This window comes from Lissotriton vulgaris, chromosome 5 (genome assembly GCF_964263255.1).
Source record: "Lissotriton vulgaris chromosome 5, aLisVul1.2, whole genome shotgun sequence".
NCBI classification, from domain to species: Eukaryota; Metazoa; Chordata; class Amphibia; order Caudata; family Salamandridae; genus Lissotriton; species Lissotriton vulgaris.
In genome coordinates, this window is record NC_141693.1 from 1412130478 (window position 1) to 1412418835 (window position 288358).

Below are 288358 nucleotides of genomic sequence, written 5' to 3' on the forward strand. Positions count from 1 at the left end.
TGTGACAAAGAATGTGAGAGAAGTGTGCCATTTACAATCTCGATACGTCAAAACAAAAGTAGGACTATGTACAAATAAACATTGCGTGTCAGACATATTGGAATGGTTAACTGTAGCATGTACGCAATCAAATTGCTAGCATTTGAGAATCTTATAGCTTATATTCAGTTAATAAATACACATATGCGGCAATAATTCATAACACCACACAATCCCACGTATCCTGGGAATTCATAGTGAAAAAACTCCTGCACACTGTGCTAGCCCAAAATAAGACTATGCACAGACAAACACTTCGTGTCGGCCATAATGAAGTAATCAAGTTCCCCATGGCAGCATACAATATTACTGGCATAGATCATATTGTTTCTCGTATTGCTAAAGCACTGCATATACGCGGCAATAATATCATCCCACACAATCCAGCACATCCTGGGTGATAATAGTATGAACCCGTGTTATTTGTGTTCCCCACATATTAATGGAGCGGTGATGCTGGTATTGACAAGTGTCCATATATCAAGGAAACAAACATTAGTAATAAGGACTACGTGCAGAAGTATATACAACGTTGGTCCTATTCGAGTAATGATATGTAGGTTAGGTCAACACACTGTAAAACAATACATTTACGCGTGATAAGAGATATGTGATTCAAAAACCTCACAAAGGCACATTTGATCTAGGTACTTTGGAGGTTGCAGCAGTAAAAGCGGGATGGAAAGATCAATATACACTTCACCCACCAGGTTATTGCCTGCTCCTGTAAAGTGCTCAGGTGCATCATGCATCTCAATAGTAGTCTGCAAGGTAGTATTACCCTGCATATGTCCTGTATACTAAATCAAGGGGGATTCAAAGCAGAAGTTCTTAATGACCAGTGTCTATATGAGTAGTGTATTCCAGCATAAACACCAGTATCATAGTCTGGTGCTCATAATCAAACTCAGCATAGTCCTACTGCTGACAGTAACAAAGTGCAGAACAGGTGCGAAAACAATAACTGACCGTGAGAAAGTGCCTAACAGAAGAAGTGCAAACCGGAACAAGTGCCAGTGACAGTGGTGCCCAATTCAGGAATCCATTCATACTGGGAAGCCCTGCCTGTACACCTGTAGATCAAATACACAAAAGGTAAAACATACAATTAAAATACTGCATTAGAAATTTTCTAGCACACAATCGAACATGTTGGAGAGAAGCAAGCAGTTAAGCAACATCAATTACAGTCCTGCGAGTTGGGCATAAATACAATAAGGGAGAGGTAGAGTACAATCATAGTCACGAACTATCATGTATCACTACGAGTCTACTCTAAGATGTATTTCTAGCTCCTCATCCCAGTTAAGGCCACCCGGGTACTTACTTTGGAAGTTAATGATATGTCTTGACTCATGTTGTCTCAAGGACAACAATCTGTCACCTCCTCTGGGTTTGACCTGAACCTGTTCAATGAGCATGTAGCTCAACAAGTTGGCATCTGAGTAATGTTTCTCCCTGAAGTGTCGTGCCACCGGATATTTAGGATCATGGTTGGTTATGGCCCTCCGATGTTCCAATATTCTTTTTTTGGCACTGCACTTGGTACTTCCTATGTACCATAGGTGACATGGACATTCGATAGCGTACACAACATAGCTGGAGCTACAGGTCCGAAATTGGGTTATTTTTCTTTTGACTCCATTGTAGACAAGTTCATTTTTGTATACACTATTACTACAAGCTTTGCAGTGACTGCAGGGATAAAAACCTTGCAGGCCATGTTCAGTGGAGTCCTTATATTGGGTGACGTCATTCCTAGATACCAGATCCCTGATATTAAGATTACGTTTGTACGTTATGCTAGGACGTTCGTTGACAACATTCCCTATGATGTTGTCATGTCTCAGAATATCCCAATGTTTGGCTATGACTTTTTTGACGGTGGCCGACTGAGAATTGAAAGTGAGTATCAACCTCGTCGTCTCGTCAGTTTCTTCATGCACAGGTTCAGCCTTTTCTAGTGTTTCCTTTCTGTCTACTTTGTCTGCTCTTGTGGTAGCTTGCTTGATGACCCAGTTGGGGTAGCCTCTTTCCTTAAACCTCTCTGTTATGATATCCCGTTCTCTCTCAAATGCTTCCAAAGAGTTGCAGTTTCTTTTGGCCCTCAACAGTTCTCCATAAGGTATGCTCCATTTGAGCACCTCAGGATGACTGCTGAGGGCGTGCAGTACGCTGTTGCCTGCGGTGTCTTTGCGAAACAATGAGGTACAAATGATGTTATTTTTAATCTCAAGTCTCGCGTAAGTATTCCACCATAGTGTTACTGATGGTTCCTGATAACTTGATGTTGTATCTATTCACATTGAGTTTAGTCAGAAAGGTCTCAGCTTGTACTTTACTTCCCCTATAGACAATAAATAAATCGTCTATATAGCGGAGCCATACCACTACTCTGCAGAAGTCTTCGTTAAGGGTGGCACTGCCATGGATCTCCTGCTCCCAGTGTCCCATAAAAAGATTAGCGAAACTGGGAGCAAAGCAAGAACCCATGGCAGTACCATTGATCTGCCTGTAGAGGGCGCCATCAAATGAAAAAATGTTGTTTTTGAGGCAAAAATCGATCATGTTCATAACCATAACATTATGATCAAAAAACCTGATAGATCTATTGCGCAGGTAGAATTCGCAAGCCTCAAGCCCTTGTTGGTGTTCTATTATGGTGTAGAGTGAGTGTACATCAAGCACCATAAATGTCCAGTCTGTCTCCCACTTCAGAGTATCAATTTTACTGAGAAAGTCTTTGGTGTCCCTCAAGTAGCTAGGTAATGTGACCACATAGTCTCTCAGAAAGTGATCCACGTACTTTGAAATATGTTCGCAGACACTGCCTATAGAAGAGACTATGGGTCGGCCAGGTGGCTGAGTCTTATGCTTATGAAGCTTCGGCAACAAATACAAAATGGGGAGAATGGGATGATCTTTTTTTAGGTAACAGTACTCCTCCCACGTGAGTAACCCTTGATCTTTCCACATCACAAGTTTGTCCCAAATCTCAGTGATGCTTTTACCATATTCAGATCTTTGAATTTGCACATAGAATTTGTCATCGTCGCTTCTATTTAACACCACAATATTACCCCCCTTGTCAGCGGGACGTATGACAATGGAAGAATCTTCTTGTAATGATTTAAGGGCAATACGCTGCTTAAGAGTCAGATTGTTGGATAACTTTTGTTTGTCTCTATTACATGCCCCATGTTTGGATCTTAATTTGACTAAATCTTTCACAACACAGTCGTGAAAGGTGTCAATATTATCATGGGGGAGAGTGGGCATAAACGTAGAACGTGTTTTGAAGTTGGTGTTAGCAGCTGCTCCAACTTGAAAGCCTGCCCTCGAGAGAGTGTCTGCCAGTGTTTCGGAAGAATCAGTCACTGTGTCATCTGGCATGTCTAATTGGGCAATGGCTAGGAGGCTATCAACATCTCCCACATTAAAATTGCACTGATTATCACTTTCAGGAATGTCAGTATTGGGTCCATGACCAAGTCTTTTAAGTTTGTACCACTTTTTTAGTTTGATTTTACGTACAAACTTAAATAAGTCTATTCGAGTTTCAGTGAAATTAAAATAAGCCGTAGGGCAGAAAGACAGACCTAAACATAAAGTGCGTTTTTCTAGATCACTGAGAGGTCTTTTTGAGAGGTTAACAACAGTTCGATTTACCATTTGTAGATCCATTATTTGTCCTTGTTGGAGCGAGTGATACGTTTTCCCATGGCTCCCTTTCCTTTGTCTGGATTCCCAGCGTTGTTGTAATCTTTTTTTCCGGTTTCTTCGTTTTTTCGTTCCTGTTGTTGGTGCATTGTTTGACCTCTGCCACGGCCTCGTCCTCTCCCTCTGGTCTTCTGTGGGGTGGCCTCCCTTGTTTTTTGTCTGTCTTTTTGCATCACTCGGAATTCGTTTAAAAAATTCACTTGCTTAGGTATTCGTTCAGCTGCCGATGCTTGTTCCAGTGAGGCCTCTGAGTCCGTGTCACTGATCACTGGAATTTCCATAGAGATATTAGAAGCCGCTGCTCCAGCTTGTTCATTCAGCTCCTCTCTATAAAGATGATCATACTTCTTACTAAAGGTCAAAATCCGTCCACTCTCATAGTCAGCATAATCCCTATTCATTTTGTGCTGTTTCCTTAGTTTAATATCTTCCTCATGTTTAGTAAGTCTTTCTTTCATTAGTTCCATTAGTTTTTTCATAGTGGACTCATCTACAGACGATGTTAGCTCTTCTGTTAGACTTTTGATTTGTTTCAGTAGTTCTTCCCGGTCTTCCCAGGCGTATTTAATCAAGATCTCCATCATTGTTTTCGAGCTCTTCGCCGAATTTTCAGACCAATCTTGGAGCATATTGGGATTTGGTGACTCATATGTTGGGGTGATAAAAATCCTCAAACCTCTTGGTACCATGGATTGGTCAACATAATTTTGAAGGGAGATTGCCTCCCACCATTTCGATATCTCAGTGCGGCGCAGTTTCTCAAGTTTTTTAACTTTAGCTTCCACAGTGTTACAGCCGGCCGCTGCGCCGATGTTTCTTTTATCCCCAGTATATCCACCTGGTTTCCTGCTAAACAGGGCTTGTGCTGCTGCTCTTCTACTAGCTTCGTCCTCCATGTTCAAGTGCTACCAAGGATCAGAGTGATCACTGGACTGTGTTTGTTCCCCTCAGGAAAATCCCGAGTTCTTGTTGCCGGCAAAGAACGCTACAATATTCTGGTAACTGAAAAAAGATCTATTAGAAGACTTAGGACACACGCCCATGTGTGTCCGGCGGAAAGGTGTCCTGCGAGTCTCTTCAATAAGACTAGCCGCCTAAATCCTGCAGTTGAGTAATCCAGCGCGTTATTACACCCCGCGTCCCACACTCAAAGGCAGTTACCACTTACTCCCGCTGCCCCTGCGTTCAGACAATCCCAGCCCGGAGTCACCCGCGCTAGTGCTGTCTATCCGCTAGGGACGGAAAGCAACAAGTGGGCTTACCTGAGAAGTGGACGCTCGAAGAAATCGGGGTCACGATTCACCACTATTTCTCCACTCCGACGTGAAATACTGTGGACCGGCCGGTCCGGATGCGTTGCTCAATTAGTATCCAAACAGACAGCTGCTTCTGCTGCAACGCTGGGACCCATAGACAAGTGGCGTACACTCTGGCGAAGCAACCGGAAAATCAATATCAATCAAAGAAATTCCAATATCGTACGCTCTCAGGAATCAAAGACACAGTCCAAGGGTGAAATAGAAACTTGGTTTATTCACACAACGCGTTTCGGCGGCTTGCCTTGATCACGTGTGACAAAGAATGTGAGAGAAGTGTGCCATTTACAATCTCGATACGTCAAAACAAAAGTAGGACTGTGTACAAATAAACATTGTGTGTCAGACATATTGGAATGGTTAACTGTAGCATGTACGCAATCAAATTGCTAGCATTTGAGAATCTTATAACTTATATTCAGTTAATAAATACACATATGCGGCAATAATTCATAACACCACACAATCCCACGTATCCTGGGAATTCATAGTGAAAAAACTCCTGCACACTGTGCTAGCCCAAAATAAGACTATGCACAGACAAACACTTCGTGTCGGCCATATTGAAGTAATCAAGTTCCCCATGGCAGCATACAATATTACTGGCATAGATCATATTGTTTCTCGTATTGCTAAAGCACTGCATATGTGCGGCAATAATATCATCCCACACAATCCAGCACATCCTGGGTGATAATAGTATGAACCCGTGTTATTTGTGCTCCCCACATATTAATGGAGCGGTGATGCTGGGATTGTGTGGTGTTATGAATTATTGCCGCATATGTGTATTTATTAACTGAATATAAGTTATAAGATTCTCAAATGCTAGCAATTTGATTGCGTACATGCTACAGTTAACCATTCCAATATGTCTGACACGCAATGTTTATTTGTACATAGTCCTACTTTTGTTTTGACGTATCGAGATTGTAAATGGCACACTTCTCTCACATTCTTTGTCACACGTGATCAAGGCAAGCCGCCGAAACGCATTGTGTGAATAAACCAAGTTTCTATTTCACCCTTGGACTATGTCTTTGATTCCTGAGAGCGTACGATATTGGAATTTCTTTGATTGATATATATATATATATATATATATATATATATATTACGCTCCAAAACTCCCAGGAAAATGACTCCAAAGGAAAGTAGCACACGCAGGGGAGGTTTCCACAGGTATTTAATGGAGAAACCAACAGCAACGACGCGTTTCGCCTTGGGGCTTCGTCAAGTTGTGCAGAGAGCCGAGGCGTGCGTCGGATATAAAAGGACACCATGTAAATTCATGAAACAAAGGTAGGACTATACAGTACTTTCATGGTCGCCATGTTGGAATGGTGAAATTAATGTAAACAATTACACGCAATTCAAAATGATATCATCATGAATACAGTTATTCCGCAATACCAAAGAAATGTACAAATAAAGGATGCCTTTACAAGACCCAATAATTTCAAATATCGAAATGCAAGTCACAACCTATTGATATGAATTAAGCCCGTGATGGGCAGCGGGACACCTCCACAGACTTTGTGATATTAGAAAAATACGCTATGTACACAATAAATAAGCAAAGTCAACAAGATGACGCATGTGGCAAAAATCCACCAGAATTCATGCGCCTCAACCCTCATTAATATAAAAGATAGAGCTGCATATACAATATGTCTGTAGATGTGGAGTAATGTCTCGTTTCTATAACGCCCTGGATGGGCAACAATCAATGTATCAAGTATGAAACATGGAGTCAATGTCACAATATATCAATATAAAACCATAAATAATAATAATATGTAAAATCATTAAGAAACACATATTATAATAAGGAAAGGCACAGTTAAGGAAAAATGAGGAAGAGCTGCAATATATACTCAAATATATGCTGAAAATCACAGGAGATCATATCCATCCAGTTAACCTAAATGGACTGATAATTCCTCATGCATGTTGAGGCCATACGGGTATTTACTCTGTAAATCTATAATGTACCTAGATTCAAGTCGTCTAAGTTTAAGCAGACGATCCCCACCTCTAATGTTAAATGGCACACTGTCAATGCATATATAAGCTAACAGGTCCCTGTTGCTTTTATGCATTTTGGCAAAATGCCTAGCCACCGGGTAGGCGTCATCCTTCTTAGCAATTGCACGCATGTGTTCTAATACACGCAATTTTACTGCATTAGTAGTGCTGCCAATATACTTTAGGCCGCAAGGGCATGTTAAACAGTAAATAGCATAAGGCGTGGAACAAGTTAGAAATTTGCTAATTCTTTTCGGAATGGTTACACCCGGTATCTTGTAAGTAAGCGTCCGCTTACTATATTTACAAGCCTTGCAACGGCCACAAGGGTAGAAGCCATTGAGGACAGGTAACTTGGGTGTTATTTCAGGTACAGAATAGTGACTGGAGACCAGGTGATCCCGTAGGGATCTAGCTTTTCTGAATGTTATGAGGAGATTCGTAGGTAAGTCTGGTTTGATAATGCTGTCTGACAATAAGATATTCCAATTTTTTCTTAAGATTTGCTTAATCTGCCCAGCATTATTAGAGAAAGTGGTAATGAGTCGGAAGCTCCCATTACTAGATCTATTTTTCTTTTTGGTCTTCAGAAGCTCTTTACGTTTCATTTTCTTTACTCTCTCATAAGCTTTGTGGAGCACCTTGTCACCATTGCTCCACAAAGCTTATGAGAGAGTAAAGAAAATGAAACGTAAAGAGCTTCTTTTCTAATATCACAAAGTCTGTGGAGGTGTCCCGCTGCCCATCACGGGCTTAATTCATATCAATAGGTTGTGACTTGCATTTCGATATTTGAAATTATTGGGTCTTGTAAAGGCATCCTTTATTTGTACATTTCTTTGGTATTGCGGAATAACTGTATTCATGATGATATCATTTTGAATTGCGTGTAATTGTTTACATTAATTTCACCATTCCAACATGGCGACCATGAAAGTACTGTATAGTCCTACCTTTGTTTCATGAATTTACATGGTGTCCTTTTATATCCGACGCACGCCTCGGCTCTCTGCACAACTTGACGAAGCCCCAAGGCGAAACGCGTCGTTGCTGTTGGTTTCTCCATTAAATACCTGTGGAAACCTCCCCTGCGTGTGCTACTTTCCTTTGGAGTCATTTTCCTGGGAGTTTTGGAGCGTAATTTAAAAAAACGGGTACACCCCCGTTTTCGTGTGCACCCACTCGTGTGTGCAATTGGTTGGTGTTTGGGAGCTATTATATATATATATATATATATATATATATATATATATATATATATACATATATATATATATATATATATATATATATATATATATATATATATATATATATATATATATATATATATATATATAACCTACTGGCGGTCGCCAGTAGGTAGTTATAGTTAGGATTTTTTTCAATGTTAAATCTCAAAATTCTATTTGGAATAACTTTGGCGCCGGTTGACCAATCTGCCTGAAAATTGCCTCAAAATGGCCTCGCAGCGCCCCGGTCCTTCCCTGAAAGTTTGAGGGGGATTTGTCAAGCGAGGGCTGAGATAAAAGGGGGGTCCCAAAACGTGTTTTCCCCATGTTAACTTCCATAGGGCGGTCAACCTCACTTTTAGCCCGAACGGCTGAATGGATTTCCACCAAACTTGGCAAAATTGTAGGGACTGGTAGCCCGATGTGCCTTTGCTATGTCTCAAGATATGTGCTCCAGTGGATTTTGAGTAATTTAGGTTAAAAAAAATATTTATATCTATGGCAGTGCCCTGGTACGCGCACCGGGGAGCGCACCGGGCGCGCCACCCGACTTGCGCACGGAAAGCTGATTGGCTCTCGGGTGTTGGTAAACATTCCAAACAGTCCGGAGCGGCCGCCATCTTGTGTCTCGGTAGGATCGAGACTCAAGAGGTGGCCAAAACAAAGGGGGAAAAGACCATTAGGGGGCAGAGTAGACCCCCCTGACCCCCTACGTTTCCTGTGGGGGCTATAAAAGGGCCCCGCGGGGCAAAAAAAAACAATGTTTTTTTTCGATTTGCGCGGGGGGAGCGCCCGGTACGCGTACCGGGGAGCGTACCGGGGAGCGTACCATGGGGAAAAAAGAATCGGAGTTTTTTAAAAATGAAGCCTTTATTTATAAACTGGAGGTAGTTCTAAAAAGAACTGTTTTTTTCTTCTTTTTGTTGTTTTATATTTTTTTATTGTTTTTTTTAACATTTTTTACTTTTATGGCTTTTCTGAACAGTTTTATTTTTTTTGTATTTTCTTGGGGGAGAAACAAAAAACAGGGAATTGTAAATGGCTCACTTGGAGCAAAAAAAATTCTGCAAAAAATTAGGGTTTTTTCGAGCACTTATGGTTATCCCCAGCACAGATGATAAGTTTAACACTTTGCTCACCATAGCAAATTAACTTACCACAATATTTGCACATGATTTTAAAATCGTTAAATTTGGGTTGTATGATAGGCATTTTCTCTGTTGCCTCCGAACCCGATGGAGTTGGTTCTTTTGATGTTGAGGGTCTAGATGATGATGGGGGTAGCTTACTGCAGAGGTCCCTTACCTCTGCAGGAGAATAGTTGATTGGGTGCCAACGGATCTTGTGCCGAATCATGGTATGTTTCCCGAAGGAATATTTTTTGTTAGGGTTCCCCCTGGACAGCTCAGCATTACAAATCAAACAAGTCACCTTCGCAGCGTTGACTTTTTTGAAACCCCTTGGGATTTTGTAGAACTGCCATACGAAGTGCTCTTTTGGTTTGTAGGGCTGATGAACTTCTTGCAGGAACTGCCTTGAGCGTTCCTCCTCTTCCTCCTCCTCCTCCTTTTCTTCTTGACCACCAATGTGATCTTCTGGTGGTCTTTTTGATGGTGGTGGTGGTGGGGCAGATGCTCCAGCTGCTGCTGCTACTGTAGCCATATTTAAGTAGAATATATTGGAGACAGATCTCCAAACAGGTCTTCCTCAGTCAAAGGACAAAGTCAGAATAAAGAAAAAAGGAGGGGGCTTTCATCATTTGGAAAAAAAAACTGTTCTGGACCAATGAGAAGTGTTATTTTCAAGTCACATGACCAGGGCTTTCATCATTTGGAAACCAAAAGTGTTGTGAACCAATGAAAAGTGTTATTTTCAAGTCACATGAGCAGGGCTTTCATCATTTTGAAACCAAAAGTGTTGTGAACCAATGAAAAGTGTTATTTTCAGGTCACATGACCCGATGCGCTTACACTACGCAATCCGGGGCGCGCCCCGGGGCGCGTAGCGTAAGCGCGTCAGAACGTTTTGCGATCGTATGCGCGCTTCCGGGTGCGCTTACGCTGTGCGTCATATGACGCATCACGTGGCTACGCGATACGTCACAATGTTGTTTTCGTTCGCGGCAATAGCGCTAACGGGACGCTCACTGGTACGCGCCCCGGGGCGCGCCATAGCACTGCGCTTACCGGTGAGCGCATCGGTACGCGCCCCGGGGCAAACAAATAAAAAAAAAATATATATATTACATAATTATAAAATATAAAGTTCGTTATAAAAAATATTACATTTCATACCTATAGAGATTTGAAATTTGAAATTCACTGAAAAAAAAATAGGTTTGAGGCCCTATATATAGTTAGGAATTAGCATTTAAAAAACCTTTGAAATTCACTGAAAAAACCATAGGTTTCACACCAGTTATAGTTAGGAATCAGCATTTAAAAAACCTAGTAAATTCACTGAAAAAACCATAGGTTTCACACCAGTTATAGTTAGCTGGAAATTTTACTGACATAAAACCATTGAAATTCCACGTTATAGTCAGTTGGACTCACTATAACGTGCGCGCCTGCAATGCACTGCTGATGACGTCACAGATTACATCACTCATGACATGGTCAGTGACATCACTCATGACATCACTGATGACACCATCCTTGTGACAGAGTGACAGACCTCCTTTCACTGTAAAGTAACCCTTGAAACACATATTCAAAAATACACACACATGAGGGCAATTCAAAATAAGGATCCACTGTCGCCAATTGCCAGGCATTTTGATGAACAACATAAAAGCAATCGTAATTTGTTGAAGTTTTTCGTCATGATCGAGTCTCCCCAATGAAAAGTGGAGGTGACAGAATACGGAAACTTCGACAGTTGTAGAGTCATTACATTGTAGATTTAGATACCTTGATTCCAGGTGGACTGAACTCTGAGGAGGAGCTGTCTTGGCATTTGGGGGAATAACTTGAGCTGAGATTATGTTTGGTTTGCTCTATCCGTTTTCTGAATCTACATCTTGAGTGTTCTGATATATTTTGTTTTTAATGTGACCTTGAATTAGCCTCCTGCATTTAGGCTTTATGATTGTTTTTAATCTTCACGTAACTTTATTGATCACTGTTTGTTTATCTGTAACTGTTGCAAGCTAGGGCTGGAATATAGGATATTTATATCCTTATGTAAAAGTTTTTACTGAGGTGGTTTTCTTTTGTTTTGTTCAGGCACAAGAGCCATCAAGATAGGATATTGTGAAGATCAACCAACATTTGGACAATTTGTATCATTGTGTTGAATTGACAATTTCCCCCACTTGGGATTATTAGGATTTATTCTTCTATGTGGTTTCGCCATGACATAATGTAAAACTGCAACAGTTGATTTAATAATTCTAGCGGTTGTCGCTGTGCTCTTATGACAGGGGGTGTTTCACCTATTATTTTCCCACTTGGGATAGAACATTTACTATTACTCTTTACCCACTGGGGTATTGAGCATTACACGTATGCAACAAGCTTTGATTATTCAACCACTAATTTTGCTAAATATAGCATGTATTTTCTTTTTGTTTATCATTAACATAGATAAGGTCATATGTTATTACCAGCTCCTTTAAATTTTCAATGCGTCAAATCACGTAGCAATATCATTTGGCAATGTCCATTGGTACATAATCACTTAAACTGTATTTGTGATTCACAAGATCTTAATGTTATTTTGATGCCTGACATGGTATTTCTGCATCTGTTTTTCACAAAATGAGGATAGCATTTATGTGATGTTATCATTAGCAAACCCCTCTCTAAGATGGCCGCTGCTTGCAACAGCAATCACTGTAAAGTCCTTCACCTATGTTGATCATTCACTGTCTGTGTGTTTTTCATTATGTTTGAACTTTATTTAAATAACTGCATGAGACATGGGTGTTACCCGTGAGCAAGACGAGTTCCTCGTCGAAACGCGTTGGGTTCTTTCCATCTAAGCTCGATACACCATGCTTAACATTATGAAATAAATAAACCCGATTTTTCTGCAAACCGAATAATGATGTGGTAATACGTCTTTTGGAGTGGAGTGCACCAGCAATTGCTTTTGCTTTGGGAACCTGTGAGTACGTGACAGGGCAACCTCCAACTGTCCTGGAGTACCGGCTACCTCGAAGGAGGTGTGGAACTATATATATATATATATATATATATATATATATATATATATATATATATATATATATATATATATATATATATATATATTACCTACTGGCGGTCGCCAGTAGGTAGTTATAGTTAGGATTATTTTCAATAGAAAATCTCAACATTCTATTGTGAATAACTTTGGCTCAGGTTGAGGAATCTGCCTGAAGATTTCCTCAAGTTTGCCTCGCGGCGCCCCGGACCTTCCCAGAAAGTTTGGGGGGGATTTGTCAAGCGGGGGCGGAGAAAAAAGGGGGGTCCCAAAACGTGTTTTCCCCATGTTAATTTCCATAGGGCGGTCGACCTCACTTTTAGCCCGAACGGCTGAATGGATTTCCACCAAACTTGGCAAAATTGTAGGGACTGGTTGCCCGATGTCCCTTTGCTATGTCTCAAGATATGTGCTCCAGTAGATTTTGAGTAATTTATGTTAAATAAACATATATATATCTATAAGCTCTCCCCGGTACGCGCACCGGGGCGCTAACCAGCGCGCTACGCGAGTTCGCGCGCGGAAAGCTGATTGGCTCTCGGGTGTCTGTCAACATTCCAAACAGTCCGGAGCGGCCGCCATCTTGTGTCTCGGTAGGATCGAGACACAAGAGGTGGCAAAATTAAAGGGGGAAATGACCATAAGGGGGCAGAGTAGACCACCCTTGACCCCCTAGGTTTGATGTGGGGGCTTTTTTTTCGATTTGGCTTTTATGAACTATTTTATATTTTTTTTGTTATTTTTATGGGGAGAAACAAAAAACAGGGAATTGAAAACGGCTCAACTGGAGCAAAAAAAAAAATAAGACAAAATTAGGGTTTTTCGGGGCATTTGTGGTTGTCCCCAGCAAGGACGATGAGCTGTATGCTCAGTTCACCATAGGAGATGGTCTTACCACAATTAAATACATGTTATACGGAAATCCCCAAACCGTGGCTGAATGCAAGGGATCGTCTCCCTTGCCTCTGGTCCCGATGGAGTGGGTTGCTTTCTTTTGGAGGTGGTGCTTGAAGATTGGGGAGGGCTACTGGCCAGTTCCCTCATCTCTGCAGCAGAATAGTTCATCGGATGCCTGCGCTGCATGTGGCGAATCATGGTGTTGTTTCCAAAAGAGTATTTTTTGATGAGCGTTATGCTTTGCTCACCATAGGTGATGGTCTTACCACAAAAAATACAAGAGATCTTGTATTGCCCAAACTTTTGTTGAATGTATGGGACCATCTCCCTTGTTTCTGGTCCCGATGGAGTGGGTTGCTTTCGTTTGGAGGTGCTGGGTGAAGATTGAGGAGGGTTGCTGGCCAGTTCTCTCACCTCTGCCGCAGCATAGTTGTTGGGATGCTTGCGCTGCATGTGTCGAATCATGGTGTTATTACCAAATGAATATTTTTTATTAGGGTTCCCCCTTGAAAGTTCAATGCCACAGATTTGGCAAGTCACCTTTGGCGCATTCACTTTCTTCTTTCCCTCTGGAATAGAAAAAAACTCCCATACAATGTGCTGCTTTGGCCTGTATGGGGTATTGTCTTCTGGCAGCCACCTACTCCCCTCCTCCTCCTCCTCCTCCTCCTCCTCCTCTTCTTCTTCTTGACCACCATTGTGATGTTGTGGTGGTCCTCTTGGTGGTGGTGGTGGTGGTGGTGGTGCAGATGCTCCCGCTGCTGCTGCTATTGTAGCCAGTTTAAAGTACAACATTTTACTCAAAGATCTCCAAACAGGTCTTCCATAGTCAAAGGACAAAGTCAGAATAAGGAAAAAAGGTGGGGGCTTTCATCATTTGGAAAAAAAACTGTCCTGAACCAATGAAAAGTGTTATTTTCAGGTCACATGACCTGGGTTTCATCATTTGGAAACCAAAACTGTTCTGCACCAATAAAAAGTGTTATTTTCAGGTCACATGACCCAAAGCGCTTACGCGACGCGCCCCCGGATGCGCCCGAGGGCGCGTCGCGTAAGCGCGTCGGATGCCTTTGTTGCACGATCGTATTCGCTCGAGTGCTTCCGGGTGCGCTTACGCCGTGCGTATCACGCGGACGCGGCTACGCGATACGTCACAATGATGTATTCGTTCGCGGCAATAGCGCTAACGGGACGCTCACCGGTGCGCGCCCTGGGGCGTGCCGTAAAACTGCGCTTTCCGGTGCGCACACCGGGAGGCGCTCCGGGATCGCTCCAGGGCAAAAAAAAAAAAATTATAAATTTAAAAAATATAAAAAAAATAAAATAGTATTATATAAATATACAATATAGGATTCATTATAAAAAATATTACATTTCATAGGCCCTATATATAGTTAAGAATTTGCATTGAAAAAAACTATGAAATTCACTGAAAAAACCATGGGTTTCACACCAGTTATAGTTAGCTGGAAATTTTACTGACATAAAACCATAGAAATTCCAACGTTATAGTTAGTTGGACTCACTATAACAAGCGCGCCTGCAATGCACTGCTGATGACGTCACATATTACATCACTCATGACATCGTCTGTGACATCACTCATGACATCACTTATGACACCATCTTTGTGACAGAGTGACAGACCTCCTTTTAGTGTAATATAACCCTTGAAACACATATTCAAAAATAGAAACTAACATTTTCAAAAAAAATGGAGATACACATACCAGTTACAACAACCAATTCAGTAATTCCACCATCTGTATACACATCCACTCATTTACTAACAGTTCTATATAGTCACTTATACATATACTCACTCATCATATGTAGTGATACATCTATACATCCTGTTATACACCGACAGTCATCCAAAGGTTACTCACACATGCAAATAAATTATTGAACATCCATTTATTTGCATATAAAACTATACACACACTACCTCCTTACTTCTAAGGAAACTTACACATACTTAGTCTCTTAAACAATCACTTGTATAAACACATACTTATTTAAACAGGAACTCTTACAATCTCTTACTCTCACATATACTCACTTATATACATCAAAACTCACATACACTAGATAAAAATATATGTCGTTACTAAAAAAGACAATAGTGAGACAGTCATTCACTCACTAACACACACATATACACACTCATCCACCCATACAGTCCTGCACATATACATATACTGTTTTCAAAACACATACAAGCAGTGAGTCATTCACCAACCCATGCAGCTACTTATACACAAAGTGAAACACTGATACATTTATTTACATACATACATTTCAATATTTAAAAGTTACTCGCTAATATATGTATTCAATAAAATACACTTAATAAGGCAGTTAACCAATCATTTTTTTAAAAAAAACATCCATTTACACACTTATTTAACCATTTATTCTTCCATCAACCTTTACAAATACAAATATTAAACATATTAATTTTTCAGAAAGACATACATTCACTGGCTGGTGTCATCAGTGATATCATGAGTGATGTCACTGACGATGTCATGAGTGATGTAATATGTGACGTCATCAGCAGTGCATTGCAGGCGCGCTTGTTATAGTGAGTCCAACTAACTATAACGTTAGAATTTCAATGGTTTTATGTCAGTAAAATTTCCAGCTAACTATAACTGGTGTGAAACCTATGTTTTTTTCTGTGAATTTAATAGGTTTTTTAAATACTAATTCCTAACTTTAACTAGTGTGAAACCTATGGTTTTTTCAGTGAATATATATATATATATATATATATATATTACCTACTGGCAATAGCCAGTAGGTAGTTATAGTTAGGATCTACTTTCCATAGGAAATCCGCAACATTCTATTGGGAATAACTTTGGCGCCGGTGGACGAATCTTCGCGAATTTCTCAAAGAAGATGGCCCGCTCCTTCCCTGAAAATGTGGGGGGGATTCGTCAAGCGGGGGCCGAGATAAAAGGGGGGTCCCAAAACGTGTTTTCTCCATGTTAATTTCCATAGGGCGGTCAAGCACACTTTTAGCCCGAACGGCTGAATGGATTTCCACGAAACTTAGCAAAATTGTAGGGACTGGTAGCCCGATGTGCCTTTGCTATGTCTCAAGATATGTGCTCCAGTGGATTTTGAGTAATTTAGGTTCAAAAAAAGATATATATCTACGGCCGCGCCCCGATACGCGCACCGGGGTGCGCAGCGGGCGCGACACGCGAGGTGCGCAAGTAAAGCTGATTGGCTCTCGGGTGTCTGTAAACATTCGAAACAGTCCGGACCGGCCGCCATCTTGTGTCTCGGTAGGATAGAGACACAAGAGGTGGAAAAAAAAAGGGGAAATGACCGTAAGGAGACAGGGTAGATGCCCCCTGAACCCCTAGGCTTGATGTGGGGGCTATAAAAGGGCCCCGCAGTGCAAAATAATTATTTTTTTTATTTGCGCGGGGGGAGCGCCCGGTACGCGCACCGGGGAGCAGACCGGGGAGCGGCCCATGGGGATTGAAGAATGACAGAGTTTTTAAAAAATGTAGCCTTTTTTTATAAATTGGAGGTAGTTCTAAAAAGAACTGTTTTTTTTCTTCTTTTTGTTGTTTTATATTTTTTTTAAATGTTTTTTTGAACATTTTGTACTTTTTTTGGCTTTTATGAACTATTTTTTATTTTTTTTGTTATTTTTATGGGGAGAAAGAAAAAAGCAGGGAATTGAAAATGGCTCAACTGGAGCAAAAAAAAAAATAAGACAAAATTAGGGTTTTTCGGGGCATTTGTGGTTGTCCCCAGCAAGGACGATGAGCTTTATGCTCAGTTCACCATAGGAGATGGTCTTACCACAATTAAATACATGTTATACAGAAATCCCCAAACCGTGGCTGAATGCAAGGGATCGTCTCCCTTGCCTCTGGTCCCGATGGAGTGGGTTGCTTTCTTTTGGAGGTGGTGCTTGAAGATTGGGGAGGGTTACTGGCCAGTTCCCTCATCTCTGCAGCAGAATAGTTCATCGGATGCCTGCGCTGCATGTGGCGAATCATGGTGTTGTTTCCAAAAGAGTATTTTTTATTAGGGTTCCCCCTTGAAAGTTCCATGCCACAGATTAGGCAAGTCACCTTGGCCGCATTGACTTTTTTCTTGCCCTCTGGGATCGAAAAAAACTCCCATACAATGTGTGGTTTTGGCTGGTATGGGGCATTGTGTTCTTGCAGCCACCTTCTCCTCCCCTCCTCCTCCTCCTCCTCCTTCTCCTCTTGTTGACCACCAATGTAATCTTGTGGTGGTCCTCTTGGTGGTTGTGGTGGTGGTTGTGGTGCAGATGCTCCAGCTGCTGCTTCTACTGAAGCCATTTCAAAGTACAAAATATACCTCAAAGATTGCAAAACAGGTCTTCCTAAGTCAAAGGACAAAGTCAGAATAAGGAAAAAAGGTGGGGTCTTTCATCATTTGGTAAAAAAAAAGGCCTGAAACAATGAGAAGTGTTATTTTCAGGTCACAAGACCAGGGATTTCATCATTATGAAACCAAAACTGTTCTGCACCAATTAAAAGTGTTATTTTCAAGTCACATGACCCGACGCGCTTACGCGGCGCGCCCCGGGTCACGGCACGTAAGCACGTCGGATGTTTACGTTGCGCGATCGTATTCGCTCGAGTGCTTCCGGGTGCGCTTACGCCGTGCGTATCACGTGGACGCGGCTACGCGATACGTCACAATGATGTTTTCGTTCGCGGCAATAGCGCTAACGGGACGCTCTCTGGAGCGGGCCCTAGGGCGCTTCAAAAGACTACGCTTTCCGGGGCGCTCACCGGGGCGCGCCCCGGGAGCGCGCCTGGGGTAAAAAAAAATATATATATATACATTAAAAAAATTCTTTTAAATACAAATAAAATATAGGATTCATTCATTTTCAAAAATATTACATTTCATAGCTATAGAAATTTGCTATTAACAACATTTTGAAATTCAAAGAAAAAAACATAGGTTTGGCGCCTTATATATAGTTAGGAATAAGCATTTAAAAAACCTATGAAATTCACTGAAAAAACCATAGGTTTCACACCAGTTATATTTAGGAATTAGCATTTTAAAAACCTATTAAATTCACTGAAAAAACCATAGGTTTCACACCAGTTATAGTTAGCTGGCAATTTTACTGACATAAAACCATTGAAATTCCCACGTTATAGTTAGTTGGACTCACTATAACGTGCGCGCCTGCAATGCACTGCTGATGACGTCACATATTACATCACTCATGATATGGTCAGTGACATCACTCATGACATCACTGATGACACCATCCAGTGAATGTGTGTATTTATATATATATATCTCCAAGGTAATCCTTACTCCACAAGAAGAAGGCACACAAAGACTGCAGGCTTCTTTATTTAGGGTTTCCTTCGACCCAGCAACTAACAATATTCTTTCATCAATTTCACTTGTCAGCGCGCTCTCAGTCAAGGAACACTGTGTGTCAATCAAAGTAACTGCTGTTAAATCGCAACGCGTTTCGCCTTGCCGAAAGGCTTGATCACGTGAAAAGTGAAACCAATGTCAGCAACATAAATAGTTAATGTGGTAATGCAGAACAAAAAGGGGACTTCCGCACAAAATAATGGCAAACATGTTGGAACGATACAAAACAATGTACAATACTGTTAAATACATAATAATGTACAAATCACTTGAGTTGTAAGGTGAAAAGATGCATATGAGCAAACCATTGAGAGAAAGTAATCAAGGAATGGCTCAAGCTCTGTATTGACCTATAGTCAATATGCGACGGTGCGCAAAAACGTGCCGAGTGCGGGTCACCCCTTCCGATAACCAAAAACCGCAAATGCACACTGTTCACAAAAAAATGGCAGACATGTTGGAACGATACATAGCACTGTACAATGCTGTTAAATACATAATGATGTACACATTGTTTGAGTTGTAAAGTAAAAAGATGCATACATGCCAGCCATTGGGAGAAAGAAATCAAAGAATGGCTCAAGCTCTGTATTGACCTAGTGTCAATATGCGACAGTATGTAAAAACATGCTGAGTGTGGGTCACCCCTTACGGGAACCAAAAACCGCCAGTGCACACTATTGCATCTAGTGCTGCAGATAGGATCTTCCCCTTAATGATGGATCATCCGCTACGTGTCATGTCAGTAAAAGTGGTAAATGTCCCATGCTACACACTACAGGATTTTTCTGGTGATGGGGGGCTTTCAGACTTCTGTTTTCATCCCCGCCACCTCTTCACATTGCTGATACTTGGCAACCTCTGGGGAGAAATGTGGCTATGGGGTCCACTTGGGGTCACAGCCAGGCAAAAACATTCCATGGGACTTTACCACTTTTACTGGCATGACACATACACAACACAGGGTGCTTTGTAAGAGTGGTGCAGGGAGGGGGCGGGGCCTGGTGTGACAACTGTGCCAACATGCATGTGGCGCATTTTAAGGTTGGGGGATTAAGTCCCATTGAATCCTGAGGGTCCCTGGGGGCCAACTAGCCCACCAGGGACCTCCAGTAAGCACCACAGGGCTGTGTTGCAGAGAGGTGGTCCGAGGCCACGTCCCTTTTTACACCTCTCTGCAACGCAGCTCTGTGGCGCTTACTGGAGGTACTTGGTGGGCTAGTTCGTTCCCAGGGACCCTCAGGATTCAAGAGGACTTAATACCCCAACCTACAATGGGCCAGGGGGCGCATTTGCACAGTGGTGCAGGGAGAGGGCGGAGCATGATGTGACAAGTGTGCAATGCTGGCTTGCTTCACCTACAATAGGTACAGTTTTAGCAGTAGCAGTGCATGCTTCCTGCATCTAGAACAAGTACACCCTGGCAGGAGCAGTGCAAGATTCCTTCACCAAGAACAGGTACAGCCTGGCAGTAGCAGTGCAAGCTTACTTCACCTAGAAAAGGTGCAGTGTGGCAACAGTGCAAGCTTCCTTCATGTAGGAGAGGTACAGCCTGGCAGCAGTGCAAACTTCCTTCACCTAGAACAGGTACAGTCCGGCAACCGCAGTGCATGCTTCCTTTACCTAGAATAGGTACAGCCCGGCAGAGGTTCCTTCACCTAGAGTAGGTACAGCTTGGCTGCAACAGTGCAAGCTTCCTTCTCCTAGAAAAGATAGAGCCTGGCAGCAGATGAGCAAGCTTCCTCCACCTAGAACAGGTAGAGCCTGGCAGCAGTGCAAGCTTCCTTCACGTAGAACAGGTACAGCCTAGCAGCAGCAGTGCAAGCTTCCTTCTCCTAGAAAAGATAGAGCCTGGCAGCAGATGAGCAAGCTTCCTCCACCTAGAACAGGAACAACCTGGTAGCAGTGCAAGCTTCATTCACCTAGAACAGGTGCAGTGTGGCTGCATTGCAAGCTTCCTTCACCTAGAACAGTTACAGCCTTGTAGCAGTACAAGCTTCCTTCACCCAAAACAGTTACAGCCCGGCAGCAGCAGTGCAAGCTTCCTTCACCTAGAATAGGTACAATATGGCAGCAGTGCAAGCTTCCTTCACCTAGAACAGGTACAGCCCGGCAGCAGCAGTGCAAGCTTCCTTCACATAGAACAGGTACAGCCTGGCAGCAGTGCAATCTTCCTTCACCTAGAACAGGTAGAGCCTGGCAGCAGTGCAAGCTTCCTTCACCTAGAACAGGTTCAGCCCAGCAGCAGCAGTGCAAGCTTCCTTCACCTAGAACAGGTACAGCCGGCAGAAGTGCAAGCTTCCTTCACCTATAACAGGTACAGCCTGGCAGCAGATGAGCAAGCTTCTTTCATCTAGAAGAGGTACAGCCCGGCAGAAGCGCAAGCTTCCTTCACCTAGAACAGGTACAGCCTGGCTGCAACAGGGCAACTTTCCTTTACCTAGAACAGGTACAGCCTGGCTGCAACAGTGCAAGCTTCCTTCATCTAGAACAGGTATCGCCTGGCAGCAGTACAAGCTTCCTTCACCGAGAACAGGAACAGAGGTGTTTAGAAGCCACACTTACCTTTCTCCACCTCTCTGCAAATGCGACTGCTACGTTATAGTTATAAATTAGCATAAAAAAAACCTTTGAAATTCACTGAAGAAAATCATAGGTTTCAGGCACGGAATAGTTAGAAATTAGCAATTAAAAAACTAAGAAATTCACTTAAAAAACCATAGGTTTCAGGGACGTTATAGTTAGTTGGACATTTCACTCATACAAAACGAGAGAAATTCCACCGTTATAGTTAGTTCAGCTAACTAAATCTCGCACCCCTGCAATGCACTGCTGATGATGTCACATATTACATCATTCATGACATGGTCAGTGACATCACTGATGACATCTCAAATGACGTCACTGATGACATCACAGATGACATCTTCCACGCGAAAAATGTGACGCACCTCCTCAATCCTAATATAACCTTTGATACACCCACTGTAAAATACAGACTACCATTTTCGAAACCATCGACACACCAATACCAGTTACTACATATGCACTTACTGATTCCTAGGTCTACACACATATCCACTCATTCACCCATACAATCACTCATACATGCAGTCACTCATCAATACAACACTATCATATGCACTCATACACCTATACAGACACTCACACACCACCACTTATCCAGAGTTACTCACACACCTAGTCAGTCATGAAAAATAATCAATCACACATCCATTTACTCACGTATACAGTGATATACACACACCACATCACTTATTCATACATAAACAAAAGCATACTTACTCTCTATACAATCTCTGATACAAGTACACACTCCTCCATACAGCCACTCTCACAATCACTGACTCTCACGTATAGTCATTTATATACTCCAACACTCACAAACACTGCCTTTTATACATATGTTGTTACTTGGAAATGTACCACTGAGACATCCATTCACTCACCAAAATACCCATACACACACTCACCCACCCATACAGCTGTTTCCACATGTACTCTCGAACCCCCACACCCAGTGAGTCAACCACTCAAACATCTATGCGCAGTCACACACCTCCCACCCAACCACACACACTCTCAGGCACCCATACAAATACTGAGGCAACCAATCGATAACCCATATAAACACTCATCTAGCTACAGACCAACCCATGCAGCAGCTTATACAACAACAGACAGACTGACACAGACATTCACATAGTTTAGTCACTAACCCATACATTCAGTAAGACACATTTAATCACTCACTTAAACAGTAATTCACGTACCTACTAAATCCAACATCCAGACACTTATACACCCACTTATTTTTCAATACACTTTGGCTTATATATATAAAACATATTTAAATTTTAAACAAACACAGTCACTGGGTGATGTCATCAGTGATGTCATTTGAGATGTCATCAGTGATGTCACTGACCATGTCATGAATGATGAATAATGCAATATGTCACGTCATCAGCAGTGCATTGCGGGGGCATGAGTTGTGGTTAGCTGAACTAACTATAAAGGCAGAATTTCTCTAGTTTTGTACTAGTGAAATGTTCAACTAACTATAACGTCCCTGAAACCTTTGCTTAAATGCAAATTTCTAACTATAATGTACCTAAAACATATTGTTTTGTAAGTGAATGTTGGACCCGGGCCTTTATGGCTGGTTCACCCCTGAACTTTTTGCTTTTGATGGCGACCTGGTGTTCATGATTTCTGGCTTGGCGCACTTTTTCCCTGGGTCCCAGAGTGAAAGTGCGTGCGTGTAGTATGGCTGGCCTGCCCTCCCATAGGAATGCATGGGGAATGTGTGTGTCCCTAGTAGTTCCTGATGCGTGGGGAGTACAGGCTCGAGTTTGGTATGTGTAAACTCGTGAGAGTGAATGCTGCAAGATGGTGTCTGCGGCATGTTTGTGTCTAGTTGGGAAGTGCTACTTCTGGACATTGAGATATGTGTGCATGTGCTGTGAGGGTGCTGGAGCGTGATTGGCTGGAGCTGGCTGGCATGCCAGGCTCCAGGAAGTCTGGATGGGTCTGCCCGGTGGTGAGTGGGAGATTAGCATGAGTGATGTGTGGGAGGAGTGTACCTGTGTCCTGGATGGGCTGGGTTTTCCCCACACAATGCTGGCTCCGCCCCCCTGTGGTGTGTCTAACGACCCTAGCCTCCCCAGTGAATGAAATGGGTGGTTGGGTCATCAAGAGTGCTCCAGAACCAGCTGCGACTGGTTTTCCCCCCACCCTGCACATTGTGACAAAGGATTTCAGTGTATAAAAATGGGGCTGTGTCCCCACTGAAATTGTTCTCTTCTAGGATCTTGAGGGGGCTGCTGCTGCTGCTGGGGCCAGGAGGAACCGCCACTTGGACTGCCTCCCTGCCTGGAGGGCCAGTGAGCTGGCCCCTGGCCCAGCCTTGCCCCCCTGCCTACCTAAGGACTTTGCTGGGACTCTGCCCTGCTGAGGGCAGCTGGGAGCGCTGTGCTTGTGTTCTCAGCGCCTGGGAGCGCTTTGGGACTTTCCCTAGTGCCTGGGAGCGTCTCGCCTTGCCTTTGGCGCTTGAGAGCGCTTTCTTGTTGGTCCTAGCGCTGGGGAGCGCTTCTGTGCACAGCCGGTGCCCACCCGGCATTTGGCCGCCTGATTCTGCCGATCCGCGGCGCATAGCGAGTGCCACCTCGCTTTATTTTTAATTCGAAGGCCGGTGCCACCCGGCATTGCCCCGTGGAGTCCTTCATTGATTGAAGCCGGTGCCCACCCGGCATTGCCCGTGATCACCGCCGCAGCCGAGGAGAAGTGAAAGCTGTTGCCGGGCCGCTGCCTAGAGCGACCCGGAAGTCCCGCCTCCTGACCCCCAGGGCCGCGCTGCCATTGGCGGCCCCGGCGGAAGTCAGGCGGAGGGGAGAGCGAGACAAGGCCAGGCGGGAGGAGAGAGGAGCAGCCGGCTCCGTCCTCGAGGCTCCCGAGTGGAAGGGAGCCCGCCCGCGGTCTCAGCCGAGCCGCTGAAGAGCCGTCCTGCCGCCTACAGACCCGGTGAGTGCCTGCAAGGGGAGAGGGGCGTCGGGACACATTGCCGGTGTCCGCCCCTCCCCCGTAGCGCGACCTCGCGCTTGTGTAGATTGGGAGCCCCGAGGCTCCGGGGGCATTGATTCATTCCCGAGTCCCCCGTGAGGGACTCCAACGACCCTGAGCATAGGGTAGAGAGCCTGCGAGGCTCTGGTGGCATTTTAAGTCTTGTTGAGCCCTGCGAGGCTCCCCGCATCAGTAGCTCGAGCCCAGAGAGAGGCTCGAGGGGGGCATTAGTTATTAGCGAGCCTGAGAGGCTCATTGCCCACCTTTTGCTTGTGAGCCCCTGAGAGGCTCCTTGCCCATTGTTGATCCTGAGCCCACGAGGCTCCAACGTTGGCATCCGTGTTACCTACAACTGTCCAGCACTTAGTGGACAGTTGCTACGTTTAGGCTGGGTGTACTTTTTGGCTTATTACAGCCTGCCCTGACTTTGGGACACAGGGACTGCCACAGGTTGTGGCTCATGTGAAGTTTTGCGCAATTGCTTGTGCTCGCACCGCTGAATGTGTTCTGAAGCATCATGTGTCTTTCCTTGCATACACCGCTGAATGTAGGTACTGCATCATGTGTTGTCTTGTGCTCGCACCTCTGAATGTGTTTGGATCCATCATGTGACTTCCTTCCCTACACCGCTGAATGTTAATGCATCATGTGTAATGTTCCTATGCTTATACCCCTAGATGTTGGTGATTCCTAGGTGGTTGCTTTTCTCCTAGTACAGGTGTTGCTAGTTGAGGTCTTTTGTTCCCTGCGCAATAGTTTCCTAAGGTGGTTAGGGTTGCGTAGGAGGTTCTGATGCTTTACCAGTAATTACTGGTTGTGTGCTAATTTGTGATACACGTTCTATTGTGGTTCTAAAAGTATTCTATGTGCTAATTACTATTCCTAAAAAGTGATGATTCCTGACAGTGGTCCAGGTGGCCCTGTCTTGTAAATATTCCCCCTGTAAATTCTGCCCGTGCCTGTTGGCACAGTGTAACCAGATGTATGTTTTATCTAATGTGTTTTTGATATAATACAAAGGCTATTTTTATATAACCTTGTGTGGAGTTTCCTTTGTGGTGGGCCTTGGGTGTTGTTGCTGGGTGCGCGCGCAAACACTTAACCTACATAGCCTCCAAGTTTAGCCTTGACTGCTCGCGCCACGTTACCTAGAGGGCGAGAGAGGGGTTATCTTGGTGTGTGACTCCCTTGCCCTGACACTTAGAAATGGCGATCCCTGACTGACCTCGACGCGAGTCTTGGCCGGCCAGGGTCCCGTTTCTAACATTGGTGGCAGGCGGTGAGGATCCGGATTTGTGTTTGCGTTGTACTGCAGTGGCAACAGGCCACACTACAAAGCTCTGCATTTTAGATAACTACATGTTGGGGATTATTGTCCTTTGAAGTTCTAGTATTGCTTTTTCCAAAGAGTGTCCAGTACATTTTTCCCCTGCCCTGCTCCCAGAGTTTGGTACCTTTGTCACGTGTGGTCAGGTTGAGAAATCAGGGGTGGTAAAAACTGTCTTACCGGTCCGAGGGGAGGGTGTGCGTGGATGAATGGTGTGTTGCCTGGACAGATTAGTGTGATTTCTTTTTAGTAGGGAGCTTGCTGAAATACTTTTGAACCGTGTGCTCTTACTTCAGCTCTGACAGTTAAGTCCCCTGTGTTGCACGTGTCTGTGAGCATCCTGTCAAGATGGAATCTCCTTTTAACCTCTGTGGTCTGTTTAAGTACAGTATGCATGAGTTGGTGCATTTTTGTAAGGAGAGAGACATCCCAGTGAGTGAGTCAGACACCCAGTCCAAGCTTAGGGATAACATGATCCTGTGGCAGAAGAGTGACTGGGAGCGTGAGCACAGTGAGAGGGAGAGGGCCTGGACCGCACACCATGAGGGTGGTGGGTCTGAGGGGAGCCCTGAAGAGTCTGATGTGGAGAGTGAGTTTGACAGTGGATGGGCGCCAGCAGAGAGTGAGTACCCCCTAGATAGGGAATCCCTTGCTGGGTCCAGTGTCAGATGTAGCACCCCATCCCTTTCCCTGTCCCCAGAGGAGTGGGTGGATAGGAGAGAAGAGAGGGAGCACCAGTTGGCCATGGAGAAGCTCCGGTTAGAGCATGCCAGAGAGATGGCGCAGCTGGGTGTGAATGAGCGGACTGCAGAGGCTGAGAGGGCCTTGGCCAGGGAGAAGATAGCCCTAGAGGGTAGGTTATCCCCTGACCGCAGTCATAGTTTTCTGGATTCCCCAGGGAGGGTTGGATCCAGTGGTGGCAGCAAGAGAGAGTTTGGTGCGGGAAGTGCCATGCCCCGTTTCCAAAGAGTGGTACCTTGTTCCCGAGAGGACACATACAGGTTGAAGTTCAGAGGCAGTAGGAGACTACCTCACCAGGATTGGGGAGATTATGTGGATGATTGCCATGATGCACTGATTGATTGGTTAGAGGTTCATGGGGAACCTGATTTTGATGGACTACTCAACCTTGTTATCAGAGAGCAGTTGCTCAATTGTTTTGTGCCAGAGTTGCGCAAACACCTATCAAGAGGTGACTACGTGAGTCCTTGGGACATTGCAAAAGAAGCAGACCGCTGGGAAGGTGCCAGTGGTTCTGACACGTCATGGGTGAGTGAACCCGAGAGTAGTGGGTTAGGTATCTTCCAGACCAGTGTGGTGGACGAGGCTCAGAGTAGCCCAGCTAGGTCCCAGTGTAGCGAGAGGGGTGAAGGGGCTCACGTCTTGTCTCCGTGGAGTAAGAGTGAGTGGGGGACTGAGTGTTCCCAGGTGCCCGAAACCCAGCCTCAGAACCTGGATGGTTTCTTGAGGGAACACCAGGTTAGGGATCTAGGCTGTCCTGTTAGACCCCTTGAGGGGGATCCCCTAGTGTCTAGAGAACCTGGAGTATCTTTAAATAGTGTTCCAGTGGTTCTAGTGTCCGGCAGTGCCACTCCAGTTGGGGGGGCACGGAAGTCCGAAGTGAGGAGTGATTGGGGGAGTTCCCCAGTGGGAGAACCAGTGGGTCAGGGACTACCCAGTTGGGCGAAGTTCCCGGTAAGTGACCATGGTGACACCACTTCTGTTCTGGGGGATCTTCCCGCACTGTCAGGTGGACAGGAGGCGGGAGATCTGCGCCAGACAGACAGTCACGCAGCACATGAGCCATGTGTTAGCCTCAGGGGGATGGTGAGTGAGTCCCCAGAAGTCCTGGAGTGCCAGGCAATTATCCCGCCTAGAGGTTTAGACCGAAGGTTGGGAGGGCAGGTTCAGGATCGGCCTGACCTGAAGGGTGGGACTTCTGTAACCAGAGTCCTAGCCAGTGCTTCTTCCAGGGGTACCTCTCCAGTTGGGAGGGTGCAGAACTCTGGAAGGGGGTGCAGAGGGTGGGAGAGCCCGCCTCTGACCCCGGCGCAACCTGAGGGGTTAAACCCTGGGTTGGAATGGCGTTCTAGGTGTACCCCTCGCAGGAGGTGGAGGAACCCTAGACGAAGAGGTAGGGGGAGGAGAGTCTTCCCTGAGACTCCTGGTCCACCTAAGGTTGTAGACCCTAGGCTGGAGAACCAGTGGCAGTCTAGCCCTGTCTTGCAGACAGGAAGAGTGGAGAGTGGCTACTATGTGCCAGGGGTTACTACCCCCCACTCGGTGAGTAGGCAGGAACCAGTGGTACCTGGGTGGCCTAGGGCCTGGTCCTGGCCGCGGACAGCTGAGGAGTACCAGTGGGGTAGCCCAGTTGTTCCAGATGGTGGTTTGAGAAGGAATCCCAGGGGTTCACAGTGGCGTGGAACAGGACGGTGTCCCGGCAGTGGCGGGCCCGTGTCCTTGTTCTTTCGCCCAAAGCAGGGAAGCCCATCACGGTGGTGATCGGTCTACCCTGCGTTTTGGCTGGAAGGGGGTTGTGTTGGACCCGGGCCTTTATGGCTGGTTCACCCCTGAACTTTTTGCTTTTGATGGCGACCTGGTGTTCATGATTTCTGGCTTGGCGCACTTTTTCCCTGGGTCCCAGAGTGAAAGTGCGTGCGTGTAGTATGGCTGGCCTGCCCTCCCATAGGAATGCATGGGGAATGTGTGTGTCCCTAGTAGTTCCTGATGCGTGGGGAGTACAGGCTCGAGTTTGGTATGTGTAAACTCGTGAGAGTGAATGCTGCAAGATGGTGTCTGCGGCATGTTTGTGTCTAGTTGGGAAGTGCTACTTCTGGACATTGAGATATGTGTGCATGTGCTGTGAGGGTGCTGGAGCGTGATTGGCTGGAGCTGGCTGGCATGCCAGGCTCCAGGAAGTCTGGATGGGTCTGCCCGGTGGTGAGTGGGAGATTAGCATGAGTGATGTGTGGGAGGAGTGTACCTGTGTCCTGGATGGGCTGGGTTTTCCCCACACAATGCTGGCTCCGCCCCCCTGTGGTGTGTCTAACGACCCTAGCCTCCCCAGTGAATGAAATGGGTGGTTGGGCCATCAAGAGTGCTCCAGAACCAGCTGCGACTGGTTTTCCCCCCACCCTGCACATTGTGACAAAGGATTTCAGTGTATAAAAATGGGGCTGTGTCCCCACTGAAATTGTTCTCTTCTAGGATCTTGAGGGGGCTGCTGCTGCTGCTGGGGCCAGGAGGAACCGCCACTTGGACTGCCTCCCTGCCTGGAGGGCCAGTGAGCTGGCCCCTGGCCCAGCCTTGCCCCCCTGCCTACCTAAGGACTTTGCTGGGACTCTGCCCTGCTGAGGGCAGCTGGGAGCGCTGTGCTTGTGTTCTCAGCGCCTGGGAGCGCTTTGGGACTTTCCCTAGTGCCTGGGAGCGTCTCGCCTTGCCTTTGGCGCTTGAGAGCGCTTTCTTGTTGGTCCTAGCGCTGGGGAGCGCTTCTGTGCACAGCCGGTGCCCACCCGGCATTTGGCCGCCTGATTCTGCCGATCCGCGGCGCATAGCGAGTGCCACCTCGCTTTATTTTTAATTCGAAGGCCGGTGCCACCCGGCATTGCCCCGTGGAGTCCTTCATTGATTGAAGCCGGTGCCCACCCGGCATTGCCCGTGATCACCGCCGCAGCCGAGGAGGAGTGAAAGCTGTTGCCGGGCCGCTGCCTAGAGCGACCCGGAAGTCCCGCCTCCTGACCCCCAGGGCCGCGCTGCCATTGGCGGCCCCGGCGGAAGTCAGGCGGAGGGGAGAGCGAGACAAGGCCAGGCGGGAGGAGAGAGGAGCAGCCGGCTCCGTCCTCGAGGCTCCCGAGTGGCAGGGAGCCCGCCCGCGGTCTCAGCCGAGCCGCTGAAGAGCCGTCCTGCCGCCTACAGACCCGGTGAGTGCCTGCAAGGGGAGAGGGGCGTCGGGACACATTGCCGGTGTCCGCCCCTCCCCCGTAGCGCGACCTCGCGCTTGTGTAGATTGGGAGCCCCGAGGCTCCGGGGGCATTGATTCATTCCCGAGTCCCCCGTGAGGGACTCCAACGACCCTGAGCATAGGGTAGAGAGCCTGCGAGGCTCTGGTGGCATTTTAAGTCTTGTTGAGCCCTGCGAGGCTCCCCGCATCAGTAGCTCGAGCCCAGAGAGAGGCTCGAGGGGGGCATTAGTTATTAGCGAGCCTGAGAGGCTCATTGCCCACCTTTTGCTTGTGAGCCCCTGAGAGGCTCCTTGCCCATTGTTGATCCTGAGCCCACGAGGCTCCAACGTTGGCATCCGTGTTACCTACAACTGTCCAGCACTTAGTGGACAGTTGCTACGTTTAGGCTGGGTGTACTTTTTGGCTTATTACAGCCTGCCCTGACTTTGGGACACAGGGACTGCCACAGGTTGTGGCTCATGTGAAGTTTTGCGCAATTGCTTGTGCTCGCACCGCTGAATGTGTTCTGAAGCATCATGTGTCTTTCCTTGCATACACCGCTGAATGTAGGTACTGCATCATGTGTTGTCTTGTGCTCGCACCTCTGAATGTGTTTGGATCCATCATGTGACTTCCTTCCCTACACCGCTGAATGTTAATGCATCATGTGTAATGTTCCTATGCTTATACCCCTAGATGTTGGTGATTCCTAGGTGGTTGCTTTTCTCCTAGTACAGGTGTTGCTAGTTGAGGTCTTTTGTTCCCTGCGCAATAGTTTCCTAAGGTGGTTAGGGTTGCGTAGGAGGTTCTGATGCTTTACCAGTAATTACTGGTTGTGTGCTAATTTGTGATACACGTTCTATTGTGGTTCTAAAAGTATTCTATGTGCTAATTACTATTCCTAAAAAGTGATGATTCCTGACAGTGGTCCAGGTGGCCCTGTCTTGTAAATATTCCCCCTGTAAATTCTGCCCGTGCCTGTTGGCACAGTGTAACCAGATGTATGTTTTATCTAATGTGTTTTTGATATAATACAAAGGCTATTTTTATATAACCTTGTGTGGAGTTTCCTTTGTGGTGGGCCTTGGGTGTTGTTGCTGGGTGCGCGCGCAAACACTTAACCTACATAGCCTCCAAGTTTAGCCTTGACTGCTCGCGCCACGTTACCTAGAGGGCGAGAGAGGGGTTATCTTGGTGTGTGACTCCCTTGCCCTGACACTTAGAAATGGCGATCCCTGACTGACCTCGACGCGAGTCTTGGCCGGCCAGGGTCCCGTTTCTAACAGTGAATATATATCAACAGCACTTTCGTAAGCACTTTGAGTGGAGTTCTATATTCAGTTGATAGAGGAACTTATAGCTAACAAAGGAAATGTGGTTACTATTATACTAGTGAATAAAAAACCAAGTAAAATGCCTTGAATTGTCGCAATTCAGTTTCTTGTTTGAGACAACAAACTCTTTGACTGTCTTGGTATTTGTACCAATATATATATATATATATATATATATCTGCAATACCTCGCAGCAGCAGCACTCCACCCATCAAGTGGAAAACACGAGGCATGGACCAACTTGTTGCAGCATTCAAATGATTTATTTTCCCATAACAGCTTTGCCACGACGCGTTTCGGCCGTCCCTGCGGCCTCGATCACATTTATATATATGTGTGTGTTTTTCATTCGTTTTTAACCATGTATTGGCAAACTGCACTTTGTTAGATAAATATTTAAATATTTATATATTTATTTTTTATTTATTCAGGGACTTATCCGAGTAAATGCAAGTATACTGATGTTTTATATGAACTTTAAACTGATTTTAGGGGGCGTGGCCAAGATGGCGGCGGAGTAGGACGTGTCCCTGAGTCCCTCCGGCGCCACGAGTTCTACAGCTTTGCTTAGCACCCTCTTGGGAACCTCCTTTGCCGGTGATTTTTAGCTGCCTGACACCCCGTTGCTGCGGCGGACCGGCTGGGGGCCTTATCTCGCTCACTGGAGCGATATCTTGCCACGGATGTGGGAGCGGCCTAGAGCGCGATGGAAACCAGGCGCCGGAGTGAACCCTGGCGGCAGGAGCGCCCGAGGCAGTTGAAACGGCAAAACAGAAGAGCTGCTCGGGCGAGAGCCAGCGGAGTCGGAGCCTTGGTCTGACTCGGGCTGCGAGAGGAGGTGCCAGGCGGTGAGGGGACGGCGATCCCCGGCGCCCGCTGACGTGAGGAGCAGTGAGCGGGAGTAGGGCCCGAAGATTGAAGATACGGCAGAGCTGCCCATTCGAGGCCGGGGCTTTGGGGGCCTAGGTGGGCCTGGTCTCCCGGTGAAGCGGGTGGAGCCCCCGCAGCACCGACACTGGACTGCAACTGTATGCTGTGGTAAGGAGAGAGAGTGCCTGTGGCTCGTGCTGCGTGTGGGCGAGGGCAGTGAAGGGATAGCTCGACGGGAGCCCCGAACCGACTGGCACAGCCCTTGGAGTGAGCTGAGATCTCCGTCGACCGTAGCGGGGCGGTAGGCCCCCGCTGGAGCAGATTGCGGCCTGGTGCAGCCTGGTCCTGGGGAATAGAGACCCAACTCGTCGCAGACAGTGTGAAATGGCAGAGGTGAGAGGCGCCGAGGGGGGATGCACTCTGCAGCCAGCAGGGCAGAGATCAGCACATGGTGGACATTCTGGGGGCACCCCAAGGAGGAGAGGGCCAGCGGTGCGGCTATTTCGATCATCCTGGGGGATCAAGTTCTCTGGATAGCCCGCGTACTGCCTCCCTTGGATGCTTGCTGCTTGGGGTGGTGCATTTGGCAAGGTGTGTGGATTTACGGAGTAGCGAACCCGTTGACCAGTGGCGGTTAGCGCGGGAATTGGCGCGAGGGCCCTAGGTGGATCGGCGGTGGGGTTCTCCCATAGGTGTGTCGACAGAGAAGCTCCCCTAGACGGCTGTGGTGACACCCCCTTGCCTCCTGCGTGCCTTGGAGGCGTGGTTTGAAGGAGGGCACCATGGCGACAGCTAGATTGAAGAAGGACAAGACGGGGAAGGATGGCCTACCGAAAGGAGCAGCGCAGTCAGTATCACCAGTGGCTGATAAGTCACCGCGCCAGGGCGAGAGTGAGGAACCCGCAACCAAAGCCTTTATGATCGAACTCTTCGCCGCCATTAAGGAAGATATATCGGAACTGCGTACCCAGCTGGCATCTGAATTGCGGGAAATACGGAGGGATGAGGATGGAGTGGGGGAACGTGTTGCGACGCTGGAGGAGCACGATTTGGGGACAGCGGAGGACATACACCAGCTCCAGCAGGATGTCATTCGGCTGACGGAACAGAATCTAGATCTTCAAGCCCATGCCGAGGACTTAGAGAATAGGTCCCGCCGCAATATTATAAGAATTCGTGCAGTTCTTTGGAAAGGGGAGGGGTCGAACTTAAGAGAGTACGTGGAGGCCCTTTTTAAGCAAGTCCTGAATGAGGAGGACTTGCAAGAGATACGCATGGATCGGGTGCACTGAGTTGGGCTGCCGCGGGGCCCGAAGGCCCCTCCCCTGATATACTAGTCTGCGTTCATGACTTTCAGCTGAAGGTGCGAATTCTCAGGAAGGCACACGACTTTAACCCTCTACAATTTCGGGATCATCGTCCCTTGCATTTCCAAGACTTGGCAGCATCTACCCTGCTGAAAAGGTAAGAATTCAGACCCGTTACAGCTCACTTGAGGGAGCACAATGTTGCTTACTCCCGGGACACCCGTTCCGACTCATCTTCAGGTGGCAGAATAAACTGGTTCAGGTGCGTTCCCTAGCAACAGCCATGGAAATCCTGGGCTTGGATCGTCCTGAGTCCGAGCCCGACGGAGGCGGCACATCTACTGGGCGACAGCGACTCCCCTCGGACTGGCAGAGAGTGGGCAAGCCTGTGGCGGCAAGGCGGCCTGACCAGTCAGCGAGCCTTCAGGAGAGAGGGGCTGCGGTGGCTTCCGTGGCCCTAGTGACAGAAGCAGCAACGGAGGATGGTGCAAAGGTCCCGTGACGTCCTGAGAGGGAAGATCGTTGGTGTCGGAGGGGACCTCCCCACACAGGTACAACGTGAACCTTATGTCCTTAACCGTGAGAGAGTCCTGTATCGGGAACTGGAGGAATGACGACTGGGGCCACATTCCCGTGCCTTTGGGACCTACTTTACGAACTGACGTTTGTTGCTTTCTCATTATCCTATCTTGTTCTTTGCTGTTGGAGTTTGTTTTTCTTGGGGGTGGGGGGGACTGGGGATGGGAGGTTCAGGGGGGGGCTCTGCATCAGCTAGAGGGGGCGTCTGGAAGAGTGCGAGGTACGGGTGTCTCCTGTTCGCTATGAGAGGATGCCTGGGAGGGTGCCTGGGAGGTTGCTCCAGGGATGGTGCTGTCAATGGGATGTTCGGAGCTGTACCAGGGTACTTGATTGGCAGGTTACACTCTGCTTGTGGCTGGCAGAGGCTAGCGCAATAGCGTCCGCCTCCTTCTTGTGGTGTGATGTCTAGGGAGCTGAAAGTGGTGAGCGTTAAAGTTTGTGGGCTCAACAATCCTGTGAAGCTTTCTGCGGATCTGTCCCTGCTTGAGAATGCAGATGGTGATGTGTGCCTCCTGCAAGAAACTCACCTCCTACCTAAAGATGTTCGACGCATGCGAGACAGGCGTTACCCCCTGCAGCTGTGGTCCTCGAGCTCCGCTAAGAAGAATGGAGTAGCGCTGCTGGTTAGGTCTCGTGTGTGATGCAAAGTCCTGGCCCAGCTTGTAGATACCAAAGGGAGGTTTCTGGCGGTGCGGGTTCAGTGGGGGGACGCGATTTTCACCATTGGGTCCCTTTACGCCCCAAATACCCAACAGGAGCCTTTCCTGTGCGCGGCCTTGCCGCAGGTTCTTGCTTTCCCCGATGCGCTCATTTTTATTGGTGGGGACCTTAATCTCGTGATGTATGGGGGGGTTGGACAGGTCAGAAAATAGGGTGTCTCACACCAGTGCCTGGTCCCAGGAAGGGAAGCAATGGCTTGCAGAGAGTGGGTTTCATATGTGGCGCTTGCAGCACCCCCAAGAGCGAGACTATACATATTATTCAGCAGCGCACAAGACTTATGCGCCTTTAGACCACTTCCTGGCCACATCCACCCTTTTACCACACCTTTCTGAAGCTGACATTGCCCCGCGCTCTCTTTCTGACCATGAGCTCTTCTCGGTGAAGGTCTCCCTGAATAACCCACAACCCCCTTCTGCTGGCTGGCGGCTTCGAGACTCCATGTTGCATGCTGACTCAGTTGTTACGAAAATCATAGACACAATCACTCACTGCTTATTTGAAAATACAGAGGGGGACACTGCAATAGCGTCAATTTAGGAGGCGTTGAAGCTAGTGGTCAGAGGGGACTTCATTGCGCTAGCGGCCACGTATGCTAGGTTGCGTAGAGAGAAAAGGGGGGAGTTGGAAGGAGAAGTGCGGGGACTGGAAGAAGCGATTCACAAGAGGACAGGGGCTCCTAAGGTGTGAAGAGAACTAGAAACAAAGAGGCGCATGCTTAAGCATTTGGACCTTGACAGGGCAGAGTATGCCTTGCTGCGCCTGCGCCACAAATTTCATCTTGGTGGGGATAGAGGAGGCAGGATGCTGGCACACCGCTTACGGGCGAGGGCCCAGGCCTCCGCCATCACGGAAATCAGGGATCATCAGGCAACGTCCCGTACTACCGATGCAGAAATTGTTGACTCCTTCGCCACTTTTACCAATCGCTGTACATAAGTGAGGGCGCGGCGCCAGCAGATGTACAGTAATACCTCGCGAATGCTGGTGTCACACCCCTTAGCCCTGACTGTGTGGACTCACTGGAAGCAGAGACACGCGTGGAGGAGGTCATCTCGGCCATCTCTCGGCTTAAACTGGCCAAGTCTCCGGGGCCCGATGGGTTCTCTGCCATTTTTTACCAAAGTTTTTGCAGGGAACTGGCCCCATTTTTAACTTGGCTCTTCAATTTCTTCCTAGATACCGGGGCCGTCACTCCTTCTATGTCTGACGCGGCCATCACAGTTATCCTTAAGCCCGGGAAGGACCCCACCGCATGCAGCTCTTACAGGCCGATCTCGCTCCTGAATATAGACGCCAAGCTGTTCGCGGGAATATTAGCCGCGCGCCTTAGCCCTCTAATGGACGGTTTGATCGAACCTGACCAGGCAGGCTTTCGTACCCATCCGACAAGGTGGCGATAACTCTAAGAGACTGCTCCATCTGCTGAACATGGTGCATCGGTCGAAGACGCAGGCTTTTCTGCTTTCCATCGACGCAGAGAAAGCCTTCGACCAGGTAGACTGGGGGTTCCTTTTTGAAGTGCTGAGAGCTTTCGGCTTTGGTGGCAACTTCTTGTGCTGGGTCCAATGTCTCTATGCTGCCCCCAAGGCTGTGGTCCGAGTGATTGGTTGCAGGTCGGCGCCCTTCCCCATTACCCGTGGGACGTGGCAGGGGTACCCCCTCTCGCCGCTCCTCTTCGCGTTTTATATGGAGCCATTTGCCCAGCGAGTTAGGTCCCACCCTGATATCACTGGCCTATGCTTCGGGGCAGATGAGCATAAAATAAGTTTATATGCAGACGATGTCATCTTGGCGCTACAGGATCCCTACCCCTTCCTACGACACTTGTCAGCAGAGATCCAGGCGTTCCACAAAGCAGCGGCGTTTAAGGTCAACTTCTCCAAATCTCAAATTTTGAATGTATCGGTCCCGCTTGTTGATGTGGCAGATCTGCAGAGGGACTTTGATTTTCAATGGACACAGTCCGACATTACATATCTCGTATCCGCCTGGCCCCGACCCTGCCTAGAACGCTCTCCCTGAACTACGCTGGGTTGGCTGAGCATGTCATAAGTCCTTATCGGATTGGTCCCACCTGAATATAGCTTGGTTTGGTAGACTGGCGGCCGTTAAGATGACGATCCTCCCTAGAATACTTTATATGTTTCAGATGCTGCTGCTGATGCCATGGAAGGGCATGTTGCAGAAACTTGCTCAATAAGTTCTTATGGAACAATAAACGCCCACGTGCTATGTTCACAGTGGCCACGTCCCCGAAGGCGGCTGGAGGTCTGGGCTTTCCGAATCTTGCAGCATATTTTCAGGCATCCTGTCTGCGATATGAATAGACCAATGTCTAGCAAACATTGGCTCTTAATGGATCAAACGGTGGCAGGTTGCATTATTTGGAGGGAGCTCTGGTTGCCGCGCAGACATAGAGCGTGGGGGCTGTACTTCTCCCCGGTGACGTCCCCGACACTACGGGCTTGGGATCAGCTGGCGCTTCGTAGAGGGTAGACTTCCTTCCCCTCACATATGAGTGCGTGGCCAGTCTTCCACCGCTGGCGGGAGAAGGGCTGCAAGAGGGTGAGAATGCTCTTTGATTTGGATGGACCGATCCCGTTCACTGTGTTGCGGGCGGAATATTTTCCGCTGGATCCGGAAGATGCTTTCTTTCATGCTCAGGTCGCGCACTGGGTGACCAGCCCACCTACTGTGTCCCATATGTTGCGACCTCTCACGGTCTTTGAACTCTGGCTTGTTCATAAAACTGATGACCGGAGCCTCATCTCGGAGCTGTATGCTATGATTCTACGTTGCTCTGCGAAACAGCGCACGAAGGCGCAGGTGCGGAGGGAGGTAGAGCTAGGAAGGCCCCTCTCGACCAAGGAATGGGAGCAGGTGTTCTATCGAGCGCATCACACAACATCCAACACGACAGGGACCGAATCAGCATATAAAACAGTGACATACTGGTACTATACACCAGCGCGCGTGACTCAGTGGGATAAAGCCAAATCAGGCCTCTGTTGGAGGGGGTGCGGGATGTCTGGGACTTTGACACACTTGTTGTGGCGCTGCCCGAAAATAGAACTCTACTGGAAGATGGTGCTTGATGAGTTAGACAGTGCGTGCAAGATAACATTGCCCCGACTCCCGGAACACACACTACTTGGGCTGCCTCATCCTAAATATTTCCCGCTACGCTCAATTGTTGGCCGGCAACTGGCGCTGGCGCTTCTAGCTGCGAGGCAGGTGCTGTTGGCTAGGTGGGGTTCGCAGGTGGTCCCTGACATAAGAGACTGGCTTTAGCGTTTATGACACACCCTCGCTATGGAGTGTCTTTCCCTAGGCAGGGATGGAAGGGCGTCGGAATATGCTACTCTATGGGCGCCATTTTTACAGCTTCTGTCCAAAGACCTCCGGGAAGTTACTTGCCCGAAATATTTGCATATACCTCTAGAGCCGGTTGGAGCCACGACGTGTAGTTGAGCCTTTGGGAGCCACGCCCCAAGGAGGGGGACCCTATGAGATGGTTCCTCCTGGATTTGCCGGATGCGGAGTGGGGTGGGTTGGGTTGGGAAGGGGTGGACGGGCGGGGGGGGGATAGGGAGGAGAGGGTAGGGGAGGGGTAGCTGGTTACGTACTTTTTGTTTTCTTTGGACTTTCATCTTTTAAAATCTGCGGAGATGCTGCATCCGGTAGGGTGATTATGCCACCCCAGATACGCGGGGCCGAACTCCGTGTTGTAGGCCCAGACGCTGTGTACGATTCATGTGAGAGTACGCCCTGCCGGCGAATTGATGTAGGAAGCTGAGCTGTGTACTGTGATGCTTGCCCTCTTAATAAAATGTTTGATTCTAAACTGATTTAACATTTGAAGTATTTCTTTCATGTTCACTTAATCACGTGACGCAATGAGTGGTGGAAAGAATGTGTTGAAATACTGTGGGAGACATGAGTCTCATCATGTGAAGGAGCCCACCTGTTTGGTAAAATGCATCATGCCACCATGCCGAAGAGTCTGCTTCACTGAAAAATAAAGAAAATGCGCCCCTAACTGGAGTCCGTGTCCCTGTTTTGATTGCGAATGCGGAGCAATTTTGGGGAACTTCAGTATCTATATATATATATATATATATATATATATATATATATATATATATATATATATATATATATATATATATATATATATATATATATATATATATATATATATATATATATATATATATATATATATAGATATAGATATATATATATATATATATATATATATATATAAATCACCTACTGGCGGTCGCCAGTAGGTAGTTATAGTTAGGATTTTTTTCAATGTTAAATCTCAAAATTCTATTTGGAATAACTTTGGCGCCGGTTGACGAATCTGCCTGAAAATGGCCTCGCGGCGCCCCGGTCCTTCCCTGAAAGTTTGGGGGGGATTCGTCAAGCGGGGGCCGAGATAAAAGGGGGATCCCAAAACGTGTTTTCTCCATGTTAATTTCCATAGGGCGGTCGACCTCACTTTTAGCCCGAACGGCTGAATGGTTTTCCACCAAACTTGGCAAAATTGTAGGGACTGGTAGCCCGATGTGCTTTGCTATGTCTCAAGATATGTGCTTCAGTGGATTTTGAGTAATTTAGGTTAAAAAAAATATATATATCTATAGGCGCGCCCCGGTAAGCGCACCGGGGAGCGCACCACGCGCGACACGTGTCTTGCGCGCGGAAAGCTGATTGGCTCTCTGGTGTCTGTAAACATTCTAAACAGTCCGGAGCGGCCGCCATCTTGTCTCTCGGTAAAATCGAGACACAAGAGGTGGCAAAAATAAAGGGGGGAATTGACCATAAGGGGGCAGGGTAGACCCCCCCTGACCCCCTAGGTTTGATGTGGGGGCCATAAAAGGGCCCCCCGGGGCAATATATATATATTTGTTTTCGATTTGCGCGGGGGGAGCGCCCGGTACGCGCACCGGGGAGCGGACCGGGGAGCGTACCATGGGAAAAAAAGAATGACAGAGTTTTCAAAAAATGTAGCATTTTTTTATAAATTGGAGGTAGTGCTAAAAAGAACTGTTTTTGTGCTTCTTTTTTAGTTTTTAATTTTTTTTTTACTTTTTCCGAACGTTTTTAAATTTTTTTGGTATTTTTTTAAGAACAAAAACAAAACTAGGGAATGCAAAACTGCTCAACAGGAGCAAAAAAAAAGGGGAAAAATTAGGGCTGAGGGGCGCAGCGGTGTTCCTCCCTCTTTCGAACAATCAGGTCAACGCTCTGCTCTCCATAACATAGCAGTTGGTCACACTGCTTACAACGAAATGTAATATCAGCAAAAACAGGCTGAATATTTTGGGTCATCACTGCTGGTCTTCCTCTCACCGATGATGTTGATGCTCCGGTCTAAGTGGAGGGGCAATCGGGTGGTGGATTGCGAGCCAGGGCCCTGGTGCTCTCCCGTGCAAAATTAATCGGGTGCTTCCTCTCAACATGCCTGAGTAATGTTGCATTGCCAAAACTATATTTCCGGGTGGGATTTCCACGTGAGAGAACAGTGTCACAAATTTTACACGTGACTTTTGCTGCATTGCATTTTTTCTCCCCCTCTGGAAAAGAGAAAAACTTCCAAATGAAGTGGTCCTTCACTTTTCTCTGTGGGGGGACCTCAGGCAGGAATCCATCTGAAGAGTCTGAGGACTGGTCCTGGGAAGGGTTCTGGGAACCAGGCATGGTTAAATTTGTTTTTTTTGCAGGAAAAGCAAAGAGGTTGTGAGGGAAATGGGTGGGGTGTTTCCCCACTTGTGAAAAAAAACTGTTATTAACCAATGAAAAGTGTTATTTTCAGGTCACATGACCAGACGCGCTTACGCTACGAGCCCCGGGGCACGCCCAGGGGCGCGTCGCGTAAGCGCATTGCGCGATCATATTCGCTCGAGTGCTTCCGGGTGCGCTTTTGCCATGCGTATCACACGGACACGGCTACGCGATACGTCACGATCATGAGATTGGCGCTTACGGGACGCTCCCCGGTGCGCGCCCTGGGGCACTTCATAGAACTACGCTTTCCGGGGCGCTCACCGGGGCGCGCACCGGGATCGCTCCAAGGCAAAAGAAAAAATGAAAAAAAAAATATACAAAAAAAAATTTGGGCAAAATTGTAGGGACTGGTAGCTTGATCTGCCTTTGCTATGTCTCAAGATATATGCACAAGTGGTTTTATGAAAATTAACCTTGAAAAAAATATATATTGGCCTACATTGGGCTATATATATGTTAGAGCCCAAATGTAGCCCAATGTAGCCCAATGTAGCCCAAAGATGGCCTCCAGAGACAAAAAAAAACAAATGTAGCCCAAATATCAGCCAGATGTAGCCCAAATATAGCCCAATGACAGAATGTCCCAGAGTGTTCTAAAGAACAACTAGAGCGCTAACAGTCTTACATATAAACTGAGACTTATAGTTAGGAATTAGCATTTAAAAAACCTTTGAAATTCACTGAAAAAACCATAGGTTTCACACCAGTTATAGTTAGGAATTAGCATTTAAAAAACCTATTAAATTCACAGAAAAAAACAGAGGTTTCACACCAGTTATAGTTAGCTGGAAATTTTACTGACATAAAACCATTGAAATTCCCACGTTATAGTTAGTTGGACTCACTATAACTTGCGCGTGTAATGCACTGCTGATGACATCACATATTACATCACTCATGACATGGTCAGTGACATCACTCATGACATCACTGATGACACCATCCAGTGAATGTGTGTCTTTCTGAAAAATAAACATGTTTTATATATGTATATGTAAAGGTCGAGGGAAGAATAAATGTTTTAATAAGTGTCTTAATGGATGTTTTAAAAAAAAATGGATTGGTTAACTGGCTTATTAAGTGTATCATAGTGAATACATATATTAGCGAGTATTGTTTAAATATTTAAATGTTTGTATCAGTGTTTCACTTTGTGTATAAGTGGCTGCATGGGTTGGTGAGTAGCTACATGTGTGTGTATATGGGTTATAGATGTTTTTTTAGTATCAGTATAAGTGTCTGTATGATTTGGTGGGGGTGTTACTTAGCACATAGATGCATCAATGACTGACTCACTGTTTGTATGTGTTTTGAAGACAGCATATGTGCCGGACTGTATGGGTGGATGAGTGTGTATATGTGTGTGTTAGTGAGTGAATGACTGTCTCACTAGTGTCTTTATCACTAACGACATATTTTTTAATCTAGTATATGTGAGTATTGATGTTTATAAGTGAGTATATGTGAGATTGTAAGAGTTCCTGTTTAAATAAGTATGTGTTTCTATAAGTGATTGTTTAAGAGAGTAAGTATGTGTAAGTTTCCTTAAAAGTAAGGTAGTAGTGTGTGTATAGCTGTATATGCAAAAAAATGGATGTTCAATAGTTTATTTGCATGTGTGAGTATGTGTGTGAGCAACTCTTGGAAGACTGTCGATGTGTAACAGGATATATAGGTGTATCACTACATATGATGAGTGAGTATATGTATGAATGACTATATAGAACTGTTGGTGAATGTGTATATAAATGGTGGAATTACTGAATTGGTTGTTGTAACTGGTATAGGTATCTCCACTTTTTTGAACATGTTAGTTTCTATTTTCGAATATGTGTTTTAAGGGTTACTTTACAGTGAAAGGAGGTCAGTCACTCTGTCACAAGGACGGTGTCATTAATGATGTCATGAGTGATGTCACTGATCATGTCATGAGTGATGTAATATGTGATGTCATCAGCAGTGCATTACACGCGCAAGTTATAGTGAGTCCAACTAACTATAATGTGGGAATTTCAATGCTTTTATGTCAGTAAAATTTCCAGCTAACTATAACTGGTGTGAAACCTCTGTTTTTTTCTGTGAATTTAATAGGTTTTTTAAATGCTAATTCCTAACTATTACTGGTGTGAAACCTATGGTTTTTTCAGTGAATATATATATATATATGAGTATATATATATATATATATATATATATTCACTGAAAAAACCATAGGTTATAGACCATATATAGTTAGGAATTCGCATTTACAAAACCTGATTTTACTCACACAAAACCATTGAAATTCCATATATAGTTAGTTGCACTAACTATATATCGCGCACCCGCAATCCACTGCTGATGATGTCACATATTACATCATTCATGACATGGTCAGTGACATCACTGATGACATCACTGATGACATCTCAAATGACATCACTGATTACATCATTCATGTGATAATACGATGAACCTCTTCAGACTCTAATATAACCTTAGATACACTCAGTGTAAACAGACACTCACAGACTGTCACTCATCCATGGAGTTACTCATACACCTAGTCAGTCATGCAAAGAATCAATCACACCTCCATTTCCTCAACTATACAGTTACATACACCTTATTTATTCAAACATATTGTAACACATATTTACTCTCGTATACAATCACTGATACAAGTTTACAATGATCAACACAGCGACTCACACATTCACTGGCTCTTATGCACAGTTATTTATATATGTCAACTCTCACATGTACATATGTACTTACTTTGACATGTAGCACTGAGATATCCATTCACTCACCAATACACTCATGCACACAGTCAACCGCCCATACAGCTGTTTCCACATGCACTTTTGAACCCATACATCTAGTGAATCAACTGCTCACACATCTATGCACAGAGTCATACACCTCCCAGCCACCCACACACACACTCAGTCTCCCATACAAATACTTGGGCAACCAATCAATAACCCATATAGTTACTCATATAGCTACTGATCAACACATGCAGCAGTTTACAGAACAACAGACATAATGATGCACAAATTAAGACAGTTTAGTCACTAACCCATGCACTCAGTGAGACACATTTAATCACTCACTTATACAGTCAGTCATGCACCTACTAAATCCTTCATCCAGACACTTATACATTCACTCATTCTTCAATATGTAAGACAAATTTTAATTTTACAGAAACATACAGGCACTGGATGTTGTCATCAGTGATGTCATCAGTGATGTCATTTGAGATGTCATCAGTGATGTCATCAGTGATGTCACTGACCATGTCATGAATGATGTAATATGTGACATCATCAGCAGTGGATTGCGGGTGCGCGATATATAGTTAGTGCAACTAACTATATATGGAATTTCAATGGTTTTGTGTGAGTAAAATCAGGTTTTGTAAATGCGAATTCCTAACTATATATGGTCTATAACCTATGGTTTTTTCAGTGAATTTTCAAGGTTTTGTAAATGCTAATTCCTAACTATATATGGTCTATAACCTATGGTTTTTTCAGTGAATTTTCAAGGTTTTGTAAATGCTAATTCCTAACTATATATGGTCTATAGCCTATGGTTTTTTCAGTGAATATATATATATACATACATATATAAACATATATCATCTGTATATCTATATAAATACAAACATAAATGCATGCATACATATACTTATATGCATTTTAGGGTTGTTAGGGCGTTTTTGTGTGTATTATGTTGCTTTTTTAGGGCTTTTGGGTCAATTAAGTAGGGTTCCCGGAGCCTAGGGCTGAGGGGCCCGTTCAGTTTCGTGCGTATTGGTGTTGGCAAGGTTTTGAGGGATTTTGGCGGTTTTTGGTCGAGATTTGGCCGTTTTATGGCTTTTTTTGTGTTTGCGGGGGGCGCGTATTCGGGTTCAAATTCGTCCCCGTTCCAGTGGATGGATTGGGCTGATTTTTGGAGAGATGTTAGGGAATCGCTGGAACTAGTGTCCAGCCAAGTTTGAAGCGGATCGGAGTAGTGGAAGTGCTTTAAAGAGCAATTTTTGTGCGGAGTAGCGAATTGCCATGTTATTCAACGGGAGTTTTTGGTGCGCATGGAGAAGGTGAATTTGGGGTGTTCCAGTTGCGCTAGAGGGACGGGGCTTGGGTGAGCTGTAGGGAGAGTGGATCGGCAGGTGTGCCAAATTTTTGGGATTTGTTGGCCGAAGGGAAGGGTGTGCTTGGGCAAAGTCGATTTGGTGAAAACGGTGCGTTATTTACATGAAAGTTGGAAAAACACTAATAAAAGCAAAGCTAAAAAGCCACCTCATTACAAACAGAATGGCTTTAACTTAAACGAGGGCGAGATCTATTGCATTTTCAATGCTTGTTTACTTTGGTTCCATCAAGAAGGCATTCAGATGTGTCACACATTTGCCATAAATTCAGAATGTTAGCACTCTAGTTGCACATTAGATCACTGTAGTAAAGCTACTGCTCACCAGGGACGTCTGCTGCTGGTATTCAAAGTGCATGTTTCAGTCTGCATGTCAGAATTTTTTTAATGAAATAGAAGAGGATTTGAGAAGTCACTCAAAATGATCCCTAATTTTTCTTTCTGAAGCACTAATCATACTTTCTATGGCAAAATTAACCCCCTCATGTTGTTCCTTTTTAAATTGAGTGTTTTCAGACTTACCACTTCATTCCAATCAAGATGGCTTCTGGTGTGCCATACTTTTGTCATAAGTAAGACTGTTAGCGCTCTAGTTGTTCTTTAGAACACTCTGGGACATTCTGTCATTGGGCTATACTTGGGCTCCATCTGGGTGATATTTGGGCTACATTTGGGCTCTTTTGTCTCTGGTGGCCATTTTGGGAGACTGCATGTCAGAATGTTTTAATGAAATAGAAAAGGATTTGAGAAGTCACTCAAAATGTGCCCTAATTTTTCATTCTGCAGCACTAATCATACTTTCTATGGCAAAATATAACCCCTCATGTTGTTTCTTTTTAAATTAAATGTTTTAAGAGTTACCACTTTATTCCAATCAAGATGGCTTCAGGTGTGCCATACCTTTGTAATAAGTAGGACTGTTAGCGCTCTAGTTGTTCTTTAGAACACTCTAGGAGGCTGCAGTAGAACACAAAGGAATCAACTGACAGTCTCTGTCCTTGTTGGATGTACATGTTTTACTGAGAATGTCAGACTTCATTTTCACATGACTGAGAAAGATAATGTGAATTTACAGAAAATATGCTTTCAGTTTAGCTTATAGATCCCCTTCCAAACCACTGTGGGAAAATCATGAGATATTAGTTTTCTTTCAAACAATATTCATGATATCACAGCAGAAGGTTTTTTCACATGGTAAAATCACCTTAGAACCCACCACAATTCCTAAAACGAGTATGGTACCATCAACAAATGATTTATAATGTAACTAAAGTCCTAAAACCCTCTATTAACTACAATGCTTTTTAATGAGGTGCTATCATGTATATTGGTCCCAAGATGGCTGCTAACACTTCTTGGATGAAGTGCTGACAGCCAATCAGATCAGATGTGTGGTTAGGCTCCGCCCAGATATATATCTTGTTTTGAACCTAAATTACTCAAAATCCACTGGAGCACATATATTGAGACCTAGCAAAGGCACATCGGGCTAACAGTCCCTACAATTTTGCCAAGTTTCGTGCAAATCCATTCAGCCGTTCGAGCTAAAAGTGAGGCCAACCGCCCTATGGAAATTAACATGGGAAAAAAGCGTTTTGGGACCCCCCTTTTTTCTCGGCCCCCCCTTGATGAAACCCCCCAGATTTTCAGGGGCTGCTCAGAAACAAAATGTTCCATTTTCCTGAAAATTTCAGCCAATTCCGTCCACAAACGCCAAAGTTATTAGACATAGAATTTTCAAAAATCCCATAGAGAAAAAATCCTAACTATATATACCTACTGGCGACCGCCAGTAGGTAATATATGTATATATATATATATATATTCAGTTAAAAAAACATAGGTTTCACATACGTTATAGTTAGGAATTAGCATTTTAAAAACCTTTAAAATTCACTGAAGAAAACATAGGTTTCACACCAGTTATAGTTAGCTGGTCATTTTCCTCATACAAAACCTATGAAATTCCCCTGTTATAGGTAGTTCAGCTAACTATAACTTGCGCACCAGCAATTAACTGCTGATGATATTACATTGTTCATGACATGGTCAGTGACATCACTCATGACATCACTGATGACATCTCAAATGACATCCCAGTGTTGGGGGGATTGGGGACCCCCCACACTTCTTTATCTCTATTCCCTTGTGATTTGATCCCCCCGGGGGGTTATTTTTAAAAAAACAGACCGGGTTTTTAAAAACAAAAAATTTGAGCCTTTGTTGTCCTGTGGGACCCCCTGACCAGGCCTTTTTGACTTCTACACGTTTGTTTTTCTGCTTTCTTGTGCCTCAGTCTACCGAGGCACAGGATGGCTACCAACAATTTCTCGTTTGGAGTGTTGACAGACATTGGCAGCCAATCAGCATGCAACTCGCGCACGCGAAGGTCCGCGCACGTACGTGTACCGTGCGCGCACGGTACGCGTACTGTACGCGCTTATAGATATATATGTGTTTTCAAATTCGATTTTCTCAACAACTACTGGAGGGATTTACACCATTTAAACAAAAGGGCGATCTGCAAATCAAACTCTAACATTTTGCCAAAGTTCTTGTAATTCCGTTCAGCCTTTCGGGCTGTAGTCGTGTCTGATCGTCCTATGGAAAACAACATGGGGGAAACACGTTTTGGGAACCCTCTTTTTTCTCAGCCCCCGCTTGATGAATCCCCACAAACCTTTCAGGGAGGAGCGGAGCGGGCCATCTTCTTTGAGAAATTCACGAAGATTAATCCACCAGCGCCAAAGTTATTCCCAATAGAATGTTGTGGATTTCCTATGGAAACTAGGTCCTAACTATAACTACCTACTGGCGACCGTTAGTAGGTAACATATATATCTATATATTCCCTACTGGGGGTCGCCAGTAGGTAGTTATAGTTGGGACCTAGTTTCCATAGGAAATCCACAACATTCTATTTGGAATAACTTTGGCGTCCATTGAGGAATTTGCGTGCAATTTTCCAAAATTCTGGCCAGTTCAGTTCTGCTCCTTCCCTGAACGTTTCGGGGGGATTCGTCAAGCGGGGGCCGAGTAAAAAGGGGGTTCCAAAACGTGTTTTCCCCATGTTAATTTCCATAGGACGTTTAGACACGGCTACAGCCCGAACCGCTGAACGGAATTACAGCAAACTTGGCAAAATTGTAGGGACTGGTACGCAGAAGTGCCTTTTCTATATTTGGTGAAAATCACTCCAGTGGTTTTTATGAATAGTTACTTCTAAAAAATTTATATAACTATATGCGCGCTGCGAGCGCTTTGGGTATACGTACCCGTAAGCGCACCCGGTGCACCACGGAAGTGCGCGAGCGGAAAGCTGATTGGCTCCCAGGTGTCTGTCAACATTCCAAACAGTCTGGAGAGTCCGCCATCTTGTGTCTCTGTAGAATCGAGACACAAGAGGTGAAAAAACAAAAAGGGAATAATATAAAAGGGGGCAGGGTAGAGACCCCCTGACCCCCTAGGTATTCGTAGGGGGGGCTAGGAGGACCCTGAAGGGCAAAAACACTATTATTTTTTTTGTGAAAATTTTGCAGAGTGCGCTCCGGGTGCCTGTACAGGTACGCGTACCATGGGGAAAAACAGAGAAAAAAATTTGAGTAACAAAGGAATTTAGAGTGTTTAGAGGCAGGGTAGCTCTGAAAAGAGCTGTTGTGTTATCTGGGTGAATTAAGTACCTACAAGTAGTATTTTAAAAAAAATAAACATTATTTTTAACCTTTGGAGTCCTTCAGGGACCCCCTGAGAAGGCCTACGGGGTCAAGAACACTCAACCCTGCCCCCTTTCCACGTTTTCAACTTTTATTGTTTACTCTCTTCTGAAACCACAAAATGGCGGCGATAGGGTTCGCTCCCCGAGCACTCACTGCACACTCTCCGAGCACTCCCCGTGCGCGGACCTATCAAATGTAATTTTTTTTTTTTAAATAAACATTTTTTTTAACCTTCGAAGTCCTTCAGAGAAGAGCAGTGAGGGGATGGAGAGAGTTACAAAACTAGATTGAAAAAAGGGAACTCAGGATTTTAATGGGAAAAAGACAGTAAGTGAGGTACAGTGATGGAAAAAATACATAAAAGAGAAGAGATGTCAGATACACCCAGGAGAAAGTATAGTGTGAGAAGGGGAGTGACTATGAGTAAATTTACTATGTAACTCAAAAATGTTGCACTCTATACTACAAGTCTCACTTCATACCACAATCACTTGGCCACTACCTCATAAATTACATTTTAAAAAGTATAATTTCTCAAACAATTTTTAATTACTAAATATAAATTTATTGTTATGAATTTTCATAATTTGAATGAACATCTAACATTAAATCGTCAGTAATTTCATCATCGGTAGTCTCCCAAGAAGAATCCTGGAACTCAATGAACTCCAAATATTCAATTAAGTCAGAATCCAAAGATTCATCATAAAAATCCCCCATGCCATCTCCTTCTTCAATAAGGTCTTCATTATGTGTATTCACATCAACTGGATCATTCAAATTGTCTATAATAGTTGCAGAAAATTCAAAAACAATGTCAACTGACTCCTCATTAAGATCCATCATTGCTGTTAGGGTAGTATAAAATGAGAGACAGAGAGAAAGACTGTGAGAATAAGAAACTTCAACATTAAAAAAACATTATTCTTATAAACTTAACGTGTACAACATAGTTCCCCTTACAAATTAACAACTATCCTTTTAGAATGCTGTTAAAAATTCTCACACCAGAAACTGAAAACGAAAAACTCCTCACAAATCTACCTCACACACTGCAATCACAAAATGGCTGTCATTCCCTCTCATTCTTCACACTTATACCCGTCCCTAACCAATCAAATTTCTTCACACACAAATACTAAACCAAACTAACATTTTAATTGGTTATACAGATCAACACTTTCAAAGTCACATAATCTTCAACCTACCCAAAAGGGGCAGGGTAGAGACCCCCTGACCCCCTAGGTATTCTTAGGGGGGCCTAGGAGGACCCTGAAGGCAAAAACACTATTATTTATTTTTTTGAAAATTTCGCAGAGTAAGCTCAGGGTGCCCTTACACGGGCGTTTACAGGTACGCGTACCCAGAGTGCACCACAGGGAAAAACAGTGAAAAAAATTAGAGTAAAATAATACTTTAGAGTGCTTAGAGGTAGGGTAGCTCTGAAAAGAGCTGTTGTGTTATGTGGGTGATTTAAGTACCTACAAGTAGGTACCGATGCAGAGTCTAAAATTCAAGAGGAAAACTCTGTTCCCCTCATCTGAGAAATGTACACCATCTCTCCTATAGATGCCTTGCATGTTGTAACACAAGTTATTGTGGTATATGGAACCCATACCGTAGTCTCTCAGGAAAGCAGAAACAGATTTATTTACATGTTTCCTTGCTTTCTCAATCTGTGGACAAAATTGGTTGGACCAGTTCCATTTTTGCCTTTGGCATATATTAGAATATACCAAGGCAGTTTGTGGAAAAAGTGACGTCAATTGCCCAAAGGTGTCCTTTAAAAGCCTTTCCAGACCTACCCCAGTCAAGGTGCCCAGGTCATTGCCACCACAGTGCACAATTATGAGGTCAGGGTGTGGTAGATGCATAAAGGATTTTACCAATGGTATCAATTGGTGACATCTCAATCCTCTCTGGCCAATCCACATAATATCCACATTTGGTAAATCAAGGTTGGGAATACCTCTGTTTGATGCATACTTTTCGCTCCAGTGAACATATCTATGTCCCACAATCCAGACTTTAGGCATCTTGAAGGTAGATGTGGTTGTACTCAGATGAGTTGTGGAAATTAAATGACAGTTTGAAAGTAGGAGTTCTGAAAAAAAGTGGTTGAGATTCAGTGCACTTGAAAAAGAAGGATTGATTGGTGGTTTCTCAAAAATTCAACACTGAAAATTAGGGTGCATGCTTCTGTTTTTTGAAAGAAGTAATTCTAATGGTTGAGAAAAAGTCATTTAAAGAAACATTGCACAGGATAAGCTGGTGTATTGAGAGGTCAAACACCCTCACTGCCCTTCTCTCACCCTCCCTTACCCCTGTTCCCCTACTCCACTTCCCTCACTTATCCTCATTCCCCATCCTTAACTCCCCTTCCCCTCACTCTCCTCCCGCACTCACCTTTTCCCAGTCCCTCTGCTTCACTCCCCTTCCCATTCTTTCCTTCCTTTGCTCCATCAGTAATTCCCCTTCCCTCACTCACCTTACTCCACTTTACTCACTCCTTCTCTCACTCCCTCTGTCCTCTCACTTCCTCACTCCTCTTCTCTCACTCCCTCTCTGTTACCCTCACTCCCTCTGTCCCCTCACTCTCTCATGCCCCTTAACTCACCCTCACTCACCTTCCATCCCTCATTGTCGTGAATGCACCCTCACTCACTCCCCCTTCCCTCTCACTCACTCCCCTTTCCTTACTCCCCTTTCCTCATTTAGTTTTGCTAACTCACATTCCTTTAGTATCTTACTCACCTTCAGTTCATTTCTCTCTCCCTCTCTTCCTCTCTGTTACTGAATCTATCCGCCTCATTATCCTCTTAGTAATTTGCTCTCCCTCTATTTCTTTTTCCCTCTCTCTGTTCTTCACCGTTACTTTATTTCCCTTTCTGTGTCCTCCACTCCTACTTTATCTCTTAGTACCCTTTTATGACTTTTAATCTCCTACCTTGTCTTATTTTTTTTTTCTTCTTCCACAGATATTAAATTTAGTAAAAATATGTAATTAAGTTTACATTACTTATAGGGTAAGTTTGACAAACAAAATTTTGTTTCTCATCAGTCTTTTACTTAACCTCACTACTGTTCTCTCACCCTCCCTCACCCTCGTTCCCTTACTCCGCTTCCCTCACTTATTCTCATTCCCCATGTTTACTCCCCTTTCCCTCACTCCCCTCCCACACTCAACTTCTTTCAGTCCCCCTGCTTTACTTCCCTTCCCCTCTCTTCCCTTCCTTCGCTCCATCACTCATTCCCCTTCCCTCACTCACCTTACTCTACTTCACTCACTCCTTCTCTCACTCCCTCTGTCCTCTCACTTCCTCATTCCCCTTCCCTCACTCCCTCTCTCTTAGCATCACTCTCTCCGTCCCATCATTCTCTCACTCCTCTTCCGTCACGCTCACTCCCTATAACTCACCCACACTCCCTCACTTACCTTTCTTTGGTCCCTCACTGAGTCCCCTTCTGTCACTCCTTCTTTCACTCCCTCTGTCCCCTCACTCCCTGACTCCCCTTGCCTTACCTTTACTTGCTTTTATCCACCCTCTTTCACTCCTCTTTACTCACGCTCACTGCCCTTCTGTCACCGTCCCTTACTCCACTTCCCTCACTTATCCTCACTCCCCTTATTCACTCCCCTTATTCACTCCCCTTCCTCTCACTCCACTCCCACACTCAGCTTCTTTCAGTCCCCCTGCTTTACTTCCCTTCCCCTATCTTCCCTTCATTCCCTCCCTCAGTAATTCACCTTCTCTCACTCACCTTACTCCACTTCACTCATTCCTTCTCTCATTTCCTCTGTCCTCTCACTTCCTCACTCCTCTTCCCTCATTCCTTCTGTCTCACCCTCACTCCCTCCATCCTCTCACTCTGTCACTCTCCCTTCACTCACCCTCACTCACCTTGCATTCCTCACTGTCATCAACTCACCTTTACTCACTCCCCTTCTGTCATTTGTTCCATCAGTCACTTTCTCCCCTTCATTCAGTCATTTCATCCAAACAGTTATGCACTACACATTCATTGAACAAAAAAACAACACAATATGTAAGGAATATAGCTCTTTTTGGAGAATTGGAGGTAGTTCTAAAAAGAACTCTTTTTTTTCTTTTTTTTAGTTTTTAAATTATTTTTTTACTTTTTCGGAACGTTTTAAATTTATTTTTTATTTTTTTCAGAACAAAAACAAAACTAGGGAATGCAAAACTGCTCAACAGGAGCAAAAAAAAGGGGTTAATTAAGGCTGAGGGGCGCAGCGGTGTTCCTCCCTCTTTCTAACAATTAGTTCAATGCTCTGATCCCCATAACAGAGCAGTTGGTCACACTGCTTACAATGAATTGTAATATCTCCAAAAACAGGCTGAATATTTGGGATCATCACTGCTGGTGTTCCTCTCACCGATGATGTTGAAGCTCCAGTGGAAGTGGAGGGGCCATCTTGCGGTGGATTGCGAGCCAGGGCCCTGGTGCTCTCCCGTGCATAATTATTCGGGGCATCCTCTCAACATGCCTGATTAAAGTAGCATTCCCGAAACTATACTTCCGGGTGGGATCCCCACGTGATAGGACAGTGTCACAAATCTTACAGGTGACTTTGGCAGCATTGCCTTTTTTCTCCCCCTCTGGAAAAGAGAAAAACTTCCATATGAAGTGGTCCTTCACTTTTCTCTGTGGGGGGGCCTCTGGCAGAAATCCATCCTAAGTGTCTGAGGACTGGTCCTGGGAAGGGTTCTGAGAACCAGACATGGTTGAATAAGATTTTTTTTTGCAGGAACAGACAAGAGGTGTTGTTTCAGCAAAAGCAAAGAGGTTGCGAGGAAAATGGGTGGGGTGTTTCCCTACTTGTGAAAAAAAACTGTTATTAACCAATCAAAAGTGTTGTTTTAAGGTCACATGGCTTGACGCACGCTTATGCTATGCGCTCCGGGGCGCTTACGCGGCACGTACGTAGGCGCTCCCGGGAACGCCTACGGGGGCGCTTACGCGGCGCGTCAGAATGACATTTTGCTAGATTTTCTTAAATGCTTTTAAAGGTGAAATACGGTTATTACAAATGAAAATTATCACTTTTATGAGTATGCCACCGAATGTCTTGCATTATTATTTACTTACATAATTATATATTTTTTCGCACGCGGGAATACCGCACTCGAGATGACATCACTGATGACATCTCAGTTGACATCACTGATCACATCACTGGTGACATCATTCATATAATAATACGATGCACCTCCTCACACGCACGCACCTACTAAATCCTTCATCCAGACACTTATACATCCACTCATTCTTCAATATGTAAAATATATTTAAACTTTACAGAAACACACAGTCATTTGAGATGTCATTAGTGATGTCACTGACCATGTCATGAATGTTGTAATTTGTGACATCATCAGCAGTGGATTGCGGGCGTGCGAGTTATAGTGAGTTCAACTAACTATAAAGTGGGAATTTCAATGGTTTTGTCTGAGTAAAATGTTCAGTTAACTATAACTGGTGTGAAACCTATGTTTTTTTCAGTGAATATATATATATATATATATATATATATATATATATATATATATATATATATTACCTACTGGCGGTCGCCAGTAGGTATATATAGTTAGGATTTTTTCCCTATGGGATTTCTGAAAATTCTATGCCTAATAACTTTGGCGTTTGTGGACGGAATTGGCTGAAATTTTCAGGAAAATGGCACATTTTGTTTCTGAGCAGCCCTTGAAAATTTGGGGGGGTTTTGTGAAGGGGGGGCCGAGAAAAAAGGGGGGTCCCAAAACGCGTTTTTCCCATGTTAATTTCCATAGGGCGGTTGGACTCACTTTTAGCCCGAACGGCTGAATGGATTTTCACGAAACTTGGCAAAATTGTAGGGACTGTTAGCCCGATGTGCCTTTGCTAGGTCTCAATATATGTGCTTCAGTGGATTTTGAGAAATTAACGTTTAAATCAAGATATATATCTGTAACAGCGCTCCGGGCAGCTATCCGGTTAGCAAACCTTTCGCGTAACGGAACTTTGCGATGAGAAGCTGATTGGCCCTCCGGTGTCTGTCAACATTCTAAACAGTCCGGAGCGGCCGCCATCTTGTCTCTCGGTAGGATCGAGAGACAAGAGGAGGGCAAAACAAAGGGGGAAATTACCATAAGGGGGCATAGTAGATCCTCGTTGACCCCCTAGGTTTTATGTGGAGGTTTTAAAAGGGCCTAGGAGGGTCCAAAAAAAAAAAAAAAAATGTTTTTTTGCGTGATAAGCGCCAAGTTCGCGAACCGGAAAGCGTTCTGGGCAGCGAACTTTATGGATAAAAGAACGAAAGACTTTTCTAATGCTGTATGTTAATTGTTTGTTGTTTTTCTTGTTTTTTTTGTTTTCTTTTTTTTAAAGTGTTTTTTTTATTTTGATTCTTTTTCATAATTTATTAAACTTTCTAACATTTCAGTGTCTGAAATGTCATTATTTTCTTGATATATTGTTTGCAATCTGTGAGGTTGCAAAATGTCCTCATTTGCAAGGAGGACATCTACTGCTTGGACACATTGCAGCAGTTCATTATCCAAGCTTTCATCCATAAATTCCATGTCAATTTGTTCAATTAATTCCTGGCTGCTCTCTTGCAGGTCCATCTCAAAAGAAACTTGCTGCTCGCCTTCCATTTTGCCTGAAATTTGGATTAAAAAAATATATATTAGTAGAGATAGGGCACTGTTGGGATTAATTTTAGATAGGCAGTTTTTATCAGTGAATTTATCTTTTGGCAGTGTATAGTATGAGAGTGGAAATAGGAGTATAATTTTGCCTGAAATTTGGATTAAAAAAATATATATTAGTAGAGATAGGGCACTGTTGGGATTAATTTTAGATAGGCAGTTTTTATCAGTTAATTTATCTTTTGGCAGTGTATAGTATGAGAGTGGAAATAGGACTATAAAAAAGTGTATGTGATTTAACCAAGACAAGCCTTACTCCATTGATAACTATAACAGAGAAGTCTATCTAAATACATTACTACTACAGAGGGATAGTGTATATCTAGCAAAAAAAGTCTACTATATTAAGTCATAGTGCACAATATATTAAATTATAACTTACCTTCACAAAGAAGTTGAAGTTTTTTGAAGCTATTGAAATAGGAGGTACAACAAGAAGTAGTAGTCAAAATGGCTGTGTTTCCTTCTCTCCCTTTATATATATACAGGTATATAACCAATCAAATGTCAGGTAATAAAAGTAGAAAATGAAAGTAACATTTTCATTGGTTGTCAATGCCAACAATTCAGATGTGTTTTGTGAAGTAATTTACCTCACGGTACTTGGAGAGGTCTACAGGCTAAATGGCTAAATGGAATTTCAATGAAATTTGTGAGAATGGAAGGGATTGTTATGTAGTATGAGCTAATCTATATTTGGTGAGAGTGTCTCTAGTCGTTTTTCTGTAAATTACTTTCCCGCCTTTTTTTAGGACCGCTTTCCGGAAAGCGGCCCGGTTAGCGAACCTTAAGCGTCACGGGAGTCCACCATTTTGTGTTTCGGTCGCATTAAGATACAAGATGGAGGGCAAATAATGTTTAGAATGGGTAGAAGGGGTCATGGTAGACTTATCTTGACCCCCTAGGTTTTCTGAGCGTGGCTGAGGAGGCTTATATGTGCGGAAAAAAAACTTTTTTTTTAAAAATCCGCAAGGTTAGCTTTCGGTTAGCGAACCGGGTAGCGCTCCGGGGAGCGAATTTTGTGGAAAATTAGTGAAAAAAGTTAGAGGAAAATAATAATTGTGAGTGATCAGATGTAGGGTAGCTCTGAGAAGAGCTTTTGGGTTTATGGTACATTTAGGTACTTATAAGTAGGTACCAATGCACAGTCTTAAATTCAGAATGAAAATTCTGTTGCCCTCATCTGAGAAGTGAACTCCATCTCCTCTGTAGATATCTTGCATGTAGTAACGCAAGTTATTGTTGTACAGAGAGCCCATTCCATGGTCTCTCATGTAAGCTGAAACAGATTTGTTTACATGCTTCCTCGCTTTCTCAATTTGTGGACAAAATTGGTTGGACCACCTCCATTTCTGTCTTTGGCATATATTGGAATATACCAAGGCAGTTTGAGGAAAAAGTGCCATTAATTGCTCAAAGGTGTCCTTTAAAAGCATTTCCAGACCTACCCCTGTCAAAGTGCCCAAATCATTACCTCCACAGTGCACTATTAACAGGTCAGGTTTTGGCAAATGCATAAAGGTTTTCACCAATGGTATCAATTGGTGACATTTTAATCCTCTTTGGCCCAACCACTTAATTTCCACATCTTGTAAATTGAGGTTAGGTAAATTTCTGCTCTCAGCATACCTTTGAGCCCAGTGGATGTAACTATGTCCAACAATCCAGACCTTAAACATGGTGGGAGAAGGTTGTTCTGCAGTCAGATGAAGTGTGGTAATGAAAGGGCAGTTGAAACAGTAGGAGTTTCTAAAGAAAAAAAACTGTGGATTTACAATGCTAATGATTCATTAGCAGTGATTGGTGCATTTCCATTTCTGAAAACAGAAAGTTAGGGTGCATGGATGTGTTCTTTGAAAGATGTAATTTGAATGGTCAAGGAAGAAACATTTATTGAAAGATTGCTCTGGATACGCAGGTGCACTGAGAGTTCAGAGTTCAATTGAAACATTGTTGTGTGAATTTGCAAACATGAGAGGTCTTCCAGGAGGTGGTTGCTATGGAAACAAGGGAGAGAGGGCAGAGGGGGGAAGGGTTTTGATTTGAAAAAAGTGAGGGAAGAGGTATGATTGGCTAATATGAGAGATATGTGAAATGAATATCTGTATTTCTGTGCTTTCAATAGCTGCAGCCTTTGGAGTGCATCCTTTTTCTTCTGCTGAAGACAATTTGGTGTATTTCTGAGACTGTTTTCAAAACTCAAACAATATTTGCTAAGGTGAGAAAAGATTTATTTAATTTAGATAGAGAATAGTATGATTTAAGGAGAAAATGATGAAGAAAGCTGTGTTTTTAAAATGTGGTTTTGTCTCTAGTGATATAGTAATAGAATTAGTTTTATAGAGAAATTGTAATTGCATATTTGGTGTAACATTCTGGCATGCAGTAACACAAGTTATTGTGGTACATGGAGCCCATTCCATGGTTTGTTATGTAAGCTGAAACAGATATGTTGTTTTTAAAAACGATTTAAGAAATCAATTTATGTGCGATAAAATTCGCCGAACTTCGGCGATAATTATTGTCTCTAAACAAGTTAGAGACAAAAATTACCGCTAGTTGTTGGAAATATGCCCCCGGGTTTTTCCTTGCAGGAATCGGGAAGCGAAAGACTAGCACTGAAATCAGTAGTCTCACACCTGAATCGGGAGAGTTGGCATGTCTGGATACTCTACAGCTGGAGCCATAAACTACATCCGCAGGGCTAGGTGATAGCCTAGGTCCGGCCTGGACAATCGGACACAGAGGAAGAGAAGTGTCAGAGGGTGCGGTAGTGAATAGGGTGAAAGGGAGGTGTCGAGCGGGCACAGGGTGTGATTCTCAGAGAAGAGCAGCGCAGATGGGGGAAGTATATGGCCCATGCATGAGAGAGAGAGCGGGGGTGACCATTGCGTGGGGGAGATGCGTGCGAGGGTGGGGAGCCATGCTGAGAATCGGCGGCGTGCAGAGAGTGGCCCTGGTCAAGGCATCTAAAATGGCTGCCGTGCACGACAAAATTGTGGCATTGGACAAAAACGCAAGATGGCGCAGACAATGTTTATCAATAAGGATTCATTTATAATAAAATATTTACTCGCAGTGACAAAATGGTGTTCAACACTTCCTGATTTCCATCGAATCGAACGTTAACAAACGTCACGCAGCAAAAAAAAAAAAAAAAAAAAGCTCACGCACAGAGCGGTTTTTAGCCATGTTATCCAATGGAAGGTGGATAACATGGCTAAGAGCATTTGCTGGATAATGCATGAATATCGCTGACTTTTCAGCGATATTCATGCATTGTGGCCGATGTGCGGCGATAATTTTTGTCTCTAAACAATTAAAACGAAGCACAAAATGGCGAATTCCCGTTTCGCTACCAGTTTGCGGCCCAGTTTGCGGCCCGTGAAGCGCTTCTACCGTGAAAAATCATTTTTTTTTTATTTTCCCCACGGGACCCTTTAATAACCCCAACAACATTCCTAGGGGGTCAAGAGGGGTATACCTTGCCCCCTTTCAATAAATTCCCCCTTCGTTTTTCACCTCTTCTTCTCTCTCGATCCTACCGAGAGATAAGATGGCGGCCGCTCCGGACTATTTAGAATGTTGACAGACACCGGAGAGCCAATCAGCTTTCTGTTATCCAATGGAAGGTGGATAACATGGCTAAGAGCATTTGCTGGATAATGCATGAATATTGCTGACTTTTCTGCGATGTTATGTTTACCTTTTTAAATGGAAAGTGTTCCTCTTGGGGCAAGTGTCTTGTAAATACGCTCCCATTTGCGCTTGGCAAATTTAGATTTTGATTATGGGAGTTACCTAGCCATGTTAATAGTGTCCCAAAAATGGTGCTAGGGCATTCCAGAAAACACTTTCATGTGTCTCAAGAACATTTTTAGTCATTTCTTCATGAATGCAGGTATACAATTGATTTATATGCTGTGTTTAAAAACGAATTTTGAAATCAATTAAATTTCAGGATATGTACTGTTAGAGCTTCATAGGTTGTTTGGGGTCATATTTAGAAGGCATTTTAGTGTCTTTGATGTTATTTTTCCCTTTTTAAATGGAAAGCGTTCCTCATGGGGCCCTGAGCAGTTCTTAGCCATGTTATTTAATAGGAAGTGGATAACATGGCTAAGAGCATTTGCTGGAAAATGTATGAATATCGCTGATTTTTCTGCGATATTCATGCATTGCGGCCGTTTTTTTTCACATTTGCAAGCACTTCTTAGCCATGTTATCCAATGGGAGGTGGATAACATGGCTAAGAGCATTTGCTTCAAAGGTTGTTTGGGGTTATACACCATTTTTGGGAAATTATTAACATGCCTATCTAACTCCCATAATCAAAATCTAAATTTGCCAACCGCAGGTGGGAGCGTATTTACAATAAATTTGCACCATGAACAACGTAAAATAGCATACTAGACACTCAAATGCCTTATAAATATGACCCAAAACATCTTATGAAGCACTAGTAGTGCATATTTCCAGAAATGTATTGGTTTTCATTTAATGATTTACTTCATTGGTAGGCCTTCACATGTTTTTTTACCTTGTTTTTTTTCAGTGATAATCTTATCTGCAACCATGTGTTGGCCTCACCTCAAATAAACAAAACAGGTGATGGACTGAATGTGGATCAATGACACACATTCACCCCAGTCTAAAGATCTGGGCCTAAACAAATCTTTAGATAGGCTACATCTTATCGTCATCCTGAATTAATGATTTAAAATATTAGGGAGTGATTTATGAGTGTTGTATGCCTGTTTTGTACCATTGAGTGTCATTTTTGTGATGCAGTGCTGGTGGAAAATATTTGCTATGTTAAATAATTAGTACGGCATTAAGTTTTAGATGACTGTTATTTATTTACTGTTTGGTAATAGTGGTTAATAACATTTTATATTATATTTTTCCACAGATTCAACTGCAGATTCTTTCATAGTTTGTAAAATGCCTTCCAAAAGTAGAATAAGAAAGGCTAGAAAACGTCAAAGACAGCAGGATGATGTTTTATTGCAGCAGTCCTCTTCCCCAAATACTTGTCAAAACACCAAGAAAGGTCCGGGTAAGAGCACGAAATCATTCTTAAGAAATATTTGTAGTAAAAAAAGTTTTGCTCAAAAAAATGTTTCAGTTCACAAAAAGAAAAGTAATTTAAATGGAAAGGAGAGACCCATCACAAATGTTACTGGTAGAGGAAGAGATAACTCTGTGCATGATAGTAGAAGGAAACAACAGTTTAGGGACATTCGAAATCGAATGTTCCGTAATAGGATATTAGTTAATTTATTGAAAAATATTAAAAAGAAAGGCCAACAGAAAGCGGCATTTTATAAGAAGAAGAAAAATGTAGAGAAAATTATTGATCATGCTTTTGAAATTAAGCGAAAGTTGTTTATTTTGGTAATCAATAGAATTAGGAAACTAAGCAAGGTAATTTCTGATTTCAAAACAAAAAGTAGATGGAAGAGAGTAGTAAATCGTACTAACTTTTGTGAAGTTTTTTCCGGAGAATGGATGCATAGTTCAAGTTCTGAGGCATTTTTTAATGAGGAGACTTATTTTCAGGATAATGATTTGGTGCATGCAGTTGACATCAGTGGTCGAGCTTATGAAGTGAAGGATGGTTGTCCAGTTGAAAAAGAACAACTTGTGACAACAGAGACAGAAGAGGCGCTAAGTGATGAGGTTTTAGGAAGACGTCCTAAGGGTCCTGTGTACATTTGGAAGTGTAGTTCTATTTGCAGTGTGCGACAGGTTTCCATCAATTTGCTTTGTGATTTTATACGGACATTTAATAAGAAAAGTTTGAAGCAGAAAATGAAGTTGTTGCAAGATTTAGATCCTTGCAGAGTGAGACAAATGACAGGTTTGCGTGGTCATTCACTGGCTTGTCTTTCCAGGAGAGTATGCCAGAGTGTTTTTCATCATTTCAGGATGCTAGCAGTGCATCATAATAAAGTGAGAAAATTAGTGAGAATGTTGTATTATGCTAAGAGTCCAGCAATTATGCTTAAACAATTATGTGCTGCTCTTTTGCATGGTTCTGAAATAGATGTGAAGAATATTTGTGAAGAAATTGAGTTTTGTTACTTTGGTAGTAAAGATGAGAATGTTCAAATTGACCCAGAAGTAGAGGGTAATGTGGAAGATAATGTACAGGTTTCCAGTACAGATAATTTTCAGAAGGAAATTGCCACGTTTCAGATGAAATCAAGTGAGAGGCCTAATTTCACTTGTGTATGTTGTCGACGCACTTATTATAAGAATCAGACTAAGGTAGTGGATTTATATGCAAAAAGTGAAAGGGAAAATAATAGTGAATGGAAGGATTTTGCCACATACTTGATGGTAGAAAATTATTTTGATTTGGGATCGGATCAACGTGTGTGTACTTATTGTTGTAATAAATTAAACCAAAACCAGATGCCTGCTAGGGCAGTTCATAATAATCTGGAATTGGTTGAGATTCCTTCTGAATTGAAGGATTTAAATACTTATGAATCTATTTTGATTCAAAGTATCCATCCCTTTCAGGCTATTGTAAGAATGGAGCCAAAGACAGGGAAGTTGCCTCCAGCAGATTTACAGAGAGGATTAAAGGGAAGAGTTGTTTATTTGCCTCTAGATTTGAACAAAAACATTAATACAATTGGAATAGAAGAAGTGGAAGAGGAACCTCTGGTTATCTTGGTTAATGGGGTTCCGACAAAGAATAAGAAAATATGGCAAGATTTAGTGGATGTTAGGAAAGTCAAAAAGGCAACAGTGTATTTGAAGAAAAATAATAAGTACTATAAGAATGTATATGTTGCAGAAGAGGAAGTAAGTGATGAAGAGGATAGCGATTTGTGTGCTGGCCAAATTGAGAAAGTAGAGGCCTCTAAAAGTGAAGAAATATATGAACATTATAGTGTTCATCCTTTGCATTCCAAGGAAGTCATGGGGAATGCTATTGAGTTGTTTCAAATGAAACAAGCCAAAGGGAGTCCCATTAGTGTTTGGGAGGAAAGTTTGGAAGCTCGGTGTTTCCCACAGCTATTTCCCACAGGTCAAGGAGGAAGATATGATGAGCGACCTCATCAAATTCCTGCGTCTGAATACCGGACTTTACGATTGTATGCAGCAGATCCTAGGTTTCGGCAATGCATTCCCTATTTGTTTCATCTCCTGTTTGAAAGCGATCTGTCTGGACTGTCATATGCAGTGAACCACATCTTAAAAAGTGGTATACAGATGCGAAACATCTCGGCAAGTGACTTTATGCATAAAGTCAATGTCCAAGACAGTATTTTGGATTCTCACTTAATTAATCTCATGGCGTGTCAGCGTGGTACTAATGAGTACTGGTACCGTCGTCATGGTGATTTAAAATGTATGCTGAGGAACTTAGGAACTCCAACATGGTTCCTCACTCTGAGCTGTGCCGAGTATGGCTGGGAAGACTTACTTGAATTTCTACGAGAGGCAAATGGAAATATTGAAAACATTGAATTCAAGACACCTGGAGAACTGTGTTCTTTGGATCCAGTGAATGTATGCAGGTACTTCAATCATAGATTTGAAGCTATGATGTCTTTCATCACAAATAAAAAGAATCCACCTCTTGGAGAGGTGTTGGATTTCTTCTGGAGAAAGGAGTACCAAGCAAGAGGTGCCCCTCATATACATATGTTGTTGTGGATCAAGGATGCACCTAAATTTGGAACAGATCCGGATGACTTAGTGATGAATTTCATCGAACAGTATTCTACGTGTGCTGTTCCAAACGCAACGGAGAAGAAAAGTCTAAGAGAACAAGTTCTACGTTTCCAAAGCCATCGTTGTGGAAAGTACTGTCGTCGTAAATTCAGAAACAAGGACAAGTTCTACACCAAATGTCGTTTCAACTTTCCACGACCGGTGATTTCTAAAGGAAGAGTGAACAGTTTGATGTCTTCGCTGCGACATAATGTGACGAGGAAATCACCCAAGAATACATACAATTTGAAAAGGAACGAAGAGTCCAAGTACATCAATGACTACAACCCAGTGATTTTGTCCATGTGGAATGCTAACATGGATATACAGTTTGTGGCTGACAACTGTATGGCTGTGGCTCGGTATGTGACATCTTACATCACCAAAAAAGAAAAGACCGAACTGAAGGATATGTGGGAGGATATTTCTCATGAAAAGAGCCTCAGCAAGAAGTTGTACAGTTTCAGTCTGAAGATGTTGTCGCATCGAGAAATCGGAGCTTACGAATGTTCTGACCGGTTGTCTTCAGCAAGTCTCTATGCCAAATCCAGGAGTCTCGTTTGGGCGAGTCTTGGTCTTGCTGCAACGCGAAATCGAGTTCTAAAACCTGTCCGGGAAATTGAGTATTTGGCAGAAAAGGAACCAAACAGTACCGACATTTTGAAGACCAACATGTTGGATACATATTATCCAAATCGAAGCAGTCACCTTGAGAATGTTTGTCTATATGAGGTTCTCCAAAATTATATATTCAAGAGGAACATCAAAGAAGATATTGAGAAAGGAGTGTATGCTGTAATTGGAAGTGAGGGATGCCTGGTCAAGCAAAGAAAATGCCAATTAGTAAACCATCGAAAATTGAGTGGTGAATCTCCAGCAAAAAAGGAGTTTTTTTATTTAGCACTTTTGCAACTTTTCAAGCCTTGGCGTGCAGAAGAGGAACTGCTTGGAGATTTCCTCTGCTACGAAGATTCTTTCAATGCAGCCAAGGAGTCCATAGAATGTCCTGCTTTTTCTAAATATCAAGAAATGCTAACTTTGGAAATTGAGCAGGAAGCAACGATTGCAGCCGAGATTGCCAGAGACAGTTCTCAGGACAGTCAGAGTTCTGTTTCATTGAGTCAAGATCCACTTGGAGGACCTATTATCGAAAATGAAGCTGCCACTGCTATGAATGAAGTGGAAAGAGCCATGGCACATGCTCAGGAGGATTCAGTTAACTTAGAAGACTTGGAAAAACAACTCAACGTTGAGCAGAGGAAAATATATGATGAAGTTACCACGGAAATTGAGCACGGATTAAGTCATGAGAAGAACAAGTGCTCATGTACATCGTTGAAGCCTGTCCGACTGTACGTGAGTGGAGAAGCGGGAACTGGAAAAAGTTTCCTCATTAAAGCAATCTCTTGTTATTTGCAGGAAAGGACTGAGTCATCGCTGTCTTGTGTTGTCACCGCTCCTACTGGACTGGCAGCACATAACATTAAAGGTATTACTTTGCATCGTCTACTGATGCTGCCGGTGGAGCATGACAACAAATTACAATACATCAAGTTATCTGGAGATGCTTGCTGTGAAGTTTCAAGAGTCTTGAGGAAAATGAAACTACTTATCATTGACGAAGTAAGCATGGTTTCCAATGTCATGCTTGCCTTTGTGCATTTGAGAATGCAAGAAGTACTTAAAACTGAATATGATGTGTTATTTGGTGGGAAACACATCATTGTTTTCGGAGATCTTCTGCAGCTGACACCAGTAAAAGGTCAACCTGTGTTCAAAATACTCACGCATGAAGATACCAGGAAGTGCCTAGGGAGCATTGGCAACGTCAATATATGGTTAAACTTCAATTATGCAGAACTGCATCAAAATATGCGTCAGGCAAAGGATGAAGATTACAAGAATATTCTACAAGATATTAGAATTGGAAAAGTGACTGAGCATGGGAAAGAAGCTTTAAATGCACGATTACTGTCAAATTTATATCCCAAACAAGAGATTGTGCCTGAGAATATTTTTCAGAAAATTACTGAGAAGAAATCAGGGATATGTCTCATGCCAACTCTTGCAGAATGTGCCATCTTCAACAACAAAATGTTGAATTTAGAAAAGCAAGAGATTGTGAAACTTGAAGCTATCGACAAATTAGAGCATATGGGATCAACAATTATTTTGTCAGACAATTTGAAATCAAAATTGGATTCATTAGAGAAGACTATATCTAAAACAGCGGGTTTTGAAAAGACTTTGAATGTGTGTTTAAATTGCCGAATTATTTTGAGAAGGAATTTACATGTAGAAAGAGGTCTGGTAAATGGATCAATGGGTAATGTTGTTGATTTTGAGAAATACAGAAATAGAGATGGAATAGAATTTTTAAGAATTAAATTTGATGGCATTGAGGAAGTACAGCAAATTGGTCGTTGTTCTGCTAGGTTTTTGCTTGTTAAAGATTTATATGTTCGCCGTAAACAGTTTCCTGTTTGCTTGGCATATGCGGTGACAATCCATAAATCGCAAGGTTTAAGTGTAGACTGTGCATTGGTGAATATTGGCAGTTCTGTGTTCAAGGAGGGTATGGCATATGTGGCATTGTCACGAGTTAGAACTTTATCGGGATTGTACTTGATTGACTGTGATGTCACAAACATTTGTGCGGATCTAGATTGTGTTAAGGAATACAATAGGTTAAGAAGAGAGTATGCGCCACATTTGCCTCAATATCCTTTGTTTGAGAAACGTGTGGTAGGCCGCAAACGTAGAAATAGCAGTAATAGTAGGGAGGTTGTTGCAAAAAGACTAAAAGTCAATGAACCGAAAATTGTTAGCAGAAAGAAAGTGGATTCTGTTGAAGATGTTGTCGGTTTTCAATTTGAAAACAGTTCTGGTGTCAACTGCTATGCAAATGTAGTGGTTAATGTTCTCTTTTCACTAGAGAGTTTAAAAGAACAGATTCTGTTGAATTCTGAACAAATTTTATGCTGTTTGTTGAATTCTGTTTTCGAGAAATGTAGCACTGATCGAACAAAAGTAGAAAGTGTGTCTGAAGTTCGTTATCTGTTAGATGAATGTTCAGGTCAAACAGACTTCTCTGAAAATAATCAGCAAGATTGTCAGGAGTTTTTAATGTATATGCTTGATATATTGCAACCTGTTTGGGCTTTCTTATCAATGGCAGCATGACTGCGAGAATTGTAGGGTATCAAGTACTACTAGTGTAGACTCAGAAAGATTTATATATTTAACTTTGCCAGACAGTAAATCAGTCTCCTTTAATAAGCTAGTAAATGCAGCGGATCACAACATGGAGTGTAGCCAATGTAAATCTGAAATGATGTCAACATTACTTATACGTAGATATGGACAGTATGTCATTTTAATGATCCAACGATGTAGGCCTGATGGATCAAAATTGTCAACTTTAATAAAAAAATTTGTGGCTTCTCAGCTTTCAATATCAGGAAGGACTTTTGTAACTGTAGCAATTATCTATCACGATGGTCCTTCAACAACTTCAGGACATTATACAGCTTATTTAAAGTCTCGAAACGGCTGGTCATTCTGCAATGATTCCGTTGTAAGTTTCAAAAAAAAATTGCGGTTTGACCTTAAAAATTCTTACCTGGTGTTTTTAAAACCAAAATTTTAAAGAAAGAATCTCGAGATTTCCTGTGAAGAATTGGAAAAGGTTCATCAAGTTGAGGGAATGTAAGTCTGCAATGCTGTCTAGATTATTGGTCCAAAACTTTTAATTATAATGTTATTTTGTAAAATCCGACTATATAAACCTGATGCAAGTAAGTCTGCTTCATAGTAAGCAGTATCAGTGTCATAGGAAAAGGAGAACATGAGTGACAAAGAAGAGTAAGATATTAGTAGTCCAGGATTGTGAAAATAATCTCAAATGTTTTCTTTTTGCAAGTTGCGAAAATAGAAAATGTCGGGATTTGATTGGAAGAATTACAAGACTTGCGAATCGCGGCAACATGATTTGGCCTAGTGGAAACATGTGATAGAATGAGAGAAGTCTTTTTTTCTATGTAACATATTTTTCGTATCGATGGAGGTTTTCTTTCAGAAAGTGGCGGGCTGAAAATATTTATAGCACAACAGGGTGGATGCTGTTCATAGGAGATCCTTCGACGTCATTGAAAGTAAGTTAATTTTAAGGAGTTTTGAAATCAGATTTCTTAGGTTGTATGGGTTTTTTAAACACAGTCATTTTGATTGTGTTTTTTTTTCCCCGCTGTTACATGATGAATATCTTCAAGTCACTGATTTAAGTGAAATTTGATACATTCTGAGAACAGCAAAAATAAACCATTTAACATGTATAATTAATGTTCTTCTGTTTGTACTTATGATATACATTTAGAAATGTGAGGTAGATATGGAAAAACTGAGTCTTTTGTAAGTGTCAATTTTAATGCTTATAGTGCTGTATTTCCGGGTACTGTTTTTTTTAAAAGGAATAGGCCTCACCTCAAAGAAAGCTCTTCAAAGCAGTCATCTTATTTGCATCCTGAAACTATCATTTAAAATATTAGAGACAATTTTATGATGGCTTTACATCTTCAACATCAAGATACAGTTTTTTGTAAAATATATATATTTAGGATTGTGTAGGGGACGTAGAGAAGCAGAGACTTCTGTAAATGTCAAAGTTGTTGAAAAACTGTTTGTTCTTGAACCTTTTCCCTTGTCTTTTCTAATTTTTAAGTACATGTTTTAATATTTTTGGAAATGTTTGTTCTCTGTTTTACAGATTGAAAGTATGAAAAAATATTTTAAAAAGGTAACAAGAATTATAAGGTAAATGTTTTCTACTCTTTTTACCCGCAATGCACTGCTGATGATGTCACTGACACTATCTCTCATTTACTCTCTATAGCTGTCTTTCTTTTTACATTATTCTCTGTTTACTTCCCTTATACTAACTCTTCTTTTTTTTAAAAAAATATTTTTTTAGTTCGCTTAAAGTTCGGGAACCGGTCAGCGAACTTGAAGCGAACCAAAAGAAATAGAGCTTGCCAGAGTGATAAACATTCTAGCAATTTTATTTGAAAGGGGAGGTAGTTCTGAAAAGAACTTTTTTTTTTTGTTTTTGTTGTTTTATATATATTTTTTTTTTTTCTGAACATTTTTTGATTTTTTTGTATTTTTAGAACAGTTTTATGTTTTTTTTGTGTTTTTTATGGAGGGGAAACAACAAAAAAACAGGCATTGAAAACGGCTCAACAGGAGCAAAAAAAAAATTACTTCTTGGGTGCATTAGGGCACTTATGGTTTTCGAACACCATATTAATCAAATTGATGCTCATGTTCCCATACGACAACATTGCACCGCAATATATACAAGTAAACCTCATATGTTGGAAATTTGGTTGAATATTTGGCACAGTTTCCTGTGCCTCTCTTCCTGACAAAGACATTGATGAGGTAGATCTGGCCACAGGAGTTGTCGGGGGATTGTCTTGTAGGTCCCTTAACTCAGCCCGGCTGTAGTTCAAGGGATGCCACCTGGTCATATGTCGATGCATAGTATAGTTGCCCATACTATATTTCTTCTCTGTGCCTCTTGACAATCTGTAATCACAGATGAGGCAGGTGACATATTTCGCATTCACCTTCTTCTCCCCTGGAGGGATGGAAAAAAACTGCCAGATGAAACTAGTTTTTCTCTTTGAAACACGGGGCAACTCTGGGATAAATTGTTGTTGATCTGGATCCTCTTCTTCTTCTTCCTCCTCTTCCTGCTCTCTGTTGGAGGTAAATTGACTTGGTGGTCCTCTTTTCTTATGAGGAGGTGGAGGTGGTGGTGGGGGTGCACCAGCTGCAGCAAGAATGGAAGCCATTGTTGAACTTCAGGTAAATGGTCTTTCTCTCACCAAGATGAAAGTCAGAGTGAGGAAAGAAGGAGGGGTTTACATGATTTGGGAAAAGCAAAAGTTCTGAACCAATGAAAAGTGTTATTTTTAGGTCACATGACCTAGTATTACATCATTAGGAAACCAAAAGTGAAATGAACTAATGAAAAGTGTTATTATCGAGTCACATGACCTGCTGTCTTTACGTTTCGCGCTTTGCGCCACTATCCAATCCGCTTCCGGGTCCGCTAACTTGGCGCGTCGGATAACGTATTACGCGACAACGCAAAACGTCATGATAACGTAACAGTTACGCTTAAGGAACGATTACCGGCTCGCGCACCAAGTCGCGGCTTTGAATTCAGCTAACGGGAAGCTGACCAGTTCGCGGACTAGGAGCGGAACAAATTTTTTTTTTTTTTAAATGTATAATACATTTTACAGATACAAATATTAGCTTTCAAAAAACCATTGAAATTCAATGAAAAAACCATAGGTTATAGTCCATATATAGTTAGGAATTAGCATTTACAAAACCTTATTTTACTCGCATAAAACCATTGAAATTCCATATATAGTTAGATGCGCTAACTATATATCGCGCACCCGCAATCCACTGCTGATGATGTCACATATTACATCATTCATGACATGGTCAGTGACATCACTGATGACATCACTGATCACAACATCCAGTGACTGTATGTTTCTGTAAAGTTAAAATATGTCTTACATATTGAAGAATGAGTGGATGTATAAATGTCTGGATGAAGGATTTAGTAGGTGCATGACTGATTGTATGAGGGAGTGATTAAATGTGTCTCACTGAGTGCATGGGTTAGTGAATAAACTATATTACTTTGTGCATCATTATATCTGTTGTTCTGTAAACTGCTGCATGTGTTGATCAGTAGCTATATGAATAACTATATGGGTTATTGATTGGTTGCTCAAGTATTTGTATGGGAGACTGAGTATATGTGTGAGTGGCTGGGAGGTGTGTGACTCTGTGCATAGATGTGTGAGCAGTTGATTCACTAGATGTATGGTTTCAAAAGTGCATGTGGAAACAGCTGTATGGGCGGTTGACTGTGTGCATGAGTGTATTGGTGAGTGAATGGATATCTCAGTGCTACATGTCAAAGTAAGTACATATGTAAAACACAGTACATGTGAGAGTTAACATATATAAATAACTGTGCATTAGAGCCAGTGAATGTGTGAATGGCTGTATGGATCATTGTGAACTTTTATTAGGGATTATATAAGAGAGTAAATATGTGTTAGAATATGATTCAATAAGTAAGGTGTGTATAACTGTATAGTTGAGGAATTGGAGGTGTGATTGATTCTTTGCATGACTGTCTAGGTGTATGAGTAACTCCATGGATGAGTGACAATCTGTGAGTGTCTGTTTTCACTGAGTGTATCTAAGGATATATCAGAGTCTGTAGAGGTTCATCGTATTAACACATGAATGATGTCATCTGTGATGTTGTCAGTGATGTCATTTGAGTTGTCATCAGTGATGTCATCAGTGATGTCATTTGAGATGTCATCAGTGATGTCATTTGAGTTGTTATCAGTGATGTCATCAGTGATGTCACTGACCATGTCATGAATGATGTAATATGTGACATCATCAGCAGTGGATTGCGGGTGCGCGATATATAGTTAGCGCATCTAACTATATATGGAATTTCAATGGTTTTATGCGAGTAAAATAAGGTTTTGTAAATGCTAATTCCTAACTATATATGGACTATAACCTATGGTTTTTTCATTGAATATATATATATATATATATATATATATATATATGTAGTTATAGTTAGGACCTATTTTCCATAAGACATCCGCAGCATTCTAGTTGGAATAACTTTGGCGCCCGTTGACAAATCTTCGCGAAATTTTTAGAACTGGTGAGGCGCTCCGGTCCGCTCCTATCCTGGAAGTCTTGGGGTGATTCATGAAGTGGGTGCTAAGAAAAAAGGGGGTCCCAAAACGTGTTTTCCCCATGCAGTTTTCCTTAGGTGCCGTTCATCGCGGCTACAGCCCGAACGGCTGAACGGAATTACACGAACTTTGGCAAAGTTGTACTCCTTAGTTCAGACTCACGTCTTTTGCTTACATGGTGTAAATCTGTTCAGTAGTTCCTGAGAAAAGTACAATTAAAAGTACATGTATATCTATATCCTCGTTGGATGCGCGAATTATAAGCGCACCGTCCTTATCACACGCAGAATGCTGATTGGCTGTCAAGTGGTTGTCAACATGCGAAACCAGGAAGTGTTGGCAGCCATTTTGGGCCTCGGTAGAAGCGAGGATCTAAAAGTTAGTGGAACAAGTGTTTAAAACGTATAAAAGGGGCAGGTAATAAAATATTTTGACACTATAGACCTGTTTAGGGGGTCCCACAAGAACCCCTAGGGCCCAAAAAAGATTATTTTTTTTTGGGGGGGGGGGACAGAGAAATGTATTCTGGGTGCATGGACCTTCCGTGAAAAAAATAAAAACGAAGCTCGGGCTCCTGTGCTTGTTTAAAAATGAGCTACCTGGGAAGGACCCATCCCGTGGTCTAAAATATTGCATTTGAAGCGGGGGCAGAGAAAAAAAGGGGGTTCCAACACTTGTTTTCTCCATGCAATTTTCCATAGGAACTTTTCATTGCGGCTACAGCCCGAACGGTTGAACCGAATTATACCAAATTTGGCAAAGAGCTAGTCCTCAGTTCAGACTCGTGCCTTTTGCTTAAATGGTGTAAATACGTTCAGTAGTTTCTGAGAAAATTAAAAGTAAAAGTACATATATATTTATGGCCTCGTGGATGCACGTAACTTGCGTACACACTAAGCACACCGTCCCGATCAAGCGCTGAATGCCGATTGGCTGTCAAGTGGTTGTCAACATTCGAAACCAGAAAGTGTTGGCAGCCATTTTGTAAAAAAATGCAAAAACAACAGTTGATGGACAGAATGCAGAACAATGTCATACATTCACCCCAGTACAGAGATCTGTGCCCAAATCCATTGTTTTTGTGCTCACCATGCCATTCCAGTTTGAACCCAGCCATACCCAAATCAGTCTTGACCCTGTGCCCCATTGGAACAGTCCAGCCCGAACTGCCAAGCCTGGTCCTCCCTGGACTGGAAACATGCATCCTAGGACAGGTTTTGGGCTTTCAGCCCTCATTAGCCAGGATAGCTTGATTCCAGTAGCACGGAGAGCACGGGACTCACGTCTGAGCATACCCGTCTCACCCGAGGTGATGAGCTTGGTAGTTCAGGCTGTACTGTTCCCATGAGGCAGAGGGTCAAGACTGATTTGCATATGGCCATGTCTGCACTGGGGTGGCTTGGTGAGCAAAATAAACCCAGATCTGTGGCTGGGGGTGAATGTTTTGCCATTGTGCAACATTCCATCCATCATCTTGTGTGTTTTGCTGTTCACCCTACGTGGGAAGGGTATGCCCAGACGTGGGTCCCTTGCTCACTACGCCACTGGAGTCAAGCTATCCTGGCTGAAGAAGGCTGGTAGCCAGAAAGCGGTCATAGGATGGTTGATCCCGGTCCAGGGAAGACATGGCTTGGCAGTTCGGGCTGGACTGTTCCTACGAGGCACAAGGGTCAAGACTGATTTGCATATGGCCATGTCTGAACTGGGGTGGCTTGGTGAGCAAAATAACGATGGATTAAACCCAGATCTGTGACTGGGGGTGAATGTTTTGCCATTGTGCAACATTCCGTCCATCATCTTGTGAGTTTTGCTGTTCACCCTATGTGGGAAGGGTATACCCAAATGTGGGTCCCTTGCTCACTATGCCACTGGAGTCCAGCTATCCTGGCTGAAGACCGCTGATAGCCAGAAACTGGTCCTAGGATGCTTGATTCCGGTCCAGGGAAGACATGGCTTGGCAGTTCGTGCTGGACTATTTCCATGAGGCACAGGGTCAAGACTGATTTGCATATGGCCATGTCTGAACTGGGGGGGCTTGGTGAGCAAAACAATGATGGATTAAACCCAGATCTGTGACTGGGGGTGAATGTTTTGCCATTGTGCAACATTTCGTAAATCATCTTGTGTGTTTAGCCATTTTGTGCCTCGGTAGAAGCGAGGGTCTAAAAATTAGTGGAACAAGTGTTCAAAATGTATTAAGGTGGCAGGTAAGAAATATTTTGACCCTCTAGACCTGTTCAGGGGTCCACAAGGATCCCTAGGGCCCACCCAAAAAAGTTTTTTTGTTTTTTTTTAAACTGAGAAATGTGCGCTGGGTGCATGGATCCGCCATAAAAAATTAAAACGAAGCGCAGGTTCCTGTGCATGTTTGAAAATTAGCTACCTGAGATGGTCAAATCTAGGGGTCTAAAATATTACATTTGATGGTGGTCCAGAGGGGCTGTAGTATGCTGCTCAGCCAGGATGTGTGTAGTTTAGAAAGTTTAATGCTACAGGGGCCCTGTAGCCCGGGGACCGCCATTCCTCAGTGCTACAAAATAACTGGGTGAGGGAGGAGAAAGGTCCGTCTAAGCCCCGGGGGTTACCACCCTCCGGGGCTTTTTATATTTTGGGAGGGGGGCCGCGTGGTCTCCATTCTGGAGCAGTGGAAAGCCTTGGGGAACACCACCCCACAGGAGCGGGACAATGCTGTTTGCTATGGCAGGGCGGGAGTTGAGGTTCTCGCTGTGTCATTGCAAACTTGAGGGCATATTAACAAGTGCCATTTCGCCACAATTTTTTTAAAAAGCCAAAAATGCGGTAAAAATTATATTGCCCTATTTACCAGGTGACGCAAAGATGCATTAGTGCATGATAGCAGCCGGTTTGCTAAGGGGTCGCCTCGTATCTCCAATGAGTTGCAATGTAGGTGTTCCCAGTGGAAAGGTAGGTGTTTCAATGAGAATATAAAAAGGAAGAGGGAGGTAGGACCACAGCGTTGAATTTACAAGGCGGCCCTGGATTTGAGGACCAATAGGAAAACTCTTGCTAATTGCGGTTTATGTTGGATCCTAACATGTGTTCTGAAGTAGCCTTAAACATGTTTAATATGCGAGGTGGATTGATATGTTTAGTGCACAGTCTTATATTAACAAGGTTTTCACTTGCGAACATGAATTTTCGCTGTCTTTCTCTCGATATTGGCATAGTTACAAGGACAGTGTTAAAATTATCGTCACTTTAGCGTTAGGAAAGTGTTATTATTAAATTTGTTGGGGTTTCCTGGAAGCGTAAGCGGAGTGGGCTGGACTAACATATGCCAGTGCTGCGTGGAGCTGTGAACCATGATTCTGGAGCTATGGGCGTGGTTCTGTCATGAGCTATATAAGAAAACAACTGATTTGGGTGTCCGTGTTGTAGTGCTGAGGTCACCCGGGTCTTAAACGCAAATGTGTCATTATATCTGTAAAGTACCACAGCATGGCCAACAGGGAAGGTACGGGGTATCACTGACTCTATATTCATCCATATTTGCACACATAAAAGATGGTAGACATGACGTATTTCTGCGAATATGAATGTCTGTTGTACATTCAGTAGAATGTTGTAGCTGTAGCAATACAGGGCTATGAAAGCTTTAGGATGCATTTTTTGGCACATGAAGGGCAGCTAATATATACGTATGTGGTCATTCAGGTACATTGTCGAACTTGGTGCTGGAAATCAGTGTTCGAGCCTCTGAGTCGCGTCCATATCCAGTTATTGAAGAGAAATTACATACTCTACGCGTGCCTGGAAATGTACTGTAAATACGGTGCTCATTTAAATTGCTGATATAGTTTTGGGTCGCGTTCATGCTATATAAATATGCACACACTCCCTTTTTTCTCAGCAAAGACTATTTTCTATACAAATCTTTTTTAAAGTGTTGCCCCAAATTCTTATTAGTATAAGAGGGCATGATTTACATTCAGATAAAGTAGAATAGAGGTGCTACTACAAACACTCTCTCACTACTTCATCTTTCTTTTTTGTGTTTTGTACATTTCTTTTCAATTACTGTTTATGAAAACATTGACATTAACATTTTTTTACATGTTTACTGCTTGCAACAATAAAGGTCCAGTTTTTCATGAGTGAAAATAGGTCACAATACTACACAATATACACACAATATACATACTGATGAACCCATTTTGACTCTAGAAGAAAAAGAACTTTTTTGATTTGTACATATTTCAAACTTTCTATTTTCTGCGTCTTTGTAGTATTTGCAATTTGCGATGATATTACATGAACTGTTCTTAGGTCATTTTGTTTCTAAAGTACAATTATACTTTTACACACTGCATTTAGAAATTATAATATTATACTTGCATTAGAAAAATATATAAAGTATAAACTTAATACTGTGGGAGACACCAGTCCCTAGCCGCGCGGATCGCCCCGGGGTGAAGCAGATGCAGTGTGCCCGAAGAACAGACTGTGCGTCTGGCCAACGGAGACTGTATCTGATGTGGAGGCAGCGCATTCGACTTCACCGCGATTGTTCTCCAACGATTGTGCTTAATTGTTTACTGTTCATTTCACTGTGCTACTTATTTCATCACTGAAAACATGCATACCAAACATGATACACATTACCCGGAGCCATTACCTTGCACTGGGAGGGGCGCATTGGCACGCTACCAGGGGCACCACATGCACCGAAATTAATGATCATCGGGGACAGATATAATTTCACGTCTCTCTGTCTCATCTGAAATGCATTACATGGAACGTACGTGGTCTTAATGACAAAAGAAAGGCGTGCCTAATACACTCCCATCTCTCGAAACACTCAGCTGCCATATGCCTCCTTCAGGAAACCCACATTAGGAACACAGCATGCGACAGGCTGAAATCGAACAGATGGAGCGAGGTATTTATATCATGCTACTCCAACTACTACCGTGGGGTCGCCATGTTAATTTAAGAAGGTACCCCCTGGAAAACCCTGAAAGCCATCAGCGATACCAAAGGACGCTTTGTGTTAATTCTAGGAGTGTTGTTTCACGGAAGGTCCTGGTAGCTAATGTCTACAGACCGAATGTAGACGATCCTTCTTTCTTGCAGCAAGTGTGGCACGTGCTGCAGTCTATGGGAGATGCGGCTTTAAATTATTATGGGGGGGGGGGTGATTTTAATACAGTAATATCCCTAATGGATGACATGGCGGGAACCTCACGCACACCATCCACAGGCGGCTACCGTCTTAAAACATCGCTTGTAGAAGACTATGGTCTTTTGGACACCTGGCGAAGCCTTCACCCTGATACCCGCGCCTGGACTTTTGGCTCACCTCCCCCTGATTTCCATTCCTGGGTAACGGAAGAGTCCCTTCACACAGACATTCTTTCTGATCACTCTCCAGTGAAATTGACTCTGCAGATAATTCTGCCCTATCGACAGCCCTTCACATGGCGTCTGCCACCCAATGTGCTGCTCGACTCTGCGTTCAAAGAGGAATTGCACCCACATATTACTGAACACTTAGATAAGAACACATGGTCTCTAGACTTGCCTGGACTTTGTGGGAGGCTTTCAAAGTGGTCATTTGTGGACATTTTATAGCGGGACAAAAAAGGGGGCTCAGTGATATTCGCGGTTGTCTGGACCGCTTTGAATTGGAGCTCCATACACTCTAGAGACATTTACTTTACTCCGTCAGCGGGGACACTGGGGCAAATACGTAGCAAACTGACTGCATACCAGGAGGAGGCTGATAGGGAGGTAAAGTTTCTCCACAAGTATGTGACAGCGAGGAAATATAGCAAGGGCGATTGGGCAGGGAAGAAGCTTGCAAAAATACTGAGGCAACCCAGGAGAGCCACATTCATCACAGCACTTACCACCACCACTAATGAACTAGTACACTCCCCTCCTGACATCCTAAATACTATTTGAAACTTCTACTCACAGTTCTACACATCCCATGGGACACCCACGGACTCGGAACTAAAGGAGTACTTTGACTCCATAGCGCTTGTGTGGTTCAACAATGTGCATCGCGAGTATCTCGATGTACCATTCACGGTGGAGGATGTGCATCTGGTCATTGGCAGTATGAGGGCAGACAAGGCACTGGGGGCGGACGGCCTCATTGCAAAATTTTATAAAGAATATTCGGAGGAGTTAGCACTTCGCCTCCTTGCGATGTACTAGAAGGCATTACAAGATGGAATCCTCCCAACATCAATGAGAGATGCGATTATCATCGCTCTCCTCAAACCAGACAAGGACCCCCAACAATGCGAGACTACAACCGCTGCTCCCATTGATTGTCCTGCCAAACCAATCGGGTTTCGTGCCAGGTAGGGCAACCTTGCACAATCTTAGAACTCTGTTTGGACTCTTACACGATCTAGCGCCACACCTACCTGCAGCAGTGGCGCATTTGGATGCCTCAAAGGCTTTCGATTAGCTGGAGTGGGGATTTCTCTTCGCTCTGCTTGCTAGGATCGACCTAAGTCCGCTCTTCATAAAGCAAATTCAGCTTCTTCACACACAAACAATGGCATGCCTCAGGATGAACGGGTTGCTATCGGACCCGATAACCATAACACGAGGCACCAGACAGGGGTGCCCCCTATCATATTACTATTTGCGATTGCGATGGAACCACTGGCTGCCCGCCTGCACCAACACCACACACACAGAGGAATATGTTTTGCGGACAGGGTGCTTACCGTGTCCATGTATGCGGATGACATCACGCATTAAATGGTACAAACTAAGGATAATTTGGCCCCCATGATGAGAGAGGTGGTACGCTTGGGTAGACTCTCCGGAGTAAACATTAACTGGGGCAAATCAGTGATTCTCCTACTCACGACTGGCACACAGGAATTTGCCACTGAATACCCGGTAGTATGGGCTTGGGAACCCATCCGTTATCTTGATGTCTGGTTCACCAACGACTTGCAGGAAGTATGGACCGCTAACTATGGGAGAGTGGTGGCATGGATTGAGGACAGGGTAAAAAGATGGAAGACGCTTCCTCATTCACTGGCAGGATGGGTAGCAATTGCAACAAGCATTGGCTTAGCCAATAGGTCTCGCCTTTGGGACCTTATAAGTGTTTAGTTATCCAGTACAATATCCTTGGTGCAACAACATCAAGTGTTGCATGGCTAAACACTTATACAGCCCCAAAGGCGAGACCTATTTGCTATGCAAATGCTTGTTTATTTAGGTACAATATCATCCTACTCATTAGGTCAGCTATGTGTGATGTTTTAAGCTTGCTGAGGAGAACTTGGAGTTTAAGGAACCTCTGAAAGTCAAGGTTAAGTAACTTTAACTTGTGCTCTATTATCGCGAAAATAGTGGATCTTTGATCAATGGTAGACATGCACTATATGAAGACAAGCCCTTTGACACAGCAAAACATTCTATTGCTCCCTACCTTTTTCTTGTCCCTGTTTCTTTTTCCTTTATGTAACCCTTTCTTCCTCTCCATCTTTCCTTCCGTTTTTTTCACTTTTGCTCTCTCTAGGTAACTTGACTTTCTACCAAATTCTCTTCATCCATGTCAGAATGAAATTAAACGTGGAAAGAGTTAAAACTTCATCTAAAAAGTCGGATGAGGTTGAGGAATGTTTACCTTTTGCAAAAGAGCGCCTAGTCTCTGCTGGCATTTAGTCGACTGCTGAGCATGAGGTTTTTTTGCTGCCACAGTTTGGAAACAACAGCCATGGAGGTCAGCACAAACATCCAGCATTTCTTCTCAACATGAGCAAATCTACTGTGACACACCCTAAGAGCTGGCACACTTGGCTTCCGCTCGACAATCTGCGTGCTGTTGTCCATGAGTTATGCATGTGCCATATGTTAATGTGATAAATATGTCGGATATTTAAAAACTGTTCCCAGCTCCACATCGGCACATGCGCTGACATTAGGCTCCGTGGTGCTCATCCGGGCAAATCTCACAACAAGCACCCGAGTGGTGCGCGCGACACAAAGAGACATCTACTTTGAATTATCGCGCGCGATAATTCAAACCAGATGGTGCCTGTGACCCCACACAATAGGCCGTGGGCTAGGGAAAGGCGGGAAATGTGCCCTCCTTTGCCCAATTGCGTGCTGTCTCATGCAAAAGCCAAAACCCTGTGACGAAAAGCTCACCACACGCACAAGCGTGTGGTGAGATTTCAAAAGCCCTTACATAAAGTCATCGCCAGAACAGGGCATGCGCTGTTACTGGCTGGACCATAATGATCATATTGCCAAAACTGCTTTATCTCTTCGTAAACTTGCCACTTCCACTCCCAATGCACTTTTTTAAATGATTAAAATCACTAATAATAGAACTAGTCTGGGCAGGAGGTCCACCACAGATAGTCTGGGGAATTTTGACACTACCACAGGACCAGGGGGGCTGGCAGCCCCAGATTTTGTTCTGTACGCTTACAGTGCACAGGTGCAATTTTTACACTTCTGGGCGCACCCCACAACCATACCAACCACACGCCGTTATAGAAATAGACCGTGTTGCACCCCTCTCAATATTGACAGCCCTGCTTCATCCATATAAACTCACCAGCGCAGGAATAGATACCGTACAGGTCCTGCGATGGGCATGGGAAGGCATTCGTAAAAGAGCACGCCTAGAGACAGTATATGAACCGTCTGTGCCACTGTTTAATAACACCATGCAGGGCCGGCCTTAGGCATGTGCAAGGTGTGCACCTGCACAGGGCCGCCAAACCCCAGGGGCCGCCACGAGGAATCGGATACATAGATATTCGTGGCGGCCCCTGACAGGGATTTGGCGGCCTCCTCGGCTTCCACTATTACTAACTTTCAAAGCCCTGAGTCACCCCTCCCTCCTCCCTTTCACTGCCTGGCCTCTGGCTCCGCACCGACCTGTGTTCCTCGTTCCTGATTGGCAGTCAGCGGCGCCGGGGTGTTTCAATCAATCAATGCCACCAAGGGCGGCGGTTGCCGCTGGCAGACGCCGGAAGCCAAGGATAGAGTAATCTGCGCACTGCAGACTCAACCTCCTCATACTGCTTCCCGCGTGTGTCGTGGTGGCGTATGTCAGTCTGCATTTCTGGTGGTGGTCGGACTAAGCTGAGCTGTCCTGCTTCAGAAACAAGGTAAAGTCTGAACGCACCTGGCGTCAGTTGTAGAGGCAGATCTGAATGTAGATTCTGCTGTAGTCACACAATGTGTCACTCTGACCCTGGGTGGGAGTAGTACTGTCCTTTCCAGCGTGTGCCTGCCCTGGGTCTGATGGAAGGCCGAGGGAAGGCAACCAGCATAATAGATCATGTCCAATGCCTATGCCTTCCAGTGTTCATAGCGGCGCAATAGTATAGGGTGGTGTGTCTTTAGTTTCAAATATTATACTGCAGCAGGTTACTGTCGAAGGCCTCAAACTGTCGACGCTGTTTGAGAGCAGGAGACCGAAGGTCGGAGGGCTGTGACGTCGAGCGAGAGCAGGATGCACTGCTGGTTCATCTGGATGAAAAGATGGCACGCTATTTTTATTTTACTGATTGTGTTTTAGCCCTGCTCTATCTCCATAAGACATGTATAACCAGGGGGTGCTATTTTTTTTTATAATGATAGTTGTTCGATGACAGGTTCATTTCAATACGGCACACCCTTAAAACAACTCTATTAGAAAGTATACATTTATAAAGGTTATTAAATCTCCTAAAAATACACTTACTCTCAGTTATCTGAAATAAAATAATAAAATAACATCACATGCCAGTAACATTATAGGAATCAATCACTCTGCAATAGGCTAACACCAGTAACGTAGTCCAGTTACAAAATGTATTTGTATAGCGCTTCATATCTCTCGCGAGGAGCCAGGGCGAATTGCTTCTCGAGCACCACGCTAAACCGTGAGAGAGTGCTTGGTTGGAAGGGTGATGTTTTTGCAGTGGCTTTTCTGATCTCAGAAAGCCCTGGCATTCTTGTTTCTGCTGGTCCAATCTGGGTAGGGGATGTTGTTGGTTTGTTCAGGTTACAGGCTGTCTCAGTATAAGTATCTGGCACCTATTCTCGTATCATTAATAATAGGGGCTTCAGGGTCTGGCCGCATGTTGTATGTGCGTGCAAGAGCTCATTTGTGTTCCTTTCCTTTGAATGCTTATTGTTGTATGTGTGTATGCGTGAACTGGGTGCTTGCTTGGTGTGTGCGTTCGTGTATGTTCAGTGCGTTTTTTGATTACATCTGTGCGTGTTGCGTGTTTGCTTTGAGCGTGTGCCCCTGTTTGTCCCATGCATGTTTGTGGCTATATATCTATAGGTGTCTGTGATATGCCCATGTTTTCTTGATGCGTTTGTGTAGGAGGGCGTGTGCGACAGAGAGAGCGTGTCTAGGTGAAAATGCAGCCGCATTGCCCCATGTGCAGGTCTGGAAGAACGTTTGTCTGACATTAAAATGTCCACGGACAAGCGGCTAACATCAATGTAGGAATTGCCCATCGGCATCTTCCTGTTTAGTGTATATTTATGTTTCGATAGGACGAATAAAGCATTTCACCAGGTGCCTAATATGCAGAAAATCTATAAAGGACATCTTCCAAGTGAGTTCTCAAAGGCACTGCTGGACAGAGGGCTGCTGACCAATGAACTCGAAGTTAAATGTCGGGCAGACTGTGTCGACTTTTCCCTATGAAGAGATGAAAACACATTACCGGCGTGTCACCCCAGTGCCTCGGTGCTTGCCCTCTTCCGTGCACTCCCACTCCATCTGACAGCTGGGCGCCCTGGAGCCCCCACTAGGACCTCTCAGAGAAGTATTATTCCAAGACCGCTTAGAGTTGGCCAATGTGGTACATAATGGTGGTAATTTCTGAAGCTTTTCCTGGAACTGGCCTCATTCTTGTTTTTTACGTGGATCGTTTTTAACCAGTGTGTTTTGTTCTGACTTCACATTTGTTTGGGTTTGCAGAGATAAGATGCAAGGCTAGTTCTGTATCCTTATTTTGGAAATAATTTCAGATGGTCATTCATGATTTGTATCTCACTTGGCAAGGTGTTCCAGAGCTTTTCCACCTACACTAAGAATGTTTTTATCTCAAAAGATGTTTTCTTGTTGGATGGAATGATTACACAAGATGATAGTCTTGAGAGGAGTGTTCTACTCTTTTATCTGTGGAATTTAGCCAGCACATACAACAGATGTTTCACTTAGATGGCTTTGTGGGAGATACCAATGCTTTCAAGGCACAATATCTTGCTACAAGTAGCTAGTGCATAATAGATCATGTCCAATGCCTTCCAGTGTTCATAGCGGCCGGCGCAATAGTATAGGGTGGTGTGTCTTTCAAATATTATACAGCAGCAGCTTAAAATGCGGGAGAGAAATCAATTATCGTATATGTGCAGTGTCTCTTCCAACAAAGTCATCAAAGTTAAACTATGCCCAGAACGTTATAAAGGTACTAATTTTAAGATTGCTACATACTTCGCCCCGCCCGGACCCCTTCTTCCGGGGCCCCCAACCTAGGCTCCCTGCACAGGGCCACCATGAGCCTAGAGCCTCCCCTGCACCATGTTTCCCCCTTTGCTGGGCCGGAAAGCACAGGTACACGTGAGCGCACACAACATAGCAGTGGGTGGCGACCTTTATCCTAACGATACTTTCCTTGCACTGCAACACGTGTTCTCCAGCAGAGCCATCCGCTCTAGACATGCTGCTGTACTACCAGCTCCACTCGTCCTGCGAGAGCACATTTCCAGTGCCCCCACCTACCTTACCGGCGCTTGAGAACCTGCTGGCGGTGAAATCGGGTTGGAAATGTATATCATGCATTTATAGGCACACTCAAAAGGCCTCTACGATAATAACTCCCCCTTCACGTGTAGCCTGGGGAGAGGAGTTGGGTACACCTCTCACAGGTGAGCAATGGAAACTGAGCTGTCAACAGCTGGAGCTGAGAGAATTTTAGTGTTGTGAAAAGAGCAGCTTAAAACAAAAAAATGGACAATGACAATGTCTTCCTAGTGCATTCCTTGCATCACGTCACAGAAATAACTTTGTCTGCACTGTTTTATGAATATTTGTACTTCGCATTTTGTGTCAGCTTCATGTTGCTCATGAAAGTAAAATGAATACTATATTTTTGTTCTTAACCAGAAGCTATTATCAAATGCTTAACATTATAGAGTTCTTATGCCAGTTCTAATAGTTATTTTTTAAATGTGGTATGTCATTACGTAAGAGATAATTATATTATTCTCAAGATAGACATTATTATTGGTTTCTTCTAAAAACATTAACGAAGCGGTGCCTACACACATTTTTAATCTAGGGTTACAAGCTGAATGGATACTGGGCAGAGAGAGACATTAGTCTATTCTTACAAGTAGTCACTGCCACTCATATGTCACCCTAATCACCTTTCTAAAAACAAGTTACGATCAGCACATTTTTCAACTATACTTTTTGGTTTATTTAAAAGGGTGTGTTAATACATTAAAAGGGATATCAAAGTCCTTTTTATAATTTTATGTTATATTATTTTCACATATAATTATCTGTTGCCGAGGTTGAAGGCATAATCCGAAACACATTGGTGTCCTGTTGTTTAATGCATGGCTGTATTTTGGAAAAAGAAAGCATTGAAGAGAATTGTATATCCCCTTTGCCTGTGTTGTTCGTGTGTACTCCATCATGAAGGTGTGGCTGGCTTGATAATCTGGGAGAGCAGTTAAAGGGACATCATTTTTGTTTTGCACATTACGGCAATGTTTCAAGTACTTCCCACTCATGGTCAAATCCTGGGGACATTAGAGACAGCCATGCTCTCCTTAGATGAAAGGACTCTTTGTAATTTCAAAGATGATTTGGACACCACTTCACCAATCCAAGCAAGAGAAGACAATGTGAGAGTACCTTCTACTCAACAACATGCCTCTACTTCATCACAAAAAGGAGAACAAGATGCTCCTTTGGATAAGGATGATCCAAACATGACTTTAGTGCATGCTTCTTTAGACTACCTACTGTCCTAAAAGGCATCATCTTACACCATCAACTTTTGTGCATCCTCAATACAAACACCTAATCCTGTGTCTGTTCCATCAAAACACATCAAGCAGCATGAGTAAGCATCGGAGGATGACAAACTTGCTATTGATATTGCACATTGCAAAATTTTCAAAATGGAATAAATATGGAACTAGAGTGCTGGGTGAGCTCCTGTAGAAGAGGTACCAAGCTTCAGAATCTAGCTGGCACCCTCTTTATCAATATCTCAAAACAAGGCAGTGTAGTTGTTTTGTTCAGTTGTCTCCTTACTCTTGTGTTTGCAATCATGTCATCCTTTGCTTCTCCCAAAGCAGCCCTGTCAAATTTAATATTCCTTGAAATTGTCAATTTATCACATACATGAACCAGCCTTCTCCTCTGCTGGGTCTTTTTTTGTTTTTTATTTTACTTTTATTACGTTTTTGCATTATTGATATTTAATGTTTAAGGTGGTAAAATGTAAGCTTTCTTTTAAATACTTAGACTGCAACCTTCAAAATGTATAAAGATTATAAATATTTTTGTTAGCATAGTTTAAAATAGTCATTTAACAATCCAATCAAAATATGATTAAATAAAACGTAATGCGTAAAGCTAACATGTAGGAATTGTGTTAGTTCTTCAAAGTACATATATTCAGGATAAATACATAAACACTGGAATAGTTTAATAGCACATGTACCTTATTACCATGAGATACATTTTGCTGGGAATGTACTTTGTAACGTGTAGACACTGTACAACTTGTTGATTGCTTTATTATTCAGAGTAGAATGAATCATTATTTTGATGACAAGTCATCATATAATAAATCGTGTGTTTTTGTTTCATTGAAACAACATTTTCACTTTTAGGTGCGCCACTGCTGGAAGGGGCACACTCACTCTTTTCAAGCGGGAAATCACAGGTCTGTACTTGCCCAGAGGGTAGGTCCAAAAGGAATGTCCACTGGATGGTCTTGTCTACCGTCATGTTTCATGTTCTTAGTACCCATCAGAGTATCCTTGATTTTAGAATTTAGGACCAAGACTCATTATTATCCAGGACTGTCCTTTGATGTGAGTACAGAAATTACCATGTCCTATGTTAGAAATGGGATCTCTGGTTGGCTAAGGCTTGCGCCAAAGCCAAGCAGAGACCACCACTCTAGTCAGGGCAAGGGAGTTACACACCGACGATAACCCCTGCTCACCCCCATTGGTAGCTTGGCAAGAGCAGTCAGGCTTATCTCGGAGGCAATGTGAAAAGCTTTTGCACAACACACACACACACACACACAAAAGCATCACACTAGGCACACCACAAAAGCAACTCTACACAAGGTTATATCAAAAATAGCCTTTGTATTGTCATAACACATTAGATCATAATCACACAAGGTACACTGTGCCAAGTGGCACTAGGCAGGATTTACAGGGGACTATTTACACATGACAGGGCCAGTTGGGCCACTGTCAGAATCATCACAATGTGGAAAGAGTAAATGTAGAACTTATAATAAAAGTAGATCACACCCAGTAATTACTGGCAAACACTGTACTCCGCCCGTAGAGGCGTAAATCACGGTGCATAAATACAGTATATGACTCATACGTCCTGTGCACCCACCTAAATCACATTAGGGACTGGTGATCTAAAAACCTATACCTCCCCCTGCCCAACTGGCCTTCTCTAGGGCTCCAAAGGCTATTTGTCCAGAATGTCAGGGAGCTAAGCTGCCACTTGCAGCTAAAGCAAAAAGTGTGCAATTGCGCTGACACCACTTACAGGGAACCTAGACGCTGACCTGATTTTGGTTCAGAATTGGCTGCAAACAAGATTTGAGGAGCTAGCCCCAGTGAAGTCAGCTAGAACAGCCCTCTGCCACGACTCCGCTCCTTGGTTTACCTCCACTCTACGAAAAATGCGCCAAGACTGTAAAAAGGCGGAAAGACTATGGCGTCGCAAATACGACCCAGTGGAGAAAATAAAGTACCACGATGCCATAAAACAGTATCACAAACATATTTCTGAAGCCAAAAAGGAATATCTTGAGCACAGAATAGATCAGGTGGATAACATGAGTAGGGAACTTTTTAGAATTGTTAAAGAGTTTGTTGATCCTGCCGCAGGTGCCCTCTCACTCTCACACTGAAGGGTGGATTAGGCAGCTTGCTGACTTCTTTGTCACGAAAATTAATACTATTCAAGACTCCTTCCCCCCCCCGTGGATCCTTCCATGGACACCGACGCCTCAGGTTGCAAATGGAGGCCGGTACCATCCTTAGAGGCAGAGCCTGGGCCCACACTATCGGTCTTTCCACAGATGTCCAGTGCAACATCGCTTGAGCTACTGTCCCGGCTTCAATCTGGCTCACCCCTGGATGTATGTCCAGCAAAGTGCTTGGGCAGAGTGGCATCGGCAGTAAACAGCTTGCTGAATCCCCTGCTCAATCTGTCTTTGAGCTCCGGAGTGGTGCCTCGGGAATGGAAACACGCATTGATTCTGCCGCTGATCAAAAAACCTCTGTTAGATCCCTTGCTGCAGGCTAACTATAGACCGATCTCCCTCCTCCCTGCTCTGGCGAAGGTGGTTGAGAAACATGTTCAGCATACACTTACCAACTTTATTGAGAGTAACAACATTCTCCATGATTCTCAATCTGGTTTCCGTGCTAATTATAGCACGGAGACAGCCCTCGTGGAGGTGACCGAAGCCATCAGGGAGACGCTCGATCTTGGGGGAAAGGCTATGTTAGTCATGCTGGACCTGTCGGCGGCTTTCGACACCGTCCCACATGCAGGTCTCCTTTCAAGACTCTGGGAGATCGGACTGCGTGGGACGGTGTTGGATTGGTTTCAATCCTTCCTATCAGGCCGTCGACAGGTGATCTGGGCTCCACCGTTCTCCGCTGAAATGCCATCGCTAGAGGTAGGGGTTCCTCAAGGGTCCATTCTGAGCCCCACCCTCTTTAACATCTATATGGCCCCTCTGGCGATGGTAGCGGAGGCTTATGGGGCCCAGGTCATCTCATACGCTGATGACACCCAGCTCCTGTTTACTTGCAGGAAAGGAGAGGTTTTTGACGGCGACAGGATCAAAGACTGTCTGAGTGCGGTCTTTGCGTGGTTTCAGCGGCACAGCCTGAAATGCAACTCAGATAAGTCTGAGTTGCTTTTCTTTGGCTGTGCCCCTGATCCCGGCTGGAAGTCGTGGTGGCCCCAGGACATGTTCCCTCCGGAGAAGTCGTCCTCCCAAGTGAAAAATCTTGGAGTTGTGTTTGACGACGACCTTTCTTTTCGACCCCATATTATGGTGCTATCAGGGAAATGTTTCGGCATCCTCAAGATGCTCAGAAAATTTCTTCCACTGCTTTCCCTGCAGTATCGAAAGACTGTTGTCCAGGCGCTAGTAGGGTCTCGGTTAGACTACGCAAATGCGCTATTTGCAGGTCTGCCCAAGTACCTTCTGGCTAGACTGCAAATTGTTCAAAACTCGGCGGCCAGAGCCATATTTGGCCTGCCAAGGAGAGCCAGTGCCTCATTGCTTCTAAATAGGTTGCATTGGCTACCTATTTCTAGTAGAATAATGTTTAAAATCCTCACGCTGGCGTTCAAAGCCCTTCACTCTGTTGGTCCTAATTACATCAGAAAGCGTACGGCTTTCTATGTGCCGCGGAGGATGTTGCGGTCAGCCGATTTGGCTAAAATGGAGGTGCCGGCTGTCAAACGCGTTCGGATGGGAGGACGGTCCTTCCAATATGTGGCGGCTCGCCATTGGAATGAGCTCCCTCTCTCCCTTCGCAAAGCCAATAGCCTCCTAGCTTTCAGGAAGGAGCTGAAGACCACGCTCTTCTCCGTGTAATCCCTGTGACTGTAGCGTTTCGAAGCCTTTGTGTTTCTGGGTTTTCAGGCCTCTTTGTCAAAGCGCCGGGACACCCCCTGGGGTAGCCATGCGCTCTAAAAGAATGGTTGTAACATAACATAACATAACATAACTGTGCCTCCTGGTTCCCCACTGGGACTCCTCCAAAGGTATCTGGCCTAAACGATGCAGCTGCCTCTAATGGTGGTGCAGCTGCGCAGGCAAAAATGTGGGCACTGGCACTTCAGTGCCCTCAGGAGTCCACTATGGGACTCTCTAAACAATTATGTGCAACGTTGTAGCTGCCTGTTCTCTCGCAGGGCAGCTGGAATCAGCACAAACAAGCACTGGCACTCTATGTGCCTTTAAAGGCCCCTCCTCCGGGACTTATTTGACTTGCCCAACGTTGCAGCTTCCCACTGCCAGGCGGGGCAGCTGTAAAAGAATATGAGCCCCTACCCTGGGACTCAAAGAGAAAGTAGACTCTGCCTCTCCATGGAGCGGCCCACTGTTCCTACTGGCCCCTCAGGTCATTAGCCTCGCTCTTGCTCCCCAGGTCAGCCCGACTGACCGGCAGTCCTGGGTTGCCTCTCATTTCTGGGGCCTTCCTGCAGCAGGCTCAGCATGCGGTATCCTCTCAGCTCCCAGGAGCTCCGCCAACAGCAGCACCCCTCCTGACTTTCCCGCTGACCAGGCAACAGCGTTGCACTGCCTCTCTCTCCTCACCGGCAGCTTTTGGGGGCGTCTGCTAGAGCGGGGTAGGCTCCTGACTGGCTTCTCTGTGGCTGCGGGGCTCTCCCTCCAATTCACGGGATCCCTGCTCAGGCAGGCAGGCATTACTTCCGGGTGTTCTGAGGCCCCGCCAACAACCAGGCCTGTGCTACTCGACTTCCAGGTCGCCGCGAGCAGTGCTGCGGGCCTGTGTTTTCGGTGGCGCCTTCTCCTGGCTGCAGTATGTGGTAGGCTCCCGCTAAAGAACACAAATACACAGGGTGGGTTACCGCTGTAGATAACAGGCTCCCGCGCAGGATCGCTCAAAACAGTGGGGTGGGCTCCCGCTTCCTTAAATAAAGATGATTGGGGGAATCTCCACGCAGGGGATTCCCTTCTAAAATAAAGTAAAGCGTGGTAACATTGCATGCGGAGTACCAATCTCGTTATAAAAGCTGGTTGTTGTAAAGACTATGTGGTAAATGATGTTTCCCCTCACCATGGATGTGCTTCCAGAGTATAGCTCCCCAATCCTCCTCAGGGATCCTAGGCATCTGAAAAGCTACCTCACATGCTTCAAACCACTTTTTAATGTCATCCCCATAAAAAAGTCAAGCACAAGACATGTGGACCATCTTGTCTCCAGAGGACTCTCAAAGTGTTCTGCCACCAATATGGCCAGACTCAGCTTGCCTGGCTTTGAGGACCAGTTTTTTAGGCTCCTTTCATGAGCCAATCACTCTAAAGCCAGAGTCTCCTCCAAGGCCAGGTTCCTTTCCTCCATGGACTGTTTTTTCTCTTCCATTCTCAACTGGGCTATCTGCAGCATATACTCCCTCTCTCCCTTCCTGTGTGCCACCTCCTCTGGACACAGGCTGCGGGAAGATACACTGCTCTATGCCCTGGCAGGAAGTTCCACTTTGAGGGTCAAGTCATCCCCCTCAACTGCAGACCGTATTGCAGGAAGGTCCCCTACATGCCTTTCCACCTCATCATCCCCTTCTGTGGCTGCAATCAATGACTGGTTCTCAACTGCCCCGGCCTTCAGTGCCTACTGGAGCTCCACCTTCCTGGTGGTGCTCTTTGCTGGTAGTCCATCTCCAAGCAGAACTCCTTGAACTGGGCCACAGTGTAGGTATATCACTACCAATATATTGGAGGGTCTAGCGCACAATGTCTTCTCACAGTGTACCCAAAAGAAACAGCTTCAAACCAAATGTATCAGAGACAAAAGAGTCATCCCTACAGTGATCAAGAAGGGATGCCCATCAGCCACCACACAGAACCGCCCTTCATCATTTGGGATTCCACCAAGGCCATTGCTGGGATAGCCCATCAACTGGCACGGTCGGGGGTCCTGATGTTAGGAGGAGCTCCACCGCCGGGCAGTAGGGTCTAGCTGGGGTCTTGCTTCTCAAATTATGAGGATGAAAATATCAAACCTTGGGGACTGATGTTGCAGTGCTCAAAAGGTGTAAAAGAATGAAAAAAACGAGTGAGTGTAAAATAGGATAGGGGGGTACTTATAACTTTATTCTGGTGTTACCCTACCTTCCAATGTTAAAAAGTAGTAGTTAAGTGACAGTCAGAAAAGATATAAAGACCATCTAGATGTAAGGCGTGGTCGACATGTTTCAGCAAATAATAGAAGTGTTTGTCATTGCTTTCTTCAGGACCAAAATAATAATAGCTACTGCAAGCAAATTGATAGTGAATATATGATAAGTGCTCAAAATCAAAATAAGACACAGAGATCACCTGATATCACTAGGTGTTCTGCTCCCTCTTAACATGATTTCTAGAGAAAAGAGAGAACAGAGAAGGTTCACAGTGTAGGTATCCATGTTGGTCAGCTCAAACTCTATTCTTGCAGACAGGGAGAAAATTTGGGAAACAGACGGGCCACTGAAGGGGAAATTATTCTCCACTTGGTCTTAGTTTTGAGATTGTAGTGTACACAATATCACTGTATGGCACTCAACAAACCTAATCCTCACTGCTGATCACCAATGTAACGAATTCAAGTGTTGGTTGTCTGGGGGTGAGCCCTGGTCAACCAGCAACCACAATCCTTCTAAGGGTGAGGCACAAGCCTACTCTAGTTAACCTGATCTCAATTTCTGGGAGAATGGCACAGAGCAGCCAGGCTTAAGTTAGAGGCAATGTGTAAAGTGTTTGTCTAACACTTCAAACAAGCAAACACCACGCAAAAAGGAGCCCACACCAAATTGAGAAAATAGAGGTACTTTTAAAGAATAAAAAGAGACCAAAATGACTTAAAAATCAATTTGCGGAACCGGCAATATGCAATTTTAAAGATTTTAGTGAAAATGGCGTCAAAAAGAACAAACTCTAACTGTGGTTATCTGGTTGTGCCAGACCAAGATAAAGTCACAAGTTCAGGACGACCGTGATGGAGCACCAGCTAGCTATAGGGACCGAGTTAGGCCCATTGAACAAAGTACCTTACATATTGATTTGTGAAGCATTGCGAGGTGTCAAGAGATTGCAATCTGAGGTCCTGCATCATCGTTGATGATCCCGTCCATGGGGGCTTGCGATGGGAAGTCCAGAGTTGAGCATGCCTAGCACAGTTGGGGTGAAGCGTTGGTTTCAAGGATCTGCGTGGCTGCGATGTGGAGTATGGCATTGGCGTTGAGACTGACGTTGACACAGGATGTGAGGGCCTGCTGCCACGAGGATGTGTCACACAGTGGCAGTTGCAAGGAAGCTGCAGAGGTGCAGCAGAGGAAATGTGTTTATTCTGCTGGATCCACAGAGGCTGGCAGAACACTTCAGGTCCACCTCCAAGGATCCAGGTCTGCGGTGTCACCACTTGGTAGAGTATGATGTAAAGCTCCTATCATCTGACTTTATCTTATGTGGGCCGCAACTCCATCTCAGCTAATAGAGTTCACCATTTTCCCACTTTTAAACAATCGAAGTCACCATCTTCCCTGATTTATGCAGAATCTTTGTCATGTCTGCACTTAGACGTAGATGTTGTTTGACTATATCTTTCTAAGAACTGTGAAAGCGTCAATTCATTCAATTGATGACATAGATGCAACACTTAATGCAACATTCACCTGGTTCAGATGTCTATGCCTCACCATGTCAAGGTTTAATAAGAACACATACATGCATATAACCAAAATAATGCAGTCTGAGTTGACATCCTTTTATCTTATATATTAATAAGGAAGCGTTGCCAATGCACACCTTGATTCACATAATCTATGTTATACACTCCTAAATGTATGTTACAAATTCCAATTTCTATTAACATTTACTACATAAGGACTGCTCCTTGATCACTTGTCAGGAGAGGTCCTTTGCCTAGACTATCACCCTAGATTCTGCCAGAGACGGTCTCATCTACTGTGAGCCCATTTCGCTGACACTATATCTTGCCTGAAGACTGAAGCTGATAAAGCCAATTCACAGAGGAAGACTAACTTACTGCTACTTCAGTGTATGCTTTCCCCTTCTCAGGGAACACTGTCTTCATGCCTCCGCTGTTAAAAACAGCCGTTGCTGTCAAAAAGGTAAGCAGTGCATCTCTTGTAGTGGTTTTAGACATACTGAGAAACAGAATATTCCTGTAGTAATAAATACTTTTTACTTAAAAGTGTTAATTCTTCTATGTTAATTACATATTAAAAAGTGTTTTGCTGGTGCATTGAACCAAGTTGACCTGCGCCACTCATGGGACGGTAAGCAGACCTTGCAGAATCACGTAAGTCCTAGCTTGCGCAACAAGTAGACTCACTGAGGACAGAGTACAGTGCTGAGTTCAAGGATGTTAAAGACTTCTGTCCCTGAGGCTCAAGTTAAGGGGCCAACCAGCTAGCCCTTGAAGTCACTTATGAGTTCTGGATTTAACAGATGCAGGTCCAGTCCTTCTCACACAGACAAGAGGTCAGCAGGTCAGCGCAGCAGGGCAGCAGTTCCTTCAGAGCAACATTCAAGCAAAATGGCAGTCCTTTCATCAGCTCAGCACTCCTTCTTCCTGGCAGAACATCCACAGGTCCAAAAGTGAACTGAAGAGTTGGTGTCTGAGGTCAGGTATTTATACCCAGTTTTGCCTTTGAAGTGAGGGGGAAGCTTCTAGAGTCATTCCTTTGAAGTGAACGGGTGCCAGGCCCTGGCGCCAGACTGACTATAGAGGATATGCAGTCCTTTGTGTGAAGGCAGGACACAGCCTATTTAGGTGTAAGTGGGACTGGGCCCAGCCCCTCCCTCCGTTTCTGTCAGTGAGGGCCCATCTAGCCACACCTATGTTCTCTATTTTGTGTGGCTGTATAGAAGGAACACACTAAACCCAACTGTCAACTACACCCACTCGTGTGACCCAGAGACAGGCTGAAGGCACCAACTGTGGAAGGTAGGAAAATGCCCACTTTCTAAAAGTGGATTTGTTTTACATTTTGATTTAAAATCTGACTTCACCATAAATTTGGGTTACCTGTTCCAATTTGGAATTTACAGCTTATTAAATGTTAAAGTTTGCTCCAGTGTTATCCTATAGTAGAGGTAGGCCTTGCAAGACTGTAAAGCAAATGTAAGAGTTTTTTTATTACCAGGACATGTAAAACGTAAAAGCACATGTCCTACTTTTTAAATGCATTGCTCCGTGCCCTTCTGGGCTGTCCAGGCCATACTCAAAAGGTGACTTATATGAATCAAAAAGAAAGGTTTGAGCCTTGCAAAAGGTTTATTTTGCCAGGTTGAACTAGCAATTAAAAACTGCACACACAGGCTGCAATGGCATGCTTAAGGCATGTTAAAAGGGCTTTTTGAGTGTGTGGCAAAATCAGTGCTGGAGGCCACTAGTAAAAACAACACAAGGTTTGGCTTAAGCGCTGCAAGGCCACGCCTCATTATCAATAAACAAAACAAAATGCCAGTACTGCACTATTCTTTGGTCCTTAATTTGATAAGCAATAAATCAAACTACTGTCTTCAAAAAACCACTTTTTCTGTTTCAGTTTAATCCAAAAACTTTATTCATGTCTATTTTATAACACCTTTTAATATCTTCACAGGAATTTTCTTGGAACTGTTCTAAATTAGGAAAAGTAACTATTAGGGTTGCTCTAAATTCTCTTTTTTATGAGCCCCTTTTGGAATTGAACTTCACATTCACTCTCTAAAATACATACTCTGTACACAACATACACACTGTGTCGGAATCATACATCTGTTAGATTAGTCCTCACATCCATCCATCAATTCTCGCATCATCCATACACATGCCCACCCTGGGGTAGCTTCACAATACCCTTTTTCTGGTAAGGCACTCTTAATTAAATATTTCATAGATACAAAAATAATACTTAGAATATAAGGCCATCAACCCAATTCAACACAATTCAAAATGTAACAACAGAATGAATCAAATCTGATTGGCCTAAGCAAAACTAGATGGATGTGAGGAATAGTCTAACAGATGTATGATTCCGACACAGTGTGTATGTTGTGTACAGAGTATGTATTTTAGAGAGTGAATGTGAAGTTCAATTCCAAAAGGGGCTCATAAAAAAGAGAATTTAGAGCGACCCTAATAGTTAGTGTTCCTAATTTAGAGCAGTTCCAAGAAAAGTCCTGTGAATATATTAAAAAGTGTTATAAAATAGACATAACTAAAGTTTTTTGATTAAACTGAAATGGAAAAGTGTTTTTTGAAGGCAGGAGGCCACTAGTAGCAATTCATTTACAGGCCCTGGGCACACATAGTGCCACCTTACTTGGGACTTTCAAGTCAAATATGCCAATTCGGTATAAGCCAAACATATCATGTTTTAAGGAAAGAGCACAGGCACTTTAACTCTGGTAAGCAGTGGTTAAGTGTGCACAGTCCTAAAACCAGCAAACATGAAGTCAGCAAAACCTAAATTCTGAAGGCAAAACAATTAGGGGATAACCATCCCAAAGATGCCAGGATTAACACCGACAATTTGTGTTACAGCATCGACTACTTGAGGGCAACACCACCGCAAAGCACCGGCCCGACTGTTTGCGATGACAACAGGATTTTTGCACAACCGTGATGCTCATCTGTGACACTAATCCTGCTCTTCATGTTACATCTTTGACCATCCGTGATGCTTTTCAGCTCCTCGGAGCCCCCTCCACTTAAACAGAATTGTCTGTGCTGGACTGAGAAGGTAACATATCCATAGGACTAACCTTGCCAGAGGTACTAGCAGAAATAATGGAAATAGCGAAAGGGAGATCTGCGGCACCAACGCCAAGCAATAAAGAAGAGCGGCCAAAGCACAACAGCAACACCCCAAAGGTGACACAGTCACCACGGGCCCCATTGTGGAAGAGAGACACAGCTAACAAAGGCAAAAGCATAGAGCACATGACCATCCAGTCTGTTAGCAGCTCACCAGAACCCACAACAGTCGAAAGCTCAAACCACAGGGACACCGATGACATCGGAATTGCTAGGCCAGAAGACTCGTCCGGCACAACAGACACGCAGAATCCCCCACTGACAAGCAGAGCAAATAAGAAGCTAAAAAAGCAACAGAAAAAGTTAAAGCTAAAAGTGAGACAACCACAGCTATTGAAGCTCAACCACCTACCATCAAACGAGGGGACAAAAGCACAAGCAACCCAGTTCTATCCAATATTCACAGATAAAAACTGGGGCAAAAGGACTCCCCCGGACCTCCCACCAAAGGGAGAGCAACATAAACAAATCACATCGTTAAGCTCCCCTAGTTCAAAGGGTGAAAAGCCACCAGTTACGCAAACCACTCCAACAGGAAAGCAGCCAATGGCAGGATCTCGCCCATTAGCGCTAAGTCAGCCCCCACAGCCAACTCCGTCGACATTCGTGTCCCAAGCAGCCAATCTGCCCCAACTTCAAACAAGCCCCAAGCATCGAACCACGATTAACGCCGCCCAAATCAAGAGGCCGCAAGGAGGTGCGCCCCTAAATTCGTCAGGCAGTTACAAGACAGTGCCCATTCCAGCAGATGCAGCGACAAAAAAGGGAGCCGGGGTGCAATATTTGAGTGCACCTGCAGCCATCTATGAGGTGGTTCTCACTCCAAGATTTTTCAGCGCAGGACAGCATGATATCCTGAATCGGAGCAACCTCCTACGTCTCTTCAAACATCTGGATAACATGGACAAGACACAATCAGGGGACATTGAATGGGTGAAATTCGAGACCCTGAAAGGGGACACACATGGAGACTCCACCGTGGTGGGACTGAAGTAAAAAGAAACACAGCAAACCATCGTGCAAAACTCCAAGCTACTCGCGGGATGGGGCATTGAAGTACAGATATCATCGCCCCCAAAATATCCACTTGTCCTGGTCCCAGACAGCGGTAGAACGGCCACCCGATCTGTCCTAAAAGGGACAACCAGCATGAGTCCCTCAAACAGAAGCCAGACGGGCCAAAGGGCACCCACAGGAATCAGAATCCTATGCGAAAATAATCAACGAGTAATACAAAATATCTCCCCCACCCCTGAGCAAATGGGTCTCGGAAGCAGGAGGACACAGCACTCCTAGCCACCACAAACGTTTGCCCCCAAGCGGGGATGCTAGGTTTGGTACCACTGCGAAATCACACCTGACTGTAATCTCCTGGAATATAGCAGGGATTAGTAAAATCTGCAATAATGAAAATCTAAAGCAGTTCCTAGAAGGTGGAGACCTAATTTGTCTCCAAGAAACTTGGGCCCTGACCCCTACCCCCCTGGCCAGGTATTGCGAATTCCAAACACCAGCAATGAAAAAGAACATCTTCGGTCGCCCAGCAGGCGGACTATCAATTTTCATAAAACATGAGTGTGCCTTCGTTACTACTTCCATCAACGTAAACTTACCCGGTCTACAAGCTCTACAGATAAGGGGTCCGAGTCTCACCAAACAACCAATTCATCTGTTAGTATTAAACTGCTACATTAATCCCGTACAGACCCTAACGAAAGACCATCTGGCGGCATTGGCATCAAAACTGGAGGACTTGCTAAATAAATACAAAACACACCAGGTCATTTTAGCAGGGGACTTCAACCTAAAAGATCTAGACAACTCGGAACCCCTCCCACAAGGATCAGGTAGGGCAGCTCCCCTGCGCGACCTTTTCCTCAGCTACAAACTAACGTCAACTCACGCACAGAAAAAATCTAGTTCGAGTGTCTGGCAACCACACCATACTTTTTAGAATGTGTCCAGAATCGACTACATCTTGATAAGAGGAGTACTGGCGGACAGAATGTCTGACTTTGAAGTAGTGAACCGGCAGAACAGTGACCACAGGCCACAAAGAGCTTCATTCCAGGTGGTCATACCAGCCGCCACCCTCTACCAACCCATTGGGGAGTCAAGTGGGGAGGAGACACACACTGTCCTGCGGAGAATCAAGTGGACAGATAAGACAGAGGGGAAACTTCAATCATGGCTGGGCCGGAAACAGCAAGGGAGTCAGGTTGCATCTGATTCCCCTATAACAGGATGGGAGTTAATCATTCTGGATATACAAAACAATCTTGGTAATTCTAACCCACAAAATTCAATGATAAAAGTGCCCCCGAAGAATCAGAATGCCTGCCCCAAGGAGATTCGGGAACACAAACGACTCCTGCGCAAGGCTTGCGCAACAAAGAAAAGAGGGGGCATCCAAATAGTAGGTCCATCAATATCGGAACTGAGGGCCACCCTTAGGAAGAAGCTATGGGAACTTAAAAAAATAGATATGGAAAGCAAATGGCTAAAAGTTTTCTCCCTCCTCAAACAAAAGAACTATGCACGACTCTGGAGATTTATCAATCAGCTGAGTAATCGAGGGCCAATGAGAGAAAATGGGGTAGCTGAAAAAGACTGGATCCAACATGTGAAACGGCTATACGAAACAGTCCCCAGTAATAAATTCTCGTCAACGGACAAGGCGGAGCCAACTGAGTCCCCCCAGGCCGGCCTCCAGTCAGAAGCAACCATCTCAAGCTCAGGCAACACCCCAAGGGGCAGCAGCTCCCCGGCCGACGTCGATGAAATCACATCAACCTGGACAAACATCAGACATTTCACCAACACCATCAAGCGAATTTGGAATGTCGGCGCGCCGGGGCCCAACGGGGTACCAGCGCCAGTCTTTAAACAGGCATCAGAGTACTGGGCGACAATGTTAACCCCGCTCTTCAATTTCACCTACCTAACGGCTACAATCCCTGACTCTTGGAGGGGCTCCATACTATTCCCAATCTTTAAAAAAGGTGACCGCACAGAGCCCTCGAGCTACAGACTCATTGCTCTCCTCGACCTGGAGGCCAAGGCATATGCACATCTACTACTCAGTGACCTAAAAAAATGGGCAGAAGAAGAAAACATAGTACCTATGCATCAGACCGGTTTCAGGTCCAAGGCATCTACAATGGACAACGTCCTGGCGTTAGCACATCTATCTGCCAAGGCAACCTCGAAGAACCACCCTCCACTATTCTGCTGCTTTGTGGATTACAGTACAGCATTTGACAAAGTGGACAGAAAATGCCTATGGTGGAAATTAGAAAAATGGGGAATACCATCGAGACTTTTGAAGGCAATGTGGAGAGGTGTGGCTCAGTGGGTGGAGAGGTGTGGCTCAGTGGTTAGAGGCGGCAGACCCGAGTGCAGAGAACGGCCCGGGACCAGGGTTCGATTCCCGACGCGGCAGGGTCTTGGACCAGGATCAGCGGACTGATAATTCTCGCATCGGTGCCCACTCCGACCAGGGAGCACACTCGGCAACTCTGGGCATTAGCTTGCCTCATCTCCACAACGGCCCCACACAAACGCCGGGGATGCCTGGTTTCACCTTGGAGACCCCCAGGAGGGACTATCTCACAGGGAAAGCCAGGACGGGTTCCCCAGCGGTCTATAGCGCTACGAGGCCTCCGGGTAGCAGTGCGCTTTACAAGACACAACAATAACAATAACAATCATGTCATTATATGAGGCCACCTGGGTGCGGGTGAAAACAAGCACTCGCACTGTCATTCGCAAAATTGCCACAGCAAACGGGCTGAAACAAGGGTGCGTGCCGGCCCCAATCCTATTCAATCTATATACAGCGGATCTGGGTGAGGCCCTAAAAGGTGCCAGTCTAGTAGCCCCCGGATTAGGAGGACTGAGGCTACCTGTCTTACAGTACACCAATGATACAGCCATAATGGATCACACGAAGATAGGCCTACAAAGAGCATTAACTGCCCTAAACAGCTTTAACATCGCCAACAGCCTGACAATCAACAAAGGGAAAACTAAGGTCATAATCTTCGGATCCTATCCCCAGAAACGCCAAGTACTGTGGCATTTGGGAAATGCTAAAATATAGTCTGTGGCCTCCTACAACTACCTGGGGGTTTGGTTCTTGGAACGAGCCAAAGCAACCGTCCATCTCAATCAGCTGGGTTCCAAAGCCAACAGGGTAATACACTTGCTAAGAAAACTAAGCAAGAACCTTATCAGCCCATCTGCAAGTCCAATACTGATAGCCTTAAGAGCAAAGCTTCTTCCAGCAATCTCCTACGGACACCTAGCCTTTCCTGGGAAGCTGGATGCCTTTCTCAATTCCGCCCAAGTTAAGGCCTACAAGTTGGTGCTACAAATACCAAGGTCTGCAAGAAGAACTAGGCTGAGACTAGAGCTTGGCCTAGCTAGGCCCGATGTGATCAGCCAGGGGGAGCTTATCAAGCTGTACTTAAGGATACTAAAGGCCCCAGCTAACTCCTTGAAACAGCACTTGATCTGCATCTTTGAAGACCCAGTATCAACCTGGCACACCTGCTGGGGATTGCAACGAAATCTCTTAAATTAGTGGAAGAAAATCTGGCGCGGCAAGACATCCCGCTGAATGTCTGGAAGCGGGCCATTAATAAACAAGTCCATGAAATCTCCTTTGAACTTGATTACAAATCCCTTCAACAAAGCTCCAATTTGGAACCCCTAAATAACTATATACACAGTGGGTAAAGCACAACCTTATCTAAGCGAGGCCATTACAACGCAGGCGTGAAGCAAAATTCTATCCATGAGGCTGATCACGCTCGGGATAGTAGAATTCAACCCTGCTTGGACCCAAAGAGGGGAAGCCGTATCCTATAGGTTATGTGCGTGCAAAAGGGAATCCTGGCTGCACCTTCTCTGTTGCTGCCCCCATTTCATGAACGAACGCCGGCGACTGCTGCGCCCGATCTGCCTTATTCGGAGTATAACAACCTGCTCGGAAGCATCAGCCCTGTGCTTGTCAACCACTACTACTATGACACTAGCAAGATTGGCCAAATTTGTTCACCAAATCAGACTAGCACTAAAAACCTACAATGATAAAATGTATCATCTAGGAAGGCCACCCCCAATGTAAAGGATCAGAGTTGAAGTGTACCTGTCATGTAGCATCACTGATAGTGCCACCCGCACGTCCCCCTATGAAAAAAAGCAAAGACTCATTCCTACGCTTTCAATGCTGGTAAAGGCCAATCAAATGGGACTAAGACTCTCTCTCTACTTGTTAGTTTCTATACCATTCTTTTAACCAGTACAGGTGTACATTGTTTGTTTTAAATAATGCAAAGAAGTTTTAGAATCATTGTTCTCTGTACTTTTATTTTTTTTTTTTTACTGTAAGGATTTTAATTAATCGCACAGTTAATAAAAAACAGGAGATAGGACTAACCTGATGCCTGTATCTGACCCTGCTCCTTTGCAGTCAGCCTGAACCTGTGACTTTCTCCAGGTCTCGTACAACCAGATAGCCACGAATGGCTCTTTGGACTTTTTGGTGCTATTTTCACTTAAATCTTTAAAATCACAAATCTCCAGTTCTACTGATTGGATTCTTATCATTTTGCTCTGGTTTTATGTATTATAATCTACTATATTTTTGGTGTGCGTCATTTTTGCGTAGTCTTTTCATTTTATTATTGTTTGAAGTGCTGCATGAATACTTTGCACATTGCCTCTGAGTTAAACCTGACTGCTCTGTGCCTGCTACCAGAGGGTTGAGCACAGTTTAATTTGAGGTTCGCTTGTGACGTCACCCTGACAAGGATTTCGGTTGCTGCTTGAGTAGTGTTTCACCCCCCTCAACCAGTAATTCAGTTTCTTACAGTGTGTCATCAGCGTACAGGGATATTTATGCTAGGTATCAATGACATCTATTCCTCATTCCTGACCTTCGGTCCTCAGCAAGCATGCCAATGGTTCTATTGCAAATACAAAAATAATGGTTGATTATTGGCGCCCTTGTCTTGTGCCTCTTTCTATATCTAGAGTCTCCACTGTCACCCTTTCTGTGCAAATTCTTGGTGCCAAACCTGAGTATATTAGGTGTGTTGACTTTAAGTACTCCGGTTCTAAACCAATTTTGCAAAGAATTTCCAACAAATATCACCAACTAAGATGGTCAAAGGCCTTCTCTATGTCTAATGAAGCTACTCATCACATGGCTTCATTTCTGTTATTCCAATCCATCACTCTGAACAAACAATACAAGTTCAATTAAACATTTCTCCCCAGAATAAAACTATTTTGAACCTGATAGACTACAGCTTCGGCTATGGATTTTAGTTAGATAGTCAGCACCTTTACTAGACCCTGATAGGCAAGGATTTAGAAGGAGAGAGGGTCATACACCCCTATTCAGTGGGAGTCGCTTCTTTGTTTGGGCAGAACAAGTATCTGTGCTTTTCTCATGGAGGCGGATAAGATCCCATTTTGCCTCACCTTCTCTTATACACCTGTACCAAATGAAGATCCAACAGTGACCAAAATACCAAACAAATCCCAATGGGCAAGCCATCTGAACCTGGTGTCACCAGTAATCAGCAGTTGTACTTCCTACACTGTTATAGGTTCATCTAACCATAGACATGGCACTGCAGTAATAGTAGGAACTTGTTTTTAATTTAAATAGTTATGTGATACCCTCCACCACAAATGGAGTTTTATATTCCATTTTTTAGTGTTCCTTAAAAACATCATTAATCTGAGTCTGAGTACTTGCAATAACTCCATGTAGGTTACCAACAGTTCCAATCGGTGTTCTAGAACTCTCAGGCGTTAACAGCCATGCAAGCATTCTGATTGCTTTTTCTGTTTCTGTATGTTGACAGGCCACATATTCCTTATAATCAACCTTACTCAGTCAGTCCAGCAAATGACTATGTTCCGATTTTACATCTGAGTTGCTGCGGCAACTGTGGGAGATCGGACCTCCATGTCCTGAATGCAGACTTCCAGGGCTGTTAAGTCTGCCCTCAAGATATATATAGTGCCAAATGCATTCATTTTTTAAATGCCCTTATTACTATGTTGAAGGCATCCCATTCAACCAAATTGACTGCTGCTGAGCCCTCATTTTCCTTACAAATACTGTGTTATATTTTCACTAAGTTAGTCTTGAAGGTTGGATCAAAAGATACCTTCATCTGAATTCTCCATATGGATATTCCTGTCCAGCCCCTCCCACACAGAGATCATTTAAAAATATCATGATCAAACAGTGAGTGAGTGACCCAAACATTCAAATCAACCACTTTAGTTCCAGATTCAGCAATATAGAAGAAGAGATCTATTCTTATTTATAAAGCATGCAATTCAGTGAAGAACTAATATTCTCTGATACCAGGGTGCTTTAATCTCCATATATCAGTAAGCTGAGTGTTCTCCCGCCACTTTCTAAAGTGTTGGGTGGCTTTGGTAACCTGCGCCCCAGATACTAAGGCTATGTCTAGGACACAATTAAAATATCTCCCTCAGATACACGGTACCTGTTGTGAACTAGAACCGGGATAAGAGTTCTAAAAAATTGGAGCGTAAGCTAAATTTGTGGTGTAGACGGAAGCCATTGCTAAAGTCTCCCTACCCAGCATTCGCTCTGCATTCTCATAGCTTCACTCCATATCCAGCCTAGTGTGATGCAATGTAAAGGGGATATGAGGGACAATCTATATGAGTACTCCTCTAGAATACGCCAAGTATATCATGTCTTGATCCAATTAATATTCCCTGCCATCTCTTGGCCAACCTAGTCAACTACTGAGTGGGGAGATGTGTCTCTTGTAGCTATGCAAGTGTATGACACTGTGTTTTCAATCCATATGTACTCTTTTTACCTGTTACTAATTTCCCACACATTCCAAGTTAGAAAAGTAAAATTTTTAAGGACCATTTGACGTACCAAAACTTACCCTCATTTATACCCTACACATCTTGCTGGCCTGCCTACTACATTGGATTAGACAGTTTTGCTAGTACCTGTTGGCACTACATGAACAGTCAAACTCCCATTTCCCACTCCATGGCAGAAACAATAACATTTGCACAGCCACCTTAACAATGTGTTAAAGTCATGCAAACAAAATGGCTATTTCGGAAAGAGAAGGAGCCAATTGTGATTTTTATAAAGATCACACTCTTTTGTGACTTGCCTCTGAAATAACCATATCCCAAAGTCATGTACTGATCTCTCCAATGTGGGGTTGCCTCTCTCCCCAGCTCAGTATGACTTGTGGTCCTTGGTTGCACTGCTATTTATTTTGCTATCTGTAGCTGAATAGGGAGTCAGCAATCATTGGGATTTTTGTCATCACCTTCCCCAATCAACGCATTAATGTACTATCATCCAGATTCCCTATTATCTCATGATCCACTGTCATCTGATCTGTAATGCTATGACACTACTGCCACCATTAGTACTCCATCAATGGCAGCTGGCTCCTTAGTGTGTCTGCTCCTTCCCCTTTAAGGTGCAGAAACACCTTCAGGGCATGAGCTATAACCATCCATCATCCACAAGGGACCTATTTTTTTCTGTCACATCCCTTCTTGACTTTAGGCAAGCCCAGGCCTTTGTGGGAGTCATAAGGAAACAAGTATGTTCCCCATCAATCACCCTAAGCTTAGCAGGAAACATATGTGCGTACCTCAGATTCATTTGATGTAATTGTCTGTTAATATCAAGAAAAAATCCCTTTCCATCTCTGTACCTCAACTGTAGTCTGTGAAAATTCTAACCTTATTATTCTCCACTGTCCAGGCCATCATATATTTTAAGACCTAGAGGATATTTATTTATTTATTTATTTATTTATTTATTTATTTATTTATTTAACACTTGTATGGTGCAACGGATCATCCCCAAAGGGATCTCTTGGCACCTTGGCATGACACTAGCAGGGACCATAATCAATGCAAACCTCTAAAACATCCAGGTTTTTAGGCTTTTCTTGAATTGTCCAAGAAAAGGTACAGTGACGTATCTCTTCTGGTAACCTGTTCCAGTGATAGGAAAATGCATGCCCTCCCATTCTAGATTTATTGATCTTGCATTGCACTCAAAGGTTTTGATTGCTTGACCTAAGGAGGCGACCGGGGACATAAGGTCTCTACTGTGATACTTAAATAGACTAGCTACAAAGTTCCTAGGATTGGCCCAGGGAAATGGCATGGGCCAGTACTCTAGCCTCTGGAAATGGCACTGGTCAGTACTCTATGTCTCCACTCCACTGAAAAGAAATTAAAATATTTACCATCCAGCAACGTGCGAGTCAACCATTCTTCCAGGAATAAATCCATGTTTTGTACTTCACCTCTTTCTGACAAGCCTACAATCTGTATATTGTTGCAATGCGAGTAAACTCCCAAATCATCTGCCTTCATCCTGAGAAATCATACTTCTTCTCCCAGGTCATTGCTTTGACTCTGCATTTTCTCTTCTGACATGCTCATTGCTGCCATACCAGACTCGTCACTCTCGACTCGTCCTTTAATTTTCTTTGGATGTGCTCTCATCAAGCCCCCGACAATTGACATTCTGTTATGCTTAGATTCAGTGGTGGTTTTGATATCTTTTATCACCTGCAAATTCTTATCAAGTTTATCTGTCTGATTTCTCTTCATTTGGGTCAGAAACGCATCTGTCTCCCTCCCCCCTGAGCATGTTGACATCAACTCTCTTGTGGTGCAGCCCACTTTTAGGCTCTTCAGTTTTAACATATTGAGCAAGTCCTGTACCTTTGGATGCCACAACTCTTGATGAAGCCTCCATGTTTACTCCCCAACATGGACCTGTTTGTTATCCACCTGGCTCTAAGTACTTGAGGAAGAACACTCATCAGAGCCCTGCTGCCCCAATGTCTATGGATCACAGTAAAATCTAAGATTGTATTGTGGTTGGCTCCACATTCACTGTAGTGTGTGAACATCAGACGCTCCCTGACACTGCACACGTTCAGGAAGGAACTCAAGCCCTGGCTCTTCAACTGACCCGGAACTGCTAAACCCCTCCCCCACCACCTTGAGACCTTCGCGGGTGAGTAGTGCTCTTTAAACCCCCTTATTGATTGATTGATTGCTAGATTATGCCTACTGCAATTCGTCTTGTATAATGTGGTTACAATTGTTTCATTCTGCATCAAATTACCAGGAAGCACCAAGTTGCGATTATTGTGACCTTCACCACTAATTAACATCAGCACAAAACGATGGTGACTACCTCACATGATGATAGCCACTCTATTAAAATGCGAATGGGCATGAATGCAGGCCACGTGGGCCATCTGATCATTGTGTCTGTTTGAAAGTGGGTTGTTAGTAGTGGCAAATGTTTTACTGCCACTGGAAATAAGGCCACTAACACAATATAGCATTCAGTACATGTATTCGAAAATTATTCCCATGCTCAACTCATGGTAGCTTGGCTGCGAGCAGACAGGCTTAATTTTAAAGACAGAAAAGCAAAGCATTCAAAAACACCTATTCAGTAAATAATTAATACACAGCTCAGAATTAAAATCCAACACCAATTTATAGAAATAGGAAATATGTGTAACTTTAAAATCATACCAAAATGAAAAATGTGCAATATAGGGAACCGGAGATATGAATTTATAAAGATTTAGCATGATACAGCACATAGAAACCTGTTTCGCCTTATCAGGACATCTGGTTTCAATAGACCGGGTCAAAGTCAACGTTTTAGGCTAACCACGATGGAGCACTGCATGGTAGGTCTCTGTCAAAGTTTTTTACCTTCTGACTTAGAAACTTTACTGGAGCTTTTCTTCTTAGGTTCCCTTGAAGCTCTCAGCCAGTCTGGATTTGGTGAGGGTTCACCGGCTTGCCTTGCGAGGATCTCCTGGTCATTCTTATGGAAGTCCGACCTCTGGAGCTTTCCAGCAGGGCAAACATGGTATCCAGCCCGGCTTAAGTTTGAAGGTGGGCGGCTGGGCTCTTACTTTTTGTCCTGGTCACCAGTCCTACGTTCGGACTTAGAAACCTTTACGGAGCTTTTTCTTCAGGGGTCCCTCGGGCACAGGTTCACACTCATGGTAGGTGTCAACTCTCTCATTCTCATGCCTGACACAGAAAAGTTTTCTGCAATCATATGCGAAGGATCGAAACAAACAACTGAGCGCTCTCAATAACCTAGTCTTCCCCACCACCTTCACGAGCACCTAAAAAGAGCCACTTAGACAATCATTTAAGGTCCGACCAGCATAGCTCACAATAATTCACTTCACGAGGCTTCATGAGACTAAAACACCATTTTTCGCCAGCATGCTACCACTATCACCAGGCATGAGAATGAGAGAGTTGACACCTACCATGAGTGTGAACCTGTGCTAAAGTATTGCCATTTTAAAGCTGTTTAAAATCCATCAGATTTTAACTTTGTTGACTATTTGTACATATATGTTGTGTCTTCTATCTCTCCCTCTTGTACCCTATTTTGTTGTGTATGTAAAACTCTCTCCTACAGGTACAATGCTACCGTGGACTGACTGAAAACAGGTCATATCTTTCACTTACTTTCACTTTACCTTCCCCATTCTGCACTGGTCCTGAAGAAAGCCCACCGACCTACATAGGCAACGAGGCTGAAACATGTCGACCGTTTTTTAATACTCACTCTACAGTGTGCTTGAATTCCTAATTATTCCAGAGCGGCACATCTAACCGCCTCCTTGAACTACCCGAATCCAGACCTAATAAAGTCATGTATCTGGCTGTCCGGGTATTTTACCTCACTCCCCTATCACCCCACTATCCACGATCACTATGTTATGTTATGGTATGTTATGTTATGTTATGTTATGTTATGTTATGTTATGTTATGTTATGTTATGTTATGTTATGTTATGTTATGTTATGGGGACTTATATCGCGCACAGCTGCTCCAGCGAAGGAGAGTACTGGCGCTTGACAAGGTAAACAACACAACACTACTAAGAAGGCAGCAGACTAAAAAAAAGAGCCAACAGGCTTAAGGAAATAGAAAGGTCTTAATGGCCCTAGGAAATGAGAGAAGATCATCCAGCGCACGGATCTTTAAAGGAAGGGAGTTCCACAAGACCGCAGCCCTCACTCGAAATGAGCGACCTCCAGCTCGGCTAAGCTTAAACCGAGGAACCACTGCGAGTTTATGGCCCAAAGATCTTAAAGAACGGGCAGGAACGTACGGGGACAAAAGGTTAGTAAGAATCTGGGCAGAGGAGCCCTTGAGGATTTTGTAAGTCAGGCAAAGCACTTTAAATTGAATCCTCTGCTTAACCGGCAGCCAATGAAGGGAACGCAAGGTGTTGGCAACGGAACAGAACCTGGGCAGACCCACAACTGCACTGGCTGCCGCGTTCTGAACACGTTGCAGACGTATGATTTCAGCCTGGTTAACCCCTACCAGGAGGGCGCTGGTGTAGTAATGCCGAGAAACCACCATCGCCTGCTCCACAAGCTGCCTGGTCGAGGCATCAAAAAATTTCAAGACTGGTCTTAGACCTCGCAAAATGCCAAAACAGAATGCAGCAGTTCTCTTGGAGTGACAAACGAAGCTAAGGGCAGGATCTAACCACACCCCGAGATTTTTTATCTCCGTTACCGGAGTCGGGGTGGTCCCAAGTTCAGGAGGCCACCATATGTCGCCCCAGAGTTCCGCCTGCTTGCCAATGATCATGATCTCTGTTTTTTTTGCGTTCAGCTGGAGACAGTTGGAATTCATCCAGCTGGCAACCGCCCGCAGTCCATTCTGGAACCTTGGGGCATCCAAGCAAGAGTTCCCGCTGAGCGTGACCGCCAACTGAGTGTCGTCAGCATATGAGACCATAGTCATGCCCCACTGCTTGACGACATCAGCCAACGGCCTCACGCATAGATTGAACAACGTGGGGCTCAGCGAGGATCCCTGGGGAACCCCAAGGCCCAGAGGGTGGAATTTGGACTGGTGGGGGAAATAGCCAAGCAGAAAGATCGATCGGCAAGAAAAGAGCGGAATCACTGGAGGGCAGTCCCTATGATGCCAACTTCCTCCAGGCGCTGAAGAAGAATCCTGTGAGAGACGGTGTCAAAGGCGGCGCTAAGATCTAATAAAACAAGCGCCGCCGTTTGACCCGAATCTAGCACTGTGCGCAGGTGTTCCACCATGGAGAGTAGGGCTGTCTCCGTGCTGTGACCAGCACGGAAACCGTTCTGCGTAGGGTCAAAGATATTGGCCCGCGGGAGATGGTCTGAAAGGGCCATATTCACATGTGCCTCCGCTACTTTCACAGGCCATGGAAGAAGCGATATCGGACGGTAGTTCTCGGGTTTGAGAGGATCTAGAGAAGGCTTCTTCAGGATGGGCGTGACCACCGCCTGCTTCCACTTGGCGGGGACCATACCTGAAGCAAGCGAAAGATTGATCAGAGAACACACCGGTAAAAGACCAAAAGATGACGGGTCCCTGAACAAAGCCGGTCTTAGCGGATCAGCCGGAGAACCAGACTTGATTTGCTGAGCCAGTCTATTAAAACTCTCAGGCAACAGGCAGGGAAGAGTATGCAGAACACTGTGCTCTTGGGGACTAGGAGAAAGTCCAGCATACAGTGTAGCAGTAGGGAAGGCTCGATAGATGGCTTGGACCTTCTCAAGAAAGAAGGTCGCCAGGGCCTCACAATGTGTGATAGAGCAAGTTTCACTAATAGAGGCCTTTTTTGCCATCAGATCTTTAGGAGCCTTAAAAATGGATTTAGACTACTGTTTTAACCAAGGGTAAATCCTCCGCTGTGGACCTTCCCCGCAGCATTAAAAGTTATGCATAATAACAAAATGTATAATATTAGGACAGTAATTGCAGCGGATGAGCTTTTGTTGGAGCTGGGTAATAAGAGTTCTGCTATATAGGGGAGAGCGGGTCTTAAAGACCATGAGTTATCCGATCTGTGGGTTTCCCCTTTTTTTTCTTTGTTTTTGAAGGAAACTCTTAAAGATTAGATATCTGATATTGGGAAAGGGAAGGAATATAAGGAAGAAAGAAATAAGGGAAAAAAAAAAAAAAAAAAAAAAGCTGGTAGTAGCTACACATATAAAGCACATATAAAGCACATAATGGGAAATATATATATATATTAGCGAGGTTATTTGGTTATTTTTTCCGCCACTGCCTCTGCCCTTTTATATTGTTTCTCTAACACATAAGATAGTCCTTTACACAAGGGGTTGGGTTCTAGCTCAGGTTGGGACCGGGTGGGTGAGTTGGGGTTCGTAGTGGGGGTGCCATCTACTGGATTTGATCCGGTTAGATACATCCGGGGTTCTCCACGGGAGGAGGGGATGGAGGGGGCAGGGAGGTTGGGAGGAGGGGGGGTAAAAATTAAAAAAATCTCATTTGTCACCTTAATATATTGCCTTATGGAGTTCAGGAGATATTGTATAGTTTGGAGAGGAGTTTGGAGTTTGTTCTGGTTAGAGCCCCGTTTTAAATGGTATAGCGGTGCACCCATGCATTTCTATATGGCAAGAGATCGGCTGATCTTTCTCCCTCTACTTTTTCGTTGGGGATGGCTAATCTAAAGATATGTTCTTGGAACATAAATGGCCTGCGGACTAAACCCAGAGCTAGAAAACTGTTTCAATACCTCCGTGACATGGATGTGCAGGTTATCCTGCTCCAGGAAACCCATCTGACCCAAGCTGAGTTAGATGTTTGTTTGAAGAAAAACAGGTGGATTGACTTTGCGGTCTCCACCTCCCAAAATACAAACATAAGGGGAGTATCTTTGATGTTTAAAAAACAACTAAAGGCAAGATTGTTAAATTCCATGGTAGACCCAGGGGGTAGATGGGTCATCGCACTATTAAATATCTTGGGGGCCCAATTTACCTTGGTGGGGTATTATGGCCCGAATCAAGATGACCCCTCAGTATTAGAGACCATTTTTTCTCATCTCTTATCCTTCCCTGAGCCAGTAATATTTGCCGGCGATTTTAATATAGTACTTGATCCAATTTTGGACAAGTCTCCAAACAACCGGTCCCGTATCCCTTCAAAGTCTAGGTCTCTTTTGCTTAGTTCTATGAAGCAGTATGGTAACGTGGATGTTTGGAGGGAAAGATCTGGGACTCAGCAAGGGGTCTCTTTTAGAAATTATAAATATCATCATCAATCTCGGATTGATTTTGTATTGGTCAGTAAGAGTTTAGTGTCTGCTGTCAAAGACATACAATATTTACCTATACATCTATCTGATCATTCAGCCGTGGTATTGGATTTATCAATAACTCTTAATGCCTCACGTAAAAGATGGACATTTGATCGTTCACTGCTATCCCACCCTGATGACATCTTATTTTTTAAAACGGAGGTCCGGCATTTTCTTAATGAGAATGTTGGGTCAGTTGACAATGGTATCGTCTGGGACTCCCTAAAGGCGTTTTTACGAGGCCTCATCACCGCTAAGGTGTCCTATAGAAGGAGGGAGTATAGGGAGGCTGTTGCATCGCTTGAAGCAAATATAGCCAATGCCCAATATGATATCTATAACAACGGGGCCTCCTCGGTAACCCTTTTATCAAAGTTACAAAGTAATCTTCTCTCCCTAAAAGGGCAATTATCCTCAATCTTGAACCAGCGTGTTCAAGAAAGATGGGATGCTAGTAAGATCGCCCATTTTGAGTATGGTGAAGGTGCAGGGAAACTATTAGCCTGGAAATCCAAAACCGATCAAATTCGTAACAATATAGATCTGATCACGGTTAATAACATCTCAAAAACATCGGATACGGATATAAGACAGGCTTTTAGAGAATTCTTTCAGGAAATCTATTATGAGGGTAAAATAACTGAACATGTCCAAATTAGGAAATGGTTAAATCAAACTGCTTTGCCGACTTTATCGAGCGAATAGAGTGATCATATGGATAGCATAATCACAGAGGGAGAAGTTGTAAAAGCTATTCAATGTGCAAAGAAAGGGAAAGCTGCAGGACCGGATGGTCTACTAGCAGAAATCTATAGAGCATTGGTGCAAGAACTAGCCCCCTTTTTGACAACTTTGTTTAACCAAATCCTACAAGACGGTATGTGTCCTCCATCATCCTGGGATAATGCCTCTATAACCTTAATACTAAAACCTGGGAAAGCACCTTCCGCATGTGGGTCGTATAGACCCATATCAATTCTGAATGTGGATTATAAGATTTTTACCACAATACTTGCTAATAGATTGGCAACGGTGGCACCTAAAATCCTTCATTCAGAACCGAAAGGGTTTGTGAAGGGACGGCAATTATACGGACTAATGCATGATTTAATAGGGGCAATAGATATGGCCTCTTTGGAGTCCCTCCCCTTAGCGATCCTCACGCTTGACGCAACCAAGGCCTTCGACAGAGTAAACTGGGCTTACCTGTCAGAGGTCTTGGCGAAATTCAACGTGGGTGTAAAGATGCGGAGAGTAATTAGCCTCCTATACCAGAATCCGAGTGCATGCATCTTGGTAAATGGTATACTATCTGAGCCTTTGAACATCTCAAGAGGTACTAGGCAGGGCTGCCCTCTCTCCCCACTCCTGTTCGACTTATACATGGAACCATTTGCACAGAGTCTAAGGGAGAGTTGTAATATCAGACCGTTCATGTATAAAGGTTGGGAGAGAAAGGTGGCCCTATACGCCGATGATATTCTAGTGTACACCTCAGAGGTACATACCGCGCTACCAGCAGCATTAAGGCTGGCCTCGGAGTTTGGAGAAATATCTGGATATCAGATTAATCCCGATAAAACAGAGATGTTGATTTGGAACGAAGATCAGATACCAGCAGATATCACAATACGCCCAGGGAATAAGTTGAGATACTTGGGTATTAACATCATCAAGGATATTAACCAGATAGCTAAGATAAACTTTGTTGCTGTTGCTAAAGAATGTCGTAAATTGTTAACTTCATGGGCACAACTTCCTTTATCATTTTTAGGTAGGGTTAATTTGATTAAAATGTCTATCTTACCTAAGGTTTCTTTTCTTTTTAACACTATTCCATTATATTTTGATCCCGTATTAATAAATAAATTACAATCAGATATTAACTCCTTCATCTGGAGTAACCGTCTCTCGAGGATTTCCTGGAAAAAGCTTAGGAGGCGTAGAGAAAAAGGTGGAATCGCGGCCCCAGATTTTCAACTGTATGCATGGGAATTTCAATTATCACACGCCAGAATACTTCTTAAAAATCCATCGGGGTATGGGGTCGAATCTTTGTATTCCACTCTTCTCACAGGTGAAGGGGTTAGCCATTCAGGGTTTTTGTTTAAATTTGGAGATCCTAAGTTCTTTAAAAAAATCAAGTTGAAGATTCTGCAAGGATTTGCCAAGTTATGGGCACAGATAACAAAATCTATTAAGGCAGGGTACTACAATAGTAGGACTCCACTGTGGGATCTCCCAGAGACCCCCACCTGATCGACACCAATTAAGGAAGCTGGATTGACTGTCTGGGAGGATTTGTTTATAGAAGGAGAGCTACTTCCATGGGAGTATCTCAGAAACACCATTGGTATAAATTTTGCTAGGTTTAAATACCTACAAATAGACAGCTGGTCCCAAGCGTACAAGTCCCGCACAACGCGTGGAAATAAATTCCCTATAGGAGGTCACAGTCATTTAATAGCATCCTTGGTTGACAAACCTCCCGCTAAAAGGGAAATTTCAATTTGGTATAATTTGATTATGGAGGAAAGAGACGGAGATTTCTCACTACCAGAGGACCTTTGGTCATCAACTATAATGGGACGGAATCTACAAACCCTCTGGGGCCTATCTTGTGGAATGTTGTGGGACGTAGTGAAACCATCTTGGCTCCGTAGGAATCATATCTTTACTATTCATAGGGCCTACTACTCCCCATTAAGGCTTTCGAAATTTACACAGGGGAGCCAGGTAGCATGTCCTAAATGTGGGGAGGTAGCTGCTTCGGACTGTCATATGTTTTTTGAGTGTCCCGCTCTGTCAACTTTTTGGGAGGGCATAAAAAGAACTTTGTCTCTATCTTTGAACTCGAGCATAGTCCTCGATCTCCCTCTGATTATCTTTGGCATTATGGAAAATCTTCAAAGCTATCTTGCTTGCTAGGAGGGAGATATGCAAAAGATGGAAAGACCCTTTGCCCCCTACAATAGAAAACTGGTATTCCTCGACTCTATCTGTTTCCAGATTAGACCTGGGTAGGTCTAGTAACTCAAAGAAAAAAGCGTTTTGGCATCTACTAAACTGGGCACATTGATTTCCCGGGTTTTTTTTTTTTTTTTCCGGGTCCAATGATTAAGCCACATGGATACATCCCAGGGCCTGGTACTATTGTGGAATCTTCCACTCTTATTTTTAATGATTGGTTTCCATCTGGTGAAATGGAGTTGGTCGAGAATGAGGAGCTGAGGGTTCAGTTTGGATAGTCGATTTTGAACCCTACCAGCTAAGATATCGGCTGAGACAGTATCCCGCTTGTACACCACTGAACTTCATCATCGAAACAGATCATAGTGGCAAATGAGGACAAAAAAAAAAAAGGGTAAATCCTTCAAGTAGAGGTTGCATAAATACTGACCCAAGGATTATGCACACACGTGTAAAAAAGCAGGGAGACAACATATACCGCAACGAACACTCAGAATACACGTGCATGAGGGTCTTTTAATTTGTGAGACACAACGCACCTACCTGCATACCCTGGTTATGCAGGACAAGTGATCCTTCCCTTATGAGTTTTTGAGTACCTAAAGGAGACTGAACGGATCAGTACTCTACCCCCCCCCCCCATTGATTTTTTGTTCAACAGCAGCGTGCAGCTGTGGGAGAATTTCAGAAGAAATTCACAAGTGAGCTAGCTCACCAGAACAACTTCGCCGCGGTAGACCACCATGGCAGAAAATTTAGGACTCAGCTATGCAACTGAAGAGATTGATGCAATACTTGCCAGGCCACCACTGCTCTTGGAGGGTGACCTCACTCAGACTCTGTCTGCAACAACAGAATGGGACGAACTCACCGAAGCAAAAAGAGAACAAGTCAGGACGGCTGTGCACGGCAATATAATGACGGAATATCTCAGAGTAAACGCTGCTCCTAGAGGACTTTGGGTCATCAATGCCCCACGAATCTTCCTCAAAGACTTAGCATTCAGGAAGGATTGGTCAGCAATCAGCTGGAAGTGTACTAGAGACTATTTAGTCCTAATCATAAAAACTGCAAACAGACTCACGGACGAATTAACAATCAAAATTGAAATCCTGGAGACAAAACTCAATAATACTGTTAATATCACCATTTACAAGACCAGGTTAGATGAAATAAATCAACAAAGAGATGAAAGAGAGTCAAGAATACCTAACACAAACCAAGCTACAGAAATTGGCCAAAGAACTAAAAAGGTTTTCCCTGGAACGCATACACCCCTATAGTAGTAAAGATTTTAAACCCAATGACAACGCGTCGAATTACGACTCAAACAGCGTCTCATGCAACGACAGCTCTGACCAGAGCGGAGATGAGTTCCCTAATAAGCATGAGCGGATTTTGCGGATTGGCAATCCGCGAATTTGCGGATTTGCAAACTCGCAATCCGCAAAATCCGCGAATTCCCGCGAATTTGCGGATTTTTTTTTTTTTTTGTGTTCGCCCGTGTTTCTGCCAGTTCGCGAGGGTTTTTACAATTTCGCAATTTGCGAACTTACCTGTCGGGTCGCAAGTTTTGCGAACTTGTTTCTACGTGTCCAACCTGTTTGGGACACTCTTCTTCATCACTGCCACTCTCTGTCACCACTGCCACTCTCTGACTACTCATGCCACCCTCTGGCCCACCCATGCCACCCTCTGTTTCATCACCACACCCTCTGGTTGTCCAGTGTACATTATTTTTGGCAAAGCAAAGCACACCTTCCCTGCCTCAAGTGACCTGAATTAATTTGGGGCTGATTAATGTGTCACAGAATATTTTTTTAGCTGGCACCTGCTTCCTTAGTGCGCCCTGATTAGTGATCTTTTGCACTTGCTAAGTGCTTTCATTGTTGCAAAATTAGTTACAACACCTGCCCTGCCCCAACTGACAATAATGAATTAGGGGCTGATTAATGGATTTTAACTTCCAGCCTGGCTCCTGCTTGTCTCCCTTAGCTGTAATTCAGGACCTTTGTGGCATATGTGTAACTATTCTGAGGTTCAGAGCAGGGTCACATAATAGTTGCAACTGGCAACTGAACTCTGGAGGGGCCCCTCAGGAAGCACTACAGGAAATGGCTACTAATGATGAGCCTGAACTTTTGAACCTGGTAAGTAGTTACTTTCAGTTTTGCTAAAATCGTATTTCTGCAATTTCGCACTTATTCGCGGGGCGCGAACTCACGCGAACAGTGCGAGCAGTGCGAGCAAAATCCGCTGCTCGCGGATTTGCGGATTTTTCAGGAAATTCGCAAATCTCGCGGATTGCGGATTTCCCGAAAATCCGCAAAATCCGCGAGCGGAACGGATTTTCCGCCCATGCCTATTCCCTAACCGAGTTAGAGGGAAGTTCCAGAACAGGAGAGGCAACTGAAGAGGCCGCAATTTCTGGCACCCCTCATATTTTCAATCGAACATCCAAGGGATGCAGTTTCCACCCTTCAACCCACACTTCCAAGGCTGGCCCAATCCTTACTTCCAGATGCCCCCACAGATGATCCATCAGATGCAACAACAAGCAGGCCAAAATTACCAACAAGTGATTCCTTTTTTAGGGAATGGCCAATCAAGACAACGTACGGGGAAAAGAGGAGTAACTTGGTCCGACCAAACCAGACAGGTCCAGAAAAGAAGCATAACCAGAGCCAAAACAGGATCGGGGCCAACAACCTCATCGTAAACCTCACCAATAAAACCCTGACGGATGAACAAGAAAAAGTGCTTACTTAACAAAGGCCTTGGTTACGTACCGACTCCAAAGTTGGATATTTTCAAAACTAAGTGCAAACTCGCCGAATTATGCCGGACACTGAAACTAAAGGCATTCTTTAAAAATCAGCCGACATCCACTCAAGAGGGCGATACATCATTGAGGAACAAATCTTCCTTTTGTCCACTGAATTCCCAGGTCCCTATTGAAATTGCCACATTTGAGCAGGCCATAATGAAAGAAGTTGATGCACTAAGCCAACAGCCACAAAAGATGTTCCACAATATAACCAAAGCTGAGCAACAAGCACTAACAGATTTGAAGAATGACGGGGAAATCGTCATTAAACCGGCCGATAAAGGCGGAGGAATTGTCATACTAACATCAACTGGTTATGACAAACAATGCTTGAATCTCTTAGCAGAAACCAAGTTTTATCAAATCCTCTCTACAGACCCCACTGCACGGCTACAAAGAACCATCTCAATGATGATTGAAGAAGCAGAGACAAATAGGTGGGTGTCCAAAAAAGAGGCTGAATATTTGGAAATTAAGTCACCCAGAATTCCATATTTTTACTCACTCCCCAAAACTCACAAAGAGAGAACACCACCTCCGGGGAGACCTATAGTCTCAGGGATAGATTCGGTCCTTGAACCTCTCTCCCAATTCGCAGACCAGTACCTAAGACCTCTAGTCCAACAGACACGTACTTACCTGAAAGACACCTGTGACCTCCTGAACAAATTACAACACTTTGAATACTCACATGAAACCATGCTACTAGTGGGCCTTGACGTCGAAAGTCTATACACAAGCCTGCCACAGCAGAAGACTTTAGACACTCTCGAGACCATACTTTTCAATGCAGATTGGCCCCATAAAACACCTAGACACTTTGTATTAGAGTGCTGTAGACTCGCCCTGACTGAAAATTACTTTCAATACAAAGACACGCTCCACCTCCAATGCCACGGTACTTCGATGGGGAGTACATTTGCCCCCAGCGTGGCAGGGCTCTATGTCAGTACCTTTGAGAGAAACTACATCCAAAACGAAAACAATCCCTACCAAAGTCGAATCCTTTTTTGGAAAAGGTATATCGACAACATTCTGTTGATATGGGAAGGAGATGTCGCAAGTCTGCAGGCTTTCCACACATGGATAAACTCACTGGATGATTGCCTCAAATTTACCTATACGGCTAACAATCATAGCCTTGATTTCCTGGATATCAACCTGTTTGCTGAAAATAACACCCTACAGACACGTACTTTCTTTAAACCTACAGCAAAAAACAGCCTACTCTCCTTCAATAGTTTCCACCCGCGCCCACTTCGTGAAAACCTCCCGTACAGCCAATTCCTCAGACTGAGGAGGAATTGTAGCAAAACCTCAGATTACAAGAGACAAGCCAACGACCTTTGTGAAAAATTAAAGGTACGCGATTATCCACAATCTGTGATAAACAAATGCAAAAAGAGAGCGCGTAACCAACCTAGGGAGACCCTATTGGAATCAACACAGAAACAACCACAAGAGGACACCATCACTTGCGTCACAACCTACAGCCCTGTGACGAACAAGATCAAGAAAATCATCCTAAAAAACTGGAAGATCCTAACATCTAACACTTTAACCTGGCAAAAACCTAGGTTTGCAAACAGAAGGAGTCGCAACCTATAAGATCTCCTGGTCCATACAAGACCCCCTCCTAAGAGACCTAGAGAAAGAACTGGTCTGTGGGACAACCCACCAACAACAGGACACTTCCCGTGCGGCACGTGCTCGGTTTGCAATCTTACCAAGCCAACTAAAGAAATACAACTACTGCCCGACTTAAAGTGGACAATAAGGAGACATACCAATTGCCAAATGAGCCTTGTGATCTACATGATTACATGCCCGTGTCAAATGCGATACATTGGCATGACCTGTAGGAAAGCAAAGCAAAGACCTCGTGAGCACCGGAGCAAAATCCACTGTAAGAAAAGCACTACCAAAATGTCTGCTCACTACCTCGAAGCAGGGCAAACTGTTACTGACCTTCAGTGGGTCATTTTGGAAACTCTTGACATCAAAGACAGGAATGCCGCGAAAATTCTTTTTGAAAAAGAACAACGCTGGATACACAGATTGAAAACTGACACTATGGGCCTGAACGACAATATTCCATGGTTGAGCCTCAACAGGTGACTACACAATTAGTACTGTTTCGAATGTACGCAGTTCAGCATGCAATTGGCTTGATAAGTCCTCACCTCCCGTGAATTATCAAAATAACTCTGAGCTGGTACCAGTGGAACTACAATTTGTAGTAACCTCTAATAATTCCCCCCTATATGACTATGCAATTAAGTCCCCAAGTTTTTTATATCCATATTACTCTCCAAATTCAAATTCCTTTTTTGAACCAAGTTTGAATTACACTCCCGCAGTATTTCTACCATTTTTAATGACAGACATATCTAGCACGGGAAGTTAACACTAGCATTTCCGGGTGAGAAGAGGCAGCGATAGCACAAGCTACGCAGGAGGAGTCACGCCACAGGTACTGTCTGTAACGTCCCTTACCGAGAAAATAGTAACCCATTCTACCCTTATACTAAAGATTCCCTATCTTTCGGCAGAAAGGCACTCCCTGCCCCTGACCCGAGGAAGTGCACAAACGCATTTCACCAGGTACGTGCACGCAATCCAGATCTCCAGTACCCAGTGCTGCCCGCTCTTCAAACTTAACGCTCAATCGAAATTTAACGCTCTATCATAGCACACCGATAGCCACGATATACATCACGGCACACTTCCCCAGGCGTGACACAGTACGCATTTAGCCTCTTAAAATTCGTGGCACCTTTTTCTAAGCAACCACCGTGACTCACGCCAAACAAATGTTTCTCTTAACACAGAAAAGTTGTCTGCAATCATACGCGAAGGATCGAAACAAACAACTGAGCGCTCTCAATAACCTAGTCTTCCCCACCACCTTCACGAGCACCTAAAAAGAGCCACTTAGACAATCATTTGAGGTCCGACCAGCATAGCTCACAATAATTCACTTCAAGAGGCTTCATGAGACTAAAACACCATTTTTCGCCAGCATGCTACCACTATCACCAGGCATGAGAAAGAGAGAGTTGACACCTACCATGAGTTTGAACCTGTGCTAAAGTATTGCCATTTTAAAGCGGTTTAAAATCCATCAGATTTTAACTTTGTTGACTATTTGTACATATATGTTGTGTCTTCTATCTCTCCCTCTTTTACCCTATTTTGTTGTGTATGTAAAATTCTCTCCTACAGGTACAATGGTACCATGGACTGACTGAAAACAGGTCATATCTTTCACTTACTTTCACTTTACCTTCCCCATTCTCATCTGGTCCTGAAGAAAGCCCACCGACCTACATAGGCAACGAGGCTGAAACATGTCGGCCGTTTTTTAATACTCACTCTACAGTACGCTTGAATTCCTAATTATTCCAGAGCGACACATCTAACCGCCTCCTTGAACTACCCGAATCCAGACCTAATAAAGTCATGTATCTGGCTGTCCGGGTATTTTTACTCACTTCCCCTATCACCCCACTATCCACGATCACCACTGTTTTAACCAAGGGTAAATCCTCCAGGTGGAGGTTGCATAAATACTGACCCAAGGATTATGCACACACGTGTAAAAAAGTGGGGAGACAACATATACCGCTACGAACACTCAGAATACACGTGCATGAGGGTCTTTTAATTTGTGAGACACAACGCACCTACCTGCACACCCTGGTTATGCAGGACAAGTGATCCTTCCCTTATGATTTTTTGAGTACCTAAAGGAGACTGAACGGATTAGTACTCTACCTCCCCCTCATTGATTTTTTGTTGCTATATCCTGATATGTCATGTTTAACTTTTCTTCCTCTATCCACTCTTACCCATTTCCCATAATTATTGTCCTTTAAAAAGTTTGTTCCATAAAGTTTGATTACGGTTGAGCGTTTTTCATTCTAAAAGTGTACTGGATATGCATTCGCTACCTAGAGATGTACATTTGAAATAAATACTTTCACTGCTCACGTCTCTGCCGTCCTGATCTTGAATGCCACAGCATAACAATGGATGTAATTTTCAAATAGAAAAGTTCATAATCTTCGAGTAGGTTTGTTCAAATATGTTGGCCCAGGACTATCTGAAAAATGATTTCCATAGCCAGGAGACTAATTTATTTGATGGTTATTCGCCCAAATCATGATTCACAGCATCATGAATTGAGCAGGCTTACAGTTGGTGAAAGTTTACATATTATTTTTATAGGATTGTGCAGTTCCAGACTGACCTATAGGGCAATTGCATAGTGCCTGATTGGCAGGTCTGACTGGTCAGTGTTTGGCATTAAAAGTTTTAAGGCCTGGCCAAAGTGGGCTTTGGCCCAAGGTCTCCCTAATAGAGCCAGCTCTGTAGAGATTCTTGCCCCGATGACCTTGAATAATTCTTAGATTGTTTTAAATACAATTTTACTTTCATTTATTTTTAATATGGGTAATGCATGAGTCTATTACAGACATTTTTCAGAGAAATGTTGTTTGTTTCACACAACATCCATGAAAAGGTTTTTTTTAGATCAAAGAGGAAATTATAAATGAGAAATAGGAGGGGGTCACAGAGATTATTCGCACTAATATTAATGAAGTGCTGCTGTGTTACAATATGAAAACACCGGTCACTATCCTGAATATTAGATGTAAACATATGTAGACTTTGGATGAGTGTGTCTATGCACTGTCAGTGACTAGGCCAAAGAGGGCATGAAAGAGTTAAAAGTGGATCATAAATTCAAAGCTGTTCCAAAAAGGGACCCACAAAATGTCTTTTGCTCAGGGCCCACAAACTCCTTAAGATGTCCCTGTGTGTGGCTCCTTTTTTGCACTTTGTGGGCCTGTTTTATGGTTTGGTGGTTTATACTGTTGATTTCCGTAATATTACCACAAACATTGCATGCAGCAAACCCAAATGCATGCAGTCTCCCATACCCAGGGCAACATGAATTATGTGGCAGGGCAGAACCAAATTATGTGACACAGTTGACTAAATTATGCTTAAATAAAGGCAAATTATACAGCATAATGCAGCACATTATGTGGTAGTATTATTTCATTATTTTGTCATTTTTACACTTGTTAACACTGTCAGGACATAGGTTGCAACTCATTAGTACCAGTTTAAAACCTAATTATAACAATAAGCAACAGAAAGGTGACCAGTCAACTTTTGCAAAATGCCTTTGACTACGGTGTAACACGTACTGCTGTGTTTTAGTATATTTTTAACCTTTTGAGCAAGATTTTTTTTTTGTTGCTAAAATCTTCAGAATATGTATCAGATGATGGTTTATGTTACAAATGCAGCACAATCCATAATTATGCAAAAAACGCTGTGGCTGCACAATTGCTTAATTCCAGTGGTCCTGCCTATACCTTGCAAAACACCTATGCAGCTTGTCTTTGCAAATGCCAAACTTCTCAGATTTGCGAATGTGGTCCACTTATTTTACCAATTTGGTTCACAAATGGTTCACTAGTATTTTGGTGACCAGACCATTTTTCTGTCCCTGTACGACTCTGTAAAAATGATAGCAAAATAGATGTTTCAAGGGCAGCGTTTATTGGCAAAGTTGGGAAGCGAAACATTAATTCAGATGCTCCGTCCATCACCACCCCCTTTTGTACCGCTTTTTGCCACCATAAGTGTGGCAGGGTATGCTCAGACGTGAGTCCCTTGCTCACTTTGCCACTGGAATCAAGCAAGCCGGGCTGAAGACGGCTGGAATGCCAGAAACCAGTCCTCGAAAGCTTGTTTCCGGTCCAGGGAAGACATGGCTTGGCAGTTCGGGCTGGACTGTTCCCATGAGGCACAGGGTCAGACTGATTTGCATATAGCCATGTCTGAACTGGGGTGGCAGAGTGGGCTAAAGAACGGTGATGGATTAAACCCAGATCCTTTGACTGGGTGTGAGTGTTTGATTAATTCAGATGCTCCGTCCAGCACCACTCCCTTTTGTACCCCTTTTGTACCAAAGTTGGGAAACCCCATAATGTGCTAACTGTAGTGAGCCATCTGTCCACTATCCCTAAATTTTGCAGTATGCACCCTAGGGGTAGTGGCTTTTGACACTGGTAATGAGGGGGTCTGGCCCAGCTGCTGGTAGGTGCTCTGCTCAGTACATGCATTTAATGCTCATTGCGGCCTGGTGTGCTCATCAGCACCTGCTGCTGTGGTTGGCTTTCACGGCCTGAGTGAACACCGGAGGGGCGGCAGTCATGGAAAAGCTTCTGACAAGAGGTCCAGTGGAGTCCTGGGCTGAAAGGAAGACCATGTGGAAACGCTGGAGTGTTTCACCAGAGGAGGAGGTGCCGTGAGGCTTGGCATGATGCTGCCGGGCACCGGTGCAGTTGCCAGAGGCAGATCTGCAGTTTGTGGTCATGGCCTTGGTAAGGGTCGTGAAACGTGCATCTGGGATTCCTGCATGCCTGGCGACCGATGACATGGCGGTCATCCACTTGAGGAGGTGAGTTGCTGCTGGCAACATGGGAAGGAAGAAGATTTCCCCCTTGTGGCGTTTCGAGAAAGTGTACTCTCCAGTCGGCTTGGGAGAGTGTAAAAGGGCAGAGGAGCAAGTAGGTGAGCTGACAACCAAGGAAGTCTGCAAGGGCCATTGCATTTACCAACTCTACTTCTCACCATTCCCTACCTGTGCTAAAGTGGTGGGAGAGAGTGCAGGACATTGTGGCAAGTGGTGTTGTCGTAGATAATGTCTGGCACCAATGGGAGACGGTGTGTCCGATCCCCATATCAGCCTACAGAAATGTTGATTCAAACACCTGATGAGGCGAAGCCAATAACTGAACGCTGCTCACACCCTGCCATCTCAGTGCTACTGCTGTTCAGCCAACTGGCTGAACCTGCAACAGCGGTGCCAAGATGGAGAAAGTGGATTGGGCGGTTACTAGATTATTTTAGTGCCATGCACGAAACGAACAACGCAATCACCGATGTTGCACATGGGAGGGGATGAATTCTATGAGCTGTTTGAGGTCCTACTAGATACTGGGGCAGATTAAGGCATTTGAAGTAGATGTGAGGGGATTGAGTATACATTTCGACCCTCAATCACATCTGAATTGTGAACATTTCAATTTGCGGCAGGCACACCAACAGGTAGCCAAATCCGTTGACATGTTTTTCGCACAACTGTGCAATTTGCCCAGCGCATGCACTGGTAAGACAAACAAGTGGAGATCAGAGCCCAACTCATACAGGTTGGCCACTCCTCCAACCTCAGAAAGGTGATTCTGAGACAAACTGGAATTCCGCTGGATGACATACTCATCGTAGGATGATTTAATCAGTTGGCTAACGCCATGGTTGATGAAATGGAGTCCTCATTGGCCAGGGTCACTGCGGCCCCCGTGAGTGCAAGTCAACTGCTTGGTGAATGTGCAAAAAGCAAGAAATTCGGCAGGATATAGCATATGTCAGAAGAAGAGGAGGAAAGTGACACGACACAGATGGTGCGACAGCAGATGAAGATGCTGGAAGAGGACAAAGAGGACAACAAGGAGGTGTTTACAATCTCATTTACAGTCCACAATAATCAGAAGAGAAGGTCACCACCCAAGTGCCAAGTGGGAATTGGAGTGGTGCCGATAACAGCCCTCAGTGATGCCGGTGTGTCTGTAAATGTCCTCAATTCTGAACAGCTCCATCAGCAGGAACCCCTACCAGAACTCATGCCTACCAAGGTAAGGATATACACTTACAGGGGCACCACCCCCATTTCCCTGCAAGGAGTAATAGAAGTAGAGATCAAGCATGGAAAGACAACATTGCAGGCAAGATTCCACGTTACGAGAGATAGTTTGGCCACCCTGTTTGCTGCCATACAGCAGAGAACTTAGGTCTGGTACTGTTTGTCAAACAAGTCAACAAGTCGCACACTGATGAGATCATGGCAGAATTTCCAGAGTTCTACGAGGGATTAGGGTGCCTGAAAAATGTGCAAGGGAAGCTACATATTGACTGGACTGTCAATCTAGTAGCTATACACCACCGACATGTCCATTTTCATCTTCTTCAACTGGTAGAGGCCAAACTGGATAAGTTGGAGCAAGAAGACATTATAGAGAAAGTGTCCTGGCCCACGCTGTGGGTATCACCATTGGTAATTGCCTCAAAACCAATACAGCCGGGGGCACTGTGTGGACATGAGACTGTCCAATTAGGCAATATGACAAGAAAGGAACACCACTCCAATAATTAATTGTAGCTGATATAAATGAAGCTAAGTGGTTCTCCAAAGTGGATCTTAACTCAGGGTACCACCAGTTAATGATTCAAGAATCCAGTCAATATATAACAACTTTTTCAACACATGTAGGTCTGAGAGTGTTGGACCTGGCCCTTTTGGCAGGTTCACTCCGAACCTTTTTGCTTTTTCTTAGCCAGTTTCTGTGACCTGGTGTTGGTGATTTTAGGCCTCTGCGCACTTCTTCACTGTGGTACAGTGTAAAGTGCGTGAGCTCTCTGTGTGTGTGGTGAGAGTGACCTGCCCTCCGATAGGAATGAATGGGGCATATGTATACCCATGGTAGTTAATGATGTGTGGGAAGTGCAGGGTCGAGTTTGGTATGTGCGAACTCATGAGATTGAATACTGCGCAAGGGTATATGCGGCATGATTGTATCTAGTGTAGAAGTTGGCATATTTGTGTAATTTTGTCTGGCGTGTGATTGGCTGAGGCTGGCTGGTGAGCCTGACTCCAAGAGTCTGGGAGGGTCTGCCCCGGTGGTGAATGGAGTGTTTAGCATGCTGATGTGAGGGGAGGAGTGAGCCTGGGCCTGCTTGTGGATTGACCGTCTGGTTTGAGGGTCCTGAATGAGGCTGGGTTTTCCCCACACAATACTGGCTCCACCCCCTGGGGTGAGTCTGATGTCCCTAGCCTGGCCAGTGAAAGGAATTCCCTATAGCCAGTTCTAGCTGGTTCTCACACTGCCTGCACCCTTCTAGACAAAGGGTTTCTCTGAATAAAAAGGGGCTGTGTCCCCTTCCAAAATGTTCTTGTTTCTGACTTGAATCCTGCCAGGGGCATGCTGCTGCTTGGGCCCAGGGGAAGGCTTGCCTCCCTGGGCCCTGCCCAGCCCCTGGATACCTGATGGACCAGGAAGCCTTGTCCTGCGATGTCCTGCATTCCTTGGAGGACCTTGTGGCTGGACTTTTTGCTTCTCTTGCGCCTGGGAGCACTAATTTTTGCCCTAGCGCCTGGGAGCGCTTTTATCTTTCCACTGTAGCGCTTGGGAGCGCTGTGATCGCCCCTCTAGAGCTGGGAGCGCTTTGGCTGCTGGGGCCGGTGCCCACCCGGCCTCTTTGGTGTGCTGTGGCTGCGTGGTTGCCGCTATTTTATTATTACATTCGAGGGAGCCCACCCCTCATCATTTACCGAGTAAAAAGCACCGCCGCCGGCCCGGAGATCTTGAAAGAGGCGATGCGCCCGCCTCCCTAGAGTCCCTACCAAGGGCCACGCTGCCATTGGCGGCCCTCGAAACCGGAAGTCAGGCAGGCCCGGCCGTGATGAAGGCGGGGCCTGCCATCAGGCGGAAGTGCTGCGGGGAGACAGAGAAGAAGCATGGCGGCAGGTCGATAGGGCTCCCGTGAGCTGAGGGTGCCCTGCAGCAAGAGGAGGAGAAGCTGACCGGAAGGCCCGCCAGCCGGAGGAAGAAGCAACTGGTCTCTCGCGGCCCGGGGCTCCGGTGAGTCGTGGAGAGCCCCGGGCCGCCAACAAGGGGAGAGGACGCAGCGCGAGTGGTCCGGGGCTCCCATGCGATGGAGGGAGCCCTGGAAGTGGAGTGAAGGGCGACGCGTTTGCCAGGGCAAGACTCCCGTGTGCTGGAGGGAGCCCCGCCTGCAGTTGCCGTAAAGCCCCGGGTCCCAGGAGGGGGCCCGGGTGACGAGGGGACCGTCGCGAGAGGTGCTGCCATCCCCGTGAAGAGGAGCCCCCAGCGATCAGCCCGGTGAGTGAGGAAGGGCTGGGGGGGGCTCTGTGGGTAATGTAGATGGCGCTTGATCAGGGTCCAGGGCGACGTGTGCTCCTGAGCGGCCCTGTCCTGCAGTGGGCCGCTCCAACGTAACCAGCATTGATAAAAGGGGCCAGAGGGCTCCAGAGCTGGGGCATGTTTATTTTCAGAGCACCGTGGCTCCCACGATGGCCATTAGTTGTTGAGTCCCCAGTGAGGGGCTCCATTGTCGTGAGGGGTATTTGTTGAGCCCTGAGAGGCTCCATGCCCACATGGTTGCTTTAGAGCCCAGAGAGGCTCTTAGGGGGCAAAGTTATTTTCAGAGCCTGTGTGGCTCCAACGTTCTGCGCAATGTGGCACAGTTTCAGAGCCTGTGTGGCTCCAACATTCTGCGCAATGTGGCACAGTTTCAGAGCCTGTGTGGCTCCAACGTTTGGGGCATGTGTTATGTGAGAGCATGTGTGGCTCCAACGTGGACACGAGTGTTTTTAGAGCCTGTGTGGCTCCAACAGTTGGCGCAGTTCTGTTCTAGGGTCAGGGAGGACCCTGTCTCAGTTTTGATTCCCAGCTGCCCAGCAATTAGTGGGCAGCTGCACTGTTTAGGTATTGTGATTGTTCCCAGGTGCCCAGCAAGTAGTGGGCACCTGCAATGTTTAGGTTTTGCGCCGGTGGTGCACCTCTGACTGGCGCTGCATTGGCAGCGCGCCCTGACATTCTGGACACAGGGCTCTTTAGTCCCTTTATTAGATGAGGGCTGGTATGTGATTTTATTTAGGCGCAATGTGATTATCTATGTGATGGTAATTGACTAATGTGAGTTTTTGTGCAATGTGATGTGGTGCTAGGAAATGTAATGCATTTAATATGATTACGCACCTTGATCTTACACCTCTGAATGTTTTTAGGCATCATGTGTTTTTGCGCTATTGAGTTTTGTCCTGTGACACCGCTGAATGTATGTTTCATGCATCATGTGTTTTCCTTCCCTACACCTCTGAATGTTGTGATGCATCATGTGTAATGTGTTCTTGCTTATGCGCCATGAAACCTCTGGGTGACTGTGCGCTTGACAAATTCTGAATAACATAACATAACATAACATACCCCTAATTGTATTGTGATACTTAGGTGGTTGTTCTTTCTAGTACAGGTGGTCCTAGTGAGGTCCTGGTTCCCTGCCTGACATTCTCCTAAGGTGGTTAGGGTTGCGTAGGTGGTACTTACTTGTTACCAGTAGTTACTGGTTGTGATTTATAATTGTTATTTTGTGCTATACTTATTCTAAGTTCTAGAAGTGCTATTTCTACTAAGTGCTGATTCTGAAAGTGACCCATGTGGCCCTGTCCTGTAAATAATCCATTGTGAATATTGCCCGTGCACAATGTACATGTGTGATTACTATCTGATGTGTTTTGACGATACAAAAGTTATTTTTATATAACCTTGTGTGGAGTTCCTTTTGTGGTGTGCCTAGGATGTTGTTGCTGTTATGTGCTGGCGCAAATGCTTTACACATTGCCTCCGGGATAAGCCTGCTCGTGCCAAGCTACCAAGGGGGTGAGCAGGGGTTATCTTGGCGTGTGACTCCCTTGCCCTGACTAGAATGGTGGTTTCTGCCTATCTTTGGCGTCAGCCTTAGCCACCCAGAAATTGCCAGTTCTAAGAGAGATGATACAAGAGTCTTAGCTTCGGGGTGTCCTTGTCAATGGAGACATTCCAGGACGAGATACGGGAAAAACTCTCTGGTCAAGTGGGAGTCATAAATGTCAGTGATGACGTGTTTGATTTTCTTGCACACAGTGGAAGAACATCATGTGCATCTGATTGCAAACATGAAGCGCTTAGTGGAGCAAGGACTGACACTGCACAAAAACAAATGTTCTTTTTATGCAATGACGTGGAATTCTTTGGGTACTGGTTCTCCTAGGTTGGCCTACAGGTAGATCCACAGAAGATTGAGGCCATCGGAGCAGCCGCATTACCACAGAATCCGATGGCAGTGCGCATCTTTCCAGGGATGGTCAACTATTGTGGAAGGTTAATTTCCCAGCTAGCGACCATCTCAGAATTGTTGAGGGCATTCACCAAGAAAGACACTCTTTGGGAGTGGTCATGTGAAATACTGCAATCATTTAATGAAGTCAATAAAGCACTTTTGCAAGGGACCACAATGGCCTATTTTAGCACTGGGCGCAAAACAGAGCTCATTTTGGACGCCAGTCCGGTGGAGCTGGAGGCAGTCTTTTGCATATGCCAGCCGGACGCTATCGGCCTTGGCGATTAGTTACACGCAAATTGAGAGAGACGCCCTAGCTGTCCACTGGGGGTGCCAGCATTATCACATTTATTTGTGTGGTCACAGGTTCCTTGTCATCACCATTCACAAGTCGCTGGTGCAATTGTTTGGTGGCACGGAGTGAAATGGGGCCCCCCGGATAGAACATTGTGGGCTGTCCAGCTACAGCAATAAAGCTTTGAAGTGGCGTACCCCCCTGGTGAAGAACCCTGCAGACTATCTGGGCCATCACCTCATCGCAGACGATCCCAGGACAGAGCAGAGGATGGGTAACCATGGTGAAAGGTTTCATTGGAATGATCACCGACCTAGCGTGTCCTAGAGCATTTTCAGAGAAGCAACCAAGGGTGACAGCTGTATCCAAAAAGCTAAGGAAGTGTTGAATGAGCATTGAAGAAAATATTTTCTAGAAGGAGTCGAAGGTCTCACAGATGAGGAGAGAGAGGCAAGAATGAAAATGTGGCGATGCAGAGATGGGTTAAGCGAAAGCACCGACTGACTTTTGTTAAGAAGTCTACAGATCGTAATCCCTCAGAGCCTCTTGAGCTGCATGATGGTGTTAGCTCATCAAGGCCAACAGGGGGTAGCGAAGACAAAGGACAGCCTCTGAAATGAGGTGTTATTTCCAGGATTGGATCACTAGGTGTCCGAAATCGTAAAACGCGACCATTCATGTCTAATCACAAGCAATGATCCCCTGACGATGCCTGTCATCATCGAAAGTCCTTGCACCAAACTGTGGTCCCTGGTAAGCATGGATTTCCTGGGCTTTCCTTACAATTGCATCACACTGGTTGTTATGGATTGTATTACTAAGTTTCCTGTGGTTGAACTGATCCGCTCAACAGTGTTTGAGTGTGTAAAACCAGTATTAGAAAGAATCTTTGCAATGTTATGGCTGTTCAATGAAATAAAGATGGATATGGTGCGCCTTCTCAAGGCCAAGTATTTCAAAAGTATCTCCTCCATCTCAAAATTAAATACTGGTGGATAACCTGCCTTTGGCCCCAAGCTAATGGGGAGGTCGAGAGATTTATGAGGATGCTCAATAAGGCTCTTCAGATGGGGGCAGATCAGGAAGTTGAGCTTGAATGGTGTCTACATCAATTCCTGATGGCCTATCTGCAAACTCCTCATTGCAACACAGGGTGTGCTCCGTGTGACCTCCTCATGAGAAGGATTGTGCGAGATATGGTTCAGGTGAATTCTAAATGGGAACAAGGAGCGTTGGATGACACTACGGCCCAAGAAAAAAGAAGGATGGTCAATGACTGAGCCAGCGGGAAAAGGAGAGCCAAGGAGCCGGAGATCCTAGTGGAGACCAGATCATTATTAAAGATCGCCAACTTGGATGGAGGTTTTCAGCACCATTTGAGTGGGTAGCATGGGATTGCCAAGGTGTGCTGTACCAAGGTCACAGCAAGTAGCGTAGGAGTGGTAGTTTCAAGAAATGTCTCAAGGGTCAAGAAAATTCCAGGGGTACAGCATCAAGAAGTTGAAGAGCGGAACAATGTGTCAGTGTGGAAGCAGAGTGCCCTGGAATGGGATAACATGTCCTGACAGTCCGTAAAGAGACAACCAAGAGATTCCACAGCAGAACCTGTCCGGGGGGTTGAATACACCCCCAGCAGCTAACACTCTGGTGAGGCGCAACGTGCCGGTCACACGAGGACATCCCTGTCATCTGAGGGCCAATCCTCGGCTCTGGCAGGCTAAGTAACGTGCTGAAAATATGTGAGTTGTCCATCATGAGCGCTCATGTTTTTTCTATGTCTTTTTAGGTCTAACCTAGCAACGCGCATGTGCAGCAAAGGAAAAGACCTATAGCCATGGCTTCGGCTTTTAAGCTAAACATGTGCACGCGTTCCATTGCCTTCAATGGCAACGCGTGCACGTGTGGCGATTTATTTACGGGAGCATGCGCTACCATATAGTAGCAATTATCGCTCTGGCATGTGAATCGTGCAGCCCCCCCTCCCCCCCTGCTGCCGCGAGAGGCGCGCGCGCGCTTCCCCCTGCTGCCACGCAAGGCGCGCGCTCTTGTTTATATTACTAAGAGCAATTAGGAGACAAAATCTTTTCTGACATAATTGTCTCAATGAATCTCTAAACTGGATGAGAAGAAGCAGTGTAGTCGAGTTTATGGCAATAGTCACTACATGACAGCTTTTTAGCCATTATTATTTCAAGCATTATACCACCCAGCGATTTCTAAAGATTTAACAAAGGCTTCATCTGTTAGACCAGACTCGAAGAGCTTTGGTGTTCTTCCACTCAGAGCTGTCCTTCACTTGGGGGGCAGCAGGAACAAGCCACGAGTTTAGTGGTTAGTGAAGTGGCCCTGGCGGCCGGGTCCTCGGTGCAAGGCCGCATTGTCTGCAGGCAAGGATGTGGGGGGGCTGCCTCGGTGCAGAAGATGCAAGACTGGCTATAGCCTAGAACAATGTGCTTTACTGACCCAGCAGGAGGAGGCGTGACAAGAGCTGCCCTCTGAAGTGTCCTCTACAGACAGGAAGTCCCTGGGCAGGCGATGCAGTCAGAGAAGCGCTGCTGCATCAGTCTCAGGACGGACGCTGTGTGGAATGAGGCGCCGCTCCCGCGGGGGTCCGTTTGCGCCTGCAACATCTGGAGGTAAGGCGCTACCTGGGGACGCGGTGAATTACGATGGAAAGTGACTTGTGTGGGGTCTGCCGAGGATGGGCTTGTGTTCCTGTGGGAAGGTAGCCGTGATTACATTTGTAGATTTCCTTCTACCCCCGAGCATCAGAGCATAGGTAACTCTTGTGCATTAGAGTAAGCTTGCTTAAGACAGCAGGTAGGGCGGCTGTAGTGCCAGGCTGCCTTTAATTACTGATTTGGTGGTTTTGAGTCAAGCTGCACAGCACACTCACTTCATGCTTGTTGCTTTGTCTGTCTCCAATCGTCCATCCGAGCTGAAACCTCCATATCTGAGCCCAAGCCCTAACCAGGTCACGTGCGAAATAGACCCCCAATTCAATGAGACAACTATAGCTCAAAGCGCAACATGGGACATACCGCTGCAATGGAAGCTACAAACACCTAAACAAACAAAATTAGGATCCCAGACACTTGAAGAACTAGAACATTTCAATATCAGAGCTCTAAACGGCAGGCTTGCAGGTGACAGCCCGCCAGCTCCAACTTTTCATTCAACAAGAGCAAGCAGTATAATAGACTATACTTTAATCTCATTACCCCTCTTTCACTACATAACCTTGTTGCAAATAGGCAAAAAAACAGACAGTGATCACTGCCCTAAATAAATTGGTCTGGACATTGCGAGACCCATACTAGAGTGATCAAATGCACCAAATGAGACGATTCATACAGTCAATTTCAAAAAAATTAAATACTCGGCAGCGATGGGTGAAACCTTAATAGAAAGGGCAAAACAGCACTTTGCGGAGCGCATTGGACCAAACGAAATCATGAAATGGAAACAATTTACAAAAACCTTGTCCAATTATGCTTCAAAGCCTAATCCACATGCAAAGCCCAGCAAAACGGATAACCTGTCGCGGGAGTACAGAGAAAAAGTAAGGAAAAAAAATATTGATTTATCGTCTAATGAGAGAAATACAGCAGGAACCCAAGGAAAAAGTAAAACAAAACCATCTACGAATACTGAAAACATCACTAAAAAAGCTGAAATGGGAAGCAAACAATACAATGGAGGACAATTTGTGGGCAAGACTCAAATCAGACATCAAACAGAACAACGGGGCAAGGTTCTGGAAAACTATTAACTCCCTTACACAAACAGCAAATACCGGGGTTTCATCTAACATCACAGAGGAAACATGGGCATTCTTCCTTGGCAATCATTTCAAACAAGACTTGCCCAATAATCAGGACCTATCAAAGATTGAAACGACAACAGACCACAAAGCCGACAACGCAAAACCAACGCAACTGCACAAAACATCAAAGACAGTTATGAACTGACCTATGCCCCAAAAACTGCAACATAACATCAAACGCCAAATCAAAAAAGGCAGAAAGGTAGGAGCCCCGGGACCAAATGGGATCCCGCCAATCCTTTATGAACAAGACGCGGATAGCTGGGCAGCAGCACTTGAACCCCTTTTCCTGGAAATCAGGAACTTCAACATCTTGCCAGGCTCCTGGAAGGGTTCTATCATCTCCCCAATATAAAAGGCAGGCGACAGGGCCCAGCCACAAAACTACTGACTAGTGGCCCTAATTGATAATGAGGCGAAGTACTTCGCAGGCATATTGCTGGAGGAGCTACAGGCATGGGCCACAAAGAAATCTTTAGTACCGGTCAATCAGACAGGCTTTGTCAAATCAGTGGGCACTATGACCAACATCCTAACCATGGGCATGCTAATAGACAAGGCAGAAACAAAAAAAATGCCCCAACACTTCTGTTATATAGATTACAAAGCTGCGTTTGACCACATCAACCGGAACATCTTATGGTCAAAACTAAATGGCTGGGGGATCTCAAAACCATTGTTGGACTTGCTGATAAATCTGCATACGGAGACTTGGGTACAGATAAAGGTGGGGGATGGCCTATTGCTGTCGAGGCGCATACAGACCAACAAGGGCCTCAAGCAGGGCTGTGTCCTGGGCCCCACTCTGTTCAACCTGTACCTAGGTGATCTGGTACCAATCTTGAACAACTGTAACTCCCCTGCTCCCAAATTAGGAGGGCTGCAACTACCATGTCTCTTATATGCGGGACGACATAGTCCTAATAAGCCACACCAAGGTAGGGCTGCAAAACCTTGCGAATACGACGCAGAGCTACTCCAAGTCAAATGATCTAACAATAAACCTTGAGAAAACCCAAACGATGACGATTAGCAAAAGTAAAAAGAAACCTCTTTCGTGGTTCTGGAACAACTCTCGTATTAAAGATACGTCGACATACAGATACCTAGGCGTGAAGATTGATGATGGTGGTCGATTCAGTGTGCAAAGATCAAGCATCAGAGGGAAAGGACTTGCACTGGCAATCTCTCTAAAAGCACTCAACAATAAACTATCTGGCCCTTCTCTAAAACCTTTGATACAAGTTATTCACGCCAAATTGTTGTCAATTGTTGTCAAGACCTGGTGTTTTGTCAGGGCATATCCATAATTAGGATTAGTCTCTGTTATCTGGTATTATTTGGTCAGGCGCCTTGACGCCCACCTGGGCTTAGTTGCGCGTTAAAAATCGTTTTTCATTTCAACTATTACCTACGGGAGCGAGGTGCAGCAAGGCAGAGACGCAACAACACTTGATAGCACGATTACAGCTGCACATAGAATCATCTTCAGTCTTACCAAGCGAACCTCTCCATCGCAGATTAGGCTGGAGTTTGGTATCCAACACCAGCTCCTGGCAAGACAGGGGGCCTATATTTGCGCATGGGATAAAGTGAGGAAAGCTGCACAAGGAACACTGAACAATTATCTATGGAGGTAGCTAGAGCAGCATCCAACCTCACCAGCAGCAAAGTAGTTGGCAAACAGTCTTGTAAACACTGGGTTGAAACAGCTCTGGACCACCCCCACAAATCAGACAACGCTCAAAAATCTGGTCAAGAAGTCAATCAAACAACTGTCATGGGTTCAAGACAAAGCTGACTTCTCAAAAAGAACGCACGCTTGGATGATTCTAAACTCGTATTCGGCAATAGCTCCTCAGAACTATCTCGGCTTGGGCTACGCCAAAACTACCAAAATGTGCTTCCTAAGGTACCGGTTAGGTGTGCTACCCTGCATTCAGCATTTTTCCACATTGGTTAAAAGAGAAAGTATGCAGGCTATGTGGCGTTACACAAGAGGACATGCTACACTTGCTATGCTCGTGCAAGAAAATGCTAGACGAGTGGAAGCTCTTGCTGAAGCACCATTTCATCCGATACGGGATACGCACACGAAGGAATGCAGTTCTCACTTGTTTTTCATCTCAGGATCCCCAGCTGAGCTGCAGCCAGGAAAAATTTATAAAGGCAGTGGAAAAAAAATGCCCAGAACCGATTTTTAACCGCTTTTAAAATAAAAACTATCGCCACTGCCAAAGTACCTCTTGCGTGAAAAATGGAAGGACGATACACCTTATTACCAGTATGAACAGAACAGCAATGTCCATGATATGTTTTTTAAATACATGTCATTTTATATTTTTGTTTTATATATTCCGCTTTTGTATTGCATTGGTTTTAATTAACTGTGCTAATAAATACTTACACAACAAGCAACCATTGGGACAGGCAGATACAGGTTGCCAGCATTGAAAGGACAAAAAAAACTCAAGACATTATTTTTAAATATGGTCATTTCGTTGTACATAATGCTTTTTTGGTCATATCTAAAGTAACAAAAATGCTTGTGACACTTCTTTACTATATCTTTTCAACATGCTGCAAACTCAGCACAGCGCAAAGACATAGGTAAAGTCAATATCTCTGGATAAACACTTATAAGTTCCCAAAGGCAAGACCTATTGGCTATGCCAATGCTTGTTCTTTATTATTTTCAATCAACGGTTAAGAAGGATGTAGTGAGCCATCCAGTCACTGTCCCAAAATGTTGCAGTTTGCACCCTGGGGGCTGGGCTCGACCAACAGGTGATAAATATGAGGGGGGCACGCACCCTCCATGGCTAGTGCACCTACGCAGACACTAGTTGTGATGTGCAGTCATTTATTCCTGAGCTATCTAGGACCTACACTCACCCCAGCCCTAGGGGTAGTGCCCCTTTCCACTAACCTTGTGGTTATGCACAAATAATAACATCCAATTTGCATACCTAACTTTAGACCAGCAAAAGGCCACAGTAAGTGTGTGAATATAGTATGGGGATGTGTCCCAAACACACTCATGTTTCCATAGGAGCATAACGAAAGGCGTATTCCAGTTCTCGAGGTGTTTTCTATGTGTAAAAAAGGTAAGTTAAACGTGTGTATGTGCATTTTCACAATACTTACTCGTATGTGGACGCTGGGCAGGAGTTAGTGTTGTTTGTGATGTGGGACTATCATGGGAGTTTACAACATGCCTGTGCATCTTGAATGGATGATCCTAGAAATTCAGTGATTCCCCGAAAGGCATAAATTAGCGCAAATCGTAAAAATAACATTTGAAGTTTTACAGTTTTGGCTGTCAGGCTCGTGTGCTGCTATTGAGATGTGGAAATTATTTTTTTACGGCAATTTCTTCCAAACGCCCACCATTGGCACGGGTCCAGGTGATTGTCTCTGGTAATCGCTCCCTCATTGCTTCAATGCACAAACATTCTACATTAAATCTTGAACGCTCTCCACGAAGACGTGGCTTCTCTGTTAAGGGTAAATAGTTGATCTTTTTATTTTCCTATTTCGTTGCTCATTGGAAAATATTTGTGCCAAGTATTGCAGCAACAAAGAATGAGCGTAATAGATGTTTCGAACACTCTCCTCGGTGTTTCTGCTATCACGTGCACCCACACAGGAAGCCCCTTGCTGGCAAATACATTCACAAAGCTTCCTAGAATGATATCCTCTGATGATTGTATTTACATTCAGTGTGCACTGCTCTGCCGTGTTCCCATTATTTGTCTTTGGAAATGAAACTCAACCTGTGTTTAACAGCAGAGTTAACTTCCCTCGTGAGGGTAAATTAGAAACGCCCATACTATCTATGTAAGACATCAGAACAGAACACTCAGAGTCGGGTCATTATACCTCTTGAGTAACCTCACGGCAACCTTAATATAGGCTTTTACACAATTCTGCAGGATTCTTTTGAACCAATGTCCCCCCGTGATTTTAGGAAATGTAATCGTATTTTAGCCTACAATTTCTTTTCTTGTCAACGATACTGCCCTTTTCATCGCATTATTTCTCCTTCGTTCATCCACCAAACTGCTCGTGGTCATCATAATCTTATTCCCTCCGCCTAGCTGCATATTCTAATAAAAAGGATCAAGCGCTTCCATTTTTAGACGCCGGCCTTTCATGTATTAATTGGCTTTTACACTATGGTCCGTGCTTTGCCTTCACCACGTGCAAAGAGAAAGGAGATAATTCTGCATGCTCGTCTCAGCTCGCTCTCGTCTCTCCCTGTACTGCTGTCTTTTATCATGTCGGCAAATCGTCTCATCTTCGCGCTCTTTTCTCTCCCTCGCCCCCCGCGCCCCTTTGACAACCCCCTGGCCGCCCCTCCGCTGATATATTTACTATATTTTGACTTTTTTTTTAACCACTTATCACAAAGACCTCGCTAGTGTCTTTGATTCATGGCTGAATGGGGGCTCTTCCGGCTGCCAATATTCATCACGCGCCCCTGAGTGTCCCGTGTTAGATAATATTTACGCGCTGCCAGCTGCTTCTTGACACAGCTCGGATTAGCTGCGGGGTCCAATAGGTATTTATCAGTTTGCCCCAGTTGGAGCCTGGCAGCGATAGGAGTACACAAGAGTCTTTCAGGAGTAAATGCGATCCTAGATTTTGTCTTTGAACAGCAGTTGCGTCCAGATGTTTTCATCATCAGTGGAGAGTCTCGGTTCAGAACATGTTTTTTCAGTTGAATGTTTAAAAATTATGTATTTAGCTTAGTGTTTGAAATAGATTAAAAAGAACGGCGTGCTAACAAAATAGATTTATGGCGTATAACGTTTAGGGCAGTAGAATCTACTGGCAGCGGCTGCAGGCAGTCATCGTATGGCCGGGATGCCTGTCACCCCCTCCCAACACAACCCCAAGGATGGGAAGACGGACGCAGTTCTGAACTTTTGGAAGGCGGGAGGGAGTTACCCTCCCGGCCGTATTTATTAAAATAAGAAACAAAAATTAAAACATTAAAATAACAGTTTCATATCATGTACAATTTTCATTTATTACATTACGATGAAGACACGTTCATTGGCTAACCTTAACAAATCTCTAGTACAAAGGTTTTCCTAGCCGAGTCTAACATCCTGCAAATGCATACTTTCTAAATTAAAATTGTACATCCTAGCATTACGGGCCAACGGCAAGGTCGCAACCGGTGTCAGATCCCTACTACCAGAACTCCCCCCTCACGGTGTGAGGGCGGGCACGCAGAGGACTGTACCTCTGCGCCAACTCCAATTTCCCTTGTCTTTGCGGGGGCCCCCTATTTACTCGACGCCATCTTAATGGTCGTCCGAGGACTCGTGTGAGGTGTCTAGAAGGTAGCGTGGACCCCCCTCCCACCCCACACTGTTTATCACATCCGCCGTCGCGGATATCCGGGCCCCGGGAAATTCATAGGAGGGGCATCTAGCTGCCTCCTCCCCTGGAAGGGGCCTATGACCGCCTTCCCTTAGGCGACCCCATACTTAGTGGGTGCCGCCTCTCCGTGTGAGGGGCCAATGGCCGCCTCCCCCCGGGCGCTCCCATCCATAATGGGTGGCGCCCCCCCGCTAGGGACCTTGAAATTACTGCTCACCGATCATGACCTTACCGCCCGACCAAAAAATAAATACGACGTTTGTTTACCTACTAAGAAAGAAAATCAACTTTACATTGCGATATTTATCCAATTACTTATACATTCAACACATCCTTCAACTAGACTGTTATACTCCGCTCCACTAAGGAAGAAAATGCTATGAAGCAAATCACTTTATTGCAGTACCAACATTGACATTTTATTAACCACTAAACCAGGAGAAAAAGGATGTTATCAAAGCAAATCATTTTATTGCAGTACTAACGTTGCCATAAGGGGCTGGTGGGTGGGTCAAAATTGCTCCTTGTTCCGTCGAGGGCTCACGTGCAACAAGAGGGTGCAGCTTCCAAGCACAGGAACAAGAGGATGCTTCTTCGGATTGCTGCTCCTTTTATTCCTCTTCGGGAGGGCGTGTACCCTCCTCCGGTACGCCTACGGGGCGTGGCTAACGGTGTAGGTGTCTAGGACAACCCTTCTTTGGCGGGAAAAGGCGCGCCCCGGCTACGCTGCTTCGGGCATACCAGCCGAGACACGCCCCCCGCCCAAAATGGTTTCCCGGGGGGATCCGGGCCCCCCACCATACGTTCGGGGGGACCGAGTGGTCGCCCCTTTCCATATGGCCGGGATGCCTGTCACCCCCTCCCAACACAACCCCAAGGATGGGAAGACGGACGCAGTTCTGAACTTTTGGAAGGCGGGAGGGAGTTACCCTCCCGGCCGTATTTATTAAAATATGAAACAAAAATTAAAACATTAAAATAACAGTTTCATATCATGTACAATTTTCATTTATTACATTACGATGAAGACACGTTCATTGGCTAACCTTAACAAATCTCTAGTACAAAGGTTTTCCTAGCCGAGTCTAACATCCTGCAAATGCATACTTTCTAAATTAAAATTGTACATCCTAGCATTACGGGCCAACGGCAAGGTCGCAACCGGTGTCAGATGCCTACTACCAGAACTCCCCCCTCACAGTGTGAGGGCGGGCGCGCAGAGGACTGTACCTCTGCGCCAACTCCAATTTCCCTTGTCTTTGCAGGGGCCCCCTATTTACTCGATGCCATCTTAATGGTCGTCCGAGGACTCGTGTGAGATGTCTAGAAGGTAGCGTGGACCCCCCTCCCACCCCACACTGTTTATCACATCCGCCGTCGCGGATATCCGGGCCCCGGGAAATTCATAGGAGGGGTATCTAGCCGCCTCCTCCCCTGGAAGGGGCCTATGACCGCCTTCCCTTAGGCGACCCCATACTTAGTGGGCGCCGCCTCCCCGTGTGAGGGGCCAATGGCCGCCTCCCCCCGGGCGCTCCCATCCATAATGGGTGGCGCCCCCCCTCTAGGGACCTTGAAATTACTGCTCACCGATCATGACCTTACCGCCACAGGCCGGATAGTTGACCGGCTATCCGGCCCCCCCACAAACTCCTATTAAAGGTCATGCTTTCACAAACCCCTTAACCATGCTATGAAGTCTCCTATGAGTAAGACATTCCCCTCCCGGGACAAATGGACCCCATCCTGGAGATACATGTGATCCCCCCGAATACATCCATGCGGAATACAGTGCAACTGCGCCGAGCGAAACAACCTACCAAGTTTGTTATTGACCTTCTTTACTGAATGGTCCAGTGCTGACACAGAGAGGCCCCCCCCACCACACCTTCCTGGGAATCATGTGGGACCATGCTATCGTGCACCCCGGGATCCTTCTCGCCAGCCAGCTAACAGTAGATAGAACTCGCTCGAGTAGTACTCGCCGACCGAGTGTCACCAAGTCATTGCCTCCCAGGTGTACTATGATTACAGACGGCGGCGACCTTGTCTGCCCTAACAGTTCCTCAACAAAACATTGAAACTGGTCAATACAGAGCCCGCCCCTTCCGTGGAAGGTCACCCTGTACCCGTATTCCCCAGCTGCGTGAATCACGTCACCTGCTTTGAATACGTCCCCGGCCCGCCTCACGTATGAGTGGCCCACGACCCACACCACTCTTTCCTCAGCCGGTGATCTCTGACCGCTGGTCCCCAGGTGCCGGGTCGACTGCACAGTCCGCCCCGCATAGCATGCTCGCGAAACTGTAAACCAAACAGAAGACAAGAAGCGTGAGTGCATGACATTGGCTTCACAACATGTGCAACCGCACATACTTTTTATAACAGTTCGAGGACCATCGTCCCAGTTGTTTCACCTTCTCAACACTCTGACCCCCGGCTGTAGCCTCTGTAGCAGCCCCTATCCTAAAGGAATGGGTCCCGAAATCGCCCGGGTCCAAGCCCGCCGCTGCGATTGCCATCGTTAGCACCCGCTGAAACTGAAACCTTGTCAGTGGGGTGGCGTCGATGTGTCTCAGCAAGCTTCCCCCCCATGCATCCGCCCTTCGCGCCAAATATTCCTCCACGCACTTCACCGGGCACATGGGGGATCCTCGCATGCGCTGGACAACAATACTGTCTCCCATAGCACCCTGGTCGGTCTTGGACCTGGCTATTGTGACCACCATCGAATCACCCTTGATCAGAATGTGATCCCGACACAGACCTCCCTCTACATCTTTCTTATTTCTTGCTACCAGCTCGCTCACCCGCATAGCCCCATGGAACGCTAATGCGAAAGCGGCCCGGAACAGCACTGCCTCGAACTGGGAGGAACATGTCGTGGGGAGTATCGACATCAGCAGGGACAACCTTTCGAACCCAATCGGGCGCCTATCGTCTATTCTACGTCCCTCAAGGCGTTGCCAACCCCGAAGGGCCTTCTTTACCAAAAAGGACGATGTGGGGTCCTTGATGCCATGCACCTGCGCCATGAATGAAATGGCGGCCCGGTGCCTATTGGCCGTTGCCGCTGATCGGCCTGCCCTGTGTAGTGCTACAAGAAACTTCAGGACATACTCCTCCTGACCCCAATTGACCCCCCCTGCCGGACCCAAAAATGCACAATAGGAACGAAACGCTCCTTCGTATGCCTTCCTTGCCTGGGGGCTAGGCTTGCTGCCACGAGGTCTTGTAATCCGGGGCACCGAGTAGCCAGAGTGCTTCGGGAAATGGTGCCGCCGCTAGGTCCGCGAAAGGTAGATAACCCCTGAAAGCCTGCATGTGTGAACGAGAGAGTGCATCAGCCGCCTGGTTCAGTACACCTGGCACATGCTTCGCCCTGAATTGTACGTTCAGTCTCATGCAAAGTAGTACAATTTCCTTCAGTAATCTCAATATCCACTTGCAGCGTGCTGCCTGATTATTTATACATTCAACAACAGTCATATTGTCGGACCAAAACACCACAGAGCGATCTCTGAACTCATCCGGCCATGCCATCAGAGCCACAAAAATGGGGAACAACTAGAGAAACCCAATGTTACCTGTGAGACCGCTGGTGTACCACCACGCCGGCCATGTTTGCGCCGACCATCGATTACCAAAGATGGCGCCAAATCCCACGCTCCCCGCCGAGTCGGTCCACAAACCCAGCTCGTCCGAGGATGCTGGCGGTTTGTTCCACACCACTCGACCGTTGAAATCCGCCAGAAATGCCAACCATATGCGCATGTCCTGGCGAACCTCTGCAGACAGTCTCGTGCGATGGTGTCCTTCCTTGAGACCAACCATGGCTTGTGCAATAGAGCGGGAAAAGGGGCGGGCCATTGGTATCACTCTGAGGGCAAAGTTAAGCTGACCCACTGCCTGTTGTAACTGATGGAGCGTGACTTTCTCTTTGCTAATGCACAATTCCAGGGAAGCCCTGAACTTCGCTACTTTCTCCACTGGCAAACGGAAACATCCCTCCACAGAATCAAGTTCAATTCCCAGAAACTCGAGTGAAGTAGATGGTCCAACCGTCTTACCTGGTGCCAATGGCACCCCGAACCCCTTCATGAGAGTGCAAAATTCCTGTAACGCCTGCGCACATTGTGTGTCGCTGGCTGCCCCCAAGAACAAAAAATCATCTAGGTAATGCATAACCTGGCTATGGCCAGTAGCTTTGGTAAATGCCCATTCCAGAAAACAGCTGAATTTCTCAAAATAAGCACAAGAGATGGAGCAACCCATTGGCATACATCTATCCATGTAATAACGGCGCTGGAACACAAAGCCTAACAGACGCTGATCCCGTGGGTGTACCGGGAGCAACCGGAACGCTGACTCGATATCTGACTTCGCCATCAGTGCTCCGGGCCACAGGCGATTCAACATGGCGACGGCATCATCGAAGGATGCGTACCGCACCGAACAAACTCCCGGGTCAATCGCATCGTTCACCGAAAGACCCCTCGGAGCTGACAAGTTATGGATCAGCCTAAATTCCCCCGGGTCCCTCTTGGGAACTACTCCCAACGGGGAACAGATGAAATTAGTTACTGGCGGGTGTCTAAATGGGCCAGCAACCCGGTCAAGGGCAACCTCCTTTGCAATCTTTCTCTCAACCACCGCTGGATTATGCTGAGCCGACAGTTGGTTTCTACAAAGTGATTCCCCTCGAAAATCCCCCGCCGGGATGTGGAAACCATATAAGAAGCCGTTCCTCAACACCCCAGCGGAGACATGATCAGGGTATTCGTTTAGCCAGGGGATCATTGCCATGATATCTACGGGGGTAGGTAGCGGTACACAAGGGTCCCCCTCAGACCTGTTTGGCCCCTCCTCTACCCCCCGTATCACCATTCTTGGCTCTGCACGAACTCTCGGGGTGTGAAGAGTTTCCGCAACCTGCACACTCATGCCTGAACTTACATGTCCCTTGTGGCCTTGTGCACTTGCCCCTGTTAAAATTCCAACAGACCCCTTTCTTACCCCCATTCCCACTATTCCGTGGTTGTTGGTCGCCAGCGGGGCCCGCTCGAAAGGGCGCCACAGGCTGATGGCGGGAAGACCCCGACCCAATCCTGCCAAGCGAGGACGACTTCGTCGCGCCCGGCAGGAGCTGCTTCTGCCAAGAGATCGAGTCGAGACAATCCCACGTCAGAGATGAATCGTACTCCTTGGCCTTACGAAATTTCATATCGTAACCCATCCATTCGTCGCCCTCATATGTTTCATAAAAATCCATTATTCGTGCCTGATAGCAAGACAATTCGGACAAAACCTCGGGCTTACGTTCCCCAATAATTGCAGAAAACATCGCAAAGGCCTTGGCCCAATTTGAGATTGTCTCATCAACCCTGAATCCCGCCATTTTTGCTCGCCATACACTCGGGTGCCACAAATCCTTTTGTGTCTTAACATACTCCATCTCGCGATGGTCAGTTAGCAGGGAAAACATATTCACGTACTTATCAGCCCATATCAATTCTTTCGTGGCCAACGGTATATGCTGGACCACCTTCTCCCGTCTTGAGGGCAAAGACCCCTCCCTTGCCATTGGCAATGCTTGCTTACCCGGCTCCATTGCTGTTCCCGCCGTTTTTTCGACACCAGCTGCCGGTCCTTCCGAGGTCACCTATGGGGGGACAAGAGGGAGATTCGCCTTTGCGGCATCTCGTGACTGCCGCAACTGCTGCATTAGTAACTTGGCCTCTTCGGCCGTGTCTCCCGGAGTCGTAGCACCCCCTGTCTTTCTGCCAAGCCATGCGGCTAACTGGGCGGCTAATTCGGGAGGCATGTCCTCCTCGCTGGCGGGCGTAACAACAACCGGAATCGGTTGACCCGCGTCTGGGATCGGTACCGGGGCCTCGACTGGGATGACCGGGCTTGCCGGGGGTAACTCGGGAACCGGGACCTCCTCGCCTGCTGTCCTATTCCTGACCCTTTTACCCCTCCCCGTGGGGACAACTCATGGCAGTGCCAGGCCTACAACCTTCTTCGGTTTACCCGTATTGTTCATCGCTGCCATCTGCTTTTTCATACTCGCCATATCCTGTATTAGCTTGCGAAGCATCTGATCAGTCCCAGACTTCTTTCCCGCCTTCTTGCCAGGCATTGTTTAACGGATATTCGATCCCTGTTGCTCAACACGGTCCTGGCCCTAAGGCTCGAAGTCCTGAAAGAGAAACACAAAAATTACAAGTTCTCAAAATTGCTCCTTGTTCCGTCGAGGGCTCACGTGCAACGAGAGGGTGCAGCTTCCAAGCACAGGAACAAGAGGATGCTTCTTCGGATTGCTGCTCCTTTTATTCCTCTTCGGGAGGGTGTGTACCCTCCTCCGGTACGCCTACGGGGCGTGGCCAACGGTGTAGGTGTCTAGGACAACCCTTCTTGGGCGGGAAAAGGCGCGCCCCGGCTACGCCGCTTCGGCCATACCAGCCGTGACACGCCCCCCGCCCAAAATGGTTTCCCGGGGGGATCCGGGCCCCCCACCATACGTTCGGGGGGACCGAGTGGTCGCCCCATTCCATTAACGCCCTTATTCCCACTATGGGCAGCAGCGTACCCTTATGAAGCCTCGGGGCTGTGACGTAAACACCCATGGCATTACCAGCTAACTTTTGTAAGCCAGTTGTGTGGAGGATGCACCATACAACATCACTACACATGCAAGAGAGCTAGTGAATGTTGACAACCGCACTGTCAGATCTGTCCTCGTCCTTTGGTTTTATGACCATGCCCAGAGAGAGTGGGCTGTAGTAATCATTATGCAATCATATTATTTAATTATTTATTAATTTAATTTAATCTATTTATTCATTTATTTACTTCACCGTTTAAAAGCCGTTTGCTCGAAGCTAGTAAAACGCCTTCAACTACACGGGCAAACAATAGCGGGGCAATGTTGAAGGTCAGTTTGCTTTCTCCTTTGAGGCGAGGAGGGATTGTCTTGTTTGTCTGCCACTTTTCAGTCACTGCACTAAGGATGGCTCTCTCACGTCAAGTGAGTTCATACATTTAGGATCATGTAAAAAAAATGTAAATTGATACTTGTATAGCGCAATACTCTCCCGCAAGGGTCTCACGGCGCTTGTACGAATACCGCAGTGGAACCCATCCTGGCTTTCCCTGTGAGGCGTCCACTCCTGGGCACCCCCAAGGTGGAGGCAAGGCATCCTTAGCGTTGTGGGGGCCGTTGTGGAGATTAAGCAAGCTATTGCCCAGAGTGGGACTCCATGATTGAAATAGGCACCGAGGCGAGAATTATCAGGTCCATGGAATTTTTGAGCCCAAGACCCGCCGAGGCGGGGAATTGAACCCTGGTCCCGGGTGAAACCTCTGCATCAGGGTCTGCCGCTCTAATCATTGAGCCACACTTCTCCATGTCTCCTCGGTGATCGAACACCATGCTTTAGACTGTTGTGTAATAGTTGTTGGATCAAGAAAGGGATTGATGACCAGGGAACTATAGCAAGTATGTGACAAGGGCCATCTTTTGCAGACTTCCAGGAGACTGTTTCAGCAGGTTTTGTGCATAATGCATGGTATCTGAAACACAATCCTTGACCTGGTGGTTTTCACGGCTGCTTTAACATGATCATTTTCCCACAAATTAAGTTATATGCTGATAGATTTTGGAGTCTCTTTATCTCACCCATCCATTTTCTAGGGAAGACATGTGCATGCATTGTACAGCAATTCAAAAATCCATCACCAAGCCTATCGTCGTCTCGAGCTGATGTGAATTCCGCAAATATGTGTGGATTCCAAAGCATAGAAAGATACGTTTTGACACCAAGAGCAGAGCTTTGATTCTAGATGGGAGCAATGCGCAAACGTGTCTGTTTTAGACTTAAGGAGCAAATGTATAAAGTAATTCAAGGCTGGTTTGCTGAACAGCAAAACGAAAAGGACAGCAAAATCAGTCTCATAACAATGATAGGTGCCATTAAAAAGAGGAAATGAGAGTAACCAAAGGGTCAAGTAGATAAAGAAATGAAGAGGGACAAAAATTGCCTTGGTGAGGACTGCAGCAGAAAGGAAGGAAATGAGAAGCGGTGTCAGTCCATGAGAAGCGTTGTCAGTCCATGAAGCCTGCTATGCGACAGATTTGGCTATGTCCAAATGGATGTAGGTCCCAAAACACATAAGTGAAAACTAATTTTCTCAGTTTTTCCTTTATTCGTTTTCTTTGACTGTTTTTAATACTTTGCTAAAGCATTTTCACATTTTATTGACTTCATATGGACATTATTATCACTATTGTTTTTAATGTGTTGCTTTTTATGTGTTTGTATTTTTGCACACTCTTTAAACCAGAATACGTCTTGAATTCAGCTTGTGCTACCAAAGCTTGAAAAAACAATGCACAATTATTGGTTTAACTAAGTAAATAATTTATTGTATGATTAATAAAAACCTTGACAATTTTCACATAAAAAAAGCATAACACAGCAAAAATTCATGATTAAAAGATGGAAGAGCATATCATACCTTTTTGCCTAGTATGAAAAAGTCCCTAACCTGTAAATACTTTAAAAAACGTATTTTGCTGAAGGCCAAACTCGTCTTTAAGTGCAGCAAACGAGGGGAACTCTCGTCCATCATATAGATGACCAAGCCGGGTAATGCCCTTGCATTGCCAATCTTTCCCAATAAGATCCTGAAATATATTGGGCAGCATAGGATTACCCCATAACAGCATGCATTGATGCAGCACAGGAAGCAAATATTGCTTACTGATATCTTGCCATACTCAGCTAATGTCTTTAACTACCTTGAACTTCACTCGGCTGTAGTAGTTTTATACAGCATGAACCCAACCGATGGGCCTCAAGCTAACTGACAACACAGCAAGGCAGGGCCAGCGTCCAGCCACAGAGCAAGCCAGGAATCCGACCGACAAAAGAAGCCCAGTAATAAAGCTGAACATCTGGAAGCTTAAAGCCCCCAAGTACATATGGTAATTTTATAGATTTGAGAGACTTCCTAGCACGCCTGTAACTCCAAATAAAACTGCCTATTACACTATCTAGTTTATTGAGCAGAACAAATATAAAAATTTAGGAAGACTATTCATTTTTTATAACGTTACACCTCCCGGTATTATCAATGCCGAACTCATTGGGTATATTGTCCGGCATATATACGTACGCTGGCCGAGGGGCTATTGGTCTAGCCTATCAGCAATTTCTGGCTAGTGCCAGTGACAATAGCCTACAGATCACGGCTAAATTGAGCCAGGCCGTTAGAGCTGAAATAACCGCAGAAGAAATACAGGAATCCATGGGCGTATTAGACTGAGGCGTAATATCGGTTAATCTAAAGTTGCAGCAACACCGGGTAGTATACATGATGTATTATACACAAGAGATTATGTCTAAGGGGGCCTCCCGATCTTCTGAAAAGTTATTTTGTCTGAAGTGTCAAGTGTATGCTGCAGACCTCAGGCATATGTTCATTGACTGTCCAAGGCTGAATAGGTTTTGAGTGGGGTCTCCAGTATTCTTGGTTCACTTCTTGGCCCAAACTTTCCATTTACGGAGAAATAAATATTTCTTGGGATTAAAAGTGAGGCGGCTAGCTAAATCACCTTGTTGGCTACTATTATTATAGCATGTGCCCGACTCTGTGTAGCTAGAGTCTGGATTGATAATGCCAGTCCTAGTGTTAATGAGCTCTGGATTTTACTCAGACAGACATGCCTTGGCTAAAGCTAGAGGGCCGTGCTCTTTCCATAAATTCAACCGGATTTGGACCGGTCTTCAATGGGGGTAACGAGGCACTGTCATTTTATATTATGCTCTGTTATGGCCATATTTCAGATCCTTCATTTTTTGGAAGGGGGCGAAAGGTGGTTGCTCTCTAAATTGTGACCAGGATTGTTTTCTCCAACACCTGATTTAATTGTCGTCTCTTTTACTGGACTACTGCATAAGTAAAAAAAAATAGTTATGTATTATTGACACTTCTATATTATTTTTGCAATGTATGTCTTACTTTTGGCAAAAAAAAAATAGGAAGAGCATATCAGAAAACATCAATTCCCTGTGTCAACGCAGTCGGAACAGTGGTCAGTAGTTGTTATCAAAATACAATAAGTAGACAAAGTCTTTGATCAAGAGATCGCACATAAATTATTCATCTCAAGCTAATTGGATGTATAAAATTGCAACCAAATAGCTAAATGTATAAGGTTTTGGCATTACATTCAATATATGAGAGAGAAACTTGGGTCTTGTGATAATAGACTGAATCCCTGGATGCTTTCTAGCTTCAGCGGTCCAACAATGTTCAGTCATGCATATCCACTTAGGGAATGCATCCTCTAAGGGCTTGTTCAGTGTGCAAATGATAGCAAGGTATGTACAGGGTCCATTCTTTACTCTAAACGTTTTTCGAAGAGTTTACTATTTCTGGCATGTAAATTGCCTAGTGTGTTTATAAATGAAAAATGAACAACTTTGATCAATAGATTTGATAAATAACTATCACAATGAATAATAAAAGTTTAAAATTGTGTGTTTACCGAAAGAAGGATAGAGAAGGGGATGGGGTTCACGGGAACATATTCCAATAGTTAAAAAGTCAATGTTTGGGTCACTGTAGAAAAAGGCAACTTTACAATGCTCAATTGTTTTATAAACAGCGGGGATGGTGTGTTACCGTTAGGTGTTGTGCTCCAGCTTATGAAGTTCAAATAGAAGCTGGCCTAAGTGTTTATAGTTCGCTGAGAAGTGACGGTGTGAGGTTATTTTGGTTGCAATGATAACGATTGCTGGTTGCTTAATGTAAGAATTTTTTCCCCAGCCACTTCCATAAATCGTACAAAGCAACACAATAACTGTACATCTAAACCTCCGAGGCATGATTTCAATGCTTGTCTTCAGGATCTTATTCCCTTGTTTATAAGGATGAGCTTCAGTAGCAGTCTCTGTTCAACTTGCAGTTCTCTGCAGATGCACAGTAAGTGTAAGACACTCTCATCGACTTTCCCACATTAAGCGACATGTAGTCTGAGTAAGTGATCGTTTCCAGGGGGAGATGTAACAGGGTTGGTAAAATGCCCATTCTGAAATGCATATATTTTTCTTTCCATTTCCTGTCGAATCCTGCCTCTAGATAAGATTGTGTGGTGTAACTCTGCACAACAAATCATCTGTGGGCCCTTCCTTTGAGTGCTGCCTTTTTTTCCACTATAGACAGCCTTTTCACTTTCTTGTTTACAAGTTGTTTGAAGCAGTTATGAGTCCCTGAGGCTGCCTAGAGATTGCGCGTAAACAAAGAGAGAGTGAGGGTAGAGAATCTCTCTTCAACCCCTACTAACAGCTTTCAAACAACATAGAGTGATCAAGGGTGTGCGTTTAAACCAAACTATAGGTTATACACCCCAAGAAGTTTAAGCAACGGAAGACAAACAAAAGAGTTGGGGAAAGGTTAGTGAGGGGACAAATACCAGTTTAGTATGAAGAACCCTCACTCACCGACCTGGTCGGTGACATGCTTCATCATAGGGTTCCCACCGGGTAGACCGAATGTCTGCCCGGTGTCCTTCAACGCCTGATGTTACAGCGGAGCTGGCTTTTATGTTTGTGAATGGTGCAGAAAAGGTTTGCGTAATGTTAAAAGAAAGCTGTCTGTGTCTCAACATTTTTTTTTATTTAGGGACCAGATTGCATTCGTTAAAAACAGTGTAGCGGAGGCCAAATGGTTATAAGTTTGAACCAATAGTGTCCTTAATGTGAAAAAGTGTTGGTCGACATGTTTCTGCTCAAATTGGCCGAGCTTTCATCCGGACCAGTAAGTACCCCGGGCGGTATACACACGCTAAGGTGTATCCTAACCTCGGGGTATGGTTAGTCAATGAGCCAGGCCTAACCTTTCCCCACCTCTTTTGTTTGTCTTCCGTTGCTTAAACTTCTTGGGGCTTATAACCTATAGTTTGGTTTAAACACACACCCTTGATTACTCTTTTTTTGTTTGAATGCTGCCTAGAGATCCTCAAGGTCTAGACGGTTTATCGATGCTGTCACGTAACCCATAGTTGCACATTCCTTCCTTAAGTGTATTACTTTCCATAGATGGTTATTCAGTGTTCCTAGTTCAGCCTTTTTAATCCTGTGCCTGCACTTGACAAAGGCACCTTTGCGAGCGATTTCTCGGGTATGCAGGCTGAATTCCAACCTCATTTATGGTTTGACTCCATAAAATTAATCTGATAGGATTGTTCTAGGAGCATAGCCACAAAATTCCCCCTAACCCTAGCCAGTCAGGATGACCTATACTAACCGCTTAACCGCGGTGGCAATTCCGCTGCGGCTGTTTAGCGGAGTGGGCGGGGCCACGTATGCCAACGGACGTGCGCAGCACTACGGAGCTAGTGCTCGCGACGGCCTTTGGGCGACAAACGCATGGAAGGGGCTAACATAACTGTCAATTCCCATTTAGCACAGCACTGCAGGTAGAATGTTAGTATCTCACTGCCAATTTCTGTTTAGATCATCAACCGTTTTGAATAAACATAGAGATAACATGGTGAAGCTGGCATATCCGAGTAATTTCCAAATTTAGTTTCCAATTAGTATATATGTGCCAATTCCCAGTTAGCATATTACTGACAGAACCCACTTAGTGCACCTTTGCCAGTTTCCAGTAGTAAACCATTGCCAGTGGAAAATTATACCATTTCAAGTGTCAATCAAGCAGATGATTTGCAGTTTTTCATTAAGCATATTTTTAATAACCCTGGGCGTAGTTTGCGAAGTAGCACTACATGTAGCTATGCGTAGTGCACTTTGCACCACACAAGCTATGCGTAGCTACGCCAACTGCGTAGTGCACTGTGCAAAATGCTGTTCGCACTGATTGCACTGTGCCGGATGCTTGTCCGCACTGTGCAATCAGTGCAAACTTCATCTTGAACAGTGCAAGCAGTGGTTTTCTGCCGCTCAAGTAGATTTCTACTCGAGCGACAGCTTTCTCAACGCAGACTGGTAGTTTCTAATAGCGAGCATACGCGACCACTCGCAATGAGAAACCTGACCTCTCCGCATTGAGAAGCTCGCCGGGAGGTTTATTTTCCACGCTTGTGATCAGCAACTTGATGTTGCTGATTGCGAATGAGGAAAAAGTCTCGCCGGGATGTCATTTTGCTTGCTCGCGGTCGCCAACTTGACGTTGAGGACCCCTAGCAAGCAAAAAATTACTGCTGCACTATGCTACGTGTGTTTGCACTGTGCTATGTGCAATTCGCGTAGTGCAAAATTGAGCAAACTTTGCACACTACGCGAGCGTAGCGTAGTGCTTTGCCCAGGCTTAATCTTTAGTATTCTCCAGCAAGCACATCACTGCCTGTTTACATTGTTAGGTATACATACATGGTATTTTCCAGTAAGCACATCACTGCATGCCCACTCTGAGAAATTCATTACTAGTTCATTAATAATAATTTACTGCCCCTCCTAATACTCATGCTAATGAGAGTTTTATGTTAGTTCTTACTGCAAAGTTTCTAGTTATGATATCAGATGTCAGTTTCCAGATCATCTGCAATCTCAACTTAACACCTTAGGGCCTTTTATCTTATATTATTCAGATGAAGAAAGAGGCAGTCATGCATTTGAAGTGAGTTGGGGAAGATGAAAGGCTGCAAATATGTTTTTCCTTAAATCCACTCAGATTCCACTGTCTCTAATTAATAAACTACGCAAGCAGGATGTGCAGGTGAAACTGGTCTTTATAATGTCGCAGTGACAGCACACAACTGGGTAAAGTGGTGAGGGCACTGCCTCCGGGGGAGAACACAGGGAGAAGGTCATCGCCAAGAGGCTGTGCATCACTATCAACTGCTCAACTAATTCTCAGGCAAATGTGGCTCTATTAATGTAGTGAATGTACGCTGTAGCTGAAAGGTGAAGGCACCTGGCAAAGTGAATATGCCCTAGAAATGATCAGGTGCCACTTTTGGTCCCACCTTCCCTACTCTTATGGTTCATATGAAAGGATAAAAATCATTTTCTACATCCTAAAATGCGAAATGCATTAGGTCATTTTAACAGTGTGTAAATACACTGAAGACCTGGTTAACAAAATACTGAGTGGACCTAAGATTAACTTACCTGTGTAAAAACTTGAATTACTGGTTGCAATTTCAAATCCTGCCTTACAGAATAAAGTGTTTCATATTTTACAAATTTCAGATGTTACCAACTACAAACAAATTGCTGTGTGGCTGATTTGATGTAGTAACGAGACTATTGAATGGGCTAGTAAAATGAACATTCTCAGGGTAGAATTAGGGAATGGTCATGCAAAATAATTGGAAAACCTGCAAAGTCAGATATTTACAAGTATTCAAAAAACAGAAAGTATAATCAATATTAGGGAGGAACTTCTTATATTAGGTAAAATCTAAATCTGAAGAAAAAATGGATTCATGTTGGTTGGTGAACAGCCTGAACAATGCGGAAAGTGCTACGCGCGTCGAAACAGCGCAATCATGCTTGCCTCACCAACGCATCTGCCTCAGCCATTTAAATGCATAATTAAGGCAGAAAGCGTTCTAGTGTTCAGTATGGTCAACGAGCAGAAGAGGAAGTGTTGAAGCTCTTGACGGGTACAGGTAGGTGGGGCTGAGGTCAGGTTTGAGGAGTAGTCTTTAAAGATGGGGCCACTTTTAGTGCTCAGGGCATGGGGTTGGGGTACTTTTAGGAAAGGGGCAAGGTTTTAGGGCTCAGGGCGGGTGGAGGGGTTTGAGTGGTTTTAAGGGGTGGGGCTGAATTTGGGGGGGGGTTAGGAGTGGAGGCAATTTTGTGGCTCAGGCCCGGATGTTGGGGAAGTTCTTTTAACTGGGGGGCAGTCTTTTAGGCCTCAGGGCAGTGGAAGGGGTTGGGGTAGTTTGATGGACAGTGAAGGGTTACATTTTAGGGCTCTGGGCTGGGGTAGGAGGAGAGAATTCTAGGGCTTAGGGAGGGGAGCGGGCGTAGGGGTGGAGGCGATCTTATCCACTCAAGTCTTTACAACAAAAATGCATGCTAAAGGCCCCTTACCACTTATGCCTTTAAAACAAAATTTTATGGTAAAGGTGTCTGTGGTAAAGAAATGCATGGTTAAGACTCGTTCGTGGTTTGGGCTGTGTGGTAGACGCACATGTGGTTTAGGCATGCCTCTGTCATAGAACCATTAGGAAGATCACGACCATTAGTAGATAGTATGTTAAAGACCATAGTCAGATGTGGAGATTATTCAACATGCAATGGAACCTATTGAAACTAGATACTACAATTGGTGAGAAGTTAGTGAATAGCCCTTCATATTTTTCCACATATCTAAGTCACTAAAAGATGAATTACCAACAAGTTACCTTTCTGACTACGAATATTCTTTGTAGCTCCAAAAAACATCAGTCTTCATCAATTGCATTGAATATAAGGCTTGTAGGATAGGAGATTCATGTACCACATATGTGAGGCCTTTGAATGATAAAAATAGGCATATTATGAAAAGTTTAAATTGTAAAACAGATCATGCCATGCATGTTCTAACCTGTACTGGTACAAAACTAAATGAACAATGTAAATAGTTAAGGCAACAATTTTGATAATGTACACAAAGATAAATGATAATCAATGAACAACTACCAAAAAATTAATTGAAAGCAAAAACCAACTAAATTATTTACGAAAGTACAAAATATATTTTATTGATAGTCTATTCAATAATAAAGAATTTCAATCACACAATTCTAGTCATGTCTACAGTCACACTCTCATATAATCCACATTAACATTTAACCCCTTGCCCGCGGCCGGAATTCCGCTCCTGTGCTGTTCCGATTGCGGGTGTGGTCATGACGGCTCCCGCCCGTCATCAGCACAGGAGCACTGTGACGCATGAGGGACGGGAGCCGTCATCAGCACACAAGGGGTTAAAAACAAAATATAGTGGACAGACAGTTGTACATTAACTTTTTTGGATATTTTGTTTTGATAGATAAACAATGTGGCACAATAATATTTCACTGCTGTATTCTACGAGCGTTTCGGCACTGGAGAAGTGCTCTCATCAGGAAAAGCCACAATCAAACAGCGGTGATATCTGAAAAAACAAACAATGTTTCCTGTAGTTGCTTATTTCTATGTATTAACAGTAAGCCGCTAGAATAGCGTGCAGAATTACTTTTTATATGTTTGCATTTAACAAAAATTTGACGGTGGACAAAAAAGCTTCAACAGTTAAAGAAGAGAAATTGTGACTGTTAATAAAGAAACAGGCAGATCTTAATAGTCTGGAAGGTATCTTAGAAGGAATGAATGGAGCTATAAAGTATCGTGCTGAGTGAGTAATAGAAATCCCACAACCTCAAAAGGTATAAATAAAAACTGTAACCAACTGAGACCCACTGTGCGTATGCTTGTGGATACCTAATGGAAATGAATAGAGAAGAAAAAGTAAGGAAGGTAATGCAATTATATGCTGTTTTCACGGGAGTGATCGCCCTGAACTGTCTCTTAATAGTTTAGCATAGACTCTGCTCTGAGCTGCATCAATCATAACTGGAAAGTAAACACAGTGCTTTCTTTAGAGGTTGTCAGATAAAAAAGTGATAATGTTATATATGTCATGTATGGTTATCTGTACCTTGATATAGAATTCATCGAATGTAAAAATCTAAGTAGTGGGTATATCCTGAAGTATACAGGAGTAGATATAGTGATGATTATTGAACAGGTCAGGTCGATAATGAAGGAAACTGCAAGAGAAAAGAAGCTGCTTAATGCTTAAGAGGTGACTCCATAATGTATTATGCACTTGTTCTCTAATGAGATATTGATAGGATTCACAATTTATTCTAAAGGGTGCAAGTAAAAGATTAAGACCTTTGATACTTACATGATATGATCTTATGCATATCTATAAAGATAAAATCAACGTGCAGAAGTGTTGTGATAGAAAAGAAGCTGGAAATGAGGAGATACTGCAATAGAAATGAAGGCCACTCAATACTTCCTTCATAATATGTTATGCATGAAGAGAACTACATGAATTGCTGTAGATATATTTAAATGTAAGCCAAGAGTCACAGAGGTTTGCAAAAGGGGGAAAGAATTTCTTCTTATACTTACATCACAGTTCAACCGACGTATATTAAGAAGGAAAAATTGGGGGATTTAAACACAGAAAAAAACTACGACAACCTGCTAATGAGGGAAATAACTAAATGTATTTGATATCGAGAAAAGATATAATGAGACTGATGAGTATGTTAAAACGGGGCAGAAGTGTGGTAGAGCGAGAGAAGAACAGTGGGCAACAATATCTGGTCTCTTGCCCTCGTCACTCAATGTATTAAATATGAGTACAGCCACCTAGAGTATTGCAGCTCAAAAATGTGCTGTCGAAATCTATCATGGGTACCCTACAGCAGTAGAGTTACAACGGTAGAGCTCTATAGTATGCTAAGACACAATGGAAAACACAATGGAATACTGTGCTCTAAGGTAGGGTGACCAACTGGCATGGCTACAAATTCAGGACAGGGAGTGTAAAAATTCAGGACAAAGGGTCAAAATTCAGGACAAAAATTCAGGACAGAAGGTCAAAATTCAGGACAAAAATTTGCAACAAAGGGTACGTTTTACGGACACATCAGAGGAGGTCGCTCAATAGTATATCAGTACATAAACAGACAACCAACATAAGTATCAGTCAAAATAAGTTCATAATAAGTTGTGATAATCTTGGACTTCACGGTTTTCTCTGTATGCCTGCAGCTTTGAGCATCTGTGCAGGTATTTTTATGGTATTTCATATGATCATAATTTATTTATATGGTTACTGCACAGGGCTGTCCATTTCGATATTTTGTTTACATCTCATGGTCCCGAGAAGGCATGTTTGGTGAGAGAAGTGGTCGGGAAGATCTGCTGGGATGGACTTTGTTACCAGCATCTCATATTTGAGTGCTATTGTAAGATGGAAAGCAGCATTCATAGAATGTAGCTAATTAGGACATGCAGTGCTGGACAAGAGAGCAGTTCTCTGAGTGGCCTGCTTTATGTGTCAGATCGCATCAGGTATTCCATGACTGCTTAGCAGGTGATGACTGGTTGGGGTTTAACGGCCTGAGCTGCCGATTTGAGAGCCGGTGAGACCCAGGTTCGAGTCTTGGCGGCGATGGCAATATCCTGTGATTTTGGGAAATCACTTAATCTCCCCATGCCTATAATGCAGCGCCTTGAGACCCTCACAGGTGATCTGCTGTGCTTTACAAATCATGGGTTATGGGGCTGGTACAGTACTCAGTGATGGAAAAGATCCATAGCGGACACGTCTTGTGTCTTTGACAGTTACGTTTTGCTTCAGCCCAGTGGAGTTATCACCTCTCACCTAACGCTACTGGCTAGTTAGATGTATCCTTCCACCTTCACTTGCACTGAAATTCATGAGGGACTATGTTGTAACTTGTCACAGGGTGACCCACCTCCCAACGCTCCCCCCACGCCACCTTCTCCTCTTGGTACGGTCCGCGCTGTCACCTGAAGGCAACGTTAGAATGTTCGTGGTTGAGACTAAGCTGTCAAGCTGGGAGCACCTGTGTATTCAAGAACTGAATAAACGTTCCTGAACCCTCTATGTGTAGTGCCTCTTTACTACACTTTTGGTGACGAGGACAAGGAGCTGAGCCAGGGTCAGCGCAGTGTCTTCCCCCTGGAGCAGTTTGGTGTTTGGACGGAGAAGAGTAAATTGAGGATTATTTTAAAATGATGAGATAAGGTGGTAACGTCATCGTTAAGTGTGTATCTACAAACACGAAGAATTAATGAGATAAGAAAACTGAGCAGCGTCCGTGTATACCGGCAAGTTTAACTTATGAGTGAAATTGATGACTTGAACCATGGACTTTCAGCGGATTAATGTTTACCAGTGAATACTGAGGGAACTTTGGGCGTTCTCGTGAAAATTAGAAAATAAAGAAAAGTAAGACCCGAAGTAGGTGGACACTGGAATCGGCGTAATCCATGAGGTTAGCCTTGGTGGCTGGGTGGAGGAGATGTGAGCGGAGCAGAGAACAAAGTTAAAATCTCTCAAACCGCATTGATATTGATTTAAGCTGCGCGCTAAGCGTGAGAAGGTTATCCTCCTAATATCTACAGCGTAAACCCAAGAGCTAATATGATAATGTACTGCCGCTTTGAGGCCGCTTGGCCACGAACCTAATGATAATACTCCATTGAAGAGTGATATATGACGTATTTAAATTCGAACGGCAAGCGGAGGAATATAACGAGGCAGTGAAAATAAAAAAAAAATTGTATACATTTTGAAGTGAAAACTTTAGGCTTTCTCGTGAAAATGTATTAATAATAAAGAAAAGTAAGACCCGAAGTAGGTGACACTGCAATCTGCGTGAATTCATGAGATGAGCCTTGGTGGCTGGGTGGAGGAGATTTGAGCGGAGCAGAGAACAAAGTTAAAGTCTCTTAAACCGCGTTTGATATTGATTTAAGCTTTGCGCTAAGCTTGTGAAGTGTTATCCTCCTTATATCTACAGCGCAAATCCAAGAGCAAATGTTATAAGGTACTGCCGCCTTGTGGCCGTTTAGCCCTCGAACCTAATGAAAATACTCCTTTGAAGAGTGAAATAAGACGTATTTAAACTGAAAGGAAAGCGAAGGATTAATACGAGGCAGTGAGGTAAATAAAAAATGAGCAACTGAAAATATTGAGCAGTGAAATGGATTTGGCGTGATGAATGTGGTGGTTTTGACGAATATTTGAAACAGCGTTACCTCAGTTATGCTGATTTAAGGTCATTATCTAGTTAAATGAAGTTCCCCACAGCGTCGATGCTTGTGTTTATGTATTTCTAATGAATGGAGCATCGTATCACATCTAAGCCGTGTTAAAAGTAGAAGAGGAGAATTTAGAGCGACGTAGTCACTCGAATACATGAACTTCCTGAATGAAATAAGTGTGACTCTCCTCAACGCGGACCGGAAATATTGACTACACCATAGTAGTAATCAGCATCAGCGAGTGTCGACTGCCCTTGGAACAATTCTGTTGAACTATTATAAGGAATTATTAGCTTACCGGGAGATGACAAGTTCAGGAATGTGAGGTATATTCGACTGGCAGTTTCCGGCGGCGCTCATCTAGCGTAGCACTTTCCTTAGCGTTGTGGCGCGAAAGGGAGAGCGATGCACATCTCATAGTGGCGCCACCTTACTGTGAATGCCGCAAACGCATCTTCACACAAGAATTCCTGGCAATAATTGAATCTAGTGGTACAGCAAAGAAATTGCATTCTAAAGCGTATTTGGAGAAAAAAATAAAAATGAATAAGAGAAGTACCCCTTGGTGGAATTACTTAAAGGTGTTTTAGGAAATGTTAACTTGATATACAAAGTAATAAAAGATGGATAGAAGGAAACTTTAAGACGAAAATAAATACACCCAGGTTATGTGAAAAGTATTAACACTCACTTATAAGTGAGATTTTGAGGAAAATAAACAAAATGAGCTATGTGAGAAGAATATGAATTGGATTTCATATTGCATGAAGGAATAACAAAACTAAGCACATCATCTACAACTTGTCAAATCAAATTTTTTCCTTTTGGAACTGTTTCTACAGAAAGAGTTCAAAGACTGTATCCTTTAAGTTGAACATATACAAAATAGGAAGAAATAACTGTACTGTTAAAACATATATATAAGCTGTGATTGATTGTGATATTTACATGGATAAAAACATGATGTATAAATTACCGCCACCTGAGCCATTTATAAAAGGAGATGGGGTTAATAGGGCAGAATGGGAGGAGTGGAAGGAATATTTTAACAATTACAAATCAATTCTTGATGAGGAGGAAGAACCTTTAAAACCAGAAGAGAAGGTAGAAAGATTGCTACACAGTTTAGGAGCCGGTGGACGGAAAGTGTACTATAACATAGAAAAGGAAATCTATAAGGGAACGGACAGGAAGTTTTTGAGAATGTCATGCATGTTTTAGATGAACATTATAAGCAATTAACGAATGGCTATGCACATAGGAACATAATATACAAAGAAGATGGAGATATCAAAAGAGTAATGCACAAAAATGGAACTACACATGAGTATACTATCAATATGGGCGGTGTGGAAATCGACATTAACGTTGACTCTGGGTCACCTTATACAGTAGTAAGCAAAAGTACATGGAAAAATAAATTGGCAGTAACTCTAGGGAATGTATTGGAAGAAACAGACACGTCCCTGGAAACATACACTGGTGAAAACATTATCTTGACCGGTAGTAGAGAGATGAAATTGAGTTACATGAAGAGAAGTACATGGAGTAAAGTTTATATTTCAGAAGAAGAGCTATCTGTACTAGGATGGGACAAACAAACGAAATTAGGATTAACACAAAATCCCACAAAAACAGACCCCATGAGTAGGCTGACAATAGACAACAGTAGAGAATTTACAAAGTTGGAGATGTTAAAGGTGAGAACACCACAGTCTTTGGTCGATGTGGGATGGACAAGGGCTGTTGAGAGGAATGAGAAGATAAGAGAAGCAGCTATGGGCGTATTCAAAAGAAACCAAAAAACCCTCTTGGGGAAAGAAGTTGAAGAAAGAATAAGTAAAAATCTCGGAGAAAAGGCCAGTGTGGATGTTGTTGTGAAAAAAGAAGAACTGGTTCATTGGGGAACTGGTATGGAAACACTAACCACGAGGGTAGAGAAGGACCTTTGTGAATCTTCCCGCCTAAAAGATGAGAAAGAGTGGCACTCTACTGCACTGGCCGAGTCTAGACCTTGGACAAGTGAGAAATGTGCTAATGACATTGACCTTGTAGGAGTAAATAGTCTGAGACTAATTAAATCAATGTGTAACAAGCAAGGAGAGTACTTGGACTGGATATATAGCGAAGCGTCTGATATGGAAATTGAGGAGGCGCACCATAACGCATGAAGTTCACATTTCAAAGTTCCGTTAGGTATGAACAGGTTACTAATAGAAGACAGGAGAGAATATGGGTACAGGGACAAGGAAGACTCAACCACATTCATCAATAGTACTCGTTTGAAGGAATCAGAAGACAGACTGATCTTTGATGAGGCTTGTACAGCAGGATTTACAAGTGGCACTGGTACAAAGTGCAACAAGGGAATTTATGTTGGACCCGACGCTGATCATGATGATGAGAAGGTAACCTGTCGTATGAGTAGGTGTAGACGCAGTGCAATATGGTCCTGGAAATTCCCCAAGAAAAAGTTTTCTATGGCTGTTGCCACACACTTTGTTGGAGAAATGGAACAAGTATTTGGGGACTAGAGAACTAGTGTGAATCGGATTGCAATGGCCAGTGACACTGCATCCCTTTGGGAGTTCAATCATCCATGTTGGGGAATGGATTAACTTTGTATTGGCCCACACGGAACAAACTAACCCCTGTTACAGTAACAAGTACTTGTTAATGGGGAATGGGTGAGAGCTATATGGTTGTGTTTGAACTAAACGCTGGTTATGACTACATGGAATCTAACCATTCATCCGTGACTACTTGGCCACTTTAGGAACAGACTCTTGTAGTACTAGAACCTTAGATTACAACTGTTATATGTGTTTCTAATCTTTCCTTCATTCTCTTCCTTAGGAAGGAGATGTATTACGTTGGCACTTTTCCCGCCATTTATTCTTCCATGTTCCCATCCCTGCCGCGCGACCCCATTATCATACTGTACGTCAGATAGCGCGTCGGCTTATCTGACAGTTAGTTTCGTTGATAATGACAGTTGCAGCTGACAATGTTTTTGAGCTGGTTCCGGCATGAGTTAAAGGGTTGAACTGCCACCCAGGGAAGGGGCACACTACATCTTCTGTCAGGTTGTTCTATGTTTGAAACTAGGTAGGAGTCTTCTGCGCAAGACTCAATGTCACGATGTTGCAGTACTTTACTAAATGGTTGTGGTTATCCTCCCCTGCGCTCATCAGCTTTACCCTTACCCTCTCTCTCTCTCTCTCTCTCTCCCTCGCGCTCTCTCTCCCTCTCTCTTGATCCCTGTTTCACCCACCCCTTCCTGCTCGCGCCCGCTCCCCCTTGTTTTTGGGCCTCGCTCCCTCTAACCTTTGAGGTCTCCCTAGGGAGGATGATGTGTTGTAACTTGTCACAGGGTGACCCACCTCCCTACGCTCCCCCCACGCCACCTTCTCCTCTTGGTACGGTCCACCCTGTCACCTGAAGGCAGCGTTAGAATGTTCGTGGTTGAGACTAAGCCGTCAAGCTGGGAGCACCTGTGTATTCAAGAACTTAATAAACGTTCCTGAACCCTCTATGTGTAGTGCCTCTTTACTACAGACTACTTTACAGCTATTACCCTCTCTTTCTTATGCCGTTGGCTGCATTTCGTGGATCTCGGTCTAATATGCTAATGCTGCAATCAGTAAATGCAGTGAACCTGGACCTTTTGTCTTTGCCAATACTTGTTTGTAATTCGATAGCTACCTTCTACTTTGTGCTGAACAGCTGCTTTCTTACTGTTGAAGTCAGGCCTTACCTGTCTCTGCTTTTTTCTGGAATAAAGCAAGGATAAAATCTGTGAATATTCATTAGAGAGAGGTGCTTGGTGTCTCCAAATGTCCTTCTAGAATTGCCAACTAGCTAAAGATGAGAATGCAGATGAGAAAACACTGGCATAAAGGAACTGTGGATAACTTCCTTTGTGAAAAGGGGATCCACTTTGGTGCTTGCGGAAATGAATTTACAGAATGAAAGGAGTCCGAGAAGTGACCGGTTGTAAATTTTTTCACTTGCAGGATGACTAGTCACCTGTTCCAGTCAGATCACACAGTGAAGTTCCAACCAGTAAGCTGGCTGCTGCTGGCTGGCAGGAAGGAACTTTACCTTCCTAGTCTGAGGACAAAATAATACAACATTTTTGAAACTCAAACCAGTGTGTTCCACTTCTTCAATTTGGCAAGAAGCGCCACCAGCAACATCTGGACCAACACCAAGGTGAAGAGATAGAGGGAACCACTCCACACCTTGCCAATGAGGAAAGGTGTCGACCTATTGTTGCGTCTGAACTAAGTAAGGCACTTCTCATTTTTGGCAAAGTGATTCTGAAAGAAACACCTGTATGGGTTTTTAATAATTAATTGACTCGGCACATGTTTATGCTTATTTTTGATCAGGCCATCACGTGCAACTAACGCACTGCACAGAACTCACCATATAAAATTGTAACATTGCTAAGCAACCAGTGTCACTGTTTGTCCCTGTGCCTCGTTCAGTGCACACCCGAAAAGTTTCATCACTGCCATCGATGTGCCCATGTCTCACTCAAGTATACAAGTGTGACTCGCATTAGTTCCATACTGAATAAAGTTCTTCCTGCTTGGCAAATCTGGAAGCAACGCGTTCCCTGCTTAGTGCACATGAGTGACTTCACACTAGCGTGTATGATGACCCCCATGTAATACCTCTTGTTTATCAAATCTAGAAGTAAACATTTGACTAAAACCCCTCATCACAATGCCATTGTGTGTTTCGTTGATAAACTGCTAGAAAAATGTACTTGACATTCTGCAGAAGAGACTATGAGCGAAAACAATTATAATTGAAAGAAGCGATAGCAATTGTAAATACTGTTGAAGAATCAAGTGCCTGCATGATGGAATTGGAAATAAAAGAAGTTTATGGAATTGAGGCAGACTGACTTTTATGTAGGATGGGGAGGAGCGAGTTGTCAGCCTCGAGTACTCGATCATGTCTGATTACTCACCTGAACCTCTGATGTCAATAAGCAAATACTGAGGGATAGGCTTGAGATGAGACTTGGCTTGTCACCATCTTGAATTTCAAGTCTAAGGGCCTGATTACGATTGTGGCGGACAGGGTTACTAGGTCACAAACATGATGGATATCCCGTCCGCCAAATTGCAATTCCATCATATCCTTTGGAACTCGTTATATAGCGGACGGTGTATCCCAGCCTCCAAGTTTGTAATCAGCCCTAAGTCCTATTCCTAACACTCCATAGACAAATAATAACTCACTACCTAGTTTTCCTCTAGTAAACTCACTTGCATGTGTTGTCCTGTAGCACATAATGCACTTGTGCAACCTCATGCACTGATGCAACAGAGTTTCTTATGGTTTTCAATATAATCTGCTTACAGGAAACATGGGCCTGTGACGTAATTGAACTTCTTGAGCTCCAAGCGCTATCAAAAATTGCAGAAAGTGTTAGGAATGGGCACCTAGAGAGGCTTAATGCTTGCTGCTTCAACCAGCTTACACAGTTCTGTTAAATCACATGCTTTCAAATCCATAAAGCAAAATTGTCCATTTATTTTAAAGAACGAACCTTTCAGAAAAATGTAAACCTTCCAATATAGTCTTTCAATCCTGCCAAGTGATACTGGCCCAGTATGCTTGAACACATTTACCACTAATTTCACAAACACCCTTAGGGAAGAACCCCCAACCTCCTGATCTCTTCACAAGGAGAGGGCAGTTGGAATTATTTGACCTTGGACCCACTCATTTTGGGGCCCCCCTCTCCTGTTACAACCTGTTTTGAAATAATAAAAAAAAAAAATAATAAAACAAAGCCTCACCTGTTCCTTCTTACTACAGATACTGCAACAGCTCTAAGTGATATGAAATGTTGTGTTTTCACTTTCACTAGAGTACTTGTCATCCAAATTGTGAGCTGTTTCTTGGATCACAAACGAAAAGGCTGTCCCAAATGTACCAAACAAACCGTGGTGGGGTTTGGCCCCAGCCCTAACAAAGCTTCTGACATGCTTGCCAACTCCTTGTAAACTCCTCCATCCAAGCTTCCAGTAATATTGTCTTTTATTGCTTGCATCCAATAATTAGGATGTATACATCCAACTCATTTTACAGCAAATACTTTGTTCTCAACTCAAAATGGGACTCCGCATGGTGTTTGTAACACAGGTATCGTAAGACATTCTGACAGGACTGGTAGCCCGATGAACAGCTCTGATGCCTGAGCCGATAAGACCTTCCCAACATGAGGGGTTACTCTCCGGAGCCTATTAAATGTGCACCCAGAAGGATGGATTCCCTCTGTGAACCTTGCACCATAAATACGATCTGAGTAACCTGATAGATTTCTTGCTGTCTAGTGCTTAAACTTCTGTGATTTGTCTAGTCTTCCTGATACCGGTTATGCCTGGTTAGTCACTTACCTGGTTTATGATTAGACCTATTTTTTCATATTCACTGACCTGGTTTATGGCTGATAGAAGCAGCTTGAGTCCCACCTCAGCCTCTCCACTCTGCTAACCCCACTGACTGAGATACAAATACATATTGGCAGGAGAGTGTGGGAGGTGGAAGGGGGTGTTTTATGGTTCACAAATGCGATTGATGGTTCACACTAAACAGGCACTTCAAGAAGGAATTCACACACGTTACTAGTACCCTGTACAATACGCTCAGTTGGACCACTTTTATAAGCAGATAAGCATTTATAAGCTTATACATGACAGGTAACCTTCAGTCAAATCACTTATTGGACGGGCTGTTACTAAGCTGCAGTTTTTGTAGTCACTGTTGATTTGTTTTAGGGCACTGCTGCAATTTCTGAGGCGTTACATTGATGTAACTAAAATGCACCTTTGCACTGTAACATTTGATAGTGTAACTTTGCACTTGCTTTAGTATATGCTGCCAGGCAGAGATTTTTGGCATTGCTGATGTTATCAAGTGCCACATCACCCATGCACTTGTCAGATCTGCTGAGATGCCCAAGTTGTACAATTAGGGAGGCTAGTTCAAACAACTTGTTAGTGTTCATTTGTGCTTCTGTGTGTGTTCAGAGTGTATATGGAAACCGTATACTAAGTATCTGTTTTTGCGCGTCCCTTGCATTTCTGTCTCTTCCAAGAGTCACCACGGTTGTTGCTGGTGTTGTAGAACACATTCTAGTCTTGAGAGTCTGACACTGGGGGGGGGGGGGGGTGTACGCTTTGGCTATCGTGGGGCCCTTTGAGGTAATCAGGTCACTGCACCGAGAGGCCCATTATCATTCTGTATGTAATTAGGCTGACATACAGAATGATAATGGGCCTGATAGCAGTCTGTGCTGGGTCGGGGAGGGGCTCTGCAGGCAATTGAATTCACAGCAGGACTACGATCTGGCCCCTGCAGTGAGAGTTACCTTAAGGGACTCGGTCTCCTAAGTACGAGCCGTCCAGAGGTGCCATTCAGCTGTAAGAATCTATGTAAAACAGTGAGTTAGCATTTGCATAATGGGAACATACTTTAGAGTTGCAACATGTGCACCGGATGAGTTGATCCTCCTCACGCTTCGATAGTGCATATGGACTAACTAACACCGGAGCAGCTTCCGCATTAGGACATCATCCTGTGTGTCACATGTTAAAATGTGGCCAATCCGGGCCAATCTGTGCAATGTCAACAAAAACTTTAATCAGTCCGTGTGGGTGAACACAACAAGCCTATGACTGTGAGGAAAATGCACGGAACGTATTATGTAAACCTCAATGGTTTGAAATGTGCAATTGAAAGTTCTGATTAGCAACAATAATTATCGAGGCAAATAAAGTGTTAACTATAAACATCAATACAGTGACGTGGTCAAAGAGAACAGCATGAATATATAAAGGTTATCCAGATGATAATAATGAGGGAGGGGAGGTTATAATGACGATCACTAAAGTATATTTAAAGTGGTCAGATAGCATGATGCATAATTTCAGGGGCTATCTGGATGGCAGTTGGATAATGATGAAGTAGGAGAAGTTAGGATGACTATCACTAAATCATATTTAAAATGGTCAGACAGTATGACTGCATAACTTCAGGGACTATATGCCTGCTAGTTGGAAATTAAATGTATCAAGTGAAGAGATACTGATGGCATAAAATGAAGGGACGCATGGATGTTATTTGGGGATCATGAAAGACTACTAAAGTTACAAAGAGAACAAGGTAACCGAGACATTAACTCGTATTGTAGCGTATCGCTTGTTCCCAAGGTATTCCCTGATTTAATCCCAGTGGGAATGTATCCAATGTCAAAATCCAAAATACCTATCTCCTTTTTCTTACCTCTTCAGAGTTTGTTCCTGGTTTATCATAGATTTTCTCCAGAATGGGCCAATATATCTGTTCATGACTGTGCCCTTCTTCAATGTAGTGCTTGTCTAGAGTGGCAATAGTTTTTTTGGTGCGAATGACTGAACAATGTTTGGTCAACGTGGTTGCTACGGGCCTTGACGTTTCACCAACATATTCCAATTTGCATGGGCATAGTAGGAGATAAATGATGTTTTTAGACTTACAATTAGAAATTGATTTCATAGTTATGGTGTACGAGTTGTAGTCAAAGGTCTTTGTTATTATTGCATTGTCACATGCTTGGCATTGTGAACATTTGTTGTTGCCTAGGAGCAGGGTAAAGTTGTCTAGGGTCAGTTGAACAGAACATTTTGTGTTGGTCATACCGGAATGTACGATCTGATCTTTTAGGTTCCTATTTCATCTGTGGGCAAACATTGGACGTGGTAATATGTCATGCTCATCCGAGTTGACTTTCAGAATATGCCAGTTTGCACATATTGCTTGGCGTATTTTTTCATTGGCAGAAGAGTGTTGTGTGACACATAACGATTGTGGTACATTTCTGGGGGGATGGTTGCTAAGGAAATGGTCCTTCTCATAATATCTACCTATTGGGGTACCCCTGTGATATGAATTTGGATTTCATCATGTCTGATTTAATGTCATAATCTCTTATATTGGGACAATTGTCCAAAGGGATACTTTCTTTTTGTTTATTCAGCTGGAAACTATTAAAATGTAATAAAGTGTTCCTTGCTGTTGGTTTAACATATAGGTCCACCTCTAGAACATGATCTTGTTCTTTGATTTCAATATGCAAAAATTCAATACTTTAAGGTTTTAGGTTCTGGTCACATAGATAAATCCATAGTAAAAATTCAGATAATATATTGTGTTCAATGGTCCAGATGTAAAATATATCCTCTAAGTACCAGGACCAATTTTTTATTGACTGGTAGAAGTTTTTTCTTTGAATTCTGGGTGTAGGATCTATTTTAACTGGTATATAAAAATTGGTGTCATTTAAGAGAGTATGCATGTTCTCAATGTGTTTGTATCTAAGACGACAATCCCTCCCCCTTTATCACGATTTTTGATTGTGACTTCTGGGCTGTTTTTAATGTCCGCCAGGGCATTAAGTTAATCTTGATTCTTAAATGACACCAATTTGTATACACCAGTTAAACTAGATCCTACACCCAGAATTCAAAGACAAATCTTCAGCCTCACAAAAAGAGCTTTAGAGTCGGACATTTTCTGCCAAAAAGAATTTGAGTTTAAGAACATTGAACACCCTAGGATGGCGGCAATCTATGGTGTTCTTAAGATTCATAAAAGTAGTGTAGATCCACCATACCGCCCAATCCTTACAACAATAGGCTCAGTCACTGAGCCCATTTCTAAATACATCGACCGTATCTTATGTCCATATGTATCAGCCACTACATCGTAAATTAAAGGCACGAAGAGTATGATACAAATAGTGGAAGGATTGTCATTTGACCCACTTCAAGAGACACTAATCATTTTGGATGTTGAGTCCCTTTATAGCAACATACCGCACAAAGGGGCTCTCAAGGCAGTCCTCTGTTCCATAGAACATCACCAAATAGATTGTTGCACTGATTTTATCAACAACATCTTGAAGATAGTGTTAGAAGAAAACACTTTTGAATTCCATGGCAATTTATATCAACAAGTAAAGGGAGTAAGCATGGGAACGTCATGCGCTCCCACTGTAGGTAACATTTATATGACCTACTTCGAAAGTGGTTACATATATAACTACGAGTCAAGAAAAATTTGGGCCTGTTACTTCTTTATCTGACAACCTCTAAAGAAGGCCCTGTGTTTACTTTCCTGTTATGAATGATGCAGCTCAAAGCAGAGTCTATGTTAAACTATTAAGAGACAGTTCATGGTGATCATTCCCATGAAAACAGGGTACAATTCCATTTCCTTCCTTACTTTTTCTTCTCTATTCACTTCAATTGGGTATCCATAAGCATATGCACGGTAGGTTTCAGTTGAGTGTAGTTTTTATTGATACCTTTTGAGGTTGTGGCATTTCTATTACTCACTCAGCACGATGCTTTATCGCTCCATTCAATTCTTTTAAGATACCTTCCAAACTATTAAGATCTGTCTGTTTCTTAATTAACAGTCACAATTTATCTTCTTTAACTGTTGATGCTTTTTTGTCCACCACCTAATTTTAGTTAAATGCAAACATATCAAAAGTAATTCTGCACGCTATTTTAGTGGCTTACTATTAATACATAGAAAGAACAAACTACAGGAAATATTGTTTGTTTTTTTCAGATATCACCGCTGTTTTGGCTTTTCCTGACGATGCGATACAAAAGGGGATGATGGACAGAGCGCTGGAGCAAATCAAACACTCACCCCCAATCAACTGATCTGGGTTTAATCCATCACCATTCTTTAGCTCACTCCGCCATCCCATTTCAGACATGGCCATATGCAAATCAGTCTGACCTTGTGCCTCATGGGAACAGTTCAGCCCAAACTGCCAAGCCATGTCTTCCGTGGACCAGAAACAAGCATCCTGGGACCGGTTTCAGGTTCATAACCCTCATCAGCCAGGCTATCTTGAATCCAGTGGCAAAGTGAGCAAGGGACTAACGTCGGAGCATACCCTGCCAACTTTGGGCGAACAAAGGGATACAAAAGTTGATGATGGACGGAGCGTTTGAGCAAATCAAACACTCACCCCCAGTCAACTGATCTGGGTTTAATCCACCACCATTCTTTAGCTCACTCCGCCATCCCAGTTCAGACATGGCCATATGTAAATCAGTCTGACCCTGTGCCGCATGGGAACAGTCCAGCCCAAACTGCCAAGCCATGTCTTCCCTGGACCGGAAGCAAGAATCCTGGGACCGGTTTCAGGTTCATAACCCTCATCAGCCAGGCTATCTTGAATCCAGTGGCAAAGTGAGCAAGGGACTCACGTCTGAGCATACCCTGCCAACTTAGGGCGAACAAAGCGATACAAAAGGGGATGATGGATGGAGCGTTTGAGCAAATCAAACACTCACCCCCAGTCAACTGATCTGGGTTTAATCCATCACCATTCTTTAGCTCTCTCCGCCACCCCAGTTCAGACATTGCCATATGCAAATCAGTCTGACCCTGTGCATCATGGGAACAGTCCCGCCTGAACTGCCAAGCCATGTCTTCCCTGGACTGGAAACAAGCATCCTGGGACCGGTTTCGGGTTCATAACCCTCATCAGCCAGGCTATCTTGAATCTAGTGGCAAAGTGAGCAAGGGACTCACGTCTGAGCATACCCTGCCAACTTAGGGCGAAGAAAGTGATACAAAAGGGGATGATGTACGGAGCGTTTGAGCAAGGCTGATTTGCATATGGCCATGTCTGAACTGGGGTAGTGTGGTGAGCAAAAAAACGATGGATGTCTGTACTGGGGTGAATGTAAGACATTGTTCTGCATTCTGTCCATCAACTGTTTTTGCATTTGTCACCACGAGTGGGACGGGTATGCTCAGACGTGAGTCCCATGCTCTCCACACCACTGGAGTCAAGCTATCCTGGCTGAAGACGGCTGATAGCCAGAAACCGGTCCTAGGATGCTTAATTCCGGTCCAGGGAAGATATGGCTTGGCAGTTCGGGCTGGACTGTTCCCATGAGGCACAGGGTCAAGGCTGATCTGTATATGGCCATGTCTGAACTGGGGTGGTGTGGTGAGCAAAAAAACGATGGATTTAGGCCCAGATCTCTGTACTGGGGTGAATGTATGACCTTGTTCTGCATTCTGTCCATCAACTGTTGTTTTTGCATTTTCCTGATGAAGGTCTTTCTCCAGTGCTGAAACACGCAAAGAACACAACAGTGAAACATTATTGTGCCACATTGTTTATTTATCAAAACAAACATCCAAACAAGTTCATGTGCAACTATCTGTCGACTATATGTCGTTTTTAAATGTTAATGTGGATTATATGAGAGTGTGACTGTAAACATGACTGGAATTGTATGATTGAAATTCTTTATTATTGAATTGACTATCAATAAAATATATTTTGTACTTTCATAAATAATTTAGTTGGTTTCTGATTTCAATAAATTTTTTGGTCCTTGTTAATTGATTGTCATTTATCCTTATGTACATTATCAAAATTGTTGCCTTAACTATTTACATTGATTGTTGTAGCCCTGCTTTAAGGAACATTCATTTTATTAGCAGGGGGCCTCTTTCTGTAAACTAACAAAACAATGTGAAGGCAGTACCATCTTTCCTGCAAAAGAGTATTTTAGAGCACATGAAAGTGATGTTAACCAAGATCAAAATTACACAGTAGACCACCATTTTCAGAAAGTTCACAAGTGTGATGAGACCACGTTGAGATATTTTGTAATTGATAGTGTAATAAAATTCATCAGAGGAGTTAATAGAACACCAGTACTTAAGCATCTAGAATAAAGATACATAATAGAATTAGACTTATGTGAACCTAGAGTGCACAATAAGGGCAAGGAATTGTCGATATATATAGCAAATGATTGAGTATATTCATATTGGTTGTAATGTAATGCTTTCTGCCCTCTTCTAGTTTTTTACACTTTTGTTTGTTATTTGATTTCCTTTTCCACTTAAGGTATCTTACATTGTTGTTCTTTCACAGGCACACATCACTTCTATATAAAAATAGTATTGCATCTTTTTTGTATTCCTCCTGTGACCCATTTATCATGGAGAGGATGAGGAATTTTAACTAAGTGCCCACTTTGGAAGTATTAATTGACAGTCAACTATGCTACATTTTTTGGATCACAGGCTGTGGTTCCTATAAATTTTTAACACACTATTAGTGATTATTTTATGATAGTGAGTTATTTGTACAAAAAAACTTTAATATGTACTGGGTATGAGCTGGATGTTAGCAATTGCAATATTAGTGAGTTGTCTATGTTTATGACCAGCATGTAACCATGAGAAGTACTCAATTACCTTGAACTGGGTTTTATAGTAGTTTTCTTACTTTTTTATTTTTGTAACATTTTTGTGATGTTCACTTGGGCCATATTTAACAGTGTCACACACAAATTTGCATTGTCGACCCGACGAAGCCTGCAATTAACTATGTTCTAAAGTCAGCCTTTACAGCATTATATATTTAGAATCCCTCTTAGGGATATAATGTGATGCGAATTAAGTCTATGTTTTAGGAGTATGATTAGAGGTATGCAAAACTTGCTCAATTTGCAGTGCTTAATTAACAGAATTGCAAAACAATTATGCAAATGTAGGTATAATTACGAGAAATGCATCTCTGGTACCTTATGCTAAAAAATGACACCAGAGATGCATTTTGCATTAAAAGTGACGCTGGAGAAGCATTTCACGTAAACAAAAAAAAGTCACCAAAAACCGCCAGCCACATTGTGGAAGCATGCATCCATTTCTTCATTTTCAGCTTGCTGCTACCTAGCTATACATCTCATGCTTCCAGTTCCCTAGGTCCATTCACCTTCATTCACACAATTCATGTCTTCCTTTCCTATTTTTCCGATTTATTTTCACTTTTTGTTATTTTTATACTTCCCTTGCTTGTCTTTTTTTGTATTAGCATCCCTTTTCCTCTATCTCCATAGCCCAGCTATGGCATTGGCAGACAGCACCGTTGCGCCCTCCAACACCCCTTGTTGTCAACTGAAGACCAAGGGGGTACTTCTGCCATATTTTTAATGATGCTGAGGTGCATCACTAATTGATTTTGTGCAACATGATCTCCCCCTCATGCTGGCAATATATACGTGTAAAGGTAAAGAGTACAGCTGGTGGAGCGCAAGCTGTGGGATGAGAGTGCAGGGCAGACACATCAGTGATGTCATTGAACATGTCATGAGTGATGTAGTATGTGAGGTCATGATCAGTGCATGGTAGGGGCACACGTTACTATTTGCTCTGGGGGGGCCTGGCCAACTGTCTAAGATGGTGTTCACATAAGCTTCAAGCTCCGGGCCTGGGCCATTAATCCGTAACGATCCCTGCTTAAATATCATATACATAGCTATCTACGACCCTGTGAATGAATGTGAGGAGATACACTCATGGTTGTCTGGTTTTTATCGATGATTTGGAGCAGATCCGGTCCCCCGACGCGGATGACAGTGCAGAGGCTGGATGGTGCCATCTGGCTCGGCGGCGCCTAGGGTTGAAAAAATGGCCCCTCCAGCCTGGATGTAGGTGGTGCTCAAGGGCCTTGTATCCCAGAGGAGTTTTCCGAAAGTACGCCTGTGACAACGAGGGGGAAAGGGCAGCCTTCGAGCCCCCCCTCTGTGACCTGCAATTAAAACTCCTGGTCCCATGGCCTTGCAACGCAGCAAGAACATACAAATCTGTTCAGCCTTTCTGCAACCACAGAGTTCTACTGGACCCCGGAACAGTCTGCCTAGCACAGTGGGGTCCCTTGGGCAGTGGCACTGACCTGCGGCAGTGCCACAAAAGCGTAACATTTGAAGGAGCATCCGTAAAAAGTGGAGGGTTGGAGGTAGCCTCTGAATCCCCCCGGTGACCTATTACATGTGTGCCTGTTCTCGCAGCCTTACAACTGGGTAAGAATATCCCGGTCCGGTTGTCCTTGTGGCAACCGCCGAACGCTGCCAGACCACGGAGCAGTCTTGCTTACTGGCGGTGTCCCTTGGGGCTGACGCAAGGAATTGCAGTGGTGCCATGTCAACGGAGGGGCTGTTTGGCCCTGAGCGGCTTGACCGAAGCAAGCTGAATGACGTCGGCAGCGCAATGATTGAAGCAAATTCCCGGGCTGCGTGCTAGCTGGGGGCTGTCTGGTCCTTTGAACATATTTGGTGTCCTCATGCCTCATGGTTGCTAGATGGGGACTATTGAAGACAAGGACGTGGGCCTCTTGGGGCACATCCCAGGATTGGCAGTACTACCCCCCCTGCCGGTGTTGCTCCTAGACCGACGAGCTTGGGGGTGTGAGGCAGGACCATTTGGACAATGCCATTATCCTCAAGGGAGCCTTTCTAGCTCAGGGTGTGAGATTGTTTAACGTTCAGAGCAGGGAGACCGAGACAGCCCTCCCTATAACTAGAATCTCCTCCTGACTTTAAGGCCGGGTGGGGGTGGCAACTGACGTGCTGGCCTCACCTACATCACTGGATCCTGGCCGTGACGAACAGCACTGAGACCCCACACTGAGTCTGGGTTGGAGAGTCGGGAAGACACCCCAGAGAGGAGAAGTTACACCAACACCAATTGCGGAGTGTTCAAATAGATTTCCCTTGGTCTTGCTTGGGGTGAGTTGGCCTGGGGGATTGAGGAGCTGTGGATGGGCCCTGGCTGGGGCTGAATGTGCTTGGACTAGGGGACCGGGCAAAGATTTGCCATAACCTACCTCCCCCTCTCTATATCTGCACACGGAGAGTCCTGTGGAGTACCTCTGGGATTGAGAAGCGGCCTGCCTATGGAGTGAAGCCCTGCGTTGTTCACTCCTGTCGGCTCCAGGGGTGGTAAGGCAGCACCCACTGCAACAAACATTGGGACTGTTGATACCTAGCTTTGCATTGTGGCATTAGCTTGCTGACCCTACACCATGGTGGGAGCTAACTGCTGAAAGTGAGAAGGCTCTGCTGACTGCTTGACACTATGTGTGGAGGTCTCGAGGTGAGAGGCCCACTCTACTAACAAGTACCCACTGATTACATCATGAGGAGGTCGCTGTGGAAGGAGGCAAGTTGGAATAATTACCGAAGGAACTGATCCAGTGTGAAACTCCCACATTTCCTGATGCTACCACCGGCCTGGCAGTCCTGTTATAGGCAATGGGGTGCACGAAAACCAAATCCGAAGCCTTATCTGCGGGTGTGAGATCACGCTCCCCATCCTCTAGAACATCTCTGGTAAGGTCAGTGCAAGATGATGGTGACATGCTCTGTCCAGACAAACTAGACTTGATTCTACTTGAAATACAAGAGTCCAAAGCATGTATTGCACAACAACTTGGAACAATTTCTACTGACCTTAACCTACCAAAAGATGACCATAATGAAATTAGCAGACTGGGTGAAAACCGGTGAAGTAACTTTGGAACAAACAACGCCCAAGGTCAGAGAAAATGAAGCACAGATCTCCCAAATGCGCCATCAAATTGACATCTTACAGGCCCGGGCTGAGGATGCCGAAGGAAGGTCTAGGCGGAACAATTTATGAATAGTGGGCCTCCCGGAGGGCAAGGAGAAATCAAAGCCCACACTGTTCATCGAGGACTGGCTGAGGAAGACAGTGGCTCCCACCGGGCTGTCTGACTTATTCACAGTGGAGCGAGCATACCGGGTGCCGGCCAAACAGCCTATCCCTGGTGCAAATCCCAAGCCGATAATAGCCAAGATTCTGAACCTTAGAGACAGAGATCTCCTTTTACAAAATGCTGGCACCAATGGTTCCGTTTCAATCGACAATGGCAAGGTATCAATATTGATGTACTAAAATCCTCAAACTCCTTCTCAGGGGTCTTACCAATAAGTAGTCCTTACAAAAGCAGCAAAGAAATCAACAGAGAATCTGAAATATGAAAAGACATCTTTATTACAATTAATTGTGAGGCTACGTCGCCCAGTCACACCTAAAGCAACTGAATGAGGCAGCCTACTGAATGGTCTCAGCTCTCAGCACAGACCTTTTATACCATTTATTATGCCCTAGGCAAACATTCCTTATTTTACAGTTGACCATTCACATACTTTCACTACATAGAAAAAGCAGAGTCATGATGACAAACCAATATTTTAGTTTGTCCAGCCCACAATCAATTACCCGACAAGGCCTAGTTTTTCCATCAGATATCGACGGACCCCCAATAAAACGGGCACCTCCTCCTCGTAAAGCAAGTCATAAAGAAAGAAACAGGAACAGGTGTGTGTAAGATTAGGCATGTTTTGTGTGTAGTAAACCTTTACAATGTCCTGTGATCTATAATCTTGATCAGCTAAAGGGCAGGAACTGGCTTGGCAAGGTTAGCCTCAAGCAACAGGGTCAGCTTTCGCCAGGTCATGCAGGAGTCAGCACAAACCCATGCTAAGTTTATGTCCTTAAATACTTGTTCTGCCACGGTGAGGGCCTACTGTAAGGGCAATCCACAAAATGGCTGCTATGCACAAGATGGAACCCGAGGGTTCAGAACAAAACCTTCAAATACACAGTGAATCCATTGGTGTAACATGACGAAAACACTCGCACTTGTTGAACTCACTGTTTACGGTCTGCTGTTACCAAATTCATAACAGAATCATGATATTTAAAACACAGGTTCAGAATTTTCAGTACCACAGACCATCATTTTGCCCTTACATAGGCAATCACTAAGTCTATATTTGCAACTGTGCCCAAAGTCTGTTATAAGCCTCTTTGGAAGGCTTCTATTGTCCATCAAATACGCTTCCATTGTCTTCTTCCGCGTTGGGCCTCTCGATTCAGGCCTTTTCATGAGAAAAAGTACTGCTTAGTTGAAGTGCCCTCCTGGCAAACACCCACAGCTCACTCGAAAGTCTCAATGTCTCAAAACAATGCACCAGTGTCTCTTCTTTGTGGCAGACACTACAAATGATGTACTCTTCATTGATCATGATTCAGAAAAGGGGCTGGTGATGGACAGAGTATCTGAATTAAGCAGAACACTCCTACCCAGTCCAAAGATCAGGGCTTGATCCATCACCGTTTTTTAGCTCACTGCACCATCCCAGCTCAGAACCTGGCTACATGCAAATTAGTCTGTCCCTGGCCCAGTGCATCATGGGAACAGGGCAGACCAAACTACCAAGCCAATTCTTTTACTGGAAAGGAAACAAGCTTCCGGGGACCGGTTTCTGGCATTTCAGCCGTCTTCGGCCCGGCTTGCTGGAATCCTGATGGTGCAGTGAGCAAGGGACTCACATCTGAGTATACCCTTCCACGCTTATGGTGGACAAAACGATTCAGAAAAGGGGTTGGTGATGGACAGAGTATCTGAATTAAGCAGAACACTCCTACCCAGTCCAAAGATCAGGGCTTGATCCATCACAGTTTTTAGCTCACTGCACCATCCCAGCTCAGAACCTGGCTACATGCAAATTAGTCTGTCCCTGGCCCAGTGCATCATGGGAACAGGGCAGACCAAACTACCAAGCCAATTCTTTTACTGGAAAGGAAACAAGCTTCCGGGGACCGGTTTCTGGCATTTCAGCCGTCTTCGGCCCGGCTTGCTGGAATCCTGATGGTGCAGTGAGCAAGGGACTCACATCTGAGTATACCTTCTAAGTTCATGGTGGACAAAACGATTCAGAAAAGGGGGTGGTGATGGACAGAGTATCTGAATTAAGCAGAACACTCCTACCCAGTCCAAAGATCAGGGCTTGATCCATCACCGTTTTTTAGCTCACTGCACCATCCCAGCTCAGAACCTGGCTACATGCAAATTAGTCTGTCCCTGGCCCAGTGCATCATGGGAACAGGGCAGACGAAACTACCAAGCCAATTCTTTTACTGGAGAGGAAACAAGCTTCCGTGGACCGGTTTCTGGCATTTCAGCCGTCTTCGGCCCGGCTTGCTGGAATCCTGATGGTGCAGTGAGCAAGTGACTCACATCTGAGTATACCCTTCCACGCTTATGGTGGACAAAACGATTCAGAAAAGGGGGTGGTGATGGACAGAGTATCTGAATTAAGCAGAACACTCCTACCCAGTCCAAAGATCAGGGCTTGATCCATCACCGTTTTTTAGCTCACTGCACCATCCCAGCTCAGAACCTGGCTACATGCAAATTAGTCTGTCCCGGGCCCAGTGCATCATGGGAACAGGGCAGACCAAACTACCAAGCCAATTCTTTTACTGGAAAGGAAACAAGCTTCCGGGGACCGGTTTCTGGCATTACAGCCGTCTTCATCTCGGCTTGTTTGAATCCTGATGGTGCAGTGAGCAAGGGACTCATGTCTGAGCATACCCTTCCACGCTTATGGTGGACAAAACGATTCAGAAAAGGGGGTGGTGATGGACAGAGTATCTGAATTAAGCAGAACACTCCTACCCAGTCAAAAGATCAGGGCTTGATCCATCACCGTTTTTTAGCTCAATGCACCATCCCATCTCAGAACCTGGCTACATGCAAATTAGTCTGTCCCTGGCCTAGTGCATCATGGGAACAGGGCAGACCAAACTACCAAGCCAATTCTTTTACTGGAAAGGAAACAAGCTTCCGGGGACCGGTTTCAGGCATTACAGCCGTCTTCGGCCCAGCTTGTTTGAATCCTGATTGTGCAGTGAGCAAGGGACTCATGTCTGAGCATACCCTTCCACGCTTATGGTGGACAAAACGATTTAGAAAAAGGTCTGCTCACTGCACCATCAGGATTCCAGCAAGCCGGGCCGAAAACGGCTGAAATGCCAGAAACCGGTCCCCGGAAGCTTGTTTCCTTTCCAGTAAAAGAATTAGCTTGGTAGTTTGGTCTGCCCTGTTCCCATGATGCACTGGGCCAGGGACAGACTAATTTGTATGTAGCCAGGTTATGAGCTGGGATGGTGCAGTGAGCTAAAAAACGGTGATGGATCAAGCCCTGATCTTTGGACTGGGTAGGAGTGTTCTGCCTAATTCAGATACTCTGTCCATCACCACCCCCTTTTCTGAATCGTTTTGTCCACCATAAGCGTGGAAGGGTATACTTAGGTGTGAGTCCCTTGCTCCCTGCACCGTCAGGATTCCAGCAAGCCGTGCCGAAGACGGCTGACATGCCACAAACCGGTCCCCGGAAGCTTGTTTCCTTTCCAGTAAAAGAATTGGCTTGGTAGTTTGGTCTGCCCTGTTCCCATGATGCACTGGGCCAGGGACAGACTAATTGGCATGTAGCCAGGTTCTGAGCTGGGATGGTGCAGTGAGCTAAAAAACGGTGATGGATCAAGCCCTGATCTTTGGACTGGGTAGCAGTGTTCTGCTTAATTCAGATACTCTGTCCATCACCACCCCCTTTTCTGAATCGTTTTGTCCACCATAAGCGTGGAAGTTTATACTCAGATGTGAGTCCCTTGCTCACTGCACCATCAGGATTCCAGCAAGCCAGGCCGAAGATGGCTGAAATGCCAGAAACCGGTCCCCGGAAGCTTGTTTCCTTTCCAGTAAAAGAATTGGTTTGGAAGTTTGGTCTGCCCTGTTCCCATGATGCACTGGGCCAGGGACAGACTAATTTGCATGTAGCCAGGTTCTGAGCTGGGATGGTTTAGTGAGCTAAAAAATGGTGATGGATCAAGCCCTGATCTTTGGACTGGGTAGGAGTGTTCTGCTTAATTCAGATACTCTGTCCATCACCACCCCCTTTTCTGAATCGTTTTGTCCACCATAAGCGTGGAAGGGTATACTCAGATGTGAGTCCCTTGCTCACTGCACCATCAGGATTCCAGCAAGCCGGGCCGAAGACGGCTGAAATGCCAGAAACCGGTCCCCGGAAGCTTGTTTCCTTTCCAGTAAAAGAATTGGCTTGGTAGTTTGGTCTGCCCTGTTCCCATGATGCACTGGGCCAGGGACAGACTAATTTGCATGTAGCCAGGTTCTGAGCTGGGATGGTGCAGTGAGCTAAAAAACGGTGATGGATCAAGCCCTGATCTTTAAACTGGGTAGGAGTGTTCTGCTTAATTCAGAAACTCTGTCCATCACCAACCCCTTTTTTTGAATTGTTTTGTCCACCATAAGCGTGGAACGGTATGCTCAGACATGAGTCCCTTGCTCAGTGCACCATCAGGTTTCAAACAAGCCGGGCCGAAGACGGCTGTAATGCCAGAAACCGGTCCCCGGAAGCTTGTTTCCTTTCCAGTAAAAGAATTGGCTTGGTAGTTTGGTCTGCCCTGTTCCCATGATGCACTGGGCCAGGGACAGACTAATTTGCATATAGCCAGGTTCTGAGCTAGGATGGTGCAGTGAGCCAAAAAACGGTGATGGATCAAGCCCTGATCCTTTGACTGGGTAGGAGTGTTCTGCTTAATTCAGATACTCTGTCCATCACCACCCCCTTTTTCTGAATCGTTTTGTCCACCATAAGCGTGGAAGGGTATGCTCAGACAAGAGTCCCTTGCTCATTGCACCATCAGGATTCAAACAAGCCGGGCCGAAGACGGCTGTAATGCCAGAAACCGGTCCCTGGAAGCTTGTTTCCTTTCCAGTAAAAGAATTGGCTTGGTAGTTTGGTCTGCCCTGTTCCCATGATGCACTGGGCCAGGGACAGACTAATTTGCATGTAGCCAGGTTCTGAGCTGGGATGGTGCAGTGAGCTAAAAAATGGTGATGGATCAAGCCCTGATCCTTTGACTGGGTAGGAGTGTTCTGCTTAATTCAGATACTCTGTCCATCACAACCCCCTTTTTCTGAATCGTTTTGTCCACCATAAGCGTGGAAGGGTATGCTCAGACATGCGTCCCTTACTCACTGCACCATCAGGATTCAAACAAGCCGGGCCGAAGACGGCTGAAATGCCTGAAACCGGTCCCTGGAAGCTTGTTTCCTTTCCAGTAAAAGAATTGGCTTGGTAGTTTGGTCTGCCCTGTTCCCATGATGCACTAGGCCAGGGTCAGACTAATTTGCATGTAGCCAGGTTCTGAGCTGGGATGGTGCAGTGAGCTAAAAAAACAGTGATGGATCAAGCCCTGATCTTTTGACTGGGTAGGAGTGTTCTGCTTAATTCAGATACTCTGTCCATCACCACCCCCTTTTTCTGAATCGTTTTGTCCACCATAAGCATGGAACGGTATGCTCAGACATGAGTCCCTTGCTCACTGCACCATCAGGATTCAAACAAGCCGGGCCAAAGATGGCAGTAATGCCAGAAACCGGTCCCCGGAAGCTTGTTTCCTTTCCAGTAAAAGAATTGGCTTGGTAGTTTGGTCTGCCCTGTTCCCATGATGCACTGGGCCAGGGACAGACTAATTTGCATGTAGCCAGGTTCTGAGCTGGGATGGTGCAGTGAGCTAAAAACGGTGATGGATCAAGCCCTGATCTTTTGACTGGGTAGGAGTGTTCTGCTTATCTCAGATACTCTGTCCATCACCACCCCCTTTTTCTGAATCGTTTTGTCCACCATAAGCGTGGAAGGGTATGCTCAGACATGAGTCCCTTGCTCACTGCACCATCAGGATTCAAACAAGCCGGGCCGAAGACGGCTGTAATGCCAGAAACCGGTCCCCGGAAGCTTGTTTCCTTTCCAGTAAAAGAATTGGCTTGGTAGTTTGGTCTGCCCTGTTCCCATGATGCACTGGGCCAGGGACATGCTAATTTGCATGTAGCCAGGTTCTGAGCTGGGATGGTGCAGTGAGCTAAAAAACGGTGATGGATCAAGCCCTGATCTTTTGACTGGGTAGGAGTGTTCTGCCTAATTCAGATACTCTGTCCATCACCACCCCCTTTTTCTGAATCATTTTGTCCACCATAAGCGTGGAAGGGTATGCCCAGACATGAGTCCCTTGCTCACTGCACCATCAGGATTCAAACAAGCCGGGCCGAAGACGGCTGTAATGCCAGAAACCGGTCCCCGGAAGCTTGTTTCCTTTCCAGTAAAAGAATTGGCTTGGTAGTTTGGTCTGCCCTGTTCCCATGATGCACTGGGCCAGGGACAGACTAATTTGCATGTAGCCAGGTTCTGAGCTGGGATGGTGCAGTGAGCTAAAAAACGGTGATGGATCAAGCCCTGATCTTTTGACTGGGTAGGAGTGTTCTGCTTAATTCAGATACTCTGTCCATCACCACCCCCTTTTTCTGAATCTTCATTGATCATGGGCACAAAACATCTCGTGCAGATCCAAGCACTACTGAGAAACAATCTCTCAAGATTAGCAGCAATTTCAGACTCCAACACTCATTATTTAGTGTCAGAGGATGGTCAAGCTGCTCTTTCATGGGCACCAGAATGTAGTGCCTTTCCGTCGGAGCAAAGGGAAAAGAGGTGTGTGTGTGGCCAAAACTCGGGCCAAGGGCTCAAGGGACTGTACACTGTCAGAGGTTTCCAGCACATAACAGGTAGAAAGCTCAAATAAACAGAAGCTCTCATTCTGTGGCAAACAAGGAACCAGCTCCTCTTTTTTTCTGCAACGTCTTCCGATGAAGCAAATGCCTTGCTTGGGAGGTACCATTGACGGCACGCTGATGATCGCTGTCCAGCCTTGCGACTTTCTGGTTGCAGGAATTGTAGAGCCAAGAAGTCTGTCATTCATCTGTAGCAGTCACTGATGGGGAGTGGGCTTAGTCTCGATCACAGGTCTGCAGGGTATGCGCGACTTTCCTGCTCTATTTGCGTCTTCCCCCAAGCGCCCTCCATTTTGTTGTTGTTGTCCTCCTACATAGCCCGCCCCGCCTCCCAGCTGAGCCGCCCTCGCCCCTCCCCCCCACCCTCCTTATATGACAGCTGTTCCCGCGCGCAGCGTTTACGCGCAGCGTTCGCGCCCAACCCGCGCCGAAGGTGGGCCAAAGGTAAGCCCGTCTACGCCCGTCCGCGCCTGGACCGCGCCCAGTGCCATACCCCTGGCCCTCGCATTGCCCAAACATCCCGCATTACTTACGATACCACCACCCTCCTAGCCCTTAACCCCGGCCGTTCCCCCAACTGCGTCCAAGCCGCTCCTGGACACACCCATGGACCCTTTTCCTGCTACTCCTGCAAGTTCGACGGCACCAAGACCAACTCCTCATCTACGAACACACAACAGATATCCGACCCCAACCACCTACAATGCATCCTACTCAACACCCGATCGGTCCACAGGCACGCCATTGACCTCTGGAATCTCCTAGACACCATCTCTCCGGACGTAGCCTTCCTTACAGAAACATGGATGAACGCCTCCTCCGCCCCAGACATCACCATTGCCATCCCAGAAGACTATAAGATCATACGCAAGGACCGTTCCGGCCACACAGGAGGAGGAATCGCCATCGTCCATAAGAACTCCATCCGCATCTCAACCAGCTCAGACGTCAATCTCGCCAACTCTGAACACCTTCACTTCCAGATCCACATCGACCCCAAGACCACACTCAGAGGCACCCTCCTTTACAGACCACCGGGACCCCGCGCACAATTTAGTGAGGACATCACGGACTTCATCACTCCACACGCACTCCCCTCTAAAGATTACATCCTTTTGGGAGACCTCAACTTTCACCTGGAAAAGAACAAACGACCGCAACTCCACCACCCTCCTGGACAACCTCGCCAACCTCAGACTTAGACAACTGGTCACTTCCCCCACCCACATCGCAGGTCACACTCTCGACCCTATCTTCACCTCCAGCAATCACGTCTCCTTCAGCCACACTACGGCTCTCCTCTGGACTGACCACAGCTGCGTTCACTTCACCTACAACAAGCCCAAACCCAACAACCACCCCCAACCAACCCTACAAAGAAACTGGAACAAAATCACCATCGACCAGATCTCCTCATCGCTTCTTCTAAACCCCCCAGCCCACTCCTCAAACCCCGACCAATCCGCCACCAACCTCTCCCTATGGCTATCCAACAGCGCCGACAGCCTAGCACCACTGAAAAAGCGACAAAGCAAACTTGGCAGCAAGAAGGCCTCATGGTTCAACGATGATCTTAAGAAATCCAAGAAACTCTGCCGCTCCCTGGAGAAGGCCTGGAAAAAAGACCCAACCACCAGCACCAAGGACGCCTTCAAAAATGCCACCCGCATACACCACCAACTGATCCGAAAAGCCAAGAAAACCGCCTTCAAGGAACGACTAGACAACAACGCCCACAACAGCAAGGAACTTTTCAACATCGTCAAGGAATTTACCAATCCCTCAGCCAACTCTAACGACATCACCCCCTCTCAAGCACTCTGCGACTCGCTAGCCTCATTCTTCCACAACAAAATCGCAGACATCCACAACAGCTTCGACAACCAACCCGGAGACCAACCCTCCCAACCATCTACCGGACCTTCGCCCCCCTCGAACACCCTCAATGACTGGAACCCTATCTCCACTGAGGACACCATCCGCCTTATGAATTCCATCCACTCAAGATCCCCCACAGACCCTTGCCCTCACCACATCTTCAACAAAGCAGACTCCATCATAGCACCGCACCTCCGAGAAGTCATCAACTGCTCCTTCAAATCCGCCACCTTCCCAGAAATCTGGAAACACGCCGAACTCAGCGCCCTTCTGAAAACACCACAGCGGACCCCACCGAACTCAAAAATTACCGCCCCATCTCGCTCCTTCCTTTCCCGGCCAAAGTCATCGAGAAAGCTGTCAACAACCAACTCGCCGCCTTCCTCGAAACCAACAAATCCCTAGACTCCTCACAGTCCGGCTTCCGAGCAAAACACAGCACTGAGACTGCCCTCATCGCAGCAACAGACGACATTCGAACTCTACTGGACAATGGAGACACAGTCGCCCTCATCCTCCTCGACCTCTCCGCAGCCTTCGACACAGTCTGCCATAGCACCCTGCTACAGCGCCTCAGAAACATCGGAATCCAAGGAAAAGCACTGGAATGGACCACCTCGTTCCTCACCGGAAGAACCCAGAGAGTCCGCCTTCCACCATTCAAGTCAGAGGCCTCTGAAGTCATCTGCGGCGTGCCTCAAGGATCTTCACTCAGCCCCACCCTCTTCAACGTATACATGAGCCCCCTCGCGGCCATCGCACGCCAACACAACCTCAACATCATCTCCTACGCGGATGACACTCAACTGATCCTATCACTCACCAATGACCCTAGCACCGCCAAAACTAACCTACACGAAGGAATGAAAGAAGTAGCCGAATGGATGAAACACAGCCGTCTAAAACTGAACTCTGATAAAACAGAAGTCCTCATCTTAGGTACCTCCCCTTCTGCTTGGGACGACTCTTGGTGGCCAGAAACCCTTGGAAAAGCACCCATCCCGACAGACCACGCACGGAACCTGGGCGTCATCCTGGATTCCTCACTCTCGATGAACAGACAAGTCAACGCCGTCTCTTCATCCTGCTTCAACATTCTTCGCATGCTCAAAAAAACATTTCGCTGGATCCCTACCGATACTAGGAAAACGGTCACCCACGCTCTGGTCACGAGCCGACTGGACTATGGAAACACCCTCTACGCCGGTACTACAGCTAAACTCCAGAAAAAACTCCAACAAATCCAAAACGCCTCAGCCAGGCTCATATTAGACATCCCGCGTAAAGAACATATCTCTGGCCACCTGAAAAACCTCCACTGGCTTCCCGTCAATAAGAGGATCACTTTCCGGCTCCTAACCCACGCACACAAAGCACTCCACAAAATCGGACCAGAATGCCTCAACACACGACTGTCCTTTTACACCCCCTCCCGTCAACTACGATCGTCCTACCAAGCCCTTGCCACGGTACCCCGCATCAACAAAACCACCATGGGAGGTAGATCCTTCTCCTACCTGGCAGCTAAAACCTGGAACTCACTTCCCACTTACCTTCGCCTCACCCAGAACCACCTAGCATTCAGAAAACAACTTAAAACGTGGATATTTGACAAATAACTCCCCACCCCTCCTCTAGCGCCTTGAGACCCTCTGGGTATGTAGAGCGCTATACAAATTCTGTGACTTGACTTGACTTGACTCTTCCTTTGACTCTGGAAGATCCCGCAGAACCTAGTGATATAGGAATTGTAACACAATTGTTAGTTTCCTTCAAATCAAGCAAAAAATATGGTTCATGGCTTTTAACAAGGGGACTGCAAGCAGGTGGCCTGCAATCTGCAAGGGAGTGGCAATACGCCATGGGAATCTGAATGGATGTCCTCACACAGTGGCATTGTCTAATGGGGTAAATACATATTTTCCTCAATGATTAAGCCTAGGTGTTCCTAAATTCCTTATCTAGAACTTCTCAAATAGAGAAATGACATAATACAGATTATCAAGGACATGAAGAAAAGTCCCTTTAAAAAAATTTGCATTACGTGCACTATGCAATACAAAAGCTAATGATGTATGCATATGTATATTGATACTTGTATAGCGCACTACTCACCCGCAAGGGTCTCAAGGCGCTTGTACGAATACCGCTGTGGAACCCATCCTGGCTTTCCCTGTGAGGTGTCCACTCCTGGGCACCCCCAAGGTGGAGGCCAGGCATCCTTAGCGTTGTGGGGGCCGTTGTGGAGATTAAGCAAGCTATTGCCCAGAGTTGCAGAGTGGGACTCCATGATTGGAATAGGCACCGAGGCGAGAATTATCAGGTCCGTGGAATTTTTGAGCCCAAGACCCGTCAATGATCAAATGTGCAGACAAAAAGACAAGAACTAGAGAGTCCTGGCATTTGCATGATTAGAACACATCTGATCCCACCAAAAATTAAAGCAGCAGAAACAGAAGAGAACTGAAAAATTAAAATAGACCAGTCTATCACTACCCCGACAGTCAGTCTGAAAAAAAACATTGAAGTAGGCCTAAGAAAAATTCTTGAAAACCAGTCTGGTCATACAAAAGGGAATTATACATAACATGGGGGGGTCCCTGATACATCACTGCAGTCTAGAAGTGTGAACATAAACAATACACCCATAATAATAAATGGGCTGACTGGTGAAAGGAATATGGAAAAGGGAAATGGAACTAGGACACAACTAAAATCCCCAATAACTAAGCATGATGTGACATCGGTCAGGGGAGAAGCAACAAAAGAAAAATCTATAGGAAGAACAAGAGTTTGCTTGGGTGCCTCAGGCATGTGACACAGCACCAAGAGTACGGGGGATACAAAAAAGTCCAAAGTTACACAAATTTTAACTCTACCGCTGGCAACTACACCATATACGGTAATCCTAACTAATGTTCCTGTTCTCTCTTCAGGGAGAACAAAATGAAACCTGGTTTCCTTTCAAGGGACAAAGCCATATGCTATTTGGGAAACAGAACATGATTAAATAATGCAATATAGAAATTAGGCCACCTTGAGTCACAGATCTATAATTCCATCCTTAGGTCCAATCAAGGATACATGAATGTAGGGCTGCCTGTTCCTTTAAGGGAATGTGCAGTAAGTGACTAACATCAGGTGACACACTTTGAACCTGTATATCTTTTTAGTTTTCTTCAATATCGTTATAGCCAAATTTAGGCATGCACTGGTAAAAGTGCTGCCTGTCTTCCTCACAGAATGAAAACCATATCTGTGAAATTTATCATTATACCAAATCCATCCAACTGTTGTGCAACGATACGTATCGTCATACGGATCCCTTCACAACACAGGGGAACTTGTAATAGTAACAACATAAAACAAAACATACACAAAAAAATGCACATGTCAAGCCATCAGATATACTTGCTGTATATCAAGCACAAAAAAGCAGAACAGACAAAATAATAGCATATGTGAATAAGCGGTGACACACAGCACCATGGCACATGTACTTTATGCACTGTAAACCTGCAGCCAAAAACCCAATATTTGGGCCTGTCTAAATTTGTCAGGTCTAAAATCCTTACCCTCCTTTTGACAGTAGAGCACCTGGCAGTGGGAGTCTGCTGTCAAATATAACTTTGCTGTCTCTCTTCTAACATACAGGACCAGCTAAAATATTTCAAGATAGGGCCAAATACACAAACGAAAACATGAACATTTCTTTCCAAAGAAATTACGCAAAAACACATCTCCTTTCAACTAACCAAACTCACGTGTCTTGTCAGCCTTAGAACAATCCATGAATAATCTGTAGGCAGAAGCAGAAAAATACACAACACAAGAAGACACATTTTAACATACACAAAAATAAATTTTCAATACTTAACTGTTACTCTCTTGTCAGTTCACCTCGCAACATCAAGCCACCTTATTTTTACCGTTCTAAAAGAAATGGTTACACTGACACTCCATATTAATTTGGCACCTATAATTTCCACTGTGAAAAATAATTCCTAATTAGCAAATTGTTTTCACTTATGCCTGTAGCCTGTAGCCTTCAAAATTGTGGAAAAGGGCTGCATCTTATTTTTTATCTAAGACTTAATGCAACACTTTGTTTTCTGTCAAATAAACGCAACTAGCAAACATTATTTTACTTAGCGTGGAGACACAAATGTATCAGTTCTGCAGAGCATTCAACACGATGTTTGGGACTTTCAAAGAAACCCCTTTTATTTTCCCTGTTAAATTAAGTTCTTTCATTTTATTGATGTTCTCACGGAGAAACAAGAAACCCCACCTTTAGAGGCCCATTCAGCAAGGTCATTCTGCATTCCTCGGAGGCAAAGTCCTAATTAAAAGGTCACAAATGTCAACATGGCAGCCTTCTCCATTGTTTACAGGGAAACTAAAAGATAGCATCTCAGCAGCGCGACTCGAGCCAGCCTCTGCAATTCTCTCAGCCCTCAGCTTCTGCCACACTGAAGCTGCCAAAGCTAGAAGGCTCTAACCTGCAATAATTCACTCTATTTTGAAAAATAATTTCTCTTTTTTAGGCGCTAAAATTATCACTATTCCCAGATTATTAAAATACATTTACTGTGAATAATTCACAAAACCCAATGACACACATCCCAGTTTTTTTTTTAAAGTAAATGCTTGTTGCAATCCTATGATACACACTTCATCAGTCTTAAATGAACAAACTTTTCCGTAGGCCTAGCTGAAGCTAGAACCTTCAACCCTGATATTAAAACAAGCCTTTGTACTGGCACATTAACCCACTGAATCATAAGAAGGCACAACCTGCAAATATATATCAAAACCTAAATGTATGCATTGATTGAAACCTGAGACACTTTAAAAAGTACTCTGAATGAAAGCAAAATGCAGTTTAAACAGTGCTTTTACTCAAAATTGACTTTCATATTTTAGGCATTAAAAAATAAATATCCTACAATTTTCTTGCATAATATGCATTACTAGAATGTCTGCTACATAACCCATGAGTCAGGCATTTGAAAATAATAACTTATACTTTATAAAAATGAGCTTGCTTGCGCCTATGCCAATGGGAAATTATACACACGAATGCTTGTCATTTTAGTGATGCAACATAACTTAAATCAAATTTTAATGCTAGGAGGTCATAGTGTTAAGCTTTATAAATAATAAAAAACGATTTTTGTAGCACTTATTTTTAATAATTATTTTTCATAATTAATAATTTTTTTCTTCTAATAAAACCAATTATTCCTTTTTGTGATTGTTCTACATATAGGGGCCCGCTGCATCCCTTGCCTATCATTTAGATGCATTAACTCACAAACCTAAGCGCATATGCCTAACTTAAAACGCGTCACATTCCTGCGTCACATTTATTTAAAAGGACGGTTATGCAAAATTCCACCCGTGTTTAACTAGAAAAGTGCTGGCTGAATGAACATTCCTATCAAATATACTGCAGCTGAAATGTTTGCCTGTGAACATCTAATACAGTGCATCTAAGAAAAATGCTGTAAATTTATTTATTTTTGCAAAACTAGATAATTTCGTTTTTTTTTGGGGCCTTATTTATATCTATTGAATGTGTTTCCTAATTTTATCCTTTAAGCGTGTAACGGCAGTTTTGTATATATGCACAATTGCTCATTCTACAAACTAAAGAGCAACACATACCCATCTTAGCATATTACATGTTTCATTTCTGTATCTTTACTCAAGTTTCTACTCAATATTAACCAACCAACATTTTACTTAACAGACTGAAAACATCAAGAAAACCAACAGACACACATTGGGCCCACTCCATACACAAACAGAAAGGGGGTCAAACACTCAGGACACACAATACAGCGCGCTTCAGCTAAATAGAGCTCATAAGTTGGAGTTCCAACTGGAGGTATCAGACATGAACCCTCCAATCAGGAATCCCTGTTGCAACTTAAACAAAACCAAATACCAAATTTACTATGATTAGGCATCTGCGCTCACTAACCAAGCGTCAAACTTCAAGGGACTATCTCTATCAATACACTTGCAAATGTACGAGACCCTTGGTTTTTGAATATTGCAATGTTCAAATAAACTAAGGACCAAATACTAAGAACTCATACACAAATTGAAATTCGCATATACAAACCTATACAAACCTATCAAAGCTATACCAAACAAATAGTTGTCCAAATTCTAACTGCCAAGTTCTAACTGCACTAACAGTCTCTTTTAAAAAAAAACACTTACGCCAAAAAAAAGGTTGCTCAGTCATGAGTGACATCTTTTGGAGAGTTTAAGTCAGAAAAATCAAAAATATACTGGGCCGCAGAGACAAAGAATCCCCCAGAACCTCTACGCACAGAATACCTCTTTTAGTAGATTTCTGTCTTGCCTTCCCCAGTAGATTTCTGTCCTCTGACAAGATTACTCCTTCAGATAGTCACTTCTTGATGAGGCCCATCGTTGGTCGCGCCATCTAAAAATCCTCAAACTCCTTCTCAGGGGTCTTACCAATGAGTAGTCTATTCAAAAGCAGCAAAGAAATCAACAGAGAATCTGAAATATGAAAAGACATCTTTATTACAATTAATTGTGTGGCTACATCGGCCAGTCACACCTAAAGCAACTGAATGAGGCAGCCTGCTGAATGGTCTCAGCACAGACCTTTTATACCATTTATTATGCCCTAGGCAAACATTCCTTATTTTACAGTTGACCATTCACATATTTTCACTACAAAGAAAAAGCAGAGTCATGATGACAAACACATATTTTAGTTTGTCCAGCCCACAATCAATTACCCGACAAGGCCTAGTTTTTCCATCAGATATCGACGGACCCCCAATTAAACGAGCACCTCCTCCTCGTAAAGCAAGTCATAAAGAAAGAAACAGGGACAGGTGTGTGTAAGATTAGGCATGGTTTGTGTGTAGTAAACCTATACAATGTCCTGTGCTCTGATCTATAATCTTGATCAGCTAAAGGGCAGGAAATGGCTTGGCAAGGTTAGCCTCAAGCAACAGGGTCAGCTTTCGCCAGGTCATGCAGGAGTCAGCACAAACCCATGCTAAGGTTATGTCCTTAAATACTTGTTCTGCCACGGTGAGGGCCTACTGTAAGGGCAATCCACAAAATGGCTGCTATGCACAAGATGGAACCCGAGGGTTCAGAACAAAACCTTCAAATACACAGTGAATCCATTGGTGTAACATGACGAAAACACTCGCACTTGCTGAACTCACTGTTTACGGTCTGCTGTTACCAAATTCATAACAGAATCATGATATTTAAAACACAGGTTCAGAATTTTCAGTACCACAATATTTGCAGACTTCACGATTGAAGTTCAAAAGAGACACTCATCATTTTTGGGAGTCAAATCACGTGCACGTACTGTGGGCCTGTCTTTTGCTTATTTGTTTCCCGCATAGTTAAAGAATCTCCATGATTAGCGTTCCTATTTCTTTGATACCCCGGAGAGTGCCTGGGAGTAGTTGGACAGAAAATTCCCTGACTCCAAGTTGGACCGCATCAGAAATCAAAAAGATTGCAGGGACGACGCAGATGAGGACCCACCACCCAGGAGGCCTCCTCCAAGGCCCCATCCCTGCAGGCAGTTCTGGACGGTAGACAGGAGGCCCTCCACATGGCCAATACCTTACGGATTGTCGGCCAGCCGATCAGCACTAGCCCCTCGGCAGAAGTGACATCGTACTTTGATTCTGGGGGTAGTGTCACTTTTTCTCATCCAAAACTATGGAACAGAGCGCTGACCCACTGGGCTGAGACCACTACATACTATTGGTTAATGGTGTAGGGATTATGTTTATATTACAGTTACCAGACGCTGATATAGCTTCTAAAGTGCATTCCTTGTCATAGGGAGTTGCCAGTTGTTGGTAAATTTTACTTGCAACAACTGTCTGTGAGAAGTTGGCCTGGTATATAATGCTCACTAATTCTTAGTGATCACTTTGTACCATGCCAAGCAACCCTTATGATGATTGGTTGTAATTCAACCTTGTAGACCAGTTATCCTAGTGGTAACGTGGACAAAGCAGTCTTAGGCTAAACTCTGAAAGGCATGTGAAGCCAGCTGTAATACCATACACAACCCCCTTGAATACCAAATGAAAGGGACACCACACAGATATATATTGAAAATATATATTGATTTATTAACTATAAAATCCCCTGGACTCTTTATGAGCACAGAAGCACAAGCGTTAAATCACAAGACAGTTTAAAATACACAAAAGTTGCACAATATGGATGAGCCCTAGGGGCCACCTAAACCATATACTAAGAAAGTGGTATAAGAGATACCAATCGGAATGGGAACAGGCCTAGGGCCTTGGGAATCGCTGGAGCTATTCGAGACTAGCAGTGACTAAGTCAGGAAAGGCCAGCGGGACTCGGGTGCAATGTTCAAAGTGCACGCACTTTCCAATGTAAAGTCTATGGTGCGTAAAAAGTACAAAGTTAAAGAGTTAGGAACCTTCCGAGTGACCTAGAACGCTGAAACTTAAGACACAGGCCCTTGAGATGTGTACCAGTGTAGGAACACTGGCGGAGCTGAGTTACCTCACCCACAGGAAGCGGGTGCACAGGGTCGAAGTAGTGTCGGGTTTCGTCACGCTGGTCGATGGTGCTTGGAGCTGAAGATGGTGCAGGCGGCTCGATGTGAAGAGTTCCGGTGGATCCAAGGGTGGATCTGAAGATGTGAAGACCTGAAAGCAGAGGGGACAATGTTCAAAGTCACTAGCCAGTGACTACCGTGGAACCAGATTGGAACCAGGCGATGTTGGGTGCAAACAGGCGTTGTCGGGTAGCTTCTCTCTGCAGCCATGTGGACACCGGGGGTCGAGGACGTCCAGGAGTCGGTCACGAGCTGTCCCACGTAGGCTTCTCGCTGTTGGCGGTGTCGGCGACCTGATCCGAGCAAATAGGCCTTGGCTAATGCAAGCCACGCAGGAATCAAAAGATGCTTAACACTCGGACCAGCAAGGTCAGAGCGAGTGCTCCTTTTCACAGGAGCTTGGGTAAGTCTGGAGCAACCAGACCCGCTGTGTAGTTTGTCGGTTTCGTCGCCAAGATGGCCGCTGACCACGTGGCTAGTGGCCAGGTTGGCGCGTCGAGTGGCACAATGCAAAAGGGCCCCACGCAGATCGTGGAGATGCTGGGGGGCTGATCTTCGGTGCAAGGGCAGCTCGATGGTGGGGGTTCTCAGTCCCCAAAGCACAACGTCGAGGATACCTCAGAAGCTGCACAGTCAGCTTTTCGAGTGTCTTCCAAGAGGTCCGGTCCCACGTCACTCGGTGCCTCCACGGGTCCCTTCTTTGCAGGGACTGTGGATCGAGCTCTGAGAGGTCTGGGAGTCTGGTTCTTGTCGGGCTCTGGGCTCGGGCTCCGGCGGGAGGCGGCGGCAAAGCAGACGTCGAGTTGCTGGTTGGTGCCTGTGTTCACAGGGTGGCCACTCCTAGGCCACAAGGGAGATTCTCTTCAGTCTTCTGAGCAGCAGAATGTCGAAGTCCAGTCTTCTTCTTTGTTTAAAGTTGATTCAGGATGATCTGCTGTGCAATGGCACTGCTCCCACTCTTATTCCCAATCTGAGGGGTGGATCACCTACTAGGTCCCTCCTCTGGGAGGAACCAGGAAGGGGGGCGGTTACACCCCCTTTCCTTTGTCCAGTTCCTCGCCAGCCCTGGGTCTGGAAAGTCTCAGGACCGGTTTGGACTGGCCTATGCACGGGGACACCTTGTGTGCCCCGGGCATGTCTGATTCTATTCAGCCCTGTCCTACCCAATACACAAAACCCTGTCTGGGGTGGTGCTCGCACCTCCCAAGGCAGGAAACCCTTTGTCCAGGCCACCATCTGCCGAGTTTCGGTCAGCAGCAGGAGGCCAGACTCGTGTCTGTGGTGGCAGCATCCATTTTGTGATGCTGAGGCTCTGGTTAACTTTAACCGGGGTTAAGGCTACACACATGTCGTATCCCTCTAGAAGGGTGGAATGCTATCCCCGTCGACAGAACTGTCGAGGGGATAGTATTCCAATTCGTATGACACCTTACTCAACATGTTTTGATAAAGCCAAACCAAAGATAGCATATAACCGCGAGGATTTTAATGCACTTAAGAGTATATGGTACGGCAATATCCCGGAACAGCTTAGGGAGTGGTTCCCGACAGCTGCAGACAGGCTCAGCTCATGCTAGAGCACCATCTCACATATTTCCAAGCACTCTGCCTCCAGGATTGATGAGGCCTTCCATAGGAGTGGCTGATAGGAACATATGTGTCCAGTTTAGGGTTAGATATAGGGATACTATATCTAAGTAAGAGGTGATTACACCAACTTACCCCAGCTGAGTGATCGGCCAGTTGTGTCAAATATGGAGGCCAGGCCAGGGGTGGCACAATACATGCTGCAGCCCCTGGTAGGCCTTGGATGCACCTATGCCCTGGGTACCTAGGGTACACTGTTACAGGGGCCAATAAGGTGAACCAGTTCCAATTGTGTATGCACCTAAGGTACATGGAGTCCATTTTAAGGAGAGAGCAATTAGCCTGGGGCCCTGAATAGCAGGATCCCCGGCCAACTAAGTCAAAAACCAGCTAAACACCAGGCAAAAAGTTTTGGGGTAACCATAGTCAGATATCCACCTTCCTACATAACCCCCCCCAAACGAAAGGAGATAAGGCTATCCTTGACCAGGTAAGCCTATATTGCCTAAGTGGCCATATAAGGAAGTACCAGTTCTGGCTTGGTTACCCCCTGTCTCATGGTCCACTGAGCAATCCCTCACCCTAAGGGTATCTGAGGGTCTCCACCATAGGGAATCTCTACCTGTGGTGTGTCTTTGCAAAGTCAAAGGCTGGTGTTGAGATGGAGTACTGAAGTGAGTTTCCTTCGTAGGGCTCAGCTTCCTCCAATCACTCTCCACCATGTGTGCCTTTCTTTCTTTGACTGAGTTGCACTGTGCTCTCAGGGTCAACCTCTGGCTACCTAAAGCTGGAGGCTGGGTCCCTCTGTTTGGCTTACTGGGGGGACAGTTCGGGTTTGGGCCCTTAGGGTCCCAGGTTTGGCTGTGCCCAACAATATCCATCTGGGGGAGGTCCCAAACTACTTTTAATGGGGATCCCTCAGGAGTGTTAAAAAATTTCACCTCACTAGGGCTACTAGTTTCGGTGCCCCTAATCTGTTGATGGGGGTGCTTTATTTGACAGGGGGGCCTTTGGGGCTCACTGTCCTTCTTGTCCTCTGCAGCCCTGGGCTGAGTAAGGCAAGGTAGAGAGGGGCAGGTTACCTGCTCCAGACTGGGTCCCACCTGAGAAGGGTCCCCTGCCATCAGAGGCTCTGTCAGGCCAGGCCTAACAACCTCTGGGACAGTTCCTTCATCAGGGGTAAGATCAGTTCCCTGAGGAGGCTGATCCTTTCCTAAAGTCTGGTGAGGGGGAGAATTCTCTTCCTCCTCCATGCTCTCAGTTTGGGTGGAGTGATCCATCATTTCAGGCTTCACTACCCATGTATCTGTTTGAGTTTGGGCTGTGGCCATCACAGCCCCACCAACCTTTTCAGGAGGAGACTCAGTTTGGGTATGGGCTGTTACCAGTACAGCCCTGCTACTCTTTTCAGGAGGGAAGTTAGCTAAAGATGGGGCTGAGGTTTGCTCAGCCCTCCCAACCTTTTCAGGAAGGACATCTTGGATTGGGGCTGTAGCCATCACAGCCCCACTAACCTTTCCATGGAGATTTACCATTCTAGAATGGGTTTGCTGTTCAACCTCAGCCCAGGCTGAGATTTCCAAATCATTACCCAGTAGGCAATCTACAGGCAAGTTTGCTGACACTGCCACTCTCTCTGGGCCAGTGACACCTCCCCAGCTAAGATTGACTACTGCCATGGGATGATTGGTTTCTATGCCATCAATGTTTGTCACCTGATATTTGGCATCAGGTAAAAGCTGCCTTGAGGGGACTAGACATTCAGCCACCATGGTGATGCTAGCCCCTGTGTCTCCGAAGGCCTCAACTTTCAAACCATTGATGAGGGGCTCCTGTCTATACTTGCTCAAAGTGTTTGGGCAAGCAGTGAAATTGGCAAACCCCATGCCAGTCTCATAGACAAGAGTATCTGAATTAGGGGACCTGGATAGGCCAGAGTCCACCTGTCCTCCAAAAGTAAACCCACCCAAATTCTTGGGGGTGTTCCCACCACCTGGGGGACCACTGCTAACAGTGACAGGAGGTGTTGGAGCCTTACCTGGAGGTATATTCTCCTTATTGCCATTCTTGGGACAACAGTTATCTGTTTTGTAATGCCCCACCTGTTTACAGGTATGACAATAAGGCTTTTTCTGGGTTGTAGAAGTGTCTTGGGACCCACCCCCATTCTTGGAGTTTTGGGGCCCTGGGGAAGTCTTTTCCTTACTTTTATCCCCACCCTTCTCTTGAGGCTTGGTAGTCTCTTTCTTTTGGTCACCACCCTGTTTCTTAGGCCTGATCCTGGTTCTGACCCATTTGTCTGCCCTCCTACCCAATTCTTGTGGGGAGGTCAGATCAGAGTCAACCAGGTGCTGATGTAGAAGCTGATTTTGACAATTACTTAAGATTTGCTCTCTCATAATTAAATTATACAATCCTGTATAGTCAGTAACCTTACTTCCCAGCAACCAGCCCTCCAGAGCCTTAGTGGCACATTCAACAAATTCAGACCAGTCCTGAGTCTGTGTCTTCTGGGTATCTCTGAACATTAACCTGTACTGTTCAGTGGTTAAGCCTAACCCATCAATCAGAGCACTCTTCAGGACCATGTAGTTTCTAGAATCCCCATCACTAACTGTGAGGAGTCTGTCTCTGCCTCTACCTTCAAAGGAGAGCCACAGGATTGCTGCCCACTGCTCCTGAGGGATCTGCTGTACCATGCAGGCTCTCTCAAGAGCAGTCATCCATTTGTGGATATCATCCCCAGCTTTGTAGGGGGGCACAATCTTACTCAGGTTTCTTGTATCAAAGGACCTGTCTTTATCCTTCTGGATAGTGCTGCCACCAGTGGATCCTAATCCACTCTCTCTAGGCTGTCTTGCTCTAGCAAGTTTCTCTTGGGCCAGGGCAACTTCTAATTCTTGTCTCTGGATCCTCAATTCAGCCTCTCTCATTTTGGCCTCATGTTCCCTTCTCTGAGGGCTAGTCATCTCCTTTCTGGAGTGACCATGAGAGCCTCTAGAAGCATGGGAGTTGTCAGAGTCACCTGAGTGACTCCTTCTCCTCCTAGGCTTCTGGTTAAGTCCACCTGGGGGTCTGAATGGGTTGTTACCAGATTCATTCCCAAGTAGGCTTAAGTTAGCCTGGTTCAGTCTACTGACCAGCACCTGACTATTTCTGTCATCATCTGACTCACTGCTTCCCCCCTCTTCCTCTTCTTCTTCCTCTTCCTCCTCATCTACCTGAGGAGCTCCAGTGATGGGGGCTTCCTCATCTACCAGGATGATAGGGCCAGGGGTGTCTACAGTGTCATCCTCTGAAGGATGGCCTCCTTCAGCATCCCCTGTGGGGTCTGCCTTAGAGGTCTTTAGAGTCTCAGACTGATCCAAGATCTCTCTAAGGTGGTCTGTGGTATCAATCAATCAATCAAAGACATTTATAGAGCGCACTACCTACCCATAGGGTCTCAAGGCGCTTAGGGGGGGGTGCCGTTACCGCTCGAACAGCCAGGTCTTGAGCTTCTTCCTGAAGGAGAGGTGGTCTTGGGTCAGGCGCAGGTCGGCCGGGAGGGAGTTCCAGGTCTTGGCGGCCAGGTAGGAGAAGGACCTTCCTCCTGTTGTGGCTCTACGGATGCGTGGGACGGCGGCGAGGGCGTGGCTGGCAGATCGGAGGTGGCGTTTGGGAGCGTAGAAGTTGATTCGGTTGTTGAGGTAGCTCGGGCCTTGATCGTGAAGGGCTTTGTGTGCGTGGGTGAGGAGCCGGAAGGTGATTCTTTTGTTGACGGGGAAGGCCCTGTCCTCAGACCCCTTAAGACACAAAGCTGTCTTAATTCCTTAAAGGAAAAAATAGCAAATTTGGATGGTGCCCTTGGAGGGTCACTCTCAACAGGGATGTTCCCAGTGGAACCCTCTGCTCCAGACATTGCTCTAGTGTGGGTGGATGTGTTGCAATCTACCTACACTGGTGTTTACCTACTAAACCTATCTAGTAGTTGTAGTCAGGGTGTGCTACTCCCTTTGCTCTACAACAACTAAGTTCAGTAGAACTTAAGTATATTAGTCTTGTTTTATATGTACCTAGCAGGTACCTGTATGATCTTTCAAATGATAATCTCAAAGATTGTAATGGTAAAACAACAGCAAGCTCAGATCCCAATCCGCTGCTCACCAATGTGAGAAGTTGGCCTGGTATATAATGCTCACTAATTCTTAGTGATCACTTTGTACCATGCCAAACAACCCTTATGATGATTGGTTGTAATTCAACCTTGTAGACCAGTTATCCTAGTGGTAACGTGGACAAAGCAGTCCTAGGCTAAACTCTGAAAGGCATGTGAAGCCAGCTGTAATACCATACACAACCCCCTTGAATACCAAATAAAAGGGACACCACACAGATATATATTGCAAATATATATTGATGTATTAACTATAAAATCCCCTGGACTCTTTATGAGCACAGAAGCACAAGCGTTAAATCACAAGACAGTTTAAAATACACAAAAGTTGCACAATATGGACGAGCCCTAGGGGCCACCTAAACCATATACTAAGAAAGTGGTATAAGAGATACCAATCGGAATGGGAACAGGCCTAGGGCCTTGGGAATCGCTGGAGCTATTCGAGACTAGCAGTGACTAAGTCGGGAAAGGCCCGCGGGACTCGGGTGCAATGTTCAAAGTGCACGCACTTTCCAATGTAAAGTCTATGGTGCGTAAAAAGTACAAAGTTAAAGAGTTAGGAACCTTCCGAGTGACCTAGAACGCTAAAACTTAAGACACAGGCCCTCGAGATGTGTACCAGTGTAGGAACACTGGCGGAGCTGAGTTACCTCACCCACAGGAAGCGGGTGCACAGGGTCGAAGTAGTGTCGGGTTTCGTCACGCTGGTCGATGGTGCTTGGAGCTGAAGATGCTGCAGGCGGCTCGATGTGAAGAGTTCCGGTGGATCCAAGGGTGGATCTGAAGATGTGAAGACCTGAAAGCAGAGGGGACAATGTTCAAAGTCACTAGCCAGTGACTACCGTGGAACCAGATTGGAACCAGGCGATGTCGGGTGCAAACAGGCGTTGTCAGGTAGCTTCTCTCTGCAGCCACGTGGACACCGGGGGTCGAGAACGTCCAGGAGTCGGTCACGAGCTGTCCCACGCAGGCTTCTCGCTGTTGGCGGTGTCGGCGACCTGATCGGAGCAAACAGGCCTTGGCTAATGCAAGCCATGCAGGAATCAAAAGATGCTTAACACTCGGACCAGCAAGGTCAGAGCGAGTGCTCCTTTTCACAGGAGCTTGGGTGAGTCTGGAGCAACCAGACCCGCTGTGTAGTTTGTCGCAGATCGTGGAGATGCTGGGGGGCTGATCTTCGGTGCAAGGGCTGCTCGATGGTGGGGGTTCTCAGTCCCCAAAGCACAACGTCGAGGATACCTCAGAAGCTGCGCAGTCAGCTTTTCGAGTGTCTTCCAAGAGGTCCGGTCCCACGTCACTCGGTGCCTCCACGGGTCCCTTCTTTGCAGGGACTGTGGATCGGGCTCTGAGAGGTCTGGGAGTCTGGTTCTTGTCGGGCTCTGGGCTCCGGCTCCGGCGGGAGGCGGCGGCAAAGCAGACGTCGAGTTGCTGGTTGGTGCCTGTGTTCACAGGGTGGCCACTCCTAGGCCACAAGGGAGATTCTCTTCAGTCTTCTGAGCAGCAGAATGTCGAAGTCCAGTCTTCTTTGTTTAAAGTTGATTCAGGATGATCTGCTGTGCAATGGCAATGGCACTGCTCCCACTCTTATTCCCAATCTGAGGGGTGGATCACCTACTAGGTCCCTCCTCTGGGAGGAACCAGGAAGGGGGGCGGTTACACCCCCTTTCCTTTGTCCAGCTCCTCGCCAGCCCTGGGTCTGGAAAGTCCCAGGACCGGTTTGGACTGGCCTATGCACGGGGACACCTTGTGTGCCCCGGGCATGTCTGATTCTATTCAGCCCTGTCCTACCCAATACACAAAACCCTGTCTGGGGTGGTGCTCGCACCTCCCAAGGCAGGAAACCCTTTGTCCAGGCCACCATCTGCCGAGTTTCGGTCAGCAGCAGTTATGACACCTTACTCGACATGTTTTGATAAAGCCAAACCAAAGATAGCATATAACCGCGAGGATTATAATGCACTTAAGAGTATATGGTACGGCAATATCCCGGAACAGCTTAGGGAGTGGTTCCCGACAGCTGCAGACAGGCTCAGCTCATGCTAGAGCACCATCTCACATATTTCCAAGCACTCTGCCTCCAGGATTGATGAGGCCTTCCATAGGAGTGGCTGATAGGAACATATGTGTCCAGTTTAGGGTTAGATATAGGGATACTATATCTAAGTAAGAGGTGATTACACCAACTTACCCCAGCTGAGTGATCGGCCAGTTGTGTCAAATATGGAGGCCAGGCCAGGGATGGCACAATACATGCTGCAGCCCCTGGTAGGCCTTGGATGCACCTATGCCCTGGGTACCTAGGGTACACTGTTACAGGGGCCAATAAGGTGAACCAGTTCCAATTGTGTATGCACCTAAGGTACATGGAGTCCATTTTAAGGAGAGAGCAATTAGCCTGGGGCCCTGAATAGCAGGATCCCAGGCCAACTAAGTCAAAAACCAGCTAAACGCCAGGCAAAAAGTTTGGGGGTAACCATAGTCAGATATCCACCTTCCTACACTGTCGACATGGATAGTATGGTCATGCTGCCATTATATAGGGCCAGAGCGGTACTTTATAACCCTGGGCACAGCCCCGAGGGCTACGGAGTTGGAAACAAACTCCATGGAACTCCGTGGAGCTCCGCTAATCCACCTGCCTCAACCCCCTATTAAGATATAGTTTACAAGTAATTTTAAAAAGTAAAAACCACTTACCTGTTTACTGCGGCTTACCCGGGTTGCCTCCTCCTCTTCTTTGCTGTACAGGTACTGCTTGAGAGAACTGCGCATACGCGCGTGCCTGCGCAGTTCTCTCAAGCAGTACCTCTATAGCGAGGAAGAGGAGGGCACGCCACGAAAAACAGATAAATTGTTTTTAATTTTTATAAATTACTTGTAACTTATATCTTAATATGGGCAGGAGGCGGGTGGCGGGCCAACTCTACTCTACGTTCTTCCCCCGGAACATGGAGTAGGCAAATCTCTTTACTCTCCATGGGCGGAGTGTAGTTCTCCACCCACGGTTAGTATCACATCGGATACAATAGTATATAATTGTCACATCAATAGCTCACCCTTTCAGCGAAAGCACTGGTTTTATCATAGCATTGCTTCTTGGTTTAAAGTTACTGTTTTGGTAGGATGATGTTGTCTCATTGGACTGTCAATTAGGAAGTTGATCACCTAAATGCTCGGTGGTGGTATGCAAGGTGCTGCTGTGTGGATATGGACAGGGGTTCCCTTTTCTTTCCAAGATAGCAAGATTGATGAGCAGGGCAGATACGTGTTACTACAGGGTACATTGTACGGGAAGCAAATAGTCGTTGGGTTGGTGTATGCACCTAATATGACCAGGAGGCATTCCTCTCTTGTCTTACACTAGCCCAGGCAGGCTGGGCACATTATCCTTGGTTGTTTGGAGGAGATTTGAATGCAGTACTGGATGGTGGGTTGGATCTCTGACACCCTCCACTGCCATGTACAATAACGTGTCAGCAAGCCTGAGCATTACAACGCTGGATGTCAGATTGGGTATTGGCAGACAGTCTGGCGTTTACACAACACAAATATGCGTGAATACTTTTTCTCTCACCCCCATGGTTTACACTCCGGATTAGACAGATTCACATGTACACCCACCCTTCTGTCACATGTTGCACATTGTACCTATTTAGGCAAGACTATATCGGATCATATTTCCCTTGAGCTGTCCCTCAATTGAGGCCAAACCCCATCCCTAATCCCAACATGGCACCTAAAGCCTCAACTTCTGAAACACCAGGTGTTTAGAGACACTATAGGCACCGCAATCACATCTTACTTCGAAATTAACGAAGGACAAGCAACCACAGGGTTAATTGATTGGGAAGCCTTCAAAGTACAGATCCAGGAGGTATCTATGAGCACAGTGGTTGGGGCTAGACATGAGATTTCTCATGATCTTACAGACTTAGAAACATCACAGCAGGCATTAGAAATTGAAGCATGGGAAGATGCGGGGGATTGTAGCGGCTTCAGGAGGCCAGGATAAAATATGCTGAACTCCTGGAATGCTTACACCTAGTTGACCTCTAATCTTATACAGCTCAGATGCACGCAGAAGCAGATTGACCTGGCACATTACCGGCCCACATGACACAACCTCAGCCTTCCCCTACGCCCGAGCTGGCAGGATATAATGTCAATCATGAATTAATAAATATGCAGATAGGGATTAATGAGGCATTTCATTACTATTACGCCCATTTAAATGCGCCCCTCCTCAGGTCCGTTCAAAAGACTTGACTGACTTTTTAGCGAATATCCCCTTACGGGTTATTCCACGTAATACTAGGGAGACCCTAGCTGCTGACATTACAATGACAGAAATTCATGGGGCAATAAAGACCTTGCTCGTAAGAAGACACCAGACTCTGATGGGCTCCTGATAGAATGTTATGCTACATTCCCAGCACAATTATTCCTTAAATTATTGCAATTATATACCACATCCCTAGAGGAAGGAACATTGCCCCCTACAACCCTGGAAGCAATAGTGACGTCCCTATTGAAACCAGATAAATCACAATTAGATCTTACTTCATGCTGAACCCCGTCTATTCTTAACACTGAATATAAAATATTGAGTAAAATATTAGCAATGCTTTTTTTTCCGTTCCTCCCTGGGCTTCTACACACTGACAAAAATGGGTTTGTTCCACGTCACAGCACTTCACTGAACATACGGTGCCTCTTCAATTTGTTCCATACAGCCCAAGCTCCCTACCCATGGGCAGGATGATTGTCATTATACTTTCAACAGGCTTTCAACTCACTAAGCTGGCAATATATGCTAGCAGTGCTGAGGAAATATGGCATTCCCCAAACATATTGTCTTTAGGTTGAATTAATATCTACTTCACCAACAGCTCATGTGAAATCAGGGTGCAATATATCCCCCGCATATAATATAGTTTGTGGTACACGTCAAGGATGTCCCCTCTCCCCAGTCCTCTTCGGGCTGGGTGTGGTGCCCTTGGCACATCATTTAAGAATATTAATGCGCACACTTGGTATTCCAATAGGTCCAACTACCCACTGAGTGTCGTTATATGCTGACCATATGGTGCTATATTTTAGAGATCTGAAGGCAGACCTAACTGCAGTGGCGGTGCTGTTGCATCAATTTGGGCTACTGTCAGGGCTTCAATTGAATGCATCAAAGTCCATGGCATATTTCTTTTATGACACACATCCTATCTGCACCCTACGCTTCGGATCTGTGCAGCTCAGAGTCGACCTGTCACCTTTAAATATCTTGGTATCCAGTTTTACAGGAATATGCAGAACATGGTAGATGGGAATCTAATACGTGCTGTTAATGCATTAAAATCACAAGTGGCCTTCTGGATTAAATTACCATTGTCCATAGCAGGGCAATTAGCAATAGGGAAAATGGTGATGCTACCCAGGCTCCTATACTATTTCGTTAATCTCCCTGTAATGGTCCCAGCATGGTTTTTTATAATGTTAATCTCCTTATTGATAACATTGATAGGAGGGAATGAGCATCGTAGAATTTGCTTTGCCAAAGTACAGCTGCCCACAGCAAAAGGGGGAATGGTAGCCCCGGATTTCAAGGCATATAACATTGTTAGCCAATTGCAGTGGCTGGCATTTTGGCTGGTGGGGCTTAATTTATCTGAGATTGGGTATACGTCAGCACAATTACGGCATGAAACACTGCAGACACTGATCTCCCAGACCCTGGATGACCAAAAGCTATCCCTGTGTTGCTCCAAGTAGCGCTTCCTTACTGGACACTCGCATTGAATTACACAAAATTACCCACTCCATATGCTCCAAACATACCCTTTTGTGGCTTCCCAACACCTTACTGCCCATCAACTGCACATAGGTCAGCACCTTGGGTGGACTGGGGAATCACTACGTTGGGCTCCTTATTCACTAAAGGGCAGCTAATGGCTCACGCTTAAGTGGTACGTACATATGGAGTCCCTAAAACGCTATTTCTGACACATGCTAACATATTACATTTAATTCGCAAGTATTGGCTAGTCGATCAATGCGAGCCCCCAACATTCCACTTATTGCAAGCATTACACATAATGGGACACGTGAGACATTTGGTCAGATGGCTCTACAGGGGACTAAGAGAACATTTGGAGATTTCACTTTCACCCCTTCGTCAAAAATTGGAGGTGGATAATTATTAACCGTGCGCTCACAGACCAGAATGGGCAATAGTCCATGAGTATCCAAAAATGGTATCCTGAAACGTGTGATTTAAGTTTATACAGCTGATCCTATTGCGTAGGGCATATTTGATGCTGGATAAGGTCCATGAGTTGTACTCACAAGCCTCCTCTAGCTGCCCTCACTGCCACCTGCCGATTTGACACAAATGTTAAGGTCTTGCTCAGCATTGCAAGAGTATTAGCGAAAGGTCACAGATAGTTTACCACAACTGTCCAAACGACACAATCGGACAACGCTAGAAGCATGCTTGCTAGGACTATCCCACTGTACCATGGAAAGCAAAAGTGTTACTCTGATTCACAGACCTCTCTCTAATACTAGCTAAAAGACTGCTAATGCAGCGATGGAAGTCTCATGCAGCTTTGAGAAAGGGATGTTGAGGGGAGGAGGTGGTGCGATGGGCCCAGACAGAGGGGGAAGCCCTCAAGATGAAGGAATACAGGGAGCTTCACAAGAAACCTATATCGCTAGACTGGTTTCAACTGTTGGAACAATTCAAAAGTAATGAATCTGTTGATTAGGGCTGTGGTGGTCTGTACCACCATTACGTTATGGGCTAATACACTTGAATATGAAGTGGTATGAATAGGAATGATGTCACTGGGATTGTCTGCTGTTTCGTTGTCTGCCTTCCTTCGGCCCTTCCTCCCTCCCGGTCTGTCGCTCCCACCCCTGGCTCCCCCGCTTTCCCCTTTTCCCCCTACCAACTGTTCATTTACGGCCTCTGTGGCCTATTTTCAAGTGTAAAGTACAGACCGCGTGGACCAACATCTACAAGCAAGAATTAATGGGAACATTCTTTTAAGAGGGGGGTCTAGTTGAGTGTAATGTTCCGAATCTTTCTTTGTTCTATGAACAATAATATAAATTGCAGATTCTTGCATTCCAAAATATGGGTTATGCATTACTGAATGATCCTAGTGAGGTGAGTTGTAATGTTTAGCTTTTAATAACATATGCAATGTTATTACTAATTGCACAATGTATATTGCTCCTTGATAATATGTAATACATTGACTTTGAGGAAAACAATAAAAATCATGTGATATAAAAAAATACTATTTGCTCTGCTAATTATAACTGGTGAATTTCAGTATTTATTTTTGTATAAAACGTTAATTCTGTCAGTGACATATTCTAGCAATAACATTACTTTAAGCTCCTATTTCATCCAATTAATATGAATATGTATATGTATATATAATTATATATATACATATATAATCTAAATGCTTAGGACTTTAAACTATTAATTATGGCCTTAGAGTTATCATTTATTGTAATCTTGAATTGAAATGCTAATACTATGAGTATCGTTGTGCAGTGTTATGATTGTTTTCTTAACTGCATATAACCACTCTATAATGGCCACCAAAGTAACATTGCTAACTTGTCCTTTCTCTGTGTTAATGAATTCACGAGAAAAAATGCGATTTTGCTTTTTCAAATGCTTTAAATGCCGGTAGCCTCTGTAATGAGGTTAAAACAGGGGAAAAGGCACGTTCGCTGAAACGCGTCCTGTTTGTGCGTTAAAAAACGAAATTTTCTTTAACCAGCCACTCGAGTGCGGCCGCTTCCTTCCCTGTGTGGGGGGGGGGGGTTCTTGGAGCAGATATATATATATATATATATATATATATATATATATATATATATATATATATATATATATATATATATATATATATATATATATATATATATATATATGTATATATATATATATATATATATATATATATGTATATATATATATATATATATATATATATATATATATATATATATATATATATATATATATATATATATATATATATATATATATATATTTTATACAAATCCCTTTCCTCAAGGGAATGAGTCAGCACTCACGGACCAGTCTTTTCCCAAAGTACTTTATTTCTATTTCTTTCAATCTCCAACCATTAACACAAACCAACGCGTTTCACAACAGAAGTTGCTTGTTCACTTCTGTTGTGAAACGCGTTGGTTTGTGTTAATGGTTGGAGATTGAAAGAAATAGAAATAAAGTACTTTGGGAAAAGACTGGTCCGTGAGTGCTGACTCATTCCCTTGAGGAAAGGGATTTGTATAAAATATTTCCAAAGCGGGGCTCTGCTTAGGAGTCACGGCACCGGTGGATTGAGCGCCAAAGGATTGTGCGACTGAGCCAAATTGTGGCATATATATATATATATATATATATATATATATAGCAGCACAAATCAACTAGTCCTAGTTGATAAACGGCAAGCACATGGGTATCCAGTTGGGAAAATCTTTATTTCAAACCCCCTTCACCCTCGACAGACCCGTTTCGCTGTAAAAGCTTCGTCAGTGTCAGTTTGTGCATAGAAATGATCGCCTTTTTAAACCCCACCTGACATTACATTTTTCAACAACATAGATGATGTGAATCTTGGTAAACGTGGTGGCCATTTTGGAGTGTAGTGTTACACACATATATATATATATATATATATATATATATATACCAGTACTCTATCAAACGAATCCACTCAAAGGACAGGACTCTGATAGATAAGCGCGGACCCAATCTTTCGTGCTTTTCAGTTTTTATTGAAAGAAAAATTCGCCACGCATCAGTATGCCGCCATGACGCGTTTCGGTCCGACCTGGACCTTGATCACATGACGCGTTACTCATGGACCCATACCTTATTTAAAGTGACCAGTAACACATAATTGTAAACAGCTGTTACATTGCACAATGAAACTGAAAAACAGACTCTGCAATGAATACAGTGCATATCAACTGGACTGCTCCTGGAATACATATGTACAACAATTTTAGTAGAATGTACAATTAAAATAAAGCGTATTTACAAATAATTTCATGTATATACACACATATATCAATTTGAAAATATACATATAGATCTCAGTAGAAAAATATATATATATACACATATTTAAATAAATGAAGACATTGTAAAAGATGACTCCCCAATAGTATGAGGAGCCCACCTCATATAGTCACTGATACATAACCAAATCAATGATTGGCAAATCTATGTATGTATCCAGCTCCAGATGCAGTCCAAAGTATGCTGTTTACGTTAATATAGCCCAAGTGGGCAAACACTTTAAAGTAAGAAAAAAAGGGTCCTAGGATATATAGATCGATGGTATCAGCTGCCTGAAATGTATAGGCGATAAATAAAGTGATAACCAAAATGTGAAAACAGTGAAACAAAAGATATAGAATAGGACAACCAAAGATACTCTATTCAAATACTAAAATAACCAATGGTGTATGTTACGTGAATTTAAAATGAGTAAATACTCAAGTTGACAATTTAGCGCAGATGTATAATCTCGAGAGACATACTGAAAAGTGGCATCTATGGAGATTCTGGAACCTGTTAGAGTGGCAAAATTGGTTTTTCTAACAAATGTATTGGAATAGATCTATTTATTCCATACTTATCACAATTAAAGGGAAACAGAGTTGGATCCAGAAGCCTATAATTCAATGGGTGGTTCATAGACAGGTGTATAAGTCCTCCGTGGTATTAAGACCATTTGGGACCTTGGAATTAAATTCCAAAATATACCTGGTTTCCAGCATTCTCAGGGCACTATCCCTGTTGCCACCCTTACGAGAAGGGGGTATACAGTCTATGGCAAAATACTGCAGCAGAGTGTTATCGCTATCATGCTTTGCTTGAAAATGCCGTGCAACAGGATATGCTTGATCCTTATTGTTAATGGCCCTGAGATGTTGCAGGATCCTCATGTGCACGGGTAACTTGGTGCTGCCAACGTAGCGCAGTGCACAGGGACATTCCAAAACGTATACAACATATTCTGTTTTACACGTAATCCGTCGTTTGATTCTGACTGGGTAAGGTGAAAATGGGATGCTGTATTCCTTAACATTGTTTGCATGTTTGCAGGCTTTGCATTGGAAACATTTGTAAAAACCTTTTTGCTTGGACAGCCAATTGGAGGGGGGTCTAATTTCAGGATTACACTTATTCAGACAGTTACCCATGGATCTGGCTTTCCGAAAAGTTATAAGGGGGGTAGGATTGTCTCTAAGCAGATCATTGCCTATGACAGGATCCTTCAACAGAAGATCCCAGTGCTTCCTGAAAATCTTTCTGATGGCCGCTTGCTGTTTATTGTAGGTTATGATGACTCGCAATTTATTGTTAGAGTCATCGGCCATACCAGGGCTTTTAGGGGCTAAGATGTTGTCGCGATTCAAAGATTCAGTTTTCCTGATAGCCTTATCAATGATCGCGGGTTTGTATCCCCTTTGAAGGAACCTCTTCTTACAACTTTCCTGAGCCAGTTCGCATTCCATATTATCACTGCAGATGCGTTTGATCCGCAGCATTTCCCCATAGGGGATGCTGTTGATCAGGTGTTGGGGGTGATGGCTGGAGGCATGGAGAACAGAGTTCCCAGCCGTAGGCTTGCGATGGAGTCTGGTGCATAAATTGTTGTTGCTGACATACACTTCTACATCTAGAAAGACTACGGAGGTTTTACTCATATTTGCAGTGAATTGCAAATTAAAAAGATTATCATTTAACTTTTGTATAAACTCCATGGCTTTTTCCTCAGACCCCCTCCATAGAATGAAGAGGTCGTCAATGTACCTCAGCCATAAAGGGACATGTGTCTTCAAGATGTTTTCATATTCCCTTTTCAAGACCTGCTCCTCCCACCAGCCCATATGGAGACAGGCATAACTGGGGGAGAAGCAGGCCCCCATAGCTACCCCCCTTATTTGCTGAAAAATGGTATTGTCAAAAGAAAAGTAGTTATGTTCTAAACATACTTTGACCATTTCAACCAGCATCTTGTTATGGAGGGAAAAACATGCAGGTCTGCGATTGAGGTAGTATTCAATCGCTCTAATTCCATCCTTATGGCTAATGGAAGTATAAAGTGATGTAACATCCATGGTGATAAGGATAAGCTCATCTGACCAGATTTTATCGCTGATTTTTCTCAAGAAATCAGAGGTGTCTCTAACATAAGATGGAAGTTTGAGCACCCATTCTTGTAAGAAAAATATATATATATATATATATACATACATTACCTACTGGCGGTCGCCAGTAGGTAGTTATAGTTAGGATTTTTTTCAATGTTAAATCTCAAAATTCTATTTGGAATAACTTTGGCGCCGGTTGACGAATCTGAGTGAAAATGTCCTCAAAATGGCCTCGCGGAGCATCGGTCCTTCCCTGAAAGTTTGGGGGGGATTCGTCAAGCGGGGGCCGAAATAAAAGGGGGGTCCCAAAACGCGTTTTCCCCATGTTAATTTCCATAGGGCGGTCGATTTCACTTTTAGCCCGAACGGCTGAATGGATTTACACCAAACTTGGCAAAATTGTAGGGACTGGTAGCCCGATGTGCCTTTGCTATGTCTCAAGATATGTGCTCCAGTGGATTTTGAGTAATTTAGGTTAAAAAAATATATATATATCTATAGGCGCGCTCCGGTACGCGCACCGGGGAGCGCACCGGGCGCGCCACGCGACTTGCGCGCAGAAAGCTGATTGGCTCTCGGGTGTCTGTAAACATTCTAAACAGTCTGGAGCGGCCGCCATCTTGTGTCTCGGTAAAATCGAGACACAAGAGGTGGCAAAAACAAAGGGGGGAATTGACCATAAGGGGGCAGGGTAGACCCCCCCTGACCCCCTAGGTTTGATATGGGGGCCATTATAGGGCCCCGCGGTGTCTCAAAAAAATATATATTTTTTTTATTTTCGCGGGGGGAGCGCCCGGTACGCGCACCGGGGAGCGCTCCTGGGAGCGCTCCTGAGAGCGTACTATTGGGAAAAAAGAATCACTTTTAAAAATTGTATGTTTATTAATTGTTCTTTTTGTTGTTTTTTTTTATTTAAGTACCAACATGTGGGTATCAATGCAGAGTCTATAATTTAATATACACAGTTTCCTTTGTAGATATCTTGCATGTTGTTACAGAAGTTATTTTGGTATATGGAATTCATAACATAGTCTGTCAGGAAAGCAGAAACAATATGGAGGCAGGAGATGATAAAGAGATGTTAAATACACATTGGAGATAATAAAGTGGGAGAAAGGAAGTAACTATGAGCAAACTTTCTATGTAACACAATAAAGTTGCACAGTATACTATAAGTCTCACTTTATATTTTAAACATTTTTGATCTACTTGATGAATTACATATAAACATGAATAATGGCTCGAACAATTTTTGATTATTAAATATAAGTTTATTCTTCTGATTCTTTTTCATAATTTAATAAAACTTCTAATAAAATGTTGTCTGGAATCTCTTCATTTACATTCTGTGTTTCCATTGATTCCACACACTCAAGTAATTCAAGGTCCAGAGACTCATCCATAAAGTCAATGTTATCATTTTCAGCATTTTTTCCATCATGGTTGTTGTCCAAAACAATTTCAAAAGAAATATTCTTTTCTCCTTCCATTTTGTTGCTGTAAATTGCATAAAAAATAATTATATCAGTAGAGATAGGGCACTGTTGGGTTTAAGTTCAGACATGTAGTTTGGATTTTTTAACAGTGAAGTTATCTTTGGGCAGTGTATGGTATCAGGCTGTAATTTGAAATATAACAAAGAGTATGTGATGAAGCTTAAGTAAATTTATAATAATACAAGGGAAGCCTAACTCAATCCATAACCATAACAGAGAAGCCTATCTCAATCTATAACTAATACAGAGGGATAGTATATAACTAACAGAATATTTTTTCTCAAATTAACTTAAAGTGCACAACATACTTCACTTTCCAAAATAACAACTTATCTTTGAGAAAGCAGTTGAAGTTGTCAGTGTTATTTCTTTTCAAATGTACTTCAGGAAGCAGTAGTCAAAATGGCTGTGTTTCCTTCTCTTTTTTTTTTATTTATTCATGTACATAACCAATCAAATGTCAGGAAATAATCGTAGAAAATGAAAGAAACTTTTTAATTGGTTGTAAATTCTCACACTTCATATGTGTTTTGTTCATGTAATTTACCTCAGGATATTTAGTCAGGCCTGTAGCCTAAATGTCTCAATGGAATTCAACCAAATTTGGGCAAATGGTAGGGACTGCTATGTAGTAGGGCCTATTCTATTTTTGATGAAAGTGTCTCTAGTGGTTTTTCTTTAAATTACTTTCTCACCTTTTTTTATGGAGCGCTTACCGGTGCGCGCTCCGGTACGCGCACCGGCAGCGTTACGGGAGTCCTCCATTTTGTGTTTCGGTACAATCGAGACACAAGATGGAGGACAAACAATGCTCGGAATGGGTAGAAGGGGGCACGGTAGACACTTCCTGACCCTCTAGGTTTTCTGAGGGGGGCTTAGGAGGCTCATAAAGGCTAAAAAAAAAAAACATTCTTGAATTTACCGCGGGGGAAGCGCCCGGTACGCGCACCGGTGCGCGTACCGGGAAGCGTACTTTGGTGAAAAATAGTGAAAAAAGTTAGAAAAAGATAAACGTTTTGAATGATCAGAGGTAGGGTAGCTCTGAAAAGAGCTTTTGGGTTCTGTGATTGATTTAGGTACCTACAAGTAGGTTCCAATGCACAGTCTTAAATTCAGGAGGAAAATTCTATTTCCCTCATCTGAGAAGTGCACACCATCTCCTCTGTAGATGTCTTGCATGTTGTAACGCAAGTTATTATTGTATATTGAACCCATCCCACAGTCTCTCATGTAAGCAGAAACAGATTTATTTACATGTTTCCGTGCTTTTTCAAATTGTGGACAAAATTGGTTGGACCAGTTCCATTTCTGTCTTTGGCATATATTGGAATATACCAAGGCAGTTTGTGAAAAAAGTGTCATCAATTGATCAAAGGTGTCCTTTAAAAGCATTTCCAGACCAACCCCAGTCATAGAGTGCACTATTAAGAGGTCAGGGTTTGGCAGATGCAAAAAGGTTTTCACCAATGGTATCAATTGATGACATCTCAATCCTCTATGGCCAATCCACTTGATTTCCAGATTTGATAAATCAAGGTTGTGATAATTTCTGCTAGCTGCATACCTTTGAGCCCAGTGGATGTAGCTATGTCCAATAATCCACAGAGAATACATGATGTGAGAAGGTTCTGCTGCAGTCAGATGAAGTGTGGGAATGAAATGGAAGTTGGAACAGTAGGAGTTTCCCAAAAAATAATTGTGGAATTTCTCTGCTCTTGAATCACAAGCAATGATTGGTGGATTCAGATAGTTGAAAACTAAAAGTTAGGGTGCATGTTTGTGTTGTGTGAAAGAAGCAATTTGAATGGTTAAGAAAAAGTCACTAAAAGCAACAATGCCCTGGATATGCTGGTGTATTGAGAGGTCAACCATCCTTGCTGACATAATTTGCAACATTGTAGAATAAACTTTTGAACCTGAGAGTTCAGTTAGGAGGGAGTTGCTATGGTAACAGATAGAAAGATCTGAGAGGGGGAAGGGTGTTGGTTTGAAAATAGTGAGGGAAGACTTTTGATTGGTTGAAATAAGGCATATGTCTGCAAAGTTAGAGATTTTCTATGCCAGTCTTGGTTTCAGTGTATTGAGTGCACACCTTTTGCTCTGCTAAAGAAAAATTGGTGTGTGTGTCTGACACTGTTTTCAATCTCCCAAAGCATTTGTAAAGGTAAGTAATGATTTATTTAATTTAGATAGAGACTTGTTTGCTGTATGGAGAATATTTGGAAGCAGATAGTTAAGTTTTAGTAGTGAAATTGAATGCCTGTACATAGGTTCTGCGCAGTGTTTCTTAAATGTTATTCAAAAAACGATTTTGGGTGCAAATGAATGGTATTTTCATTTGGCCCTTATTTATGATTGCCTTGTGCAACCGGTGCATCACTTTATACATGGGAAATAAGTGACGCTCTTCTGGCGCAAGGTCTTCATAAATAAGGCTTTGAGTTTCTTTGCTCTTGGTTTGTGTTCTGCTTTTTGATAATGCTTGATATCAACATTTGCAAGGTAGAGGATTTGTATTTTGGGAAACAGTGAGGTTTCAAAAGTGAAATTCAGTGCTTGTACATAGGTTCTGCGCACCGGGAGCGCTCCAGAGTCAAATATAAATAAGTAAAATACTATTTTAAAACAAAAATATTATCTTAATATACAATATAGGGTTCATTTATAGAAAAACATACCTTTCTCAGCTATAGACATTTGCGAAAAAATAAGCTTAGACATTCACTAAAAAGTACATAGGTATGAAGCCCTATAAAAAGTTAAAAATTAGCAGTTAGAAAACCTATGAAATTCACAGAAAAAAACAAAGGTTTCACACCAGTTATAGTTAGAAATTAGCATTAAAAAAACCTATGAAATTCACTGAAAAAACCAGAGGTTTCCCACCAGTTATAGTTAGGAATTAGCATTAAAAAAACCTATGTAATTCACTGAAAAAACCAGAGGTTTCACACCAGCTATAGTTAGGAATTAGCATTTAAAAAACCTTTGAAATTCACTGAAAAAACCAGAGGTTTCACACCAGTTATAGTTAGTAATTCGCATTTAAAAAACCTATTAAATTCACTGAAAAAACCAGAGGTTTCACACCAGTTATAGTTAGCTGGAAATTTTACTGACATAAAACCATTGAAATTCCCACGTTATAGTTAGTCGGACTCACTATAACTTGCGCGTGCAATGCACTGCTGATGACATCACATATTACATCACTCATGACATGGTCAGTGACATCACTCATGACATCACTGATGACACCATCCTTGTGACACAGTGACAGACCTCCTTTCACTGTAAAGTAACCTTTGAAACACATATTCAAAAATAGAAACTAACATTTTCAAAAAAGTGGATATACCCATACCAGTTACAACAACCAATTCAGTAATTTCACCATCTATATACACATTCACACATTCACCAACAGTTTTATATATTCACTCATACATATACTCACTCATCATATGTAGTGATACCCCTATTCATCCTGTTACACACCGACAGTCATCAAAAAGTTACTCACACATATACTCACACATGCAAATAAACTAATAAACATCCATTTATTTGCATATACAGATTTACACACACTACCACCTTACTTCTAAGGAAACTTACACATATGTACTCTCTTAAACAATCACTTATAGAAACACATACTTATATAAACAGGAACTCTTACAATCTCTCACTCTCACATATACTGACTTATATACATCAATACTCACATATACTAGATTAAAATATATCTTGTTACTGATAAACACACTAGTGAGACAGGCATTCAATCACTAACGCACACATATACACACTCATCGACTCATACAGTCCTGCACATATGCTGTTTTCAAAAAACATACAAACAGTGAGTCAGTCTTGATACATCTATGTGCTAAGTAACACCCCCACCAAACTATACAGACACTCATACTGATACTAAAAAAACATATAATAACCCATATACACACACATGTAGCTACTCATCAACCCATACAGCCACTTATACACAAAGTGAAACACTGATACATATATTTAAATATTTAAATATTACTCGCCAATATATGTATCCACTAAGATACACTTAATAAGCCAGTTAACCAATCAATTCTTAAAAAAAACCTTAATTAAGACAATAATTTAAACATTTATTCTTCCATCGACCTTTACATATACATATATAAAACATATTTATTTTTCAGAAAGACACACATTCACTGGAAGGTGTCATCAGTGATGTCATGAGTGATGTCACTGACCATGTCATGAGTGATGTAATATGTGATGTCATCAGCAGTGGATTGCACGCGCAAGTTATAGTGAGTCCGACTAACTATAACGTGGGAATTTCAATGGTTTTATGTCAGTAAAATTTCCAGCTAACTATAACTGGTGTGAAACCTCTGTTTTTTTCAGTGAATATATATATAGCTATAGTTAGGTCAGTTGTTTCATAGGAAAAGCATTTTTAAAGTTACTAATAACTTTTTCACGGTTTGAGGAATTTCCACAAAGTATTCCAAAAAGCTGCTACTCTGATTACTAGTTTGTGCATGATAAGTTTCAGGGTGATCCGTCAAGCGGAGGCAGAGAAAAAAGGGTCTCCTAAATGCAAAATCACATGCTTTTTCCATAGACTTATTTAGACATGGCTACAGGAAAAACTACTGAAGGGAATGACTCCGAATTTGGCAGGAAGCTAGATCTTGGGCAGCTAATTGAGGATTTTCTGTGATTTAGTGTAAATCTGTTCAGTAGTTTTTGGGAATTTAAGGTAAAATCATTGTAGGTCTAGACAGTTAGGTCCATGATAGTCTGGAGAGACTCTTGTGAGAGCATCAATTTAAACATAGAATGTTCTGATTGCCCAGGATGCTTAATTTTCCTTCTGCCATCTTGCTCCCATGGGAGTCAGACTCCCCAGGAGCAAGCTGATGGACAGCCAGCAACATGAGAACAATATTGCTGGCAGCCATTGCAAGATTTGGGGACTTAAGATTCATCAACACAAATTGCGATCGCAATAGTTGCGAAACAGCTATTGCGATCGCAATTCCATGAACCGCACTTGATGAAATGAAAAACAATCAAATTGCGAAATCGACTTCGCAAATGAAATCGCAGAATCAAGGTGGAACCCCCTTTGCGATTCTGAAATAGCGATTTTCCACTGATTCTGCAAATTCATTTGCGAAATCGCAAAAAAATCACAAATTAAATGCATGAAAAATCGCAATTAGCGAAAAAGCTCAAATTCGCAAATTGCGAGGCGCAATTTAAGGAGAACTCAAACCTGGTGGTAACCATAAAGTTAAAAAAACAAATACGAATTTAAACTAGATACAGGTGTGGGGCTGAACAAACACACTTAAGGAGACACAGTAGTAGGAGCATGAGGACATTCACAATGCCAGGACTCTACATTGTGGTAAGGCGGCGAAGGCTGCAGGCTGCAGCCAGGAACAGACGCAGGATCCAGGAGTGCATTTTCCGGCAGCAGATCACACTCCTGGGCCAGACTGAGGAGGAAATCTACTCAAAGTACAGGCTGAATGGGGCAATGATTACCAAGCTTATACGGGACCTTGACCCCCTGATGCAGCAACAAGGAGGACCAATGCCGTGCCCACCAATGTCCAGGTCTTGTGCTGCCTGCACCTCGTGGCCTCCGGTAGCTTCGAGGGGATAGTTGCAGTTGCAGGCGGGATCTCCCAGAGCTGCCTAAGGAGTTTCCTGGACGCCATGCTGACCCGGATACACCATTACATTACATTCCCAACCACCCAACAGGACTTGAATCAAACAAAGCTACAATTTTACAGCATTGCGCAATTCCCCCACATAATTTGATGCATTGACTGTACCCACATACACATCTGCCCACCCGCTTAGACAGAATATATGTACCGGAACCGCAAGTCCTACCACTCACTGAACATCCAGATGGTCTGCAACGCAAAGACAATCATCAACGACATAGTGGCACAATACCCGGGGAGCACGCATGATTCCTTCATATTCCAGCACAGCGGCATGCACACACGCCTGGCCAGGGATGACTTTGGCGAAGGACACGTCCTAGGTAAGTACACATGCCCACAAACAGTACGTCGAGACCATGTAGCTGCGCATAACAGGCACTGACCCTCTGCTCCTTTCATTTAGGTGACAGCGCCTACGGCCTCCGTGAGTACCTCCTCACCCCATACCTCAACCCTGACACACCACAGCAAAGGTGTTACAATGCTGCACACATTCGCACTAGAAATTGCATTGAACGGACATTTGGGCTGTTAAAGAGCCGATTCTGCATCCTACATAAGACTGGTGGGGCCCTTAAATACCAGCCTGAGGTCTGCTGCCGCATCGTGGCCGTGTGTGCATAACGCCACAATATTGTTACCAAGCGGAGGATACCTGTGGAGATCTCTGGCAGTGAGTCGGAAGGGGACCACCGCCCACCTGCACATGTGCATCATGCACGCAGGCAGAATCCTGCAGAAGGACACAGGCGCCGCAATCAATCACAATGAACTGTTTCTAGTGCACCCATACCCCTCACACAACACTGCACTCATGCATGACAAATGTAATATTGACATGAGTCAGGTTTACGTGTGACATACATTCTTATTGTTATTTTCACAATAATGTGTCTTGAAATTTTTTTTTTCCTAAATACATGACAACTGTATTTCCTCATACAGCCCCATGATAGCGAAGCAGGCGTGCTTGTCTTATCAGCATGGCCCTGCTGCTAGAGTACATAGAGTCACTGGCGCCTCCTGCGGGACGCACCCAGTTGCATCTCCACGTCCTCCACGCCAGTATTGGCCGGTGATGCTGCAGTGTGCATGGTGCTGCGGCGGCGTGCGGTTACCACCGGCAAGGACAGGCTGCTGTGACTTGATGTGCCCTCACTGGCATAATCCACCCCACTTGCTTGGACATGGCCACATGCCTGCTGATTCTGGACAGCTGTGGTGACCTGTTCCAAGGCCCTGGTGACGTCCTGGCAACATTGTACCATCTGAATTTGCATCGCAAGGGAGCGGTGCGAAAGTTGGGAGGTCGCATTATCAATCAGATGGTTGGATCTTGTGTATGCTGACAGGCGGGTCAGGAGCTGGCAGTGGCGGGTGATGTCCTGCTGTGACACCAGGATCTGGCTGTTCTCCCTGACAGCACCCGTCACGTTTCACGCAGTCTTATTAGGCTGCAGTTGGATGGCTGCCAAGTGCAGTGCCTGCTTTTGGTGGACAGCAAGTATCCGGCGTTCTATGCCCAGCCCAGGATCTCGGACATGTTCCCCCCTGCCAGCGCGTTTTGACACCTTGCGCTGCTGCCTCATCAGTCCGCTGGACTGCGATCGCACAGTGGCTGTGCGCCGTGTCTGCCTCCTTATTATTTATTTATTTATTTATTTTAAGGTTTTATAGAGCGCAAACTTGACCCGTGAGGGTATCAGAGCGCTTTACACATTCAAAGGGTAATATAGAGCGCAGTGGTGGTGTGGCCTGTACCACAGCCATCAGTGTCACATGGGGTGGTTGTTGTCCTCCTGTGGCTGCAGGGGTGGCCCTGTCCACATAGGGAGGTTATGGTACTGGTGCTGGTGGTTGTGATGGTCCAGGTCGTGGGGCAGGCTGGTCCTCTCCCTCGGTGTCCTCAGGGTTCTCCTCAATGTGGAGTGCCTCGCTGTCTGTGCTGGGTTGTTCTGACGCACCTGTGATGTAAATGGGTGCATGATTAATGATATGTATCTTGCACATGGGATGTTGCAACATGCATGCAGGCTTGCATTCCCTGACTGGCTTTAGGGATGTGTTTCACTTGACAGGTCTGGCTGTGTGTGGCTATCAAGGAAATATTGTCACACTACAGGTCCCACAATGCAATAGGGCATTTCAGGTGTGCATGGCCTGCATTACTGGGGTTATCAAATGGCTACCTCTGGAGTCATGGGCATTGTTAGGGGACGGGTTCGCAGTTGCATGGCACTTACCTTGGGATTGTTGGGTGGGTCGGGAGGTGTCAAGCCGGGTGACCCCCACGCAGGCTGCAGGGTTGAGTGTGTCCTCCACCAGGTCTTCAAGTGGAGTGTTGGGTGCCACTGTGGGGCCTCCTCCTCCGGTGGCATGTTGCTCCCCCAGCCTCTCAGCAATGCATTCTTTCGCACGACCTCTAAGGTCGTACCACCTCTTTTTAAGCTCATCAATGGAGCGGTGGGTCACTCCAACAGAGTTCACCTTGGCCCGGATGCGCAGCCAAATGCGCCTCTTGTCGGCTTCAGGCACCCTCCGGGATTCCTTGCCAAACAGCCTGTCATGGTCCTTGGATACTCCCTCAATGAGGTTTTCCAACTCCTGTTCCGAAAATTAAATTTTTCGCTTTCTGCCAGGTGCACTGCTTCCTGCTGCTGCCTGGGACATTCTATTTTGGTGTTTGTGTCCTGTTGTGGTGCTGCAGGATGTGTCTTGTGGAGCTCTGAGCTGTGCTTCTTGCACTCTCAGGCTCTGTGTTCTGAATGAGTGAGGGAACTGCCTACTTCCTGGTTGTGATGTCATCATTGTGCTCGAAATGCGACTTCCCGTTTTTGCGATCTCGCAATGAGTGAGATCGCAATTTGTGATTTCGGTAATTGCAAGTTCGCAATTTGAACATGGAAAACGGGCGGTTCTGCGATTTTTGTGAGATTTAGCGAAAATCGCAATCGGCAATTCGCTTTTTTTAGTCGCTTTTTTTGATGCATCCCATTCTGCGAATTCTAAATTGCGAATCAGTATTTTTCGCAATTTAAAATTTGCAGAATCTGGGCTTGATGCATCTGGGTGTTAGTCCCCTGTCCTGAAAATATTTTTAAAATGTATTTAAGGCAGCAGGATAGGGATACCCTGACCCCCTACAAGCTCATTGAGGGTTCCCAGAGGACTACCCTGGTTCAAAACAACAGAAGAAATCAACAAAAGTTGCTGTGTTCCCATGGGAATGTGGAAAAGAAATGTCAGCCTGGTTGCATTCATTATGTCTATGCACTGGGGAGTAACCCACCAGAGCTGTCTTCATAAAGGGGAGATGGCCTGAGTGGCTCTACTTTCTGAGCCAATAAAGTCCCTGGGAACCCAAAGCCAGGGTGATAATGAAAATAAAGTGGAAGGGGCCAAGCCGCCCCCTCCCTGATCCTCCAGAGGTACCGGGAGCCAGCTTCTGTGGTCAAAATTAGTTTTCATTGAGAGGGGGCCAGCGCAGCACCTCTCCCTGAACCTAAAAAAAGGCCCCTTGGAGCCCACCCCAGGGTCCACATTTCATAAAAGGGGTGGGGGACCACATGGCCTCTGAGCCTGAGTCATAAATGGCCCTGGGGACGCCAATTCCCTGAACTGGCTCACATGCTATGTCACAGGGAGCCCACCCCTGGCTTGGGCAGTGTGTTTGCTGTCTCTTGGTGTGAGCTTTTTCAAAATTCTACCAAGCGGAAGCAAACATGATGTCTGCTTCCAGCGGATGGAAGCTGCAAAAACGCACCCTCAGCCTGGGAGCAGACTTTTGATCTGTTTACCTGCCAGGACTGATGCGGGCTGGGAAAATGATCAAAATATTGCTCCTGCTCGGAGGGAGCAGCATTAATAGCTGCTTCCTCTGGTTGAGAGAAATGCCAGCTCCTGCTGCATGTGGGGGCATGGATTGGGGCTGTGGGAGCCTTGGCCCTAAAAAAGTATATGGTATGTGTCCCGGTGGGTTGGGGTGCCCAGGGCCAGTACCAGCTCATGGAGGGAGGCCGCACTGGCCCCTCCACTTAATTTTGTGAAATGGTCCTGGGGATGAGGTCCCAAGAGCATAACAACAATCGGGTGGGGGCCACGTAGCCCCTCCACTTTAAAAAAATGGCTTAGAGTGAGGGGGTCCCCATGGCCAAACAAGGCACAGGGAAGGAGGTGACACTCCTCCCCCTTAATTGTTTGAAAAAGCCTCTGTGGGTTGAGGTACCCAGGGCCTAACAAGGCACGGGGAGGGAGCGCGTGCAACCCCCTCCTCTTTATTTAAATGAGTGACCCTGAAAGATAGGGTCTGCAGGGCAAAGGTCCTGTGGCAACCCCGCCACGCACAGCCAAAGGCTGTGTGCAGTGTGGTGTTGGCTACCTTGAGGGGTTGGCAACAAGGCCTAACCACAGGCCATGCCTTGTGTCCAACCATCCACCATACACAGGTGAAGGCCATGTTCAGTATGGGTTTGGCTGCATGCAGGGGTGGCCAACCCCGAACGCGCAAAGGGTGCCGTGTGGGGTTGCCTGCATGTGGGGAGTTTGTCGCTAGCCAAGCCCTGCAGCCATCCGCTCACAGTCTTAGGCGTAGATTTACTTAGGAGAATTAAATACTATTTTATGTTTAAAAAACTAGAAGGTTACTGAGCAAAACCAAAGGTTAAAATAAAATTCTAATTAGGTGTGATAAAATGACCGTTTTTTTTTTTTTAAATCCTTAGAAATTCAAACGTCAGACGTAATTTGATATATTATCAGTGATGTTATAAATGATGTCATAGATATGTCATGAATAAAGATGTGATGTCATAAGCATTGTATGGCATGGCGGGGTCGCACGTTATAGTTAGGTCTGCAAACAGTAGCTGGTAGATTTCTATTATTTGTTTAGTTCAAAACGTTAATGTTGTCACTGATACATATATACATACATACTCACATAGGGGGAGTATGTGGCTAGAGCTGCAGACTTTGGAACAGGGAACCTGGTTTGAGTCTCTGCATCATTTCAACAACTTGTGATTCTGAGCAAATCACTAAGGGCCTGATTTAGATTTCAGCGGACAGGTTACTTCATCACAATAGTGACCGATATCCCATCCACCGAAATCTAAAGGCCAATATTTAATATTGGATTTAGATTTTGGTGGACGGGATATCCTTCACCGTTGTGACGGAGTAATCCATCTGCCGAAAACTAAATCAGTCCCTTAATCACCCCATGTCAAGCAAAAATTAATATGTTTTTTTGTAATGTAACTGGTGCTCATGAAAAGTGCTCTAATACATTTGGGTCGAGTTTGCACTACAGAAAACTGCACTAAAAGAACACTTATATACATTTTATATATAGATACACATACACACACATGCACACATATATATAGGGACCACCAGTAGGTAGTACATTTTGTATATATATATGTATATATATATACGAACTGTTGGCGGTCGCCAGTAGGTAGTTATAATTTGGACCTAGTTTCCATTGGAGAAGCATTTTTTGACTTGCCTATAACTTTAGCATTGTTTGACCAATCTTCATGAAATTTTCCCCAAAACATGTCAATGTAGGTTTTGTGTGTCAAGGAATGTTTGACAAGAGCCTTTGTGTTGATTGTATGCACATGACAGCTACACATAAGACCGGATGCAGAGTTGCAGGTTACTTAGCTCTGTTGCCTTCATCTGTAAAGTGCACTTCATCATTTCTACAAATTCCATGCTGGCCAAAAAGGCATATTGTTTTTATAGATACAGCCCATGTGATGGTCTCTGAGAAATGCAGAAACTGTTTTATTAACATTCTTCCTGGCTTTGTCAATATGTGGTTGATTTGGCCACTTCCATTTCTGAGATTTGCATATATTACAGAACACCAAAACAGAGTGAGGGAAAAGCAACATCAGTTCTGCAAAGATGAAGGGGGCGTGGCTTGGCACGGAATGGTGACGGAAGCTAAAGGGTAGAGCTCCGGCCGGAGCTCCCCTTCCACGGGCCAGAAATCCGTCTCAGTTCCTCGCAACCGGTGCAAATTACAGACGGAGCACTCCGGCGTCGCCCTTCGCCCACCTACCAACTTTGGGGAGACTCGGCTGCTCCTGGCCGCTCCGGACCTCCCCTGGGCTATCATAGCCGTGCTGCAGGCCGCGGAGTTGGCGGCCGAGGTGACGCGAGGCCGGGGATCAAGCCACGAAGCTAGGCCTGGGGGCGGGGCCTGCGCCGGGAGGCGCTGGAGGCCCCCAAGGGATGCGGTGACCGGGCCCGCACACTCACGGTGCTACCCGCTGCTGACCCGCATGGACGATTCTGCATCCCACATATCCTGCAGACAACGAACGGGGAGAGGCCCCGAACAACGAGCCTGTGGGGGACAATGGCGGAAAGCTGAGGCACGGCCCGGTGACGGATGCGGACCCGCCCTGCTGGCTGGGAGACCCGGAGCATACTACAGAGGCACCTCCCAGGGCATACACCGCCCGAGGCAACTGCGGAGACACTGCTCGTGCTGTGCGGAGGGTAAGACAAGCAGACGCCACCCTTGCCCCTGCAGCCCCTGGGTCCCTCGAAAACGCATCCTTCACATCACACACAACAAGCGCGACCATAAGAAACAGAGGATCGCACTGGAACACGGGGCCAGGGGAGACCCCCCGGTCACCCAGGCCCAGCCCCAGGAGGCCGCGCTCAACCACAAGAGGATCTGGTGCGGATTGACATCGGTGTATTAGCGCAGCACACTATTGGCCGCCTGGCACCCGGGGGATCCGGGACGTGAAATTAAGCCAGGCGCACGTGGAGCACCGCGCCGGAGGGGGAAGTGGCCGGATGGCGAGAAGGGCCCTGTTTGGCAGAGTGAGGCGGGATGGTATACCGGCAGAGATGGAGCACGGAGCCTTCCCATACTGAGGACACCGGGGATCGCGGGACCCAGAATGCTGAGGTGAGCTGCTAATTGCCTCCCCCCCTTCGCCCGAACGACCTCATCCTCCGGAGGACCCCCACACCATACACAACCGGCGGCCCTGTGATACCCATGTGTCCGGAGCGCAGGAGAGCCAAAGGCTAGAGGATATCACACAAGGTGGCACAGGAAGGCACCACGAATAACACGACGATTGTTTGCACACTGTCTACCTCCGCTATGGGGTGACTCCTGCCACACAGACACTGCACAGACGCTGCTGATGGCACCCAATGCCCTGACCCATGGCGGCTGTACCCATCAGGAGTTGTGAACAGCACGAGGTGCTCGAGACGAGATTGCTACACAACCCGGAGACTCCCCGAGATTGCCGCACTCCTGAGACGGTGCTCCTTGAACCATCAGTCAGAACGACTCCTGCCATCGGGGATCCCAGCCAACACCGGCTACCCTACTCATCGCCCTGCCCATGTCTGGGGGAGTGAAGACTCGAACTGGCATTGGGGTTGCATCTTCCAAGGGGAAAATGGATAGGTTGTCGAAGCAGACGGACACGGATCAGGTGGCGACGAAACTGGACACTTTACTGGCCGCCATGGAACGGCTGGAGGAATCGCTCCAGCTCACCCGCACCTCGCTGGAGACCAAAATAGACAGTGTGGAGATTGATTTCAAAAATCTTAAAGCTGACCACAAGAAACTAGAGGAACGCACCACATCCCTGGAGGGCACACTGACAGATCTGGGGCCCGAGTAAGCCAGGCGGACAAACAAGTGCGAGATCTCCTAAACAGGGTGGAATTCCTGGAAGACTGTGCCGAAGATGCAGAAGGGAGGGCACGAACGAACAACATCCGACTAGTAGGTGTACCGGAAAGATGGGAGGGGAGAGACCCCACTCAGCATGTGGAGAACTGGTTGAGAGCACTGCTACCGGAAAGTGCCCTATCGCCGCACTTCGAGGTGGGACGTGCGCACCGAGTGCCGATGAGGCCTCTCTAACGGGATCTAATCCTAGACCACTGCTCTTCCAGGTTTTGAATTACCTTGACCGGGATACAATCCCGCGCGAAACCAGGAAGCTTGGAGATGTCCAAATCGACAACACTAAAGTGATGTTCTTCCCAGACTATATGGTACAAGTGCAGCACCAGAGACATTCTTTCCTGGCTGTGAAACAATGGCTGTGCCAAATTGGACTTAAGTACTCCCTTCTCTTCCCCGCCAAGTTAAGGGGAGTAGCGCAAGACAAAATGCATTTCTTCCCTAGCCCAGAGGAAACTGAGGCTTGGCTGGACAGCGGTGTGGATACAACCCCCAGACGTGCGCAGGGATCCACGAACACAACGCGCACCCGAGGATCGCGGCGTCGCCGCAGACACAGGACGCCCTCAATCCATCAATCACAAAGGTCAGAGACCCACTCCCCACCCGTGGAACTTGTCCTACAGGAATAGCAAGATGCCCTCCGGAAAGTGACGGAAATCAGCGGCTCACCAACATCGAACTCCTCCATGGTAACCAGCCCCCGGGCTTTCCCGAGTGATGATGAAGCTATTTATGGTTTAACTGATTCTCAGCAATCCATAGAGCGACTGGATGTAACACCACAGACAGCGGATTTGCTTAATTAACGAACACCATTAGTCCTCATCAGGGTGCACTTGAACAACAATGTCGCTCAGACCTCCAGTCAAGCGGGTACCCCGACGGGATTGCGGACAGTTGAACACCCGGGGCGGGGCCCCCGACGCGGCCTCCGACTGCAGGCATGAGACACAGTGAGTACAACTCTTGACACTAGTTTGGGGGTGCGATGTCCCACTGAGGTTGGTCCCCAACTGCCACCACCTGCTGAGCTTTGACTTTTGGCGACCCAGCCGCAGGTGTGTAATGCAAGCCTACACCATCTATTTGACTATGGCCGGCTCTACAGGAGCATATGAATGGAAAAGCAATGCCAGAATAGACTATCATGTTTCTTTGCTGGACATTACTAATCTCCCAGGGCCCGTGTAGGGTCGATGTCTTCTCCGCTGATCATTTTGTCCTGAAGCCATGACAGTGCCTGTTGTATAGCACCCCCCTGAACTGAAAAGTTATTCATCTCGCTAGAGAGTTTGGACGGCAGCATGTTTAGCAACCGACCTTTTGGCATTTTTTATTGGTTTAGCCCCTTGCGGTTTGTTATGCTTTCAACCCCCAACCCCTCTGTTTTTTGGACAATTTAAACATGTATCAACAAGGATGTCTTTTTGGGAGAACAGTGGAAATGTACAGAGGTCCCAGGGTTAGGCTCCTGGGGCGGAGGGGCAGAGGGAGACGAATGTGGGGAGAACCTATTATGGATAAATGACTGCGATAAATATATGCACCTGGAATGTTAGAGGCATGCACGCGCCATCGCGCAGGTATCAAATTCACTCCTACCGCAAACGTCACCAAGCCCACATTGCCCTTCTCCAGGAGACACATTTGAATAAGGCAGAAGCGCAAGCGGTGTGCCACAGATGGCACGGGCAACTTTATGCCACCGAACACTCCTCCTATGCCCGCGGAGCGCTGTTATGGGTGAGACCCGGGACCCCCTTCACGGTCTCGCACACACATATAGATCCCGGGGGCAGATTTGTGATAGTACGGGGCAAACTGGACGGGCAGCCGGTGGTCTTAGCCTCCATATATTCCCCTAACACAGATTAGGGAGATTTCTTAGCGCAACTGTCTGCAAAGCTGGCGCCTTGGCCTACAGGGAGGTGATTACAATTGTATACTCAATGCCACGCTAGACCGCTCCTCCCCACCCGTTGTCGGCACGCCAACGCATGGAGCTATGAAAGCACTCATCAATAGGGCAACACAATGGGGATTACATGATGCCTGGCGCACTCACAACCCCTTCTCCAGGGCCTACTCCTACTATTCAGGGGCACACAATCTACATGTGCGGCTAGACAGATACATGATATCCACAGACCTTCTTCCCCTAGTGACAGACACGTACTATATGGGTCACACCCACTCCGATCACAACCCACACATACTGAACATAGCATGGACACACCCACACCCGTCCGTGCCCACCTGGAGGCTGCAGCCGGCCCTACTCCTAGACGCCCCCTTCCGCGACTCCCTTTCCGCACAAACAGCGCAGTACTTTAAGGAGAACACCGGCACAGCGTCCTCCCCCCAGATTGAGTGGGACGCCTTCAAGGTCCTGCTCAGGGGACACTGCCTGGGCATGCAGGGGCACATACAGAAACAACTAGAGAGGGACCTAACGCGCATAGAGTCTGACCTACTCCGACGGGAACAGGAGGCGATCGGTGGTGCGGATGCCTCACTACACACAGCATGCGCTGAGCACGAGAGGTTACTGGAGCGGCTACACCATGTCAATTACGCAGCCCACTCGGCGCCCACGCACCACCTTTGTGATAAGCCCGGCAAAATATTGGCCTGCCTCATCAGACAGGATGACCGCTCGGTGCCTGTATCTGCGATATATACGGATGAAGGCAAGGTGGTGTACACGCAAAGCAAAATACACAAGGCCTTCACAGGCCACTACCGAGCTCTATACCGCTCCCAGCTCTGAGTCCCTGCCGAGGATATTGCGGACTATCTCTCGGGCATACAGCTGCCGAAAGCAACTGCTGCGCAGCAAGACGACCTGGGCGCGCCGCTCACGTCCGACGAACTCCGCGCCACCATTTTTGCCTTATGGAATGGTAAGTCCCCAGGTCCGGACGGGTTGCAAGCCGAAGATTATAAGGCTTGCTCAGATATTCTGATCCCAGAACTGCTGAAGATGTATGCGGCGGCCACTGACAATTCCGCTCTCCCTCCCACGCTCAACGAGGCCACACTTATATCCCTCCTAAAACCAGACAGAGACAGCATGCGTATGGGCTCTTATCGGCCGCTAGCCCTGCTAAACACTGACTACAAAAATCTTGTCTCTACTCTAACTCAATGTCTGGCCCCCCTAGTCCCAACCCTTGTACACCATGACCAGAATGGCTTTGTGCCTACATGCAACACTTTCCGCAACATCCGTGGATTGTTCAAAATACAAACATATGCCACCCACAACTGGCCCCGATCGGGATGCCTTGTCTTAGACCTTGAGAAGGCCTTTGACTCTGTTGAGTGGCCCTACATCAGAGCGACACTGGAAAAATATGAACTTGGGGACGACTATATTGACATGGTGAGACTACTCTATCAAAGGCCGACTGTGCGTGTGCGCACGGGCGGGCTGCTGTCTGATGCAATTCGGGTGCAAAGAGGGACCAGACAGGGATGTCCCCTGTCCCCACTGCTTTTTTCAATGGCAATGGAACCTCTCACATCAGTACTACGAGCACAGGGAGAGGAATGGGGGATCCCACTGGCGGATGGCTTACATACAGTCTCGCTCTACGTCGACAATCTGCTCCTGTATGTTAGAGACCTGACCCGTCTCCCGCTGTCCTTGTCGGATACCTTTCGGACCTTTGAAGTAAGTATGGGCAAAATTTGCGTATTCGCGTTCCATGAATTTGTGCGAAATCAAATTCGCAATCCGCAAAATCTGCGAATTTGTGCGAATTTGCGGATTTTTGGGTTTTTGCGTGTTCGCTGGGTTTTTTGCGTGTTTGCGGGTTTTTTTGCGTGTTCGCGGGGCTTTTTGTGTGTTCGCGGGCCGCTTGCATGGCGAAGTTACCCAGGCGGTCGTGTATGGGCACAGCACCCTCTGGTTCACCACTGCCACCCTCTGGTTCATCACTGCCACCTTCTGGTTCACCACTGCCACCCTCTTGTTCACCCCTGCCACCCTCTGGTTCACCCCTGCCACCCTCTGGTTCACTACTGCCACCCTCTGGTTCATCACTGCCACCTTCTGGTTCACCACTGCCACCCTCTTGTTCACCCCTGCCACCCTCTGGTTCACCACTGACATCCTTTGGTTCACAACTGCCACCCTCTGGTTCATCACAGCACCTCTGGTTCACCACTGCCACCCTCTGGTTAACCACTGTCACCCTCTGTTTCAGCACTGCCACCCTCTGGTTCACCACTGCCACCCTCTGGTTCACCCCTGTCACCCTCTGGTTCACCACTGCCACCCTCTAGTTCATCACAGCACCCTCTGGTTCACCCCTGCCACCCTCTGGTTCAGCACTGTCACCCTCTGGTTCACCACTGCCACCCTCTGGTTCACGACTGCCACCCTCTGGTTCATCACAGCACCTCTGGTTCACCACTGCCACCCTCTGGTTAACCACTGTCACCCTCTGGTTCAGCACTGCCACTCTCTGGTTCACCACTGCCACCCTCTGGTTCATGCATGCCACCCTCTGGTTCTCCACTGCCACCCTCTGGTTCACCCCTGCCACCATCTGGTTCATCACTGCCACCCTCTGGTTCACCCCTGCCACCCTCTGGTTCAGCACTGCCACCCTCTGGTTCAGCACTGTCACCCTCTGGTTCACCCCTGCCACCCTCTGGTTCATCACTGTCACCCTCTGGTTCATCACTGCCACCCTCTGGTTCACCACTGCCACCCTCTACCGAGACCTTTTGTGATGCAGCAGAAGCACAAAAGATGCGCCATGGCGCTGGGTGTTAACAACATGACGCATCTGAGAGATGCGTCACGTTGTAAAGCCCTGCGCCATCAGGAGGCGTTCCGGTGCAGGGGAGGGCATTCCTGCCCTCTGTTAGACTCATTTTTCCCTTGTTTTTCTGCCCTTCTGCCCTTTGTTAGACTGCTTTTTGTGCCTTTATGCCATCTGCATCACCACATCATCACTCAGCGCCAACCCAGCATCACTCAGCACCACCACATTATCACTCAGCACCACCACAGCACCACTCAGCACCTCCACAGCCTCACCCAGCACCACCACAACACCACTCAGTGCCACCACAGCATCACTCAGCACTACCACAGCATCACTCAGCACCACCACATTATCACTCAGCACCACCACAGCACCACTCAGCACCACCACAGCATCACTCAGCACCACCACAGCATCACTCAGAACCACCACAGTACCACTCAGCACCACTACAGCATCACTCAGCACCACCACAGCACCACTCAGCACCCACATAGCACCACTCAGCACCACCACAGCATCACTCAGCGCCACCACAGCATCACTCAGCGCCACCACATTATCACTCAGCACCACCACAGCACCACTCAGCACCACCACAGCATCACTCAGCACCACCACAGCATCACTAAGCACCACCACAGCACCAATCAGCACCACCACAGCACCACTTAGCGCCACCACAGCATCACTCAGCACCACAACAGCATCACTCAGCACCACCAAATTATCACTCAGCACCACCATAGCATCACTCATCACCACCACAGCACCACTCAGCACCACCCCAGCATCACTCAGCACCATCCCAGTATAACACAGCACCACTCAGCATCACCACAGCACCACTCAGCACCACCACAGTACCACTCAGCACAACCCCAGCATCAATCTGCGCAACCATTCAATAACAACTGGTTCAAATATGTTCTCTCAATGTTTCAAACTTTATTACAAATGTCACAAAAAGATGTTAATATTTCACTTCTGTTCTTGGATTTTCGTCACAATAAAATACACTGAACATAATCTTCACAAAAGTTATTTACAAAAGTTTAAGCTATTGCCATTATAAATTAAAATCACTTTTATTTAATTATGAATTATTTAAAAAAATTAAAAGCTATTGTAATTTGTAATATCAATACAGCTAAGTCACGTAAATACAAAACATGTTGCATTACAAATGCTATAGGTGTCACATTTGCGAAAGTTATACCGATTGGCATTGTAAATGACAAAGCTATTAATTTAGCTATTTTCAAAACCAACACATAAATAAAAAAAAATTTAATTTACAAGACCAATAGCTCAAACTTTCCTAATGCGAGACCTATTGCATTGCAAATGCTTGTTTTTATAACTGTCAGTGCCTCCTGTTGAGGTTTAATTTTCGTGACAGGCGCCTCATTGCCTACTTGTAACTATTCTCTGACCCTGCTTCAAGGGTCAGAGCAGGGTCAGAGAATAGTTGCAAGTAGGCAACGAGGCGCCAGGAAGCACTTACAGGCTTACAGCAGCAGGTGCCCAAGTTGAAGTTAATTTCTTTGTAACCCTTTTGTAAAAGGTTACAAAAAATTAGCTTCAACTTTTGCACCTGCTGCTGTAACCCTATAAGTGCTTGGCTGAAAATTCGGCCCCGCTGATTTGCGGATTTTACCACGATTTCGCAAGATTCGCGGATCGCGAAATCACGGAAAATCCACAAATTCTGCGAGCGGAACGAATTTTCAGCCCATGCTTACTTTGAAGCCATGTCGGGACTCAAAGTCAACTGGGAAAAGTCAGGGGCGTACTCCTTCAGCCCAGACATACAGGAGTGTGACATCTGCATAAATGGCGGGAGACTCACCTGGCACCCCACGACATTCACGTATCTCGGCATACATATCTACAGAGCCCCGCCTGACATACTGGAGGGGAACCTGATCAGAGCTATCTCCTCCCTGCAAGCACAGATGACATTCTGGAAGACCCTCCCCATAAACGTGCCCAGCTGAGTCGCACTGACAAAAATGATAGTCCTGCCAAGACTATTATACTACTTTGCCAACATCCCGGTATATGTTCCGACCCGGATATTTCGGGAACTGGAGACATTGATTCGGAACCTCATCTGGAACGCGTGAAGGCCCCGTGTGGCATTGACGAAACACTATGTGCCCACGGAGGCTGGTGGCCTTGTGGTTCCCATCTTGGAACTGTATTACCTCGCGGCTTAGATGCAATGGGTGACGGAATGGTTAAGTGGCAGGAACTTGGATGACACCGCCACAGATGCTGTAACCTGGACACACACGCAGGTGTGCACGCTATTCCACCCTTTGACTAGGACTCCAATTCCGATGCAGATTCACGTGACCGTGGCTCGCAGATGCTTCCTGCGTTGCTTGAAATTGACATGTGGGGTGAAGCCATATGCCCCGGCGCTTCTGCTCTTGGGCACACCCAGAGATGGTGGATTAATAACAGAGGCAATGTTGGACAGGTGTGTGCGGGCTGGAGTGGAGATGCTAGGGGATCTATATGCTGATGGTGCCCTACTTCCCTTTGGGACTCTGGCCGGGGACACTGGACTGCCCGGCCGGACAGTTTCTCCTTCAAGCGTCTATCACACGCACGCTGGTGTGCCCCTGGGGAGACTTGACTGAAGAGCAGCAGACGAACCACTTTATGCAATACCTCCATGTCATGGGCAACGGCTCCCACGTGGTCCACTGGCTGACACAAGCCTTCCTGATGCACACACAGCGATCCACGCAACAGCTCCGAGATAAGTGGGCGGCGGATAGAGGAAGGGTATGGACGGACAAGGAGTGGGCTGTGGTGCTGTCTGGCCCGGTCAATGTCCCACGCAACTCACGCTTTAAAATCATACAATTTTATATACTACATCGCGCATATTTGTCGTCGGATAAGATCAACAAATACTTCTCGACTACCACCTCTACGTGCCTCAGATGCTCCCTGGTTGACGCGGATCTCCTACACATGCTTTGGGCCTGTCCCGCCATATTACCATATTGGAACACGGTGACTGCCCTACTGAAGCGGAGCACCGGTAATGACCTGCCGCACACGTGGGAAGCCTGTCTCTTCGGACTGTACAAAAGGACCAAACTCAATAAGGTACCGACCAGGTTCCGGGACCTGGGACTCATCACAGCCAAACGCTTGCTCACTAACATTGGTATACCTCCTTCGACAACTGGGCAGAGCGGAGGGCGTCATACTACTCAGGAAGGAGACGGCAGGACTGAGAAAATTCCCCATCTTGCAACACTGGGATGAAACCCTGGCATCCTTCCAGCAGGCGAGCCTGGATCAGGGAGTCACTTAATGGTGCCCCTCTCTGGGCTGACGCCTGACGATGGCTAGGATGAAACACATTATGCTCCCACTAGCACCTGACTGCCATGGTCGAACGGAGGACACACCACATGTCTGGGAGATGGGATGCTGCTGCGTAGCTGTGATGTGACAACAACCTAAAATCCCCACTGCTCTGGCACTGACGCTCTGATGCCCATCGGGCAATATCGGGCCTCTTCCCCCCCTTCCCCTCTCTCCATGAAGTGAGCACGCCCTCCTCATGACCACAATCACCCGAGCCACTGTCATACCACTGACCCATTACCTCAACAGAAATACATTGACACTCCTCCCACTACACTGTCCTGCCATCCTCATCCTTCCCCTTTAGGAATTGCTCTCCCCCCTTTTTTTTTATTCTTCCACCCCCAGTTCAGTTCGGGGGCCATGATAGTTTTCCCCCGACGCATTTGTTATAATGTTGAGAATATGGTATTAGATCCATGCAATTGTTTACCGCGGACCAAACGCATGGGATCCCGCGAAGGGGGATATATCACATATTATTCGACGGAAGGGACCAGGGATAGACACACGGACGCAAGAACATGCCTCCCCATACCACATCCCTATGCCTCGGCTTACAATGCGCTTTACGCCATACTGCAACACACTTGCTACCGATTTCAGTGCCTATTGCACAATTCTTCTACTGTATCGAAGTACTGTGGTGTGTCAGAAACTCATTATCTAATATCATTGATTAGCATTGTTGTTATGGCTTGAAGCAAATTATGCCTTAAATGTGTATTGTATAGACAATAATTGTTGGAAAACTAATAAAACATATTCAAACAAAAATAAATCAGTTCTGCAAAGATTTCTTTCATTAGGATTTCCAGCCCTACCCAAGTCAGTGTGGTTAGGTTATTGCCACCACAGTGCACAATCATAAGATGAGGAGCTTAGGAATCCACAATGGATTTAACCAATGCCAGCAACTGATGAAACTTTAACTCTCCCTGGCCGAACCAAGTAATCTGCACATTTGGCAAGCACAAGTTTCTGCCAATATTATTGGCCATTGTTTAAAAAAAGAAATGTAATACAGACATGGATATGATTTTGAATCTGTGGAGTAAACCACACTTGCTATATCTCATATGGAAGTATCATGTCCCTTCTAGAGGGTGCTGTGACCTGCTGGTCCCACTGGGTTGCTACACACACTGAGCTAAGAGTGTTTTGGGGGAAGAGTGTGAAAGAGACAGAATATTTTTTTCAAACGTTGAGTAGTTATGACACAATTTAAGTAATGGTAAAATTGAATTTCCAACTCAGGACTATGTAATGAACTGTTTTGCAGTATTTAAATTAAAAAAAAACTGAAGCTCTTCCTGAAGCCGGGCAGACCCCCAGACAGTCATGACTCATATAGGCCTATCTCTTTGATTAATGTGGAGGCCAAGATTTTGGCCAAGGCCCTGGCAAACCGCCTAGCTCCTCATATCACCGACCTGGTCCATCCTGACCAGGCAGGTTTCATGCCACACAGGGCGACGCGACATAATATCCGTCGTGCTCAGGCGGCGATTGACGCTGTTGGGACCCTGGGGGACCGGGCAGCGCTGCTGCTGGCCGACATTAATAAGGCCTTTGACTCTGTCAGCTGGTCGTACCTGTTTGCATTGCTGCGCTGCCTTAACCTAGGCCCGGTCTTTCTATCATACGTCCGGCTCCTCTACACGGACATCACGGCCTCGGTGCGGGTCGCCGGGGCTGTGTCCGAAACGTTCCACATTGGCCGCGGGACCAGACAGGGCTGCCCTCTTTCCCCCTATTTGTTCGCACTGGCCATGGAGCCCCTAGCTGCCAGAGTGCGCCAGGATGCGCTGATACGGGGCTTTCAATGGACTGCCACCCTGTCGGACAAAATAGCCCTATATGCGGATGACGTCCTCTTTTTCCTTACCGACTTGCAGCGCTCAGGCCCACGTGTCCTGGAGGTGATGCAACTCTTTGGGGAGGCCTCGGGCCTATATCTGAACCTTCATAAATCCACATTGTGGGTGCTGGGAGGGGGCGCCTTGGCGGACCCCTGGGCCTCAGGGCTGCAGGTGGCTACGACCGGGCTGAAATATCTCGGCGTCTTTCTCTCGGCCTCGGCGGACACTGCCTGGGACCATAATCTCATACCAGTCTGGGAGAGGGTACAGTCGGACGTTAAGACTTGGTCTCGGATGCCCCTATCCATCTTCGGCCGCTCTGCTATTTTTAAGATGGTGGCGCTACCACGCCTATTGTACCAGTTGCAGAACCACCCATATCCTGTCCCACCTCAGTGGTTTCGACAGGTCAACTCTCTGCTGGGCCGCTTCCTGTGGGCCGGAGGTGCCGCCAGGGTTGCGCTACGTACGTGCTTTTTGTCCACTTACTGTGGGGGCTTGGCCACGTCGGATCTGCAATCCTACTATCAAGCCGCACACCTCCTCATTCTGAACGACTGGTGGTATGGCAATGGTGAAGACCCAGCCTACGCCCTGGAACGTGCCTTGATGGGCGACAACTCGCTCCACACCATCCTCTACTCACCCCGGTTGCGTCGGTCGTTGCCGAGGGTTACACAACTCGTTTTTGCGGTGTGGCGGCAGGCCCTGCGACGCATGGGCTGGTGGGGCAGACTGACCGCGGAGACGCCCTTGTGGCATAACGGCCTGCTACCGGAACTGTCTAAGCTATCCGGTTTTGATGGCTGGGACGCGATTGGTATCTCGCAATTAGGCCATGTGCTGTCTGGCACAACCCTCAAATCCTTTCAGGCCCTTCGCACCGAGTTTGATATGCCCCAATCTCAATTTTTTCGGTATTTGCAATTCCGGCATGCACTGCTGCCCAGTCTCGCCGATGTTGACTCCCTTCCTGACTTCAGCCCGATTGAAGCTAAGGTATTCATGGGCGATCTTGGAGATAAAAAAGTTTCACGCATTTACCAGACAATGGTCATCCATTGCTCCTCCACCCTCCTTCCGCTGAAGGCGGCCTGGGAGATGGACGTTGGTCAGCTGGTTGAAGATGATTGGCGTGAGGCCTTGGAATCCCCGAGGGGTGCGGCCATTGCCGTCCGATTCCGACTGATCCAATTTAAAATCCTGCACAGAGCCTACTATACTCGCGAGCGTTTGTGGAAGGCGGGACTGATAGTGTCCCCAGACTGTCTGAGATGTGGGCTGGAGAGGGGTACGTTGCTCCACACGATGTGGTCGTGTCCTAGGTTGGTTGGCTTCTGGAGAGGTGTGTGGGACTGCTTGTCGGAGGTGTTGGGCTGGACCCTCCCTCGTACCCATTGTCTGGGTCTGCTGCATATTCTAGAGGGGGTTGGTGGCAATATGTACAAGAGACACCTGCTCCTCCTGGGGCTGGTGGTGGCCAAGAGAGACCTAGCCCGTGTGTGGAAGGATGTGAGACCCCCCCCCCTAAGTGCGTGGAAGGCTGGCATAGACTTCTGCATGGGTCTGGAACGACCAATCTTTGAAGCCCGAGGGTGCCCCCGTAAGCACTTTAAGATATGGAAGAGATGGGCGGACTACAGGGGCCTGTCGCTGGACCCCCCGGTGGAACCAGAGGAAGATCTTTAACTCCCTGTGGCCGGACGGCCCCGTTCCCCCCCACACATACACTTGCCACTTTAAGAATTTTCATCGACACTGTCCATACACACATGCATAGGGTTAGGGTGGGATTCAGGGGAGGGATCTGGGAGTTGGGGATATGTGGGTAATTTGATGATAAAGACGGAGATGATCGTTTCTTATATCCTTGTTTTGCAATGATTCTTGACTGAATACTCAATTCTATTTTCTTGATTGTATCGGAATGTCTGATGGTGCCTCCCCGATTGCGGGGGTCCGTCTTATTACATATGCTCATCTTTGTCAATAAACTTGTTGTGAAAAAAAAAAAAAACTGAAGCTAAATATCAGTTTGGATCCCTGTTTTTTTCTCACGTTTATTCCACGTTGATCACAAAAACATCAAGGTCACAGACAGACAGGAAACTGATTTTGAAACAGAAGGGAAGGGTTAGCAGATGCTAACAATTCACGAGTAGAGATGCAGTAGTCTAAAATGAAAGACATGATTTTATTTCCTGCCTTTCTCATAGAGTGGAAGGTTGAAGAGGCTGCCATTTTATAGTTGCTTTCTATGAGAGTTGTGTGCCATTCTTGTGATTAGTTTTCACTAATATATTAACAGTGTAAAAACTATTGAGAAAGTGCCACAACAACAATATAATCTACAAACTAAATTCACTGGTATGTATATACTGTTTTAATTATTTAAATGATGTACTATCAGATGAACTGTATCAAGCAGAGGGCATGTGCTTAAGATACTAGTACTGTTTAACCCTTTCGATGCTCATGACGAGCTCAGCTCGTCATGAGGCACAGTTGAGCTGGGCTTATGACGAGCTGAGCTCGTCATGAAATCATAGAATTCAAGGACTTTTAGCACAGGAGGGGAAAAGTCACAGCAGCCAAGGTGTTAAAATTACCTTGAGCAGTGCCTTTAAAAATGACAATTCTTTTAAATGTCTAAGCATTGTGTGCCCAATAGAGACATATATGTTATTTGCATTCTGGGAGTTGTGGTAGTTTGAGTCATATTATCAAATAGGAGTTTTGTAGTCAGAGATAAAAAATAAGAAAATGTACTGTATCTGTACATGAGTTATAAAGTAATAATACTTGTTCCGAATGTTTTAGGAAGTGTTTATCAATGTGTTTTTTAACTTATATGACCGGGTTGCATATACTTATATGGTGAGATATCGTTTTTGTAGTTATAGATAGTTTTATGTACGATGAGACTGTTGAATTGAATTAAGGATGCAGAGAACTATATATTTTAGGAAAGATGGCCTGAAGGTGTATATCTATTATGAAATCATATATATATATATATATATACACATGGTGATCTATGTTCTTCAAGGCTGTTGAAAGTTTCATGCATATAATTAGGGTGGTGCATTGTTTTCAACATGCTCTGTTTAAAATTGGGGAGGGTTAATAGTGCAGAGTGTCTTTTGAGAGCTTGTCTGCTAGATTCACTTAGCATGTAACTTTTCTTTGAGAAATGCTGAATATATGTTTTAAAGACACAAGAAATATTCATGTAATGATGAATGTATGCCATAAAGAAAAGCTTTTGTGTTTTCAAAAGGTGAGAATTGTTGTTTTCAGTTTTAAGAAACGTATTGATGCATGTGCACACTGAGTAACAGAGCATGTATGCAATTATATATCACATATGATATCTAGCCTCATTCAGTCACCCAGGCACTACACATGCACTTGATCACACAGGCATTGATAATATAGTCATTGAATGACAAAGGCAACACCCATGCGTTCAATCAATCACACAGACAGTAGCAATATAGTAATGTGAATACACATACACTAACTATGCAGATATTGGACCAATTATGTAGTTTTTACATACTCAAAGACTCTTGCCTATATTCTGAAGGAATTACCTAGGCACTATCTATGCACTCATCCAATCATCCAGGGAGTATTGTTGTACTCAACCAGAAACATATGTATTCACAAGTTTTATTGAGGAATATGTGCTCTTTTAGAACGCATGTGCTGAATTATATATGTAACCTGTCACACACTGTTTGAATGTACTCAGAAGAATCAGTAAGCCCTATGCTGTGATATTTTTATATGCAGTGTTTCTCAAAATTTACATCCAACACATCTAAGTGAAAAAGTATTGAAATTCCAAATCTACCTGTGACACAGTGGTAGGAATGCACAAAAATACCTCTTATGCTGTGTTTTCAGATTTACAGTATTGAGATACTGTATGTACTTTTACACTTCGGTTGATGTTTATATTAAAAATGTGTGCAAAAGGGATAAAGTGGTCTTTTAGCCTGTATAAATGAGAACTGATATATGGTGCAGCTGTGTCTGTGTTGTAGGAGAGAGTGCTACATTATTAAAAGATAAGTAATAAATTATGTTTTGTGTTTTGGTTTGGGATTAGTACATTGAAGTAAGTGATTGCAGTTATGTTGGTAGGTTGATTTGTAGATTTAAAACTACAACATAACATAAACACAGTTTTTCTATTATTCTGACAGAATGCCTACTAAAGCTCAGAGGAAAAAGGAACAAAAGCCACTGCAGTATTTTTGCAGAAGTAATGTAATGTAATGTGATGTATGTGTCTTGTAAAGCGCACTGCTGCCCTGAGGCGTCGTGGCGCTGTAGACCGCTGGGGAACCCGTCCTGGCCATCCCTGTGAGATAGTCCCTACTGGGTATCTCCAAGGTGAAACCAGGCATCCCGGTGAATGTGGGGGGCCGTTGTAGAGATGAGGCAAGCTAATGCCCAGAGTTGCCAAGTGTGATCCCTGGTTTGAGTAGGCACCGAGGCGAGAATTATTGAGTCCGCTGACCCTGGTCCACGACCCTGCCGCGTCGGGAATTGAACCCTGGTCCCAGGCAGTTCTCTGCTTCCGGGTCTGCCGCCTCTAACCAATGAGCCACACCACTCACCACACCACTCCACACAAAAGGGGCAAAATGAAGAAAAAGTTATGAAAAAAAAAAGACCTACTGGTAGAGGACACAGTCATTTCATATGTGGACATTTAGAAAGTGTACAAAATAATGAATAAAAAATTCAAACTATGAGAAAGGAAACAATGTAACGAAGGTGGATACACCTTAACCAGGAGACAGAAGCAGTTTAAGGAAATCAAAGCCAAGATGGTTCGTAGTAGAGTAGTTATAAATCTACTAAGAAATATGAAGAAGGCCAGAAGAAGGAGAGAGGCACTGAAACAGAAAGAATGAGTTGAGAGAGTATTTGAGAAGGCCTTCACTTTGAAGAGGAAGCTTTCTGTTTTGATTATATGGTGTGGTAGATGAGAAGACCAAACCAGAAAAAAAGTTTAGTGAATAGAAGTAACTTTTGTACAGTTTTTAGTGGAGAATGCATACATAGTTCTAGTACAGAGTCTTTCTTTAATGAAGAAGGCTATCTCCAGGATGCGAGATTAGTTCACACTATTTGTTACTGGAGACAATTTTCTTAAATGAAGAATAGTACTCCTACAGTGAAGGATGTGGTGTCATCTACAAATGTAGAACAACTAATTGGAGAATAGGTACAAAAAAGGCGGAGTCAGGCACTTATATAGAAATGGAATTGTAGTAGTGTTTGTAATATTCAACAGAAATCCATTAATATATTAAGGACATTTCTACATATGTTTTCAAAGTGAATTTTAAAACACAAATTAAGCACTTTACAAGGATTGGATCCTAGTAAGATTAGAAAGCGTACAAATTTGCAGAGACACTAACTAGCTTGTTTATCAAACAAATTGGACCAAAACAACTTTCAACCTTTCAGGATGTATGTACATCACTCAACAAAGTAAACTTTACTTAGGAGGCTGTACTATATGAAAATGCTTGCTTTATATTTAGGAGAGATGAATACAGCCCTTTTGTATGGTACTGTGGCAGATGTAGAAACGGTTTGTGATGATGTTCAGTTTTGTTTCCTTGGTCCTCTGCAGGATTCTAGGGAAAATGAAGAGTTGCTAAGAGGAGGAGTTGTAGAGAAGGACACAGATTTTACAGTTGATAGTTTTGAAGAAGAGATTGCAAAATTTAACACAGTGTGGTCTAAAAAAACAGAGAATGCTTGTAGATGTTGTGGATGCACTCACTAGAAGATTTAAACACAGATTGCTGACTTGTGTTTAAAAAGTGAAAAGTAAATATTGACAACTGGCAAAAGTTAGCTGTGTATTTATTTGAAGAGGGTTGGTTTGACTTGTCAATCCCGCAAGTTATAAGTAAGTAATGTTACAATAAATTTGAAGATAAAAAACTTAACAGAACATAGATATTAGATACCCATTTTGTAAGATAATAGCATGCTGGCTGTTAGACTCGGCTGTCTCTAGTTGGCAGAGGTATACACTTCTGACAAATAGGGACTCACCTCCTCTAGTCAGGGCAAGGGGATCACACACTTAGTAGCTTTGCAAAGCAGACAGGCTTATCTCAGAGGCAGTGCGTTAAGCATTTATGACCACATACAGTAATAAAGTGAATACACTACAAATGGACACGACACAGTAGTATTATAAAAATAAGGATTTTTATATAAGGCTTAGCACAAGGCCAAATAACGACAAAAATATACCACAATCTTAATAAATACTCTTGGAAGTAAAAATAATAGTTCAAGCGTAGTTTCTTCTTAGCACAAAGTCTTTAGTAACAAAAGCAACTCTTCTTCTTTAGATCACAGTTCTTGGCAACAATGTAACCCACACGGGAGTCACACGATGTCGAGGCAAAGTTAATCCAAATGTTCAGCGTTGACCGCGAGGAGCGCTACGTCGAGCCCGGAGTCACATGGACCCCCCACAACACAGTACCTTGGAAAAGTGAAGCACACGATGATCAGCGGCGTTGAGATGTCCGGCGTCGCGTCTTCGGCGTCGATCATGCCTCGGAGTCGGGGCGATCTGCAGCGGCGTTGACAGATGTCAGGCAGGAGCAGCGCTCACGAGGTGAAGCAGGATACGGCGTCGTTGTCGATGTTGCAAGAGTGAGCAGCGCTCATGGCGTCGAGAGGGCTCAGGGTCCAGGCGTCGGCAGCGGCTTTGCTACTAGCGTCGATCGGGCCCAGCGGCCAGCGTCGAAGAGGCGGGACACGGGAGCTGCAATCACGATGTTGAGCTGGTTTCGGCGACGTCCGTTGGCGTCGGGATTGCTGGATGTCTTCAGAGGTGCTGGACTTTCAGGTTCCAGCAACAAGCACTTTTAGCAAACGGTGAAGTCCTTTAGCCCTGTTCAAAAGGAGGCTGGCACTCTTCCAGCCCTTGGAGATTTCCTCGGCAAAGTTCGAGAGTCCACACTCAGTTCCTCTCTCCTGATTCCTTGGCAAAAAAGTGACTGCAGGATTCCCCCCAGCAAACAGCACTCTGAAAGAAGGGGTAGGAAAGTCCTTGGATCAGCAGGCTTCTTGTCCTCGGTTCAGGGTTCCTTGTCAGAATTGATCTAAAGTCTTGGTTCAGGGGTCCTTCTCTTATACCCCTTTTTGGCTTTGATCCCTTTGTCCATGCAGGGGAGCTCCCTTCATTCCGGGTTTGTTGTGTTTTGTAGCCAGGCAGAGGCACCTGGCCTATTCACGGTGCAGGGCTGGGTCCTCAGACGCCCAGCAGGAGGTGGAGCCAGTATTGTCACTGGCAGGAGCAGAGCTATCCGTCGCTCGGAAGGAGGTGGAGCCAGCATTGTATCAGGCAGGGCCGGCTATCAGGAGCTACTCTTCCCCTACTCTCAATGCAGATGTACCACTCACCCCACACTGACTCATTCAGAACTCGGGAGCCACCCAGCCCCTGTCACACACACACCAAACCAGCAGAAACCAGAAATAGTTAGACAAGAAAATAGCCACTTTCTAAAAGTGCTATTTTCAAACCCAGAGTCCAAAAACCATCCACCCAAACGGATGCGTTATCAGACCCCGAGTTCAGGGATACCAAACTCGACATTGCACCATGCTCCCCGAGCCAGCTGGGATTATACCATTAATAATCCCGGCAGCCCCATCTAACTGATGGAGAGCAGGCGACCTTACAATAGTGAAGTACGAATATGACGGTGATTCACTATTAGGACATGCCAACTTCGTCAGGCTTGTCCTACCTTATACTTACAATGCATCCTGCCCTCGGGCCTACCATAGGGGTGACTAATACGAAGTTAAGGGAAGGTTTGGGGGACTGGCAAGTAGGCGTACTTGCGCAGTCCGCGTGACAGTACCAGACTGCACGTAGGTCTAGCAATGGCAGACCTTTAGACATACTTTTACTAGGCCGCTCGTGTGGGTGGCACAACACGTGCTGCAAGCCCACTAGCAGCATTTGTATTTACAAGCCCCGTAACTCCTCGTGCACTAGACTAGGGACTGACAGTAAACCAAATAAGCCAAACGTGGAATTCAATCAATACAGTAATTTAACATAGGGAGCACTTGCACTGAGGCACTGATCAGCAGTGGCACAGTGCCCAAAGCGATATACCAGCAAAAAACATCGTAAACAGAGGAGGCAAACAGAAAAAATGGAGGAGAGACTCAGGCCAATGATGTCAGGTCTAACACGTGTCCCCTCCAGCTGAAATGTGGGGAGAACTACCCTTGACCTAAGGAGTCCTCATCACTAAGGCGGAAAAATCTGGACAGACCATCAGCATTGGCGTGATCTGTACCAGGGCGGTGTTCCACCGAGAAGTCCATCCCCTGTAGGGAAATGGACCACCTCAACAGTTTCGGATTCTCAACCCTCAACTGCATCAACCATCTGAGGAGCCTGTGGTCTGTCTGAACCCGGAAGTGAGTCCCAAACAGGTATGATCCTAGCTTCTTCAGCGCCCAAACCACAGCAAATGCTTCTCGCTCTATCGCACTCCACCTCTGTTCCCTGGGAAGTAACCTCATACTGATGAAGGCTACGGGTAAGTCTCGGCCCTCTTCATTCACCTGAGCTAGAACAGCTTACCACGCCATGCTCTGAAGTGTCCGTCTGGACAACAAATTCTTTAGAAAAGTCGGGTGCCTGGAGTATGGGTGCCGTACACATTGCAATTTTCAGGGTGTCGAAGTCCGTCTGACAGGCCTCAGTCCAGATCACATTTCGAGGCTGCTTCCTGGAAGTCAGCGAAGTCAAGGGGTGCACAATGTTACCATAATCCTTGACGAACCTCCTGTAGTAACCCTTGAGACCTAAGAAGGCTCTCACCCGAGTTTGGGTTTTGGGCGGTGCCCAAGCCAGGATGGAATCTATCTTGGGTTGCAGGGGGGCCACTTTGCCGCTCCCTACTTGGTGCCCCAAGTACACCACTGAACCCTGCCCAATCTGGCACTTACTGGCTTTGATTGTGAGGCCTGCTCTGTGCAGGGCCAACAACACTTCCTGGAGGTGGCGCAAGTGTTCCTCCCAGCTGGCGCTGAACACTGCGATGTCGTCCAGGTAGGCGGCACTGAAATCATCCAGTCCAGCCAAGACCTGGTTGACCAACCTTTGGAAGGTGGCAGGGGCATTCTTCATCCCAAAGGGCATAACTCGGAACTGGTAGAGCCCATCTGGTGTGGAGAATGCGGACCTCTCCTTTGCCCCATCAGTTAAGGCGATCTGCCAGTACCCAGACGTTAGATCAAACGTACTAAGGTACCGGGCAGCCCCTAACCGATCTATGAGCTCATCAGCTCTGGGAATGGGGTGCGTGTCAGTCTTGGTGACTGAATTGAGCCCTCGGTAATCCACACAGAACCGAAGTTCTGGTGAAGCACCAGGCGCCGCAGCCTTCGGGACCAAGACCACTGGGCTGGCCCAGGGACAGCTAGAGGACTCAACCACCCCTAAGGTAAACATTTTGGAGACCTCCTCCTTAATGTATGCTCTGACCTTGTCAGTCACCCTGTAAGCCTTGTGCTTCACAGGAGTGCTGTCCCCGGTGTCCACATCATGGACACACCAACGAGTGACACCAGGAATCAAGGAGAACAGATCAGGGAATTGTCCCAACAGTTGGCGACAATCTTGCTGCTGCTCAAGGGTCAGTGTGTCAGAGAGGACGACACCATCCACTGACCCGTCTTGCTCTTTTGCACACAGGAGGTCAGGAAGAGGCTCGCTCTCCTCCTCCATTCCAGCATCTGTAGCTAGGAGCATGCCCACTACGGACTTTTCTAAGTGGGGCTTTAACTGGTTGACATGCAGGACCCGCAAGGGGTTCCTGGGAGATTTCAAGTCCACCAAGTAGGTGACATCGCTCTTCTTCTCCAAAACCTCAAATGGTCCAGTAAACCTGTACTTGAGCGCACAAGGTTCCACAGGGGACATGACCCAAACTTTCTGACCAGGCTGAAGCTCGACCAGTGTGGTATTCCGGTCGTACCACTGCTTTATCTCCTCCTGGCTGGCCTCCAGATTTGCCTGAGCAAGATCTCTGAAGCGCCGAGTCTGGTTCCTAAAGGCCAGCATGTAACTGTATACATCCTGGGGAGGTTTCCTGGGAGATTGCTCCCAGCCTTCTATGACCAGACTCAAAGGTCCTCTTACCGGGTGTCCATATAAAAGCTCAAAGGGGCTGAACCCTAGAGACTTCTGTGGCACCTCACGGTAAGCAAACAGCAGGCATGGCAAGAGGACGTCCCATTTACGCCTCATTGGTTCTTCTAGACCCATGATCATGCTTTTAAGGGTCCGGTTGAATCTCTCAACCAGCCCGTTACCTTGAGGGTGGTAAGGAGTGGTGAACTTGTAGGTTACCCCACACTCCTTCCACAGAGATATCATATAATTGGAAATAAAGTTGGTGCCCCGGTCTGACACACCTCTCTGGGGAACCCCATTCGGGAAAAAACACCCATCAGTGCCCGTCCCACCACGGGGGCCGTCACTGTTCTGAGAGGGATGGCTTCCGGGTACCGTGTGGCATGGTCCACCAAGACCAGGATGAACCTGTTGCACAGGGCTGTCTTGGGGTCCCGGGGCCCAACAATGTCAATCCCCACCCGGTCAAAGGGGGTACTGACGACGGGAAAAGGTTGGAGGGGAGCCTTCTGCTTCCACCCGCTTTTTCCACTTGCCTGGCAAGTTTGACAGGTTTTGCAATGGATATCTGTATCCCTTCTCATCTGGGGCCAATAAAAATGGGTGACAAGCCTGTCATAGGTCTTGTCCTGCCCCAGATGTCCAGCTAAGGGAACGTCATGAGCCAAACCCAGTAGGAAGGCTCTGAAGCGCTGGGGTACCACCAGCACGCGGGCTGACCCAGGCTCAGCAGCCTTAGGCTCGCTATAGAGGAGGTCGTTCTCCCAGTAGACAAAATGCGATCCTGACTGATCACCTTCGGTTTGGGCTGAGGACTGCTGCCTCATACCCACAAGAGAAGGGCACACTTTCTGTTCTGCACAAAATTCTTCACTGGAGGGACCACCATCCTGCTGCCAGTGGGTCAGCTCGGGTAGGTCTCCCAGTTCAGCAACTTGTTCCCCTGTGGGCTCCAGGGCGTCCCCCTCAGGGTCTACCTCCTCCTGACCACGGGAACTGTGGGGGCCGGTTTCCTGCGCCTCCTGCCTCTTCTCTTTACAGCTGAGTCCTGGGCCATACTTTCAGGCTCCGGGACCCCATCAACACCCTTACTCGCTGTCATCGATCGAGTGGTCGCACACACCCACTCTGGCACACCCAACATTTTCAAATGTGTCGCTCGCTCCACCTTAGCCCAAGGGGAGTCTCCCAAATCATTGCCCAGGAGACAATCAACAGGCATAGCGGGCCTTACAGCAACTTGAAGAGTACCTGAAACTCCCCCCCATTCAATGGGAACCTGAGCTACCTCACACTCTTTCTGGGAGTTGTCGGCAGCTATGTTATGTTATGTTATGTTATTTATTATTTGTTAAGCGCGCATACGCCCAGGGGCTTCTTGGCGCTGGTGAGAGAGTCAAACATAACAGTACATAAAAGAGATACAATCACTGTTTACAATAGGCCTGGGAAAAAAGAAAAGTTTTAAATGTCTTCCTAAAAGCAAGGAGGTCCTTGCTATGTCGCAGAGTCAAAGGGAGGGAATTCCACAATGAGGAGGCTAAAAATTGAAAACTGCTGCCTCCCTGACGTTTCTTTTTGAAACGAGGGACCTCGAGTAGGTCTTTGTGGATTGATCTCAAACTGCGCGAAGGTATATATTTGCGCAGTAGTGATCTAAGGAACATAAGACCCTTACCCTCCAGAGCCTTAAACACAATGCAACCCACCTTGAAAGTGGCTCTCTGTTCCACAGGCAGCCAGTGCAAGGTCTCTAGTCCATGTCTGATTGATTCCCACTTAGGGACTTTGCAAATAAGTCTCGCAGCTTGATTTTGCAAGTATTGCAATCTTTTAAGTTGGCCAATAGGCGCCCCCAGATAGAGGCCATTTGAGAAATCAATGTGGGACAGGACTAGAGCACTAACTGTCTGAATTAAGGCCAGACCTGTAAGAAGATGTGCTATTTTCTTAATCTTCCTCAATTGAAAGAACCCCGAGGAGACCACAGTTCCGACTTGACTCACCAAGGTAAGGTCCTCACTAAGAGTCACTCCCAAACTTTTAACTGTACGGGATTTTTTTGGAGGCGAGCCCATGTCCGATGGCCAAAAACTAGGACTCCAACTGATCTCACTCTTCCCAGGTAGAATGAGCTCCGTTTTTCCCGGATTTAACTTAAGGTGGTTTAGAGACATCCACCTCTGGATAAAAGACATGGTTGCTCGAAATTCCTCGGCAGCATTGTGGGAGTTTAGCACAAAGACCAGCTGCAGGTCGTCTGCATAGTTATATACATCAACCTTAAACTCTCGTAGAGAGAATAACAGTGGCCGCATATACAAATTAAATAATAAAGGGGACAAGGAGGATCCTTGAGGAACCCCACAAAAGGAAATTTTTTTAGGGGCTGTGAAGGAACCTAGTCGAACCGATTGGGTACGTCCAGAAATAAAGGACTTGAGCCAGGCCAAGGCCAAGTCCCGAAGACCGGCCTGTTCGACACGGTTGACCAAGATGGTATAGTCAACCGTGTCGAACGCCGCAGATAGGTCCAATAGCACCAAAGCCTGGTGCAAGTCCCTGTCTGCATTAGACCTTAAAGTATTCTGAACGGCCAATATCACTGCCTCAGTGGAGTGACCAGGCCGGAAGCCTGCCTGGTTGGGTTGTAAATACCCAGAGGCTTCCACAAAACTTGATAGGCAGTTGGTTACATGCGCCTCCAATATTTTGGATAAGTAAGGCAGTAACGATATTGGTCTATAATTAGAAAGGTCTGAGGAGTCAATGCCAGGTTTCTTTTTCAAAGGAATCAATAAGGCCTGTTTAAAACTATTAGGAACATTCCCTGACACGAGGGAGTTATTGAGCAGTGGAATCAGGCTACTTGGGAGTGCCCGACCAATTTCTCTCATTACTTGGGGAGGGCAGGCATCCTGAGGAGATCCTGATTTAACTCTAGTGAGCAAGTCTTGAAGGGTTTGGTGAGTGATTAAGGGGAAGGAATGCAAGGTAAGAGGGTTTAAAAAAGTGTCATCTATCGGGGCACAAACTGGAAGCTTGGATAGAGTGTCCTTAATCAGCACTATTTTGTCATTAAAATAGTCATTCAGCGAGTTGCAGAGCAATTGTGAGGGGACAACCGGGGGAGAAGTTCTCTCATCATTGCACAACTCAGTCACAATCCTGAAAATTTCTTTCGACTTATTGGTGGCATTAAGTATTTTAGAAGAGAAATAAGCAGTTTTGTGAGTGTGCAACGTTTTTTGGTAGGCTTTGCGAGTGGAACAGTAAGCGATCCTTGCTTGAGGGCAGTAATTGGAGCGCCATATTCTTTCTTGCTGCCTCACTTCAAGTTTTAATTTCCTCAACTCCGGTGTGAACCACTTATGCGCGTCCGCGCCGCGTGAATTATCAAAGCGAGTGAGGGGAACACAGACATTAATGGCCGAGTTTAACCAGTCTTGAAGCCTACAATCGGCTATCTCCACATCTGACCTCTGTTCTGGCAGAGTAGACTTTAGCAAATTTAAAAAAGCTGACATGTCCAACGAGGACCATTTCCGAGTCAGACTGGTAGCCTTCAGCTTAAATTGAAGAGCTTTCACAACACAAAATGAGAAACTAATAGTAAAGTGATCAGACCAGCTACAAGGTTTAATATCAATAAAATCAATAGCTAAATTCAATGACCAAAGTTGATCGAGACTGTGGCCCTTTTGATGGGTCTGAGTATCTATATGTTGTATTAAATTCAGATCACTCAGAAGGTCCCTAGTCTCAGCTGCTTGGGGATCTGATAGGATGTTATCAAACCAGAGATTTAAATCCCCGACCAGGAGCAGTTTTGAATTATTAGTAGCTAACATGGCCAATTGCTCCGCAAGAATAGCAGGGAACATAACCATAGTTTGGGGCGGGCGGTATAGTAAAACCACCACAAGTGTCCCATTGACAGTATCCAATTTGGCAACAATATTCTCCACATTAGAAATATCCAAGGAGGGGAGTTGTCTAAGTTGATGTTTCTTATTGGAGATGATGGCCACCCCGCCCCCAATTTTACCTGCCGGTCGTAACACGGAGATAATATAATAATCAGCAGGCAAGGCAGCTAAGATGACCGGTAATGAATCCGGTGTAAGCCATGTTTCGGTCAACAGGAGTAAATCCGGTTTAGTGTCGGATAGTAACATAAAGATATCTGTCTGATGTTTGGTCATGGAACGAGTGTTTAAATAAACACATCTAAAGTTACAAGTGGTACCTGGCGTGCTTTCCGAAACCGCGTAAGTAGAGGCAGAGTCCATAGTTAGGTTGATGGGATTACTGATGCCTAGACGAAATGTCCGCTTCACCGCGTTGAGGGGTACGGGGGGGCACTTCATGATAGAAGGTCTCAGCGCTAGTAATTCAGCGGATGTATACACCAGAGGACACACAGAGTCCTCAGCCCCTAGTCCCGGACGCTCGCGGACGAGCGCAGACGAGCTTGACTCTAGCGCAACTCCGGCGCGCCTCCGTCGCGCCCGCTGCACTCGTCCGCTGCGCTCCCTCCACCACATTACGTTTTATGTGAGGGAGCCTCGAGCGACTGGACCGCTGCCACAGGTCCCTGCGCTCTCTGGCTCCTCCCAATATGGCGCCCGTTCCCACCACCAGCCCGGCACTAGGAGCCGCGGTTGGTGAGCCGCCCTCCACACAATCGGCAGAAGCCGCGATGGACCAAGGCAGAGGGGCCGCTGTTAAGGTAAGGGTGCAAATAGCGCTATGAATCAGCCGCCCTGCACACAAACCGATACACCGTTGCAGTCACCGCATAACACACAGTAACTGTTTAAAAACACATAGCAAGAACAAAATGCTAGTTAAAAATTAGGTGGGCAATTGTAGTCCAGTCTGCCGTAATGCAGCGTCTCTCAAATAATGGCGCCGGGCTGCTACCACCAACCCGGAATCCACGAGTGAGGGAGGACTCCCTATCGTTTTATGGGAGGGAGCCTCGAGTGACTGGACCGCTGCCACAGGTCCCTGCGCTCTCTGGCTCCTCCCAATATGGCGCCCGTTCCCACCACCAGCCCGGCACTAGGAGCCGCGGTAGGTGAGCCGCCCTCCACACAATCGGCAGAAGCCGCGATGGACCAAGGCAGAGGGGCCGCTGTTAAGGTAAGGGTGCAAATAGCGCTATGAATCAGCCGCCCTGCACACAAAGCGATACACCGTTGCAGTCACCGCATAACACACAGTAACTGTTTAAAAACACATAGCAAGAACAAAATGCAAGTTAAAAATTAGGTGGGCAATTGTAGTCCAGTCTGCCGTAATGCAGCGTCTCTCAAATAATGGCGCCGGGCTGCTACCACCAACCCGGAATCCACCGGTATCACAGGGTATAATGCGTGGGGAACCACCTGCTCTCTGGACACCAAGTGACACTTGACAGCTGTCCCACTTGCTCCGGTGTCTCTGAGAGCTTCCACTCTATGGCCATTAATGGTCACCCACTGCCTATATTTATTGGTGTTACTAGGCAGAGGGGGTGGGGGGGCCATTTCCATGTCTCTGAGCGAGACCAGGGACATCTCTGCGGGACCACTCCCACCAGGGGCAACCATCTCCTCCCCTCCCAGGGCTACACTCGCCAACTGACGGGGGGTGTACGTGGTTGTGCACTAGAGTCCCTCATGGGACACTGGGGATCATAAAAACGTTGTCCCACCTGCTTACAAACAAAGCTGGTCATTGGGCCCCTACGAACAGGTTTACCTGTCGGGGTCTCTGACTTCTTCACAGGGGGAGGCTGGGAACCCTTCCCTTGGTTCCCTTGGGGATTACTTTGGGGCCCTTTCTGGGACTCCTTCTGTTTACCCTTGTCCCCCCCACTCTTCTGCTGGGGACTCTGCCCACCTTTGGCTGAGTCTCCCGCTGGACCCTTGTGGACCCAGGTACTGACCCAGCGGTCCGCCTCCTAAGAAGGTTTTCTAGGGTTCGATATCTTGCTATCAATGAGGTGCTGGCGCAGCTCTGGAAAACAGTTATTCAACAAGTGCTCCCAAGCAAACAAATCATAAAGAGCTTCATAACTTTCCACTTTGCTGCCCTTTACCCAACCATCCATGGCTCTGCAAAAAAATGACACATATTCAACATACGTAGTACCAGGCAATTTCTTACATTCTCTAAAGGCTTTTCTGTACTTTTCTGGGGTTAGGCCATACCTCAACATTAAAGCATCTTTCATATGAGTATAAGACATCCTATCCTCCACAGGAATATCCAACAGGGTATCTCTCCCCTCGTTCATAAAGCGACCCCACAACACCGCTCCCCAATCCTTCTCAGGGACCCGGTGGGCCAACAATGCTAACTCATACGCTTTAAACCATTGGCCAATATCTTCATTCTTATGAAAATCTTTGATAAAATCTTTGGGAAAATAAAACCTACTTTCTGCAGGCACAGATGGGATGCTGCCCCCAGAGGGATTCAACTCTAAACTCTTTGCTTTAAGCTCCATCTCCCTCGCCATTTTCTCACGTTCAAAAGCTAACTTTTCTCTTTCGAACTCTAATCTTTTGATCTCCATATCAGCTTCTCTCCTGCTTCTTGCATTCTCTATCTCCAACTGCCCATCTATCTTAAATTTTACCATCTCTAGGTTGTATGCCGGTTTCTTCGCCCTTTCTTCTCTTTCTTCAGGAGAAAGACCTTTGGAGGAAACACTGCTACCGGGAGGAGACACGGGCCCAATCACTGGCACCTCCTTCTCCCCTTCCACTGGCGGTACCACCACCGCATCAGCGGGATCTCTGGCCGCTAACCAGGCCTCCAATGCTTTGAGAAATTCTTCCTTCAATGTGAGGCCTGTTGTCGGAACTTTCAACTGCCTGCAAAAGCGTTGCATCTGCTTTTTCATGTAGTCATTTATCTTTGCTCTATCAAACTCCTCCACAACAACAGGGGTAGTGGTTCCGGCATCACTCATGGTCAAAACTGGCAGTGTTCAAACAAGCTTTAGAAAAGCGGAGAACAAAAATAGAATATCCTACCCAAAAAATAGATTGTGGCTGCGCTATGGTCTGCTTTCACTATGTAGCGCACACTAATCACTGCACATGGGTCATAAATGGAAAGTTCAAATCCTCACCGCTGACCCACCAATGTTAGACTCGGCTGTCTCTAGTTGGCAGAGGTATACACTTCTGACAAATAGGGACTCACCTCCTCTAGTCAGGGCAAGGGGATCACACACTTAGATAACCCCTGCTTACCCCCTTAGTAGCTTGGCAAAGCAGACAGGCTTATTTCAGAGGCAGTGCGTTAAGCATTTATGACCACATACAGTAATAAAGTGAATACACTACAAATAGACACAACACAGTAGTATTATAAAAATAAGGATTTTTATATAAGGCTTAGCACAAGGCCAAATAACGACAAAAATATACCACAATCTTAATAAATACTCTTGGAAGGAAAAATACTAGTTCAAGCGTAGTTTCTTCTTAGCAGAAAGTCTTTAGTAACAAAAGCAACTCTTCTTCTTTAGATCACAGTTCTTGGCAACAATGTAACCCACACGGGAGTCACACAACGTCGAGACAAAGTTAATCCAAAGGTTCGGCGTCGACCGCGAGGAGTGCTACGTCGAGCCCAGAGTCACACAGACCCCCCACAACACAGTACCTTGGAAAAGTGAAGCACACGATGATCAGCGGCGTCAAGATGTCCGGCGTCGATCAGGCCTCGGAGTTGGGGCGATCTGCAGCGGCGTCGACAGATGTCAGGCAGGAGCAGCGCTCACGAGGTGAAGCAGGATACGGCGTCGTTGTCGATGTCGATGTTGCAAGAGTGAGCAGCGCTCACGGCGTCGAGAGGGCTCGGGGTCGAGGCGTCGGCAGCGGCTTTGCTACTAGCGTCTATCGGGCCCAGCGGCCGGCGTCGAAGAGGCCGGACATGGGAGCTGCACTCACGATGTCCAGCTGGTTTCGGCGACGTCCGTCGGTGTCGGGATTGCTGGATGTCTTCAGAGGTGCTGGACTTTCAGGTTCCAGCAACAAGCACTTTTAGCAAACAGTGAAGTCCTTTAGCCCTGTGACTACAACAGGAGGCTGGCACTCTTCCAGCCCTTGGAGATTTCCTCGGCAAAGTTCGAGAGTACACATTCAGTTCCTCTCTCCTGGTTCCTTGGCAAAAATAAAGAAGTGACTGCAGGATTCCCCCCCAGCAAACAGCACTCTGGCAGAAGGGGTAGGCAAGTCCTTGGATCAGCAGGCATCTTGTCCTCGGTTCAGGGTTCCTTGTCAGAATTGATCTATAGTCTTGGTTCAGGGGTCCTTCTCTTATACCCCTTTTTGGCTTTGATCCCTTTGTCCATGCAGGGGAACTCCCCTCATTCCGGGTTTGTTGTGGGTGTAGCCAGGCAGAGGCACCTGGCCTATGCACGGTGCTGGGCTGGGTCCTCAGACGCCCAGCAGGAGGTGGAGCCAGTATTGTCACTGGCAGGAGCAGAGCTATCCGTCGCTCGGCAGGAGGTGGAGCCAGCATTGTATCGGGCAGGGACGGCTATCAGGAGCTACTCTCCCCCTACTCTCAATGCAGATGTACCACTCACCCCACACTGACTCATTCAGAACTCAGGAGCCACCCAGCCCCCTGTCACACACACACCAAACCAGCAGAAACCAGAAATATTTAGACAAGAAAATAGCCACTTTCTAAAAGTGCTATTTTCAAACCCAGAGTCCAAAAACCATCCACCCAAATGGATGCGTTATCAAACCCCGAGTTCAGGGATACCAAACTCGACATTGCACCATGCTCGCCGAGCCAGCTGGGATTATACCATTAATAATCTCGGCAGCCCATTCTAACTGATGGAGAGCAGGCGACCTTACAATAGTGAAGTACGAATATGGTGGTGATTCACTATTAGGACATGCCAACTTCATCAGTCTTGTCCTACCTTATATTTACAATGCACCCTGCCCTCGGGCCTACCATAGGGGTGACTAATACGAAGTTATGGGAAGGTTATGGGGACTGGCAAGTAGGCGTACTTGCGCAGTCCGCTTGACAGTACCAGACTGCACGTAGGTCTAGCAATGGCAGACCTTTAGACGTACTTTTACTAGGCCGCTCTTGTGGGTGGCACAACACTTGCTGCAAGCCCACTAGCAGCATTTGTATTTACAAGCCCCAACACTCCTCGTGCACTAGACTAGGGACTGACAGTAAACCAAATAAGCCAAACATGGAATTCAATCAATTCAGTAATTTAACATAGGGAGCACTTGCACTGCGGCACTGATCAGCAGTGGCACAGTGCCAAAAGCGATATACCAGCAAAAAACATCGTAAACAGAGGAGGCAAACAGAAAAAATGAAGGAGAGACTCAGGCCAATGATGTCAGGTCTAACACGGGCTAATGTAGAAAAACTATTAAGGGCCAAAAATAAACGAAAATCAACATTTATGATTCTTTCAGCATTGCAAAGGCATGTTATAGACTGCTCTCCAGCACTCACTACAACTCTACAATCCATGCAGTATGATGCCATCTCGGACAAATGTGGAGCCAAATCTTTAAGTTGAATTTCGACCTATGAAGGAACTCTCTTCCCCAATGTCATGGCTGGTATTGAAGTTCAGAGTCCTTCAGCCTTGCGTTGCCTTTTTGCTGCTTTTACACTATTGCTTTGGTATGTTTTCAGATGGTAAAGCATAAATGTAGTCCCAGAAAAATATTTTTTATTTGTATCCCCTGACAATGACTTGTGAAATATTGTGCATTGCGCAAATCTGATCACTATAAATGCCTCTTAAAGAATGTTCAATATAAATAGATAAATGGACGTGTTCTTCTTGTTTTAGTTGAAAAGCGTATTATCCAATGAAATTCCTTTAGTTTCTGGTGACATGATTTTCTGTTTTGTTTTTTATTTTTTTTGTAATGGTTTTGTAACGTTTTAAAAATGTTTTTTTGCTGTTGCGGTTGGAGACGTTTCCTATGTTAGGTTTAAGGATGATAAAACATGGATGTCATCCCACTTTAATATTTTTTGTTTGTCCCTCTAGAGTGTGTCTTTTTACAGAGTGTGCATTACACTACTTTTAGAGCAGTTTGTTCATTCCTGTTGGGTTTGAGTAAGAATCGGGAGTTTGATGGGTGTTTTGTAGTTATGTTCTAGTCATGAGATCAGATGTCAAAATTTATTTTTGTAAATTGTTCTTTTTGTTGAATGTGTTGTTGAAATAATGTTACACAATTATGTTAATAAACAGGTGGTGTGTAAAAAAAAATTCTATATCAGTTTTATATTTTCTCATTTATTTTTGTGACTACTGATGTCATTGCGACCTCCGGTGTTGCTGTGAAGAAGGAAAATTAATTTTGATGTAGGTATTTTGACAAATGAATACAGAGAGGAAGCTTAAATTAGTATCTTACTAAATAGCTACACTTAAACTTTATGTAAAATATGCCTATATATGTGTTTTACACTTTTTAAAAAACACACAGAATTTGCAGTTTGTCCTTGGCAATCGCACTCATGGAATCACACTACCTGACACTACCTGTGCAATCATAAAGGACATCCTTTCTCCACCACTCTGCAACTGCACTTTCTGGCTCACTACTATTGAGGGTCGTTGGGGCCCAACTACCCCTCCAGTTATCACCAGCAAGTCCCAAACAGTGATTTTCCTATGAGGTATTCGGAGGCTACTACCCTTTCTCCACCACTCTGCGAACACATCTCCAGGCACACTACCAGTTAGGGAATGAAGTTCTCTTGGATGCTAAGGCACTTTGGCGACCAAAAAGCCCTCCTGGTACTTTCTGTAAGTCTTACACAGCGGATTCCAGAGAGCTGGTCAGAGGCCCTGCCCCCTTTTCCCACCATTGTGCAAACACCATTGCTACTTAAAAAACATGGAAATTTACTGAAAAAAACCCAAATGTTACAGGGACGTTAATAGCTAGGAATAAGCATTTAAGAAACGTTAAAAATTCTCTGAAAAAAACAAAGGTTGCAGGGATGTTATAGTTAGGCTGACATTTCACTCGTACAAAACCATAGAAATTCAGCAGTTAAAGCTAGCTGAGCTAACTATAACTCGTGCACCCGCAATGCACTGCTTATGACCTCACTTATTACATCACTGAAAATGTTTTGTTTCAGTGAATATGTATATATACACATATATCTATTCCAAAGCCTCCAGTCTTCTCGGTTGGGACTCTACGACTGCAGTGTATGTACGAATGAGGCACCCTTATAAATCTAGTTACTCTTCAAGTACATGAAGATACGCACTCCAGTTAATGAAAAACGATAAGGCACACAGTATTTTGGGAGATTTGATTCCAGTGCAATCATCTAACCAACAATGCAATGTATATGGGTGCCTCACCTGCACGCGCCCCACAGTCATAGGGTCCCAACCCAGAATATTGGTGACTTTGGGTTATAGCTACGTGTGTGTATATATATATATATATATATATATATATATATATATATATATATATACATATATGTGTGTATATATCACTCAGCATGATGCCCGTGGCCATGAGGAAGTGCTGTTGAGCATGAAACGCGCTGGGCAGGACTTTAAAATTCAGCAAGGCTTTTTGAATATTGCTATCATCCATTAAAGATTTGGCATAAGAAATTTACCTATGTGAGGCACTCTCTTAGCAGGCTACGTGTTTCGTGCGATGTATGCAGCACAGCCTGAGACGCGAGAGGAGCTACGCCTCACTTGTGAAGTTCAGCTATGGTGCCAATCAACCTTGCAACATTTGGGACAGTTATCGCTGATGGAAGATGTTACGAGAATGTCAAACAGCAGTTTGTGTTACCGCAATCCACTTGGGACTTGTAATGTTTTTGGATTATGAGAGACTGCATGGCAACTTACGTGAGGATAACAGAGGCACTACAGTTACCAACAGGCCATGAGGGTGGCCACACCCACCTGGGCGGAGGTGAATATATTTTTTAATTGGTGCTGTAAGAAACTGCTGAGCCTTCACTCAGCATGATGCCCGTAGCCCATGACGAACTGCTGTTGAAGGGAAAATGCTTTGGGCAGGACTTTGGAATTCAGTGAGGCACGTCTGCTGTTTGAATATTGCTATCATCTATCAAAGATTTGGCGTAAGAAATTGACTTGTGTGAAGCATTCTCTTAGCAGGCAATTTGTTTGTTGGGTTGTATGCGGCACAGTCTGAGCCACGAGAGGAGCTCCGCAGCACTCGTGCAGTCCAGCTATGGCGCCTAATCGACGTTGCAGCATTTGGGACAGGTATCGCAGATGGAAGATGTTACGAGCATGTCAAACAGCGGTTTGTGTTACTGCAACCCACTTGGGACTTGTAATGGTTTTAAATTTTGAGAGAATGCACGGCGACTTACGTGAGGATAACAGAGGCACTACAGTTACCAACAGGCCAAGCAGGTTGCCACACTCACCTGGGCAGAGGTGAATATATTTTTTAACTGGTGCTGTAAGAAACTGCAGATCCTTCACTAATCATGATGCCCGTAGCCCATGAGGAAGTGCTGTTGAGCACAAAATGCATTGGGCAGGACTTTGAAATTCAGTGAGGCACATCTGCTGTTTGAATATTGCTATCATTCATTAAAGATTTGGCGTAGGAAAATTACCTGTGTGAGGCACTCTATTAGCAGGCAACTTGTTTGCTGGGATATATAGATATATATATACATATCCACTGAAAAAAACCATAGGTTTCAGGGACGTTATAGTTTGTTGGAGATTTCACTTGTACAAAACAATAGAAATTCAGCAGTTATAGTTAGTAGACCTTACTATAACTTGCGCCCCCACAATGCACTGCTGATAACATCAGATATTACATCACTCATGACATGCTCCGTGACATCACTGATGACATCTCAAATGACATCACTGATGACATCATCCAGTGAATGTGTGTTTCTGTAAAGTATAAAATATGTTTTATATATAAATATATGCCAAGGTGTATTAAAGTATGAGTGAGTATATGAGTGTCTGAATGGATGATTTAGTAGTTGTGTGACTGACTGTATAAGTGAGTGATTAAATGTGTCTTACTGAATGCATGGGTTAGTGACTAAACTGTGGGAATGTCTTTATTAGTCTGTTAGTTGGTGTGTAAGCATTTGAATGGTTTGGTGAGTAGCTAGATGAGTGTCTATATGGGTGATTTGTTGGTTGTTTGAGTATCTGTATGGGTGCCTGAGTGTCTTTGTGGGTGAGTGGGGGTGTGTGTGACTCTGTGCATAGATATGTGAATGGTTGTTTCACTGGGTGTATTGGTTCAAGAGTGCATCTGGAAACAGCAGTATGGGTGGGTGAGTGTGTGTATCAGTGTGTTGGTGAGTGCATGGATGACTCAGTGGTGCATGTGTGAGTAACTACATATGATTTAAAACAGTATATGTGAGTGTTGGAGTAAATAAATAACTATATGTGAGAGTGAGGGATTGCAAGAATATCTGTATGGATGAGTGTGTGTTTCTATGAGTGATTGTTTAAGTGAGTAAACATGTGTTAGTATTTGTATAAATAAGTGCGGTGGTGCGCGCTTGACTGTATAAGCAAGGAAATGGGTGTGTGATAGTTTCTTTGCATGACTGACCAGGTGTATGGGTGAGTGGCAGTGTGTGAGTGTCTAGTTCGGTGTATGAGTGAATATATCAGTGGCTGTATAGATGAATGACTGTGTGTATGAGTAACTCTATGGGTTAGTGGGTAGAGGTGTGTGTAGATGTATTAATCACTGAGTAGGTTTGTACTAACCACTATTGGTCTGTCTATGGTTTCAATATTGGTGGTCTGTATTTTAGAGTGGGTGTATGAAAGATGTTATTAGGGTATGCAGAGGTGCATCAGATGATCACTTGGATGATGTCATCAGTGATGTCATCTGAGCATGAGTGATGTAATATGTGACACCATCAGCAGTGCATTGCTGGGACACAATTTATAGTTAGGTCTACTAATTATAACGGCTGAATGTATATGGTTTTGTACGAGTGAAATCTCCAACTAACTATAACGTCCCTGAAACCTATGGTTATTTCAGTGAATTTCTAAGGTTTTTTAAATGCAAATTTCTAACTATAATGTTCTGAAACCTTTGGTTTCTTTCAGTGAATTTCTAAGGTTTTTTAAATGGTAATTTCTAACTATGCCTACAAAGGTAGGACATGTGAAGAAAGAGGAAGAAAAGCTCAAAAATAAGCAAGACAAATGCAGAAAGAGGCAACAGAAAACCAAGAAAGACAAAGAAAAGTGTAGGAAGAAGAAGAGATGAGAAGAAAGAACCAACACAGGAACAGAAAGTCCTCCTGTGCCCCCAACTTTTCGCTGATAGTTACTGGTGGTAACTGACTCTGACTAACCAGGCCTAAATCCAGTGCTATTTTAAGTAATGAAGTTAAAATGAATTGTGCAGTTAATTAAAACCATTACAAACAGTCTCCATTTCACACAGTTTTGAGCTAAAAGAATGGAGAGAACAACAAATTACAGTAGAAGGACATCGCTAAAAGTACAAAATAAAAGCTATAAAAACATGTAATTAGTAATTAACCGGTTTCAAATATCGCTGAGGGCTAGCCCAGAACCTCCTCTATCGGAGCCTCTTTTCCCATAGGGGAAGTTTGATGGGGAATAAAGTGCCATGCGCGCTAAGCTCTTGGAGCCTCAGTCAAAACTGGAGGGCAGTGAGAAAGTTTCCTTTCCTCAATGCCCAATTGGGGTTGTGCTGCAGTTAAGAGCAGTTAGCCAGATCTATATTTGCAAAACTGCCTTGCAGATGTATTAGACAGAAGAGTCAGGGCATAGTTAAAATTCGTGCTAGGGTGCTGGTTTGCAAATATTTCTAGGGGTAGACTTCCTTCCAAACTTAGCCTGGCATGGGCTAAAAAGTGGAAAGTAACAAATTCCGAGGGGGGTTTCAGTGCATTAATGGTAGGCACTTGGGGGTTAGTGCAAAGTGTTCTAAAATAAGGGTGAATCCGGACCCAGAGCTTCTTGCAAGAAAAAGCCTGACAAGGTCTAAAGGGAAGGCAGGTATCTATTACGAGAGATGACATTGGCAGTTGTAGCGTGGCAGCAGGGTTAAACCCCAAGAGAGATTAAAGCTTGCTAAGTCTCCATATCAGACCAGCTTTTTATTGGAGCCTACAGTGCAAGGGGGAGGCAGGAGAAAACCCACTGCATGATCTTAAGCTGTCCTTGTATCAGCCCACCAAAATGTTTAAAATATATCGTTCAGAATAGCGCTCATTATAACCAGGTAAAAAATAAATGAAAAATAGACGGTTCGATTATCAACGCTGCATTTCCTATTCGTTCACGATGGCATTCAGGAACTTTTCTCCGTATGGGTCAAGACGGTATGTTCTCCTCTGCATCCATACTCATATTTCATTGAAATGTTTTTTATTTTTATTTCTGAGGAGTGCTTTAGCGGCTGCTAAGAATTTTACCGTCTGGCAACTCAGTTGGATGTCTTCACCGAAAAAACATGCCAACACCGCTTGCCTGCAAGACCATATCCGTTTTCTATTAAAAAACAGTCTCAAGAGGTCCCGTCATTCTTGTAGTGGTTCCCTGGAGACAGTTATCAGATGCACTATATTTTATTCACCATCTCCACAGAGGCGGCAATTTGCTTGTGTCTGAGCACGTAGCCAGGGGGATAGGTGGTTTGCGGAGGGCAGCAGCCCTAAGGGCAATTTCAAAACCTTCTCTTTCGTTTTTTTAAATCAAGTCTGGAGGTATCTTTGGGGCACGAGTTTAGTGTAGGATTGAACGGTAAGCCATCCATGTGCACGCTCTTCCAAGGACTCTTTGTCCTGCCACAATGATTTATTCCTGACAGTCTTGCTAACTACTTTTTTGAAGCCCGCCGACGCCCCAGGGAGTTCCCAAAGCTGTTGAAGCCCCTGATGATTGATTGTGGCCTCCAGATATAGCCTTGCAGAGCAAGATTCTTTGGTTTGTAGCTCCTTTCACAGGAGAGCATTTAGGGTTTTCAGCTCTCCCTTGCTTATTTTATGACAACTTTTCATGTAAGGTCCTTGGTGTGTTAGCTCTTTTCTTAGTAGCCCGAATTCAAGCCTCATCTGAGCGGGAGGTGTGTAGCTTGGCAGGCCGAAGATCATGTGCAGAGCTCTTGCTACTGTGCTGTCGACTGCAGCAGCATCTCTCTCTCTCATGGACTCACTGCCGTAAGTAATGGCAGGAATTTGCTTTGCTTGAATCACATTAATAAGTGGGTGGAGGCTTTGGCCCGCAATCTTGTAAAGCCAGTGCTATGCTAAAAGACACTTAGAATACAGTGATAAACCTACATACACTAGGGAACATTATGCGTTGGGGTACCCCTGTGGTTAGCATGACCTCCTCTGTATTTGCCATGAGTTAATGCCTGGGTCATTGCATGAGTACGAGTAGTGACTGGATGATTAGAGTGCTACAAGGAGAGTGCATGGTGATTGTATAAGTGCTTGGGTTTTGATGCAGTGATTGGATAAGCACACAGGATTGGCTGTGTGATTGGAGTACTGCATAGATAGTACCAGGGATATGACTGGACTGAATAGGTAGTCTTCATGGTATTACACTAGTGCGTGTGTTAGTGACTGGGTCAGTGCATGAGTACATGGCTTCTGAGTGGATAATTAGAGTACTGCAAGGAGAGTGCATGGTGAATTTAAAAGTGCTTGGATATTGGAGGATTGTTTGGATTAGTACATGGTAGTGGCTGGGTGACTGGAGAAGTGCACAGGGAGTGACAGTGTGATTTTTGGACTGCATGGGTACTACCTGGGGAATTGAAGGAGCAAATGAGAAGTGATTAAGTGGATACAGGACTGTGTAGGTAGGGCATATGGGATTGTAACAGTGGTCAGTTAGTGCCTGGACCATTGCATGAGTACATAGCTACTGACTGAAAGATTAGAATTTTTATTGATTTACGTCATTTATAAAGCGCCTGAATCACCCCGAATGGGGTACCTCTGCGCTAAGGACAGCTGATAGGACAGCTGATAGGATGGGTAACAAAATTAGAAAAGTAGCGTTTTGAGCTTTTTTATGAAGCCTAAGTAATTAGTGGTGAGACGAATCTCAGGAGGCAATTGATTCCACAGTTTGGGGGCGAGGTAGGAGAAAGATTTTCCTCCTAACCTGCTTTGCCTTATGCGCGGGACAGAGAGAAGGCCCTTCCCTTCAGAGCGAAGGGAGCGAGGTGATGTTTATTTCACTAGCTTATCTGCGAGATAGGTAGGGCCCATCTGGTTAATGCCTTTAAAAACAATACAACAGATTTTGAAATGTATTCTTTTGCGGACAGGCAGTCAGTGAAGCTTACGCAGCAGTGGGAGTGAGGGGTCACGGTAAGGAGCGCTAGTTACCAGGCAAGCAGCAGTATTCTGGACCACCTGGAGACCTTGCAATTCCTTAGCGGCAATCAGCAGAGCATTGCTAAAGTCCAGCCGGCTGAGTACCAGAGCGTGAACAAGGGTTTTACTTGTGGATACGGTTAAGAAATGAAAAACCTTACGGAGGAGGCTAAGTGCATAGAAGCAAGCTCTTTTTGTTGCAGCTATATTTTCATCCATGTTAAGATCTTTGTCCATTAGCACCCCTACGTTTTTAACAACTGTCTTTGGCAGAGGCGGTGGTCCCAAGTCATTGGGCCACCAACTAGGGGACCAGCTGGTAATCACATCCTTAAAGAGTATTACTTTATTCTTTCCTGTATTAAGCTGCAGGAAGTTACTGCTCATCCAAGATGTTATGGCTCTCATCCCTTCTTTGAACATGTTTTGGATGTCAGGGGTGTCTTTCTTGTAAGATAGGATGAGTTGTGTATCATCCGCGTAGGAGATTGGGATAAGTCCAATCTTCCTAAGCAGAGCAGAGAGAGGAGCAATATATACATTGAACAAGGATGGACTCAGGCAGGACCCCTGCGGTACCCCTTTGGTGACTTGGGTAGTCTTAGAGAAGAGAGGTCCAAGGTTGACTGTTTGCGTCCTGTTACTGAGAAAGTCCTGAAGCCAGGCCAAAGCAGAATTCTGGAGGCCTATAGAGCGCAATCTGTCCAGCAGGATTTGATGAGAGATGGTATCAAAAGCGGCAGACAGGTCAAGCAGTATAAGAATCACTGCTTGTCCATCGGCCGCCAGCATAGGAATATCGTCAGTTACGTTCACCAATGCTAGTTCAGTACTGTGCAAGGGACGAAAACCTGACTGGGAATGATCAAGGCAGTTGGAGGCTTCTATAAAAGTAGAAAGGTGGGCGTTGATATGCTTTTCCAGTAGTTTGCTATACAGAGGAAATAGAGAGATAGGGCGGTAGTTGGACACCTCATTAGGAGATAGTTTAAGATTTTTCCTAATGGGCATGATCTGCGCATCCTTCCATTCTTTGGGGAGACGGCCCTGTTTGATGGAGCAATTAAGGATTGAGCAGATAGGCTCCGCTAATTTGGCTGCAAGTTTTTTTGCTTCCTTGGTGGGTAATACGTTTTTGGGAGAGCCCGATTTGGCGCATTTTAGTAAAGATTCCGTGTCCTGAATAGTGAGCAGAGGGAATTCTTTTAAAGTAGGCTGTTTTTTTAAGAACCGGGTCATGACCAGTTGAAGAAACATGGTTAGTGTTAGTAGGAGAAGCTAATATCTTATTGTAGATGTTCTCTATTTTTTGTGAAAAATGATTAGCTATTTTATCACACAGTGATTGAGTTGCTTCCTCTTCTGATTTGCAAGCTTTAGGATTAATGAGAGAATTGCGGTATTGCCTACTTGCTCCAGCTGGCTGGCTATATGGTTTTTCCGTGCGGATTTAACATTTTTGTGGTAGATGACTAGAGCCACTTTATACTGTTCCTTATTTGTATCATTTTTATTTTGGTGCCATTGCCGTTCTAGCCTTTTACATTTACTTTTCTCTAAGCGCAGATTCGCTGTGTACCAAGGTGTCTGCATGCGAGTTGGGGCCACACAGAATTTTTCTCAGGAATTAGGATATCTAGAGTGAGCTTAATTGTGTTATGAAAGGACAACAAGGTATTGTCGACTGTATCTGAAATGGAAGAGTGTTCAGGGGTGTATGCAGCACGGAATTTACTGGGAGAAAGTTTGTGCCACTGTCTGTAAGTGCGTGTTATATTGGGCATTTTTAGTTACATGTTCATGGGTACAAGTCAAGTCAAAGGATAAGCACGAGTGATCCGACCAAGTTGGAGGAATAGTGTCTTTATAAGAGATGTCGGATGAATTAGAAAGGATTTGGTCTAGAACATGGCCAGCTATATGTGTCGGGTAATATTTCTTTTTGTAAGTCCGAAGGCAGACATTTCACTCCGGAAAGTAGTGGCATCCGGGTAATCGAGGTTTTTGCTGTGAACATTAAAGTTGCCTAGTAATAAGAACTTATTTGTTGATATCACATAGGTGGCAATCAGGTCCTGGAGAAGTGAACTAGAATTAGCAAGAAGACCGGGGAGGCGATAAACAAGAGTTCCCTTCCAGCTTAATTGTGAGTGGAGATCGAGTCTGAATATAAGAATTTCTATGTTATCACTGCAATATTGGTCTAGTAATGTCGCTATTATTGGATCTTTGTAAATAATTGCAACCTCACCACCAATTTTATGTGGCCTATCTAGTTTTAAGATGCAATAACCGTCCGGAACCGCAATAGTAATATCTGGGGCGGAGGAGGGTTTTAACCAGGTTTCTGTTAGGAACCCTATGTCTGAGGAAGCTGAAGAGAGTAGGAAATCTTGGGAAGGGAGTGAATATTCAACAAAAACCGTCCCAGTTGGTCACAGATGCACTGTAGGTATCAACAATATGAGTGGTGACATTAGCCAGGGAGAGTGGCAAGCTGTGATAGCCACATAAAAGGCAAGATGACGGGCCTACAACCGAGAGGGGAAATCAGTGAGTACAAGTGTAGAGCTCATTACATGCAGCGGGAAACCAAATACAATCTTTAATGGAAACCAGCTCCTGTCTAGAGTAGGTGATGATAGTGCTGGGATGTACTGTTTGATTAGTAAGAGAATCGGCAAGGGTCCTGGCTCCGGGCGATGAACTGGCGCGGACGGGTGCAGACGGGCTTGCCTTTGGTGCGCCTTTGGCGGGCTCGCTGCGTGCGTCCGCTGCGCGTTGCCCTCAGCATCCAGTTTTAAAGGGAAAGAGGTTAGAGCGCTAGAACACTCACCTCTTCCTACCGGAAGTGTAAGGAATGCAGCTAAAGAGAAAATAGAAAAGAAAGAGAAACTCCCTCGACAACAATCGAGTGATGCTCGTGGTGGACCGGGGAGTTTAAAGCACGAAAATAGGACTGAGTAAGTGAAAAGAGTTTCAATTTAAAAAAATGCCACTTGTCAGCCGCTCTGACTAACAAATTGCGAGAATACTCAAAGACGAACCATTAAAACATTGTCGTTGCATCCCACTGTCAGCGCGTCCAGTGCGCGTCGCCCCCAGCATCTGGTTTTAAAGGGAAAGAGGTTAGAGCGCTAGAACACTCACCTCCTCCTACGGGAAGTGTAAGTAATGCAGCTAAAGAGAAAATAGAAAAGAAAGAGAAACTTCCTCCACAACAATCGAGGAATGCTCGTGGTGGACCGGGGAGTTTAAAGCACGAAAAAAGGACTGAGTAAGTGAAGAGAGTTTCAATTTGAAAAAATGCCACTTGTCAGCCGCTCTGACTAACAAATTGCGAGAATACTCAAAGGCAAACCATTAAAACATTGTGGCTGCATCCCAGTGTCAGCTTGTTACTGCATGGAAAGTTCCTGAGTGAATTTATAAGTGCACAGGTATTGGCAGAGTGTTTGGATTAGTACATGGTAGTGACTGGGTGACTGGAAGACAGCACGGAGAATGACAGGGTGAGTGCTGAACTGCATGGGTACTACCAGGGGGTTTAAAGGCATAAATGAGAAGTGTGTAGGTGGTTATAGGACTGCATTTGTGGTACACAGGGATTGTAGCAGTGCATGTGTTAGTGCCTAGATCATTGCCTGACTACATTAGTAGTGACTGGATGATTAGAGTACTGCGAGGAGAGTGCATGGGGAATTTATTGGTGCTTGGGTTTTGGCGCTGTGATTGGATATGAACATAGGACCGGCTGGGTGATTGGAGGACTGCATAGGTAGTACCAGGGAGAATACTGGACTGCATAGGTAGTCCTCAATGGATTGCAGCAGTGCATGTGTTAGTGACATGAGTAAATGGGTATTGACTGGATGATTAGAGTGCTGCAAGGACAGTGCTTGGTGATTTTATAACTGCTTGGGTTTTGGTGGAGTGATTGGATAAGTACATAGTGCTGGATGGGTGATTGGAGGAGTGCATGGGTAGTGACAGATGGATTTCAGGAGTGCATGGGTACTACCTGGGTAATTGGACAAGTGCATCAGTAGTGTGTAGGTGGTTAGAGGTCTGCATGGGAAGTGCTTAGGGGATTGCAGCAGTGCATGAGTTAGTGCATGGGCCATTGCATGAGTGCATGGGTACTGACTGGATGATTAGAGTACTACAAGAAGAGTATATGGTGAATTTATAAGTGCTTGAAGTTTTGGTGGAGTGATTGGATAAGTACACACATGTCACATCAGTCCCGCTCCTCCCTTCACCACTGTGCAAACGCACCCCCTGACAGGTTTTAAGTTAGGGGATTAATTCTCCTTGACTTCTGAGGGACCCTGGGGGCATACTAACACTACTTACACAAGTGTAGTTCAGCAACCAGAGTGTAGTGAAGAGGCAGAAGGAGCGCAAAATCTAAAAATATAGATCCTAGCAGAGGTCGGATGACATAGTTCAATGAGCCGATGACCCCGGGATGAGTAGAAACAGCTACACGAAGAAAACGGGTCTTCAGCACAAGGCAAGCAATTTTGAAATATTACTGAGTGCTGCCTTCTTTTTACCTTTTCCCGCTTGTCGCCAAATTTATGTAGTGAAGAGGCAGACAGCAGTGGATTTGATAAGTATATTTATTGAAGGAAAACAAGACACCTTAAACAGCCACCAACAGGAGCAGACAACAAGGCAACCATCTTCTCCAGTACCATGTACAAACTTCCCGAGGTTCCCCTCACAACAGCCCTACATTCTAACATTACATACTTACAGTCTAGTAGAATTACACACTAACATTCTACTATGACTTACATTGGAATACTACACAGAGCACATGACTTTACAGCAATGAGCTCATGGTTTTATCCACAAGACTTGGGAATGGTAGGGGTGAGTAATTTGCTTCCCACTCCCTGTATTTTATAGATGCAAACTAACACTACTTCTATAGGCATGTTACAGCGCCCAGATCATATCACTTTACAGCAATGAGTTCAGGATTTAGACTCACAGTTTAATCCCATAGTCTTCAGACAAGTAGGGGTGACTACTTCGCTTCCCACTCCCTATATATTATAAACGTATACTAACACTACTTACAAAGTTATACTACAGCGGCTAGTATCCTACAGTGCCCAGAGCCCATCAATTTATGACAATCAGCTCGTTTTCATCCCCTACTCTTCACACCGTTAGGCGTGAGTACTTCACTTCCCACTTCCAGTATACTATAAATGCACAGTAGTGGTCAATAGTTTGCTTCTCACTCCCTGTATGGTATAAACCCTTACTAACACTACTTGGACACATATACTACAGCACACAGAGCCCATCCCTTTCCAGCAATCACCTCCCATTCATAAGCAAGTCTTCGAACTGGTAGGCGTGAGTTCTTCGCTTCCCACTTCTGGTATTGTATAAACGTACAATAGCGGTCAGTAGTTCGCTTCCCACTCCCTCTATGGCAGGGGTCTTCAAACTGTGGGGCGCAACCCCCAGGGGGGCCATGGAGCGATGCAAAGGGGGTCGCACCTTCACAGTCATACCTCTACCCAGGCCCAAGGGCTTCAGCCCCCCTCCTCCCTCGTGTGTCTCTCAGCCCGGCTGCTGCTGCAGTGTAACTCGAGCTGTGCGCTCGGCTGGGCAGTGTCTGGAGTCATCTCCAACACGCCCGAGTTTTTCACAGCACAGGTCTTTAAAGACCATTTGCATATTTACATGCCTTTGTAAACTGGTTCCAGACGCTTCGTTTTTTCTCCTGGTTCCAGTACCCCCTGGGCCCCCACTCTGCCTGTTCCTTACATTTGTATTTTACAATTACTGCTGTAGAGTGAGAATGCATTTAATGAAAAGGAATATAAAGTAGGGTTGTCAAAAGAAAAATGCCTGCCTGTTTTGTTTAAAGAGCCTGCAAAGACCTCCTCTTGACACTAAATAAACTTTTAAATACAAAAGTATGTACGCATTTGTTATGTGACTTTTCTGTATTTTTGCTCTTTGTCAGTCATGGATCGTTGAGGCAGCCCTAGAATGCAATTAAAAGTGCTTTTTATTTACATTTGCTGTTGGAAGTATGCACAGATAAGTGCTGGAAATACAGCTTTAGGAGACAGCTTATTTTTGTACTGACTGGGCCATCAAAGTATTCTACTGGCAACCCTAACCATAGGACTGTTAAGTTTGTTGCAGGATCAGCACATTATTTATTTCCTCCACCCTCGATACCCGATTAATGCCGCAATAGTTTAGCTTAGATCTTAAACCCTACAATGCCGTCAATAACATGCTGAGTTACTTCAAGTGTCTCGGAATGCACCCTGCATTCAGACAACTCGCTCCTCATTCTCGCCCTTCACTTTCACGCTCACCCTGCACTTACACTGATCACCATGCACTCACACTATTCACCCTGCACTCACAGTGATCACAATGCACTCACACTGATCACCATGCACTCACACCATTCACCCGCTCCCCCTGCGCTCAGAGTGATCACTCTGCACTCACAATGCACTTGCTCTGTTCACCCTATACCTCACCTTGCAGTATCACAAGTTAACTACGCAACCTGCAATCATGTGACACTTCACTCACCTGTCCCCCTCACTGCTCAATATGCAACTCACTCAAACAAGCCCATCAGTAATCATACATTAATTCGTCCCATTCTGAACTTGCATCCCCACCCAAATTCATATGCCACCTCACTTACCCTGCAGTCACTCCTCTTGCCCTACTCTCGCACTGTTGCATCGCTCACCGTGCACTCACATGGGTACTCTTGTCACCCACACACTGTGCAGAGGGTTAATGTACCTGCTACAAAGAACGTGTACCATGCAGATCACAGAACTGAGTGTGAGTAAACTATGAATAGCGCTATAAAAAAATGAAATGTTTGTCAGAAAGGTGTTATAGAGAGATGAGGTGCATTGTTGGTGAATGCCAGTGAAGGAATTCATGGGAAGGAGGAAACCGGGGTGGGGCACCAAAAAAGACTGTTGCACCGTGTGCGACCAGTGTTAGGACCAGCCCTGGCTGGGAGTGTTAGTCCCCTCTGAATTTCTGGTCTAGTGACTCCCCTGCTTCTGGCTATTATTATTATTTACATTTGTAGTGCGCTACTGTTACCAAAAGATGTCCTGGGGCTAATAACCATCTGCTACCTGTAGGCAAATGAGAAACACACAGAAGGAGAAGGAGGACCAGCCAAATGGGGTAACCTCCAAGCAAAGGAGGGTGCAAGTTCCATAACTACGCAGCCTGCATCAAAACAGTGAGACAGACAACTCATGCCTTCTTGAGTTAGGGAACAATAAGCAGAGTGGCACAGGCCGAAAGGAGCATATGGGTCTGATCCGTATGCTTGGTGATGAGAGGATGAGAGAGGACAGCAAGGGAGTGAGAGAATTCGATTGAAGAGGTCAGGGATGAGGAGAAATATGAATTGCCAAAGAGAAGTGTGGACACGCAAGAAGTGAGTGTGAGCCAAAGGTGAGGGCTTCTGTTAGAACAAAGGGGAGATGTGAAAGTCGAATGGGGTACTGGAGAGGTGTAAGATACAAATAGACAAAAATTTGAATGGAGAGACAAGGTGAATGAGAAGTGCTGAGGGACATGGAAGGTGACGGGACCAGAGAGGCCATGAGATAAATGTGAGAGACTGTTAGAGATGAGGGCAGTGAAAAGACAAAGTGGCAAGAGGTGATTAAAGGTGAAGTGAGAGGTTGAGTGGGGAGAGTTCAGAAGTTGTAAAAATGGGTGAGAGAAAATGGCCGGCAAAGTGAGAGAGGGATCCGGGGTTAGGAGAGGAGAGAGGGATGGAAGGGAGGTGGTGAAAGGAAAGCTGCATGGGTAAACTGCTTAACGCTGCACAAAACTGCCTGGTTTTTTAGGGACCCCTGCTTCTCCTGGCCAGGGTCAGGTGAGCTTCTTATGTGGCAGCACCTATTCCTGCGGAGTGGAAGGCCCTTCTCAAAGGTTGACTAGAAATCTTTCTGATGTTAATTGCTGTATTTTGGTTATAAACGGGTACTGATGGGGTGAAATCTTTCCTCAGTGTTTTCTGTGTGTAAAAAATGTCAAAATAATGAAGTAATGCTATCCCAAAATACGCAGCATCACATACCATCACTTACATTTTCTTCCCACACAATTTAGTCAAGCATGTTGCGTAATTTGGTTCTCACCTGCCTCATAATTCTAGTAGCCCTGCCTACAGGTGTAGAAATGTTTGTCAGGAGGGGGTCCTTATGCCTGTTAATGTTGACAGGGGGGTCTCGGCATCCAAACGTTTGAAGACCTCTGCTCTATGGTATATACGCCTACTAACACTACTTGCACATGTATGCTACAAAGACCAGACCACATCACTTTACAGCAAGGAGCTCACGGTTTAGGCTCTCAGTTTCATACCCGAGTGTAGCACCATATAAATTCAGTACCGTGACACTCTGAGCAACACCGCACTTTCAGACCGGTAAGAGTGACTACTTCACTTCGCACTCCCCCACAGACATTGCAGTGCTCCTACCCACCTTTCCAACTTTTTTCTCCCTTTTTTCCCCATACTTGCTTCAATGGAATCACAAAATGGAGGCCAACTACTTTGCTTCCCGCTTCCAGTACGGTATAAACGCAAGATAGCGGTCAGTAGTTTGCTTCCCACTCCCTGTATAGTATAAATGCCTACTAACACTACTTGCACAAGTATGCTACAAATACCAGACCACATCACTTTACAGCAATGAGCTCACGGTTTAGATTCTTGGTTTCATACCCGAGTGTAGCACCATATCATATAAGCACCATGTCACTCTAACAACACCGCATCTGCAGACCAGTAGGAGTGACTACTTCGTTTTTCACTCCCCCACAGAGGTTACAGTGCTCCTACCCTCCTCTGTCCCACTTTTTCTGCCCTTTTTTGCCCTTATTCCCTTCAACAGAATCACAAAATGGCCGTCAACAGTTCCTAGTTGCAACCGCTCGCAGCGCTCACAGGCCATAAGCAGCAAGCTCGTGCTCGTAATGCCTCAACCAATCAAATGGCAGAATTCCCAAATATCTATATCTGTAAATTTCAATATTCCTCAAAAACTACTTAACGGATTTACACCAAATAAACAAAAGCATGCTTTCTAGACCAATTCCCTTCTCCCTGCCAAATTTGGGGTCATTTGGCTCACCTGTTCCACCTGTAGCCTTGTCTAAAGTTTCCTATGGAAATTAACATGGAGAAAACACGTTTAAGGACCCCCCTTTTTTCTCAGCCCTTCCTTGACGAAATACCCCCAAACTTTCAACATAGGAGCTGATATGAACAGGAAATTAGTTTTGCAAATTTCATAAAGATTCAACAAACGATGCCAAAGTTATAAGCAAAACAAAAAATGTTCTTCCTATGGAAACTAGGTCCTATATATAATATCTATACTAATATAATAAAGAGAGAGCCCAAACCTTTGAGGCGGGTAATCTCAGGAACCACAGCACCAATCACAACACCCAATACAGCGTTGGAAAGGGCAGTTGCAGCAGAAGGACATAGGCTATGCAGACGCCCACCATATACATTTAAAAGGTAAAAGAACCGTGCCAGCAAAAAAGTCCCTTGTGGGCGTGTCTGCGTTGTGCTGTGGGCGTGTGCTGGGGTCGTGACAAATGCAGGGGGCGTGTGGTGCGTTCCGCCCTTCATGCCATGTCTCATATCGTGTGGTGTGGGCGTGTGCTGGGTTGTGGGCGTGTGCGGGGCGCGGGATTACAGAAAAAAAAGGGAGCGTTGTGCCCAATATTTCATTGTTTTTTCTTCCCAGGTTCTGTACACTCCAGATCTAGGTGTCCACCCTGCTCCATTTAAATACCCCTGCACCCCATAATCATAACCCACCGTTACTCCTTAACATACTCCAACACCCTTAAACACTAACCCATCTTAACCCCATAAATATACCCTGCACCCCAAAACCCAAACCTATTCCTACACCCTAAAAATACCCCGGTACCCCAAAACCCAAACCTAGCCCTGAACCCTATAAATACCCCTGTACCTCAAAACCCAAACCTACCCCATAACCCTAAAAATACCCCTGTACCCCAAAACCCAAACCTAGCCCTGAACCCTAAAAATACCCCTGTACCCCAACACCCAAACCTACCCCTGACCCCTAAAATACCCCTGTACCCCAAAACCCAAACCTAGCCCTGAAAACTAAAAATACCCCTGTACCCCAAAACCCAAACCTAGCCCTGAACCCTTAAAATACCCCTGTACTCCAAAACCCAAACCTACCCCTGAACCCTAAAAATACCCCTATACCCCAAAACCCAAACTTAGCCCTGTACCCTAAAAGTACCCCTGTACCCCAAAACCCATACCTATCCCTATACCCTAAAACTACCCCTGTACCCCATAACCCAAAACAATATCTGAACCCTTAAAATACCTAAACACCCCAAAACATATACCTCGGTACCCCAAAACATATACCCCTATACCCATAATTACCTTATCCAAACATTAAAAAAAACATGCTTTTACCATTCATGAATTTCGTTGTAAATGTATGCATGGTAAAAGCATACAAAATGTAATGCCATGCGTTATAATGGCATTGCGGAGTCATGGTACTTTCGTGATGAAAGAATGCGGAGTGATGGTATGCGGAAAGAAAGTTGAGGAATAATGGGTGTTTACCCTCCCCCGGTAAGAACATTGGTGGCACAGCGGCCCACATCTCCAGCAACATACTCATAATATTCCCCACCGATTTGAAAAATGCACAGGTCTCTCTCATTGTTGACCAGCACAGACATGCACTTTTAGACACACCTCCCGCCACAAGTCCTAGAATTGCGAACTTTAGAGCTGGGGAGCTACGTTCGAATCTCGGCATCAGCTCAACATCCTGTGATTCCAGGCAAATCGCTTTGTCTCCCCGTGCCTACCACAAATGAATGTGTTCTTCTGTAATGTAAACTGTGCTCATGCCACGTTGTCGAGTTCGCGCTATATAATATTGCAAGGAATATTAGAACATTGGAATGTTGGGAGCTTCATTGCAGACAATGGAGTGCTCCCTGCTTCTACGGGCCGGTAAATGCCCGCAGAGCAACATTCCAATGTTCTACAAAGGCTTCTCGAAGCTCGAGGGGATTTATATCCCCTCGAGCTTCGAGAACCCTTAGTTTAATTTGTTAGAACATTCTGCCCTCTAGTGGCAGAATGTTCTAATAGCCTTTAGCCCTTCGTAGCAGCCCAGATGAAGGGGTTTGATAACCTTGAAACGTGTCTGCACCCTAATGTTATGTGGAACGAAGAGGCAGGCTGCAACATACAGCCGGAGGGCACAGCGCTGTCAAGTTCCTCCCAATGCTCAAGGCATCATTGCAAATTCATATATATATGTGGAAAATATAGCCCTATGGACCCGCTACATAGATGACCTTTTTATCGTGTGGCTGGGCACACAGAGGGAAGCTGAGGAATACATCAAAACTTGAATGACAATCAACAGAACCTTAGATTCACCAGCCACATCAGTAAGGATGAGGTCTTCTATTTAGATCTGAGGATGTATATTCAAGAAAATAAGATCCAAACAGCCCTTTACAGGAAACCTACGGCAGGAACACTATCCTGCATGCAGGGAGCTGCCCCCCATGCAGTGTAGTAAACAACATCCCACTGGGAGAGTTCCTGCGGATAAATCGGAACTGTTCCACTGAGGAAGAATACACAAAAGCAAAAAAGGAATCCAGGAAGAGATTTGAGTGAAGGGGATATTGCAAAGGCATTCTAGATGAGGCACAAAGGAAAAGCGATGCCAGGCCCAGAAACGAACTGCTTATCGATAGGGTGAAAACAAGAGACGTGAAAGTGAGGCTGATTACTAACTTCACTGATAAATCTCCAGAAATGTTCCAAATCTTACGCAGAAATTGGAGCATTCTGAAATCGGATGGGGTGGTGGGTAACACTATACCTGACTATCCTCTGGTCACATATCGAAAAAGCCACTCCCTCAGGGACCATCTAGTAAATAGCCACTATGAACAGAAGAAAAAGAAAAAGTCCCCAGTATTGGGATTCTACCCGTGCATGAAATGCAAGGCTTGTAGAAACTCACAAAAAGTGAAGGAATATGAGGTACCGGGGAGATCAAAAAAGATGACGATTTCGAAACTACTGAGTTGCAACTCTGAATTTACTGTGTATTGCCTAATATGCCCATGTGGTAAACAGGACGTGGGAAGCACCACAAAACAGACCAAACTTAGGGGCAGATTTATGTTAACTGGCGCATCCCCAGGGATGCGCCAGTTAACATGCGCCACAGTGCGCCACAACTCCGCCAGCCATGGTGCGCCGCATTTATAATGCGGCGCACCATGGTGCAAAAATGGCACAGATGCGTGACGCTTCTGTGCCGGAAATGTGGCGCATTGCTGGAGTTGTGTCGCAAGCGTGACGCAGCTCCAGCAATGCTCTGGGGGGGCCTATTCTTTCAATGCTGCCTCAAGCCTTACGCCTGCTTCAAGCAGGCGCAGGGTTTTGACGCAGCATTGCCCTGAAAGTGACTGAGTGAAATCTCATAGATTTCACTCAGCCACTTTCAAGAGGCGTTACTGCGCAGGAACGCCCCTCCCTGCGCAGGAACGCCTCCTCATGGCGCAGTGCTGTACAACGTGACGCATCTCCTAGATGCGTCACGTTGTAAATAGGGCGCAGGGATGCGCCACGTTTACGCGCCGTTGCGTCACGCAACGGCAGCGTAAACGTGGCGCAAGCCCTTCATAAATCTGCCCCTCAGGGTTTTGGAGCACTTGAGAGCTATTAACTCAAAAGATCAGAGCTACCCTGTGGCCCGACACTATAAGATAAAAGTAACAACAATTTGCTATCCTTCTTCATTCTTGATCAGCTAGTAAAAACAGAGAGAGGGGGAGACTGGGTCAAGAAATTGAGGACCTTGGAATCAAGGTATATCATCATGCTCCAAACAAAAAATCTGGGAGGGTTGAATAATGAAGAGGAAATGTGGGTACATATAGGGTAAGATTACTACACTGTAAGAAGATTCAGAGTAGAATGTGTCACCCGGTAAAACTGTTCCCTGCAGCTAGAAAGAGAATACAGTTACCGTATCTGTGCATAAATAATGTCACACAATGTATTTATATAGAGATAGCCCATTCAGGGCATTATAATGGTAGTAGATGTGACATAATGGGCACTACCACTTAGGCCTAATACTGTGAACCGAACAGTGAAAAGCTAAGAAGTGCGCTTGTGATTTGAAAAAGTCAACGCCCATTTAGGGCGAAATAAGCATGACTATCTTGCATAAAATGTAGGATATATAAAAAATTGTTGAAAACGAATGTGAATTATCTGTATGAAATATAATGATTGACTTGTACTATTGAAAAATGGTTATAAGCATAAGATTTTCGGACACTCCAAGATGGCCGCCACATATCAATGAATGTAATTGAAGTGCCCATTTTCTATGTTGGTTTTTATTTTTGGTTTTAATCACATGACTATGTTTTGTAGAAACTTTATTTAAATGAAAGAGTTAGTTTCAATCAGACAACACTGACGAAGGCGGCAACGCCGAAACGCGTTTGTTGACTGAAGAAAGTGTGCACACGGGAAAAATAAACCTGGCGTAGAGACTACTAAATCTTGACTAGAGTGTCCTTAATTGTGAAGCAGTTCATCAGCATGGGAACTGTGTGCTGGTACATATCGTAACGCACTCCGCCGTGTAGTAAGGTGCCACCCGAGGTAAAGAGGAGCGACAACTGGTGGCAAAGTGTTTTGGATATATATATATATGTTTTGGCGTCTGGGTAAGGCGTCCATATAAATCATGTTACTCTTCACATACATTGAAGACATGCCCTCCAATGTATCAAAAACGATAAGGCACATACATGATATATACGCAAATATTTAATCCAGTGCAATCACCTAACCAGCAACGTAACGTGTGTTGGTCTCTTCCAAACCTCAGTTACAGGTTGACCACAAGCTTTGTAAGCAACATAGACAAAAGTGTAAACATAAATGACGGGTTGAAGGCTCACAAATACTTGAGAATGGTGGCCACTTCTAAATGTGTTAAATGAAATACACAATGCATAGTGTTCCCCACATCATTGCTATCACAGTACTCAGCAATCCCAGCCAATTGCATCAACATTGACAGGTATAAACTTCTGACATTAAGTAATAGGGGATCCACAAACTTTTTGATAATACTGGTATATACTCAAATGCATAATTAGAGGGCAGCCCTTACATAATATCACATGATGCTTCAGTGTGCAACACTGAGTGAGCACATGATTTCAGTGACAAACTATGCAGCCTCTGTGGGCTGAGAAAAGTGTATACAGATTGCCAATGTGTACTTCTACTTGTACGACAGAGTCATCCATCTCAGAGAATCAGAGTGTGTCTCATAATACGATAAAACTCATAAACTACTAAAACATTGCAAAGTCTACATGCATTTGTAGAGGTAACATCAAAAGAGCCCCAGTGGGAAATTGACTCATACTTTTTGTGGCAAAAATGCATCTTTGTTGTCACAAATATTTTTTCTGGACTGGTGCTGCTGGTCTTTTCACTCTTTGCACTGGGACATTGCTAACAATTCCCCACTGTAGGTGCTCTGACCCCTAAAACATTTTGAAATTGGCTGAAACCCTCATTAGCATATTTAACTTTCCTTTAAGCCCATAGTAGAGTGCCAGATGTGCCCCATGGCTTGGAAATTTAAACATCACCTACAGAACTGCTGTGCCATTTGCTAGTGTAACGAGGCAAAAATGATACCAGGCCTGCTCTTGAGGTAGGCAGCTGTAGGTAAACCTTGCAGCTCAATCTGTTGAAATACATCTTTTTTGACAGGAGAATACCCTCATTTTAAATATTAATATGTCAGCCCTATATAGGCCTTGAAGCCTACAAGGCATGGTGCAGGGTATTTAAAAATAGGACATGTAGGAATGTAAATTTAACTTGTCCTTAAGGTGATCTGTATGAAAATGTCATCTTCACTATAGGATGTCTGGCTGACCATAGAGAAACACTGGGAAGCAATGCTAAATATTAATTCTGCTATCATGGGTTAGGGGCTATCTAGAAACATAATTCAAGGGCTATTTTTAATATGAATTAAGAGCCCAACTCCATGGTGAAATCAGATGTTTAAACATTATGGAAAATTGACTTTTAAGAAGCTGCCTTTGCCCAGCCTGAAGCTCCTTGAGGCTAATTTGCACTAGTCTACAATTGTACCCAGTTGGTGAATAGCCCTGAAGTGACACGAAAACTCTACCTATAGCAGAGACAATGGCCTGCTTTTGGAGAGGTGTTTTGTTCCTCTGACGAAAAGACCAGTTGGGCAGTGCCCAGTAACTTTGTATACTTCAAAGGGGCCTGCCCTGTCACAAACAGAGATCAGATGACTCCTGGGGACACCCTTCTTTTGTCCTAATAGTCAGACAAATACCAAACCCAGTGGATTGAAAACTGACCCCAAAACTAGTTTGAAGTGACCAAAGAGGAGTGGATAGCTCATTACCCTGGCCACACTGCTGGGTGGCACAATGAGTATACAAAACAGTTATGGGTGGAATGCAGTCACCAAGTTTATTTTATTTGATTTGGAACTCCGAGGAGATCCACAAAAAAGCAATAAATGCAACAATACCAAGAACATTTTTACAAGAAAAAAAGAAAGAAGCACATTACAAAGTCTCAATTTCTGTACAAAAGGCCAATACAGGTTACAAGAATCGATAATACATACAATGCAAGAAAAAAGCCCCTCAATAAATATCTAAAAAACATTTAAAAAAGTTAAAAACATTAAAACAGAACATCTCGTTAGGAGGGTTATATAGAGCATGTGCAAAAGCATTAGCAGTAAAAATACTCAATTTCAAGCAAATGTGGCGTAACCATTTGCGACGGAAAAGGAACAGGGAGGGACATATAAATATAACGTGTCAAATCTTGTTTAGGGAAGTTGCAAAAGTTACAAGCTGCGGAAGTACCATACCACTTGGCCAGAAGTGTATTTAAAGGCAAGAGATCCTGTCTTAGCAGAAACCAGAATCGCCGGACACCGTGGGATAGGTTCCAAGATATGTAGGGTTGCCTATATTTGATGACACAAGATGAGATAAATGGAGTGACTCCCTTCCTAGATTCAATATACTCCCTATCTAAACGGAAACTAAGTGCCCATGAGGCCCGTTTCAAAACTAATTTTAATTGGCCCTGGGAAAGTGAAAAAAGGGAGGTCTCATCTAATTTCAGAAGCGTCATTGCCCTTCTGAAATTTTTTACAAGAAGGGAGAATTTGTTAAAGGACCCCAGTAGTTCGTCTTTCATTAGGCATCTTAATGTCCCCACTTCCCCCTTAGCCAAACAGGCAACCCAACGCACCAACCCCGCCAGGCCCTGGACCCAACTACTACGAGCTCCAAACTCCAATCTGAAGGCGGCAGCTGTACATGAATTATTAGTAGTGGTTAGATTCTGGAAAATCTTCCCCTCTGCCAACTGCAAAAAACCCTATTGCCCCAAATCCACTATTTCGAGTCCATAAAGTAAAGTGGACGGGATCTTGGCACTAAATACCTCTAATAGGAAGGAGAAATGGTGCCTCCCCGTGGCTGAATAAAGGGCTTGTAAACTTTTGCCTTGGGCCACTGCCTTCTGCATGTTATTATCAATATGGGGTTTCTCACTGGAGTTATTAGTTATTACTTTCCCCAAGAATACATAACTATTTACAACTTCCAACTTGAGTCCCCCAACTGTCCATCCAAATTTCACAAATTTAGGTTTTTTATTGCCAGCAATACACATTATTTTGCTTTTAGAAATATTTATTTTGAGAAAGTGAGTTTCAGCAAATAGATGGAGGGTGTGCAGGCGGTTGTTTAAGCCTTTAGGCGCTAGATCCAGCAATAAAATATCATCGGCGTAAAGTAAACTAGAAATCGCGATACCTCCCAACGTAGGAGCTATTCCTTCGCAGGCAGCCAGTGTCATAGGGAGATTAGAGATATATAAAGAAAAAAGAATAGGGGCTAACAAACAACCCTGCTTAAGACCATTAACAGAGTAAATGACCCTAGAAAGCCCTCTTTCTCCCCCCAAAAGGACCTTACACCAAGTATCTGTGTGAAGTGCGCGCACCAGCTCCAACAAAATAAAGGGCATACCAAGCGCAGACAGCTTCCTCCATAACAGCGGTCGATCTACCTTATCGAACGCCGTGGAGAAATCAATGAACGCTGCGTACACTTTACCGCCGCGGACCCTCACGTATTTGTCTGTGATTATCTGTAACGCCGTGAGATTATCAAGAGTACCATGACTCTTACGGAAGCCTGTCTGTTCAAGGGGCAATATGTTACTGTTAGCTACCCACTCATTTATTGAGTACAGCAGGCATTTAGAAAAGACCTTACCAATTGCGTCAAGAAGGGCGATTAGGCGATAGTTTTGAGGAACATTCCTATCGCCCTTCTTGTACAGCGGCACCAAAATGCTACCCTTCCAAGACGGCAGGACTGTTTTGCTCATGAAGCAATACCTAAATATCGGAAACAAGATCTTGCTCCAAGAGCTGGGATCCTGCTTTAGAACCAAAACAGGGAGCTCATCTGGGCCCATTGCACTAGAGGAGCGTAATTCTATTATAGCCCATTCGATAACCCTCTCAGAGGGAGGATCTATGAGGGAGCTATCTTCTTTACCGTCCCAAGAGGCATTTATACAGCCATTACTCACATAGAGGTTAGAAATAAATTAATCCAAATGGCTTCAGCAATGGGAATTGGAGAAGGAGAAGACCTTGTTCCGCAGCCCTCACTAATTAAGGACCAGAACAACCTTGCTTGCCCGCACACTGCGGCCTCATGCAAGCTAACCCATATGGAATGCTTGAATTAATCTCAGCCACTGGTAATCACTCCTGCTGCATCCCAATCCACTGTTATTTTGCAATTCATGCCTCCTCAGTTAAGATCCAATTATATGCAAATCAGTCTTGACTCTGCTCCAATAGGATGAGAGTAGCCCAAACTGCCAAACAAGGTCTTCCCTGAACCAGACCACAAGCAACCCAGGACCAGTTTCATCCAAATTAAGGGCTCGTCCGCATGGTACAGCTTGGTTCTATTGACAAAATGTGCAAGGGAACCTCGTCTGGGTATACCCATTCCACTTAGGGTGACATGCCTCTGTGCGGGCATATAGGCTCTGCACAAAGTCCATCTTGGATTTATTGAGTAAGGAGCACTGTAAAATTGTTTGCAGTAGAACTTCTGCAACGTGAGTAGCGTTACCTCTGGGAACTTTTTCCATTTTAATGAGGGTGGGGCTTGGAGCCACCCCACACACAAGTAAGAGCCAGGCACCCCCCTCAGGACACAACTAGACTTGAGAAAAAATATTAATAGATCAGCATCTACTATTTGAGACCTGTGAGGAGGCCTGAAGAGTGGACTTTTCCCTACTTGAACCCATCACAAATAAATTAACTCAAGGAGTCAGTTGACTGATCTCCTGTGTAAACTACAGGACCACTAGAAGTAGCAAGGGGTATTTTTCTGAAGAGCCCCGCTGAACAGTACCAAGGGGCATGACCTGCACCCTGCTGGTGGTCTCTGCCGGGGTGAGTCTTCAGAACAAGGTTCTGTTCCTGAAGTCCTTGTCTGTCTCTAACTTGACTTCCCCTAACAGCCCTGAAAACCTGTGACTTAGGAATTTTTGGGACTTTAAAACTTCAGAAGGACCAGGACAAACTTGACAAGCCGATCCGTCCAAGGTGCATTGCCGCTGGATGAATGAACACATTTCCCCCTCGCAAGGGTGCCAAAAGTATAAAGCCAATAAAAGAACTTTCCTGGGCATGAAATAAGAATTTTCCCACTCCTAGCTTTACTCCCAAAACCAACAGTTTCACCAGAAACTCAGTCAATGCCTATGCAATGTTGGTGAGCCCTCTTAGAATTCAGCTGCGTTCTTCCCCTACTGAACAAATTTGACTTCCAAGAAAAATACTAAGCTCAAAGGTGAAACCAACACCTGGGTTGAACCTGGTTGGTTTATCCGACTGGCAAACCAGCCAGCTTACAAAATAACTTCACCGTGTAAGGAGGGGCGGGCCCTGGAGGGGGCAGGGTCTGGACCAGAGACTTATCTAAGTAAGAGGCACTCTGCCCCTCACCAAGACCCTCACCTTCTCCAAAACAAAATTAAAACAAAGGGTCATCAAGGCTGTTGTGGATGCCCTGGGGTGTTTTCACACTTTACGGCCACTTAAAACAAGTAGGAAATCCACAGTTTAGGGTGGTTTTCAGCTCGTTTTCCCTGTCACCGTGTGATTTCAGCTCCTCACCCTGTGACTGTGTGAACAGAGCCAAAATCGTGGAACACGGTGGCACTGTGTGAGTTGGCAGGTTTGGACTGGAATTTCATTATGGTCAGCCTGAAATTATGTCTAGGTCCCAGTCTACAATGATCATAGACTACAACTAGGTCCTGGTTTACCATGACCATTGATGACCACTGGAAGTTTGCTCATTTTGGTGCCGGTTTTACTTATAGTTTTAAAAATTCATATCTCTTGTTCCCTTCATTGACTTTTGGTGTTTTGTTGTCCTTTTGCTAATTCAGCTATTCCCAATTTTTTTAAATTGTTAAATATGAGTGGGATTTTGAGTGTGATTTCCACTTTTTTAGTTGGTTTGGTATTTCTGAATGCTTTACGCAATTACGCAAGTTAAATCTATCTGCTGTGTGCCATATCTACCAGGACTTGGGCTCAGGTTTAAATTACTGAAACCTTTAACTGGAACTAACAAGATAGTGATCTTATTCTTACTGGTGGGCTCTCATCCACACCAATAAAAAATTCACATACTCAATGCTGTACTTAAATGTTTATGCAGAATCATTCCCAGACATGTTTTACATTTTTGAAGAGTATTTGAAATGGCAATTAAGTAGCAGAGAAAAAAAATCTTATTGGTTTTTTTGAGGTATAAAAATCAGAAACACATTTTGTCAGTAAACATGAATATACCCTGAATACATTGTTGCATAAATCATGCTTTAAAGTGGAAAACCTGACAACAGTCAGAAACTCTGAAAAGATTATTGTGCTTTCTATAGACCTTCACAGAGACTCTAAAACATGCATTACTCACACACATTTTGAGCAGGTGTGATTTTGGAAACTTGCTCTCTAGTGAAATATGTATGCCAGCTTTCTACTGTGCAAATATTGTCACTGAATGAGTGTTACTCATTAACACCTGAACCTTCCAATTAAGTGCAGTGAAATAGTAATTTACAAACTTCTTCATATGAACAGAATTAATTCTCAAGAAACTCAAATGCAGGTAGAGGAAGAAGTGATGGGTTAAAGAATGAATGTCCTGACAGTGGTTACACAAGCTCTGATTCACACAGGAGGAAATGTCAAAGGTATAAAAGTCCTCCAAATTTCTTGTTCAATATAGGGGAACAGTTCTTGCAAGGCTGAGGTTTCAACCTGAGCAAAACTAGGATTAGAGATAAGAATGCCTGTAGCAGAGCTGAAGCTGGCAAGCCTGGACCAGAGCCGCAGTAAGATGAGGACTAGAGCAGAACGGGCATACCTGGAGCAGAGCTGGAGTAAGGGGAGGACTGGAGCAGTGCTGTGCTGTCAGGATTAGAGTAGAACAAGACTGTAGCAGAGTTTAAGCTGAAAGTAATAGGTCTGGAGCAGTTGTGCAGTAAGATCATACTAGAGCAGAGCCCTATCTAGGAGACCTGGATCAGAGCTGGAGTGTATAAAAGCTGTAGGTGGCAGAGTTGGAGTAAGATAAGGACTGGAGCAGGAAGAAGTGGAGCAAGCAGAAATTGGGTCAGACTGAACTGGACTCCAAGAGTAAGCAGAACCCAGAGTAGAGCAGAAACTGAAGGAGGAAAAGAGGCACAGAATGCAACAGCAGAAACAAGCAGAGTATTTGAAATGCACTGGTACTCTGATCATCAAATCTTTAATGTTTGGACAGAAGCCAATTAACATGAAGGGTCTGGTCTCTCAACAGGATACACCTTACATAAGCTGGTCTCAAAAAGCAACATTACTGGAATGGTGTTAAAGTTTTGTGGCAATCTTGGAGTGGAGTTCATATGGCGGGCATTTTGGAACGGAGACTTACTATAGGAGAGTTTGAGAGAATCTTTGTGCTTTCAGCTGCCCTCATTACTGGTCCTAAATCATAACAGTGTGCTACCTACATACATGTGCTAGAACCCATAGTCTCACAGCAATTCCAGATACTAAGATATGTCAGATATCGAAAGACACTCTGTTTATTTGCACTCATAAGCTCGCTACTTTTCTATGAAAGTTGCTCCTTAATAAGTCTACATGTCATCAATCCAACAGCATCACCGACGTTGGGCAGATGTCACAGTACCCACTTGCACAGACAACAAAGATGTCAATGGTAGGTAAGATATGTCAGTTTCTGATTTCATAGGCCCATCACAAGCAATATCTCTGATATGAGTTGGCAATTTTCTCACGGTGGGCCCGATTCACAGAACTAACGTAAGACAAAATCCTAAACTTACTACCATTTTGGTATTCACAGAAGGCACTTATCATTTTGGTGTTCACCGAAGGCACTTACTTGCCTTCAGTGAATACCAAAATGAGTAAGTGCACTTACTCATTTTGATATTCACAGAAGGCACTTACTCATCAATGAGTAAGTGCCTTCTTTGAATGCCAAAATGAGTAAATGGTAGTAAGTTTAGGATTTTGTCTTAAGTTAGTTCTTTGAATCCTGCCCTATGTCCTATATACACAATGTCTGTATCAGTTTATTGACATTCTTACACCAGGACAATGACATGGGCAACAAGGATCTCTGTCTCATTCACAGAACCAGAGGAAGATGCTCCATCCACAAGGGGAGGATGTAAGAAATGATGGGAGGTAACCTTCAGGCTGTCATCATGATGGCACACAACATCATAGAGGAAGTGGAAAGTAGGAATTATCCATTATTTAACCAACTTGCCAAAAAATCACTGACAGTAACTTGTCTCCTTTGTCGAGCAACCTTCCACACTACAAGTCCAAGAACAAGGTCATGGATGCTTGCCACAGGCAGTGATCAAAGTGGGAGAAATAAAGTAGGGGTACAGTGGGTGGAGAGTCAGAGTGCGGGAATAATCTGAGGATTGGGTCGGTGGCTGGAGTAAGAGGTGTGGTCAGAAAGAGCAAATCATTCTAATGTTTAGTATTTGTTTGGCATTTCACTACCCAGTTACAGCTTATTACATTATTTCATTCAACCAATGGATACATGTTTATTTAAGTTTTAACATGAGTTATTGGCATTAATATACATTCACAAAGTTGAATATGTTTTCAATCACAGAATGTCTCAAATGCACAAGCCATCTGTTCTCTCGGTAGCCATGCAGTTTCTGTCATCAGCAGTTCTCCCTTTTTCCACAAGAGCAGTTCAAACATGAATGACAAACTATCTTAGTTTGCAATAAAAAAAATTATATAATAATGGCTTTGCCATATTTGCAAACACAAGGAAATGATGGATGGAGCGCTGAAACTTTTCAGACACTAATCCCCAGTCACAGATCTGGGTTAAATTTATCATCGTTCTTTAGCTCACTTCGCCACCACAGTTCAGACACAGCCAAATGCAAATCAGTCTTGAGCCTGTGCCTCATGGGAACAGTCCAGCCCAAACTGCCAAGCCATTTCTTCCCTGGACCGGAAATAAGCATTCTGGGACCGGTTTCTGGCGAATAGTTCTCATCAGCCAGGCTAGCTTGAATCCATTGCCAAAGTAAGCAAGGGACCCACATCTGGGCATACCCTGCAAACTAAGGGTGAACAAAGCAAACACAAGGAGATGGTGGAAGGAGTTCTGAAACTTTTCAGACACTCACCCCCAGTCACAGATCTGGGTTGAATCCATCATTGTTCCTTAGCTTACTTCGCCACCCCAGTTACGACACAGCCATTTGCAAATCAGTCTTGACCCTGTGCCTCATGGGAACAGTCCTGCCTGAACTACTAAGCCGTCTTCCCTGGACCCAAAACAAGCATCCTGGGACTGGTTTGGGGCTAACAGCTCTCATCAGCCAGGCTGAACTGGAGTGGCGAAGTGAGTTAAATAATGATGATGGATTCACCCCAGATCTGTGACTGGAGGTGAGTGTCTGAAAAGTTTCAGCTCTCCATTCATCATCTCCTTGTGTTTATTTTGCAATATCTGCCACACAATGCATCATCTGCTGCGTAAGTTGATCATTTCACCTAATAAATTCTTTGTAGCTCAAACGGTTGAAAAGTTACAAAAAAGTGGGACTTGTGTTTCTGTAAAGATAACAGCCCTTGGCAAAGGTGGATTCATAACTTTCTTGCTGCAGCATTTGTATGTTACACTGGTACTAAAAGGCAAAATCCTTGCAGAGACTGTTAGCATGTGTAAAAATAAAAATGTATTAGAACATATACTTCATTATGCTGCAGCCTTTTTCTTGCTGCATAAATTAGTGAACACTGCAGCATAATTTTTTTGTCTATTGCTGCATAAATACAGTGACCCCAAAGCAGGCAGGCATGTTAAAAGTGCTTGTGCATGAAGCAGAGAGACAGTGAAGTTTGTGAACGTAGTTTGGTGTGCATGCAAATCCTGCATTGCCAACCCCTAGTGCATTGCAGCTACTACTGCTGAAACAAGGCCAATGGAGGTACTGATGGGGGAGGGGGACTGGCCTCAAGGGCAGGGCTGGCTTTAGTGGTGGTCAGCCACAGTCCGTGCAGTTAGGAGTGGTGGGGCTGGTTGAAGGGGATTTTGACAGACGATGACGTGGCAAAATTAATTATTTATTTAAATTTCTCTCATGGTCGTTGTTGAATTACCTCCAAAACTCGCCCGACCACTCTTACATGCACGGGCCGCGGCTGGTGAAGCCCTGTGCAACAATGTTTGGTGGTGCCCGCAATGATTCCGTCTGCCACGGATTCCCTCACTACCACCATTTAACAGAGCCCCTCAAGTCTCCATTACCGCACTCTCACTCAGATACATTTAATTTGATGTTCAGCACCACTGATTCCAGTGTAGGGTGTCAGAACACTTTACATCACACACATTACACAGAGACAATCAATCATACATGTATAAATCAATGCACAGGAAATGTTACATAAGACAAGTAACTACAAGGTGTAGGGGTCACATGACTACCATAGTAGTAGGCAGTGACGTTTAATAGTGACTTGTCTGGAGAAACACAAACTTTGAATCTAGAACATAATACTATGCTTGGGGGCTCTCTTTATTAACCAGAATTGTTTTCTATTCATATGAGCCCTTTTTTGCTAAATGTGGATAATCATAGATTAGAAAAAAAAATAACACTCTAAGTTATACTTTGCAGTTTGCATGCAGCTTATAGATGACAGTTGATTGCTCTATGTTTGATTTTAGGAGTTTAACTGCAAGTAACAAAATAATCTCACTAACAAAAGCAGTTACTCACTGTCCTATTTACATTTTGTGCACTTTGTGATCTGCATGGTACATGTTCTTTGCAGCAGGCACATTAACCCTCTGCACAACCTTTCAACTTCATCTCTCTCTAGGAAGAACATTAATCACTAGAGTTATCTTGAAATTTGTATTGTTGACAAACACAACTGGATGCCAGGAAGGAGGCAGCAAGTGCTTTAGAAACATAATGTACTTGCAAACATGATGGCCCCACTTGAAGTCGGCGCCCAGTAGGATAGCACTTGATGCATCACCCTACAGCCACCCTGCTCAAGGGTACTGTGACCTCAGTAACAGAATCACTGTTGCTCTAAGGGTGTGCTGCTTCCTAGGCCTGCTCTCAAGACTGGAGGTGAACTACAGCATGGATTGTGGTGGACAGGCCTTCAAGATTAGACCATACTTGCCACCACTAGGGTCCAACTGCTGGTGCTAAGACACCAGGGCTTCTAAGGTCTTGCAGGGCCTTCTACAGTCTAGCACAGGAATGTGCTCCCTCAGGAGAGTGGTCTAGAAAACTGGTCATGAATGCTAAATCTGGTTCCCCAGTTTAGAATTTGTCAACTCTGACCCTAATGCAACATCCCCACCCCCACTGAACACCATAACACTCCACTGAAAGAAACATGCACTGCCTTCAGCTACAACCCAATTGTGCCCCACCCTAAACACCTGGATGTGACTCAATTTGAATTATGCACTAGACAAGAGTAATATGCTGCCTAAAATAAAAAGTAACATCCTGGAAAAAGCAAACCCTCATAGGGAATGCAATATTAAGTAAAGCATATGAAATGTAAGCAAAACAACATGGTTACCTTAACACTTGTATACTGATGCAGAAATCAGTGAGTGCTTTTGCATGAAAGGTTAAGGACATGACTTCAGGGGCCAGAAGGGACCTGTTTCAATGTCCATTGCTTATATTGTTTCAAAACATAAGCAGTTTGGTTTTAAAATACCACATCCCTGAAAAAAGAGCCACAGTGCACAATTTGCTTTCCAATCCACCCATCAAGCATGTGTTACACAGTACCTCCAGGAATGGTGCACTTTCCCAACCAGGGAAAACAATTTTGTTGAAAGAAGGACGAGAAAACAAAAGTAGCGCTTCACTGGAAAACTCTGTGAAGTGGCGTTAATGTGTGAATAAAATCAATCTGGCCACTTTGCGACCACTCTACCTTGCTTTCTTTAGTTGTTTTTCATATTTTAAACCTTTTATTTCTCTTGTCCCAAGGCTGTACTTTGGAATAGAACAATGCCTTCAGAAGATGATATTTCCGGCAAAAGGGTTTTTCTTTTTTGGATCTATTTCACGGAGAAACAAATAAACGAAAGGAGAGGAAAGAGAGAGTAATAACCATATTTTGAAGTCACATTTTTCAGTTAGTGAAGAGGAGCAAGACAGAAAGAGATGGAGGAAGATTAAGAAAGAGGGGGTGAGGGGAGGACGCTGCCAGTGGCAGAGCAGAAGTGGACTGCTCTTGTCTTCTCTGGGCAAGAAGTAACAGACATAGTCTTTTTCCTTCTCTGCCCACCCGCCCATCCCCGAACAGCCACTGGTGCTCCATAAAGACCTAACTAGGGCCCCTCAACAACAACAACCTGCAATTCTACACTGATCATGGAAAGACACAATGAGCTCCTGCAGGCCCAAATCTAGAACACACAGGGGACTTTAGAGGAGCACCAAGAACATCACCAATGGGAGCATGAGGAATATATAACTAGTGGCACAATGGCTAATTCAGACCGTAGTTGAGTGAAGATATTTTGTTGGAAAAAAATTCAAGAAAGTCTTGTATTTTTGATGGAGGAGTTTGAGATCGGTTTACCTAGAGGTAAGATGTATTTGAGTAAGGAGAACATGAGGCCTGAAGTAGTATGGGAAGGAAGTTGTATTTGTCCAGCAGAATGTACTGTTTATAAAACTTTCTTAGTGCTTTCAGCTTTGTGAATTATTGATGAGTTAATAAGTTTCCATATTTATTTGAGCTTATGTATATTTTCTTTTGTTATTTCAGTAAACGGAAACCATTCACATTGGAGTTTGCTATTTGCAAATTTTGACTGGGGCTGTTGCATCTGCAGGTTGGGAAATCATTTTGTTGCAAATGGCAAATATTATGTTATGGTCAATATTACCTGGTAGAGAATGCAGTTTGTATGTCATGAATTCTTTAATCAAATTAGGTACTATGTTTTTTATTTCTTTACAATAAGGGAAAGATGGACCTTAATGATAGTGGGTGTGTGAGGGTGGGTGAGCATGAAGTCAGCCCAGTCCTTTTTGAGTGGGTCGAGGCATTTGACCCCCTTGAAGCTGGTACTGATGAGAATAACAATACAACCTCCCTATGGGTGGGGAGGGGAGAATGTGGTTTTAAGATCATGGATTTGTATAAAGGAGTTGGAGTGTTCAGTGATAGCATCTTTTGGAGGCCACAGTCTGCTATTTGCTGTGTAATGCCAATTTTAAGATAAGGTGGGTGCTAGATAACGTGAGGGTATTGAGAGAGTGAAGTGTAGATCTTAATTGCAACTTTAAAGCATTTGAAGGACGATTAGTCAGCTGTTAGCATTTGTGTGCAATTGGAGGACTTTCTATATATAATGGCTAGGCATCCCCCCATGTTTAGAGCAACTAATTATCTCATAATCTGAGAACACTAAGAAATCAAGCTCATTCAGCCATGATTCTGTGTTAAAATGAGATCCAGCTTGTGTGCAATGATGAGATCTGCTATATCAACATGGTGAGTATTTGCAGATCTAATGATATGCTACATGGTTGACAGTAAAAATGAGATGGTGCAGTTGGATTAGCCACTTAAGGTGGAGGGGAGTACGGAAGTCTTTGTGAATGGATGAGGTGTGAGGAGGAACTTTGTTGTAATAAGGTGGCTGAGACCTTGATATAAATGATTGAGGCTTGGAGCTAGATGATGGAAGCATCTAATGGTGTGGGTCGGGTATTGCAATCCATCATGATCACCCACACTCTGCTCCAATTTAGGAAAGAGTCGAAGATCCACCTTTTTGAAGAATACCACATCCAATGCATTGACCATCACAATGCAGTGGCAGTCAACAAATCAGCATCCTCTCCTCTTCCTAGCCAAATGTAAGCTTGTCTTTGATCGTCTACAGTGTTCCGCTGCCTCTGGGCTAGGTGTGCGCTATAGAAATACCATATGCAAACACACATATTTTGCTGGATGTAAACAAATGGTGCTTAGTGTAGATGTAGCAGATGTTCGGAATTAAAAAATTGCTCTTATGCTGAACTTAAAAAGAAGGTCAGCTAATTAGGCCACCTAAATTGATATAATTGAACAAGAGTAGATAAGGGTGGGTGTGGTGTCACCGGCAAGGCCACTGCTGGTTGCCAGAGACTTTGGAATATAAGAGTAAGTGCTCGCATTCCAGCAAGTGTCCTTGAGTTCCATGGAATGGAACCAATCTTCGGAACCAGCCATTGCCTTGTCATATTTGAATCATGGGAGCTGATGTGGCAAGCCAGCCATGTCATCAGGGCAATTGCTTCTGCTGCTAATGGTCCCCAGGTAATTCAAATGGAAAGTCCACAGTCTGAACACATTGATTAGGGGTGATTAATCAGTTTCTGAAGGCGAGTGGAGCTCAT